Below are 283,061 nucleotides of genomic sequence, written 5' to 3'. Positions count from 1 at the left end.
TTATTTATTTTTATTTATTACTATTATTAGAATCAAACTCAGTAAAAAGAAAAAAATATATAATTAAAAAATTCAATTAAAAAATAGTATTCAAATAAAATAAAAAAAACATTGGAGGCAAAAATGTTATATTATTTATTATCATTAATTTATGTTATTACATTGAATCGATAAACAGGGAAAAACAACAAAACATATCATTAAATATGTTTAATAAAAAATTATAATAAAATAAAAATAAAAACATTTGAAGATAAAATATTACATATTATTTATTATCATTAATTTAATGTTATTTTATTCGAAAAAAACTCAACAACTAAACTAAAAAGATAACAACTAGGGAATAATGACTAGACAATATCATTAAATATAATTAATTAAAAAAATGGAAAAATAAAATAAAAAACTTTAATTTATTATAATAAAAATATAATGTCATCATTTCTTTCCATTTCTATACAAAAAGAAAAAAAATGGTAAAAAGAAATCCAAACAGAAAAAAAAAACCCCACGAAACTTTGAACTGTTCAGTCAAAAGGTCAACTCTTGCTTTCATACCTTCACACAGAGCTTCACTATTTCAGATGATGTGATTTGAAATGTAACTATGAACGGATTAATTATCATTGCTTCCTTTGTTTTGCTGCGCTCGCACTTGCTGAGTCACATCTCTCCTCCACTTGCCCTCTGATGGTTATCTGGCCCAGACACAGATGCCTGTGGGCTCTTCTCTTGAAACAAAGGCTACAAACTGTTTGCTTCTATTTCATTGAGACTCTCAATGGCTGTGTTTGTGGGAATATATGTGTCACTAGGGAGCTGTCCAGGGTGTCCTTGATTCAGGCCCCACCTCGCTGTTTGATCCAAATATTTTTAAAAAAAGGGGATGAAAACAGCCTTGTTTGGCTGCGTGGTCGAAGCATCCCGGCATCTTCCGCTCGTGTGTCGAAGTTGTGGAGCGCCCTGGCTTCAATTAGCCAAAATCCAGCCTCCTCAGCGTCTGCCACGGTTTCCCGACTCGTTTCAATTTGCCTCTGAGCCTGCGGGCCGCAGCCCAGTGCCTCCCACACCCCCGTCTTATTAGTGACCCGGGATAATTGGGGAAAGAATTTGGCATCGCAGAGCTGACTCTGGGTGTAGCTCAGAGCAACACGCACCAGACGAGAGGAAGTTTCTTTTAAATCATTTCAACCAATGTGCAGGGAAGAAATGATCATTTGTTGGTGGTGCCCTTGCGGTTCTGGCTGAGTGACGCCCCAGTTAATGTTCGACCGGTTCTGAGCGAAGCGGAAACGCTCATTCCCACAGTCCTCCCACTGTCTGACCTCCACAAAGCTCCCACTGTGAAGAGAAATGACCTCCTCAGCACTTCGGCGCATAAAACATGCAGAAGCCGTCAAGTGCGGTGTCATCTGAGGAGAGAGCCGCAGTTTAGGATTCCGAGGGCCGATCCTTCACTCTCATGACTCCGACCATCCAGCTGCATTTCCACATCGCAACGTGTCAGAAAGTTTTAGCACTTCATTGGGATCTGATCTACAGCGTCTGCAGCGGTGATATCACCGACCGTGCGTCAAACCGCTGTGAATGAGGAGGAAGCAACCCTCATACAGGAGGAATAACGGCCTCAGTGTTGGCTTTGTTTAGACTAGCTCTGGAAATTTGTTTTGCTTGAGTCACGGGCCTATTGTGTTGAGGTCTGGCCAGCTGCAGCAACAGCATGAGGGTCTGGGCTCGCTAGCAAGTCTTGTGCGTGAGGTCTCCTTCACTTCCGCTCAGTCTTTCTTTTCCCTTCATATTCATAGTGGAGGGGAAAAAAAGGGCATAAATGAAGTGGGATGTGGTGGATATGTGGTTAAGTACATGGGAGAACAGAAATCGTGATTTGGAATGAAAACCTGGTGGTAAATAAAAAGGTCCTGCAGGTAGTAACCGTCAGCCCAGACAGGAAGAGGAAATCACGGCTGCAGGAAGTGGCGTTTATTTGTGTTCCTCCTCCCCGTCTGGACGTTATTAAAAGTGTCCATCCCTTGACCCCCGTCTCCCCCTCCTCACCAATGATCTGCCTCTTTGCTCCGCTCTCCTCTCCTGTCTTCACGGCGAATGTGAGCAGTAGACGAGGCCTTTGAAGCCAGACCACAGTGGAGGGAGCCGTCATTGTGCAGACTCTTTGAATGTGCCGCGCCCCCTCCTCCCCCTCGCCACCCCCTCGGCCCAGACGGAGTTGTGCTGGGGCACGGGGCCAGACTTCAGCTGCCCGGGGGCCCCCAGCGATGCCGCCTCTGATGTGGGCGATGCCTCCCCCTTCCTCCTGCACCAACCTATACTCCCACTAGTCTCACCCACACATGCCTGAGCTTTAGGGTTTGGGCGACGTCCCCCCTTCTCTTGCTCCTTCTGACCACAGCCAGGCCCCACCCTTCCCTCCATGGTACACACACACAGAGCGGCTCTACCCAATTCATCCTCGCAGCTTGTTACGTATCTGTCCCTTGAACCAGATGTTGTCTTTGGAGGTCTGAAACTTTCTTTTTAAAGGGGGTTTGCTTTGATCTGAGAGGTGTGGAAAGTGCTGAGTGGGCAAAATATGAAGTTTGAAGCATGGCTGTCTCCTCCAGGTGCCTTTATTTTACGACCCCGCTCGCTTGGTTTCTCCTCACGTGCGGCGTCGCCTCGGCTTAACAGCCTGCTGGCCGCTCTGGAGGGGTGTCACAAACGCTCTGACCCTGACTACAACTGTTTTAGATTCCATCAGCGGAACAGTTGGTCAAATCAGATATCAATATTTCCATTTGTGTCCGATATACCGAGAGAAAGGCACCAGTTCAGTCTAAAAATAGATGGCATGCAGTGAGCTTAAACAAAACCTTGTACAGTTAATGGCTAAAAAGGTTCTTATGAAAAAGAATATGATGGAAAAATATTTGAAAGGTAAAAATTATATTTAAAAAATACAGCTATAAACTGAGAGCAAACATTTTAATCGTTAAATATGTATTATTACAATTTTTAAAAATATATTTGGTGAAGAAAATGCTGCTCTTTTAATATAGTTAACAATGAGAGTCAGATGAAGGTATGTGATAGCGCCATCTCTCTATCTGTAAAAGTATTGAACTATCTAAAGCACGTACAAAATATAGCCAAAACATGGATACAACAGAAATATGATTAAACATATCTATTTATTGCTATATTTATGGGTTAAAATATTATATATTTGTTGTAAAAATATGTTTAAACAGTCATGACTTACAGCTGCATGTGCTTGCTTGACACCGACCTGATGTATCATTTCCTCTTGACTGTTATGTATGGTCTCTTCAGACCGTCAGTAATATGGGAAGACGACGCCTGGTTGAGGACATTCATCCACGCTTGACCCTTTTTTTCAGCCCACGATGCTACACAACTCATCGTCATGGTCGCGATTATCAAATATACTGATGGGGAATAACCTGCAGGAGTCAGTCGACAAGTTTATTTTGAGAATGCGGGACCTTACTTTTTAATAAACGCAAGAGGTTTTGAGTGAACTCTGATGAGGTGAGCAGCAGATGCTGGACTTGGGTTGAACTATTGATCCAGTCCAGTTTATGATCCAATTTTTGGTTTTATTAGTTTCTCATAGTCTGAAGTTGGATGAACTTGACGGGAAATGATTCGATTTCAGTCAAAGTTGAAGTGTAGGAGTGGGACATGAGAACTGTGATGCATTTCCATGTGATGTTCTGTTTTGACACCTTTACTCGGCTTATTTAACCTGGAAAAGGTGGTTTGGTTTTCGGAGCTGTAACGGAAAAGCGTTGTTAGACTTTGATCAGTTTTGGCTGGGGTCCCCATCATCCCTCTCCTGCTGAACTCTTCACCTCCGCTTGGACTCTGACTTCTCCACTTGGCTCATTTTTTGCCTAATTTGTCAGCAGTGTTTTGCTTTTAAATGGCACTAAAAGGAGCCCGTCGGGAGGCAGGACAGGGTGGAGGCCGAGGAGGAGTGTGAGGAGGAGTGGGGGTGAGAGGTCAGGGGGTTGTGAAGAGGATGGACCCCAGCTGCGGCGTCTTTGATTCGGCCTTGGCGGTGAAAGCGGCGATTGAGACGTGAGGTTCTGCCAGTTATCTTAACCTCCCACACTTCAAACGCCGGGCGAGAGTTTGCCCGACCCCCTTTTCTCCTCCCTCCCCTCGTGTGCGGGGGGTGGGGGGGAGGCCAAACCTCCTCTAACCCCATTGAACAGAGGAGCGTTTCATTTCCTGCAACAAAAAAGTCCAGCCGGCATTCCTGAGCGTGAGGAGGAGGGAGGGGAGCGGGGGACGGGTCGCCGCTGAATCCCAGTGTTTGTGTCGGCCGGACCTTGTGAAGCGCTGGCCCGGTGCCCCCGATGACCAAGCGAACACCCCTGCTGCGACCACACTCAAGCGTCTTGCCAGCTGCGCCCCAGGCCTGTTCCCCCGGCAGGAAGGCCGCTGCTTTTCATGTCTGCCTCGGTGAAAGGAAAAATGTTCCCCAGGAAACGGGGGTGCAGCGGCGGCCGTGCAGGTCTGCTCTCAGATCCACGGATGAAAAGGAAGGTGGCGGAGGTAAATAAATAGAGCAGGTCGCTCTCTTTCTTTTTGCACCTGAGAAGCAGCTCTCAGTGGGAAAGTGCTCCTCTACTGCCTTTTGCAAGTGCTGCTGGCACAGACTCACCTGTGGGAACCTTTGGAGGGCGGAGTGCATTACTGACCTCAGTCAAAGATTGCCGCCACCTAGAGGACAGCGAGCTGTTTCGGAGGCGTAAAGCTGGGACCACAACACGACACAGTAGCAGGATTTATCTCAACAAAGGTAGCTTTGAAGGTGTTTCTACTGAAGACTGTTTTGGGCAGGAGCCTCGGCAAATCTCATACCACCACTATTGCAATATAGTTAGCTATACGAACGTGTAAAAACCCCTTCAGGAAAACCATTTAGCAACATTTGAGTTTGAGTTCAGGTGAACGTCAGTCGGGTGCATTTGTAAGGGTGATGGAGACCTAGTGTGAGACGTTGCCGGGATCTCAAGTAGTTTTGATGTCGACCTGTTCTTGGACCTGTTTAACTAAGATATAATAAATATATATAATGAATATATATACTATTATTTATAATTAACATTATTAGTTTTATTTATATCGTATATATTTCGATTTAAGCAGTTACTTTTTTTTATGTTAGCTCGACATGTAATGACCTCTTCATGTGTGTGCTGTTGATGCCATGTCCAAACTAGAGTTATAAATGAACTACATAATAACATTATTCAAGTGAATTCCTCACAATCCTAATTTCCAGATTTTTTATCACGATCAAATTACTTTAAACGCATCTGAAAATTTGGAGTAAAATCAGTTCTCTTAAAAGTTATTTGAATTAAAACTTTGAATGAAAGGAAAATAAACTGGATATCTCAAATTTTAAAAAATGTATTTATGAAAATATGTCAGAAAAAATTTACCAGAGCATCTCTGTAAAAATATGCATATTTTCTCAAGCAATATTAATTGAAAAAAAATGTTAAATTTAATTGAAGAGTTAAATAAATAAAAATTGTTAAATGGTTATTGTTATTCTTATATATATTCTTATATATCATATATATATATTGTAATGCATTGTTGAACGTATTGCAGGTAACACAAAAACGAAAGTGAAGGTGATGAAATAGTAATAAATATTCACACAAGTCATTTCCCAGTTGTGTCTGTGTGTGTCTCCCACTCAAACACTCACCTCAAGAGAGAAGCAAACTTGACTGTTTTTGTCTTCACAAAACATCCCTCTCCGTCAGTGGCAGGAGGCATCCATCCACCTCTGTCTCCTCACCTCCACTTTGATCACACATTCTATTTGAGGTCTAAAATAGCTCCGCTGCTTGTCAATAACCCACGCGAGCGCTGTTCTCTTGGCTTAAGCTTAGATCACAAGAGGAGAAAAAAAAGACAGAAACTCTTGCGGCAACACGCTTGATATCTTCATCTGAGAAGCTTCCAAATTTACACCTGAGGCCTGTGAAGTTGATGGAGCTGCATTCACCTGGAGGTCACGTCGCCCGTCAAACCGAAGTTAAAAATAGCCAGTGAGGAAGTCGCTGCTTGTTTTCATTTGTAGATCGGAAATAAGAGACACAACCAGCCAAGACGTTCCACAGTCAGAGTGGAGCTGTAATGAGGAAGGAGCCTCTGAAGTTGTGTTGAGGGCTGCAACAAGTCACCGACTGCCTTCACGATAAGTCGGCATGACCTGTGTTTGACGTAAAATAAATAGAAAATAGTCATTTAAAAACAAAGCGTCACTTGTGTAATGTTTAATGTTGTTTTGAAACTTTCTATTTGAATTTTAATTGCTCAAAATGTGGTGTGAAAGGTTGTGTCCTTTGATGTGTCCTTTGATGGTCTCACAGCCTCAGTCATTTCTTCTCTATCAGCGGGTCGTGCTAAGAGAGCGATGACATCACGATGAGTTGACTCGTGAACCTGACCTACCTAGTAGTCGATTATGGCTTTGTGAGGACCGTGAATTCGAAACAGCTTTAATCCGGTCCAAACACGGGACACTGTCTTTGGTACAAATGAAGGCAGGACCTTATCGTCGTCGCAGTGAGCGCCTCTGTCGATGACATCATCAGTAAACAAGTTATAAAAATCTGCCTCCCCGTCTGGTTTTCATCCTGGCGACTGACGTGTCGCCCAGCAGCTCCAGAGTCCGACCGCAGCGCCGCGTCAAGACGCCGGGTCACTGCAACCCTCCATCAAATCCCACATCCTGCCACCGACCTTTAACCCCACACTGCTTGTTTTTACCCGCCTTTAGGGAGCAAATGTTTCATTTCCCAGAAGCGTTGAGTCATCGCGGAGTCATCCTGAGTCAATCCAGCGCGGGTTCACTGTTGACGTAGTTTGCTCTGTCTCCCCCTGCAGGAGGGAAGCGCACCAGTTTCTCCACATGCAAAGCGAAGGCAGCAGCTACGGGGCCTCTGCTCGAGATGGAGGCTTGTTAGATTCCATAAACCTCCAAACCCGAAGCCTCCAGTTCTCCGCGGACCCTGCCCCTCCCCACCACTCCCCAACCCCCTTCACCACTCCCACACCGGTCACCACACATCACTGTCTCCTCCAGAAGGCGCCTGCTGTAGAGACACTGAACTGAACCAGACAATCACTCTCACCTGAAAGTCTCGTCGTCCGTGTTTCGTCCAGTCAGCTTCACCGCCGGCGAGCACACTGCACTGAGAACCAGCCGCCACCTGGATGTGCCCCCCTCCGCCCCCCCACCCCTGAAAAACACTCCCATTCCTAAGTTATTGTAAGTTATTCCTCTCCTCTGTTGCTTCGTGTACAGTACCAGACCGACATTCCCTCCAAACACCGCCCCGTCTCTCGCTCACTGGATTTCCGAGACCAATCGGGGGGCGTCGCCAAAACTGACCAAACACCTCTTTTTCGATTGCACTAAGGAAGACGGAGGGATCTCACAATGTCCAAAAAAAAAAAAAAAAAAAATCTTCAAGACGCCACACTTCTCATCTTCTTTTCCAGACTTTTTTTTTTATGTTGAACGGCTTTTTTTTTTTTCAATTTCGGTGTATATTTTACTGATTATTTTAATATGTATAAAAATAAGCTCTGGACACAGGAAAGCCATTCATCGCGGATTAAATCAAAAACATCTTTTGATAACTATTTGTAACAAATAGTGACCTCGAGTCTCGCGCAGATGTACATTCTCACTACGTGTACTTTTTCACAGCCGCCGTCAGTGGATTCTCTGGTATTTTTGCAGGCGACGTTGGAGCACCACGAGAGTGAGGCCTATATTTTATTGTTCGGCGACAAATGAAGCAGATATATATTTACCCAGCACTTGGCAGTCATTCTTTCGTTGCGATGGACCTTTTCGTCTTTTCTCCCTGGTAGCTACTAGTGTGCTCTTTAGCCATGTCGAGTTCATGCAAGCAAGTTTTCATTTGTTCTTTTTTTAGTATTACTTGATGAATTCCTTTTTTATGTTGTGTCATATTTTCAAGTCTCTTTTTTTTTTTGGCGTAGCTTCACCGAGTCGTCATATTTGAACTGTTTCTTTTTTTTTGTAAAGAAAAATAAAAAGCGGCGGCGGCGGCTCAGTGGGCGTGGCAGGAGAGGAGAGCCGGGGCGCGCCACCTGTAACAACCTGTCTGTCTGTCTGTCTGTCTGTGTTTGATCCCCTCATATTGGGACTGGCAACAGGTCACTGGAGGAGGAGACATAAGAACGGGATAGCTGTTCACCAGACCAGGCTCGTGTGAACTGTTATCCCGTTCTTCTTATATGGGCCGCTGATTAGTTTAAAGTCGATCTTGGAAAAAAAACACACAAAAAAAACTCCAGTAAATGCAGAGAAAACATCAAAGGATCTTCGCCTCATCAGACCTTTCACTGTCCCGCAGGGAAGAGAAACAGCGCCCCCGTGTGTTCACGGCTCCACTAATCTCTTCTTGGGTCTCTACTTGTCACGATGTTTTTAACGGTTTAAAAAACAAAAAATTACAGGCAAGTTTGTCGTGATAACAAGACTCTTTTCGTCGCCGTTCGCCTTTATGACCAACATAGATTAAGAGCACCTCGGCTGAAATATTCGAATTTACAGCACTCGATTCGAATCCGAACTTATTTATTTTTTAACGTTATTGCTTTCTCACACTGTGATTTAAAGGCATAAATGACTCCAGATTCTTTATTTTGGTCTGTAGTGTTGTGAGTGATTGACATCTTTTTATTTTTTTCAACAATTTAGTCATTTTCAAAATGCTGTTTAAACAATCTTTTATTATTATGATTATTTTACAAATAATTTACAGCTAATGATGCAGCATAAAACATTTTCTCCTCTTCATTTACAGATGTTACTTATCTTAAATCTTTGTGCAACTACCCCAAACCTCACACAACCCTGTTATTTTTAAGCACACGATTCACGTGGAAGCAAACACTCATACTTCAGGTCCGTGTAGCGTTCGCTGACCCTACATTGTTTTTAATCAACACTGAAGCAATATAACCTTCCTTAAACTGCCGTTGCACTTATATTATCGAGGAGCTCCTTAGATCCGACAGTAGGCTTATGGGATGTTCCCAAACCAGAGTGCGAATGCAATCACACCATTTTTATTCAGTGTAGCCAGGAAGAAATCAGCAACTCTGTGAGACACTTGAAGCGGCTCCACCGGGTGGAGGAGGAGGAGGAGTGGAGGCTCTACTCCAAGTCTCAGCCGGAGCTCCTCAACATGCGCACAGTTCAAAAACAGTCACACAGAGATCCTCGGTGAGATTTATTAGACGCTACTGGGAGAAGGCACTGGCGATGACCAACCCTCTCGCGCTCTACTTGTACTTGTAGAAGCCCTCGCCCGTCTTCTTGCCGTACTTCCCTTCCGCCACCAGTTTGTTCAGCAGCTCCGACTGGCTGAACAGCAGGTTGCCGGAGTCCATGACGCTCCAACCTGTGGCCATTTTGGGCAACAGATAACAAGCACGGTCCAGAACTGAAGCCCGATTCAAAAACACGTCCACTCACCGTCCATGATGAATTTGAGCGTGTCTAATCCCACATAGTCCGCGAGTTCGAAGGGACCCATGGGGTAACCAGCACCTAGCTTCATGGCGATGTCGATGTCCTCTTTGGATCCATGACCTGCAGGTAGGGGTGACGTACGTGAAGCAGGACTCACCAGACCAAAACAGTAAACTCACTATAGGAGTCAGATCTCAAGTGGGCTACACCCTCATGGATCTTCTGCGTCGCCCACCTCGCTCATGCAGGCGGATGGCCTCCATCATGTAGGGGACCAGCAGGCGGTTGACGATGAAGCCCGGCGTGTCCTGGCCAAGTGATGGATAACAAAAGGTTCAGACACAGACAGTTTCCTCTCTTCTCATGAACATTCCGCAGGCAGGGTCAAAGGTCGTCACCTTGCAGGACACGGGGGTTTTCCCGAGAGCTTTGCTGAAGTTGAGGAGAGAATCAAAGGTGTCTTGGCTGGTGGCTGAGGTTCCGATCACCTGTGGAATCAGCACACACCAGTCAGTCCAGAGTCCCCAGCTGCGAAGTCCCGAGTCGCCCACCTCCACCAGCTTCATCATGGGAACCGGGTTGAAGAAGTGGAGTCCGCCGAAGCGGTCCAGGCGGCCGGTGGCGGCGGCGATGTCGGCGATGGGCAGAGACGACGTGTTGCTGGCGAAGATGGTGTGTCTGCGGCGAGAGGAGCAGGAGACCTGAGGTCACCCGAGCCGTGACCTTCAACACCTGCGAACTCACGAGGGCGCCAGCTGGTCAAGGCTGCGGAAAACCTCCTGCTTGACCTTCAGGTTCTCCACGATGGCCTCCAGCACCAGATCAGCGCTCTGCACGGCTGATCCAGAGTCAGTGGAGGTGGACACGTTCTGAAGAACCTTCTGGATGAACTCCTCACCTGCCTGGGACCAAATGTTGTGTCTTCATCACCATCATCATCATCATCATCACAGATGTGAAAGGTGAACAAACCTCTGGTTTATCCGCAAACTTCTTCTTCACCACTCTTTTTAAGCTTCCTTCGATCCCTTTGACGGACTTCTTCAGTATGTCTGCAGAGGTGTCCACTAGCGTCACCGTGTGGCCAGTCGATGCAGCAACCTTCCAGACGAAATCAGGAAAGTTTAACGTTAAAAATCAGAATTAATTCTGAGTTAATGATATAGATAGTTATTGATAGGAACATTAGAGTTTCTGATATTTAAAATCCAACACTAAACGAGTGAATAAAGGTCAGAACTGCGGCTTTAAAAGACGATTAAACCATGGTAAACATGGCTTGAGTGAACGTGAAGAACGAGCAAGTGGTGACACCTTGTGGTCAGATAGCGCAAGTGTCAGAGGCAAAAAGACCAAGAGCGCAAGTTCAAATAATATTAAATAAATAATATTCAAACAAATTCTCAACCAAAAATGAACAAATTGTTTTAGGTGTGCACATAAGGATTAGTCGCGCTGACGACACTTAACTTTATACGTAATGACTTACGTTGCCAAAACACGCGACTCGTGCGTGCGGTTCAAACTCTAGCGCTTAACTTTATACGCAAGTTAAACGTATGTTTAAGTCGTTACTTCACAATAGTTCCAGTAAACAATAAACAAACCCAGCAGTGTTTGGAACGCCGACGAGCCGGTAGATAGTTAGCCGCATGCTAACAGTTTGTCGCTCACCTGTGCGAGGCCCGCTCCCATTTGTCCGCCTCCGATAATCATCAGGTTTTTAATGACAACATTCCTGACGGCGGACGAGCAGAAGCTCCGGCAGATTTGCCGAGAGAAGAAGGACATGGCGGTGCAAGGCTGCAGCGACTGACAGCTGAAGCGGCAGCGGACGGACGGGGCAAAGGACGCCGACTGATGACGTCACGCAACGTCACCGTTCAACCAATTGGAAAACGCTTCAAGGTTAGAAGCGATTATAAGTCAACAAGTCTGTAGTGGAGCCGTTTATTGTTTAAACATATTGACAGACCCCCTCACGGGGTTTATATCCGAGCTAGTCGGGTAGTTTGACACTTATCAAGTGTTTCACGTGTTAATAAGGCGGAACAAAAAATATAATCTGAAGTGAACAATCCGTTATTAAATGCATTAATACGAGTTTTAAAATGATATTTACATTACATCTTAACACTTCTTTTAAATTTAACAGTGAATAAATGTAATGTCAATTTCTGTCCACTGATCAATAGTTTGAAGTTGATTTAAAGCAGGAGAGAGCGATAAATCCCTTTAAATAAGCAGCATTAAAACCTGAACTTCCAGCTCCGCGTGAGAGACGTTTGTTTATCCTGAAGGTCCACGAGTGTTTAGCAGCGTGGGCGGACGCAGACGGCGAAGGGGCACGGCGCCAGCGTCAGCCCGAAGCGCCCGTGCAGAGGAGGCGGAATCGAACCGTCTGGGAGTCTGAGCCTGAAACTCTGCAGTAGGTTGGTGACCATCAAAAACAGCTCCATCTTGGCCAGCTGTTCGCCCATGCAAACCCTGCGTCCTGAAGAACAGAGGAGCCTCAGTGTCGCACCCCAAAACACCGCACTTGAATTCAGCGTTACCGATGCCAAACGGGATGAAAGACTCTTTCCTGATCAGCTTTCCCTCGGCGTCCAGGAAGCGTGTCGGGTTGAAGGAATCTGGCTCTTCCCACACGGTGGGGTCTCTGTGGACAGACCACAGGTTTGGCAGGACAACGGTCCCCTGAGGAATTACGTAGCCCCGCAACTCTGCACAGAAGAAGAACTCAAGTCAAGCATTTCCCCCGCTCAGATGAAAAGATGTTCATTTATTTTCTCAGACAGAACATTTTTAACATCAGATTTCACATTGATATATAAAATGACATTTAAAAAATCCACAGAGCAGCCGACCCCCCCCTCACCTGTCTTCTTGGAGGCCATGTGTGGGATGCCCAGGGGGACTGCGACAGCCAGTCTTTGGACCTCCATGATCGTCGCCTCCGTGTAGGGCAAACTCCCCCGATCTGTCAGCGACAGAGGGCGCTCCTTTCCCACCACTTTGTCAATTTCTGCCTGCACCTGGTCTGAGTCCAGGAAAAGAGAATCAGACAGGACGGTCAGATCAGAACATGCTCAAGCCACTTTAAAGTCCAGAGCTACCTTCTCTTTCCTGCCCATTCTAGTTCAGAAGGAGGCGACATACAACTTTATCAATTTAATTAATTCAAACATTTAGTCAGATGCTCAAATAATTCAACAGATGGTTCCTTTTTCAGCCACGAGGAGGCAGCAGAAACACATTTTAAGATGAAATGAATAGGAAACAGATTCTTATGGAGCCCTGAAAGTGACATACATGTGTTCATTTTTTTTGTGGATTTGACATGCATGACTTTAGTTTTTTTATCCCGAGATAGCAGTTACCTCAACATAATTTTTATCTCGTGGCAATTTGTATCTCGAGATAATTTTTATTTCGGGATGAAAAAAATAAAGTCATGCATGCCACTTCCAGGGACACGTAATACATATAGCTTAGCCACATATGGTATTATTTTGAGTAGAGGGCACTTGATCAGAGTGTTAAAAGGGCACAGACTTGCGGACAGTGACTGACAATCGATGAACAGTTACAAAGCCATGAGAGACACAGTGGTTACAGGACGATGTGTACAAAATGTTTTGCCAGAGAGGCAGTTACGCATGAGCTGACATTAGATAAGATGTGCGCTGAAGATAGATAAGTATCTCGAGATAAAAATTATCTCGAGACAACTGTTATCTCGGGATAAAAAAATAAATAAACTCATGCATGTCACAGCCAAAAAATGCTTCCAGGGCTGCGTAGATTCTTAAAACTGTTGCCAGACTTGGCGCCTCACCTTGGACATCAGGGTGCAGGACCATGTAAAGGAGGACCCACAGCACAGAGTTGGTCGTGGTATCTGTGCCGGCGATAATCAAGTCCCCAATAATGTAAAAGAGGTAGTCTTCAGTGAAGCTGTCGTCCTGTTCTCCTGCCGCTTTTTGTGACTGCATCTCCATGAGGTACATGTCCACCAGATCCCTGGGCTGCTGAGGATCTAACGTGTCACGGTGTGTGGCGATCATCTTTTTAAGAAACAGAGTAATGTCTCGCTCCACTTGTCTCAGCTCCTTGAAGACGCCGCAGGGGAGGTGGTAGAGCAGAGGGCAGATGTTGATGAGCACGGCGGGGCTGTTGACGCAGATCTCCAGTCCACGCACCATCAGGTCCAGCAGCGTGCGGAACTCGGAGTCGTCGTGATGGAACCGCTGGCCCAGGGTCAGCGAGCAGATCACGTTGGAGACAGCGTTGCCGATGAGCGCCGCCAAGTCAACGCCGGCGCCATCCGACTCCCGGTTCAAGCGCAGGAGCTCTTGCTTCACCGTGGTCACTCCTTGAAGGATGCAGGGCTCCAAGCTCAACTTGCCAAAGCCAAAGTTTCGCAGGGTGGCGTGACAGAACTTGCGATGTTTCCTCCACACAGGCCCATAAGGTGCAAAGACGATACCTGGAACAGAAAACAGTTATCCATTAACGACGAGAAGCAGAGCTACAAGCCCCTTATCACCATGAACTTGAAACAGAAAACCCTCCCTCAAGTCATTGTCTATAGCGCAGCCTCTGTATGCAGACGTGTCCTGTTAGCTACATTTACTGACTGTTTTTTCTTCATATTGAGGTGTAAAACCTTTCCTGTCTCCACACTGGACCGTGGTAGAGTGTCACAGGGGAGGTGCTGGAGCGCTCACTCCAGGGTTTGATGTCCTGTTGTGGGCTGGAGCTGGGACAGGGATGAGGCCAGTCTGGGACAGAGCGTGACTTGGTTTATGACTTTGTCACAGCCAAACTGCACAGAAGCGCACATTCAGAGCTGGACACGCACCGGGCACCTCTTCACTTCTGGAGAGACGTCACTCACTCAGCAACCCCTCCCACATGCAGCGGCCACACACATAGAGGAACAGCCACCTGCAGCAGACACTCTACATTCACTCCTACAAAAGACTATTTTAAGGCTTGGAACGCATTATTTCTTTTTCCATTCATTGTAATGGGAAAAATCCATTCAGATTTCAAACACATAGTAGTAGTCTGGAACGGATTGTGGTCCAGAACCGAGGTACCACTGTAATAATAATATTACATAAATAAACAAAAAAATGAATACAAAATAAACCATAAATACCCCACAAACAACAAGGACTGTTCTCAAATTCATCACTCTGACGAAATACTTCATATGCATTGGTTGCTTTTCTGTATACTACTTTAGTCGTGAAAGAAGTAACTCTAGATGAAATACATCTTTATTTCCTGCCAGTCTTCACAATAACTTTTTTAAGGTCAGCGCTTCCGTAGGATCCAAACATTGAGGTACCTTTGCGTTTGGTCATGATGGAGACGACTGGGATGTCCGGCCTGTCAGAAAACACGTCAGGCTGGTTTGAAAAAGCGTCTTTTATCACGTCGAAGCCGTTCAGCACCACCATCAGCTGACTCCCCACAAACAGGCTGAAGACGTCTCCGTAAAGGCGCGCCAGCTCCGCCAAGCCTTGGGTCGGTGTCGTGGCTCGGTCGGGGATTTTTCGGACCCTCCTGAGGATGAAGGACGGAACCAACAAGGCACCGAAGTTGCCCACGACGGGAAGCGGCTGCGGACCAGGCGGGATGTTGCTCAGCATCAGTCGTCTCTGGTAGTAAACCGCTGAGTGATAAACGAGGAGGAAGACGAGCAGAGCGACCATAAACACCTGCAAGCTGCTCGGGTTCCATGGCAGAAGCATGGTGGCTGAGCAGAAGTCAGGTGTCACGTCGACCCATGCTGTGACTTGCGGTGTCAACAAAACTCCACAGTCAACTTCCTCGAGTGCTCAGTCTCTCTCTCTTCCTATTGGTGGACTCAGCTGCGGACTGCTGTGATTGGTCCCTCGTGATTCTTTTATAGGTGACGCCCCTCTCTGTTAGTCATGCTGCTGTGCACCATGTGGAAGAGCGGTATTTCGCTTTCAAAATAAACTTTGACGTTTAAATATTATTTAAACTATTATTATTTGTTTTTGCACGCTTTATTTTTTTCACTGTCTCCAATGAGTTGAAGCACCAGGGCGTCTGAATTTGGATACGAAAATATAAACAGCAATATAATATATTAATTTCTATTCAAATGTGTTTCCACGTTTATGTTTTCTTATTTACTCCAACATTGTAGTGATATCACTACAAGAAGGTGTAGATGATGTCAATAAATGTGGCACTCCAACAGGAAAAAACAAATGTGGCATCACCTATCATGGTATCAAAAAGCATCATGGTGCTGAAGTAAGAGGATGCAGGCAGCAGCACACATGATTCTACCACATCACCGCTGACATGGATCTAAATTGAAACACCATAAAAGCGAGTGAACCGCCAACGAGTGAAAAATAATACACTTAACACTAAGGACCTTAACATACCGTACATTATAAAGATGAAATGCCATTTATATCCTGTTTAAAAACAAAGTCACACAAGTCAGTCAACTTTATTCCAATAGTTCAACGCTACAGCACGGACATAAAACAAAAACAGAATAAAAAAAAAAAAAAAAAAAGTGACAGCAACACTTATGAAGGCAGTTTCGGTTACACCCATCAACACTTAACACATTAAGGCACATCGTGAAAACATAGGACAACTGATCCAGAATCAGCTCTTGCATTTGGAAAAAAAACAGCTGCTTCCGATTGTTTTTGGTTCACAGTTCACTTGACATGGAGATGGCAACTAAACCGGTGATAAATATATAAATTACCAATGCACTTCCAAAGTAAGACACAGTTTGGATGGGAGGGCCCCCCCTCCCCCTACTCCTCCCGAGCACTCTGCACCATGGAGTACTTCTTACAGGAGTTCTTCAGGCAGGCTGGCGGCCAGGTGATGGGCCAACTGTAGGAGCACGGAACCGCCGTCTGCACGTTTCTCTCCAAAAAGTTGAAGAGCGGATTCCACCAGGTGTTGGTGAGATAGTTGTTAGGAGAACACTTCAGGGTCTGCTCAGGAAATGACAGATTGAACGACACAGTTTTACCAGTCACAGTATAACGGAATGAGATCGGATGGTCGTATCTGGCTCGCGGGCCTCGTGCGGTCAGTTCTTCCTGTGGTGGAGCAGGTTTACCTGTAGGTTGGCCATGGTGTGGTACCACCAGAAGAGGCGGGAGGTGACGAAATAGGCGACGACAACGTCCACGCTGTAGTGGTCGTGGGCCACCAGGATGCAGACCACTCCCACCGCACTCAGCAGCCAGCATATGAGGTGGTACCACCAGAAGGAGCGCGGTGAATCTGGAGGAAGCGATATCGTTGGCGTGTGTCATTTAAAGTGACTAAATCCGATAGATACTACGACCGAAGACTCACACTCCTTGATGAACAGGTAGGTGAGTGTGAGCATGACTGTGTGACCGCTGTACAGGAAGTCTCCGCACATGAGATGGGAGTTAGTGATGGAGAGGCCGGCGCCCGAAATCAACCTCAGGACACGCTGGATCTTGGCGTGCGAGTCTCCGTACAGCTGAGCGGACAGCGGAGAGTCAGACTGAGTCAGGTGAGGCAACGCGGCGGGAGGCGTACCTTGGGAGCGCAGGTCATGTGGGTGCCTGGGACGGGCAGGGTGGTGATGTACATGGTCACGCAGCGGTACAGATACAGCGTCCCGATGAGGAAGAAGAAACGCCGGCTGACGATGGACCTGCGGAGCAACGCCGTCACTTTTCCAGTTGACACAACAATGTTTGTCAATCCCACAGGCACGAGTCGCTCAGCAGGTGAGGCTGAAATAATATTTACAACTAGAGCAGGAAATGTGGACACCAGTCTTTGTCTTGGCATCAGGGAATAAACTGACTAGAATAGAAGTAAATATGAGTGATCAAATCCTGTCAGGAAAAAAGAAACGTGGATTGAAACAGCTGAATAAAACGTATCATAATGCCGTCTTGTTTCCTCCTACTGAACCTACACGCGCCTTACTTGTATCTGAAGAAGACCAGCTGGACGATGAGGATGGCCAGCAGAACCATGCCGTTGATCTCCGTCACCGTGAAGGCCCAGTTGACTCGGTCGATGTAGTCAAAGAACTTGTCTGGAAGAGGTGGGCTGCTCTCCTTGGGCGGGACTCGCTCGTGGACGATGGTGATGACCACCGACGTCAGAACCAGGTTGAAAGCCGCGTAGACGAAGGCGATGGCCGTCTTCCACCACTCCATGGGCAGGCGGTTGACTTTGGTCTCGGGCACTGAGATCTTCACATAGTCATTGTGTCTTCCCATGCCCTTCCGAAATCCTCGCTTGGTCTCATCCGCCGCTGAAGAGTGGACGGGGCAGGTTTTACCGTTGCTGGCCGCGTGTTCTCCCTCCATCTCTGGACTCAGTTGGTCAGAGGGATCCATGCTCTCCTGCGATGCCATGGACGTCTCCTGTGTCCATCCACACACACTGATCCGCTATAGAGGTTTTTGGCTGAGAAGATATGAGACACAAGTCATGGATTAGAACCTGCTTTTAGTCATGTGATTCTTCCTGCATTTGAATCCTTCAGAGGAACGAACAGAGCATAAAACATAAATGTATCATTTAAGATGAGGAGCACTGAAGGATGATGAAAAATATGAATGGTGGAGAATGGACAGAGAGGTTTCTGCACAAATCGAATCCATCCCAGCCCAACTGATGCTCCTCCAGCTTGACCACAGGAGGCCACGGCAGGATGGGGAAGTTCTTCCTGTCAGACCCACGACGACAACTGTCTGCATCAGAGCGCTAACAGCTAACGTGGCGTTTCATTTCAAACCTTTGTTTACACCTCTTCAGCTGCTTAACACGAAACTACAGCCGATTGGCTCCAAAATATAAACCCTGTTTTTGAGACAATGAATGTCTGAAAATGATGCAAAAGATGGTAAATGAAACCTAAATATTTTACTTATTTATAGCAGGGCATCAAAATATTTGAATTAAAATCTATTCAAAGAACATAATTTCTCCAAAACTTGCAAATTAGTGTCACAAAAAGAAGGTAAAAAATGAAAAATTGAATTGAAACTGGTTTATGATATTTTGCCATATTTCGCACTTCTTACAAGAGAATGTGATATTAGTGTGTATACTTTTGTAAGATACCTGACTGTTGCAAGATTCAGATTCTCCCTGCTTTGGATGTCAGGGTTTGGATGGTCGTTCACGTCTGTCGCTGAACATCCAGGTAAACTAGTAAACAGCCACTTAAACAATGAAGCTCCAACACTTTGATCTTTGTGCTTGACAATACCAACGATTACATCTGTCTAGCTTCAATTTTTAAGCTCTTGCAGGTCCCAAAAATGATCCAGCAGAAATTATAAAAAACATTCTTCAGTCTGCTTCTCTATAAGATGTGTGGCGAAATGATGCATACAGTACTGAACATACCTGTATAGAAGGGAAATTCCAACAGAAATTCAAGTCAACAGAGGAGTTGAGACGCTTCTCTACCTGTGATGCAGTTTAACTGATACTGTATCACCACCATATTCAAAACAGTACGATGTAGGGCTGTGTATTGCAGGTATGTTGCGATGCGTATCCTGATACAGGAGTGGTGATACGATACATCGCGATGTATTGCGATACTGTCAGTTCAGCACTATATTATAATAAGAACTGTCATTTTAAGGGGTACAACGTCAACTGTGGTACAATATACTGTGCATGATAATGAGTTTATTCTGTTAAATATCGCAGCCCAACAGAGGAATGGATTGCTTCCTTCGTCGACAAAATAACTGTAAGTGTGTACAAAAAGAAAATATATCACAAATGCAGCAGCATATCTAAATATCTGCAATAACTTGCAGAACATCAAGACTATAAAGCACAAGCAAGTATCGCAATATATGAGCAAAAAATATTGATACAATATCGTGATGCTAGAGTGTATCGATGTTTTGTTTCACCCTCGTATGATGTCATCTCCACCTCCAATGTGCGGTGCTCAGGTCGCACCACTCCGAGCAGAAAGACGCTTTTAAAGAGCGAAAATGAAAGCAATGTGAATGTTTACCAATGACGGCCAGAAGAGACAACATGGAGGAGATGGAACAATATTTGTTGTTGTTGAACTCTCTAATGTCCGGGGAGAGCAGTACACAATCATCCGCAGCATGATCGTTTTCATTCTTTCACGACTAAAAGGCTTCCATTTCCTTTAATGGCACCATTAATGGCTCTGAGAATAAGGCGCTGAAATGCACCACAAAATGAGCGGCGTTGTGGACTTCACCGCAGAGTCACATGCTCACGCGCGTGGATGCACGACAACAGGTTTGCTAGCAGGCTCCAGGACACTCAGACGAAAAGTGGCGAGCGTCGCAAGAATCGATGTTTGGGGAAAATGATATCGAGACACATTGGTTTCAGGAGTGACGGATGGCTGGCAGTGACGGAGAGAGGCCGACTTCAATGCTGCACAAAGTGTATTATTACTTGAGCAGGACAGCAAATGAGATCAAGAAGCAAAACAATCAGGGGTAATTACAATGGCAAGAGCTCCTTCAGCTCAGGAGATGACGTTACATCTGTGCTTCCAGCCAGACAACAGCATCTGGTATTGAAGGATCTGATCGACTCGCAGGGATCAGTAGGCCCTCAGCAGCCTGTCTGCACCCACAGTCCTGACTAGCTTTCCACACCAACATCTCCGACATATCTACTGTTAGCTTTGCTGCGGCTTTCAAATGCACCTGTGAACTTCTGCTTTGGTTAGTTCCCTTTTACATTATGATCCAGACTGAGCTTGGACCAGGAGGAAATTAGCCTGAAACACTTCCCATCAGGGTGAACAGCCACCAACTGCTCAACTGCAGCCACACACACCATCGGTAGGTCCCTCTATCACAGGAGGCCAAACACAATTACACAGGGGGCCACAAGTTTAAACACAGGTCAGGTCGCGCCCTGAGCAAAATGTCTTGCTTCAGCATGAGCAAACCAGACGAAACATGATACCCATGTCTTTTAATTGTCGCTGCCTCAATTTTCATACAAATCTGTGGCACTCCGACTCATAACGCTCGGATTGAAAGCTCTCACTTTCTGTAACTTTCCTTTTTGTATACATTTTACAAAGCTTGAATTTGGTGGGTCACAATAATGATAGGCTCTGGAGGTGCCTTGTTTTTTTGTCCTATTTAATTTAATATCTAATTGGATTTTATTTATACAGTGGCACCTCGGTTCTGGACCACAATCCGTTCCAGACTGCCGTTCGAGAAGCGATTTGTTCGAAATCTGAATCTATTTCCCATTACAATGAATGGAATGAATGTAGAGTGTCTGCTGCAGGTGGCTGTTCCTCTATGTGTGTGGCCGCTGCATGTGGGAGGGGTTGCCGAGTGAGTGACGTCTCTCCAGAAGGGAAGAGGTGCCCGGTGCGTGTCCAGCTCTGAATGTGCGCTTCTGTGCAGTTTGGCTGTGACAAAGTCATAAACCAAGTAACGCTTTGTCCCAGACTCGCCTCATCCCTGTCCCAGCTCCAGCCCACAACAGGACATCAAACCCTGGAGTGAGCGCTCCAGCACCTCCCCTGTGACACTCTACCACGGTCCAGTGTGGAGACAGGAAAGGTTTTACACCTCAATATGAAGAAAAAACAGTCAGTAAATGGAGCTAACGGGACACGTCTATACACAATAACAAAGCGCCTCGTGGGTCAGCTGATCGGTCCGCATTCGGGGACGAAATCCGAAGCAAAAAATCTCAAAATATTTGTTCGAAATCCTATTTGTTCGAATTCCGGGATGTTGGAAAACTGAGGTACCACTGTATATGAACCATCACATTTTTAGAAAACATTTCCTTGTTGCAAAGCAACTAGCAGTCGCTAAGTCGCTGTGGGTGTCGCTCTGCTAGCATCACAGTGGACAGGTGGACAGGGAAAGAGGCCGGTTTTACATTCATTGTTTTTCTCTTAATGTATTAGGATTTACTAGAATGAGATTGAAGTAGAAGGCATTAGCTAAACAGATGTGCCAGCAGTAACTGTGTTAGCATCTGTTCCACCCACGCCTGATGTAAACAAGTCTCATGACCGCAGCCTATTTGTTTGGCAATTACTTTCTGTAAATATTAAAGGACATGGATTAGGTTAAAGAGACCAGACCCCAAATGAAATAACAAAGACTTCATAGTAAACACTGACAATTATTAGCTGTCGACAACAAAGGTTGTACGACTGTGCTGAGTAGGTGGCGCTGCTACCACTTTACATGCTCTATTGCAACTTCTCAGCACAGATGACATCAGAATCCGACTGAATGGATACAGATGACATCTTGCTGTCCCTGAAAAATGACCTTGGAAAATGGAGAGACAGTATGCATTGTCAACGGCTAAATGAAGTTTTTCGCTCAGTATTCATTTCAAACTCGGCTCCTGAGCTTGCTATTTTTACTTCTATTTGGCTTAAGCCTGTCCAACTCTTCACTTTATTGCATTTACGGTGAAGTCGTCCTCCATCAGCAGAATTCTCCAGACACAATGTGGGTCTGGGCAGGACTCCCATATTTTCTGTTTGGTCCAGATGGCCACTCGTTTTGTTGACTTTTTTAAAATTGAAACTCTGAATGTATCTTGCCCACTGATTCCTTGTCACCGACTTGTATACCCTTTATTTCTACACTTCTGCACCTTATATTTCCAAATGAACATGTGTTAACTCCCATCAAAAGTGCTGCTTGTATTGAGGAAATCTATTAGCAGACGCATGGAGGAAGTGAGGTGAGCTGTGTGTTTGAGAGAAGTGCTGAGGATGGAGTACAAAACAGAGGAGGCATTAATGGGAGAGAGGTAGAATAATGGAGAGAAGCTGGGCGTCCTTACATCGAGATGAATACACTGTACATGGAGCCATCTTTTCACTGTCACATAAGGGACATGTGAGCAGTTGTCCAGCGTGAGAATCTACTGTACCACAGCCCATGTGAGGTCATCATCCATTAGGCTACTTTTCCATTGGTCGCCTCCTCCCTGGTGTACACTGTTTTCCCACCAGGCGGTTGGGTGGTGATGGAAAAACGGCATAAAAAATATTCCACATGGTCACAGAGTATAATGGATATCTTGGCTGCCTGCACTCACCCGAGCTATTTCAGGAGAGCGCAGTTCTGTGAAGGCTGTGTTTTACTCCTGGGGAACCACAACTTTGAATCCATTTTGGGGCCTCTGTAATAACACGCTGCCATAGCTGTCCACTCATTTTCTCCCTGGCACCACATGGATTGTCTTCATCAAAGGAAGTGATAAAAATAAAGCCCATTTGAGGCGACCCAGCCCCAGAGAGGAGGGTGCAGTAAGAGCTTTAAAGTTTCTAAAGTAAACAACGCAGCGAAAACGAAGGATTTTCCCGAAGTTACTGTAACAGATGTTAAGAATGTTACAGGCAGGGTTTTGAAACACGTCTCTGATCCTGTGATTTAAATAGTTTATGGTCATATTCATGACACATAAAGTAAATCTAAGGGGACTTAGCTCAAATGTTTGTGATCTTAAAGTAAGCACTTTGAATGGCTTCGAGTCAATCACTGCACTGAGCTTGGCTCACCATTAGATTGGTGTATTCATCTTTTTTTCTTTTTCTTTTTGCTATTTAATAAAAAAAAGGCATTGAACCGTTTTAATTTTACAACTTTTTTATAACTTTAACTGTTTTGATTTTATATTTTATGTTAAATAAAACTGCACCCATAAATGCATTGATATCAAATTTTGAAATATTACATAAATAAATAAAAGTTCAATGAGGAACATTTGAGTAATAATTTGATTTTATAGATATATTAGGAGAAAATTAACAATGAATTAAGACAATATAATTAAGATTAAGTATTAAAATAAAATTTCACCTGAAGAGGCAAGTATATGACAAATTATATATATATATATATATATATATATATATATATATATATATATATATATATATATATATATATATATATAGTTGCAACTAGTTGCAGGATTAAAAACGTATGTATTGTGACATGCCATATATGGGAGAAACTATATGTCAAATAAATACAATAAATTACTTTAGATCTCTCATAGTCATGAGAGGAGCAGCAAAACAAATAATTGTTGTAGACTGTGTGCTGAATCAAACCTGGCAGTCCACACAGTAACCTATGCTTCCTGTGTTTACACTCACAATCATGCAGCAAATATACCAGTTTGGTGAATCATCAGGAACATGGGGGTAGAATAAGAACATTGCTGCTCAATTTCACGAACACACGCTGAAAACTTGAAATCCGAAACTCCACAAATGAAACGGTGACCATCGTGGGTGTCTCAACCACATGTGGAGTGCATCCTGGTGGTTAATGTCAGGGAGGGCCGGGAGTCTCCTCATTATTACAGCAGGGTGGCTGTCTGTCAAATGTGATGTGTGCGGAGCAGCCGGTTTTGAAGTTTACTTTTGGGATGTAGTACGGTGGCCCCACACATGGCATTTAACTACATGTTCTATATGAAGAGGCCCCGGGGTGGGTCACTGCCTGGCCTGTAATTTACCCCCTTTTGATTTCAGCTGGAGATAAAGCAGGGGCTGGTCGTGGAGTGAAAATGCAAATGATAGGAGGGAAGCCAGAATAAAACTAGAAACAGTCTTTTGAGTATATCCCAGCACACCTTATTCAAATGTAACCAAACTACACGGACTTCTCCAAAACACAACTCTACGATCACTATACTAAATGACCATGGCAGGTTAAGGTTCAAGTCCCAGGTGAACAATGATTCAAAACAATTTTCCAGCAAAATCCACACAGCTGGAATAACAATATGCATCGATCCGTCTATCTATCTGTCTATCTACCTACCTATCTAACTGAAAATGATTCTTAAGATTAATTTGCATTAGCATACATAGCAAAGAATATGGGTTTAATGCAAATTATTTAATGACATTACAGCTTATAAATAGATTAAACACAAACTAAGATCAGCAGGAACTGCTCTCTTGAGTTTTATTACTGTTCAAGTATCGGAACTCTTCAACTGAAGAGCTCATAATAAACTCCAAAAAAATGCAATGTTCACTGGGTTGTGAAAAATAATACAAATAATTTGTTTGTGCTGACCTGCATTAACAATGTGTACAAAGTAAGAAAAAAAAAACAATCTTGGGTTCACCATCATGTCAAATAAATACAGGATAAAAGACTATGAATTTATTATAGGTATAAACAAATATATATTCATCTTATTCACTGGACTAATTCAACACTTTGACAGTTTCCTGTATATTTAAAGTCCACCACAAAATAACACCAGCTAGCAAAATACATAACAGTCGAGAGCATGGCTTTATCGTCTACTTTCAGTTAACGGGCTGAACTTAGTTCCTCTCCCAGGACGACTGTTTCAACCCAAACAGTCGGCGGTGTTGTGTGTTAGCGCGATCAAAGGGGTCAGCATCCTCACCCGAGTGCGCGGGCCTCTCCTGGTGCCCTCCTCCAGCGGCTGCAGGTACCTGATGCTGCCGCCTGCTCCTCCTCGGCTCGACTGCGACGTTAGTGGATCCAGTCTCCCGTCGTTCTGGGAGGCGGTCCTGCTCAAGGACGTTCACTTACCTCATCCAGCCTCCGCCTTCAGCATCGTCTCTCATCTTAACTATCCGTCATCTACTCATCGCAAATTCCGTTTTCATTTCCATTTCAAAGAAAAAAACAACAACACTGGGATCATTACATTCGGAAGGTAAAGTACAATTTTAAGCTTTTGTAAACAGCTTGCTATCCACGCTCGTGTCAGTGTAAATTAAGAGAACTAACCCGATCATAAATAAAGAGAACTAACCTCATCATTAATGTATCTGAAGAAGACGTGTGGAATATTTTAAAATAACTTTGAAACAGGGTTCTTCTTCGATTACCGTCTGCTCGTCACTTTAGAAACCACTGTTCTGGCGCCATCTGGTGGTGAGGGGTTCCCCTGAGCAAGAAACCGCTTCCAAAACATTGACATCCGATTTCAGAGAGGTGATATACTTTGACCCTGACAGCAGTTAATAAAGGTAGTGATATTTGCAGCACATTAATAAAGGAAATATTACAAACATTTATGGATCAGAATAACGTCGAAACGTTCCGTCAACAAACAGCTGTTTATCTCGTGACAGAGACAAACTGCCGTTGGAAAAAAGACCTCTTTAATAATAAATGGCCTTAATAGGGTTGACAAAAAAATGAAGATGAAACTCCATACAAATTATTACCAGTTCACCTATTCTTCACCAGGGACGCTCGCAAACTGACTGTCATGTCACGCAATGACATGTAATGTCGTGCTATCGAAAAAACAACAACAGCGAATTCCATTCCTCACGGATTTAAAGTTCATAAATACATTCCCTCTTCGATTCAGTTCACTCGCTTGACTTAAACGTACTGACTAGAAACCAGTCGAAAACAGGAAAACTGGTGTCAACAAAAATATATATTACAAATAAAATAAATATTAAAAACAATATGAATTTATTATTATTATTGCCCACAAGCACGTCAATAATAGAAGCCACGTAAAATTGAGATTTTTATTTACCTATTTATCTTTGTAACTCTAGTCACTTCCGGTCAGCTGGCATCTGAGGAAATACGTCACTCCGTTGTTGATGACGTGGACGTGCGAGAGGAAGCGATCCCCGTATCCTTCGTCGCTCCGCTCTCCGGTTTCCTTCCGCGCCTCACCTACAGCCGGTACCGAGAACGGGATCGGTTCGGTCTGCAACTGAACTCGTAAAGTAGCTCCTGGTCCAGGCAGCCATGGAGACGTGCTCCAACAAGAAGCAGAAGCTGAGCAACGCGGCGGAGAGCTGGGTGAGTTCTGCCGACATGTTAATCCCATTCATCACAGCCGAGCGCCGCTCCAGCAAACAACATGCACTGGGGAAAAAAAGGGCTGAGTTCGCTTTAGATTCATGCCAGTTTGCTTTAGCAGACACCGAGCGGCTCCCGTGCAGGGAGTCTGCTGACAAGTTTCAACTCATCCGGATGCATAAATGCCTGCAATATTATGCTTGCACCGAACAACTATTCAGTGGTTTGATGAAACGCTGCAGGTCTCCGTATATAGCTCACGATGAAGACGAGGGAGCTTAGTAACGGAACACACCCTCTTGCCTCCCTCGGACACCCAAGTTCTCCCCCGCGAATAAAGAACCACTGTACTGGGCTGCTGCGGTGAACACGTCCCCAAGAGATCTCATTAAATGAGTGCCAGCGACGTGGCTGTAGGAGAACACAAGCATTGGGAATGAATACTGGCGCTACCTGAACTGTACAGGTTGCAGCATGTAAAGGTAGCACTGCCACGTTAACATATGTTGAAATAACTTGTCCTTTCTGCGATACTCTTCTCTCAAAAGAACACTCACCGCCTGGGGGCAAAAGCCACTATATATGGCCCTCATGATCCAAAGCTAATTTAGCAACATTTTGCTCTTGTTTGCTGTAAAGATCAGACTTTTGAAGATAAGAAAGCAAACTTAGAGGTTGGTAACCATATGGAAACTTCCAAAAACTGATGGATTTGGCGAAAAGAGCAGGTAACTTCATGTGCCTCTGCCAAATTAAGTACTTTGACTCGAATCGCAGAGTTACTCATGCTAAATGAGACTTTCCTGAATTAATATGATGCACTGTACGTGCTCATATTTCATGTTAATGATTGCCAGTACATGTTTTTAGCCCTCAAAGTTAAGAATTTGGGCCCCCGTACTGTTGTTGGACACCCCTCTCTTATGTCCTTCAGATTATTGTTTGTGCAAATCCCGGTTAATTCTGAATTTTTCCAACAAGGATAGATCCTTACTAAGTTCAAATCAGATTTCTCTCCAGAGTTTAGTTCAGATACTTCTTTCTACAGAGACGGTATTGTGTTGTTTTATGTTGTGTACAACCTTTTAAAGTGTCTGACTCCCAGGGGCCAAATCCACTATATATGGCCCTCAAAGTGGATGGCTCATAATCCAAAGCAAATTTATCAACATATTGCTCTTGTCTGCCATCAAGATCAGACTTTTTAAGATAAGAACGCATACTCAGAGGTTGATGACCATATGGAAACTTCCAAAAACATGCTGTAGATGGATTTGGCTAAAATTGGAAAGCAGGTAAATTAATATGCCTCAGCTAAGTTAAGTACTTCGACTCAAATCGCAGAGTTACTCATGCTAAATGAGACTTTCCTCAATTAATATTCCTGAGGGAATATAGAGCACTGCACATGCTTATATATGTATATATATATATTTTTAATTGTTTTTAGCCCTCAAAGTTACGAATTTGGGGCCCGTACTATTGTTGGACATCCCTCTCTTATTTCCCAACTAGGATAGATCCTTCCAAAGTTTAAATCAGATTTCTCTGCGGAGCTTAGTTCAGACAGTTCTTTCTACAGTGACTGTTTTGTGTTGTTTTATGTTGTGTACTGCCTTTTAAAGTGTCTGACTCGTGTCATTCTTTGCATACCATTGGCTCACAAGTCAAATCCTTTCATGGGAATGTTGCTAATCTACTTAAACAATGTAATATCTGTCTCCCAGGGAATGCAGCGTGCCACCAACGTCACCTATCAGGCTCACCACGTCAGCAGGACCAAGCGAGGTCAGGTTGTGGGCACGAGAGGAGGCTTCAGAGGATGCACCGTCTGGCTCACTGGTACGTCTCTGAATGAGCTTTCGTCATCAGTAAAGACGTGGTCTGATCAATGCTTCCTGCATGAAGGCTTGTCTGGCGCCGGGAAGACTACCGTGAGCATGGCCCTGGAGGAATACCTGGTCTGTCACGGCATTCCCTGCTACACCCTGGATGGCGACAACATCCGTCAGGGTCTGAATAAGAACCTTGGCTTCAGCCCGGAGGATCGCGAGGAGAATATTCGGAGGATTGCTGAGGTGGCCCGCTTGTTCGCTGACGCCGGGCTGGTGTGCATCGCCAGCTTTATCTCTCCCTACAGCGGGGTGAGTAAGGGGAGGAAACGTTGTAATCCAGTATTTATTACGTGAGCGTCTAATCCATGGAATACAGTGAGATGGAGTCTGATTATTAAAATAGCATTTCAATTTTTGTGTTAGGATCGCCTGAACGCGAGGAAGATCCACGAGGCTGCAGGGCTGCCGTTTTTCGAGGTGTTTGTGGACGCGCCGCTGGACGTGTGTGAGCAGAGGGACGTGAAGGGGCTTTACAAGAAAGCCAGAGCTGGCGAAATCACAGGTTAGCTGAGCTATTCACCTGCAGTTACATTACATACAAGCAAGTCCAGCGTGACCTGAAGGTTTGTTTTGGACTCATCGGTCAGGTTTTACGGGGATTGACGCTGAATATGACAAACCTGAGTCGCCAGAGCTTGTTCTAAAGACTGACTCCAGCAGTGTGAACGAGTGTATACAGCTGCTTGTTGATCTGCTTCAGGAGCGGGTAAGTAGCTGTGTGGTGTACACCGTACTGTATGTCATGCATCAAAGGTCACTGACTGCGTCCTTGTATTAAAGGATATTGTGCCCGTGGATGCTTCTTATGAAGTGAAAGAGCTCTACGTTCATGAGAACAAACTGGATCTGGCAAAGGCTGATGCTGAGACTCTGCCTGCTGTTGAAATTGGGAAGGTTCGTCTGATGAACTTTCACCCCGTGCTAACGCTCAATAATGTTGGTGGAACTGCATTTGTTTTACAGGTGGACATGCAGTGGGTGCAGGTGCTGGCCGAAGGCTGGGCAACTCCGCTGAACGGGTTCATGAGGGAAAGAGAGTTCCTGCAGTGTCTCCACTTCGACTGTCTGTTAGATGGTAAGCTATTGATGCGGTGTACAATTCTGCCAATGGCCACTAGATGGAGATAATTGTTCGTTTAATTCCATCCGTCCTGCAAAAACTTTGTTTCTGGCAGTATGAGAGACACTTGTGGATGCTTGTCTAATGACAAAGTCAGTCATCTCGCAGTATTTTTATGTAACCCAGTGGAAGCAGCTGAGAAATGGGATTGGGTCATCGCATATTACTCTTGATTTAAAAAATTCCTGACAAGCTGCTGTGTTTTTAGATTCATAATAGTTGCCATTTCAACTCTGCTCCAGCAGACAGACGAGAGAAATGAAAACAACTATGTGGATCTGTTTATCTTTTCTCCCTGCAGGTGGTGTGATCAACCTCTCGGTGCCGATAGTGTTGCCCGTGTCCACCGCAGATAAGGAGCGTCTGGATGGAGTGACCGCCATGGCCTTGGTTTACGAAGGCCGACGAGTCGCCATTCTGCGGAATCCCGAGTTTTACGAGCATCGCAAAGAGGAGCGGTGTGCACGCCAGTGGGGCACCACTTGCAAGGATCATCCCTACATCAAGGTTGGTAGTACTGATAACAGCTTGTGCTTTCTTCCTTTTTAATTTTGCTTGTGGAAAGACGGGCTTCAACTGCCAAGCTTTTCTTAAACTTCAGCTTGCAGGTGTTGGATTTATGTTCGCACTCTTTCCCTTTCAGTTTTAACCAAACGTGTTTGCACTTCACAGTGGAACAGGCTCCATTTATACACACACACACACACAAATTGCTTCCATCTGTGTCCTATTAAGCGTTCTGGGAGTCAGGTAGACTCAGTGGTGAGATAAGGTTCAGACATGATCCTGGATAGCTTAATGGAATTAGCACTATTCACCTGTGGTTAATTTGAAGGGTTTTTTTCTTCTTGGATTTCATCCATTAGCAAAGCACATGCTCTTTAAGGGAAAACATCAGGTCTGATCTTCTGCAGCAAAAATGTTTAGACCATACGGAAATTCAACTTGTTTTTTTGGCAGCAGGTTTTTATCTGCACAAAATATATTGTTTCTGAAATTGACTTCTTCCTGGTGCCAACATGTGGGATGCTTTTTAGCCCCGCCCCGGCTGTCATTCTTCATTCATTGTGACCTGTCGCGGCGGAGTGTGTGTGCTCAGCTTGCTGTGATTATGGCGTCAAGTGTGTGTATACAAAAGTGTGTTCTTTAGCCCTATACCGGAGCCAGTCTTTCGACACACCTCCATGCTGGTAGCAATGACTTAAATGGCTCTTTGCAGTGTGCTCCACATGAGTTGTTTAAATCCACCGTTTCCTGTTTACCTGTCCATCAGTCTCGACGGAGCCCCTCGCCCGGAACTCATGGTGTGGAAACTGTTTATTTGGCCAGAGCTGGTTCCCATGTGCAGTAGTGGGCCATTGTAAATGGTCAAAGAGAGCACACGTGTGTGTGTGTGTGTGTTTGTGTGTGAGGCCAGGGAGTCAGACAAGCTCGACTACACTTGTTTGCCCATCAATCAAACACTCAATAATGGAGCAGTTGTTCCCTGATTTTTACAAGAAAAGCTATATATACATTTTGTAGCATTTAAAATGTAACTGACAAATATGAAAGTGGACAGCAGGTGGCAATAGTGTTCTGAAAGTTGCTAGAGCAAAAGCTAGCTAGTCTTATGCTACAGCTCAATTTTGTTGAAATGTGTTCATGTGTTTTTGAGTGATTTTTCTAACGGAGAGACAAACGCAGGTTTTACCTCTTTGGCTGAGGTCATTTTGCAATTGTTCCTGGGTTTCCCACAGTGCTTTGGCAGCTACCTCGACAGCAACTGCTCCCCATTTTGTCGAATATGCCCTGAAAAACAAACCAAAGTGAAATTCAATTGTATAGCAATAGTTCCTGGTGCCTTGATTCAGCCTCGTAGCTGCTCACATTGTTAGCACTTGCTGGTTATTTCACACTAACACAAAGCTACAAACATCTCATTCACCAAAGGTAAACACAAACATGCAGCAGAGTGGCAGCCATGTCATTGTCAAGTAGCATATATTATGGGCATCACTTGCTATTCCAAAAATTACAAGAACATCAAAGGGCTAAAAAGTTGCTTTGGAAATTCATTGATCCACACTTCAACACCAAATCAATTTCCCTATTCATTTGTGCTCTCTTAAATACCAACAACTGCTCTGAAAGAATAGAACCAACGACCTTTACAGCAAAGTCGGACGTCAGGGTGCGTGAAAAAAAACATCCGTCCAATAATTGAAGACAAGAGGATCAGGAGCGCCGACATTATAAATGATATCCAAAGGAAATGTAAATATTTTTTCTTTAATCAAAAGCTGAGGTGGAAGCATCAGTTTTAATTTGAGGCTTTCAGCCTGAGCTCCTTCAGTGGATGTTTTGTCTTGCTTTGGCTTTATTGCCTTGCGTGTTGACTTGTCGTTTTCGATTACATTACGATCGCACAGGCCCCAGCTCAAAGAAATTCTTGTTACAGTTCTGTTACAGCCACAAAAGGCTGTTGGACGATCGGTGCGTGAGGGAACATGCTCGAGTCATCTTCCTAGCATGAGCTTACTAGCAGTTTCATTGTTTATATTACGGATGGAAATATCATTTATTAAAGTCAATGATCACGCTGTTATCAAGTGGCTTCATTTACAAGCGCCAGTTTAGTTGATCACTGTTTTTATGGATGAAGATTGAGCTTGGGGTCTTTTCAGAAACTAAGTAGTGAGACGGGAGTTTTCTTTGTGCTCTTGTTGGCGGAGGTTCATCGCACTGAAGCTCGTACAGACCGCCGTCAAGTCTGGATCACATTTGAATCTTGTCCACTGTCAAAACGATTGCGGGTTCTCCTTTCAGATGGTGATGGAAAGCGGCGACTGGCTGGTCGGCGGAGACCTGCAAGTTCTGGATAGAATCTACTGGAAAGATGGACTCGACCAGTACAGGCTGACTCCGACTGAGCTCAAGCAGAAGTTTAAGCAGATGAATGCAGGTACGAAGCCAAGAGTTTAGGAGGGTTGTAATTCAAGCAGACCGGGTGAGAAACAAATTGTCTGGTTTCTTGCTTTAGTCTTCCTCGTCCTGTTTCTTTCACGTTGGATCCTCTGTGCAGGTTTTTTTTTTTTCCCTCTTAAAGAGGGCCACATATGACATGGTGAAAATGCACTGGACCAACTGTTGGCCATTTTTATGGCAGTAGAAAGGACATGTGAGTCATTTCATGTCGTTGCTTGTACAGCGCATGTCATTCCTGTTTCTTCACTGGAAAAAGGTTTTGTGTATTTAGTAGGGATGGCGTAAAGAGGCTTCATGAAACCTGTCCTCATTTTCAGAGGCCACTAGATAGCGCTCTTGGTTTAGAACGGACATGAGGTTTCAGTGAATTAGTGATTCAAGTGTTAATATTTTACAGCAGACAGTGCCATCTGGTGGTGGAAAATCAGGACACTGTTTCATGAAACCTCGTCAACGCTTCACTCATACTTTATTTAGCAATTAGCAACGCCATGTAGTAGCTCACTTTTGTGTCATGTACAATGGACTGAGAGGAGCTTGTCAAAAAGAACTAAGGTGATGTGTGACAGATACAAATAATGCATCCTATGACAGATTCTGGGGCCGTTTGAAGTCTGACCCAGGGCCACAAATGGGCCCCCGACCATATTTTGGCTCTGCCACTATTAAAGAAATTGATATACACAGTGAAAGTTTTCACAAGTATTTGGGGCAATTCAAGTGTTTGTAGTGCAACTGAATTTTGTATTTCCTCTTAAAATCATTTTCTTCTGGTGCATCTTCATTTATGAACCATTTGTAAATTAAAACATTTAGCAAGACGGAAAAGGAGTAAGAAAGATCAGGAGATTTTATCATTATTTCTCTAGCTGAGGTCGGATTTATGTCTTGCTGTAGTCATACAAAGAGAAGAAAAAAAGTTGGTCAGCATTATCGAAGTCAGCAGAAGTTTTCAAAACGTCACATAAACTTGACTGTGTTTAGTCCCTCACAGTTCTCTTTTATTGTTCCAGACGCCGTGTTTGCCTTCCAGCTGCGCAACCCAGTCCACAACGGTCACGCTCTTCTCATGCAAGACACCCACAAGCGACTGGTTGAACGAGGCTACCGCCGGCCGGTGCTACTGCTCCACCCACTGGGGGGTTGGACCAAAGACGACGACGTGCCGCTGCCCTGGCGGATGAAGCAGCACGCTGCAGTGCTGGAGGAGGGCGTCCTGGATCCTGACACCACCATTGTTGCCATATTCCCCTCACCGATGATGTATGCTGGCCCCACTGAGGTAACATGTTGCCGGCTGCTTTTAACTCTATGTAGAATATCACTTGTTTGTAGTATTTTGAGGACAGAATGTGAGAGGCGCAATAGAAATGACGCTGAGGTGCCATTTTTATTTTTAGTGTCATACTATTACTGTTTGAAAGCAAGAGGCCTTTAAACAGTGACTCACATTGTGTGAACACTGTCGTGATATTACGAGCAGATTGGATGAAAATGCCATGTCATCATAACTTATAGACGAAAGCCTTTAAAGTGAAAGTATGGTGAAAGTATGGTTTCGATTTCACAAAACCGTCTTTGAAATGGTGACGGATGTGACAAACGTCAAGAATTCAATGAGTTAAAGTTGTTTCTGTGTCAAAAAGATAAAAGAAACAAGGACTTCAAGACAAGATTTTATGATAGGGTGCAAGACAGGTTACCTGATGATGGCGCCACGATTACATCTAGAACAGATAGGGCCACATTATAAACTGTGACTGTTGTGAGGGGCCGCCGTGGCAAAAGACAGGTGGCGATGACTAAGAAACGTGACGAAAAAAAAACGTTAAAGGGACGAAAAAAAGGACAAAATGAACCATTAAAGGTTCAATGGAAGAAGTGCAAATATGACATGAAACCTATAAAAATATTCCATTTAATACGCGATTTAATTTGAATATAAATAATAAAACTATAACACAAATATCAATGAAATATTAAAAGGAAATTAATTTTTAAATATATTTTCTACTTTCTTTCAATGTATTTTGAGGAACAAAAAATGGCAGACGAAAAGAAATTTTAGTCCTGATCATGTTATAATTACCGTTGAAATAGTAATGCTAAGAAAGAAACACGACAAGAAAAGTGTCAGAAAAATGACTTCTTATTAGTTGTATAGTTTTAGTCTGACCTCATGAGGGCCGCAAAAACACAGACGGGGCCGCATATGGCCCCGAGGCCGCACTTTGCCCAGGTCTGATCCAGAATCTTTGTTGGTACAGATATTACATTATTATTATTATTATATGTTATATTAGATATCCTTCATTCGTCCCACAACAACAAAGACTTTTGACCTTTGCTAGTCAGGATCATCCCATACCATCTTATTTTGTGCCACTGCCTTCATTCTTCAATTTTAATAGTGACTATTTTATGAGTTTGGTTTTTTTTTTTGTATTTTTTTAAACATCACCTTGATCAAAAATCCTCAATACAACTGTCATCTCAAGCGTACAACACACAACATCTGTGCGGTGGAGACCTGCACAGTCTCATTCTTGTCCTGACAAGAGGGATTGAACAAGACGTACAGGCCGAGGTGAGGTCTGATCCGGACCATGAGCGTGACCAAAAGGTCCAGCGCTGAGGGGACTCGATGACAGCTAGAATTTCCTCTTACGCTGGAACTTTTCGACTGTATTAATCATCTGTCGGAATGTTCTAACCATCTCCCGATGTCACCCTGCAGGTCCAATGGCACTGCAGAGCTCGAATGGTTGCTGGTGCTAACTTCTATATTGTGGGTCGTGACCCTGCTGGTATGCCCCACCCTGCCACGGGGAAGGATCTGTACGAGCCGAGTCACGGGGCCAAGGTCCTCACCATGGCTCCAGGCCTCATCACCCTGGAGATTGTGCCTTTCAAGGTCGCTGCCTACAACAAGATGAAAAAGGCCATGGACTTCTATGACCCATCCAAGTGAGTACTTGTGATTCAATTCAATTTGACTCAGTATTCATACCCTGGTTGATACTTGATGCCATGTTTGATTTTACTAAAAAATGGCATCAAGTCATTTTACTAATCTCTTGAAATTGGTCATGACTGGAGTCTATGTGCTGCGCCCCCTGCTGATGAGTTACTGCAATATCAATAGTGCAGAGTCTGGTGTTTGACAACAAAGTATTGAATAACTTTTCCCATTTTGTGTTTCCTGAAAGTGTCATCCAAATCTGTCCACAACTATTTAAGCAGATTTGAACACAGAAAGACAAACCAGTGCCGTCAAAAGCATGACATCCTTGGTGGTAGTCAGAACATTTCCATAGACTGTTTTGAAGACTCATATCATATGGCTGTCGGCGTAGCAACAGGTGGAAAGCCAGACGTTTGTCTAACATTCCATGACGGACAGTTGTATTCACACAGCACACAAGTTGTGGCAACTATGTAAATATTATTGCAATGATGCTGCAGAAGTAGCTCATCCATTATGATGTCAGCTGATCGTGGGAGAGATGCAGTGACAAACAGTGACATGCTTTCCCACTCACACTGAGGACCTTAAGAATGTGGGATTAGATGAGCAAAGGACGCAGTGTCGATTTGTTCTGAAATGTGGATCAATATAATAAAACCTGCAATGTGACGCATCAGATGTAAAACTCTCTTGTGTTCAGTCATTCATTTTTTTCCAGCAGCTGTAGATGTGAGGGACACTTAAAAGCAAATTTCAGTATTTAGAATATGAATCAATTGAATATAATTCTTCAATTAAAATCATTCAATTGAGCCACTTTCTTTTCAGACTGATCGCTCTTGTACTGTTTGTCCTTAAGAGGCTTTCAGTAGAGAGAGCCTGCACACCAGGAAGGGCTTAGAATGCACACTAAATTAAGCTGCGTCTTCGAGCTACCAGATGTTTCTTGCAGTCGAAGTGAAAGTGTTCTGGGGAGGTAAACCAGATTCAAAGTTTGAGTGGCCATCCTGCGTGACGGGGCCCTCTGAACCTCAGGAGGCATCTGTTCACTGTGCCCTCACTCCAAAATCGAACGGTTCAGATGGTTCTAATTTGCCACTTTATAGACTTGTTCTCTGAAGAATTTCGCCTGCAGCTGCTCGACCTCATATATTTACAAATCCACTCTCTCTTCTCCTCTCGTCTCCGTTTATCAGATATGAACTCTGTCATGTCGGAGTTGTCAGGATTTTTACGCCACGGGCAGCTGGTCTGTTCTTTGCCCTCTGGTTGTTAGCTCAGCAGAGGCATGTGTAAAGCTCCTGCCAACACGTTGTCGAAAAGTTCCCAGAAATAATGCCTTTAATTTACAGGCGGTCGAGTGAAGACGCGATGAGCGCTCGCCAGAACAGTGGGAAGACGTCAGTCCCTTCAGACGGGCAAACGTTTGCCTGAGAAATGCCTCCGCCGATTCTATAAAAATATTTAGTAAAATGGAAATGGGATTATTGGAAAGAAGCTTTGTTATGTACTTAATTTTTTCCAATCCCTCATCCAGGACCAGTGGGTGGAATTTGCTGCAGGGTGACTCTATCCAGGCCCGACTTCCACAAATAGTTTCCAGAGATTGTTTGTACTTTGTCTTTGTCAAATCGATCTAACAGCGGTGCATGCTCTTAAATGAACTAAAAATATATATACGCTCATTAACAGGTGCTCTGATGAATCCAAGTTTTTCTAGACGTACTCTTGAAAATTCCAGTCACAGAATGTATCATACATAATCTGAGATTAGCTGGTGCCACACAGTGTAATCCATTCACAGTTCAAATTGGCAGCCTGATTTTATATTTGGTTCCAACGTCAAATTCAAAGAAACAAGCAGCAACAATAAGAGATAAGTGAATTCATTGTTTACTGTGGATGGTGTGAGGAGGCATGAGATTAATAAGCCCTGAGAGACAGGCGTGGTAATGAGATCTCTTCTCCACACTGGCGGAGCTCCGTGTTTCTCTCGATCAGTTTTCACTCACCTGAGGTCATGAGGTTTGGGACGTGACCAAAAGGACTGGGTACTGAAGGAATGAAAAGGTTCCCTCCGAAACACAGGTGCTAAAGTCAAGGCCTGCAAGAGCATTAAACGTGTAGTAGTTAGAAATAAAATGAAACTAAAAACAAGACCACCTCGAACCACCAACTTGAAAAGTGATTGCCAGTTATACACTTATAATTATTAGTGGTGGGACTTAAATGAGTTAATTACATTTAATTAATGATTAACATTATTAGGATTAATATAAGAGTTTCCTCTCCAGACAACAGGGAACCTTTGTCAGTGCAGGAGTTCCTGCTCCACTGATCCCACTGATGCACAAGACACGTGGCAGCTAGGATGAGAACAACAACAACAAACATGGAGGAATCATCCCTGAACAAAAGCAAACAAAAGCATCTGTTTGCTTTTGTTCAGGGAGGTTTTTCACTACACAATGGCCAGGGTTTCCACTACTCTGAATGGACTTTAAATTCTTATAACATTGAAATTCTTATACAGATATTTTCAAGACATTAAAAGAGCTTTAGTTTAAATAGGTTGATAAGGATGAAATAGAAGAGTCATTCTTTATTGTGTTCTTCTATCTTGCCCTTTCTTAGGCATCAAGACTATGACTTCATCTCGGGCACACGGATGCGCAAGATGGCCCGCGAGGGACAGAACCCTCCGGATGGCTTCATGGCTCCGAAGGCTTGGACCGTGCTGAAGGAGTACTACAAATCACTGGAGAAGGCCTGAAGGCCTCCCCACACCCGGGTGGGGTCGGGGGTGTCCATGAGAACGGTGTGTTCAGGTGAATGTTGGGACCATTCAGCTCATCAAACCTCATTGCTGTTACTCACCACTTATGTAACATTTTTACTGCAAGCGTCTTATTTGACAATAGATGAAACATTCGCTATTTAAACATTTTAACAAGCAAGTAAAGGAGATGGATTACTGTTTTAAATACATGAAGTGAGAGATTCACTGTTACCGTTAAACTAAATGCTGAAACTATGCTGAAATTGATGTGAACGTTGAGTGCCTTTGTCTCAAAAACCTCGGATGGTTTGCCGTCTTGTTTGAATTTCATGTCCAAATTGTACCACTGTTGTATCAACGGTCAACTGCTACACAAAAGAATTTACTTCACAATAGGCTAAAGTGGAAATGAGTGTCTTCATTATGGTAAAAAAAAACAGTTGGTTTTACCACCTTTTGTTTTGTATTTATTCTCTAACACCTTTTTAACCATTGTTGTGCTGTTCTTTTTATCCGTTTTTTGTTACACTGAACTAGTTTAATCTGAACCTTTTCCCTCAGTAGTTCCACACATATATCAAGTCATGATGGGAGAGTGGATTGTCGACATCCACTGAGCCGATTTGTATTCTTCCTTGTCCAATAAACCATTTTTACCTATCATTGTGTTCGCTTTATTTTTATTTTCAATTGAAGTTGCAGCTTGCAACATCTCATCGTCTGCTCACTTGCTCTCATTCCTCAGGTTCACTCAGTGACCAGTCCTTCAGATTTGCTTCAGAACAATCGCTCACCACTGACTTTTCATCAGATGGATGACTAGAATGTCTCTGACCTCTCCCCTTAACACTCAGTAAGATTTCAGTTCCCCTGCCGCAGCATGTGTGACCTCCCTGTTGGTCAATCAGCTGTATATTGAATGAGACCCTCTAGTGACCCCAATCAGTCGTGGACACACTCCCTTAGTGTAAAGAAGGATCCTGCGCTGCAGCTGGCTTCCAGATGCAGGAGACAGTTTAGGGTTAAAGCAAACTGTAATAATCGCCCCCAATACTTTTTTTTTGTCCCTCATAAGATCTAATGAAGAGACCTGCCAGCAGCCTTTGTTCTTCTACCTTTCAGCAGATTTTGTTCAACCTGAAATGGCAAGCACACTGGGAACTTGGTACAGCTTCAAACAGTTGTGCGTCCTTTTGTAGTTTGCAGCTTTGTCCACGAGACTGGAACTTCCCTCTAAGATGATGAGTGCAGATTGCAACAAGGTCTTCCATACTAATCTGATCCATGATGTCCCAATAAGATGAAGAATCAGATAAGAATAAGGTCTTCTACTTAGCCACGGAGCTTCTGTTCCGATATCTCCTGACAAATCTGGAGATGTTTCCAAACTTAATGTGAGATTCAATCCCGACCCCAAGCCTCCGCTAGGTAGACCACTCCTGGACTGAACAAGTCGCCCCAGTAACCTCGACTGGTGTCTTTCACAGCGGAGTGGTTCTACACTGAGGCTCTCCTACATGCTAAAGCTACCTTAGTGTGTCTCCTGCCTCTCACCCAATGTAGAGGTGGGAATCGGCACCAAGAAACCAGGACGTATGGATAGACTATTGACAAAAGATGATTCCATATCCGACTACATTGGACGCATTTAGTTACTTTACCTATTGTTCCACACTCAAACACAAGGCTTGCAGACCACATACATGACATGACACAAAGATTGGGGGTGTGACCCCCTAAGAAAAGTAGTTGCAAGGCCACAAAGACGCTCCAGGCTCTCACTAAAATAGTGTTGGGTAGAATGACTAGTACAGCAGAGAAAAGCAACAATGTCCTGCGACCAGCAGGGATGTGGTGATAAAATCACTAGATTTTTTTTTGACACATGTACGACATTCCCCAGTCTAACATGCTCGCCTCATACCAAGCCAGTGACTTGTCCAGCCACTAGACTGCAGCTGCATTCATCTCCAATTTCCTCCCACCTGGCTTGAATTAGATTAGATATGTCAGAGATATGAGTTGGTGTAAGAACCGGGCTTGTCAGCAGCGAGTTAGTTCTGCGCTGTGCCACTCAGGCTGGCCACTTCACATGAAAGTTTTAGCAACAATAATATGACAGGATTAATTTTAGTGTCACTATTACCTTCTTACTGACATTCATAGTTTTTCGTTCATCAAAAAAGCAACAGAAGATAAAACATTTAAGGCCAGAATATCCTTTTCTGTGGTGACTTATTTCTCACCCAGGCCCATGGAGCTGTCATGATGTGCTGATAATCCGTGTTAAACAAACAGCACAAATCCTTCTTCGCACATTGCCACATGCTGTCGATGCATCATTACAAGAGGATCACACTTTCCCTGTGATTTTCAAACACAAGACAGAGGATGCCAGAGGGACACCACCTCGGGCAGACAGAAGGATCCAGGATGGATTCTTTTTGGAGCAGATCAAAGCAGAGCATCTGTTTTATAACACGATAGAAGTCTGAGAAAATGAGGAATTCAAGGCTCTTCATCAGAAATGCTGTCAAGATGACTTGGAAGTGCGTCACATCCTTCACATAAAGACCCTCCGCAACGTGAGTTCTCCAAGTTCACGCCGGGGTTTACAGCTGTGGCGTGTATGGCCAAAAGAACAATGAAACACCTTATTATTTAGCTTGATCCTACAGTCAGGTGAGAGTGAATCCAGCGTGAGATTCACAGTGTACAGAGCAAATTAAAGATAAGGCGACCACAATCGTGAGACGACCTAGCCTCACTAAAACTGCAATGCTTGGCTTCAAAACAGCCAACACAAGGTAGGTTCTGCTGTGATTCCGACAGCTCCTCGACTGACCAGATCCCTTGTCACAAAGCAACACTCCAGAGTTTCAGTCAGAAAGTTCCTGGGCATCTTGGAAAACACCCGCTTCTCTAAACTAGACGCCCTATTTCTAGGCAGATAGCCCCAAAGAAGCCAGATTTCTTTACTCCTGTTTTCCACTGGAACGCCACTGAATGAGATCAAAACGTGCCGCTTCAACTCTGACTTCAAATTAAAGTGTCACCATGTAACACCAGACACAGCAGTGGAGCAGTCCGATCGTCAAACAGTGGCAACATTGCTTGGCAGTTGGTGGACAAAACTTTACCAATTTCCAAAAACAGAAAATGATGTTCCTCACACGCCAAGAGTACAAAACCTTCTTTCAGTCCATTTAATTCAGACTTGTTCCTCACTAGAGTGGTTTTTTTCTTCTTTGAATCCTTTTGAACATTTTAATATGGAACCAAAATATTAATGCGCATGATTTTCTTTGTGAAATTGCACTCTTGAAAAACATCTTAAAAGGATGACACGATTTAAAGGGTTGATTTTTAAATAAAGCTCAGTAAATTATTTCCCGGTGTTCTAGCGTCTAGTCAAAAACTGATTTGCCGTTCCGAAGTCTGTCAGGAACAAGACATTGTTCCCAAATAAATCTGCCAGAATGAGAGCCAGATGAAGAGACAGTTGGCTGAAATGGACTAATGGATAATACATGAGGTTTGACTTTGAGCAGCCACCAAAATAGTTGAAATGAAAATGGAAACAAAAGTAAAAAGGACATGACTTTTTTGAAAAATGATATTTCAAACGATAAAAACATAGAAGTTGTTTCAGGAAAACTGTGCATTCATGTGCCAGGCCTGTACGTGGCGATGCTGGCACACTGTCACCAAACCACAGGAAAATTGAAATTATATAAATATGCTGAGCCAAACTGAAACAGCAACCAAAGACTCCTTCCAATAACTTTAACAATAGAACAACAGCAGTGCTGTTGAGATGCGATGACTTTTGGGCTGATGCTGAGGTTAGACAGAAAGAGAGACGGGTAGGTTGTTTAGATCAGTGATTCTTAACCATAGGGCCGGGGCCCATGGTTGGGCCGCGAGTGCTTCCTTGAGGGTCGCAAAAAGTTTTTTTGGTTTTACACCTTTGGGCCGCTCAGTTTTAATACATTAGCCACATATGGTGGCAGTAGTGTGTCACTGTATTGACTTGACAGCTGCAAATCTGTGATAGTTACCAACTATGGAGGAGTTCTTGAAAAGAAAAAATGATAAAGAAAGTGATGGCGCCCCCAACAGTAAAAACTATTCATGAAAGCACCTGTTGAAGCAGTTTTGAAAATGATTTAGAACATTTTATGGTGATACTTTCATTCACACTTCACTTATATCTTCTTTGGTACCTGTTACAAAAAAAAGTTGTGGTCTAAGAATAAAACTACACCCACCTTTCTATCCCACCTCAAGCTTGGACAACCATCTAAAATGAGTCTCAGCTCCCAAGAGGAACTTCATGGTCAATCTGAAGCATGAAAGAGGGGATCTCCATTTAAGCTGTGTAACATCAGTGTGACAGTTGTTTTCAGATACACCGCATTAAGGCCATAAATTATTGTGTCTTCAGGGTTCATGCCAGGACTTCTCTCAGCATTGGGGCGCTGTTGCTCGCTCTCCCTATCACGGAACCCCGAAGAAGTGTGTCATGCTACATTAGCATAGGACGCCAATGATGTTGCACTGTCATTACAACTCATTCTTAAGGATAAATTCAACAAAAAATGCCCCATAAAGCAGGCTAGAGGATCAAGGTGGTGCTTCACCTTGGGCAGAGCTGCATTCAGAGACGCCTCACAGACACAGGACTATTCAGGCGAGCCAAGAGTAAAATGGGGAAAGAAAAATGACCTCTTTACTTGAAAACAATTTAGTGAAGACAATGGTCACACGATGTTGGTGAATTATTGGAAAGAACAAAACAAAAATAATGAATCATTTCTCATGGAGCGAAACCTACTGTGGAACAGATGAGTAGTAAAAGTTGTTCTATTGCTTGCACGCCTCTTTGACTAAATGAACGGCTTCATTACTTTCTGCCCACATTTGTCTCCGTTTTTGTCCTTTCATGTCAATCTGTTGGCCGAACGGTAAATATTTATCGGCTAAACTGATCAAATTGTATTATTTGTTTTCATTAGCCCTCAATGGTCTTTAGAATGTTGACATGTTTTTGTAATCGCTCAGGTTTTCCACTGCTTTTTCATCAGACACGTGCGCTCAATATGGCTCCGCTAGTTCAAGGACAGAGGGGCAGCTCTTCACTCAGAGGTCTTCAGGTCGAGAGCTATAATAGAAGTGCCACTTTTTATCACGGTTGTAGTCATCGCTTCACCTGCAGACAACTCACAATGGTGGGCCACCTAGGTTTTTAAAGTGTGTTACTAATGAATATAAAAAAAACCACATGAATATGAGGAATAAATTAAGGGACATTTATATCCAACCAGTTTTTCTCTCTTCATTTTGCTGGATTTTTTTTTCAGAAGCCTGTACACACGGCACAGTTAAAGGTTCTCTGGATAGATTTTCAGGCCAAAACTATATGCTTGCTTTGGTGTTGTGACATTGAAGCACTGTTAAGCTGCTTATTCAGTTCACGTCAGAATAATGGGTGCACATGGCATCCCGTGCAACTATTTTTGTGGTGCAGGCATTTTTTTTTAAGGCAAGGTGCATAATTCTTCATGCATCAAACTGTATTTAGCATCTTATTTTCACCCCCTACACTGAGATGTTACTCCAATGCTGAGATTTTCACGCAGTCATTGGAGTTTCCCCACTGTTTTTGTCAACATGTTGTGAAGCTTAACTCTCAGTCTACCTCACGGTCAGTTGAAGAAGACTCCGCCTTTTAAGGAAGACCCTTTAGGAGGACTGTTAAAGATGTACAATGTGCACAGCCATTCTGCTACTTCCCCCTTGAAACTCCAACACATCGCACATGCAGAGACACAGAAATAATGATGAGGAGGACCCTGCATGATGTGAAGAATCCACTGACAAACACTCATTCTCGATCAGAAAGTCCATTTCACTAGCCCAACTCGGCTAATAGACTGTCGTGTCGGTGAGATGCAGGTACTGCGGCGGAACGTTCTGATGAGACCGCCATCTACACACGACAGATGCCGCGACACCTTCAGCAACTGACAAGGACTACTGGACTATTATGTTTGTGGGTCTTGACCTTTTATTTTAGAGATAAACATCTCCTAAAACAACGCATGAATAGAAGTGTTAGCTGCAGCGATCTAGTTCAAACTACCGCAAACATGTTTCTACGTTCCATATGAACGAAAATACACATGATGTCTCATGATGTGAGATGCATGGAGCAGATTGAAATGTTTGTACGAGTATGATTAAATGAAACATGGGCTTCACACTGTTTGTGAAGAAAAGAGACGTACAAGTAACAACAATGCGAAATGGAAAATTGTGGTGAAGCAGAGTTGACAGACAAGCTTGTCCTTTGAGTGCAGGCTTATTAAAGCGTCATAAAATGCATTCCGGTTGGTCAAACCAGGCAGCTTATAACCACATTCTGTTTCTCATAAATAGATGATTTTAGTTGGTGTGGTTCCTTCATCCACAATATTCATTATGTCGACTGACAATAATCCAACTATATAATAAATATCTGAATATAGCAGTCATGTATCCTAAATAATGTAATCATAACTTTACAATAGATTTATGTTGTGCACCCAAAAAACAGTGGATCTATTTCAGCAGTTCCTTGACAAGACACGGTAACTCCAAATGTGAGTTGTGCTACTCGCATCTGAGTGACTTAAGTAACATCCCACTGCCTCTCAAAAAAAATAAAATAAAGCAGATGGGGGTACTTTAACTTTAATTTAGGTTTTTCAATGAAATATTGAACTGTGACATCACTATTTCAAAGGGCTCTAGCTTGAAAACTGTCAGAGATTAAGGTATACTGTAAAAGAGAAGTGTGAAGTTTGGACTGGAAGTAAATTCCTGTATGTAATTTATCACATACTGTAACTTCAACAGATGTTAGTCTGATCCACTGGGGACACTCTTCCTCATCTCTCAAGCAACAATGACGATGGCTGGGCATCATACTGCTACTGTCCAGTCATAATATACAAATGAGATGAGACCAATACAATCTGAATATATAGAAACCAATTTATTCCGAATATATTGAGACAAAATATATAATGGCTTATAACAGAAAATATTGAAACCTGTTTTATGGGAGTGCAGGAAGTAGTTAATAGAATTTTAAGAAGTATAAAAATAATAAATAAATGTGCAATTTATTTTTTGTTTAATGTTCATTCAATCAAAGAAAAACTCAAGTCTGTGGTGATATTTAGAAATCCCTCCCGAACATCAATACTTTGCCAAAATATCTTGACATATGAGTAAATGCCCATCAAACAGGTAAAAAACGTCTCCCATCATCATGTTATCGCTTATAACCAAACACCAGGCCTCTGACATGAAAGGAAGTGACGCTTTAAATCTTCGCCCTCAACCACTTCTCACTCTTGATACAAAATGTCAGGAAAACGTGAGATTGTCTCGCTTTCGTAGCCGTATGTTCTCGTGAAGCTTTGACGTGTGTTTGAGGTCGCTGACCTGCTGTAATATAAATCCCTCCACACCAAGATTCAAACCAGAAGGAGAAGCGCGAGTCTGAAGAATGAAGTGACGTTTCTCTTTGGTCCGGGTGATCGAGAGCGAAAGCCTTGTTGACAACCATCCTGCTCGGACTTGAACTCAACTGCGACTGGATTGATAGTACAGAACTTCAGATCCAAGGGAACAGCAAGACAAATATGATCCATGTCTCATAACAACTGTCTTCTCGCACCTGCTGAAATTATATAGCCAAGTTACCCAGGATTTTTCAGCTGCATCTTCATATATTTGTACGTGTATTTTGTAAATCAGTCCCACGTTTATCCATCAAATATCAGTCCGAGGAACCAAGTGGCTCTAAAACATAACTTGGCAGAGGAATAAAGACATGCAGAGCTTATGGATCTGCTCATATTTTCTGCGTTCATAGTCTATATGACATGCTCAAGACTGTATTCTGGTGACCCCTATCAAGTTCTGAGAGTGATAAATCATCTCTTGCAGTTCACTGTGAGTTCACGACTGCTGCTTGAAGATGAAGACGTAATTACGCCGTGATTGACTAGCAGCCCGCTCGCGAGCACAACGTTTGCTGATGAGGTTTCAACCCTCGCCTGGCACGGCGCACTCAAGCGATCTCAAGTTCCCCCGTATCATCCGAAGCCCTGCTATACGATGCCACACTTGTGTTTGGCTTGGACATCGTTCTCACTTTGATCATGAGTTGCGGTGATTACTGGAGGCCTTATCCTTCGCTCTGGAAAACAATGTGTGGAAGAAGAGAAGCTGCTGCAAACACAAACAGCAACAGAGTGTGCTGATGCACGGCTGCTATTGTAATGTCACTTCACTTCACTATGCCCAACATTGGGCACATTTGAACCACATGACTGCCAAGCCACTATACATTGAAGGAAATCACAGGAATATATTCAGATATTTACTGAACACTTGGGAAGAGGCTGCAACCAATGAATATATATTACAGCTTTAAAACAAATGAAAGCAACTATTCCAAACATGTCGGGGTAAAATAAGTGAATTCTTCAAACGCAACTCTCAGAATTAACTAGCTCTTTTCATTAACAGAGGCAATGAGGCATGTCTTGCGCAACACATGGCACCACAGATTCCTGTGAGGAAACCATCAGGAGCACCGAGAGGGAAAACCAACAGTATCGGATGAGCATCCTAAGGGGGGTCATTACTCTCTGATGTGGTGTGTCGGGATGCCAACATGTAACAAGATAGATACTTCACTGTCTTCTTCAAGTGAATGCTGCTGTGAAACTTAAATACTCTTGACATATCTACGTCCAGGAATTAGCAATGCCTGTGTCTTTATTTAAGCACGGCCTCAGTACAAGGAAGGACTTCAGTTTGAATTTGGGATCTGTATGGGAACTTTAAATTATGTTAGACTGGCTTGCGGGTTTTTGAAGAAAAACAGTTACAGAATGTTCGAGTAGTTCTCAGTCAAAACGTTCAGATGTTCTTCAAACTTTTTTATATAGTTAATTTTACAGTGTTCAGTTTTATTTTGAAGGCATAGTTCTAAAACTAAATAATGTTTTATTTCAATATATAATCTCACCATGCAACAGGAATTCACCTATAAAGCCTATAAACACTTTAAGTTAGAAAGGCACTCAGAGAGTGCAGCCCATTGCCACCCATACTGTGACTTTCACCCCAGATTTAAGTCTATATCTAATATAAATATATATCTAATCTATGTTGTCTATATACTTAGACTTACATCATTCATATTTAAAATTCATATGAGCTCCATCGGATGGCAAGAGGTTCACACAAGACAGTCTGTTGAGCTCACGGTGGAACCTCATTGGTGGAGGTAACAGATACACTTTTTTGTTTTGTACTCACTCTGGCCAGCAGGGGGCGGGATGAGCAGAACTGCTATTTGAGACCGACTAATTCTTCAGCAAAGAAGACACTTTCCCATTGGCGATCACGAACGCTGTAGATTAGATATATTAGATTAGATTAGATTAACACCCACCTGTAACAAGTGTCGCACAAATGCTCAATTCACTTTTCTGCACATCTCACTCTTCTTTTTTTTTTAACCCAAATCTGCATGGAAGCTCCCAAAATCAATCTGTGCCACGCTTGAGTCATCGTCCCATTAAATAGTGTCAAACACTTTTATGGGGGAACTAACTAATCCATGTCTTGGTCTAATCACAATCATGCACTTGCAATTCTTTCCAATTATCCTTGACTACCAAACTGAGTCGGGGAGCAGCTGTTTGGAAAAGGCTGTTCATTCCGCAGCACACGCCACGAGGAGACTAAGAAAAGGGCTGATGTTTCATGAACTCTTTAAGTTTCAGATATATCTACAATTACCGTATATCACTTGCAGTTTTTTCAAAGTGTCATTGGTACTGCGACTTATACTCAGTTGTGACTTCATGTATCAAAATATATCATACAAATATATATAATATATAATAATGTTTTTTTTTTTTTCAAACTGACCAAGGAATAAACATTACATTACTGTGATGTGCGCCAGTCCACCACTGAGGAAGAAAGTCTTTCTTCATGACACATACCTTGCCTATACACATGTGAAGTGTTGTGGTTTTGTTTTCTGGAAAATTCTGAGCGAAACATCATGACAAAAAGTTTGTGGAACTGCAGCTGAAATCAGAGGCTTTTTATTTGTCCTTAAAGCGCTCAAAATGCACTGTTTTCACCCGCGTGTCCAAAGCTCGGGTAACAGAGCCGACCTCCTGGAGGTCTGGAATCAAGAAGCAACTGTTGAGACCAGCTGTGGTGTCGGAACTTCAGGCGCGTGGGCGAAAACAGCGCATTTTGAGCACTGAATAAAAGATGTGAGGAGTTCATGATTCAAGTTCAGAACATTGCCGAGTTTATTCAGGAGTCTCGATGCTGAAGGCTGTTTTCAAAACTAGTTTTGAAAAGCGTTTTTAAACCGGGAGCACGGCTGATCTTTCTGTGGCACTGCATCCGCGGCACATAGACGGCAGCGGCTTCATCACTGCCATCACTGCGGTGGTAAGGGACTATATTTCCTGCGCATGGATACAGGGACTGAGGAGGCATGTGAACCGACACAACTCGCCTGTAGAGATGTTCAGATCTCATGCTACCGCCAATAATAGAATAAAGCCCCAAGACAGATTAAATACGCCGTCAGAACCTATAGTCATGGCACACATACTGTACGACACCAGTCAAATACTATGACCATCACCAGCCTGAACAGATGAAAATGAAGTGCAGACTCGACTCTCTCTCTGGTGTGAGGTGATGTTCCTGAGCTATTATCAATGCCTGCTGGGGCTTAAACACTGCAGATGGACGACGAATCAAAAAGATCACATTCATAAGCAATGGCAGAGGAGGAAAACTGACTTTGAAAAAGATGCATCATGACAGGCTTTTGAAGAGCTGTTGACCACCATGTATAGTGTCATGACCTCAAGAAAGACAGCAACACCTCAAAACAGCTACAGGATCTGCTCAGCACCAAAGAATGATAAACAACTTTACACACATTTACAGCTGTTGTCGCTTTAAAAAGATAGTTACCACGAAGAAAACAAACATTACACCTGCCAAAAAACGGATTTCTGGTGGTCGGCCTGTCTGTTGAGACACTGCCATCTGTTTACTGGAGTCACGGCATCCGCAGCAAAAAAATTCATTACGTTAGTAGTGAGCCAGTGTGGAAGAAATGTCCGGAAGACCGCAACTCAAAATAAAATGAATCGAATGAAGCCTTTTTGGTTCTTTCTGTGCATGAAAACATAATCCCTGCCTTCCTTTTTTTCATTTTTCTAATTCATTTAAATACGGATTTTAGTAGTAGTGAACTTTGACCTCCAATTGCTAAAAACTTTGTAAAGCTCTGTCAAAACCAAGATCATATCCTGACAGAAGAGGGTGGTGTTTATTACAAGACAGAGTTTGGAAACATTCTACTGCATATTTTTGGAGAAAACCTCTTTTCATTGTGTAATTCATCTAAACAGTATTGTGATCTTGTGACCTAAAAAGTTTGCAAACCTCTGTCAAAACTTCATATCCTGGTAGAAGAAGTGAAGTAGTGTCTCACATAACTGAGTTGAGACATTCTAGTGTATATTTTTGGAGAAAACCTCTTTTCATTGTGTAATTCGTGTAAATGCTGATTATAGTATTGCGAACTCTGACCTCCAGTTACTACAAACTTTGCAAAGCTCTGTCAAAGTCGCCTCTGTAGGGATGGTGGTCAGCCTCAGTTTGAGCTTCATGTTAATTCCACATTGACTTCACTGCCCCTGTGAAACAGTGTAACACAAATACTTCACTGTTTTGTAGCACAGAGCGCATGAAAGGTTTATTAAAGCTAGCTAGCTAACAACAATTAGCGAGTGAAACGGCTTCACAAATACCAACTTTGGAACGGAACACATCACAAAAGAAACTGATACAAACACATATGCATTTGACTTGTTCAGAAACGCTAAAGTAGAACCAAAACAAAGAGAGACATTTTCCAAACTCACCTGTTGCCGCCGAAGATTGACAGGACGAGTGGGAAGCGGTGTTGCGTTCAGGTGTCAAAAAATAATACGACGATATTAACGTACAACATAAAGCTGACAAATGCCGTAAAATAAAGCTAATAAATGACAAAATTAGTCAAAGAAATCAGGATAGGTGCAACAAAAACATCATGTGCAGGTTTATTTTGACTTGTGGAATATCCTATTTAGCAATGCCAGCTCCACTATTGCAGAATTTTTTTTAATAACTATTAATTTTGGGTAGCGCATTTTATAACCTGAATCACCCTTCACCTTCACCTTCACCTTCTTCTGCCGCTTATCCGGGGTCGGGTCACGGAGGCAGCATTCGGAGCAAGGAAGCCCAAACTTCCCGATCCGCACAAACCTCCTCCAGCTCTTCCCGGGGGATCCCAAGGCATTCCCAGGCCAGACCGGAGACAATCTCTCCAGCGAGTCAAGCTCCCCTTTTCCCTCACTCGAGAACAAGACCCCGAGATACTTAAACTGCACCACTTGGGGCAAGAACTCTCCACCGACCAGGAGAGAGCAAACTACCTTATTCCGGTCAAGAACCATGGCCTCAGACTTGTAGGTGCTGATCCTCATCCCGGCCGCTTCACACTCGGCTACAAACCGCCCCAGTGCATGCTGAAGGTCCCGGTCCGATGACGCCAGCAGAACAACATCGTCCGCAAATAGCAGAGATGAAATTCTGTGGTCCCCGAACCGGATGCCCTCCGTTCCCTGGCTGCGCCTAGAAATTCTGTCCATAAAAGTAATGAACAGAACCGGTGACAAAGGGCAGCCCTCAATCACCCAATGGATTCAAATTACACAAAAGAAGTGAATGACATCAGAGTCCGCGTGCAACAATTGCAAATCAAAGACAAAACTGCATTGTACAAACAACTCTAGCATTTTCCCCACCAGCTCTGCGGTATCTGAGAATCAAACAAACGCAGTTCTAACAAACTCTTCAAACTAATTTCTGACATCAAGGTGAACCATGTGCCTAAAAACGTAATTGTGTTTACAGTTCTTCTTTAAAGGCAGGCATTTTTCCAGCCCTGTGCGGTCGGAATACGGCACCCGCGGCTTAGTTTGTTCTTCAGTTTTGCAACAGCCAGAACATTAACATAATAATACCGTTGGTCTCGAGCTGGAGGATAAGACCTCCAGTAGTCAAGCACTTAATGTCGAACATTTAACGTAAATACAAACTGTCACATTATACGGCGTGTAAACACTCTTTTGTGGATCTATGCGAACCAGAGTTCTTTCAAGTTGTTTACTGCAGTAAAGAGAGCACATTTACATTTGATTGTGAAGCTCGGCTTCAAGGAGTAATTCTAATGTATTATATTGCTGTTAGATATATACAATGTGACATGTAAGGAAATTCAGATTTCTAGCTTGTTATGAGAAATGTAAATAATCCTGCCCTCCCCAGAAATGTAATGTTGTTACCCCTGCCAAGGATGTCCCACTCATTGTTGTTGCTTTTCCAGGAACATCACTCACAAGTCAATAAAAAACGTAGAATAGCAACAAAATGAAATAAAGACAACGCTTAAAGGGAAAATAAAAATGCACTTGAGAGCCGGACAATGAAAAGAAACTGTGAAATTATTATTATATTATCACTTGTTTGCAGAATATCCAGCTGCCTTTTTCATATTTTAGTTTTTTTAAAGACTGTTTTCTCCTCAAATGTCCACAACAAAACTTTCATTCAAGTCCATTTAGCTTTTTCTGCCCAAAATAAATATATTAATGAATCAATATGAACGGGACTATTGTCCAATTTTTATTTGAACTGAAGTAAAAATGAGCCTTGTCAGGATCCTCTTGCTTTATTTTGTGTGTATACTGCCTGTTGGCCTGCAGGCTTTCTCTAGTGACGGAGGTTGGGTGTTCACATGGAGCGACTTGTCCACTAGTGACACTAGTTTCTTCGTGTGAATTTACTATTTTATCACATTATATTTTTTCTTGACTTCTTCTGTCTTATTTTTATTCAGACATTTTGTGCTTCAGTTTTCATTTTGGCCTTCTTTTTAGATTTAGTTTGACCTGACCCTCACAAACCTAACGTGGTTCCTGTTTATCTCTAATTCGTCGAGCAGGTTGTCTAGTCCTCCCCAGTATGAGGATGAGACACGTGGCAGTTATTAGCTCCAACAATGGCTTCAACAAACTCGAGCAGATGCAGACGAGCATGTTGAAGTTTGTGTATTCAAAGTTGTCACAGCTCCTCCGCCATGCACGAATGACGGACCTTTTCATCTTCGTCCGAGGTTTAATCCATTCATTAGACCGTCGTTCTGTGGACAGATTGTTTGAAACCGGTGGCGTCGCCGGGAGCCATGACTGTTTTGGCGCCAACACAGACAGTCAAGTAAAAACAGGAGACGCAGTACACATGATTAACACATGGAGATCCTGAAACCATTTGTCGTTTCGACCGCCGTCCAAATCTTTATTCTGCAGCGTTGTCTTTATTCAAATAATCTTGCAGCGTCACTGTCATTAGACAGATTGAAAACGTCTGGGAAAAAAAAAAATGACGCAGAGGTTTTGCGTCTTGGTTGCTGTTTCAATTAACTGGTATTGCAACACTGCCAGATTGGCCTGGCGGATGTCGACCATTCTTTTTATTTTCTGACCACAATGTGCCTGCCAATGTCCCAATAGTCTTCCAGAGAAATAATAAAAAAGGATTTCTTTCATGCGTCTTGTTTGCATCCGCGAACACTTGAGTTCAGTTCCTGAACAGCAAAGTCCATTGAAGAGAGTGTTTATGAGTCTAAATTCTCTCACGGGACCAAAGTGTGGGACTTTTCCAACAAACTGAGATCAAACGGTGACGCATCTAGAATATTTTGATGTTTTATCTTCAAAAGAAATCATGATGGTGATTAAAAAAAAAAGAAAAAGAAATGTTTTTTTTCAGTAGACGAACTGACACATTTCCACTAAATGTGAAAGGAGGACAAAAACAATCGAGTGTTTTATTGTCTTGTGTTTATATAATGCAGGTTGTAAGGGATGGGAAATAAGAGAAACAATAGTACCATAGTGTCACCATGGAACCAAATTTCCAATGCATCAAACAGGAGTCAAGTTCAGGATAAATAGAGTCAAACTACACCATTTATAGAGAAGTAAACTGACCGGAATTGTTGACACTCTAAACCTGACCAAACTTGATAGCAGAATTACAAAAGGCCTTTCATTCCATGATGCACTGCAACAGTAGTTAGAGCCATAAAGCACCAATAAAAAAATCAATAAAGGATATGTTTCTGTTGAAGCAAGTTCTGTGTGAGAGGTTTGGTCAACTGATGTTTAAGTTGAGTGACATGTTTACAATGCTAAATGAACCCTGACATACACAGAGTCCAACCCAGTTGATATCCACTCTGCAGCTTTAAAATGAAAACAAGGTGGTTCAGGTATGGTTTACTCAAATTGGAGACGTAATGAAAAACTGAAACTATAAGCTCATTAAACAAGTCATTTGTGATCTCCTTATTTCACACCCAATGTTGACTCCAATATCCTCACCTTGGCTGCTCCAAGTGTGTCCAATTTGCCATCTTGACTATCACCTGTTAACACGTAAAAATCACTTGTAAGTAGAAATAGAAATTGAAAACACATGACAGCAAAAGGGATTCATCCTTTTTTATGGAGGATTTTGTGGGAGACAGAGACAAAACAAGCTTCACTTGATCAAAGTTAACACCTTGAAACATGTGGCTCAACACATCCAACTCATAAAACCATCATGGAGCGGCACATGCAGCTGTAATGTACGATACCTTGATATTCTTTACTGGCTTCTCTGCGATGAGTGTCGTAGACCAAGGGTCCACTGCTCTCAACTGGATTATTAAACTGAGGAAGATGGCTGTCAGTCGTGATACATTTCCTCAAAGGGACATAACTCGCAGCTAGGGTCATGGACAAAATGCCCAAAAGGGCAACGTTTCTCAAGCTGCGCTCTGATGTGATTCAGTGGGCAAATTTTTATTAGGGGTCACATCACACTTTGATGTCATCAATGATAGTTCAACACTATGATTTGTATAAAGGAAATCCAAATCATGGAGAAAGCACAACGTCCAATAAGACACAAATAAGCATCAATAAATAATGGTAATATCAGAGTAAATATGAGAGTAAATTTTTCGCTGTTGTAATTTTCATAAAAGGCAGACACTGCCAAAGTGGGATGTTGAGATAAATTCCTCAGCATTGACGTATATAATGATGGATTTATTGAAATATATTACATTTAAAAGCGGTACACCTTCAGAGCTTTTCTTGGAGCAGCCTTCCAGGTTTTGGAACAATGAAGCATTGTGTGGCAGTCATTCAATCTACTACGAGGCGGTGACACTGATAGCTGGTGATCACAAGAAAAATGATGTCATCACATCTGCTCGTATGAACAACAAAGAAGCTCCGTTTTAGATGAGGAGATCAAGAGATTCAAGCCATGATCAAAAGTTCTGCAGAATTACTGAGAACTTTGGTAAGTCAAGATAAAAGATAATAACAATAACAATAATAATAATTATTATTGTTAAATATTTTGTATTGTGCATTGGATCCGAGTTTATTTTTCAATCATAAATGTATTATTATGTGATATATTTTTTTGTAAATGGCCCAATTTTATTGTTCGGCAAAATAGATCTCATGATTTCAGATTTTCTTCTCTTTTATTTTATTTTATAGAGCAAAAAAAAAAAAAAAAAAAAAAATCCACTCTGAATGAAAACAATGAAAATAAAATCATACTATTAATAATTATCATAAGAATCATTACTAAAAACCTAGCATAGCTGCCTTATAACAAAAGCAACAACATTTAAAAAGAAAAATAGTATCAGAATAAAAAAGTATTTTTTATAGATAGTGGTAGCCATATTATTTAAAAATATATATATATATTTTATGACATGTTACCAGTGAAGGTGCCCCTCAATGTCAAAGTAATTGTACACATTCAACTCATCTGAAGCTAAATAGCTTTCATGAATAGCGTCTTTTTAACCAATGTGTAAACAGCTGAAGGTCACAGTGAAGCGCACAAACCAAACAAAGCACACCTCTTTCCACCTATTGCAGACATTTTTGACGCAGCACTGCAACACGGAGAGCTAAATATAAGTCTGAATTATCCAGCAAACGGAGCTTGTGTATATGCGGCCGGTGCTGGCTTCAATTAAAACACTATTAGTGTCAGAACCCATCGACACTGCTCGCTGTGATGCAACGGCAATAATAAAGCTTACATTTATCCGCACCCTCTGTGGAGCACTGGGCATTAAATGTGCCACTAAAATCCCAAAGAGGGTATTATCTAATTTTCTGGTGAGCCATACTGAACCGAGAGTCTATTTGAAAAGTCACGAGAACATGGCATTTATGGTGCCGATGGTTAGACACACCATTAATCTGATTTGGAGACTCGACCACAGAATCGTTCCCCGTCCAAGTGCACCCACTCCTGGCTCACCATGTGTCAGGCCGCAAGTTAAAATAGACTATTAAAGTGAGTAAACCTCAGTGTGTGCGATTGACAACTCTTATACCAAGAGGTTCTGAAAATTGAAATTCTGGCAATTTGACTTGTGTTTTGGTGGCATCCCAACAAGGTCAGGGTCAAGGTCAGTTTTATTTATAGAGCACATTTCCACTGCAAGTGCTGACCAAAGTGCTTCACATACAGCAATAAAAAAAGGAATATAAAACTACAGATACAGGACTAAAATAAACATTTCCATAAACCTTAGATAAAAGAACACAAAATAATGTAAAAGCGATACAATAAAAACAGTAAAGAAAGAAGGCTCAGGTTGTATTAAAAGCCAGTGCAAAGAGATGTGACATCAGCTTGGATTTAAAGTGCTCATGTGATTGTGCAGCTCTGACATCTGGAAGGAGTTTGTTCCACAGTTGGGGACCAGATACAGAGAAAGCTCTGTCCCCAAATTAGTTGTCTTCAGCAACAGGCCGCATTCATAGACAAGTGACTGTACTGAAAACTGTTAAAAATATTGACAAAATAAAAGGTATTTTCAACAGTTTTGACAAAGCACAATGATGCTTGGGCCAAGGTCTCACAAGGGTGGTGTGGAGAGGCTTTGAAAAAGGCTGTGAAACGTTGACCTCGATGCACAACAAGAAGGGGGATCTGTCACCCTGCATTGGGAAGTTGCTTGCCACTGTTGCAGGATGAAGTGAAACTGCTCATTCAAGATGCTTCTCCTGCACCTCGTCCACTCAAAAGCCAAAAGAGATGCCACAAAGAAACCCTTGTCACAAGTAACCTCTGCAGCAGAGGCAAACACTCATATGAGAGTTTTTTTTTTTTTTTTTAAACAAGAATCAGTGGGTCACATACCAGAGAGCAGAATCGGTCACAACAGTTCCAACTAAAGAGGGCAATGCCCAAGCGATTCCAGACAGTAACAATGCAAGAAATTGTCCTGCAAGGCATGAAGTTCATCAATCCCACGGTCCCTGAACCAGATGAAAAATACACGTGGTGCTGAGTAACATGCCCAGGAACTAAGAAGGCACAAGGCGAATCAGAGCCCAAACGGTTGACCCAACGCCTTTGGGAATGATGGGTGAAGGTTCTGGGTGGCGGTGAGGACACTTTTCAAAGGACAGTGAATGAAACACAAGCAAAAACAGGAATATAGAGAAGAAAAAAAGCCTTCAGAAAGTGGCATCGCCGGTAAGTTTGTCCAGCTTCCTGTGCGCATCACTGTGTTCCCTACCTGTTCCAATACAGCATCAAATACACTGCACATGTGCACAATCCTACTACATTTCTGAGTTCAAATTGTACTGCTACACATCTTGAAGAGTAGCTAAAGAAATGTATCAGCCCGTGCATTGCTTATACAGGTGTCAAACCTGAGGCCCGGGGGCTAAACCCAGCCTTCCAAGTCAAAACCTATGGTCTATTCAAGCTTGAAGTGAGATAGAAAAAAACTCTAAACAGTGAGAAAATGCTACTGTTTGAGCCATGAGGATAAATTGTGCGGGAAATGAGTCTGTTGTTCTGTTGTGTTGTTGACACAGCCGCACTTCAGACTCCTTCCCTCGTCATCGTGTTTGCTCTCAGCCAGACCGACATGCAAATGATTTCACAGTGATAGCTGCGTTCAATTACAGCAGAAGATTAAGGACTTGTCACATCTGTAGACTCTCGCTGTCTTTCAGTTGCAGCAGTGACAGGACATCTCTATGTTGTTGTCACTTCCCCAAGGCTCCAGGCAGCGTTTGAGTCTGAAGTCCTTGATGAGCAAAACCACGAAGGCCTTCATGCCTTTGATCTCCTGCCAGAGGAAGCTCATTGTTATCGATTAAATAATCAAACTCAGCTAACGGCCATAACAGGGCGCATGCTTGTTCCCAGAAGAAGGACAGGCGCTCTGTGAAACGGCCCAATCCATCTTCCTGATGAAATGAAAGAATGGTGGCGCAGCAACATGTCCTCTTAATGAGAGCCTCCGGTTCATCCTCCCGGAATGCGCAGTTGAAAAGTGGTGCTGGACGTATGATTAAAGTGATGTAGCTGCAGATTCTGATCAGGAGTTCGTGACCCCGCCGTCAATGGGATCATGTGAACAATGGCTCTCTTCATTCCACCAACGTCTGCCCTTTGTCTCAGCTGGAAAGCGTCTCCAGTGTAAACTTTGAGTCACTGGAAACGTCTGCATATTAATGCCTTATAGAATGGACTCAATTGAAAACAATGTTGAATAGTAACTGTTGCTCCACGGTATCGGTTGCCACGCCGACCGAAATAAATATGACTGAATAGAATTTGAAGCTGTCAAGAGATGATCAAAGTGCAAGTAATATTCCACAAAGCTACGTGAAATCTGCTGGATCTGCGTGTCTAACTTTGTCATCGCTAATACTCTCTGGCCCATTGGAAGAGCAATGAAGAACAGAACAAGAACAGCAATGCCTGAGGTGGAAAAAAATAAAGGACAGATATTGCAAAGATGTGAGACAGATATTGTGTTCAGCAAAGGCGTGAAATATTTGTTTTATTATCCTCTTTCCGTTGACATGTATATTGTTACCATTAGTCATACATACATTTTCCTCTTGGTTTGTTTGAAGTGTGAAATAAAAATCAGACGTCACTGAAGTTGTCTTTTCAGGCTTAGACTGGTGCTGTGAAGACATTTGTGCCTCATAACCATCGTGAAAACCCGTGATATGTACTGAGAGAGAAGGTAGCAAATCATACCTTATGATCGCTTCAGTGTCTGATGCTTTGTCGATGCTAAACTTTGGCAGTTTTTATGTGTCGATATGAAATTCATTAAACTATCTATCTGGCATGTGACCGGGCATTTTCGGGGGCAGGTGCTCACACAAGTACAAAGGTTACCTATACAAAAAAATATTCATAAGAATCTTCTTCTCATACAAACATCTGGTCGAAGGACAGAGAAGAAAGAGCAACCATTTTCCAAGTGTTTTTTTTTTTGAAGCAATAAAAAAGTGCTACAGCAAAAAAAAGGCTTTTTCTCATTCCGATAGTCTACAGCACTCGATTCATATGGTAAATAATAAGCAAGTTGTCTTTGACTACCATCTGGGATTAGGGATATTTTGAAGGATTTGATAGAGTGGTAGAGTCGTGCTACATTCAGGACAATTTGCACCCTGAAAGTAGCAGTTTTCTGGCGCAAGTAATGATCTCATTGGAGACCAAGAGTCCAAAACCAGCATATATATATACATATATATATATATATATATATGGCGATATGCTTGGAGAAAGTGAGCTGCTTGGCAGAGATCTGGATTTACACTGTGTACTTAAAGGTGGTTATTGTCTGAAACATTTTATATGTATTAAAAATGCATATTATTAGCTTTCTGGGTTTTGTATAGTCAAGTTGAAGTGAATGTTATTGTTTCTTATAAAACGCTGTGTCATAATTGTTAGCATATGCAGGGCCTGCCTGTCATCCACTTCATCTTGATAGGAATATTGACAGGAAAATCCCCACGTTTCTCCACATGATGGTTCTTCTCCATGACTTCAGTCAAGATTCAGATGAATTATTCAAAACAAAACCTCCCAGGAAACAGCTCTTAATGTGAACAAATCATCGACGGCGCCCTGTTTTGTTCTTTCCAGATCACGAGAGATGATTTCTTTCCGTAGCTTTCTTCAACCACCTGCTGCATGTGCCGTGTCGGCGTGCAGATGTGCGCGCGGCGACGCGGCTAATGCCTCCCGATCTGCCAAGAGTGAATATACAGTCTCTTGGATCATTTGTTTATCATCCCGTCTGAGTCGTGGCCATGTGCATGTTTGGTGTGACTCACAAGAACGATGGCAACTTGCCTTGAGTGGGCTGCGCCATGATAACAACACGACTTCCCGACGTGTTGCTCGCTATCGTTTTCAAGGGAACTGAGTTATTCACAGTGTAAAGAAGAAGCTGGTGATCTGACTCAAACGCACACTTGGTTTTTGCGGGTGGTCAAGACGACTCCTGGGCTGTGTAATGCAGTAATTGAAAGCAGTTGCCGTCTGCAACAGGGGAAGTTTTGACACTATCTTCACCCACAAGGAATTTTTTCCTTTGAACAAACGGAAACTTTGACGGTCAATACATCTGCTGTTGACTTTTTATTAAACAACATTTTGCCAGAGTCGACTCCATATGTCGCACACTTTACACCTGGCATACAAATAACTTACTTTATTCCTGTGTTTTTCATCGGCTTTGTTTGAACTACATGTCACATTAAGATCCAATCACAGTAGGATTGCGCACCGTCTCGCACAACATCATATCAAATTCTCCATCCAAGCCTTTGTTTTGCTGCATTTTTCCAACACTGTGAAATCTATACAACATTTGGAGTATTTACTAGGAAAAACATTGACTCAGAGAACACGCACACCCGGGTGCATCGTCTTTGCTGAACCTTGTGCAGGCTTTCAAAACAATGTTTGGGCCAGGACTTTACCTTCATCTAGTCATGTCTAACTGACGGATGACTAAATAAGTCCAAAACTAGATTTCAGCTATGTTTTCAGTAACTGTTGATTATGAGATGGTGAAATTTTGGTGGTGTCCCAAGTCAGTTTTGGAATCATTTGAGGTGCTGTTGATACTGAATCTGAATGAACTTACTCTGTTAATAATAACACTAACACTAACACTAACACTAACACTAACACTAACACTAACACTAACAATAACAATAACAATAACAATAACAATAACAATAACAATGTTGTAATAGTACAATAATATAGGTGTTATTTATAGATTTTATATTGTTCAATATAATTCAGAAATCTCTTAAAATCAATGCTACATTTTCACCTATTCAAATCTGGTCGCGGTCTAGAGTTGTGTTTCCTCAAATAAAGTTACTCTGAGAATCCTACTGTGTGAGCTATCTAACTAACTGTTGTGTAGCAAAGCATCTCAACTGTTGATGGATTCGTGTAAAACTGTGTAGATAACTCTTTCACTGAAGATGGTGACAAGTAAACGAATATGACTGTGTATTTCGGTGTACGAATCATTTGTTTTTGGGGTGAAAGTCTTGACTAGAGTACATTTACGTAACAGCTTAGTCTGCATACTGGAGAGAAATTGTTGTATTAATAGCTGGATTAAGCTAGCATGTAGCTGAGTAGCTGGACTACGACCAGACTGGGGGATGTGTGACTTCAGCTACGCAGCGGAAGTATAGAAAACTCACTCATCACGGTCTAACAAACCTGATACCAGCTGGGTTTTGAAACTCGTGTTAACGATTTGTCTTCAACTTCCTTCACACTGGACATTATGAAAAGAGAAGATTTGTCAGTTTAAGGAGACGACATTATCGCTATGTTAGCAACTGTTAGCATTGTGGCTAAGCTAGCCTGGGCTCACACTGGTGGTCAAAGTCACGGCTCTTCACTTTCTCCACATCTATCATTCATGTGATACAAAGAAAACACAATCTCATGAATACTTAATTTTATTCAAAAACTTAGCTTATTCGAAAACCTGCCGAAGGAAGCGTGTTGACTATGATGACAGCTCCGTGGTGGTGATGCCGTTGAACCATCACACGATGAAAATTCTGGCTTAATTTTACACTGAGAAGAATCAATTTAAGTTGATCAAAAGAATCCAAATAATTGAACGACACAACAGTATTAACATACTTAATTATAGAGACCAATAGAACAACAGTAGCGGTGAAAAATATGGGCGCCCAAACATGACTCTTTAGCATCACGCTGACCTAAAAACCTTTATTTGGCTAATTTTGACTGGTTCAAGTCACTCACACAACAGAAGCTTTGCCGCACAAAACGTGACTCATTTTTCTGAATGTCTGTTTTGTTCAAAACTAGCTCGCAGCAACCCTCCTAACTTGCTGGAAAAGTCAACATTTTTCATGTTTTAGATATTTGACCAACACTTAACTAAACCAAAAAACGTTTTTCCTCCAATTCTTTTACTCCGCTGCTCTTCAAACGGACATCAAATTAGCCCCGACTCAATTTCGTACATAGCTCGCTCCCTGAGGGGGGGGACAAAACTTCCGCTTCTCCGGCAACAAAGAATGGTTTAAAAATGTCATTGTCTGTCTGATGAGAGGCTTTCAAGGTAAAACTGGCTGACAAAGGTGGTGGCTAAAACAGTATCACCTCCAAGCATCTACTGTTACATCAAACAAGTCCAATACTTCCTCCCACTCCCCACTTCAGTTGGTCGTCCATTGTCGCTGACAAAGGAAGTTGACAATTTGAATCGAGCCTTTGATGGATCACGTTTGAGGTCAGAAGCCTTTACAGGTATAGTGGTTTCATCCCAGCCCAGCCGAGAGTCTGGCCCTGAATAGACACGTCTGCCATGTGTGTCAAGGACTTTTGACAAGGACTCTCAGAGGGTTTTAATCTTCAGTTGCACAAGCTGCAAAGAAACAGTTGCATAAATACTACTACCAATACATTACAGCAGCAGAACATAATAATGATGTCATTACATGTAACTACTACTCTATTAGCAATGAAAGCTGCAGTATCATTTAGTTTTTATGAAAATGGATGGAACTGTTTCCAATGGAACACATACATACACTTTTATTGTATTGCGCTGAACCAGCAAATCTTGAATCCCTTCATGAGAAAAACTCAGATTATCATCATCGCAAGAGGCGTCAGCCGCATTATGTATTTCAGCGCCGTGTTGCTGTCTCGCTGTTTCAGGACAAACAGTTGAAGTTTTTCATTTTGAAATGATTTGAATGTTGACCTTTAATTTTGGCACCTGATTAGAAGGGAAGATTTACCATGTGTTCCAGCCAACGACTAGTTCGATTCCCACCCTGGACCCACCTCGGACCTTTGATGGGCTGGTTTGTTTCCGCCTTCGCGTCCCGCGGCTTTACCTCACACAGTCCAGGAGCAAACACTCCGGTTAATTAAAGAGGCAGAAGCGTCCTCGGAAGACAACGTGAGACGGAGCCTTGTGCCTTCACTGTCCCTCTGCTCGAAGTGCGTAGTTATTCAATTTAAAGTTTATACGCCCCAGTTTCCACATGAGCTTCTGAAAAGTCCTAAAAACATAAGCATCTCAAATTGTTGTCAAACTTCTGTCCCAGTTCCACATGAAGGAAGGCTTCCATTATGTGCCACAGACTTTGGAAAATTGAGTCGCACTGAAAGTAAAGACAATTTCTTTTCAAAATTGTGTTGCACTTGAGCTATTAATCTGTTCTCAGTTTCACGCACAGCTTCCTAACAGCGTGATATAATGTGCAGGGTTCGAACTTGAGTTCTGACTTGGTGCTATAACCAAATCACATGACTCTGACGCCATTAAACAGGGACCAAAACGCAAGTTGTTTCCACATTATTTTGCAATGACAGCACAGAACCAACTGAACTACTGGGAAACAAGGTCTTGGGTTAAATAACTTGCAAGTCATACTACTTTGAAAGTGTGAATGGCTCTTCTTCAGAAGCTGAAGTGCTCAGATCTTTTCCCTGGCAACTTTTACTTTATAATTCTAATCACACTGTATTTTATTTTATCAAAATGAAGGCCAAAAACGACACATAAAATAAACATTAAATACATGCATCTGTAGCAAATATCGCCACCTATCTTGCTGGCTACTTAAACCCCTTTGGCAGGCCACATTTGGCCCCAGGGCCTCGAGTTTGACATGTCATTCAGAGCATCACAGATGTCCTATATAGCATTACATATTAGTTAAAAACAACTGCTAAAAACCCAGGCAACTTTTATTGAACACTTCACTTCGCACCAGAACAGCAAATGTAGACACGTCGTAAAGCAGCAGTCTGAGTGTAAAGCTGCTTTACTTTTATGATCTATTTGATGGCTCGGGTGTGAGGACAGGTAATCCATTCGTCACGTTGGGAAAAAAAAACACAGTTCCACCTCTCTCAGAAGCTCCCTGAGTTATTTTCCATTTTCCCTGGCTCGCCATTAAACGGGTCAAAAAGCCCAGTTAAAGCACAGAGTGAATAATTTTATAGGCTTTTCCCGACGGGGCTCCTGGTGCCGGTGTCCAGACGACAATGCGCGCAGATCAGTTTCATGCTTTGTCAGTCGTGAATGGGGGCGGAGGAAGCAAACTCATTAGTATCCTATAAAAAGAAAGTATCCGAGATCATAAAGTCCCCTGCAACACAACTCACAGCCCAGTTTAAGAGGAAACCTGTCCAGACCCAGACAGAACCATCAACCTTTTTTTTTCTTCCATTTAACACGTTTTTACGGCTTTCACTTCTCACCATTGATTCATTTTACGCATGGACTCAGCCAGGACGCAAACTGAATTTCCTCACCGCGTCTGAATTCTGCCCGTTTTCTCCGACTTGTTTGCTTGAATTCAAGGATGCTCCGCTCTTGGAATAGATGCTGGCTTGCGGTGTTTCTGCTCACCACGCTGCGGACTGTGACGCCTCAAGCGCCGGAGACGCGACCCAAAGCGAACTCCATCAAGACGGTTCTGACGGAGAGGACGCCGACACCGGCCACGAACCGCTCCGCCACCCTCCACAGTGGGATCCCAAAGAAATTCAACATCCTCGCACAGGTACTTCCATCGGTTGCTTTCACTTTATATTTCATTTGAAATGGCAAAAGGTAATGCCAGAACTGTTGCGTTGTGTTTCTTTATTTCATTTTAGCACGACGTAGAACGTTATAACGTGTAACGTGTGTGTGTGTGTGTATGTATATATATATATATATATATATATATATATATATATATATATATATATATATATATATATATATATATATATATATGAAAAAACATCAGATCGACAACAAATATTTAGTTAAGATTCATGCGTAATAACACACTCTACACCCATATTTACAACATAGTAAACTGTATTTGAACTGTATTTGAAGTTCAGAATTCAAAAATAATAAACACAAGAGAAACCCGTCGAGGTGAGAATATTACCCAGGACAGCACCCCCTTCATATGAAACTGGTTATTGGGGATTGGACCCCTCATAAACTCCAATTACCTTTCAGACCTGACGCCACTGTCGACCACCGCACACTTCCACAGTAAATCATTAGGGGCAACAGAAACGTGAGGGGGAAAAAAAATCAACACTGGGGGTGACTGAATCTCCGCGTTATTAAAGTGGTCCAGACGCTTGCTGGGCTTACGAGCTTCTGGCTGTGTGGCCTCACGGAGATACTTTTACCGACCACTTAAGAGCCACTCAAACACTTATTAATCCCTGCTGCCCGTAAACATGGAAAGTGTCTCTAGAAAAGTCCAGGTTTATCAGAGCAAATTGTGTATTGACGAGTAGTTATGAGGTAAAAAATGAAATTTAAAAGATTCACCGGCAGAAAACACCGCATTTTTGTAAAATTTAAATTTCTGTAGACTTGGATCCACATGGGAATAACAAATATACACCCAGAAAATATTTGTAATCCATTGAACCACACTTGTTTTCTACTTTTTATCCTTCCTTTTATGTACTTTTACCATCAACTAATCCACCAATTATTTCTAAAGCGTCAACTGTGACAACTGTGCATCTTTCCTCATGCAAATAGCAAAAGGTGTGTCCTTGAAACAAATCAAATTAATAGGTTTGACACTCAGAAATGAAACTCAGACGGATGAATTCTGGGTGATTCAATGTATCAATGTGAGATTTAAAGGAAAATTCAAATGAGATTCAACTTTTGACGTGTAATAAAGCCTTTATGACACGTGGTTGCTTGCGTTACGCTTTGGAGCAGTAGAGGGCGCTGCCACACTTGACCTCCGCCTTCTAGCTTTTCTGGAAAATATTCCCAAGTCATGTCTTACGTGCACTTGAAGCCTGTAGCGGTGTAGCTCCCGCCATCAATCCTTCCTAAGTCACTACATATATCTGACCATTTCGAGTTGAAAAATAGGAAGAATATGGTCTCAAAATCTTGGGTTTCTCTCTACAAAATGATCAGAAAATAACTGATGGCGAAGGTGTAGTGTCTTGAACACGTGTAAATTAACCTTCACCGCACCACAATTCACTGAATTACACACGTTTCCTATCTAACTGACAACAGCTGCGAAAAACTGCATTATCGACATCATTATTATTATTATTCCTACAAGTAATAGCACTGAACGGATCCCAAATTTTCTCGCTCAAGGCGAGGATTTGGCTTCCCACTTAGACCTGGGATTTGATCATTATTTCCTGAGTCATCATTTTCATTCAGAGAGTTGAAGCAGAGAGAGACTTAAGGGCTCAGGCTCATAACACTCTTATATGACTTCAAACAATTGCTTGGATTTCAACCAACTACCATTTGGTCCAATACCCTGGGGTTAGGGTTAGCTTACCGCCGATATTTGAAACCTGAAGAACCTTCACTTTCCCCGTACCCATTAAACACAAGAGACAGCATGATATTAACCGTCAGCTGGCCAGAAAAGTGTCATAAAAGGTTACTAAATTGTGATAGTTAGGCAATTTTATACCACAAATTGACCTTGAAATATGATCAGATGAGTCTTTTGGGCTTAGTGGGATGTTATGTTACACAACCTGCACAGAATCGTCATGTTGTGGAACGCTGTTTCCATCTTTCATATGTGATGTATTATATCCCCCCATACTGGTAAATACAATATAGAAAAGACTAAAAACTTGTCACCAAAAAAGTACAACAGTCATTAAACTGCCCCCCAGTTAAAGATTACTGTGTGCTGCTGTCAAGTCACAATGCAGACAAAATGGAAAAAGGAGCTTTAAAATGATGGAAAAAAAAAAAACGAATTTACATCAGGAAGTCTAAGAAAAAAAACCCATAAAAACAAAACAAAAACAAACCTTTCTTTTAAAGATAAACAAAGGTTGTTTAAGGCTGTGTGGGGAAAAAGCACTAACTTTTCTTTAATACTTACATAAATGGCATTGAAATTCTTATTATTATGTTTTTTATTGTTGTTTTTCTGGCCACATTCATCTGGCCACATGTGGCCCCCGTGCCACACTTTCCCCAGCTCTGTTTTAGGTCGATCAGTATACTGGACACACTGATTCACTGCAGAAGCAGATGTCGAGCCGAAGGTAGTGTCCCGCGTCCAGAATGGAGCAACCATTCAGAGTTTCCCCTTATAGATCTCCTGCAGGCTGAACAGCTCTGCTGCACACACATGCACTTGTTGTATGGTATTTCATTTAAATACGTGCCTCAGAAGAGCTTAAGTGTGTTTCCCCTCGAAAATATTTTCATCATTTTCTGCATTTGCAATAAGCTCTGCTGATTAAGGTTTGGCAGAACATTTGGAAAATTGGCTGCGCTGGACTCAACTTTCTCCTCTGGCATGTGCTTGTTAGACAATATGCAAATAGAGTCATGGTCAAGATGCTGGTAGGAAGGTTGAGCTGGCACGGTACCACACCTCAGAAAAGCCTGGACTCTGCCCGCGATGTGAACCAAATTCGCAGTAATTGTTGTGAAAAACAGTCATTTCTGTCGGGGGGTGGGGGGTAACTCTATTCCAGGGCTTGACAATGTCAGTGAAGAATGTAGAAAATGACTACACGTTAAATAGTCCGTGTTGGCTGAGGCTCAAATCGAGCAAACTGTTGAGTAAGAGCGCAGCCGCCCCGACCAGACAAGCTGATGCAGCAGGCTGTAATTTGCTGCTTCAGCCGTCAAATTCAAACACTGCGCTTGTTTAAAGCATCTGACAGCCTAATGGACGTGTACGCGCTGCGCTTGGCGATAAGGGTTAAATGAATTACACGCAAACCGGGGTCGGGTTTTGACAATCTTTTTCTGCTCAGCTTCATGCTCTTCACATCAGTTCCAACTGCAGTAAAAACCCCAGAAGCAGACCTCTGATACCTTGACAGCCAGAGCTCGTGGGTGGCACCGCTGGCTCCCTCTGGATGGGAGGACAGGCGCTGCTCACCACGTTAACCTCTGAACCCACAGGGGGCACCGACAGCGTGGCGGCACTCGCGCCTCTGTAAAACCTCGGCCAGCCTTAACTGCTTGCTTTATTTAATTCACCGCAGAGATTACTTTAACAAGCCATCTCTCAGAGCTTTGCCCGTAAAAGCCACGTTCTCACTCCGTCTGTCCCGAGGCCCCACCTCCACCGCCCCCCCTCTAACCTAAAATGGCTGTTAAGTGACCCTAATGAGCTGAGAAAGAGAGAGGAAAGCGTCGGGGAGGTGTGACTGCTTGTTAGCGCGCTGGTTCAGTCTCCTGTCTCGTGGCCTCTGCAGTCTGCCGCTCCCTTGGGTGCTGTGAGGACCCTGAAGTGGAGACATGAGGGGCCTCATGTGGCGACCTCCTGTACTGTAATTGGACCTGTTAATGAGAGAGAAGAGACCCGCGCACCTCTCATTCTTACGTACTAAAATCTGTGGAAGCAACGCACACATTCTAGATTACAATCCGCTCCCCTCGTCCCTCTCATTCCCTTTGAAGACTCCCTCGGTGCTTTCTATGCATTGGATCAACTTATACTTAACTTAGAGTCGGTCTACTTTTTGGGAGACTCCGGGGTCTAAAGCTCAAAGAGGCCTGCCCATAAACACATGTGTTTTGAGTAATGAAAGACGCCAGACTGCGTTTGAAGGCGCGCTCGGCCCAAGCCACTCCTGAACATCCCAGCGTTATTGGATATCTGTACTTTCAGGGCGTATGAAGTTGGTGTGTTTGTATATTTGTCTTGACCCGTGCCACTGAGCAACACCTTATAGCAGTCGAGGTTAATAAGGGATCTTTGAGGGGTCAACGTGCTGACACGAGCACAGATGGACATACAGTTTTGATTTGAAGATATACAGGACGTTGGCCTGTGAAACAGGTTTACTTCCAAAGGCACATTCAGACATCTATCTGTCTGATGTAACACATCTTCTTCTTCTTTCGGCTTCTCCCTGCGCACACAGCGGATCATCTTCCTCCATCTCACTCTGTCCTCTGCTTCCTCTTCTCTCATACCTGAAGTATATTATTAGTATATGTATTTTCAAACACATGATGTATTTAAAAGCCTCACATACCCTTAATGGTCCGTTTCATCCTGACATTTCAGCTTCCTCCGCCACCTTTACCCATCTTACCCTCGCCACTCCGTTCATCTGGTGCCTCAATTCCTTACATTCTTTGCCAACATGCCCACTGTCTCTCCTGCCCTGTGTCCACATGGGTTCAACAGGGTTCAGCCTTAGCAGATGTCAGAAGCTTAAAGTTATTTATTTACCATTCACCTTTCAAAATTGAAAAAGATCACAGAATTCACAAGAGTTATTCTTCTCTCTGCTCCTTGTTGATATTGAAATGGGAGGGTTGTTTATATATTTGGCTTAAACAAACTCTTCTTTAGTCTCTTTTATGGCACAGTTAAGGCCCCCGACATTTACGTTTGTTCGCTACATTCCATTGACACTGTATTAAAGAGACGCTCCCGCTATAATCCTGGACCGTCATGGGCCCAGCGTCCTCAGTTGTCAATGAGAAGCGTCATCTTTGGCCATCGTGTTCTTGTTCTATAGGCAACCATGTTACCTTCACTGATCATATACTTCCTGCGTTGTTTAAGTTGGTATTGCTGTACACAAATATACAAACAACGACAAACTCCAAAACAAACATGGCGACTGTGAAGGAAGTATTGATCATGTACCTCTTACACAAAAGATGAATAGGAGGCAGCGTTGAAGGAGACGGAGAATTACTACCGTTGTTATGTCTTATTAGAGTTACGTATCGGACAGCAACACTGCCCCCCTTGGTTCCCAGTGGCATTACTCTGTTTGGTCCGTAAGCCTTTTGGAAACATGCAGAAATAGGGAGGAAATTGACGCAGAGCATGGACTGAAGGCTTCGTCTGTGTCCATTAAGCATAAATGGGTCTTTACATGTGGACTTTTTCGTCATAGTGTGATGCACAAGTCAGACTTCTGCATTGCATGTTGAGACATCGACGCATTGTCCCTTCTAAGGCGTAGCATTCACGATCATCACCTGCACTTTTGCGTCCAATGTTGATGAAGAAGGCAGAAGGCACCCTGACACATGATGCTTTCAAATGAATCAAAATTTGATTCTATTGAAAGTCACGTCTCATGTAGATGCATCTGTATCCGTGTAAAATGGTCCCTTGCACTCATGAGAGATTCGATTTACAGAGTGTGAAAGTGTGAAGAAACAACACTCCACTCCATGAAAAGTTTGGATTCGCTCTGTCATGTTTTTTACACCATAGTATTACACCATCGACAAGTCTCCTTTATTCCGTCCACAGTCTTATGTACATGAAAACGTCACTAAACTCCCTTCAGACCGACAGAGTCATAACTCTGGAATGAGTCAGCGCTGATAAATAAGGGATCCGAGTTCAAAGCTGTGTGTATCCAGCAACAAATCCCTTCTAGATTGTTGCTCCCGCACATTAAGAGTTTCCTCTTCAAAGCCACGACCAGCACGAGACACGCACGAGACAGGACGAGGGCCTTCCCTCATGTCTGTCTCTATCTTCACCGACACCAGCATTCCATGCAGATACACAGTTTTCCAGCCACTTCCTGCGCGCAATCTGAGCTGAGGCTTTTATGTGCGACGGCTTATCTGAGGAAAAATAAGGGACTAACACTCACAGTATGTGATACACATCCGAGTCCTCAGACGTTGCGAATGAGGTGTTTTAAAATATGACGAGATAAGCCCCAGATTATCAGACACAAGTCGGGGGCCGTCGCTAAATCACCGGGTTTCAAAGGCCTGTCGAGTGGAGGTGATGGAAGAGGTGAGCCCCATTTTTCTTCACCCCCAAATTCTCTCCCGGGTAATTGAACCAATCCCGTTGGCCGAGAAGAAAGATGGAAGTCAGAGCAGGTAGAGTCGCGGCACGTACCGCGGCCATTTGTCTGAATAGCCAGATAAAAGCACATTTTTACGTCAAAGAAAGTCTTCGTCTGTTGGGAGCAGATCTCTGCTTCTCACCTGTCGTCAAGCTCAACCTCAGCTCAACCATTCCGACCGATACCGTGCACAGCTTCCTGGTTCTAAATCTAAAGGAAAGGATATGAATTTTGTCGCAAATATTGGTATATGAACAAGGTTTTTGGAAAATGGCTAGCCATGTGCAGACCTTTATTTGGTTCCAGGTTCTGCTAGCAAAACAAATTGAGCTCACATTTATGCCCCAAAAGAAGTAAAACAATTACCAAACAAATGGACAGTAGGAGGGTGGGAGGAAAGAAGGCAACTTTAAAGCAACAAAAACAACAACCTAACTCTTCTCTTCACTCTTCAACTGATCTAGTAGCTACAGCATTCGTGTGAAGAGCTACTGACGTAAACATATAAAATCACATTGCACAAATGTGATTTGTTGAGTTACCTGTGGGCACTCTGGTTTCCTCCCACCCTGTCCAGGGTGTTCCCAGTCTGTGAATTTTGGGAATCCTAGGATGGCAGGGGAAGGTAGTTCTTTCCTGACCTTCTGGTTAGTTGGAGTAGCTCTCCTCTGATTGGGTATTGGTCCTGAAAACATCATCTCACATTCGGAACAGGTGAAACAACTGAGGTAAATAGCTGAGCAGAGGTCAGTATTTTTAAATTCTTCAGCAAAATAACTCTAAAAATTTGAAATGGGGTTAGGGGCAGAGAAGCATTCGAGCCAATCAGAAGCAAGGAAGGTGGTACCTTCCCCTGCCATCCTGGAATTCGCAAACGCGCTTCCTGGCCCCTCGCCCCGTGTAGCTGAGACAGGCGCCTTCATTTCTTGGCCCAAATGTGATCCGTTCTGTTTAGTGTTTACAAGTACTCTTGAGGAAATGACCTGATTACACAACGTATTTGATGTGGACTAGAGGAATGACTGTTTCCTCTTCAACTGGGATCAAGTGAACACAGTTTTTAATTTCATGCCTCGCGTCCTTTCTTGAAATTGAAACTTCAATTATTATAAGCATAAGGTTTTGGTTATCTCCATTAATATTTTAAACATTTGCATGTTGGGAACTTGTCATAATGATGGATTAACCTTCGGCTCAATACCTCTCCTAATATCTCAACAGCTGTTTCATTGACTCCATGTGTTTCCCTGAGAAAGTCAAAATGGCCAATTTCCAAGTCGCATAACCAAGCTCGCTCTCTCAGTCACAATCGTGCGGCGCTGCGAGTCAGGACGTGCTGAAATCCGGACACATCATAGAGATTTGATTCCAACTGTACGGTACTGGACAACATCTGGAACGACGCCTGCTGTCCTCTAGATGTGGGTTCAATCTGATCTTACCTTTCTCCCGCCGCAGCTTTTGATTGCGCCTGTAACGATTTTCTCTCTGCTTTTAAGTCGCTTCTGATGTTTATTGTTCCGTGTAAGTCGGCGGTTAGCCGCACTAAATCAGATCTGTCAGTACAGCGCCGGCTAAATATGGTTGCGGTGCTGGTGGTGATGTGCCAGCCAAACATGCGGCTCTGATGTGTCGTTGCTGGACCTTATTTACTCAGTCGTGTTTCATTTCCAGCTCACTTCATCGATCAGCGTGATGGAGTGGGTGATGCTGTGCTAATGTTTTCGAGCTTAGTGAGACTGATAAAACAAAAATAACCCTGGAAGATGAGGTTTATTTCACACCCGCTGGTGTCTGCTGTGTCCACATCGCTGGATCTTGTTTCAATGCACAGAACTCTTCGTCGAAGTTTTGACCAAATAAACAACGTACACCCCCTTTTACAAACAATATTTCAAGCCATATATTTGGGGACTCTCCGATCCAGCACTGGCCAAAATGACTTCTGTCTCTTTGTAAAGATTAGTTTATGATATTGTTGCTTCTGAATCCAAAATTCCAAACACTGGCTGCTCGACTGTTTTCGCACAACACAGACCATCCTTGTTTTTTTTGCACATTTCTGCCCATGTTTCTCCTCATCTCTACATTCTCTAAGTTTTCTGAAAAGTTCCCAGTGGTATCACTTTCTTCAGACACTGCTATGTACAATGAAAGGGGGAGCGAAGGATTGAAAATCTGGGTCCTATACAGCAGTGTTTTTCAACCTTTTTTAAGCCACAGCACACGTCGATCATTACGGGGCACAGCACTAATAGAACGTCAGCCAAAGCACAATTGTGCTTAGCAGAAAGTCCCATGGAAAACCCCTTTTAAATTGTGAAAGATTGTAGCTACTGTTTACGCATGCTACTGTATCTGAAGAAACAAAATTCTGAAAATGTATTTATTTACAGCAAAAATATATCATGTCTCTGTTTTGATGTTTCTCAATCTTTTTTGCATGATGTTATTCTTGTGTGGGGAATTTCCAGACAAATCTTTATAATTCCTTGCCTCAGCTTCACGAGTGTCGAGTGTCAATAAAGCCTAACTGTTAGCCGCTTTCTTAGCTGCTCTGTTAGTGGTGCAGTGTTTGGCGCCGCGGGACTGACAAGGAACACTCCATTATTCTGTTGTGAAGGTGTGTGGTCAAGATAAAGTCACATCAGATTCATAAACAAGTCGACGTTGCACAATTGACCGGCTTCTTCACTCTGAGTGTTTGTGGGAAGAGGAGCATTGCGCGCGATGTGCAGCTGAACAAGTCAATGCATCAGCATAGATCTATAGTGTATAGAAAGAATGGGACCAAATCCATGTCATCTCCTCCTTGGCAGATTGTCAACACGTTCCAATTGTTCATCATTTAATGCCATCATATCTCCCACCTCTGTTTCAGGAAAATGAAGTGAAACCGGATCATTTCATGCCAGTTGAAAATCAATGCTATAAAGGAGAGTTCAGCTGAGTGGTTTCTCCAGTTGTTTCATGACAATGAATTCTTGTTTCTTGTTTTCAAGTGCACAGCCAAAATAGCCACCTGAATTAGTCAATCCAGATCAATATATCTATGAACAAGATGTCTTCTGGATGTGTTCTGAGCCAATGGCTGGAGGCCACACTGAAGAGACTCGCAGATGCCTCCTTGAACACTTTGTTTACCAGATTTTCAATGTAAGGATGGTGCAAGCCCATATTTTGGGACGCAGTTACTGCCTCACTCCACTATCTTGTCTGCGGTGAACCTCACTGTGAGATGGAGGATAAATAAAAGTTGGATTCTCTGTACTTTCTTGGAAGAAGAGCGTCAATGTTTGCAGAGAAAAAAGCAATGAAGGAGAGGTAGCAAGAGATGTAAATACATATCTGAATAGAGGAAATTCACATTTCCAAACAGTTTTAATTGAAAGTATGAAAAGACAAGAATGCCGTGTGTTTACCTCTGTGCCTCCTAAGTCCAGCGTCCACATGTGCAAGTGATTATATCAGCAGTTCCAGTAAAGCTGCTTATTGGTGAGCACACACTTGTTATGGAAAAGTGAACTTGGCCGTAATTGCAGCTGCCGTGGACAGTGGATGTTTGCGAGGTGGTGGTTTCTCGGTCATTTCGGTCCACTTAGTGAAAAAAAGAATGTCAATTTTATTATTATTTTTTTTTACGTGTCTCGAACTTTCAGTACGAAAACAAGACATGCTAAAACAAACCGGGCTAAATTGACTCTCGAGGAGTATGATTTGCTGCTGTAATTACCCTTCAATTATGTCTGGAGGCGCATTAGATCCCCGACACAAACTTAGGTGGCTGTTCCCGAAGCATTCCTTTACTCCCTCGACAAAAGCGAAAGTGCTGTAACCGGTCACGTTGATGCAGTTCACCAAGAGGCAGTGATGGGAATTGTTTTCCCGCTGAGATCTCAGTTTGATGTTGTTGTTGTTGTTGAGCGCCGAAATTGCAATAAACGTAAATGGCGTGTGGGTTTGGTTTATCCCGACTTAACTTTATTATTATTATTTTAACTGATTGTAGTTCGCAGATTGTAAAAGTAAATGCTGGGAAACCAACGCTATGATTAAGTCAAATTGACTCACTGTTTTTGCTTACTTTTTCAGACAAATATTGGATTTGTTTTTCTAAATATCGAAGGACAACATGACAAAGACTGAAAGAGATAAAGACATTTGCGACACTACAGGGCATTATCTTCAGTAGCACTGTCATTTCGGGGCGGTAGTCCACTTGTTTTTTCTTGCTGCCTGAACCCTGCTTACACTACGATGCGGCTAATATATGGATTTTTACAGACTTAAGAGTGTCATGCTGTCAAAATATTGAGCCTCACCACATCAAACCGGCGTTTTATTGACCTTAAAGTGCTCAAAATGCGCTGTTTTCGCCCGTATGTCCAGTGCCACCCACCGAGACAATCTCCTGGAGCAGCAGCTGAAACTGTGGTGTCGGAATTTCTGACATTTTGAGGGCTTTAATGTCAATAACAGATGTGAGGAGTTGGTGAGTCAAGTTCAGAACATTGCCCAGTTTGCTTCATGAGTCAGTCTTCATGCTGGAGCCCATTTCAAAACTAGTTTAGAAGCGATCCTCACGCATTTTTAAGCACCACTGACCTTTCTACGGTGTATACAGCACCACTGCACCTGTGGTTTATAGACTGGTACAGCTTATGTTTGAACAAGATCTGTTTTCCTTCTTATATTTAGTCTGTGTTTTGTGATTGTATTTACTACAACACTCTTCTTTTGTTCTCAAGCTCAGCTTAAACAGGGTGCGACACAGATTCAAGAGTACAATCCCCCTTTATTAAACATGGACTGGGAGATCAGTAAAATTTGAAAAAACATGATTTCTTGCTCTAAGAAATACAGTGGACATCAACAAAAATGGTGTCAATAACTAGGAAAGCGCTTGGAGAGCATGACCTTGTCCTGGCCGCCAAAGTGTGTTCTTTTGTTCCTTGGCTCTACCAGTGTGCTGAGGTGAACCCGTCCGACCCATACGTGACGCACCACCCGATCACTCCTGAGTTACGACGTTTACGTTGCTCTTCAAATGCCAGTCTGCACGGTGCACTCTGATGAAAGATTTCCAGATCCGTGATGCCTTTCTCTTCACTGATTTCCTGTCTGAACGATCCCCTATACTCCATCTTGAAGCGGTACCGCTGCGGAGAGCGTGAAAAATACAACAGCTGCGTAGTTTAAGTGGAATGCGACGAGAGGAAATTGACTGATTGACTCCTTTTGATTCTAATTTAAAAAACCCTCAACACTTGGAAATTCGCCGTAAAGAGGTGAAGGAGGCCTGACTTTCTCCACCAGCACAGAAGTGGTCCCTGGCTAAAGGTGTCCTGCGTCTCCTCCTGGATCTCATATCCTCACCATCTCTGAGTCCTAAAACATTTCAGCTGCTTCTTTTACAGACTCAAGCAGCCTGGGGGCCACACGTGGCCCTTTGCCTGTATTTGCTTGGCCCTCAAGAGGGCAGCGGGAAACTCTAAAATTGATATCTGACAGATTAAAGTTCACTTGTTTATTCACCCCAGCTGTTAATGCAGTTTTTATCGAGATGAACTCTTGCTTTTCCCCAAAAAATCTGTATCTATCTATATTTTGAGAATCCTTAAGTTATATATTTATTACGGGTGGAATCTGATAAAAAAAAAATCTAGTTAATTAGAGAATTTGTGAGTAATTAATCTGAATTAATCGCAGTTTAATGGAATATTTGCCACAAAAAGCCACATTCAATTTTAAATGAATTTGGTATATTACTGAGTCAAATGATGGAGCCATACATACATTTAAACAACAAAATATTGTTTATTTTGCATCAGTTTGACAGTAGCACAATAAATCAGGATGATGGCTATATTCAAGATTTTATATCACCTTATTTAAACTAAAGCTCTTTTATTGTCTTGGAAATATTTGTATAAGAATTTCAATGTTATAAGAATTTCAAGTCCATTCAGAGTAGTGGAAACCCTGGTCATTGTGTAGTGAAAAACCTCCCTGAACAAAAGCAAACAGATGCTTTTGTTTGCTTTTGTTCAGGGATTCCTCCATGTTTGTTGTTGTTGTTCTCATCCTAGCTGCCACGTGTCTTGTGCATCAGTGTGATCAGTGGAGCTGGAACTCCTGCACTGACAAAGGTTCCCTGTTGTCTGGAGAGCAAACTCTTACATTAAATTTTTATTTTTGTTGTAATTGATTAATCGTAATTAACTTGTTAAAGTCCCACCACTAGTATTTATATTTATTTATATATTTCTCAAGTTTTACCATCAAATAAAGTCTCCTGTTTCCTGTCCGTCTGTAATTTTGCTCAACTGTCCCTCCGGACAGTCACAGAAACAACACCTCCACACACTAGTGGCGTCATATAAAGTGGACTTTTGCATCCTTTACTGATGAAAGAGGCAGCCGTCCGCGTGGAACGTTACACATTGGTGTTTCATTTAACTAAAAGAACGTATTTCTCCCCCAAAACACACTTTACTTCCATGTAGCTCCAGGCACAGATCGTGCGTTGTGGAGTAGCGACACCACACGTGGGGGTGCGGGAATGCGCGAGGCAGGTCATGGCAAGCATTGTGGGGATTGCTATTTATAACCCCTTACGTGAACCTCATCCGAACTGACTAAAACGCACGGCCGTTTGACAGGCTTTAAATAGCTATTCCACACTGGAGGAAAGGTAGCATGAATGGAGCGCCATCCCATGGCTTATCCTAACCCCAGTCTAGGTCTTTTTTTCACATTTCGTGCTGCCAATGCGTCCACATGCAACACTGAAGGCTGCCTTTTTCGTCATTATATGACGCAAAAGGCAACTTTCCCAACGTCACTATATGACGCCATGGGAGTGAGGATGGGTTTCACAGAACAAGAAGTGGTGACATGTAGCAAGGAGGTAAATTTAACTGCACACCCTGAATCTATACTCCATCATGTCTTGCGATGGAGTTAAGTTAAGGACAACCGACATTGTCACCGCTTGGGAATGTCTCAACCCTCTACATCTGCCCGACTGTCAGACACAGATGGCGACATCAGGATCACAAATTCGATTACCCTCTTTATGGAACGCGAAAACACTTGGACAATTTGAATGCAAAATCAACAACACACATCCGTTGCGCTTGAATCAGCCACAGACACAGCGATGAAGACGTTCAGCAGAAGGACCCAGAGGCCTTGTCAGTCTGAGTCGCCGGCTTATAATAGCTTGCATTTACACAGCAGTAAAATGGAAAATAAAATCATATCTCTTTGAGGCAGCCTCCTGCTGCGCGAGCTTTATAGCGCACAGCAACACGGCACCAATCTGGAGTTAAGCGGCGCGCGCATGTGTTTCCATTGTTGCGTCCCCCCAGGCTCACTGATCAAACGATGGCTCATGGTGAACGAAACCCGACAAACAAATGGCAGCTGAAACAATCCCTCTATGTGTCTTTGATGGGACGAATAAGGCTGCCGTTGCCACTTCCACATGGCAGAATGTTCAAATTTGTTTTTGGTTAACAAACTTGTGTTTTGTGTTTTCATGCCTGCATCATGTTGTTTTTCAAGGGTAATTCAATTTTGGTGTGCCACATTAAGTTGTGAGTGAATTTTCATCGCTTGCCTTTTGAGCAAGGATTTGCAGAGTTTGAAAGTATTCCTGAGGGCTGAGATGTTTGCTCTCTACAGCAGGTCTACCCCTGCAGCAGTGACAAGGAGTGCAGCGTGGGAAGTTACTGCCACAGCCCCCAGCAGGCGCCGTCCCGCTGCCTCACCTGCCGCCGGAGGAAGAGACGCTGCCACAGAGATGCCATGTGCTGCCCTGGAAACCGATGCAGCAACTGTACGTTCTAAACCCTTCATTCATATCAGTAATGTGTCGACTCAACAGATGCCAGACACGAGGTGGGGGCGCCGATCCATTGAAATAATATCAAACACGTGTATCCGACTTATAAATTGAGTCCCTGGAGTTTCACCCTGGATGCTAAAATTGAGACTTGTCGTGTTCGTAATGAAGTGACACCCTGTGGCTGCGGCTCGCTCATTTGATATTGTCAAGCAGATGCAAAGTGACGGGAGGTTTCCTGACTGTCAGCCCTCATAAAAAAAGTGAAGAAAATTGAAGGGAATGCATGTCAACGCCCAGGGCTGCAAGCAAGCAAGTGGCCATGTTGAAAAATCTGCTGAGCATCACGTAGGAGAGAGGTGTATAAACACGGAGGGAGTGTTTAGACTTCCCAGTGAAAAACACTCTGCTTTGTGCCAGTGATGCCGTTTAGAATCAAAAGTTTTTGACGTTTGCAGTGCAGCGGTTTACATTCTAGCCAGTGAGTGATCTTCTCTTGGTAACTAACCCTCTTCACTCAGATCAAGGCTTATAATGTTGGTCATCAATAATCACTACATTCGCAGTGCTCTCTTTTACATATCTTCAACAGTACATAGATTAAACCAAGGCTCAGAGGTAGAAAATAAGTTCCAAACCATTCCAAACCAAACTATTGTTATTATTATTATTATTATTATTATTATTATTATTATTATCCTAGTGGAGCAGAAGTAACCAAAGATACATTATAAGTCTACGAAAGAAAGCAAGACTTTGTGGCGTCCAGATGTCGGGAGCTCATTTGTAGTCCAACATTGCGAACGTCAGGAGCAAAATGAAACGCACAGAGCGGGAACCGCGACTACAAGATGAACAATTGGAGTGTGACTCAACTGATGTCACCAATGTAAAAAAAAAAATACTAACTGGCCTCTGTTAAAAAACAATAACGGTAATGTTGGTGACGTGTTCGTGAGGTCCAACAGGGTCTAGATGGAGCTGGTGGCTCCCAAAAATCTGTAATGGCATCAAACAAGGACATAAACTTTTTTTTCCTTCTTTAAAACTCATCTTTAACGGACTCCATAGTTGAAAGTAGTTTAAAAGGCTTATCATGAGTCGCCCTAGTGTGTTTAAACTCTCTCAAAACAGATGTTAATGGAGTCAGAAGGTGTTTATCTCCACGTTTTGTTTCACATTGTTATCAGCTCACTAAACACAAACATTTCTTCCTTAAAAATACTGGAATCTGGATGAAAAACATGTTGACATGATGCAGCTTGTCTTCTTCTGAAGGTTTTATGCAAGGACCTTTGGTTGACAGACCCTTCCAGCTGTCAGTATTTGAGCAGAGTGTGGATGGCTTTTCGTCTTTTCTAAATGTGTTCTATTGTGGTGTCTCTGCAGACATTTGCGTGGCTGTCTCCGAGAGCGTGCTGTCACCTCACCTCTCGGCGCTGGACGAACACAACAAACTCTCCAACAAGGATCACAACTGGAAGAAAAGCGGCAAGTCGCAGGCCAAACACTCTCTCAAAGGTGCGATCTAACTTTCGAGCACTGTGTTTTTCGATCGGTGAAAACAACCTCTTTTGTTTTATTTGCTGAGAACGGTCTGGATGGCTGAATTGCTCTTTTGTTTACTGTCTGCGTCCTGGCAAGTTCACGAGCGACGCCAGTCCACAAGCCATTCCCATAATGACTGCTCTGCTCGTATGTCAGTGTCTGTGAGCCCGCAGTCGCGCACCAGGAGCCTGCGAGAAACCACAGGCCCCCTCCGATTCTGCATCGACATAAAAGCACGCAACACTTTCATTGACTTCACACATTCGGTGATACACAAGTGGAGACCGCAGAATGCAAGTTTGGCGCAATTACAGCTAATAGCCGGTGCCTTTAGTCAATGTGAGGCCTCGTCTATAAAGCAGCGGCTTTAATGAAGCACTTAAATTGCTAAGTGCCCCCCGACGACTCTGTGAAAATAGCACCCAGTCACAGTAACTACAGCTATTCACGTCTCCACTGAAGCTAAACTCAGAGTGCTGTGGTGCTTAATTAAAATTCGGGGTGAACAAAGAGTCACCGACCAACACAGCTCCTGTCAACACATGCTCACTCCTAAGGCGCCGAGTATCGACTATACTATTGCTTCCAAGCTGTCAGATTCTCTGGAATCGTAAAGAAATAAAATCTGTTGTTGTTTTGTTGATTTTAATCATATCACACACGGGATGAGGGTCAGCACCTCCAAGTCTGAGGCTATGGTTCTCGACCGGAATAAGGTGGTTTGCTCTCTCCAGGTCGGTGGAGAGTTCTTGCCCCAAGTGGTGGAGTTTAAGTATCTCGGGGTCTTGTTCTCGAGTGAGGGAAAAGGGGAGCGTGAGATTGATAGACAGGTTGGTGCAGCGGCAGCAGTGATGCGGTTGCTCTATCGGACCGTCGTGGTGAAGAGGGAGCTGAGTCACAAGACGAAGCTCTCGATTTACCGATCGATCTACCTTCCCACTCTCACCTATGGTCCCGAGCTTTGGACGCCTCCCTGGGGAGGTGTTCTGGGCATGTCCTACCGGGAGGAGACCTCGGGGAAGACCCAGGACTCGCTGGAGAGATTATGTCTCCGGTCTGGCCTGGGAACGCCTCGGGATCCCCCGGAAGAGCTGGAGTACAGGTTTGTGCAGATCGGGAAGTTTGGGCTTCCTTGCTCTGAATGCTGCCTCCGCGACCCGACCCCGAAAAAGCGGCAGAAGAAGGAAGGAAGGAATATCACACACCTCAGATTTGCGCTGATACAAAGCTTGTTTTTACAGTGATGTAGCGAAGTCGGTCTCCTCGAGAAGCATCGATGAGTATAACCAGAAACAAACTCAGGAGCTGCACTGAACGCATCATTTTAGATGCCATGTTTATATTGTTTAACAGAACTGGAGCTCTCTGTCAACTGAGTTCATGGTTCAGGTGTCACAGGGTTCATGACTGTTCCAGAGCAGGCAGCATGACGCATTCCTGTTTCTCTGATGCTAAATCCACAGAGCTTTTTGAACTTCTGAAAATGACAGTTCCTCAAGTTCCCTTGTCATTTGTGCTGCACAGTAAACTGATCAAGATCCTGGTTTGACTCTTTAAAACCCAAACTGGTTTCAGTGAGTAGTAAATGGAATTGCTCTAAAAACAATAGCCAAATCTATTGATTCCAAACCCTTATTTTTCCCAATGAGAATCGATAACAGAATTGGAATTGTTCAAATCTTGTCAAATCCCATCCCTATACTCAAGTGAACTTCCGCGTCCCAGCTGTGCATGGTGCACAAGTCTGGTGGTCGGGAAGCAAATGTAACTCTAAAAACACTGGATCATGATGAGGAGTGAGAATCTTTTGACTGACTCAAGTGTATCGATTCCCTCCAGGTCACGAGGGCGACCCCTGCTTACGCTCATCCGACTGCTCGGACGGCTACTGCTGCGCTCGCCACTTCTGGACCAAAATCTGCAAGCCGGTGCTGCGGCAGGGAGAAGTGTGCACCAAACAAAGGAAGAAAGGCTCTCACGGCCTGGAGATCTTCCAGCGCTGCGACTGTGCCAAAGGTCTCTCCTGCAAGGTGTGGAAAGATGCCACCTCCTCGTCCAAGTCCAGGCTCCACATGTGCCAGAAGATCTGAGGGCGGCTTGATGTCGGCGTCATGGCCACCCTCTCTTTCTCTCGCTCTTCCATTCGCTTTCTCTCTCTCGCCATATGCGAGGGAACTTTTTTCGAAAGTCGTGGCTGTATTTGAAAGAACAAGAAATCAGAGACAGAGCAGACTATTTAGGAGAGTAAATGGGAATGTGTTTGCTGGGAATGGTCCACCCATGTCCAACACAAGTAACACGTCGATGAGCACTTGTGAGTCAGTTGACCTTTTTTTTTTTTTTTTTTAAACACATGCTGTGATGCAGTCCGTTTTGTGGGAGAAATAATGTATTTTTGCTACGTTCAAAAGACAAACAAATAGTGTGTTTACATTAGTGTAAATCCATGTTGGGTCAAGAGTGATGAAAGTACGAGCTCTGTTATTGTGTGATATGAGTGACACAGGAAGTTACGGTACTCGGTGCGTTGGGAATTGGGATATGAGCAGTAGATCATTTCAACCCATGGTCAGGCTGAGAAGAAGTGAAAGCAATGCAAGCGCACAGTAGCTTCAGCTGGTTTTCTGCCTCATTTTTGTACTAGCCAAATTAATATTCAGACAGTTAGAATTCGTGAGAACAGCCAGATATCTTCAAGTGGCAGAATCTTCATGAAAACACTCCTCTCCAGCGATGGTCTGGAATACACGCTATGATGATGATTTTCACATGTGGCTTCTCAGTCAACAACCTGAGAACAGAGATCAACGCTTGGCTCCATTTTTAAAACCGATCTGTCGGACACACCCTCAGCCTAATGTTCCATGGCAGGGTGAAGTTAACACTCACTGGTTCTGATACTAGAAAAAACATTTCCAATCATAAGGTCCTAGTTTTCCCATCTACATCGCCAGCCGGAACACAAACCAGAGAGAAGTGATTTCAGTTACGGGAAAACTCTGTAAACCTGGCCGACATCGGTGAAGGTGCTTCTACTTTACCAATTATGCCCTGGTACTTTACAGCTCATGAAATATTGTGCGAAGAGTGAGCGAAAAAAAAAAAAAAAGCCATAGCTGCCAGTACCTTTATTCTGTACTCTTTCTAAATAAATAAAAAGAATCTATATATATCAATAAGCTCTTGTTTTGTAAATAGATTGGAAAATGTATTTAAGAATCAATGTATATCATGTACATAAAATAAAAACTATGAGTTCTATACAACCAAATCAACTGATAGAGGACAGAAATGTAAGGATAGAAGCTCATTTGGATATTTGCATTATATTTTAGTGTCGTGAGAGGAGATATAGAACTTAGGGTGAAGCATCATAAACTGTTAATTATTTTGTGTGTCTCGAGGAAGGACAAGCACAGTGATCTCAAGAGCAGTGAATGGTGAATATATATATATATATATATATATATATATATATATATATATATATATATATATATATATATTCTTCTCACTGATTTATTATGTGTATTTACACTGATGGATGAATAAAAGAATGTATTTTGTACAGGTGTTTTTGTTTCCTTTTTTTATGTTATATTCCGTTATATTCTTCATTTTCCGTCCTTCTACCACTGCATAAGGTCAGGCAGCAGCCATGTTTGGTGACCTGCCGCACTCACCAGGGAGGAGTCGAGGAAGCAACCTTTAAATGCCGCCTCAACTGTTGAGGTGGAGGAGCAGCTGTGCTTTGAGTCTGTTACCCAGTCAGTCTCAAGCTTTTCCATTTGGCTCTGCTCTTTCTTCTCAAGCTGCTAGAAGTTCCTCCACATGAGGAAGTCCTACCTGGACAGGATATTCCACCTTTACCAGCTAAGAACCATAGTCTTGGATTTAAGCTAATGTAGTTAAATATCTTGTGTGAAAAAAAATGAAATCAATAAAACATATAATGATGTCCAGCCAGGGTGTGGCGCTCAGGCCTTGAGCTTCTGTGGATGAAAGTCTGGCAACTTCAGTCGAGCCTGTGACTGGAGGCCATCAGCAGTTTCTCCTCCTCATTCAAGAAACAGAGATCCAGTTACGGTTTCATTAAATCTGTCGGTGCCATCGGAATGATGGCCGTGAGGTTCAGAACTGACATGGAAGGCTTTGAGGAGATCAGGCAAGCAACTGACTGGGCGTCGTATGTTGCTGTGACCGTGACGGCCCCCCAACTCTGGATGGGTCACCCTCAGCAGCAGCTGCAATCAAGCATTAGGAGTCAGGTCAGGACTTTGACTAGGCCTCCCGAGTCCAGCCATTCAGACGTGGACTTGCTGGTGCGTTTTAAACATCCCCCTTTCTGCCACCACCATGTTTTACTGCTGCTGCGATGGTCTTTTTCAGTTATTTTTACACCACACCTTCTAAAAACTTCTGTGAAAGATCTCAGGGATCATCAAGATGTTTTCAGGCAAACTTGATCTTTCATCTCAGCAGTGCTTTGAGATGGTTGCTTCCTTACACTGCTGCCAAGATCACTGATCTGAAGTGAGGAAAGTGAGGATTGCAGGATCTTTGGATGCTGAATGTGTCTCACTGGAGAACCAAAACTTCAGAAATAGCTTTGTAACTTTTCCCAGACTGATAGATTTAATTCCTTTCGTCTTCATTCGTTCGGCAATTTCTTCAGATCTCAGAATGATGTCCATCTTTTGGAATCCTTTTGTCTACTTTCCTCGGTCAGGCAGCTCCTATTGAAGTGATTGAGATCAGACCTGGGTGGGGCTGCAGAATCTGGTGGGATAGGCAGTTCTCCACAGATGGCTGCGCAGGTTTGGAGGGACAAGCCTGTGAAAAAAGGACTGGGGCCAACACTTTCTTTCACCAACGTGGCTCCCAAATTGACCATAAGGTTCCTCATGAGAATAGACCTTCTCGCATAAACCAATCTGCCTTTACTAAGTCAATGCAGGTTTACTGAGTCCTCAATCTCAGGATCAGAAAATGTACTTTGAAGGACATCAATATTTTGTTGGATTCTTCACATCCAGTGTGACCACATGACCTTCATGATGGAATGAGCGTCTTTCTTACCGAGACAGTTGCCCTCCAGACCTGGTGTGGCTGAACCCATAACAGTGAAACAGTGTCATAATTTTACCAGCTCTAGCTTCAGTACACTCCTTCAGAGTACATGTGATTTACTAAACTGCATTCAAAGTTTGGGCTCCAAACCCAACAAGTGTCACTCCTTCCTCTTCCATGTGCTTTTGATTGAAGGTAATGGCTCTGCCCTACCTTAGTTTGGACTCGGATTCTCTTTAACCCAACGACTGAGCGCTGTTTCATCTGCACCGCCTCTGGAAACGGTGCGTTGAGAGCGACTTGAGACTTCAGGTCTCCATGGAAATGAAGATACAGAATCAAAGCAGGGCCACCCACAGGCGCTCTGGACTCTGGACCCAAAGAACCTGCTAATGAGACAAACTGTCACTGGTTCTGCTCTTTCCAGCGTGTGTCAGCAGAAAACACAAATGGAGAAACGTCTGACTGCTCATAACCAGCTAAACAAATAAACGTAATGATTCAAGTGGAAGGCCTTGAATTCATGCCGACATTGGCACCATGTAAATCATGAATGCAATTTGGATTTTGCACGGCTCGTATCATTCACGACGGCGGGGCAGGCGAGGTCTCGCAAGGGTGGATGACATCATCTCCAACTGTGCTGCAGCTCTGACAAGTGAACTTCTGCTTGAAGGGGACTGGACCGGCTCTCCAAAAAAGAGCTTGTGCTCCAGATGCTAGAGCAGTTTACAGGACTGAGTAGCTGACCTCTCGACCTCTGGGGCAAACATCGGCGCTTTCACACCTGAGCATTTGGCTCCACTGATTCCCCGACCTCCTCAGAACTCAGAACCTCTACCAAGCCACAACATGATAAAAGGTCTCCCATCTTAAATCACTGTCAATATTCATCATTCCCTTTGGTTGTTTTGAACTCCAACTGGTTAAAGAGGCTGTGGTCAGTGCTAAAGTACACAGTTTGAGCTCAAAGTCATCTTGATCACAAAGTCCCACATTCTGTTTGAGTCCCAAAATAAGTCTTGCCACAAATGAAGTTTGAATATCTTAGTTGTGTTAGGTAGAAACGTTCCATTTTCACCTCCTTGGTCAGTTGACAATTACATTAAGGGCAATATTGTATCCTGGGGGTGGAACATTGAAGCAAAAGACAGAAGGGAAAAAAGCCATAGTATGTATAAACACACGATTCTTTTCAATCCAGGTCATAATGGTTTATTCCCCCAGAGCTGAGCAGTACTCAGCCTTTTCGCAATAATGTACCCCCACGACATAAGTTCTTTAAGTCTTTAAAATGTCATTATTTGGAAATAAAAGTGAAAAAAAAACAATGAAAAATAAAGAGAAAACAAATTCAACTACTATATCTTTATTTCCATTTAAATGTATTTCCATTTATTTCCCCACATTTATTTCCGTATTTTGGCACTCCATGATATTCCATAAAATGCAAGGCATTTTTTGGAGTTGGGAAACAAACAAACAAAAAACACAATATTTTTTTTGTTTAAGAAACATTTGTCATCTTTGAAAAACCTCATAGATAATACTCCTATCAAATATTATTTGTCAAACAAAATCTAGAATTTGAGGACCTCAGCATCGGACTGCAGAGTTCTGTTGGGTTGCCAGCAGATTTCCTGTAAAAGTGTCAGAAATAGGCTTTTACAGAGTGCATGAGGCTGCACTTGTCATAAAAATGCTGTTAAAAATCCATGCTTCAGAGGAAAAATATTATTCTGTGTTGGTGGTCCTGCTCCCCGCAGTGCCAAATGTAAGTGGCAATTAATTCACAAGGTCTTTACTGGAATTGGTTTTATAATAATACTATTAAAATGCAAGTAGCAGGTCGTCAAAATGAGACATGAACGTTGGCTGCTCCGTCTATTCTGCTCTACTTAGAGGTTCATTCACCAATTATACCTAAAAGTCAGCTGATATCCATTGAGGTACAAGCTTCTGGACTCTGTTGAAATATGGCAGTTTATACATCCTTGGTGTTTATTCTAAAGCTCAGCCATGTACAGACGGTGCAGGCCCATCAATCCTGCCGTCAGCAGAATATAAATGTGCAGTCACAGTGAAAGTGATAGTGTACGCAACATGCCGCCCATAGATTTGAGAAATCACCACCTTTGTCAGCGATTAAAGATCACATTAGAGCAGTGTTTTTACTTTCCATTACCTTTGCTAACAGTCGATCCAGCCCAGGCGGGGAAAACTGCAAGTACAAAAGTCTTTCGCCAAGTTTTATTCCCTTGAACCAAGTGGTCAACCGCTGCTTTTCATCAGCTCCTAGTATTGTGTTCCACGGTTGCAATAATCCGCACAGACCACAGCGTGTCACATCGGCCCAATAAATCACCCTAGATCCAAAATGTGTCACGTCAACAATTTTGAACAGATCATGACAGATGAATTATGATTGTTAGGAAAGTCAGCGCTTTACTACGGCTTAACTTGCAGACAATCCATTTAGGAATTGAATGTGGAGATCTTTTAGCCAATAACTGATGACCCCTCAACACCTCCGCCATGATGGTGCATCTATTTTTGGGGGTCCCCCATTGGGATTGAGGTCTGTGGCTCCAGAACACAAAGGCAAAATAGGCTACAGACACATGAGACATGAATGCGGTTGGTCTATAGCTCGGCAAAAGCAAAAGTGAGTCGGAATATTGTGGATAAATCTTGATTTATAAAGGTGTTTTTTTTTTTAGTTTTGTTTCAGTCTCCTAGAGAAGGTTGTTCCTGATGGAGGAGGCTTTGTCGGCTAAGCAAGGACCAACCCAAAGAGGGTCCTTGCTGCCTTTTTTGGGGGTTAATATGCTTCAGTCAGGGGCCTGTCCATGATGGGGAAATCACAAGGTTGATTCTAAAGTGGGAAGAGAGCCAGAGCAGACACTGGGGTGAAGTGATGTGTTGTTAGTTGGAGGCTTTGCTGCTCAGAGAGTCAGAGAGGTTTCTTGTTGATGCCAGTGAAGACACAGTTGGAGCAGTTGAGGCCGGAGAATACAGTATGAACGCATGATGAGTCTTCATGTGACAGCGTGTGGCTTTTTTTTTGGAAATGTATTTAGTTGAATGAGATACAGGGTCAAATCTAGTGTCAGGGATGATAGGAGAGAATGGTGACGTGAAGACAAGTATTTGTGATTTTGGCTGGTTCGGCTGAAGGACATTTTGTGACGTCCGTCATTATGACCACGGTGAGAATCTTTTATCGGTAGGCAAATCAGAGTGTCATTCCTCTTAAACATCAGGAAAAACGGTGGGAATATTTGACTAAACAGAAACAACACTGGATGCCACACTGAAGGCTGAACACCTGATGCTAAAGTCCACTTGACGGTATGTTGAAAATGTATTGCAGATGATTTGCTCAGTGGCAACATGTAAGAGGGTAATAAAACGGGACCCAAAATAGAACCCTGTGGAACGCCCCAAGTCAGTTTTGCTGTTGTTAAAGAGACCCTACAATGGTGAGTGAAAACTCCATGATCAGTGGCACTGAGGAGCTGAAACAAGACTGGAATCTCTGAGCTTCTACACCAAAATAACAAATCTGAAGCGGAGCCTTCTGTGTTCAGCAGCAGAAGGGAATGTACCTTCACTCAGTGAGAAGTGATTGATAAAGTCTCACTTGGGTGACTCAGAGTCAAAAGCAGATTTGAGTGTTTTGATTTCCATCTGTGCATTTTCCAACTCCACCCTGCAGCCGATTGATTCCAAAGCCTCCTTTCCTTCAGCTAGCAAGAGCCGGTCCAGTTGTTTGGTACCAGTTCTGCTTGAACGCTGAGGCAACTGGAACAAGTGAGTAGTTATTTGGGGTGGGCCACACAGGACGGAGCAGGAGGGTCATGACATTCAGGGAGAGAATTGCTAGAAAGAACACCGGTCCTGTTGGTCTCATTGTGGTGTGGGGAGTTTGTGTTTGTTTGCTTAGCTGTGTTGCCAGACACATGCTTTTGTTGGAGAGTTCAGGTTAGTGAAGAAATGAAGGGGAACCAGAAGTCCTGTTCGTGCTGGGCGACCGAGTCAAGTCACAGCAAGAGCTTTCCTTCTCTCGGGAGGAAAACATGATAAGAAACACAATAAGAAAGGTGAAGAGAGAAACTGGTGAAATAGTTTTTCATCTTTGTCGTATATTAACCGTTCCTTACCGATGCGACTGAAACCATATTTTCATTGGGATGGGTCATCACCAATGGGACAGCACCGAGTCACAACTGTGTTCAAAAATTTCATGCAGCTGTAAACTTCATTGCGTCTGAGTCCTTGGATTTGATTTTCAAGGTCATAGAAAATGCATCTAGTTCAGAGTGGTTCCTTGGTGGTCGTCCTTCAAACAATCACGGCAAGTTTGTCAAGCTCTGGGATCCAGTTTTGAAAATTATCCAGAGGGACAATGACGGATTATTCAGTTGTGTATTCCTAGTCTCCCAAGAGAAGTGGTATGAACTCTCTCACATACCGTATATAATGTGTAAACTGGGCCATGTTTACAAGATCTACTTGTATGCTGCCATTTTATCTGAATTGAATTTATTATTATTTACTATTTTTATTTGCTTTTTGTCTGGTGATTTATTAATAAAAAGAATATATATATATATATATATATATATATATATATATATATATATATATATATATATATATATACAGTCAAACACAATCCATTACATGTCAGGAAGCATCAGATCTCCAGTTCCTGCACACTGAGATGAGCGTTTTTACTTCTAGGTTCTCACCAAAGACAAACAGTGGCAGCCTGAAGGCCAGAACAAGTTGACTTCTCAAACTTCCCAAACCATTTTAAGATGCGCGCAGACGGATCGACCTCACGAAAAGTTCTTCATAGCTGCGACGTGAGGGAAGTCAGCCCTTTCCTCTTTCATTTGGACATTTAGAAGGGCGCATTAATACAGCGCAGATGTCAACCCATCAGCGACAGTGGAGAAAATAGGATTCCAATGGAGCGAAGTTCACCATCTGCCTCAAGTGTCGGGGCTGACAGAGGAGAAGAATGTGATGAGGGAAGAGAGCGCTAATAATAATGAGATCCAAATGAGAATCGAAGTGGCTTGTAAACGAAGTGCACACCATGAGCCCATGATCAAACAGCCGCCTCTTTACGAGTCAAGCTGGCGGGACGAACCAAATCTACTTCAGTGTTCAGAGAATTTTATTCCTGTCGTATAAAATGAGAACACTTGGACTGATTTATTTTCTGCTCCTTGTTGCAGTCGGACTTCGGTAATTGAAGTTTAATGTTTCATACGCGACGAGAGATGAGAAATAGTAAGGCATACCCAAAAACCCTCCTCCTCGGGGGACGATAACCAGATGGCACACGCTGAAAAGTAAACCGGCCATCGCTGGAAAAACGTCAAGTCACCATTTTGTGCTGTGAAAAAACTGCACTAGTCAATGGAACGATGACAAATGTGAACAGGAAATTCAAGTTTCATCCACACAATTCGCAGCTCTTCATCTACTTTTATCACAGCTGAGTTCGGTTTCTGCTGCTGCCGGAACACTATTTCTCCTACAGGAGAGAAGTCAGTATAGCTGAATGTCTTCTCGCAATCTGTTAGCTCAATGTTCTGATGAGTTAGGTAACAGCGCCACCCATTGTCTTGGAGGCCACATCACCCTATAATTTGCTTGGGTTTCAGCTGCAGGTAAATGACGTACTGTAAATGTATATATTCAACCGTCATTCTAGTCCGACTAAAGCTCTTTTGTCGCATGGAAATGTGGTCAATGTTGCTGTTAGACTAAGGCCACACAGAAGTTCTATGCACTGAAGGCAAGTTTGACAGTTATATACATAGAAACGTATTTTCCAACTTATTTTCTGGGGTTTTCAGCTTTAGAGTTTTGTATTGTATTGTAATTGTATTCAGTGAAATGCCCTTTTAGCTTTTTCGGGAAAAAATGCCCTCTGTATGTATTAGTTTATATCAGAAATTCCTTTTCAGTTATTTTATATTTTCGCACATTAATAATAATTAATATATTTATTCTTATTTTCTTTTTTCTCCTTTTGTTGTGTGTATTCTCTTTCAAAAAGATCTTCATGGCACTTAGAAGTGGAGGTTTTGGTACCTGAACTCTGCTTCATCTTGAACGTAAGGGAGAGCTGAGCCAGAAGGCTCTCGATTTATCGGTCAGTCTACGCTCCAACCTTCACCTATGCTCGCAAGCTAAGGGGAAATGATGGAAAGACAAGACTGGCTTTCTCTGCAGGGTGTCTGAGCTCAGCCACAGGAGCACCGTCTTCCAGGAGCGGCTCAAAGTAGAGCCTCTGCTCGACTGCATAAAGAGGAGGCAGAAGATACCAGAGAGTTTCTGGTACGGATGATTCCCGAACATCTTGTTTTGGGCATGTCTGTCAGGGAGGAGGCCACGGGGCAGACCCAGGACATGTTGGAGAGATTACGTTTCCCTTGGAATCCCACCTGAGGAAGTGCCATGTTGAGGCTATTGCCCCCGCGATACCTGGATAAGCAGCAGAAAATGGATGGAGGGAAAATTGTGTAGGAGCCAATGAAAGAGCAGCTTCAAGTCACATTCTTGCCTGCACCTCCATTGACCTTCACCAAACATCTCCTAGTATCAGTGTGTGAAGGAAATGACCTTATCAGCAGAGACAACTGGATAAACCAGCTGTAATGGGAGCGGCTTGAAGGTGGAACAGGACGCTTGGACCCGCGACAGTTCGAATGAATGGCTGAATTAAAGCAGCTTTTGTTTCTAATTTGCATAAAACAAATGATTCAATGTAAATGTAGTAAATGTTGCAAAAGTAATTCCCAAGTGAATGATTTAACAGATGGGAGGTGTTTGTGAAACACAGCAACGCTTGCAAAACATCACATAAAAGCCCACTTGGAAGGGCTCTGGATGAAGGGTCGACAAACAAGTGCTCTTCTGAGCTCAGCATATGAATGTGTTTAGCGTGGAATGTAGGATATGCCATGTAAGACTCAAGAGTTCCGCTTTGATCAACACTGGCCCTGATTTACCGAGCAGGGATGGAAGATTTGTGCGCAGCTTTATTGGAAAGAACAAGTGCAGGGTGAAATCTCGACACTTCAAAGGCCGTTTTTCAGATGTAGGTGAGAGCCGTATTGACTTTTCTGCCAGCTGTGTCACAACAGATTAGCTCTCCGTTTAAAACGTGGATCCGCGTGTGGCTGATGCTGTGCTGACTTGACCCTCGCAGGATGCGCCTGTTTTTGACATGGCTCAGACAAGCTTCAGCTAACAGATGCTTCATAGCACAACTGTAAAACTGGAGATGCAAGTTGACATCCAGGCAGATGCGCTGGCTTCACCTCCAACCTCTCTGCTTCCAAAAGGTCGGCGGCTCCTGCACTCGCCGCGGCGGGAGATCCATTTGTCAGACAGGCAAACCCGATATCCGCCGCCATTGTTCTCCTTTCAACGTTTCCGAACGGCGACCCTCCCACTCCCAGCGGAGCGAGCCGCCACTCCCACCCCATCCCCACCTCGCTGTCATCCCTCATCTCTAAAAAGAGTCTTTGTCATGATGTCTCTGGCTTTGGCAGTTTCACTTGAGAGTTACCTTTGAGTGCTTGTGGGTGGCACGGGCTACAATATCCGTCGACTAGATAATAAACAGCATCATTAAGGGGAAGGTTCCCATGGTGGACCAGGATCCTTTGGCCTTCCATCCCTCTTTTTATCAAGCAAAAACCTGCTAATCCCAACCATTTAAAGCAAGCGAGCCCAAAACTATTGTGATTCAGTCAGCTGAAATATGATATTTTGTAAGTTCTTGCCAAAACAAAGTAAGGCTCGGGGCCACACTTGGCCCGCTGCCTGCATTTTTGAGGTCCTCATGAGGTTGGTAAGAGAATCTTACAGTTGTTACATCGAAATAATATGTTTTCTGTTCCAACAATTTAGGTTTGTTTGTTGTTTTTAAAGATTTGTTATGGTTCAATGACCTTTCAGAGGATATAATGACATTTGAACGGATTTTCCAACTCATTTTCTGGGGTTTTCAGCTTTATTCATTGTATTGTATTCAATCCCCTTTTACCCTTTTAAGAGAAAAAAATGGCTTCTGTATAAACACACACACACACACACACACACACACACACATATATATATATATATATATATATATATATATATATATATATATATCCTTTTATCTCATTTTTTGTCGTGTGTATTCTCTCTCAAAAACATCTCCATGACACTTATGCTTTTTGTTACAAGGAGAGGTTTTTGGTACCTGAACTCAAGAAACCCTCCTCACCTAACACAACCCAACTGCGTGCATCACATGAAAAAACACACCCTTATGTAAGAAGCTAAATAATAGCCTTCTATCTCTCATAGCTTAGAATGATGGATAGTTGAGTTTATCCCCTCCAGGTTTTGTTTTATGGTCAAAATTAAGGGAAGATTTTTGAGCGAGGATAAAGGTGCCTCCTTAAAGAGCCTGGAAACCTTCTGGCGTAAAGAAACCATCAAATCCACCCTTGACTGATTTCTCCTTCAGAATTCTTGATATTTGTGTATTTCACTGGAATCGCTTCATCGTTCATAAGTGGTTCCCACAGAAATCAAACGCGCCAAAAAAAAAAAGGTTGGTTGAGTTGGAAGAGCCGTCAAGATTTTGGAAGAGAACTCAAAGAAATCTGCCACTCGTATCTCAACTGGACGATGATGAACAGCTGTACACTTTACTCGCGATCGCAATTTCATGTTACAAAAAAAAAAGGGTCAGATGTGTTGAATTGTTTGTCCCCAACTCTGATTAAAGAATGGATGTGATCCTGAACTAGTACAATAACTGAAGGGCAGTAGAACAGACGACGCAAATTCATGGCTTTGAGCACAACAGCTGTCAAGTCCCTGACACCAAGCAGATGTTCAGAACTCTGATTTCATAACCTAAAATATTTCACACAAAATGGGGGTGAAATTAATTTCAGGATAATTAAATGATGATGAAGATCATTATTTTTTTATTATTATCATTATTATAATTGTTGTTGTTATCAATATTATTTATTATCAACAACAATTATAATTTATCATTTTCAGTTAGTTTTATACAATAATTTGTTCCTGATTTTCATGTGTTAAAATGTGTTTTTTTTTCAGGTTTAAAATATTTACTTTATTTTTAATAAACTAAATATTTTTATTATTTTTATTATTGACTTACTTTATTTTGAACATTTCTTTGTCTCATATTTATTTATTTATTTTCATCATAATACAGTTTGATAGTCGTTTACCCCATAAAATGTGCTGTATATATATATATATATATATATATATATATATATATATATATATATATATATATATATATATATATATATATATATATATATATATATATAAGTATATATAGTAGCTGAGCTGTTACTGACAGAACCTCTCATACTAAAGTGTAAATGGCAGTATTCCCAAATAAATACTGCTCTGTATGTCTCAACCCTCCACTGGTGATCATCCCACCACATTGCCAATACACTGAGACACACATCCGAAAAGGCACACACTCCCTCTCTCACACACACACGCTCTCCCCCGAGGGCGATCCTTTACCAGGCGTCCCTCACTCTCTCTCAGCAGGGACCGTGGTATGAATGAACGACCTGGAAATCTCACTGTTTCAAATGTCGGATGTGGGGAAGTGCAGCTGTGAGCCACGGCCATTATGTTCCCCAAAGTTCTTTCAGGAAAACAGAAGGTGGACACGGCGGAGAGTCGGGACGCGGGCCCGCCTGGTCCCACCCATGCGGCCGACCGTCCCACCCTCACATCAGTGACTCCACTAACGTGACATAATGTCTCTGTCATGGGGCAGACGGCTTTGTTTTCAGAGACTGGCTTTATCATTTTTTTTCTCTGTCACCCCCTCCCTTCCCTCCCTCTCCCGCTCTCTCATGCACACACCCCAAACCCCCTCCTTCTTTTTTTTTGTTTTGTTTTCAAGGACAACAAAGGGGCGCCTGAGTCAAGGCTGGAGACATCCGTCCTCTCTGTGGTCTTTACAAAGATAGCTCCATTACGACTGCTTCAATGCCACCTTGTCCATTCAGCGACACAAAAAATAAAACCACAAAGTTGACCTGAGCAACACGTCATTATTGTGGTTAAAACAGTCTCTACAGGAAGCAGCAGTGGAGCTATGGCCTCGGCTTATGTCACAAAATGTGAAATAGATCCAACATTTCCTTTAGATCATGACACTACTAAACTGGGAACACTGCCTTTTAACTCCTCCCACTTCACAATAGACCGACAACAGATGAGACTCACCTCCTATTGACTCACTCCATCCTTCCCTCACTCATGAACCAAACTCCAACATACTGGAATTCCACCAGAGGGGCTTCCTGCTATGCATTTCTAGACGCTGTACACATAGATTCCACCTGAACAGCTTGACAGCTGCAAATGTGTGACAGTTAACAACTATGGAGAAGTTCTTGAAAAGAAAAAAAAATGATGAAGAAAGTGATGGCGCCCCAACAGTAAAAACTGTTCATGAAAGCACCTGTTGAAGCAGTTTTGAAAATGAATTAGAACATTTTATGACAATACTTTTATTTACACTTCATTTTTTTGGAGTTTAAATAAAATATGCTATTTTTTATTTTATGATATTTAGACATGGTTTTATCATATTTATTTTCTTCAGGTTTTGCTGCTGGTTGGACTTTTCAATGACAAATAAATATAATATTTGCGATGATCACATGGTTTCATGTCACTTCACAAGGTTTTGGTTTGTTTACATGTGCAGTAAGTATATTAAATATATATAGAAAGGTGGGCCCAGGGGTCAAAAAGGTTAAGAACCCCTGGTCTACACCACAGAGGTGTTTTGGTTCACGGATGATCACATAGCTTTATTAGAGGAATAAAGTGGGAGTAAACAATTGCAAACCCAGATGAAAGCAGCCAAACAGGCCAATACTAGAGGAGCACGAGTTGCAGGAGTCCCAGCTTCTCGGGGCGAGACGCTGGGGGCAGGCCGTCCGTCAACATTCTGTCCTCATTTCATAAACTGAAAAATGCCACTTCAGTTATGCTGCTGGTTTGCTACACGACTAGATGGAAATGAGTGGCCGTCCAAGGTTGTTAAAAAGAGTTCTGATGTGAAATGGTGCTGAGCCGACAGATTCCACCGGTGACACTATAATCAGTCAGGACGTCTCACCGCACTCTCGGGCCTCGGGTGAAATGTGCTACGCGGTGTTGACAGTCATTGTAAGCGAGCCCTCGCTCCTCAGGGTTGCTTTTTCAAGTCACGACCCCATTGACCATTAAATGAAGCAACTGGCCCCAAGGCAAAAGGCCCCTCTCGTCCGTCTCCTCGGGCCACGACTCCCAGGACAGCCAGTAATATCACATCTCCAGGCTTTTGTTTTGAGGCTTTGAGGGACGTTGTTTTGTGTTTGTTTGGGAAATCATCGATGTCCGGTCTGCAAAGAGGGAAAAGAATTACCTGGAAAAGAAAAATGGAGCGATCACAATGCGTTTATCTCCTCCTTTCTCTCACGGTGCCTCATGTTGCAACCTGACTCCCGCCCATTTTTAGCTGTATGTTTAGCTAAGCGTCACCAAGGGACCGACTGCTGTGGTTCTTCGGGGGACATCCTTTCAGTGTTCCACCATGAGAAAAAGACAACAGGATTCCCATGAAATCCATTCTTTTCCCACAACGATCCGAGGACTTCAACCGGCACGGACGCACTTGACAACCCATTCAATCGTAATCCTGTGGAGTCCATCGGATAACAGCAACTGAACCCAGCTGGCTGCTGGCTACAATGCAACGCTGCTTTAAAACACAAGGGCCAGATAGAAAATGTACATAGTGGAGCATGTGATCATCTCTGGGGATTCAGTACTTTGGACAGCTCTGCCTAAAAGCAATTGACTCGCCTGTTCGTACGTGCAAAAATAGATGACGAAAACTATCTTCTAGATTTCTGAGAGCCAATAGAAAGAGGAAGCAGATGTTTGTAGCCAGGGAGAAGCCATTCTACTAAGTTCCTCGAGGGGGCTTGAGGGTTATGTAAACCCAGCTTCACATTTTAAAAAAGTCTGTGCTGTTTTATTTTGAAAATTGAGATTGACTTCCTTCCTGAACCATCTGCTCAACTCTCCACAGACAGCAGAATAGGAATGGCCAAGTGTAAAAAAAAACAAAAAAACAAAACAAAACCAAAACATCCTAAAGCTAAAGGGAATTCTCTGGGAAACATCAGAGAAAAAATATAGCTTCTTTTTCAGTTCACATAGCACGACTTGCAACGCCTCAGCACAATAAGAGCTGCTCTTGCCGCCATATTTATCTCCATGTGCTGCTCCCCCTTCTTTCACTCTATACTGTATTTTACCGGTAGCTTAAGAACAGACATGATCCTTCCATCATGCACTGCGGAAGATTTCGTTGGGGCTGAGGGATGAGAGCGGAGCTATGCTCCAAATTCACTGGTTGATATACAGTACATTCATTCTCTTTTCACAGATAAAGGGGGACCAAAGGAAGCTAAGGAAGATTTCAGGTTTTGTTTGAGAAACTAAGAAGTGTGAAAATATAATATTATATTTCAAAAAAAAAGCCCTGTGTGGAGCTGTGTAAGAATTTTAGAGAGACTGAACATTATTTTTGTGCAAAGTTTGAAACTAGACATAATTCAGTGGCAGAGATTTCACTTGTTAAACTGAAGATTATACGGCTGCAGTGTTGACGGCCAGCTCGAGCATTTCAGCAGTCAGCTTGCGGCCTTCACTGCAGGAGAAGAAGACCGGCCGCCTGGAATTGGCTGATGGAGGTTATCAAAAAAAATTCTCTCAAGGTCAGGTTTGCTTTACCGTTTTTTCATCTGACCTTTTCCAGAGAAAATAAAGAATAAACATACCATAGCATGGTTTAGAACAGACGCCTAAGGCGAGTCAGAGTCGCATAATAAATTGACTTTTTACTATCTATAGATATCTCAAATCGATTCTGTAAATTATTCGTAAATTAAATCTGTTTTAATATGCTGTTTCTGATAACGTCTTTGCATCATTTTGCTCTTCTCTATGACTGTACATTTCCTGTGAATAGTTTTGTCTTTATCCAACATCTTATCTAATAAAGCATTTTTTTTCTAATGGCATTATGTAATTTTCTCCATAAACTTTAATTCTAAACGTGTGCCTGATATAAATCATGTGAATCGTGTGCACAGGAAACCTTGACAGAGTCATTACCATATGCGATTTCAGAGCAACAGTCAGAGCTTACACAGTTTTTCCACCCAGAGGCGTCATGGAGACCACCGTGCGCCGAACACACACACACACCACATGAATCAGAGGCCTGCTTCAGGTGTACGCTGAGGCTGGGTGATGAGTGCAGGTCTGGTTATTAGGAAACACTGGCTTCGGTGTGGAGACTCGTAGATGTTTCCATTGTGTAATGTTCTTTTATTAGAGTGACACAGAGTGTGAAGAATCCCCCTGATCTTTTCTGAGTTAGTCACAACTGCATGGTCAATTTAACATGTGAATCACCAGCAACAGGTTCAGGATCATGCTGCATGTCTTCCAGAGTTCCAAAGGAGTGAGTTGGACCACAGGGATCGGGTCGGGCCTGAATAAATAAACAATTTCAGGAACCAAATTTTACAGCTTCAAGCTGTCAAGAAGTCACTGAAATCTCTGCTGTGAGCGAGAATTTGATGGATTCTATTCTTGTAAATCTCAAGTCTGGACTCGAGTGGAAGAGGAGTCTGAAAATATAGAAAAAAAATTAATTTTCTTCAAGTGTATCAGTCAGAGAGTGCTTCCTTGGAATCCATGCAGATGCAGTCGACGCGTCTTTCAGTGTTCTTGTCAGTTGCTAGCTGTAATATTTTTACTCGCAAATTCTCAAGTCGGCTATCAGGTTAGCCACCGAGTGCTGATTCAACTTCTGCATGTCAAAATTCACCGTCAGCACAACTCCTCGTGTACATAAACAAAGGGTTTTCCCCCGAATCAACAGGCATTAAAAGGGCAACATTATACGCAGCGAGGACGGAGGGCACCGCTAATGCCAGTGTTTGTTGTTCATATGTCAAGCAGCTGCTCTGAAGAGCATGTCATCTGTTACTGGAGACAATGCTGGATTATTCTGAGGGTAATTGACCGCATGTATACACCGCGGCCTCAACTGAAATAATCCCTGGTAGAGCTCAGAAATGTAAACTGATCTGATCCCTGAAATAACGCCTCATTATACCCAGAGAACCGCACTGAAACAAAAGATTCTTGTGCCTGTGGAATTATGCTAATCACGCAGTTCACTGAGGATTGAGTTACTCCTGGATTATTAGTTGCAAACCTGTTGGAGCATCCAGTATTTTAAGTGATAATGAGGAAGATTCTGGCTGGTTTCATTTACATCTCCTGTGGCAGTGGCTTCATTACGATTCAATATTGCTCCTTTGTTCTCCTCAAAACAAGTCGCCCCTTTTGCGTTGGAACCTTTCCTCGGATAACCTTTCGTCTGCAGCAGATGAACTCAATCTTGAGCCCTAAATCTCTTCCCTTTGCAAGCGCGGTTGAAAATGCAGTCTGGGAGCTGCAAAGTTTTGAAGTGAGCTCTCATTTAAAACTCCATCCAAGGTAGCAAGAGCTAAACATTCCAGGTTACACTGGCTCTCCCTTTTAGGTGAGCTCAAGTAGCTGTTTGCCTTTGATCTCACCTTCTAGTTCTTCTTTTTGCACCGAATAAGAAGAAAATCCGGGCTTGCTACAGCAAGTCAGCCTCCCCACCTGTTCATATTTAGAGCGCCCTCCCTAGTTTAGCTGCTGACCTGCAGCTAATCCTTCGATTAACAAGTACATGACCACATTCATGCATGAAGGCATCTTCAAAGGAAATTCCACAGCGCTAACAAGCAACACATTCTCCGTTTGTTGTAAAGGATGAAGACGCATGTTTTTGTCTTGAGAGTGGATCTTTAAAATTTAAGGCGACATCAAAGCCTGAGAAAACAACCGCATCTTCTCCCAGGCGAAACATGGTTTTGTAGTTTGTTTAAAGGCAACGTTGAGAGTTGAGTCCAGGGACCAAGTTAATGAGGTTTCATTTCCCCATGTCTTTCTGCTGATGATGAGCGGACAAGGTGTCCTTGTTTGGTTTTTATGACGGCCCCTACCTCAAAAAGTTCCCCCTGGGAACTTCCCCAGCCCCCTGTCCCACTCCAGCTCCTTACACATTCTGACTCACTGAGCTTCAAGGAAAACCAAGTGGGAAGCTGAGGCTCCTCCGGAGTCACACTCGAGACTCGCTTTGTCAATTGTCCTTCGCCCGCATCTGTTGCGGTGATGACTGGTGAAGACGGATGAGCTCATCCCGGAGCCCAGCGAGGCCCGAGGCCACTTCAGTCTGGGGTCAAATTTGTTTACTCTTCTTCACTTCCCGCCCTAAATAAATGCTAATAAATGAAATCCTTACAGGATCCCATGTCATCTTGCAGGACAAATGAGCTTACAAGAGTGAGGGGTGCAACCCAAAACACATGTTCCCACAGCCTTTTCTTCTCACTGGCAACAAGTCGAGTAATTAGGGAGGAAAACCACATCCTACTATTGAACTCTGAGACAGTTTTTAACTCGATTTCTGTTTTCAATATAGGCTTTCATCGCCTGGCACAATAAGGAAAGGATGGATATGTGTACCGGCCCAATGCACTGCAGTATCTCAAAATGCATCAGATAAGCACAAACAAAGCAGTTCGCTTTGAAGAGTAATTATACAGTCATACAATACTTCCTTCTCCTGCGTGGCCTTTCACACATCGCTGCTGCCATGAATGATTCTGCCTGAGCTGGGGTTTCCTCCCTGCTCTTCAGAGCGGCTTAGGTATCAAAACAGGAAAAAGAAAGGCGATTCTCCACACTAAAGGTCGGCGCGATAACGCACGATTGACTCCTCGACCAAATGCACCGCGTGTTTTGCGTTATGGGGGTCAGCGGTGATGGAAGCTGCGCAGTCCTGCGCTCAGCTTGGGTCTCTTAAAGCACATGCTGGGTGTCAAACGCAAGGCCCGCCGATCAAATCCAGTCCAGTGATTCATTTTATGCCGCCCAAAAACTGGATCAAGATTTACAGATCAATATTGTAACAACAATTTAATCTGTGAACTTGAATTAAAGCACTAGATGAGGTGACAATGTGTTTGTAATGTGTTTATATTTTATATATATATATATATATATATATATATATATATATATATATATATATATATATATATATAAAGGCTCAGACCGAAATTTGTTGCCATAATACAGTGATATGTTTTTGTGCAATGACAATAAAGAAAGTCTAAGTCAGAGGGGTGTTACCTGAACGTAACTCTAGTTCTATGAGTATATCTTTCTAACAGACTTTGCCCTTTCGAGGCATTGCCTCTGCCCTGAAAGATCCCTCATATACTCTCCGCCCAACTGGCAGGGCAGGACTGGCCCCCTATATAAGCCCTCTGCTACTGCGAACCCACCCTTTTTGAAGCTCAGCCATGGAGAGAAGGCCCAGCTGGGCAGGCCAACATTTAGGGCAGGGGTCACCAACATGGATAGTCAGGTAGTCCACAGAGACCAAGGGAGTATCCCACAGTGTAGCAGTAATAACTACTAAATAGTAATAACTGAAATTTTCATGTAATAACCGCCTTATTACGTTTGATTTTGTGATTCCTTTTTTGTTACACCATTGGTAATTATTGTGAAAACTCAGCAACAAGACCAGTATTTGAGAGGAATACCATTTATCATCCACTGTTTATCAAGATTTCAGAAGTGTGTACTGAACTGATGGCAGCCCTCGGGTCACACAGTGGCCTTGGAGTAGCTCACAGTTGCTCAAAGGTTGGTGGCCCCCTGATTTACATGCACTCATTGATTTGGGGTTACATCCACGTAACTTCAGAGGCCTCAAAAAAAAAAAAAAAAAAAAAAAAAGAAAAATATACTTTTTTTTAAAGGACTTGTCTATAGTTCTATTCCCTTGCGCGACATCCTTGATCTAAACTTTCAAAAATTGGTTATTCAAAGAGAGTCGACTGATTTCTTTACACAAAACAAGACTTGCTGCACTTGGAACTGAACCTTTCATGCATCCCAGAAAAGCACTGAGTAACTAAGCACAAATGTGCGAGGTCTTGGATCCCCTTCTGACCAATCCATCGCTGGGGCACTTTTTCCATTTAAAACATCTTGAACCATCAGATGCCAGGGGGGCGGGGCTTTGTCAAGTCACGTGAAGCTGCTGGTGGTTCAGCGAAGGGTCAGTTTTTGGCGGTAACAAGGAGGCCAATGCAAAGATTGTCAAATCTCAGAAAACTCCTCTTCCATGATGATGCTCAAGAACTGGAGCAAAAAATAAAGAGAATTATTGCACAATCTAGTGAAAGAAGAAATCCCAGTGGGATTAGTACAAGCTGCTGTGTCCGCCGCAGCCAAAGCTCGGACCAGAGGCTTTATCCGCCTGCATCACTCCGAGGCCGCACTTTTCCCCCCAGCCGGTGCTTTTAATTATCGCAATCCTGTTATTACCTATAATAGCCTTCTGTCCAAATGTGATTTCCAGGATGCAATAAACACTGGTGGGCTCAGGTTAGGGAACTTTTCGCTCAAATCTCCAACATTTTAAAAAGGTTTTCTGGACGTCTGAGTCACTGATTTATCAACTCCTGTCTTGGAAACTCCAACTCCCAGCGGCAGATCGATGTGCTCATACAGGGACGTTGCAACAGGAACATTTTACAAGCAAACAAACTGAGATGATGGTGATTCCTCCTATGGATATCACATGTCTCACCACTGAACTTAGTTTCAAACTGTAAACGTCGCCTCTCGCACCTTTCAAAGCTCCTAAATTCCAGTTCCTGTCGAGGGATTATCACAGCGCAGCACGTCGTATCATCGGCTAATATGTCAACCATATTTTAAAATCTCGGCGTAGAAAGCAAAACAACGACATATTAATCAAAACCGTCCACAGATCCACAGGGGCTTGAATTAATCAACATTTCGATTCTTTCTAAATCAGAGTTTGTACTTTGGAGAAAGTCTCGTATGAATTATGAGCTATGCCTTTTTCCACAAAGACCTGTCATAAAAGTCACGCTCTACCACAAATAGCACTCTTGGCCTTGGAAAAATGGAAATTCAAAGATATGTGAGTGTTGCTTTATTCGCACAGGGGTTGGAAGGGAATCTAACTCCTGCATATGACGGAGGCTCTGTCATAGCAGCTAGGGTTGGATCATGGGGTTGCATAGGTCCAGTTGCACCCTGGGGCTTGTTGTTCCCAAAGTTTCTAGTACTTTTGGAACAACAGTAAACCCCTCGTATTCCCCCCAAAAGTGGTTGAGGAAACCCTTGGCCTCTCTTGTCGATTCAGAAGTGACTTGGCGACACTAGTTGGCGCTGTTTTTACCCAAATAGTCGACAAAAACAACATCCTGCTGCCTCTTATGAAGGTCAATCTGCTGGGGGCGGGTCTAGTGAAATGTCCGGCTCCTGGCTCCGTAAGTCAGTGAACAGCAGCAACCGTGTCTGCTAGCTTCTCTGTCAGTGGTCAAAAATGCTTTCTTAGTGTTTCTTACTGCTAAATTCACTTGCAATGTGTTGCCCAAACCGTACTGAAACGCCGCTCCATTGACCTGATACCTGACTGTGGACACGTGGAAGAAAGTGGAAACTAGTGTAGTAGTCGAGAACACCTAACCTGAGACAAGGGACCAGAGCAAACAGAGACCGAGACTAAGACTTGGAGCGGGTTAAGATCAAGACCAAACTGAATACACAAGTCAGTCTTGTCCCTTTGTTGGTCTTGGCCATGATTCTCTTCACCGGTTGGTCTCTACTATAACACTACTAAACGCCCGTGTCTCCGTGGATCACATTAGGTGGACCAGGTGAACTGGTTTTTCACACCACAAGGACCACCCACTAACACTCAAAAACACACACTCTGATACACTTAACTCGACTGCTCTCTTCTCATGAAGGTTGACACACTGCCACTCATGAGCCTCACTTCCCTGCTGTCTTCACTGGAGATGGGGATCAGATCTCACCCTTAGGTGTTGGTTATGACAGGAATTAAGCAAACGGCACTCCCTTGTGGAGACGAGGATGAATATGTTCACAGCTCAAATAGACCCACTATGAACCACGTGAAAAAAGAAAATACAGGAAGTTTTATTTTTAAAGCTCCCTCTTATTGTTTTTTTTATCAACAGTTGAGACGTCAATTCATAGTTCAAATTAATCTTCCATAAAAACTGATAAGACTGAAAATTATACAGCATCAAAATAATGCTGCTTACACAATTTAGATATATTGGATCCCAGCGTCTCATTTCTCATCGGATTCGTTCCTTGTTTCCGCAGCAGGTGAGCGGAATTCTGAAGCCAAACACTCGGCGGTAGCGTCAGAAAGCCAAGGTTGATATGACACAGAGACGTGAGATTGGATCTCTGGACTCGAGCACCGTCTGAATCATTTGCGCAAACAGCCCCGGAACCTGATACGGACTTTGTAGTCCCACATCCCCTTTTTCATTAAAATGCCTGAGATGAGATGGAATGGAAAACAACGATGAACACTTAAGTTAAGTGCAGCATGTTTTTGTTTTTTGACTCTGAAATTGAAGCATGATCAAGCGGGGAATTAAAATGAGACCATGATTTGTACGACAAATGTTCCCAGGACCAACAAAAGATCATTTTCAAGTCTTTATTAAACATCTTTAAAGCATTTGCTTCCTTCCGCCGTCATGTTTTTCAGTCTGTCATCAAAGAGGATGATTGTGGCTGAGAGCGAAGGCTGCGCAGCTTTAAGGCAGAAGGCTGTTCTTTTATTTGATTCCACTGTTGCTCATAGTTTGGGCTTTGCACACTCCCTTGCCGGCGACTTCAAAAGCAGAGCCCTTGTAGGTTGCGACACACTGGTCGTCGGTGCGCAGGTCTGGCTGAATTTGCTCCCACACTTTCTTTTTGGGGTTCAGCTCTTTGTCAGGTTCACCTGCGGGAAACAAATTCATCAGCCTCCTTTTCTTGTTGAAACTTTTTTTTTTTTATCTTGAGTTAGTAGCTTTTTTCCATTTTATTTTTAATCTACAAACTGCGTTGGTTAATCCTTTGCACAATTCCCAAAATATTTTTACACTTACTTAACAGACTTTCAATTCCCCATACAAGTTCACCACTTGCACATTTGATGTTTGGCACATTTCATCGCACATGTAAATGACATATAGCAACAAGTAGTGTGAAAAATAGTTGTAAACAAACAGCAGCCCGACACTTAATGGGCCGTCTCTTTCATCTGTTGCAGAATCTATTGAGCGAGACTCAATGTTCAGTCCGTAAAATGTCAAAGAGCTTTACGAGAGTCTCAAACATGTTGGCGCTCAACGTCCCAGCTGTCAAAGCTGCGAACACATCCACCACCATGCTTCTCCTGAGGGCACAACAATTCGCTGCAGCCTGTTAAACTGGAATTCACATTTGAAGTGTGTTTTTGATCACGCAAAAGACGGGCAGGCTACTGAAGGCCACATGTCAGAGTGAGCTTCAACTGTTGCAGAGCACTTCGGGGACATCTGACCTGGAAATCCCTGGAACGTCACCCTGTCTCCAGGCACTGCTCCGCTGGGAGGATCCAGGATCTCCACTTTGTCCGGGGAGCTGGCGCACATCACCATAGCTTGGGACACGACTCCTCTCATTTTGGCTGGTTTCAGGTTACACATCAGGACGGCCATGCGGTTCTGCATCTACATGATTGACAGGACATATGAGCGAATAGAACGCTTCATATATGTAACTTAAAGAGCAATGTTGAGCTCAATATTTGTTCCAAAACAAACATTTGTTTGCTAGTGATGGTGAGGCTTCGGGAAACAGTGTCCCAACTTTCAGAGGCCACTAGATGGCGCTGTTTGCTTAGAGGTTTCATTGTCAAGTTCAAGTCCAGACAGTGTCATCTAGTAGCCTCTAAAAATCAGGGCACTGTTTCATGAAACCTCATCGACACATCACTATCGATAACCTTTGAGGCTCAAGGTCATTGTGAAAGACCTCAGAGAGGCTTTCTCTCACAAAACTCCAGATGATCTACACATGACAAACCACAAGAAAAACTTGCACAAACCTTTAAAAGCTGCCTCTGGTTCAAGACTTTGTGCCTTCAGCGTTGTTTTGATTTAAAGCTCGGCCAAATCATTCTTATAAAAGCAAACATTTGGTGCTTTGACTCACTTGTCAAACTGGATTTCTCAGTTTTATTCATTAGTTCACAGAAGAGATTCCATCCATCTGCATGAACCCCAGACAAGAAAAGTGAACCCACCTTCACTTATTTTCTCATCAATGCTTTTTAATAACGCCTCGCTCTTAAGTCAACAAGATTTAGAGCCGCACAGGAAGGTTAGTTACATTGTGGTTCACTGCAGCTCTCCAGAGAAAAATGCTCCGCATAAAACAAGTCGCTGAATCATTCATGGTTTAGTACAGACCGTGACTGGCCGATGCTAATAAATCCAGATTATGGGATTGGGGAGAAGAGAATGCACAGCCACACGCACACAGCAGCACCACGCTGCGAGCCACTCTCAGAAACACACACACTACCTTTCTATCACCAAAAATAGAAACTAACAAAGACGCTTTTTCAGTTTGAGTCGTCATAAAACTGGGTGAGATAAGCTTATCGCTGAGTAATTCATAAACCAGAATCACTTTCAAAATGACACAAAAAAATGAATAATAAATGCTATTTTAATACCTGAACCTCATTGTATGTATTCCGTGCAACTTCAAGATAAACATCAACACAAAATTGAGGAGTGAATCATATTGCTTTCACTGCAACGGGCTGAGACACACACAATATAGAGTTATAGAGTTCTTGACAGTGCAGTTGACTGTTGGCACAGACGGCCCGATTTCCAAGGTTAAAAGTTTTGGAGTCCTGTTGTTTTTATTCATTTATCGTCAAGAGTGGCTCAAAACAACAGGTCAAACTTGTCATTGCGCCACATTAACGAGTCTTGTTTCCATGTTATGGTTGTAACGCTAATGTATCTTACTCCACCTTTGTTTGTTGCTGGAACATAACGCCACCCATAGGCCGGACATGTGTACTACACCGTCTCACATAACGCACTGCCACTGTGGAAGCGCCACAGTTAATGGTATAAAAGGCTGAAGATTTGACTAAATATTGATCCCAAAAAATCAAAGAATTCTGGTTGGACATTTAGATTTTAAGACGCCTCTGACTTAATAATGGATTCTGGGTTTCCACCAGGATTTTATTGAAATGGGATATGGGATTTTTCTGTGAAAAACATGTCAAAAACCGCTTTGCCATGTGGTATCCGTTTTGTTTGAATACGTTTCAGCATGTGAGATTTCGTCTTTAATAGGAGATCATTTTTCTGATGCCGTGGCGGCTGTTATTTAAACGTGGTGGTGCGCCACCATCGCTTACATGTAGAGGAAACCCTGGAGTTGCTTGCAAGTGAAGCACCAACTGACCTGATGTCATACTTGGTCCTTTAAAAGGCCAGTGACTTGAATGTTGGCAAGGCCTACCTGCTCTACTGGTATGTGCTTGACCAGCCCGCTGACAACGGTTCTCGGGGCGGCCTCGCCCACGTCCACCTGCTCAACGTAGAGGCTGTCGGCGTCCGGGTGCTTCTCGGCGGTGATGATGCGTCCGACGCGCAGGTCCAGGCGAGACACGTCCACCTTCGCCTCTTCCTGACTTGGAGCAGCCGTCTTCTTCTCTCCTTTTTCTGCATGAATTCAAATGTATATTCATTACTCTGAGGTTTGTGGTGCTGAAACACAGCAGCTATTCAATGTTTGCCTCCTCACTGGTATCTGTCTGCATTTTTCTCTGTAGTTAAGCAAATGTGCCTGATATTAAGGGAAATGTTTGTCTAAAGGGGCCAGGAATATTTCATCTCACAAAGAGGAAATTACAGAAAACAAATCATGCTAGAAATACAACAAATACAGACTGTTCTCTAAAAACAAAATCTAATTTCCGCCGGTTAAATAAACCCTGGCAAGTTGATAAACCACATGCTTGAGGGCAGCCCCTGGTGGGCGAACTACACTACATTAAACAGGCAAGTGCTGCCCAAGGCCCTCCACTCAATATCACACTAGAAATAATAGGATTCCCAATTGTGACTTCAATCAAAATGCTTACAGGTTTTTAGGTCACTTTTCACTAGAACATTTTATTTAGAAACAACACCACATTTTCCCATTTTTTTAATTACGCTCTTTTTGTCCTTAATAACAACAACAATAATAATAATAATAAAAAATAATAATAATATTTTAATAAAACCACAACAATACTTTATAGCTTAAGTTGTTTTGTCAGCCATTTTATTATTGCTGTAGGGTGGTGTATGGCATGGGGAGGTCGCATATCAGAAATGCATTTTTAAAAATGACATTCCAGACTGTGTATCAGACATGAGTTGCTCTTCGTTCAAACACAGTACCGCGCTGCCTGAATCCCCCCCACAAGCATCTCAAATATAACTAAGGTTAGATTAAAGTCTGAGGTGGATTACATCAGCAGTTTATGAATTTATATCAAATTTTATCAATGCATTGCTGAATTCATGCTTCAATTTTTACATACATATTTTTTTAATTGGAACAGGAGATACATCTTCACTTTACATTGAGAAAATCTAGGGTTGTGACTTTAAAGAAATGTATTTCAATGATTTAATTAAAGACAAAAGCAATTCATTGATATACACAACATATTCGTCACGTTTCTTACATTTTTCTGTCACTATTTCAGATGTGACGTCCAAAGTAAAGCATCCACAGTGACAGAGGGAAATGAACTGAAGTATGTTACCTTTCTTCTCTGGCTTCTTCTTCTTGCTGTCATCTTTGAGTGAAGGGCTCTGGACCTCAGGTGCGCTGCAGGCAGCCGGTGTGGCAGCGGCAGGTTTGGGAGCCGCCGGCTTTGAAGTGCACTCAGCATTTACCTCCGGTACCGGCATCGCAACATCTAGCACTGTGGTGTCATGAAAGAAGAATCACAAGTTTGATCAGTGGCTCTTTTTAAACTCAGATTAAAAGCATATATACAAAGATGCAGTCGAACTTTAGGCAGTCAGAACTCTGTCTCCTGGTTTTAAGGACAAATACCCACTCAGTTTTATTTACTACTTGCATTGGAGCAAACAGTTTGGATAGCAAAATGACACACGAGCCGGGGAGAGGGCGACATCAAACATGGCCCATGAATTAGGAAACAAAGGCCAACTCTAGCCGAGAGAAAAATAACCCACCATTTACGGCGCCTGTCAAGAGCACTCCGTCTGCTCGCAGGGTCACCATAATGCGTTTAATTGCTTTAATTCTATGTTGGGACAGAAGATTGTTCCGGTTTACCTAGGAATTACAGACAATAGCTGCCTTTTGGTTCTATGTGCGCCCTTGATGATGCCAGAGCAGAGACGCCTGCTGGTTCCAGTGTCATCGTTACATCATGACAGGTTTGAAGTCCACCTCTGCCTGACACGGTCTGTGATGCACTGAACTCCCAGTCAGTCTTCACACGTGCGCGATGAGACAAAGTCAATCCTCAAACACTTTACTAGCCCACATCATGATTCACGCGAAACAAAACAACATGCACTTGATGCCCTACAGAGTTTTCTATGACTCCTTCATCCAGTTCTTGCTGATGGAAAACATTAAACGTGTAAGGTATTTGGGCACCACCGGAGAAAAGCTGGTGGAATGTGTTGCATCCACCACCCAGAGGATTCATTAGGTGCCAAACCCACCAGAGATCTGGTAATAATTGACTCAGGCAACGGATGTAATTCACGACAGAAGGAACAAAGACCAACTTGACACATATTACCATAAAAAGATGGGGACAACAAGTCTCGTTGCTCATTTACCTCCTCTGCTTTTCTCTTTGTCCAGGAGCTGTTTTTTCAGCTCTTCGATGTCACTCTTCAGTTTGGCATTTTCCACCATCAGTTTCTTTTCTTCTCTCACACTGGCCTGGACAACTGTCACAGAAAGGTTGAGAGAGTCATAAGCAAAAAACACTCTTCACTACACTTTAACTTCACAAAGGGTGAAGAACCCTCTGAAATCAAGAGTATTATTTCATCTCCAAGCACGGTGAGACTCTAGAGAACTGAAGTGAAACAATCAAAATACAGAGTCTGTATAAGAAGAAGACTAACAGGCGTTAAAAAAGAAAACGTACTTGCTTTCTCCTTGAGCAGTTGGACTTGCTGCTTGAGGTATTCAATGATCTGGTCAGCTTCTGCTGCTCGCTGCTCCAGCCTCAACAATGGATTGTGGCCCGACATCTTGATCAGGGAGCGGACAGCGAACCTGATGAATATAATAAAACAGAAAACAAAAAAGATTTGAAGTTGAGGGAAAACAGACTCCATTCAATGAAAGCAGAAATCGCTTTTATTTAGATGTTTAATTTGATTCTACTGGAGCAGGAATGTCCAGCAGGCATATTTCAGGAAACAACAATTTTAAAAAAGTGCCAAATGTGAATCAGAAACTTCAGTGCAAATAACAAATGGCAGCTTCAACAGAAAAACTGAATCAGCCATGCAAAGATAACATAGTGAAATTTGTAATGGGAATAAAAGCGATTTTTAATGAGGCTCATTCAAGAAGAAGACAAGGTCGCACACATTTTAAAGGGAGGTGCAAGAAAAACAACAGCTGGACCAAGATGACACTGTTGAGATGACCAAGTCATGAACATAACAAATCTGGAGTTGATAAAATGAAGGATCAAAGGTTTTGTCTCAGAGATATTTCACTTGTATAAGTGAGAAATAAAAAATAATCCAGGAAAATAAAATTCTACCTAGGAATGTACCAAAACAAATGGACTCAATTAAACGAGGACGTTGTGACTTTATTTGGTGGCCAAAATTTAAACTTCAGAACGCAAGACAGAGCTGTACCCCTCAATTCAGTTGTATGCCAGGAATGTGTTGACTGCTACGCCATCCTTAAAAAGTCTCCTAAAAATAGACATGACTGTGTCGCTTATAGGACAACTCTCAGCCAAGTCACTCATTTGCTGATGATCAGACTACTTGAAAGGATTGGTTGTCTGTCTCAAGTTTACGATCTGATTCCACATGTTCCAGTCATAAAAAACAAAAAACAAAAAAAACATTTGGTCCAACAGGTAAAACACAGGCATTTACTGTATTCCAGCACCATCTCAAGGTTTTGTGAGGACACACAAATCTGCTTGGAGGCCAGAGTGAAAATACAAGAGTGGAGTTGAAATGTAGACATTGGTTAACTGACATGTTATAATATAATATAGTATATATAGTATATAATATATATATGGATAGTAGTAGTAGTAGTAGTAGTAGTAGTAACAACAGCAGCAGCAGCAACAACACCACCACCACCACAAACAACAACAACAACAATAATCATAGTCATGTTAAGACTTGGAAATCACTCATTAATTCAAAAGTTATTTGTGTGTCCACAATAACTCTGGAAGTGAATACGTGCATTCAACATTAATTCCAGATTAATTTATCACTGGTAAAAACAATACTCTTGAAATGATCAGCGAAACCTCATAAAGACATCAAAACGCAACGACCGAGTGAAAATGAAAAGCCAGTCAGAAAAAGGCATTGAACTTAAAATTAAGTTTCAGTCGACGTATGCCATCATTTCATTATTTAAAACTGCCTGAAAGGATTGCGTTAATGGCTAGGTAATTGTAAATTCTGGCATTATTAGGAATGCATCGAAGTAGTTTTCGTTTCAAACTGACCAAATGTTGCGTCAGTTGGAAGCAACAGCGAGGGCAGAATTGTAACTCTAACTTCTTAAATTCACTTGTAACCAAACCAACCGGTCGAAATTCGAGGGCTAACTTTCTGTTTTGATTCAGAATGTAAAAGGAACCTTTTCAATACTCACATAGACACTGCAGACCCACCACGCTTCACCCTGACGCCGGGAACGGTCTCAGCCTAGCCTAGCGTAATTCAGGATACCGCAGGACCCAGAAAACAAACTACTAGAGCATAAGGATTACCCCTCTTCTCATTAGGTTCTCATTGGGTTCACCCGGCATATGATTTATAGATCAGTTCCAAGCGGGAATTTTAGGCGTCCATGAATATTGCCTGTATACAATAAACACATGACAGTACACTCGTAACTTAAACAAAATTGTCAATACCAAAATTGATAATATAAACAAATAAACATCATGCACATAAGTTGCACTAAAATAAAAAATATAGCTTTTCTGTGTTTTATAAATGGTAAGGTTTAATGACGTCACGAGTCATGTGACTTCCCTGTTTTCTCAACACAGCGAAGACTGACATAAAGCAAGTTTTACCCACCGTTTTCAGCCCAGAGCTCCATCCATGACGGTAAATCGTGCATAGTTTTAATATGTCACGCGCTTTTTATGTGATGTGACCCATAATTTATTATGTACGTTGTGTTGCGTTCGAGCATCATTTTGGATTCATTCATTTTTTGCTGCTGCTGCGATCATTTATTTTCGTATAACACTGGTAGTGTTTGCTGCTTTGGCGCGATGGGATTATAAAAAGATGTTGTAGGAAATAGTAATGCATGAGCTATAAGTACCTTTCTCCTGTCTGATGGTTCGTATAAGGTTTATATAGAAATTCACTAGCTATATGTTCGTTTCAAACTGCCCTTGCTCTGTGAGTTCCTTATATGAAGGACAATAAGAAAGATGGGTAGATGGATAAGACACATAATATTGAAGTTTAACAGCCCTCTTTGCTTCCAGTCTAAGACAAGATGAGGCCCCTGAGAGATGCACAGCTGGGAGCCTTCACTTTCTTCGCCTCAGCTCTTCCGCATGACGTCTGCGGGAGCAACGGGCTTCCTCTTACACCAAACTCTATCAAAATACTGGGCCGTTTCCAAATTCTTCAGACCATTACCCACCCCAGACTGTGTCAATATGTGGACATCAACAGAGGAAAACATGGTAAATAAATAGTGACTGAACAGCTCCTTCTAGTCCGCACTAACTGTGCAAACTCTTGTTCAACAGAGCGACTCATTGTTGTGGCGGAACACTATGAAAGAAGCTTAAATGACTGCATCAAGCAAGGAGAAAAAGTCCGGTAAGATTTTAACTCGATGGATTATTTTACTCTGAGTCAAAGCTGAAGTTCTCTGTGTTTTAGCCCAGAAAGGTTGCTGCAGATTGCGTATGAAGTCCTTGAAGGTTTGGACTTCATGAACAAGCATGGTATGGTCCACAGAGCCTTGAATTCACACAACATTCTAATGGACTGCAAGGTAGGTCGTTTTATTTTCAACTCATGAATGTTTTTCCGGGAAATGTGTTGGTTAAAAAAATGTTTTTTTTTTCTTTGTAGGATAATATCAAGTTGGCCAAGTTTGGCCTCTATCACATGACTGACCATGGCGCTGATGTAGACTTCCCCATTGGGTACGCTGCATTAACACTTTGTTATTAATTACAGTGGTACCTCGGTTTTGGAACGTCTCGGACTTCAAACAAATCAGAGTTTGAACAAAAATTTAGAGATTTTTTTGCTTTGGATTTTGAATGAAAATCCAGAACTTGAACGCCCCCGAAAAAAGCCGGAAAAAACATAACGTGCGCGGACCGATCAGCTGACCCACGAGGCGCTTTGTTATTGTGTATAACGCAGCCTCTGTATGCAGACGTGTCCCGTTAGCTACATTTACTGACTGCTTTTTCTTCATATTGAGGTGTAAAACCTTTCCTGTCTCCACACTGGACCGTGGTAGAGTGTCACAGGGGAGGTGCTGGAGCGCTCACTCCAGGGTTTGATGTCCTGTTGTGGGCTGGAGCTGGGACAGGGATGAGGCGAGTCTGGGACAGAGCGTGACTTGGTTTATGACTTTGTCACAGCCAAACTGCACAGAAGCGCACATTCAGAGCTGGACACGCACCGGGCACCTCTTCCCTTCTGGAGAGACGTCACTCACTCGGCAACCCCTCCCACATGCAGCGGCCACACACATAGAGGAACAGCCACCTGCAGCAGACACTCTACATTCACTCCTACAAAAGACTATTTTAAGGCTTGGAACACATTATTTCTTTTTCCATTCATTGTAATAGGAAAAATCCATTCAGATTTCGGACAAATCGCTTCTCGAACAGCCGTCTGGAACGGATTGTGGTCGAGAACCGAGGTACCACTGTATTGCCTTTTTATCTGAGGCAAAAAGTCACTCCTTGATAAAGACATGTTTCAAAATTGTATTAAAAAAATGTCTTCAGTCAGTTTTTCTTCAAAGCAGCTAACACATGTTCCTCTGCTCTACCACACACACTCAGTTACCCATCATACCTTGCACCGGAGGTGATTGCCCAGGGCTCCTTCCACCCCAGTGACAGCTCCCACAGTGAAGCTCCGCTGCCATCGGGACCGAAAGCAGATGTCTGGTCTCTTGGAATCTTGCTTTTGGAGTTGTGCGCAGTAGGGACACCTCTGCAGTCTATTAAATAAATTCAACTTTTTACTCCTTATATTCATGATTCTTGTATGAATGTCTTTCAGGGTCGTTTGCTGCTCCATAACATTGATATCAGTGAGAGGCTGAAATTCATTCTGACACTGGGTGTGTAAAAACATAAGTTAGAATTTGATGGCTTTTATTGACTAATACATTTTCTTTCTCAGGTTGCATTGATGACATTGTGACTGTCCTTGCGGAGGAACACGGCTGCCTGGACTCCATTAAGGTGCGTTTCCCCATTTTAATTGTCCACCTCACCGTGCTTTTTCTGTTTGTTATTGTCACAGTCTGATGAACTACGAAGATGAAGAATTGTTCTGACAGATTTATTAGACAAGTCTATGGAAAATGATCAGTTTGTGCTGGTTCAGCATCACTTAAGAAATAAACAAGCTGAACAACAAGAATGCCTCATTGTTTCCAGTGTAATGAATACGTTCTTTGTTTCCAGGCACTTCCTGCAAATGTTCTTGAGTTATTAAGAAAATGTCTGACGTTTCTTCCATTTAAGCGGTAAATATAAACCACATCTGCTTCTTGCTATGTTATTTAAAAGATCTCAAATTATGCTGGTTATACTTGTCATCTTTCTTGTAATTGGCTGGTGCTTTTTTACTGAAAGTAATTTTCGATTTGACGGCAATATTTTTCTTTTAGTCCGACTCCAGGAGAGCTGCTGAGGGACCCTCTGTTTGAGGGGGTCTCGTGCATCTACCCACCGTTTGAGAAGCCTGTCAGCCTCTTCTCCTCCTCGCTGCGCTGTGCACATCTGGAGCTCCCGGAGGACATCAGTGACCTTTTCAAAGGTCAGACTCACAGAAAATACTAAAACAAAAGCCTCGCTGGGTTACTGTAAAGTGATGTCAGAGAGACATAAGAACTTTTTTTGATTCCAGATGATGATGGCGACTACTTGTCGGAGCGAACCATCGACGAGATTTACTATCTCTGGTGTCTGGCGGGTGGTGATCTGGAGAAGGAGCTGACAAATAAAGAAATCATACAGTCCAAGCCACCGATCTGCACGCTGTCCAAGTACCCCACACACGTCAGTTAGCTGGCCACAAAGGATCATTTGAGCGTGTCCCCTTTTTGTTTGGCAGTTTTGTCCTGGAGGACGGGGAGTCCTTCGGTCAAGGGAGGGATCGCAGCTTCCTGCTCGACGACACGACGGTTCCACTGTCCTTGTGCCAACTTAAAAACGTAAGTCAAAGTGTGAGTTTCATTATTTCCTGAGCGTAGTAGTCAAATCTGTTCTTTTTCAGAGACTAAAAGATGTGGCTGGAGAAGCATATTACCCTCTGCTGGAGGACGAGTGAGTGCGGAATCTTGCCCAGTTTTTCCTCACATCAGAGGTTGTTTTGAGTGTCTGCATGCTTCTCTCAGACAGTCAACCCTGCCTCATTCAAACAGCAGCCATGAGCTGTCGTCCACAGTCAAGCTGCCGCTCATCATTCGGGAGAGGGACACGGAATACCAACTGAACCGCATTGTTCTTTTTGATCGGCTGCTCAAGGTCCGGAATATGTTACTCTCTCTTTTTTTATGACTTGAATTAGTCAGTAAAGCCTCTGTCGCCCCTCTCATCCTACAGGCCTATCCCTATAAGAAGAACCTGATGTGGAAAGAAGCCAGAGTGGACGTCCCTCCTCTTGTCCGAGGTCTTGTTTGGGCAGGATTACTCGGAATCGAGGTAACAGGGTTGCGTCGTTCAGCATGACCCCCGAGCCAATATTGATCGTAGGCCGTCACCCTGTTTCTCCATGCAGCAGGGATTCGTCAATGCAGCACTCTAACCACCAGAGGTCACTGTCTAACTGTAGTTTCAAAAGTTTTCTGCATAGACGCTTAAAATCTTTTAACTAGTGGTGGGACTTTGACGAGTTAATCGCGATTAATTAATTAATGAGTTAAAATATTTTTCAAATTTTAAATTTTTTTAATATTTAATTGTTTTAATTTAATGGAACAGTTTGCTCTCCAGACAACAGGGAACCTTTGTCAGTGCGGGACTTCCTGCTCCACTGATCCCACTGTTGCATGAGACATGTGGCAGCTAGGATGAGAACAACAACAACAAACATGGAGGAATCCCTGAACCAAAGCAAACAAAAGCTTCTGTTTGCTTTGGTTCAGGGAGGTTTTTCACTACACAATGGCCAGGGTTTCCACTACTCTGAATGGACTTGAAATTCTTATCACATTGAAATTCTTATACAAATATTTTCAAGACATTAAAAGAGCTTTAGCTTAAATAAGGTGATCGTGATTTATTGTGCTATTATCAAACTGATGCAAAATAAACAATATTTTGTTGTTTAAATGTATGTGTGGCTCCATCATTTGACTCAGTAATATACCAAATTCATTCAAATTGAAATATGTGGCTTCTTGTGGCAAATATTTGTGTACAATTAAACTGCGATTAATTGAGATTAATTAATCATAAATTCTCTAATTAATTATATTATTTTTTTAATCTAATCCCACCCCTACTTGTAACAGTAATACTGTTATACAGTCGTGAAAATCAAAGTAAACCCTCTATTGAAGTGTAGTACTAAAAGTGATGCAAGCGCTTTTAAGAGCAGGTTTTCTTTCGCAGGGTGACATCCAGGCGAAATACGACAGCATCGACAAGGATACACCGATACCAACTGACCGGCAGGTGATTCCTCATGAAAAACCTTGCTTGTTTTGTTGGTCTCAGCTTAAGAAGGTTGTTTTCAGATTGAAGTGGACATCCCCCGCTGCCACCAGTACGACGAGCTGCTGTCTTCCCCTCAAGGACACATCAAGTTCAGGCGTGTGTTGAAAGCCTGGGTGGTCTCCCACCCGGAACTAGTCTACTGGCAGGGTGAGTGAACCCCACCCTCTTTCTTCTACGGTTCAATATTAGCTGCATGTTGGGTGTGTCGCGCTTCTGTTGTATCGCCAGCCGAGGGCAGGTTTGTCACATGTTTCTATCTGATTTTTCCTTAGGTTTGGATTCACTTTGTGCACCGTTTCTTTACTTAAATTTCAACAATGAAGGTAAGAAAGTCAGGTAAAATAGTGAATTGTCGAGTGACTTTTTGGTTAAAAATAAAGCTCTCACCCCTCACAGCTCTGGCGTATTCATGCATGTCCGCCTTCATCCCCAAATATCTCTACAATTTTTTCCTGAAGGACAACTCTCATGTCATTCAAGGTAACCGCCACACAACAAGAACAATGCAAATTATGTTAATTATGTTGTAGTTAGTTACTGTAACGTATTTCCCTCTCGAATATGAAACTAAATTTCCCTTCAGACTGAATATCAGCTCAGTACATAACCTTAAAAATAAACAACCTGAGTGTCATTGTTTTATTGAAGATATTTTTGCTATCTATTTCAGTATTTAGTAGAATCTACTGCTTACATGTGGATCCTGAACAACACATTAAAGATTGCACACTATCTCATAACATAGTGTAAAAATGTCATTACTCTTCTATGCAGTCAGCCACAATTCATCTTTTTTAGTGGGGGAAATTATTTCTCACCATCATGAGAGGAGGTTCATAGTTGGCTTCATCGACGGATCCATTCTCCCCATCATGTGTGTAGCTATTACGAGGCATTTAGGTCATGAATTACAACAAACAAAACCAGCTTTTTGGCTTTATACATGGATTCTTTTCCCACCCATCCTGACATGTAAGTGCAATGATGTCCTTCCTCCTTTGTTTGTTCCCGTGTTTCAGAATACCTGACCGTCTTCTCCCAGATGATCGCCTTCCATGACCCCGAGCTCAGCAATCACCTCAATGAGATCGGGTTTATTCCAGACGTAAGTGGCTGCTTTGGCTGATCAAATTCGAGTAGTATCTGTGGAGAATATACAGCGACTACACCTTTTAAACACACTGGATTTATGCAACTGAACTGTTGTTGTGTCTGACGTATTACGGTTTGATAATTTGTACAAGTTGAAAAATGCTGGTGTCATGATATGTGTCTTACTGGCTCCACAGCTTTATGCCATTCCGTGGTTCCTGACCATGTTTACACGTAAGTTCATATACATACTGTACGTTCAGTAGAGTCCCGCCTCCTATCAAAAAGTTGTATGTGTATTGAAAGTATGAATCAAAATAATTATTTTGCACTGGGATGTGGAATTTAAATTTCCGTAATTTTTCGGACAATAAGCCGCTACTTTTTTCTTGCAGTCTGAATGCTGAGGCTTATATAGTGACGCAGTTAATATATGGATTTTTACAGGCTACAGAGCGTTGTGCTGCCAAAATATTGAGCCTTGTCACATCAAACCGATGAAGTCACAGGCGTTTTATTAACCTTAAAGCGCTCAAAATGTGCTGTGTCCACCCACGTGTCCACAGCGCTGCTCACAGAGCCGATCTCCTCGAGGACCAAAGACGAGAAACAGCAGCTGAGATCGGCTGTGGTGTTGGACCTTCGGACGCATTTTGAGCGCTTTAATGTCAATAAAAGATGTGAGGAGTTGAGATTCAAGTTCAGAACATTGCCCAGTTTGTTTCATGAGTCAGTCTCGATTTCAATTCGAATTTGATTCTTGGATTTTTTCCATTTTTAAAACTAGTTTAGAAGTGATCCTCTTTCATTTTTAAGCCTTTTTACAGCGCAGACAGCACCACTGCACCCGCGGCGTATAGATCGCTGCGGCTTATGTTTGAACAAGATCTGTTTTCCTTCTTAAATTAAGAGGTTGTGGCTAATATTCTGGTGCACTCTATAGTCCAGAATTGATGGTAATTAAAGTAGGTTACTGTGTACATGATAAATTAATAATAAATGATAAATAAATGTTATAAAATAGTATTTACAACTAGTAAATAAGTGGTTATCAAACAAATTTCATTTTTACACCCTGTATCTTGTGTTATATAGCAAAGTACATTCTACTTCAGACTTGTTTCATATATTGATATCACGAACCATCACCATATTTTCTGAACAAATGGAGTCCGACACCTTCCACACATGCTCCACTCACACACACACATTCACCAACGTTTCCTCCTGGGGTTGCAAGTGTGGGGTGACCTTTCTTATTAGACTTCACTCTTCCACTAAGCAGGTTCAGCATGTGTGTGCACCTTTGACTGCTAATGTCCTCAGTCTGATATGGGCATCTTCGGCAGGCAGACACACACACACACACACACACACACACACACACACACACACACACACACACACACACACACACAGCTTTGTTGCTGCCTCCTCCTCTCCTCTGCTGTTTGCTAATGTGGCGCAGCTCCTCTGGGGCACTTCTCTCACACGGTGTCAGCCTTCACATCCACAACTTCCCACACACATCCACAGCTCGACACAACAAACCCACAGAAACAAGCAGATGCAGCCTCCTAATTGTGGTCCATAAATAAATCTCAGCATGTTTGCTGGGTGACAGTGGTGCGGGATCCTACCTGAATACTGCCACCTTCATATAAAAATATGAAAAAGTCATATGTGTCCCTTTATTTTACACATATAACTCACCCCTGTCGAATGGAATTGTTGATGGTCATCGACACACTTTGAACACTGAAAGCTGATAGTGTTGCTTTTGCGTCGGCATTTGCAGATGTGTTTCCGCTTCACAAGATTTTCCACCTGTGGGACACCCTGCTGCTGGGAAACTCCTCCTTCCCCTTCTGTATCGGCGTGGCCATTTTGCAGCAGCTCCGGGATCGTCTCCTGGCCAACGGCTTCAACGAGTGCATCCTTCTGTTCTCTGACCTGCCAGGTAAGAGAGAACCGACGCACACACCTGTCCAGAGGATGAACTCTATACAGACTGAGAATATTGGAGCAGTGACCGGTGGCATCTATCTTCTCTTGGAAAGTGTTGTGTAGTAGGGATGTAGTAACTTATCGTACACGATATATAGGTGTGGTGGACTTTGGTTCATGATCGCATGATGGTTTTAAACTTGTTTTTAGTACAGGGAACCTTTGACAATGACACTGGTCGACTCTGAGTCTCTGGATCAGTGTTGGTTTTGTCACATGGAGTGGTCCTCATAGGTTCTCTGATGCGGTCAACTGCCTTGGTTAACATCAACACATGCAGGTCTCCTGCTGCGCTGGCGCCTCGGGGAAACACCGTGGTGAAAATAGTTGGATATAGGACGGAGTTCCCCTCTGGTTTTGGCGGCGGCGTCCTCTTCTGCTCTTCTCCGACAAACTTACTCGGGCAGCACTAGTGCTACAACCCAGCATCAGTTAGGGACCATCAACTAATTCTGATTCGTGTTAGTGGACTCTTCAAACATGCCAATGAAAAACAACCATTTTAGGAGAGAGAGAGAGAGAGAGAGAGAGAATCGTGAAAAGAATTTTCAGTCACACAAGTTTGTATAATGATTTTGAGAGAAGAATATGACTAAATGATCATTTATTCACAAGAGTTTTAATATTTGACAGATGGGTCCATAGTTAAAGTCAACTGTTAAGAGTCGTGAGATACATTGGGGACAGCAGACTCGGCAGGCTCAATTTAACCCCTAAATAAAGCTGTCAGACACCAGCAGCTTCTACCAGAAATGTGAAACATTGAGATTCTCCTCTCGACACTATTATATTTAAACATAAACAAATAATGATGTCGGAGATAAACTCCTCGAATAAGTTTGATCATGAAACTGTTTCGAGACTGTAGTGCGTCCAACACATGGAAAAGGATGAAAATGTATGTATCGTAATAATTATCGCCAAAATCACAAAATGTATCAAGATATTTTTTTGTCAATATCGCCATCCCTGGTTGTCAGTTCTAGTCTTGCTTCCACAGTAGCTTGTGCAGTCGAAGGTTTGGATGAGCAAATGGGTTGGAGCTGGGAACGCGTGTTGTCACCAGGAACCGCTGCTCCTAATAGCTCAGCTGTAATTTGGTCCGAGCCAGATGAAAGTCGGCTGGAACGGAACGGCCAGCTGAGCCCAGAGCTTTCCAACGCCACCATCAATCTCACACCCATTATTCCTGCGTCTCTTGCTAGGATGAGTGATGGCTGCTGTAGCAGCAGGCGTCGCCATTGAGACAGGACATGTGTTGGCCCTCGCTCTCTGAAAAAAGAAAAGAAAAAGGTATTTCTAAAGCACAGTGGAGCGAAAAGTATTTCCTCTCTGTTGAAGACTGCGGTGTGTCAGTGACCTTGAAATGAAGGGGCCGGAAATGGTATGAACTGGTACTGGAACTTGTATGTCTTGCACAGGAAACAAGTGGTCTATCTTGTATTAGCCTCCCTTTTTAATAACATAATGTCCCTATGATTCACAACCAACTGGGACTCTACGCAAGAGGCTTGAAGGTGACCTGCTTTTTGTGTGCTTTATATTTTTAAATTGAATTTTATTATGAATGAAATGGGTAGGTCAACTGCTTATGGGCCACGAAATATGAATTGGTGAGCGATATTTGGCCCCCAGACCGTGACTTTGACACATAACGTGAATATAAAGATTCCTGTTGATGGCTTCCTGTTGTAACTTAGAATCATTATGGCAATTGTGGCGTACATTTGTACGATTATGGGTGACACTTTCGAAATAGATTTTCTATTTAATCCTATGTAAAGATCTTTACATTCAAGACCAGAATTTTATTTGCCCAAGGGTCATATGGCAGCGTCACTGGGGTTTATTTCGCCAGATTGCGATCCACTTCTCTTCTTTAAAGTAAAACCCCAGCAGTTCAGTGTGAGCAACGATGCCACACCTCTTACCTTTTTTATGACTGACATTTTCTACAGAAATTGACATCGAACGCTGCGTCCGTGAATCCATCAACCTCTTCTGCTGGACCCCAAAAAGTGCGACCTATCGGCAACACGCTCAGCCTCTGAAGGTCACCGGCGACAATGGTTTTGGAAAAACATACCACATGTCCGACTACCAAGACATGTCCAAAACAGACCTGGTAGGTTTCCGATCCTTGCCAAAACATCAGTGAGCATGCAGTTAGATGACACCAGAATTCTGCATTCACAAACCGAACCAGCTGATGATATGTAGAAGTGATGAAAGCTTTCTGCCTGTAACCCTTTGCAACTTCCTGCCTTGCAGTCTCGAGAGCCTCTGGCGCTGTGCGACCTGAAGGCAGAAGCGTCACCCAGAATATCTGCAGAGGATCTCATCGACCTCTGTGAGTTGTCACTAGCCGGGCCTGCCAAAAGGGCAAAGGCTGGTAAACCCAAAATAGTGGCCGTAGACATCCGCAACACAGAGGAGTATCCTTTCTGTCTGCTGCCAGCTGGCAAGCTCCATGTGATGGTGTGAGCTGCTGGTGGGTTTTCTGGTCCTGTAATCCGGGGGTGTCACCCTAAATCATTCCTGAGGTTCGCACCGACCCTGACTCATGGCACTTCCTCCCTTCTCCGTCGCCCGCTTATTGGACCCTTTCACCTGGATAACTTCAAACCATCTGAGGAACCTCCTTAACCTGGTGCCCTTCAGCTTCAGCAGGGGTCATATTTCTGGCAGCATCAACGTTCCCTTCAGCAGCGCCTTCAGCAGCGACGGCGAGCTGCTGCAGTGTCCAGCGTCAGGAACCCTCCAGACCTTCAGAGGACGTGTGGTTATCGTCATCAGCCACGCTGTGAAGAGTGCAACGTTGGTACGACCACACGTTGCTTGTGTTTTTATCCTGCAGTAAAGTGCTTATGTACATACAGTATAACAAGGTTCCTGCTGATCCTTAAGTCGTCTTAAATCATAATTTCAAATGTCTTAAAAATGTGAAATGTGTGAAGTCAGTTTTTATCTAAAGATTTCACAATCTTTAGTAACATTTATTTAAGTATTAAAAATAATTTACAGATGAACCCTTGTGGCAACATGATCAGGATAGAGGAACAAACAAAATGAGTGAGGTGGTTGCTGCCGGGACTCGGCATCTTGCAACTTCTGAAGTATTTGCTTTGGGCCACCATGGGGAAGTGAAAGTTCAATGAGAGTTGACTCACCATCCAGCCTGATCCTGTGTAATTTATGTGGCTTGTTTTATCGAGTTGGTCTTGAATTCAACTTCAAATGGCACTAAAAAGTCTTGACTTTAACTGGCCTTATGATGCAGGAGCCTCATGTTTTAAGTGCTAGGTGAATGACCACAGTCCAAGGATCGAGCCCTGGGGAGTTTTGATGATTTCTCGCACTTTAAGCGATCCAACGAGATGCTCCAGTACCTTCTAACAAGCTGATGTTTCTGTGATTTTCCTCACAGTTTGCTGCTCACCTTGTCAAAGTCAATTTCCCACGAGTTTGTATCCTGGATGGAGGGATCAACAAGCTGAAGCCCACCGGACTACTGACGGTCCCGTCGCCTCAGATTTGATCCGCCTTCACTTGAATTTTATTTTTTGTTGTTGTTTTGTTTTGTTTTTACCTCAAAATACAACAAGCAGACAAAATAAATGTCACATTAAATTTAAGTACCTCTTGTGTTATGGACTGATTGTTGTTGTTTCATCCATTTCAAACATTGTTTACTGGAAAATAGCTGTTTATTTGCTTTTATTAACGTCCTTAAACAGAGTGTTTTTGTTGCGTAGTTCATGTCGAAACACTGTGTTAACTCGCTGATCACAACGACCAAACTCATTTCACCACTTCCTTCAAATTCTGTGACTTGGTACGACCACACGTTGCTTGTGTTTTTATCCTGCAGTAAAGTGCTTATGTACATACAGTATAACAAGGTTCCTGCTGATCCTTAAGTCGTCTTAAATCATAATTTCAAAAGTCTTAAAAATGTGAAATGTGTGAAGTCAGTTTTTATCTAAAGATTTCACAATCTTTAGTAACATTTATTTAAGTATTAAAAATAATTTACAGATGAACCCTTGTGGCAACATGATCAGGATAGAGGAACAAACAAAATGAGTGAGGTGGTTGCTGCCGGGACTCGGCATGCTGCAACTTCTGAAGTATTTGCTTTGGGCCACCATGGGGAAGTGAAAGTTCACTGAGAGTTGACTCACCATCCAGCCTGAGCCTATGTAATTTATGTGGCTTGTTTTATCGAGTTGGTCTTGAATTCAACTTCAAATGGCACTAAAAAGTCTTGACTTTAACTGGCCTTATGATGCAGGAGCCACATGTTTTAAGTGCTAGGTGAATGACCACAGTCCAAGGATCGAGCCCTGGGGAGCCCCAAGTTTTGATGATTTCTCGCACTTTAAGCGATCCAACGAGATGCTCCAGTACCTTCTAACAAGCTGATGTTTCTGTGATTTTCCTCACAGTTTGCTGCTCACCTTGTCAAAGTCAATTTCCCACGAGTTTGTATCCTGGATGGAGGCATCAACAAGCTGAAGCCCACCGGACTACTGACGGTCCCGTCGCCTCAGATTTGATCCGCCTTCACTTGAATTTTATTTTTTGTTGTTGTTTTGTTTTGTTTTTACCTCAAAATACAACAAGCAGACAAAATAAATGTCACATTAAATTTAAGTACCTCTTGTGTTATGGACTGATTGTTGTTGTTTCATGCATTTCAAACATTGTTCACTGGAAAATAGCTGTTTATTTGCTTTTATTAACGTCCTTAAACAGAGTGTTTTTATTGCGTAGTTCATGTCGAAACACTGTGTTAACTGGCTGATCACAACGACCAAACTCATTTCACCACTTCCTTCAAATTCTGTGACTTGAAATACTTCATAACCCTGTGAGAACCAAGCAAAACACGGTCATATGACAACCAGACTGGAAGAATTAACTGCCATCTGCATTGCATCAGGACAAGCCAAAGCTGCCCGAACACGCCCACAAACCTTGATGAATAAAAAGAGAAGCAGCAGTGAACTTTTTCATTGCGCTCCAGATTCTTTCAATCCAGTTGCACGACATCCACACAACTACGATGGTGAACTACAAAGTGAAGGTCCACACTGCCTGTCTGCACCAAGCTGCAACCTTAAACAACGTCTACATTCAGCTGGTGGGCACAAACGGAGAGAGTAAGTTCCAGCTGATAAACGCCATTAAAGTCGCCACGTTCAGCGGCGCCGTGAGTATCACCGTCGGATCTATTTGGGGCTGTTGATTCTCAGTGCTGAAACCTTCCTCCCTCTTCTGTAGCATTCTAAAGTGTGGATTTCCAGCAAAGCGTCCCTCGGCGAGCTGGTGCTGATTAAACTCCAGAAGTATCATCTTGTGGTGAATGACAGCTGGTACGCTTCTCACGCGGAGGTGACCTCCCCAGAAGGTCGCGCCTACTGCTTCCCCATCTACAGCTGGATCTCTGACGCAGACATTCATTCCTTCAGAGCAGGAGAAGGTAAGCGGCCACACTGACCATTTCTCAATTTTGAAAACTGCACAGTGGTGCAGCGGTGGGGATGAATGCAGGGGAAGCCAGGAAAGGTCAGAGGTAACCCAGGGACACACTGCTTCAACCTTTTTTTTGAAATCATTATTTTTAAAACATGATCCTGTTTGTTCAGCCATTCGACCTCCTTCTGCTGAAGGTTGAAAACCTTGTTTTTCTTGATGCTAGAGATTATTTTCTGGGCATGTCCAGACCGAGCTGGGCTGCAGCGAGCACAGAGGACACGTTTGGGATATTTCCTTGGAGACTAGTAAACACCTGCTGAGCTTTACTCGCACTCCATTTTCACATTTGAACCCTTGTTTAAGGAGCTCTGCACACGCTGAATGTCTCAGGTCAGCAATACTCCTGCAGCTCATTGCGACATGTTTGTGCACATCCTGCTTTCATTGTCAGTGATGTGTGCTGCAGTATGAGGGTGGAAGTTCACATTCGCATTCCTGAGAGAAAAGCACAACATGCACAACCCACTGAAGATATGGTGAAGGTATTTTATTTACCTTTCTTCAACTTGTCCTCTGCTTGTGTTAGCTGGTTCTCTTGCTTTAACCATCAACCATAAACATTAAACCGTCCCATTTGCTGTGTAAATGAAACGTCCCTTTATGAACCAATGCGGGACACGTTTTTTTCCGGCATCTGGTGGTGTCCTGAATGCACCACAGTGCAACAAGCTCTCCCTCCTACTGAGCAAAGAGCCATCATCTATGTCTGGACCTGTCTGATTTAATTGTCAGGCAGAACTAGAACCGGTGACAACAGACGGAGGACGGCACCAGTGTCATGTCCATAGCAAAACCACCGCTGTTAAAGTCAAAATGTATTGTCTTTGTTTTTAAGTTGTGCTCTGTTTATTCAGTTTATTTCATCTACTGTATATCTCGCATCTAAAATGACATCCGCTATAACAGACACAAAGTTCAACTATTTTATGTGAGTGTATTTGTGTCAATAAACTGATGATGAAGGACGGTTTGTGCGGAATAATTCCTCCCTGGGACAGAAGTGTATTCATGGCCCGTAGCCCAATCCAAACACAGTCAGCACTAGAGAGGAAAATGGATGAAAGCCTCCAATTTTGTGGCCCAAATTCTGCCAGAAAACAGATTGGAAAACTGTTGATACATACCTTATCTGTCTCGTAATGGGTCGAACCGAGGGCGTTGAAAGGACGCGTAAATTGTTTACAACTACGGGGCTGAGAGATTTGGATTTAAAAAAACACGATCCTCACGGAAGATCTGGCCACAGCGTGGCCCGGGGGCCAAAAGCAGCCCTTTGACTGTATTTATGTGGCCCTCCTGCAGTCAGAGAAAAACTATAAAACTGACATTGTTGTTGTTGCTGACATTTTTGTCTTGTGCTTCTAACTTTCTCGTTTCTTTATTTTTTCTTTTTCGTTGGCTATTTTAAGAGTATTTATTGTCCCTTAAAATACACCAGAATATAAAGTAGATTTTGAAATGTATGAGACACATCAAGAATCTTTAGATGGAATGTGGATTAAATCAAATGAAACACAACAAACCAACATTTTCTGTGCATTTTTAAAGTTTATTTTCATAGTCACACATGTCATCACCTGATCTTTATTTTCAATTTTCTCTTACCCTCCTTTCTTTGGGTTTGACGGCCCCTCTCAGCGGTCACAATATATAACATGGACCCAAAATTGAATTGCCCTCCTCTGATATAGAGAGACGTGAGAAAGACACAAGGCTTCTGAAGAGGAACCGAGGTGCAATAGGGCGACCTCAAACAGCGCCTTTCAACATTGCAGAGAGCAGAACCGGCCAGGATAGACTTGATCAGGCCAAACCAAAATCGAAGGCAAATGCCACCCATCATCCCAAAGGACACGCCACCAATCCATCCACCTACACCAAATCTGTCAAGATCAAGATAGAGGTGACCCCAGCACAACAACTTCCCTACTGCAGTAATAGAAGAGCTTTACCACCTACCATCACCTGGAACAAGTTGTAGAGCCAACTTTCGCAGCTGACTGGGACAGGATCCTTTCTGTCGCCCAGCAACCCTAAAACACATTGCGGTGAGTTGTAAGACCAGCTTTACCCAAGGCAGATACACTTGGCAAGTGTTGAGATGCTGGCAGGAGAAGAACAACATGGCTAGAAGCCAAGACAACTGGTAGCCAACCAACAGCCATCATCTGTAGGGGCGAGATACAGGCAGGCAAAACAGCACCTCCAGATTCATGCCCACTAAACACAACACAGGCCAGGATCAGGAAATGCAAGAGTCCCACCTGAAGTTGCAGCCACTAGCCTGCGCCCAGACCTGGTCCTAAGGTCTTAAGCTATGATCTGATCAGCCTGCACTAGGGTTAGGGTTAGGGATAACTCGAGTGAGGCAACCCTTATTCTCTTCTTAAAAGGAGTCTTTAAAGACCTGCATAAACTTTGGGCCCACAATGTTTTGTTTGTCTACACAACACCCCACCGACAGCCTCTTTCTTCACAGCTCTGAGGATCTCTGATGACGTTCCGCTTGGGCTCCACAATCGGCAGCAGGAAATTAAAGAGCGAAATGAGGAGTTTCGGTAATCTGTCCTCTGAAGATTGTTACATGAGCCACAGTGCAAGACCTGTGGTGGTTATCCCACGTGTAATATTTGCTCTCTTCAGATGGAAGGTGTATTTGAAAGGAATTCCTCACTGCTTGGAGGCCGACAAACCTCAAGATATTCCTGATCGGTTCCAATTCAACGCCACCAAAAGCACTGAGTTTCTGTTGACAGCAGCCAGTGGGTGAGGTCACAGCCTGTTCAAGTCAATGCTGGTGATGTTGACAATACTTGACTGATCTTTCCTCCTCAGCTTAGTAGAGATTAATCTGAAGGGCTACGCCAACTGCACCGACAACTGGGCAAACCTTGAAGCCATCAGCAAAGTGTTTCACAATAAAACCACTCCCATTTCAGGTAGCTGAATGACATCATAAAACAATGCACTTTGAAAGCTGTTGTTCACTCATGTCTGCAGAATACGTCTCCAAGAACTGGAAGGACGACGGCTTCTTTGGCCAACAGTATCTGAATGGCATCAACCCAATCTTGATTCGACAATGCAAATCCCTGCCGGACAATTTCCCCGTCACTGATGCCATGGTTGGTTCTATTCTCCAGGGAAGCTTGTGTCAGGAAATGAAGGTGACTTGAGTTTCAACACACTGGCACTAACTTTCAAAACTGAAGAAACCTAAATGATTTTCCTGAACAATCAAACAGAAAGGCAACATTTTCCTGTGTGACTACAAGCGTCTGGATGGCATCGAAACAAACACCATCAACAAGGTGAAGCAGTTCTTGATGGCTCCTCTGGTCCTGCTGCACAAAACCTCCGATGATGAGCTGAAGCCCATCGCGATTCAGGTAGAATTCCCTGATAAATAGGGGGGAAATGTGTTTCGTTTTTATGGTCAAACTTTTCACTCAATTTTCTATTTTGTGACACTGACCTTCACCATCATTCATGATGTGCAGCACAGCTCATTATAATGAGCACAACAGCCTCCTAACAAGAGGGTCGTAGCTCAAATCCCAGTCTGAAGCAACTCTTGGAGCAAACTTGGTTACAGTCTGTGCCTCCTCTTGACTCTGTGGTGAACTCCAGGGGCTTCATTAGTGATTCTCAAATGTCCCTAGGTGTGAGTGTCTCCCTGAGTGATGTCTGTCTAGTTATCCTCCTTCAAAGTCGGTTGAACACTCAGACGTATCTAGCACACCTTCTTTTCACTGGACATGCCAAGAAGATCGCCAGGATGGCGACACCCTGGCTACTTGCCCTACTCACAGACTGAGGACCAAACTTCCCGATCTGATCCTCAAGATCTCACCACTACCGTTGGCTTGGACCATACTTCGTGCTCCATCCTTCTCTCACTCATAAGCAAGATACCATGATAATAAACACCTCCACTCTATAGACCCTTCACATCTGTACAGGACACTGAAAGCTTTTGGATTCAGGGTTGAGATTTGATGATATAATAATAATGAATAAATCTTCACACTAGTTTTTTGTTTTCTCCAGCTGAAGCAGGTTCCTGCAGAGGACAATCCCATCTTCCTGCCCACTGACTCGGAGTATGACTGGTTGCTGGCCAAGATATTTGTGAGAGGCGCCGACTTCAACGAGCACCAACTCAACGTCCACCTTCTGCGCAGTCACCTGCTGGCTGAGGTGTTTGCAGTGTCGCTGCTTCTCCATTTCCCGATGGTGCATCCTCTGTACAAGGTGATGGAACTGTCAATCTCAGAATATAGTGGGGCAAACCATTCAGATCTAAAGGGCAACATTATATTTTGGGGCCTTCATGCGGGGCTGATTCCAGTTATACAAAAACAAGTGTTAAACAACTGACACATAGTCGGGAGGCTTATAGCTGACTTTATGGTCAAGCTGGATGTGGATGGACCATCCGCTCCCACTTGTGGGGTTCTCTGATGCTTTTAAAGGGGATGTTTTGCCTTCACTTTTGAGGCACACAGTGGTTTGTCTGCAACCATTCCCAGGTCAGCTTTTGTCCTGGTACTGTAGAGCCGCCACTCATCTGTTAAAGAGGCTGTTCTGTTCTGCTGTTCAAGAGACCAGGATTGTGATAAGCTCTCAGAGACTATGGACCGTTGGCTTACCCAGAGATGAATGTTGGCTGCCGTGCACGAGGGAGATCTGATAGACAAGCCACTATCACTCTGCGAGTTCAGACATGCGCTCGTCTGAAAGTTCACCCAGTGAAAAGCCACACCTACGGACTTGGAAGGATCAGTGTGAATATTAGGAGAAGAAAACGCTGTGGTGATCATTGATATTGAAACTGGTAGGAAGGAGAGTACAGTGGTACCATCCGTTCCAGACGGCCGTTCGAGAAGCGATGTGTTCGAACTCTGACTCGATTTTTCCCATTACAATGAATGGAAAAAGAAATGATGCGTTCCAAGCCTTAAAATAGTCTTTTGTAGGAGTGAATGTAGAGTGTCTGCTGCAGGTGCGCTGTTCCTCTATGTGTGTGGCCGCTGCATGTGGGAGGGGTTACCGAGTGAGTGAGGTCTCTCCAGAAGGGAGGAGGTGCCCGGTGCGTGTCCAGCTCTGAATGTGCGCTTCTGTGCAGTTTGGTTGTGACAAAGTCATAAACCAAGTCACACTCTGTCCCAGACTGGCCTCATCCCTGTCCCAGCTCCAGCCCACAACAGGACATCAAACCCTGGAGTGAGCACTCCAGCACCTCCCCTGTGACACTCTACCACGGTCCAGTGTGGAGACAGGAAAGGTTTTACACCTCAATATGAAGAAAAAACAGTCAAACAAAAAAATCTCAAAATTCGATTTGACTCCGATTTGTTCGAAGTCCAAGACGTTCGAAAACCGAGGTACCACTGTATAAGGTCTGAGACATTAGCCTCTGGTGGGGCCTCCATCCCAGTCTTCCCTGTGTTGCAAACAGGAGGAGGAAGGTCTGTGCTTTGGTGCCTCTCTGCCGTTCGCCCACAGAAGTTTCCTCTGCTCCCTGCATCACTGGTCTGTGGATCCGGTCACTCTTGTTAGCCAGGTCTGGGTCCTCATCAAAGAAGGTCTTAAGGTCCTTCAACCACCTGTCCTCCTTGTCATAGAGTGCCGAGAACATTGAGGAGAAGGTGTAGTTCTTAGCCTTTGTAGGCGACGCCGACCCAGCTGAACTGGCTCAGGTTGGAAGGTCAGACATGAGGATTGCTCTTTTATTGGAAGAGCTTCGAATCGTGAGCCAAGAGCAAGAGTTCATGCTCAGCTGATGCTTCAGACAGGTGAGTCAGGAGTTGTGGTTGAGCGAGGTCTTGCAGATGTGATATATTGGAAAAGCAGCCGAGCGGATTGGAGTCGACCCGGGCCGAGAGCCATTCCAAACAATTCTCAGGAGCCAGTGGGTGAACCAGTTACATAGCCTGCTCGACGGTGGAGGCTGTAGGACATAGAACCAATGCCAAAACAACTGATGTGACTATGAAGAATAGACTTCATTTTAAGATCTTTTAAGATCATCAACATGAATCAATAAATAAGTTGGCAAAGAAAAATGTGCAATGGCGCAGCTCGGCTTTGAGCAGGTGAAAGATGACAGGTGTCCTCTCATTCTCAGCTCCTCATCCCGCACACAAGATACACAATGCAGATCAATGTCCTGGCTCGGAAGCTTCTTATTTCAAAAGATGGATTTTTCCCTCAGGTGAGAATCATTTGTAAGTATAATAAGTCAAAATTATCACTGCTATTCTCATCTCCAACACATCCTTGACACGCTTCGTGCTCCCCAGTTTGTAGCCTCAGGTGGAGAAGGCATGCTCGAAATCCTGAGGAGGTCAGCGGCCTCCATCACCTACAGCTCCCTCTGTTTACCTGACGACATCTGTCAGCGCGGCATGGAGACGCTGCCAAACTACTTCTACAGAGATGATGGGCTCAAGCTTTGGGGAATCATCAACAGGTGCCTCATTCTTTAACTTTAAAAACTAGCTCACCATCGCCGATGGTTTTCTCTGTCTAATAGGTTTGTTGAGCAAATTCTGAAGTACTACTACAAGAATGACACAGAGGTGGAACAAGATACGGAGCTGCAGGCCTGGATCACTGACATTTATGAACATGGATTCCTGTCCCGCGAAAGCTCAGGTTGGATTGTGGACTAGTTAGTTTGATTATACACAGTTGGACAAAGTGTTAAACATCTGTCTTTACTTACCACAAACATGGAGCTTTTGGTGGTTGGGGAGTTGATAATAAAATCCACATGTGAGCAGATGATGATGATGATGATAATACAGTGGCTCAAATGTGTCTACAGTCAGCTCATACTTCCATTTCTCCTCCCCAGGAATCCCCCAAAGATTCAGCAGGGTGGATGAAGTGATCAAGTTTGTCACCATGGTGATCTTCACCTGCTCAGGACAACATGCAGCTGTCAACAGTGGACAGGTGAGTCACCTAGTTTATATTGTTAAAATGATGATACTGAACCACAGTGCCAGACGCTTAGATGACTATTTGTCTTGTCCAACACCTGTGGCAGTACGACTACGATGCCTGGCTCCCCAACGCCCCCATGAGCCTTCAACGTCCTCCACCAACCAAGAAGGGCACGTCATCAGAAAAACAGATGCTCGAGACGCTTCCCAATATCGGCAGCACAGTGAATGGGATGGCAGTGGTGTGGCTACTCAGCAAGCAGTCGTCTGACTTTGTAAGTGATTAGTTTGTTGTTGTTGTTATCATCCTAGCTGGGACGTGTCTTGTGCAATGACTGTAAGTGTGTCCCTCATTCCAACTGACTTGCAAGGCTTCGTATTTGACCTCCACTTCCTCCTCAACAGCTCGCCCTCGGCAGCTACCCAGAGAAGCACTTCACTCAGGAGACTCCCGGCATTCTGATCAGAGAGTTTCAAGCCGAGCTGGCGAAGCTGAGCGAGTCCATCCAGAAGAGAAACAGATGTCTGCACCTTCCGTACCCCTACATGGATCCTGCGGTGGTGGAAAACAGCGTGGCTATTTAAATGCTGGCCACTCTGGTGCTCTCAATAATGTGCTTGTAGTTGCATGCTTTGATGTACAGGTATTTTACATGTCATCTGAAGAATCTTCTGCTTATGATGGTCATACACAGCTATGCTGTTGAGTTCAGTGGCTTATTGTTTTAGTTTTAGAAAGCTCTGCGATGCTAAGGATCCATTGAAATTCAGCAGTCTAATACTCATTTCCTAACTGAGTAACCTTTGAATTGAATAACAGTCGTGCTGCTTATCTTCCATCCATCATAACCAGCTTTATTTTTGTCATTCATACAAACATTGGCATTCTGCCCTTGTTGAGAGTCACCTGTGAGTTCTATGGCGCACACTTTGGTGCCTTCATAGGCCTCTTCAGTTGAGTTCTCCCATGGGACTGTGAGCTCTGTGACTTCACTTCAGTGAGGGGGACTAGACTAACATGTCTGGTCCACATGTCGAGGTACCTGGGCCAAGGCTTGTTGCTGGGGCTCTTCCTGTCCCTTTTTGATGTCGCGATGGAATTTGTGCCTCCATGTGAAGCAGCCTTGTGTGGTGTTGGTCTTATGGTCAAGATGCAGTTTCTTGGACCTGATAGAGACCAATGTTAGTCAGACGTATAATACAGAGGCTTACCTAAATTTCTCTCATAATAAAGTATTTATTATCAAAAACATCTTGTACATCACAGTGGCTGCTTCCTGGATGTAGCTCACCCTCAGCAAGTCAGAATTCTTTATACTTTATACTACTGTTTTTGAATGAATGCGTGAAAATAAATGACTCACCCTGGCTACACAGAGCTGGTTCTTTTGTGCAATGACTGCATATGTAAATATGAAACGGGATTATTGTGAGGGTTCCACTTCATGTTTCTGTGTATAGTCATTTGTGACTTCATCCCTGGTCGTCTCGAGAGCCTCTGGTGCCGTGCGATCTCAACTCAGTGTCCACGGATTGACTCCTGGAAGCAGCAAAATCTGTTCAAAAACAGCTCGATTATTGTTATGGCCCCCTTAACTGGCAGTTCCTGACCTGCTAGAACACCACAGTGGTTCCCAAATAAAAAGAAACCAGAGGTCACTTTCAAATTTCCAGTTTTCAAGTAGCTTATATTTTTGAAGAAACACTGGCCTGTCATCAGCCTCTGTAGTTGTTGGGAGGATGTAAATACATGTAGATACTGGACTGAAGATACTGGATCGCCAGCTGTTGGTCCGAGATGACTGCCCACTTCATGCTGTATTTGAGATTATTCTCATAAAAGCCTAACTGTCCTCAGCATGCAAATTCATTTTTTCCCAGATAACCACCAGGACCAGAGTCAGTTAGTGATGAGGCAGTTTTTTCTAAGGAAATACACATTTACTGCAGCCGATAGCAAATGCTATCAAGTGTTAGTTGGTGTTTCCTGGGAGTCAATCACCCCGGGAGTATTTATGTCTAAATACAGTTCAATACAGTGTTGAAATCGCATCATTTGAAGACTTGACTGGGTCAGTTATCAACCTTCTGCATCATGATGAGTGAATGCTGAGAGAACACACCCACAAACCATCATAAATAAAAAGTGAACCAGGGATGAATTTTGTCATTATGGTCAGGATTCTCCTCGACACACTTCAGACGACCATGGTGACCTACCAAGTGAAAGTCCAAACTGTCTGCCTGCTCGAAGCAGACACCTTGAACAAGGTCTACATTCAGCTGGTGGGTGCAGATGGGCAGAGTGAGTTCCAGCTGCTGGAGGCCACTAAAGTATCCATTTTAGGAGGCACTGTGAGTATGATGGAGTTTCTCCTTGGCTCTCATTGGAACTGTTGCTTCTTACTGCTCAAACTCTGGTGCAGGTTTCTAAAGTCTCGGTTTCCTGCGGGGCGTCCCTCGGCAAGCTGCTGCTGGTCAACGTCAAGAAGGAGCGTAACATAGTTAATGACAGCTGGTTCCCTGCTCATGCGGAGGTGACCTCCCCTGAAGGTCTCAGCGTCTGCTTCCCCATCTACTGCTGGATCTCTGACGGAGCCATCCATTCCTTCAGAGCAGGAGAAGGTAGGTGTGCACATGAACTGCTGCGTCAGCACATTTTCTCAACGGTCGATGGTTCAACAGCAGGTAGGTTTTCTTAATCACATCCCTCACTAATCTAGGAGCTTCACATCAAAGTAAAACTTCCAAAATTCATCCAATGAAAGTTCATAATGGCCGCCTTGCTGGAAACACTGAGCATTGGCGGAGGACTACAAACATGGAGGATGTGCCATGTGGCTTCAAATGATCATCAAGATCAATCTGAAGCATTGTAACCTGCTGAATAACTGACCTGTTTGTTGCTGCTTCTCAACACGTGGACCATCACAAGTGAGGCTGGTGAGGTGGAGAAGTAGATGGAGTCAAGTATCAGACGTCCCAGCTTCAGTCAGTTCTTCTTCAGTTCTAGGCTTTTTGAACTAGAGTCTGCTGCAGGTATTGAAACCTCTGCAGCAGAGGAGTGAGGATGGTCCCGGGGCCTGTCAGGTGTGAGCCGACGTGATGTCTGCTCTCTGTCTACATGTGATAACAGACTCTTTCTTCTTCACAGCTCTGAGGATCTTTGAAGACCATGCACTTGGCCTCCAGAATCGGCAGCAGGAAGTTAACATCAGAAAGGAGCAGTTTCGGTGACTTGTTTATCATAAGATTTTTAGATGGTTAAATATTACATTTGCTAACCAGCCGATGCACAGCCTGTGGTGATGATCTGACGTGTCGAATGTGCTCCAACTCTCTTCAGCTGGAAGGTTTATTTGGAAGGAATTCCTCACTGCATGGAGGCCGACACACCTGCAGAGATCCCAGATAACTTCCAATTCAGTCCTGTCAAAAAGACGGAGTTTGCTCTGACTGCAGCCAGTGGGTGAGTTCACAGCTTTAACCTTCAACCCAACCTTGGTTATGTTGTTTCTGAATGGACTAAAGGATGTAAATGAGGCATGTTTTGACTGAGCTTTCGTCCTCAGGTTAGTAGAGATTAATCTCAAGGGCTACGCCAGCTCTACTGAGAACTGGGGAGACCTTGAGGACATCAGAAATGTGTTCCGCAATAAAACCACTCCCATGGCAGGTGATGGAATGGGATGAACATTATGTTTGGATGAAAAGGGAGGCTTGATATTGAGAAGAAAATGTTTCTGCAGAATACGTTTCCCACAACTGGAAGGACGACGGCTTCTTTGGCTACCAGTATCTGAATGGAATCAACCCAATCTTGATTCGACAATGCAAATCCCTGCCGGACAATTTCCCCGTCACTGATGCCATGGTGGCTTCTATTCTCCAGGGAAGCCTGCGAGAGGAAATGGAGGTGACTTGATTTCAACACAGAGGAAAAAGGTGCATAGCTTGAGAAATTCTTTTCTGATCCACAGAAAGGCAACATTTTCCTGTGTGACTACAAGCGTCTAGATGGAGTCAAAGCAAACACCATCAACGGGGTGCAGCAGTTCTTGATGGCTCCTCTCGTCCTGTTCCACAAAACCAGTGGCGATAAGATGAAGCCCGTCGCTATTCAGGTAGTTTCCCTGTGCTGATGACTCAGTAGCCACGATGGTCTCATGCACTTCATATCACTGCTCTGGATGAACAGTTGTGATTGGATCTCTCCACAGCTGAAGCAGGTTCCTGCAGAGGACAATCCCATCTTCCTGCCCACTGACTCGGAGTATGACTGGCTGCTGGCCAAGATATTTGTGAGAGGCGCCGACTTCAACGAGCATCAACTCAACGTCCACCTGCTGCGCACTCACCTGCTGGCTGAGGTGTTTGCCATGGCGCTGATGCGCAACATCCCCATGGTGCATCCTCTCTACAAGGTGAGGGAGGACTCTCTGACTGCAGTGGTGTGGGGTGGCCAACATATTACAGGACAGTCATGCAGGGCTGACCAATGTTATGCCAGATACATGACCAAGGTTCATCTTGACATCTTCAAAATGAATTGGCTGGGGATGTGATGGATTGTTCTGTTTCAGCTCCTCATCCTGCACACGCGGTACACGATGCAGATCAATGTCATGGCTCGGCAGCTGCTCATCTCAGAAGATGGAGCTTTCCCTCAGGTGAGAAGGTGTAGCAGTAAAGGACAGCCAGCAGCACCATTCACATCCCTGACTCTGCCTCCAGTTTGTAGCCTCAGGTGGAGAAGGCATGGTTGAAATCCTGAGGAGGTCAATGGCCTCCATCACCTACAGCTCCCTCTGTTTGCCTGAAGAAATCTCTCAGCGCGGCATGGAGACGGTGCCAAACTACTTCTACAGAGATGATGGGCTCAGGCTTTGGGGAATCATCAACAGGTGCCTCACATTCAGCAGGAAACCTTTGTCCAGTTCATATAGAAACACTGATCATTGACCTTCTCACAGGTTTGTTGAGAAAGTTCTCAAGTTCTACTACAAGAATGACACAGAGGTGGAACAAGATACGGAGCTGCAGGCCTGGATCGCTGACATTTACCAACATGGATTCCTTTCCCGGGAAAGCTCAGGTTGGATTGTGGACTGGCTTGACAACTAGATGCCTTTGAAGGGAACCAGGAGACTAGTTTGAGATTCTACATGTTCATTGCCAGTGTTTGGAAATATCTGTTTCAGATGGTCAAATGTGTTTCTCCTCCCCAGGAATCCCCCAAAGATTCAGCAGGGTGGATGAAGTGATCAAGTTTGTCACCATGGTGATCTTCACCGGCTCAGGACAACATGCAGCTGTCAACAGTGGACAGGTGAGTCAGTCAAGACAATGGTGAGTTCAGAACACAGCTGGATCACCACTTGTCTTCACCACCTGTGGCAGTACGACTACGATGCCTGGCTCCCCAACTCCCCCACCACTCTTCAACGTCCTCCACCAACCAAGAAGGGCACGTCATCCCAAGAGGTGATGTTGGCGACGCTTCCCACTGTTGGCATCACAGTGAATGGGATGGCAGTGGAGTGGCTGCTCAGCAAGCAGTCGTCTGACTTCGTAAGTGACGCCCTCCTCTTTCTCACGGCTGCAACTCCCTTTATTAAGAAAGTAAAGATACATTTATGACTAATCTTCTCTTCTTGTTTCTCAAACAACGACATCCCTTTCTGAACAAGCACTTATTTTTCTGACTAATAAAAGTTAAATATACATCGATTGGTTGACTTGACTGGGTGGTTGTCACTCCAGACTCTCAAAATGTATGACTTGGTCGTCCACCAAGTGCACCTCCCATTTCACGATCCTATGATATCTCAAATCCTATCAAGATGTTTGGAGGAGGTCTGTGCTCTCTGTGTTTTAATAGTTTGATACTCTCTGTCATTGTCTTATGCTCATTCCCAGCTTTGCTTGCATTACAATCGTCTGGCAAAGCTTCACATTAGACCTACTATCTCCTCAGATCGCCCTCGGCTGTTACCCACAGAAGCACTTCACTGAAGAGACTCCCCGCAGTCTGATCAAAGAATTTCAGGAGGAGCTGAAGAAGTTGAGTGAGAGCATCCAGGAGAGAAACCAAAGCCTGGATCTCCAGTACTCCTACATGGATCCTGCGTTGGTGGAAAACAGCGTGACCATTTAAACTGCGTCAAGTGACGCTCCCAAAAGTCTATTTTTGCTTTCATCTGTTTGCTATGATGCAGTTATGAGGGACTGAGCGCCCCCTACTGACTAGCCACTAATGTTCTTGGTTAGGAAAATAAAAAGACGAGTGAAAATATATTGTGTATGCTTTTTTAATCTTGATTCCTTCGCCTTCTTCTGCCACTTATCTCTCTCTCCAGCGAGTCCTGGGTCTTCCCCAGGGTCTCCTCCCGGTAGGACATGCCCAGAACACCTCCCCAGCCATGGAGAAAAAAAATCTTGCTTGGGGACAAAATGTTGGTGCTGGACAAATCGCAAATCACAGTTGGGTGTGGTCACCTTCAGGGGGCCACAGACATCACGATCAACAGGTTGTTTTTGTCTCGGTTTCAGTCCTGAACAGATATGCTAAACCCAGAGTATCTTTCTTGCTGAATTGATGGCAAAACTTGCTTGTGAACATATGTAAATCTCCCTCCAAAACCCAGCCGTCCTCACCTGTCAGTGAGGTTTCTTCCAGCAGCACACTTTCATGTACTGACTTCACTTTCCACCTGGTTGAGATTTCTGTTTACATGATTCTCTATCAGCAGTGAGGCAGAATGTGTGTGTGTGGTGTTCAGTAACGGGATGATCAGTCCACACCACTGATGAAAAAAAAGGTCTTGAAAACGCTCATGCCCCCCACCCCTCCCTTCACACTCATGACTCTTTGCCAGGGTAGTGTACTGATGTTCTAGTTGCCCACCTAAGTCCATCTCAGTTAAAGAACTTCTCCACATCGGAACTGTTTAACAAGCCACTGAATTCATTTACTTCTTCAGGTGAAGAGCTGTTAAACTGTTCAAAAGGTAAGAAAAGGAGGCAAACATCTGGAAGAATTGCTTGTTTCTTCATTTGTTTTTATTGGCTGCATTCATTCAAATGGCTACACTGTTCTCCACCAACGCAGGGTCCAAGTAAGTGTAGGGTAGATCCAGACACTTGTTTCTCTTCTGGATGGTCTCACTCAACTTCTTCAGCTCCTCCTGAAACTCTCCGATCAGTTTGCAGGGAGTCTCCTCAGTGAAGTGCTTCTGTGGGTAAATGCCGAGGGCGTTCTGAGGAGAAAGGTCAAATATGAAGCCTTGCACTTGGAATTCAAGGAAACTTGGGGTGTTGGGAAGAAGACCGAGGAAATAAAGCCATGAAAAGCGTGTTGAAAATCCAGCAGCCGCTAGAAATAGGAGGGCGTCACTTACGAAGTCAGACGACTGCTTGCTGAGCAGCCACTCCACTGCCATCCCATTCACTGTGATGCCAACAGTGGGAAGCGTCGCCAACATCACCTCTTGGGATGACGTGCCCTTCTTGGTTGGTGGAGGACGTTGAAGAGTGGTGGGGGAGTTGGGGAGCCAGGCATCGTAGTCGTACTGCCACAGGTGGTGAAGACAAATGGTGATCCAGCTGTGTTCTGAACTCACCATTGTCTTGACTGACTCACCTGTCCACTGTTGACAGCTGCATGTTGTCCTGAGCCGGTGAAGATCACCATGGTGACAAACTTGATCACTTCATCCACCCTGCTGAATCTTTGGGGGATTCCTGGAGAGGAGAAACACATTTGACCATCTGAAACACTGATATTTCCATCAGCCAAGCATTTGCAATGAACATGGAGAATCTCAAACTAGTCTCCTGGTTCCCTTCAAAAGGCTTCTAGTTGTCAAGCCAGTCCACAATCCAACCTGAGCTTTCCCGGGAAAGGAATCCATGTTGGTAAACGTCTGCGATCCAGGCCTGCAGCTCCGTATCTTGTTCCACCTCTGTGTCATTCTTGTAGTAGAACTTGAGAACTTTCTCAACAAACCTGTGCGAAGGTCAATGATCAGTGTTTCTATATGAACTGGAGAAAGGTTTCCTGCTGAATGTGAGGCACCTGTTGATGATTCCCCAAAGCCTGAGCCCATCATCTCTGTAGAAGTAAAACGGCACCGTCTCCATGCCGCGCTGAGAGATTTCTTCAGGCAAACAGAGGGAGCTGTAGGTGATGGAGGCCATTGACCTCCTCAGGATTTCAACCATGCCTTCTCCACCTGAGGCTACAAACTGGAGACAGAGTGAGGGATGTGTCAGAGATGAGAATAGTGTTGCTGGCTGTCCTTTACTGCTACACCTTCTCACCTGAGGGAAAGCTCCATCTTCTGAGATGAGCAGCTGCCGAGCCATGACATTGATCTGCATCGTGTACCGCGTGTGCAGGATGAGGAGCTGAAACAGAACAATCCATCACATCCCCAGCCAATTCATTTTGAAGATGTCAAGATGAACCTCTGTTGGTCATGTATCTGGCATAACATTGGTCAGCTCTGCATGACTGTCAGAGAATATGATGTTGCCCTTAGAAAACAGTGCAGCACCCCACACCATTGCAGTCAGAGACTCCTCGCTCACCTTGTAGAGAGGATGCACCATGGGGATGTTGCGCATCAGCGCCATGGCAAACACCTCAGCCAGCAGGTGAGTGCGCAGCAGGTGGACGTTGAGTTGATGCTCGTTGAAGTCGGCGCCTCTCACAAATATCTTGGCCAGCAGCCAGTCATACTCCGAGTCAGTGGGCAGGAAGATGGGATTGTCCTCTGCAGGAACCTGCTTCAGCTGTGGAGAGATCCAATCACAACTGTTCATCCAGAGCAGTGATATGAAGTGCATGAGACCATCGTGGCTACTGAGTCATCAGCACAGGGAAACTACCTGAATAGCGACGGGCTTCATCTTATCGCCACTGGTTTTGTGGAACAGGACGAGAGGAGCCATCAAGAACTGCTGCACCCCGTTGATGGTGTTTGCTTTGACCCCATCCAGACGCTTGTAGTCGCACAGGAAAATGTTGCCTTTCTGTGGATCAGAAAATTTCTCAAGCTATGCACCTTTTTCCTCAGTGTTGAAACTCAAGTCACCTCCATTTCCTCTCGCAGGCTTCCCTGGAGAATAGAAGCCACCATGGCATCAGTGACGGGGAAATTGTCCGGCAGGGATTTGCACTGTCGAATCAAGATTGGGTTGATGCCATTCAGATACTGGTAGCCAAAGAAGCCGTCGTCCTTCCAGTTGTGGGAAACGTATTCTGCAGAAACACTTTCTTCTCAATATCAAGCCTCCCTTTTCATCCAAACATAATGTTCATCCCATTCCATCACCTGCCATGGGAGTGGTTTTATTGCGGAACACATTTCTGATGTCCTCAAGGTCTCCCCAGTTCTCAGTAGAGCTGGCGTAGCCCTTCATGTTAATCTCTGCTAACCTGAGGAGGAAAGCTCAGTCAAAACATGCCTCATTTACATCCTTTAGTCCATTCAGAAACAACATAACCAAGGTTGGGTTGAAGGTTAAAGCTGTGAACTCACCCACTGGCTGCAGTCAGAGCAAACTCCGTCTTTTTGACAGGACTGAATTGGAAGTTATCTGGGATCTCTGCAGGTGTGTCGGCCTCCATGCAGTGAGGAATTCCTTCCAAATAAACCTTCCAGCTGAAGAGAGTTGGAGCACATTCGACACGTCAGATCATCACCACAGGCTGTGCATCGGCTGGTTAGCAAATGTAATATTTAATCATCTAAAAATCTTATGATAAACAAGTCACCGAAACTGCTCCTTTCTGATGTTAACTTCCTGCTGCCGATTCTGGAGGCCAAGTGGATGGTCTTCAAAGATCCTCAGAGCTGTGAAGAAGAAAGAGTCTGTGGTGCAGAGTCATCGCATGTAGACAGAGAGCAGACATCACGTCGGCTCACACCAGACAGGCCCCGGGACCATCCTCACTCCTCTGCTGCAGAGGTTTCAATACCTGCAGCAGAATCTAGTTCAAAAAGCCTAGAACTGAAGAAGAACTGACTGAAGCTGGGACGTCTGATACTTGACTCCATCTACTTCTCCACCTCACCATCCTCACTTGTGATGGTCCACGTGTTGAGAAGCAGCAACAAACAGGTCAGTTATTCAGCAGGTTACAATGCTTCAGATTGATCTTGATGATCATTTGAAGCCACATGGCACATCCTCCATGTTTGTAGTCCTCCGCCAATGCTCAGTGTTTCCAGCAAGGCGGCCATTATGAACTTTCATTGGATGAATTTTGGAAGTTTTACTTTGATGTGAAGCTCCTAGATTAGTGAGGGATGTGATTAAGAAAACCTACCTGCTGTTGAACCATCGACCGTTGAGAAAATGTGCTGACGCAGCAGTTCATGTGCACACCTACCTTCTCCTGCTCTGAAGGAATGGATGGCTCCGTCAGAGATCCAGCAGTAGATGGGGAAGCAGACGCTGAGACCTTCAGGGGAGGTCACCTCCGCATGAGCAGGGAACCAGCTGTCATTAACTATGTTACGCTCCTTCTTGACGTTGACCAGCAGCAGCTTGCCGAGGGACGCCCCACAGGAAACCGAGACTTTAGAAACCTGCACCAGAGTTTGAGCAGTAAGAAGCAGCAGTTCCAATGAGAGCCAAAGAAAGACTCCATGATACTCACAGTGCCTCCTAAAATGGATACTTTAGTGGCCTCCAGCAGCTGGAACTCACTCTGCCCATCTGTGCCCACCAGCTGAATGTAGACGTTGTTCAAGGTGTCTGCTTGGAGCAGACAGACAGTTTGGACTTTCACTTGGTAGGTCACCATGGTCGTCTGAAGAGTCTCCAGGAGAGGCGAAGGGCTGCAGGCTGGATTGAAGGAATCTGGACCACAATGACAGGGTGAGTCACAGGTGCACCTTTATACCTGAAGATGAGTGGGCGTGTCCTCACAGCATTCTACGGTGGCCCTGAAGATCAGAAGACAAGCCCAACGGTAAGCATGACCACAAAACCAGAAACATATTCACATGAATGAAATGAATGAAGAATGAAAGGAATGGGGCTTCCCTACATTATAAAGGGGCGCATTTGTCATTGACCCCTGGGGAAAGCTTTTATTCTGTCCAGCAACTTCCTCTTCCTGTTTGTTCTTTTGTCAGGTGCGGATGAGATCGGCAGCTGCACCTCGTCTGGCCTGAGGACTCCACCACGCAACGAGAATGAAAACCTTTTATTTAAAATATTACACTTTATGTAAGAGTGAATTAGTGGCTCACTTTACTAATGCTTGAATTTGAGTTTTCCTTTTCCACACTGACTGAATACTTATTTCTGGAAAAAAAAATAAAAATTGATGTTTACTCTAATATTTGAAAAAAAGTTTGAAAAGACACACTGCAGTCGAATTATCTGGAGTGATGTTGCATTGAACATTTTTTCCTCCGCTGTCCTACACAAAGTAGATTGTTCAGTAAATAAATAAAAATCATCTGTCCAACATGAAAATTGAAAGACATTAAGTACAGACCAAACACTTTGCGCTGGCTCTGATGTGTGGACAATAGAATTAATCATGAGCATTAGTTAAGTCTCAGTAACTGATGTAATCATTAACGTTTACTCAATAATTAGACATGAACTTAAAACAACACGCATAAACCAAAAACCCATCGGATCAGCCGAACAGTCTTGTCGGAATAAAGGTGGATTACTCCAGGTTCAGTCTACTCACAAAGGGTTGCATTTGTTCATAGACATGATTCCAGAAATCAAATAAACTTTTGTGAATGTCTGTCAACATTCTAAACTTAAAAGATAATGTCGTGACTCCCTCAAGAGTTGTATATTTTCAATTTGCTCCACATTTTGCAGCACACTTGATTCAAGTTTAACAAATCAGGTGTCAGCTGGACCAAGCGACAGCAGACTGAAGATACACTGATGACAGTCTTCTGACCTTCAGGGCCACCGTAGAATGTTGTGAAGACACGCCCACTCATCTTCAGGTATAAAGGTGCACCTGTGACTCACCCTGTCATTGTCGTCTGGATTCCTTCAATCCAGCCTGCAGCCCTTCGCCTCTGCTGGAGACTCTTCAGACGACCATGGTGACCTACCAAGTGAAAGTCCAAACTGTCTGTCTGCTCCAAGCAGACACCTTGAACAACGTCTACATTCAGCTGGTGGGCACAGATGGGCAGAGTGAGTTCCAGCTGCTGGAGGCCACTAAAGTATCCATTTTAGGAGGCACTGTGAGTATGATGGAGTTTCTCCTTGGCTCTCATTGGAACTGTTGCTTCTTACTGCTCAAACTCTGGTGCAGGTTTCTAAAGTCTCGGTTTCCTGTGGGGCGTCCCTCGGCAAGCTGCTGCTGGTCAACGTCAAGAAGGAGCGTAACATAGTTAATGACAGCTGGTTCCCTGCTCATGCGGAGGTGACCTCCCCTGAAGGTCTCAGCGTCTGCTTCCCCATCTACTGCTGGATCTCTGACGGAGCCATCCATTCCTTCAGAGCAGGAGAAGGTAGGTGTGCACATGAACTGCTGCGTCAGCACATTTTCTCAACGGTCGATGGTTCAACAGCAGGTAGGTTTTCTTAATCACATCCCTCACTAATCTAGGAGCTTCACATCAAAGTAAAACTTCCAAAATTCATCCAATGAAAGTTCATAATGGCCGCCTTGCTGGAAACACTGAGCATTGGCGGAGGACTACAAACATGGAGGATGTGCCATGTGGCTTCAAATGATCATCAAGATCAATCTGAAGCATTGTAACCTGCTGAATAACTGACCTGTTTGTTGCTGCTTCTCAACACCTGGACCATCACAAGTGAGGCTGGTGAGGTGGAGAAGTAGATGGAGTCAAGTAGCAGACGTCCCAGCTTCAGTCAGTTCTTCTTCAGTTCTAGGCTTTTTGAACTAGATTCTGCTGCAGGTATTGAAACCTCTGCAGCAGAGGAGTGAGGATGGTCCCGGGGCCTGTCTGGTGTGAGCCGACGTGATGTCTGCTCTCTGTCTACATGCGATGACTCTGCACCACAGACTCTTTCTTCTTCACAGCTCTGAGGATCTTTGAAGACCATCCACTTGGCCTCCAGAATCGGCAGCAGGAAGTTAACATCAGAAAGGAGCAGTTTCGGTGACTTGTTTATCATAAGATTTTTAGATGGTTAAATATTACATTTGCTAACCAGCCGATGCACAGCCTGTGGTGATGATCTGACGTGTAGAATGTGCTCCAACTCTCTTCAGCTGGAAGGTTTATTTGGAAGGAATTCCTCACTGCATGGAGGCCGACACACCTGCAGAGATCCCAGATAACTTCCAATTCAGTCCTGTCAAAAAGACGGAGTTTGCTCTGACTGCAGCCAGTGGGTGAGTTCACAGCTTTAACCTTCAACCCAACCTTGGTTATGTTGTTTCTGAATGGACTAAAAGATGTAAATGAGGCATGTTTTGACTGAGCTTTCCTCCTCAGGTTAGCAGAGATTAACATGAAGGGCTACGCCAGCTCTACTGAGAACTGGGGAGACCTTGAGGACATCAGAAATGTGTTCCGCAATAAAACCACTCCCATGGCAGGTGATGGAATGGGATGAACATTATGTTTGGATGAAAAGGGAGGCTTGATATTGAGAAGAAAGTGTTTCTGCAGAATACGTTTCCCACAACTGGAAGGACGACGGCTTCTTTGGCTACCAGTATCTGAATGGAATCAACCCAATCTTGATTCGACAATGCAAATCCCTGCCGGACAATTTCCCCGTCACTGATGCCATGGTGGCTTCTATTCTCCAGGGAAGCCTGCGAGAGGAAATGGAGGTGACTTGAGTTTCAACACTGAGGAAAAAGGTGCATAGCTTGAGAAATTCTTTTCTGATCCACAGAAAGGCAACATTTTCCTGTGCGACTACAAGCGTCTGGATGGAGTCAAAACAAACACCATCAACGGGGTGCAGCAGTTCTTGATGGCTCCTCTTGTCCTGTTCCACAAAACCAGTGGTTACAAGATGAAGCCCATCGCTATTCAGGTAGTTTCCCTGTGCTGATGACTCAGTAGCCACGATGGTCTCATGCACTTCATATCACTGCTCTGGATGAACAGTTGTGATTGGATCTGTCCACAGCTGAAGCAGGTTCCTGCAGAGGACAATCCCATCTTCCTGCCCACTGACTCGGAGTATGACTGGCTGCTGGCCAAGATATTTGTGAGAGGCGCCGACTTCAACGAGCATCAACTCAACGTCCACCTGCTGCGCAGTCACCTGCTGGCTGAGGTGTTTGCCATGGCGCTGATGCGCAACATCCCCATGGTGCATCCTCTCTACAAGGTGAGGGAGGAGTCTCTGACTGCAGTGGTGTGGGGTGGATTACATATTAGGGGACAGTCATGCAGGGCTGACCAATGTTATGCCAGATACATGACCAAGGTTCATCTTGACATCTTCAAAATGAATTGGCTGGGGATGTGATTGTCCTGTTTCAGCTCCTCATCCTGCACACGCGGTACACGATGCAGATCAATGTCATGGCTCGGCAGCTGCTCATCTCAGAAGATGGAGCTTTCCCTCAGGTGAGAAGGTGTAGCAGTAAAGGACAGCCAGCAACACTATTCTCATCTCTGACACATCCCTCACTCTGTCTCCAGTTTGTAGCCTCAGGTGGAGAAGGCATGGTTGAAATCCTGAGGAGGTCAATGGCCTCCATCACCTACAGCTCCCTCTGTTTGCCTGAAGAAATCTCTCAGCGCGGCATGGAGACGGTGCCAAACTACTTCTACAGAGATGATGGGCTCAGGCTTTGGGGAATCATCAACAGGTGCCTCACATTCAGCAGGAAACCTTTCTCCAGTTCATATAGAAACACTGATCATTGACCTTCTCACAGGTTTGTTGAGAAAGTTCTCAAGTTCTACTACAAGAATGACACAGAGGTGGAACAAGATACGGAGCTGCAGGCCTGGATCGCAGACATCTACCAACATGGATTCCTTTCCCGGGAAAGCTCAGGTTGGATTGTGGACTGGCTTGACAACTAGAAACCTTTTGAAGGGAACCAGGAGACTAGTTTGAGATTCTCCATGTTCATTGCCAGTGTTTGGAAATATCTGTTTCAGATGGTCAAATGTGTTTCTCCTCCCAGGAACCCCCCAAAGATTCAGCAGGGTGGATGAAGTGATCAAGTTTGTCACCATGGTGATCTTCACCGGCTCAGGACAACATGCAGCTGTCAACAGTGGACAGGTGAGTCAGTCAAGACAATGGTGAGTTCAGAACACAGCTGGATCACCATTTGTCTTCACCACCTGTGGCAGTACGACTACGATGCCTGGCTCCCCAACTCCCCCACCACTCTTCAACGTCCTCCACCAACCAAGAAGGGCTCGTCATCCCAAGAGGTGATGTTGGCGACGCTTCCCACTGTTGGCATCACAGTGAATGGTATGGCAGTGGAGTGGCTGCTCAGCAAGCAGTCGTCTGACTTCGTAAGTGACACCCTCCTCTTTCTAGCGGCTGCTGGACTTTCAACACGCTTTTCATGGCTTTATTTCCTCGGTCTTCTTCCCAACACCCCAAGTTTCCTTGAATTCCAAGTGCAAGGCTTCATATTTGACCTTTCTCCTCAGAACGCCCTCGGCATTTACCCACAGAAGCACTTCACTGAGGAGACTCCCTGCAAACTGGTCGGAGAGTTTCAGGAGGAGCTGAAGAAGTTGAGTGAGACCATCCAGAAGAGAAACAAGTGTCTGGATCTTCCCTACACCTACTTGGACCCTGCGTTGGTGGAGAACAGTGTGGCCATTTGAATAAACATAACTGAAGCAACAAGTGTTTCTCAGCCTCCTATTTCCCCTGCATGCTTTGTCATGGCTGTGGCCATGATCGAAGAATCTGGTGCTATGACCACCATACACAGCCACGTCGTGGAACCCGATGTTCCCATGCACTGGCCAGAAGGGGTTGAGGCTCCCGACTGATCCAAGTGTAGTGAATTTCTAGTGATTCAATTGTTTTTTCGATTAATAGTCACATTGTTTTCCTAGTATTTTCACGCTTGCTCATATTGTTCCCCTCATTCCAGGAGGATTCTTTTAGCTTTCACCCTCGTTCTCTGCTCATGATTGGCTAATATTCTTCAAAGTGACCTGAATCTGAGAGCGATGAGGAAACACTTTTCATCCCACAGGATCCAACCTTGTAGAAAGACTGAAACCGGCGGAGTCGAGACTCATTTTGATTTTAGGAAAGGTGTTTCAGGAGCCGTGAGGGCAAACGCGATTTCCCTCTCTGAGGTAAGCCATCACTCATTCCGCCAAGAGACGCAGGAATAAGGAGCCGGAGATTGATGCTGGTGTTGGAGGTCCCGGGGCTCAGCTGGGCAGTCCATTCCAGCCCATATACAAAGGAAGCAATCTTTCATCGGAGTCGGCCAAATTACATTTGATCAATTATGTGGGTTCAGAGTGGAGCAGCAGGATCGGAGGCTGGACGTCGGTGGCCCCCGGCAAGAGATAAAAAAAAAAAATCTGAGACCATTATTAACAGACAGGATTTACTGAGTATAAAACTAGAAAATGTAAATTTGTTTATAAGGTCATCGACCGGGTCAGAGGTCGCAGGTCAACTCATCATCTGACGTATTCAGAGAAATCGGAAAAGTAAATTCGTCTTTTAAATTGATGTTAAATTAGGCAAATTCCTTCTGTTTGATGTCACACAATAGTCCAGACATCATTCTGACAAAGGGATGAACAGAAAAAAACAAATGAAGCAGCAGCAATGATGAGTTTGGCAAACACGTCCCTCCCCTCACCTAAAAATAGGGTCGATTTTCTACACAACCCAAACCCTCCTATGTGTCACCGTCACATTTATAAGTTGGGCATTTGAGTTGTGTGTTGTATTGTCGGCAGCTTCCCATGTCAGGTGACTCTCTTTGGGGGCATACTGACACCTGCTGGTCATTTGATGCACAGCAGTCCCGTTACTGTATCTACTGTTGCTCTAACTGAAGTGACATACAGTATGATCAAGAGCAACGCAGTATGTTGGGAGAAAAACAAATGACCAAAAACAAAAATAGAAAACAAAAATGGAAAAATATGGGAATTGAGGAGAATAAAAAGTACATTTTGAAAAAAGAAAATAGGACAGAAAAATACAGTTTGTGTCTGACTTCCTGTATGTAGGATACAGAAAACGTCACCAACACAGATCAGTCAAATGTTTTTATTGACATCTTGCCCTGGTTCGTCTGAACAGATGCTTGGGTTTCAGCCGTCATTATTACAAAATACCACTCGAATCTCCGCGCCCGTGTTCATATCAAAAGACACACACACAAAACACACTATACAGAAGCCTTATTTTATCCACTTGCAGGATTTCAATCCGTTCATCGGGATTGAAAGGTAAATACTTAGAAAAGAAAATCTGTAAATGATTTAACACACAGAAACACGCAACAAAAGATATTTAAATTGTTTTTGGAATATGTACAGACAACCACATTTACAACAATACAATTAGCAAAAAGCTTTAAAAAAGTGTTTGTACTTCCAACAGCACTAAATATTACGTAGCACATCATGTGAGGATGATGGAAAAAAAAAAAAAACAAGTGTGTAACAGTCGGTATATTTTTGTTGTGACACTACAACACTAAAATGTGCCTTTAAACAGGACAAAATAGACTTGACTGGAGGGAGGTGCTGAGATGTGGGCTTCCTGATCCAACTATGTGCTCAGCTCCTAGTCGTCCCTGCTGGCACCGCCAACCTGCAACTACTAACCTGCTCTAGTGTCTCTCTGTTGCGCTGGTCTGGCATGCGCCCACTCACCGTGCACATTTGCTCTCTGATATGATGAATATGCTGAGCGGGACTGTAAATCAAACTCCTTCACCAGAGCCTTTTGGCTATTTTTGGAGAGATGAAGTCTTCGTCTTATAACTTTGGTTAGTGCCCAGACGTCTCAAGGAGAGACGCTTGAAAATGTTCAGTTCTGAGGGCTTTAACTATATGATGATATAAGTGTAGGTTGAGAGAATTTCACATGGATAAATCTGTTGTCAGAAGCTGCACGCTACACTTACTGACACCCAACAAACATGGAATATATTCGAGCGTTGTTTCCAGTGGTGTGTCCAGACTGTTTACATTATTATTTTTTTTTAATGTGGATGGATGTTCGTGTGATGAGCAAAATAGGCGAGGCAAAAAGAGTCACAACTGAGTGTCTTTGAGATGCTGTTTGCTTCCTTCTCAGCAGTCAGAGTCAGAGTTTTCTCAGACTGTGCTCGTCTGTACAGGAGCCCTTCCTCAGGGTCAGGTCGTCCACCGCCATCTCGCCGCTTCTGCCTCGCCCACGCTCACCCTTTAGTATGACCTGGAGTTAAAAAAAAAAAAAAACAAATAAAAAGATCACAACTTTCTCCAGACGAAAGACATTCGGCAACAAAGAATGTTCTTTCATTTTGTTCGAAAGACTTTTACTTGGTTTGCTTCTGTTACTGTCTACAACATAGAAAAACTGTTCCTTCTTGCTGGAATAAATAAGGACTCAAGGACTGGGGGCCAAATCCGCTCATTTTACGCGGGCCCCAAGATGTCTCCCTCAAAATTTAATTTCATTTAATGTGTCTGTTATATTCGATTGGCTACTTCAACGTTTACTCGACCAGTCAGCTGATGATGTTTATGGGTTGTCCAACACGCCAAATGTCTCATTGAAATGTTGTAAATAGTAATTTATAAATAAAATGTCGTAAATGCTTTTATAGTGTACAATGTTGTTTTGAAAACCTATATTTCAATTTTAATTGTTCAAATTGTGCTCTGAAGGGTATGTGTCCTTTGATGTTTCCTGAGTGAAATGGCCCTTTACTTTCAACATTATGGGTCACGATGGTCCTGATCCTGAGCCATTTTTTGCCGTGGATTGTGCTGAGAGAGCAGTGACGTCACGATTGGTCGACTCTTGAATCCATCGGCAACTTTAATAGTCCACTATAATCTTATTTGTCGTCCACAAAACAGAAAAAGGGATGCGCTGGTGAGGCTTCCTGAGCCAGTTTTCAGAGCCCACTAGGAGGCACTGTCTGCTCTAATACCATGTTTCATGAAGCATCCTCACACCATTACTAGCATATCCGCATACTGATACTATCACGGTCAAGGTCCCTTCTTTATATTGACCGCTATATTTTAGTGATTTATTCACATATCAACATAAAGATACTGCCACATTCTCCGCCTAGTGGATTAAATAGTGAGGTCACTGATTCCAAAACTCGCACAAATGTCTTTGATGCAAAACCGCTTGTCACGTTTGACGCGCCCCCAGACTTCAACACGACATTAAAAAGATGTGTCAGCCGTGAGAGTCGCTCAACACCCAGAGCCTTCAGTACGTCGGAATAGATCATGTCAATCTCTTGGCGGCGGCGGAGCGGCCACAAACAAACGTCACGGTAATTCATCCTGACAGCCGTCGGTAGCGTTCAGGAAGTGCCGGTCAGATTTAGATGTTCTTCACGGTTATCAATGCATTCTCTCAATGTCGTCTTCACTGAAACAGCTCAAAGTTGTCAGAGTCGAGGATCTGAGCTTAAAGGTGCTGGTCTGACATTGGTTTGCTTGGTGATGCTGGTTTATCCTCATATGTGGGGACCAAGTCCTGACCACACACCTCCTTGAGGCCTTACGACCTTTTTAGGGACCATTAGTTTTAGTTTTCAGTTTGAGCTTAGCCATTAACTTTAGGCTGAGAGGCTGGGGAAAGGGTTATGCCGTGCATGTGTACATGCTTGTAGGTGTGTACATGTATCTTGTGTGGACCGATCTTTGACCAGACGCTGATCTTATGAGGGTATTTTGCTTTGTTCTTTTGACATTTTGGCCGGTCCACACAGAGAGTTTGAGGGTGAAAACGTCAAAATAACAGTCATTATAATTGGGTTTAAGTTTGGTTCAGATTCCTGGTTAAGGCGAGCCGTTTGTTTTGGATGGCTAAGTCAAGGGTGAGAGGCTGGGGAAAGGGTTATATCCTCATAAAGATAGAGACATGTTTCTGTGTCTGTGTGAGTGAATGTGTGTGTTGGTGCCTCTCATGAACTTCAAGTCACAATGAGGTGGTTAACTCCGTGAGGACAGGCTCTTCAGTGCAGTAGAAAAGGATGTCAATGGTTCAAGGTTACGTCTTGAAGTTCACTCAGAGCTCACCTGCTCGATGTTGCACTTGTTATTTTATGAAATTATATTCTCCCTCAGAAAGAAGCATGGGAGTACCGGAGACTCACCCTGACCTCTTTCTGGCCCTCTGTTTACGCGGCGTTCTCTAGTCAGGTAGGACATGAACACTGTTCCCCTGGAGCCTCAATATTCTAAGGTCAATCTTAAGAAACTCTCCAGACTCTCACTCTTTACAAACCATTGAGGAAATCTGGAGTCTGAAGATGAATTACTGAGGCCAAAAGAATGAGGTGGAAAAACCCACAGAAGAATATTGGAGTACATTTCGTTCCTGAAGCACTCACACTTTCTAGGTCTTTGCCCCATAACGTTATCTGGGTGTGTCTCCAGCCGCTGCCCCCCGTTCTTCCCCAGACGGCAGGACTGAACTGCTTCCCCTTGTTCACAAACACCTGCAGCATTCCGACATGGTGGCCGTCCAAATTGTGTCGGAACGACAGGCACAGATTCCCATCGTTCCAGGGAGCCGACAGCGGAAGGACCAGTCTAGCCCCGCGACCCGTCCGCTTCTTTTTGTCCACTTCGGGGATCGTGAGGTAGCGACCACCTGGGGGCAAAGTCAGACACATTTTGGCGTTAGAAGAGGAAGGGTCCAGTCAAGACAACTGAAAAATAAAATCGAGTTAGGTCCTGATAACTGAGATAAAAGGTGACTTGAAAGTGATTTTGATAAGCGACAGGATTTTAAGGTGTTGTGTTAGGGGACTTCACAGTGATGGTGGGAAGCAAGGTGATGGCAGGCTGGGAAGGTGAGCAGCACTGTTTTGAAAAGAATCTGATGACTGACAGGGAGCTCTGGAAACTGTTGAAGGACAGGAGTGACGTGTTGTCTGGAAGATATTCTGATAGTTTTGATCTACAACACAGCATCACGGTGCAATGTTAGGGGTGAGTAATGGTCAGCGTGGCTGTTTGATATTGCCGACGTGGGCTGTAGGGAGCTGGTCATGAATGACGACCCGACTCTGCTCCTGAGGGGATGGACTGTGGAGATGGAAGGGGAAAACAGATTTGGAGATTCAGAGCCAGCAAGGGGTTTCATTTCCGAGGAGGAAGTTGTGAGATCGTCATCGAGGAGAAGGTTGGGCTGGGTCATTTCTGCATGGTAGTGCGGTAGTTTTTTCTTCAAAAATACTATTTAAATGTAAAATCTTTTCATATAACCAACAATAAAAACATTCATATTGTTGCTCCAACCAATCCAAAAATATTTCCTCTGAAATGTTTACTAAACAACAATTTTTCGTTTGTTTTTCCGTCTCACTTTTTATTCATTTTTTTTGCATTGACTTTATATGCTATAACGCAATATTTAAATGCAAACATTTTCATCCATTTCTTTGTCTTTACTAAATGAATTCAAAGCACTAATCTTAAGAGGTTAACAAGTGAAAAAGTGCTCTCACCTTACATGATTCATGCAAATGTATTTTGCTTATCTTGCAGATTAGCTGAAACGCGTGGTATAAATCCACCACTGGAGGCGTGTTGCATAAGTTAGGAGCTGCTTTAAATCCGCACCCCTGACCCCTCCCTTCACATCAACGGCCGTTTGCTCTAAGTGGTCAATTAATTAGCAGCAAATGTTGCCACCCTTGAAAACAGACTGGCGATTTTGCAGAGGCCATTGACAAGAATCCTCTCGAAGGTTAAACAACATTTAAATTCTAGTCTTGTTCCAGATTCTCGCGTCAGGCGCTTTACATCAGGCCTCACCTCGAAAGAGAGCAAGTGGAAGGAAACTTGTTTGGGTCTTTTAGAAACCGATTTCTCGATTTTAATGGTCACCACTCGCAGCGTGAGGCTGCAGTTCATGGTATCGACTGGAAAAGAGAGACCCTGCTTTTCAACACAGCTTCCTCTCTTATCATCAGAGGTGATTTTTGGTGTCACACCTGCTCTTTGCAGCTTGATCTTGAATGCTCACTTTGGAGGGTCCAGGTCTGCACTGTCTGAGAGAAATTTTAAAAACACTGGATGGTCATGTGTTGGTGAAGGGTGGGACAGAAACCACCGACTAAAAAGAATGAAAAGCCGTCTATCCTCATCTGCTTATCCGTTGCCGGGTCGCGGGGGCAGCAGCTTCTTCCTTCTCCCGGGCAACGTCATCTCAAGCTCCAACTGGAGCATCCAGAGACGCTCCCAGGCCAGTGAAGAGATCTCATCCCTCCACCCGGTTCTGGTTCAACCCCTCCAAGCAGGCCGTGCCTAAAAAACCTCCAAAAGGAGGCCTCCAGGGGGCGCCCTCATGAGATGCCCGAACCACCTCAACTGAGCAGCTCCAGTTCAAGTCTCTCCTGAGTCACCTTATCTCTAAGAGACACCCACCACCCATCATTTCAGCCACTTGTATCGTCAGACACTTCCTCTAAAGCAGGGGTTCTTCACCTTTTTGATCTCGGCCCCCACCTTTCCCAGAACAAATGGACCCGGGGCCCATTCAAGTAACAGATTTATTACTCTTGATTTTGATTTTCTAACTTCACTTACACGTAAACAAGCCAAAACCTTGTGAAATGTCATGAAACCATTTGACCATCGCAAAGATATTTGCCATGGAAAAGTCTGACCGGCAGCAGAACCAACATTCATCAAATTTACGAAGAAAAAAGAAAAAAAAAAATACACTTGATGCAAACTGTAGAGAAAATTGGAAAAAACAGAATAAAATTCTGAATAAAATAAATATAATTAAACCATGTCTAAATGTCATAAAATAAAAATAATATATTTTATATAAACTCCAAAGAATATATAAATGAATCGCAAATAAAAGTATTGCCATAAAATGTTCTAATACATTTTAAAAACTGCTTCAACAAGTGCTTTTAAGAGCAGTTCTTGGACTCCTCCATAGTTAGTAACTATCACAGATTTGCAGCTGTGAAGTCCATTCATTGACTCACTACTGCCACCATATGTGGCTAATGTATTAAAACTGAGCGTCTCGCAACCCTTGCAACACAGCTCCAGCCATTTCTATGATTGTCCTTCAATTACCTGAGGGATCTGGTGTTGTCTCCCAGTGAAGGTCGCCATCTTTGTCCCTGATCCAACCACAAAGGCCGTTATCAAAGGAGCAGCTCAGAAAGCCGCCGTCTGCGGAGAACAAGGCAAGATGAAAATGGAGCGTGGAAAACGAAATATACACAGGAAATTCAGGTTCTGATAGAGGAGACTCAGGTTATGACTGAGTGTGGAGAGGACAACAACACTGGACTGTGATTCACCGGATTGTTATTGATGCATATATCTGAAATCATGTGCCCACTCATCGAAAAATGTATTGTGGCCCACGCAGGTGTATTATGGGTTGAGTGGAAATTGGGCCTAATACAGATTTATTTCAGTTCTAAAAATTGAAAAAATAAAATAAAATAAAAAAATAAAAAATGGACACAAATAATTATGCATACACTTTCTTGAGAGATCATTGTCAACGAGAACAATCTTTTCATATAAGCAACAATAAAAACACGTTGGAGTTAAAGATGAGTCCATTAATATTTTTGCGTCAAACAATCAATAATTATTTGCTCAGAAATATTCACCAAGCAACATAAAGATTTTTTTCAAGGCGAGATTTTTTCATAATTTTTTTTCGTTATTACAGGGAAGATTTTTTAGACCACCACATCATACAATGATGTCATAACCAAATTATCCATGAAGAAGGAGACTAAATGGCCAGAAAAAAATATAAATAAATAAAATAGAAATGTTATAAATCTCTGAATAATTCTTATCCCCCAACCCTACTTTAAATATAATCGTATTGAAATTCAAAACACAGGTTGCATTTTGTGACTTCCTCGCCATTTTCTATTCAAAAGGAGCCTCCATTGTAGCCATTTCATCCATACAACATATGGCCAGTTAAACACTCGCTAGCAACTTAAGGTTGAAGAAGAAGAAAAAATGCCCCTGTATATCCCCCGATAACAAGGCAGATGTTGAAACCTTTCAGCGGCTGCTCTGAAGGGTGCAGGTTTGGTTATTCCTGAGTGGACACAGATGGCCCTTCACTGACTTTGTCCTCATTAGCAGTGCTCTTTATCGCATGAAACTTTTTAGTCACGTGAGTGGCTCCAAATTAAAGGACTTATTCTGGCAAGTACAAAAAAAGAAGATACTTGGGACGGTAATAATGGCAATAATGGAGTGGACAGACATTAAATTGATTTCAGTTCAAGTTTACCTGGATCATCTTTGGCTTCATCCGCTGTGTTCCCGAGCTCGATGTCAAAATCGAAGCCAAACACCGTGTTCTGGTCATTATTCCGAGGAACTGTTGAGACGAGAACGTTTAAAGATTGAAAAAATGACATTTGAAATGTCCACAAGTTTCACTCAACACCTCTATCTTAACCCTGGCGTTGTAAACAGATCAGCTGAATCGAGCGAAATGTAATCCATCTATCAAACTATCAATAAAACTTGCATCAGCGCGGAAGGCTCCGGCTCGTATGCCACTTATGCGCTTTAACCCCAACTTGACCCGTCGGCCCCACACAAGTGTCGCCGCGGCCCTTCTGGGAATGGAGAGGGCACGTCGGCACGTTGCCTCTGAGAGGTCGCACGCCCACCCGGCGCTCCAGTAATCCCTGGCATCCAGGGCTCTGGGTGCGTGTTACTTGCAGCTGTGATCTGAAGTGGAAATGTTTGGTGCTTGGTAAATGACCCTCCTGGAAATGAGGGCCACCAGAGGAGGTTTTAATTGGACAGTGAGGGACTCACTTCGCCCACTGGGAGAGTTTCACTTCATGGTGGGTTTTGTTCCGCCATCGACAGAGCTTTACATTCAGAAGCGCCAGTGCTGTGTCTCGAAATTCATGATGAAATTGGTTTCAAAAGAAGAGAAGGGACCAAATACAGCGACAAGCTACTGCGGGTTCCTTCTTCCATTTACGTCCCCACAACTTGTGAAGTGCTTTGAGACGGGGACCATTTCAGAGTCTGACATTTTTGTCACCGTGGTATTTTCAGATTGTAATTGCTCGACTGAGGGGCCATTCTTTCTGCCGACACGCAGCCCTCTGATTTGTGCCTTGCAAATAGCAGACACCAGGCCTTGATATCACACGTCTGACTCAAGTCAAAGCCTGTCAGCTGACCCTCCTGTATTTCTGAGGGCAAATCATTTTCCGACAGCTTCTGTAGGGGTTCGGTGGCTGAGCTGGATTACATGGTTTCGGCGGGCGCTCGGTGGACTCGCCTTTTATACATCAATCACCAGAAGGGAGCAGAAAAGAATCTGACAACCCAGGATGAGCGGACGGTCGTGGCTCAGGTGAGAGGGGTCAGTAGGGATGTTGTTGATGGTGCCGTCTTTTTTGGGGGTCCATTTCATAACCTGGCATATGAGGTTTCATGAAACAGTGTCCTGATTCCATTGTGTCAGGACATTTGGACTTTACCAAAACATCAAAAGGGAACACGAAGGACAAAGAACACAACGCCCTACGTGGCCATGGTCTCTGAGAAACACCGAAGAATCTTTGAACATGAAGTCTGGGTTCAGTTCAAACCATGTAACACCTTCAGACAGAAACTTGTCCATTCCAAGGACAAAATGCCTCACCACAAAAGGAGTGATGTGGTTTATGCAGTGCAGCCAAGAGTGTCCAGACCTTTACATTGGCGAAACTAAACAACCTCTCCACAAACAAATGGCCCAACACAGGAGAGCCAACTCCTCTGGACATGACTCAGCAGTCCATTTACATCTAGAGGTCAAGAAACACAAGACAGTGACATCCGCATTTTGGCAAAGGAAGACCGATGGTTTGAAAGAGGAGTAAAAGAGGCCATTTTTGTGGTGGAGGACTGAGACAGCATCTTTCATTATCATACAAAGGAGGCAAAACGTCTTCTTTGACGATCACTAGTGCAGTCGACCTGACTCAAACCATTGCTTCGCGATGATCCGGATAACCGAGCACTCTCACAAACACTGTTTCATGAAGCCTCATCAGAGTATCACCAGATATACCTGTGGTCAGGGAGAAGTTGGATAAATAGAATAAAGAGAGCATTTCCACTTTCTCAGCGAAGAAGTGTGTCACCCGGTTCTTTGGCAGGTGGCCGGGACATCGATGGAGGGCCATGTGGTATCCTGAGCATCTGGGTGAAAGATTATCTCCCCACACTGACTGGTATTGTCCCGGAATACACTTGCTGTCAACCTACACAATACTCTACACGATTGGCAACATAAACCATGCATTGATGTCAGGTTTGCTAAACTCGTTGGGCATTAAATTATTTGGCAACCAGCATCGAGCCTGCAGTAATAAACTTGGCTGCCAGGTTCACACTCAAGTTTTATTTTTGTCATTGTCTCAAAACTCGGTTAAAGCACAAAACTTTTGAACACAACCATTTTCACAATATTGTGTCTTGACTTGACTTTATACTTTTTGGACTATTGTGTCTATTTTCCCCTTTTGTCCAGTGAAAACAGTGAAAAAGAAGAAAAGAAAAAAAGCTCAAATCCTATCCACATCTTTTTTATGTTCATATACTTACTAACACATTCACAATTTTAATTTTTTAGAATGACTTGCTTCACTCCCTATTATTTTCTTATCATTAAAATGCGGCTGTAATATTGTTTTCCTTATTTTTAAGTGTATGGATACTTGTCATCTTCATTTGAGATCGATTTATTGATGTATTTTCAGGTGTCTTCATATTCATAGCCATTTAAATAGTAAGCCAGGTTGTTCCTGTTTGGTGCCCCTCATATCCAGCCACTTTGAGTAACAGGAAGAGACACCCCAAGGAGTCCATCTCAAAGACTCACAGAGGACAACTTCACTCAACCAATGAATCTAACATTATGCAGGAAAAGAAGGGCCAAGAAAAACCTGATGAAATTTGACTTGTCCATGTGTCTGTTTAGGGCAGCCACACGTCTAATAGTTTATCTGCCATTTTCTCTGCCAACTCTGACTCAACCTCCCTGATATTGATAATAAAGATGGTGTGATGAAAACAGTGGTTTCACAGAGCCAGCTCTGCTCTGACACAGTCCTCTGTCATCTGTTTTAGACTGTTTATGCTGCGCACCGCATTCATCTTCTGTCTCCCAACTCTGACTCATTTATGGATTAAACAGCTCCATCAATCACCTCCTTGACAGTAAGAGGACAAGACGTATTTCCAAACAGCATAATAATCTCTGATCCAATGTGAACAAAGTCACTCCAGACAACTGAGTCTTCAGTGATTCAGATTTCTTCATAATTGTTTGATAAATGGGCTCAGTCCTTCCACTCTCACTCTCAGTCTTTGGAAGGCTCTGCGCTTCTCTGCGTCGATGGGAACTATTAGATTGATGCCTCCCTCAAGTGGCACAGACAGGTGTTAATATAATCTCCTCTCCTCCTTCCTCTTTCTAATTATGTGATGCCATCTGCTTAGGTGAGCAGCAGCAGCGCGAGCTCAGCCCCTCGCCCACTGTCTTCTCGCATCTCAGCAGGAAAATCTCAGCTTGATGGGGTCACTGCTGCATCACCAGAGGACAACCTGGGAACCAACTCACCGTCCAGGACGGGACCTTGTCTCTGCTTCCTATTGTACACTGTAACGCCTCTCTGAATATTTGAAGTTAACATGCTGTCACCGCTCAAACAGCAGTTTCTTGCTCAGACCTCGGCATTGTCTCGTTCAGAGGCCAACAATTTTTTGTTTTGTACTGGGGTGCAACCGTATTTTTTTTCTTTATCATCTTTATTTTTGATGCACATCAGAATGAGTCTCAATTTGAGTGTTAAATCGATTACTGTGTTTAGCAAGCCTGATCATTGTGCCGTGTTTCACTCCAGGCTTTAGAGGCTTGAAGGGAAATGTGTGAAACATTATTTTGCTATGTTACGACATGTATCGACTTGAGGTTTGGGCCTTTTTGAAAGGCAATTGTGACTGTTCCTGGTTTGTCATATTCATCAATTAAACTGACACATAAAACTTCCTCCCCCTCTCCAAAAATATATGTGAATCCATAAACACAAATCTTTATTACCTTACATGTATAAGTTGTTTTGTTTTTGTTCACTTTTTCAAATTCATGCTCACTTTACGTACAAAATTGTACCCTTCTGCTTCATACGATGTTACCGTCTCCGAACACATGCTTTCATGTATTCTTTACTTTGGTATTGCTCTCCACTAGTACATCCACCAGGGGGAGCAGCCCACAGTCAAAACTTCATGACAAACTCCAAAACAAACAAGGCGACTGTGTATTGATAATGTAGCTCTTACACAAGAGGGAAACAGAGGCAGCATTGTAGGTGGTGGCGATTGGTGAGGTCACTAAATATATTGCAACTGGTGGATGAAGAATCTCTGCCAAGCTTTGTGGAAATGCGCAGAAATACAGAGGAAATCAAGGCAGAAGGCTCAGTTCGTAGCAGGATCTGTACGTAGTGTTGAGCATAAACGGGACTTAAATCTGTTCCCCCATTATTTACATGTTTTTGTTAGTTAGTTGTGTGACTCCCCGTCTTCTCACCAGTCATTTGTCACTTCTGGGATTATAAAACGGATTCCAAAAGTACTCACTGTGCACGTCCCCTCTTTGTTTGGTGACCTCTCTCTGGATGACATTGTCCACCGACGTGACAGGCGGAGGTGTCTGCGCTCGCCAGGTCGGCGTCACTAGTCTCGGAGGGACGTAGGGTTTGCGTGTGGGCAACTGTGGCTTCCTGGTTGGGACTTGCGGCTTCAGTTTGGGTGCTGGCGTCCTCCTGTTTGGAGGCGAAGGTGCTTTCGTGGTTGTTGGTTTAGTAACAATGGGGAAGATTCTCCTCTGAGTCACCGGCGGCCGAACGGTGGCGGGGCTTCTGGTCTGCTCCGTGCCGGGGATGTGATTGTGATGATTTGCAGGCAGCTGGCCCGGTCTCGGAGGATCGATAACCACCTTCGGAATGGCTGTAACAATAAGAGAATGCAGATGGAGCATAGACATATCAGCACTTGCCAGTTAATGAGCCATAGAACTGGCGAAAAAAAACTGCAATGATGAGTTTTGCAGTGCCGCAGATGGATATCTCCAGGTATCTATTAAGTAAATGTTTGAATCTTCACACCAACAAACGACACTCTCACATAAAAAAAAACAGTCAGGAGCCAATTAAACTCTTATAGTCTCATGATCACTTCGCATAGAGTTTGGAATATTCCCACAATGCCAGTTAGTTATACTTGCTGTGCATTAAGGGACAGCTCTCAGGAGGGTGGACTACTCCAGACACTCCAATATCGGGTTACAACATACACCTAATTGGTGAGTTTACATTTTCCTTTGATCTGCTAGAGCACTGAAGTACAAGTGAGATTTGTTAACTCTGTCTTCCTCTCGCAAAAGCTGCATCCGTTTAATCGTCAACGTCCATATGTTCCAGCCCCGTGAGCTGCTGTGCTGAGAACTCCAAGATCATCAACGCTCAGCTGTGAGTACACAACCAAGCTAACAAGTCTTCTGTTAGCCTCTTGCTCTCCTTAGACATTAAGCTGGGAAGATTCCAAACTTCTGTTGAGTAAAACTCATATCTTCAGAGTAAGCCTCACAAGCTTGACCTGAATCCAGTCCATCCATCCATCTTCTACCATCTATCTGGTACAGCAGCATAAGCTAAGAGACTTTTCCAGTCCCTAGAAACCTCCTCCAGCTCTTCTCGGGAGGATACAGAGGTGCTCCAAGGCCAACCAAGAGCTATATTTTCCCACATGTCTCCCGTCTGCCCGCGGGCCTCCACCCAGTTGGGCTAACCCGGTCCAAGAGCATCCTAAAAAGATGCTCTAACCACCACTGTACTCCCAGTTATCCAGCAGCTCAAGCACCCCCTTACTCAGAATTAGACTTGTAGACTTGAGACTAGTTTTGAAGTTGGTCTCCTTCTTGTCACCAGGGCCGGTATTAGCTATGGGCAATGTGGGCGACCGCTCACCGCAGGGCGATCGTGGCTTCAGTGAGAGCCGTCACGCCTTCAGATGAAATTTCACATGATCAAACCTATTAAAATGAAATGGAAACATCAAAATATGTGGAAGATAAACAACACATCATTCGGGTGGATACGATCATGGTAGTTTTCGGCGTGTTCTTAACGGAAAACCCAGTAAAGAAACATCATAACAACTGAAGTCTTGCCAAGACCACCTCTGCTTGCCCTTGTCCCAAGTCTGTCCGGTATCAATCTTGTCTTGGTCTCGACTGAGGTCGTCTTGACTACTTGTCCACGGAGGACCGCGACTGTCTTTCAAACGTCAACATGTGAAGCAAAGCGGACATTGACATTTGTTTTCTTTCCAGCTCCCAGGAACAGTCCGGCACAGCATCCTCATGCAGTCTGTCGACCTCCGACTGAGTCCTCTAAAAAATTCCCATGTACTGACACATCAGTCTGCCTTTAACACTTCTCTATTCTCCCCCTCTGAACACTGTTGAATTCCACCACCAGTCTCTCACTGGCCCATCAGTGACCCATCTTTGCACTGGTTGTGCCAGAGTCACAAAGCAATGGCTCCTCTCCCATACATGCAGCAACTGCTGGCCACATATGACTTATCGTGTGGGTGGAGTGCTTTTTTCATCGAGCTAACATGTGTGAGGAATGAACCCTGACAACGCCGAGTTGTTTGAACTTGGTCATTGCCTTCTCGGGTTGCAGACGACTTTGACACCTGATACACATACTGTATTGGATATTGCCATTGGACTCCCTGGCCGACGGGTCGTACCCTTCAGGGCTTGGCTGGAGGCTGAATAATTTCTGGAGCGATCCCAGCCAGAGTGCATCCAGCTGCCTCTCACACCCGTCGTGTCCGCTAAATTAAATAGTGCTGTCGACCAAGATGATGATGCTTGAACTGCACACTCTCAGCAGAGAGCTCATCTGAGAAACAGTGTCTAGCTACCGTCATAACAGTGTCCACATGTGGCGCTAAAATACACAGATGAGGACCTCCAAGTCTCAGAGGTCATGGTTCTCACGACTGAATGAGTTAGAAGCAGCAGAGCTGAAGATGCTCAGCCACTCTTTGGGCTTGAAGAGGAAGGACAACATTAGAAAGTATATCAAAGGGACAGATCATGTAGAAAGATTTGGAGACAAAGTTAGACTTGGGGACAGGAGAAACTGGGAACATGCTGGACGAAGGATGTTAGAAGTGAAGTGCCAGGCAAAAGAAGGAGCGGAGGAGAACCAGTGAGGTGGATGGATGTGACAAAGGAGGAGAGGTGTGACTACAGAGGACGCACAAGACAACAATCCAACTCCAGATGAAGAAGAGACAACCACATCTTTGAACCCCAGACTCCTTCGTCTTCAGGGAGGCAGCAAAACAAGAAATTATTTTGACACAAACCAAATAAATGATTCCAGAAACTGCCTGCTTTAATTATTTTCCTCTTGGTTTTGTGGTTTAGAGGGTAATGATGTGATTAAATCACGACTCCGAAGTGAGGTTTGTTACGTATATAATTCCAATGTTGTATGTTTGAAAGAAGGCTATGTAAACACTCCACATTAGAATTTAATGGGAAGCCCATCCTTCTACACTTGCTGAACTTGGACACGTTCACTTCTCTAAAATGATTAACAGCTGCCTGGATCATGAGGAATATGGCCGGAGACTCAGAAACATCTGTGTGACTTCAACACCTTCCAGACACAAACTGAGTTGGACAGGAGGCCAAACTACATCACCTTCTATCTATCCATCTATCTATCTATCTATCCATCTATCCATCTATCCATCTATCTATCTATCTATCTATCTATCTATCTATCTATCTATCTATCTATCTATCTATCCATCTATCCATCTATCTATCTATCTATCTATCTATCTATCTATCTATCTATCTATCTATCTATCTATCTGTCTGCCTGTCTGTCTGTCTGTCTGTCTGTCTATTTCAATTCAATATCGAGGCAGAATTCACTCACATGCACTTTGCACATAAATATTTTTCTTGGCTCAATAATTTCCTCAAAGCTTTGCTTTATTTTCATGAGTTAAAATCACAGGCTGTCAAACATATAATGTGCAGCTCTGTTAATGTGCGGCGTTTAATTAAACTCAAGTTTCGGCTTGTCTCTGCTGCTTTTTCCGCCAATATGAATGTGACGCTCGGTTCTTTGTAGGAAAGCGAAGCCTGGCGATGGAGGTTTGTGTCTTGAGCTCACCTTTGCACTCGTGGCCCGTCCCCCGGTATCCCTCCCTGCATTTGCACTTGAATGAGCCCGGCGTGTTGTAGCAGGAGGCGAACTTGCTGCACCGACTCTGATCTAAAGCACACTCATCCACGTCTGAAAGAGAGTGGAAACATTCAGCTGCTGGGAGAAGTTTGAAGCAGCAGCAGATAACAGATGAATAGATACAGGTAATTGCTCACACTCTGTCACTCGAGCGCAGATAAAGGATGTTGATTTGGTGATCTGATGTGTTTTTGCTTTGAGTTTAGCAGAGTGGTGACCTGAATAAACCTGTCACAACTTTATGACCGGAATAAAATGAAAATAATGGCTCATTATGTTAAAGAAAAAAACAAATATAGAAAAAAAAAAGACGTTAAAAATAGAGGCAAATTTTGAGTTGTTTTTGGAGAGGAGGAGTTACATGGGGTCACATTTTCTGTATCACAAAGATTTAATGAGGTTTAAAATAAATGTAACATGAATTACAACATATCTGGAATATTTATAAAAAATATAAAATATATCATAAAAATGTAAGGAGAAAATAAAAACTAAATATGAAATATCATTGAAACAGGCAAAAAATATTACAAAAAAACATAAACCAACTAAGCGACAAATGTGCTTGTAATGCTTAAAATCAGATCAAACTCATCCTATTTCTTAAGGCCAATGTCTTCTTTGTGTCTCAATAGAGCCACGTTTCGGATAGTAACACTGCCCCGCCCCCCACAGTTTCCGATTCCGAACTTTGTGAAAACTGTTGTGTATTCCGAATGAATAAATCATTACGGATCGCCCCTCTGGCCCGTGTGTGGGCTGGGCTTGACCTCACCTGAGCACTGGTACTTCCCGTTGATGTACTGCAGGTCGAAGCCTTCGTGACACTTGCAGATGTAGCTTCCAAAAGTATTGATGCATTTCCTGAACCTGGGACACACAGCGATTCCCGTCGCACACTCATCCACATCTACAGGCGGAAGAGCGGTCGGTTATTGCGGCGACAATATATTCATGACATTAAAGTTTGATCTCAGTTGGAAATACATTCAACAATAAAAAGTTAAATACAAAACTAGGCATATTTTATTCACACTCGACTCCTTCACCTTGTTATTATGAATTTATCAGTGTTATACATAATGCATTCCACGCCGTGAGCAGAAAACAATGGAGCTTGGCTTGTTTTATTATTTAAAAGTGGCCTGGCTGGTCACCTCTGCAAGACGCGCTGCGTTTAATATTCAGTCACGGCGGGTGAAAATTATTTATTACTTGCCCTGTAAAGAGCCCTGAAGTCACATATGTTTCAGAAGAGTATAGAGGGAGACGTGAACCCGCTCTAGCGTGAATACAAAACAGTTTATGCTGAGTTGAACAGGCTATTGACTGGAAAAAATCTATTGCATTTTGACATGGTAAATACAGTAAGCTGTATTTTATTTAAAACGGTATTATTTCATGTGTATTAAATCAACAAAAACTGCAAAATGATGAATCACAATTTGTGCTTGCATGCTATTAATTAAAAGGCATTGCTTGTATATGTATGCAGACATTTAACAAGACAAGTGAGATGAAAGGATGTTCGGACCAGTGGGAGGGAAACGTAGCTTCCTCTCTGTCATCATTTTTTGACTGATGCCCGTCCCTTCTTTTAAAAATTCCACCCCGCATTAGTCAGTCACTTAAGTGGCACAACAGATGCACACGAGTGCGGAGCAGCCTGTGATTAAAACTGACAGAAGAACCGACTCGTGAAAAACGCAATTTGAACAAAGCAGAAAACACCAATAAAGAAGATGGATCCTCTGTTCACGTTTGAAGCCAAGGGAAGTGCTATGTGATTTATAAGAACTGAAGTGAACCGCTTGTCTCTCGCAACAGGAAATTCTTTCTGGTTCTGAATAACGCGATTTCTCCTGAATCTGGATAAATGCTTACACTTGTGTCTATGCTTCTCAATAGGGCTTCGCCTAGACCAAACCTAACCTGACCCTAGAGATTGGTAGGTGAGGTTTCATGATGTCATGTGTCATTTCTCTTGTGCTTTTGTTTTGTTTTATTTTTTTCTTGTGTGTCGTTTCCTCTTCCCTCTCTTCCTTGAGCTTCACAGCAGCGCAGCTGGATTCCATTTCACTGATCAGACTCCACTCATTTCTACACCTGGTTTCCAGTCTGCGCTGCCAGATGGTTCCTTCGCATCCTCATGGTAAACTCTCTCTCGACCCTCTGTTTACTCGTGCTCCTGTTGTATATTTCTAAATTCCGGGTGTGCTTGATCTTCCATCTGCCTCCTCCTTAGTTTGTTGTCCTCGCACAGTTTTCTTTTTCTCGCTTCTCACTGTTTGATTGTCTGTGAGTTCTGTATAGCTCACCTTTTGCTTTCCTCTCGTCATGGTTATTTCCTTGTGTGTGTGTGAGTGAGTGAGTGAGTGAGTGTGTGTGTGTGTTTGTGTACGTGTAGAACCACCGCTGAGCGCTTTCTGTTATTTGCACCTCGTGAGTTAATATCCGAGTGCGTTTGCGTTGTCCCCGTTAGTTCGCCTCTTTTCTGTTTCAAGTTTTTCCCCTCCCTTCGTACCCGTTCCGTGTTCTGGTGTCGGAGCCCTTGGTTCAGCGTTCCTGTACGTCCTTTGTGTTCTCGCGTAATTGTGAAAAAACCTTGCTAAATCTACCCTTGAAATGAGGACACTGTTTCATCAACCCTGCAGTACTGTTTCATGATACCTACCCATCACAATCTGACAGTAACCTACTAGCCCTCACCAATCACAGATGCCAGACGCAAGGTGCCAAAGATGTGGCAGAAGTAGAAGAAGTATTTTTGCAGTTACAATTCATAGGATTTTTATTATTTTATTTTCCACTGATTGAAAAAAAGGCTTGGCTGAACCGGACCCGAGTGCAAATGTTACAGGACTATAACATTCCATTTCCAGTTGCTTGTGCAACAGAGTGGCAACACGCAGCTCTGAGTTTCCCAGCCTGTGGAGATAAATAAAGACCGTGACATACCCACACAGGTTCTTCCATCAGGGGCCAGCTGTAGTCCTGGCGACGGACATTGACATCGGACCTCTCCTTTCAGCACCTCGCAGCCGTACTGGCAGTTGGCCATGCCACAAGTGCGGGCGTCTGATGGTCACAGAGGAAGCAGCACACACATTAACACATGCTGGAGCCACCAGGGAGGTGAGTGTTGGGAGAGTTGCTCACTCCCCAACACATAAACGTTCCCGCTTCATGCTGAGCCCCTGCAACTGGACCTCTGTTGTTAGAGCCACGATAACAAAAGTGTCGTTTTTAAATTCCTGCTGTGCACTTGCTCGGCTCCTATAATCCGCTCTCACTTTCTTATTACCTTCCTCAACCATAACACGCTTAATCCAGCTGAAATATTTCAGTGATACTTGGTGATACTTCCCTCACAAAATAGTTTATGCACACACATTTGTGTTTTTCATTTATGTTCTGTCAATAATTAACATACAGATAATTAATTTCATTTTTTAGCCTTGCTTTCTGTCTTTATTAACTAAATGTATTTTATTTATTTTTTTATTTATCAGTATTATTTTATTTGTATTTTTTTTTCCTCATGTTTTTTTTCTTTTTTCACCCTCAGGCTCCACACAAACATATTTTTTGGATCTTTCAGTTTCATAGTGAGATTTATTTTTTAATTTCCTTTACCCGAACGGAGCTGCATTAGTATGTTCTTATAACTAGAAATATTACATGAACATTGGAGTCAGCGTTAATACATGATGAATTAAGCTAGTAGGCATTAGCAATTAGCATTAGCATTTGTATGATGTATTGTTGCAACTCAAAAACAAATGGAGACTAATATTTTAAAGAATTTCTTGCTAAGCTTGCTGTATAATTGAAAACAAAACAAAACAAAACAATTGACTTTTGAAATAAATTAAACTTGGGGGAGAGATTTTGTGTCTTTTTCACCAAAGGAAATGTAGCTTTTTACAGCGATGACTTGAGCCGTCTTGTTCTTCAGTTCAACTGTTTTCAAATGATTTTTTTTTTTTTATAGTGGGGTCGAACTTCATTAAAAAAATTTTTTTAAATTAAATAGAGGTTCAAAATCAGTTTAAATATTACACATCTGAATGATCAACTGTTGAATCAGTACACATAAGCTTGCAGTAAACGTCAAGGATTGAAAAACCCTCAGTGATGACTGAGTTATTTTGCTCTATTAATCATAGTTGTGCGTAATAAATGAGTCGAAATGTATTAAACTTAAAGTCCCAGCCTTGTTGATGCAGTAGATGTTCTGACTGGCTCGACATAACATTAACATCACTGCGTTGTTATCATTGTGATTCTACATAAGCTGACAGAAAACTCATGGTCATTCCACAGCTACAACACACTGATCCTCTCCAGCTGCCTTTGCAACCTTGCAGCCAACAACAGCGTCGGCCGCCAGAACCAAGACAAACACATTCTAACGCCGTAACTTCAGAGCCTAAAGAGGAAATTAAAAGTCAAACGTGGCTCCTTGAGACGCCGGCGGCACGGCGAGGTGGAGTCTGCTGACAAAGGCAGGCTAAGTTTGATTAAATGCAACGGCGCTCTATTGATCAAAGCTGCAGCAGCGGAGAAAAAGCAAATCAGCAAAGGTGCTTAACGCTCGGGCAGCACACACGTCAACAGCAGGAGAGTCGGCGAGTCGCAGCTGCAGAGTGCAAATTAGACATTAAGAGAGAGGGGAAATGGTTTTCTCCTGATAAAGGGAGGAGTAAGTGATATGTGGGGAAGTGGAGACAGTCATGGGGAGAGGTGCGGGAGCAAGGGGGAGATTTTACAAGGAGACATGCACAGACACCCACTTCCATTCTGAGAAACCCCTCAGGCCAAGGCTTTTAAGACCTGCACCAGCGCAGGGTGATATTTGCTTGGAAAAAGTAACAGATATTGCGAAAGGTGCGGCCCGGGGGCCATATGTGGCCCGATGCCTTTATTTTCCTGGCCCTTTTTTAGGTCAGACTAAAACTATATGAAAGCAGAACTGAAAAAACTATGATATGTTGTCAAGTGTGATGTCAGACTAAAACTATAAGTGAACTACAAGTTGTTTTTTTTTTCTCTTTTAGTCACTATCACCACTTCAGCAGTAAATACAGCATGTTCTTGTTTGAAGACTATAATTTTCTTCTATTCATTGGTCATTTTTGTCTGTTTTTCTTGTTCCTCAAAATACATTGAAGGACTACTGAAAATATATTTTGAAATAAATTGCCTTTTTATCTGGAAAGTCTGGTCCATAGTTATGTTGATTTATATTCAAATTAAATGCATATAAAAGTAAATATTTCTATAGGTTTCATGGCATATTTACACTTCTTAATATCCTTACTCACATAAATCATTTTAGGTTCATTTTGTCTTTATTGTTATTTAAGAATATATTTTGGATATTTTTTGTAGTCACTCTTTAGATGATGGCCGCTCACAAGAGTTACAGTTTCTAATGTGGCCCTTCAGGAAGTTTAATTGCCCACCTCTGCTCTTATTGATGGTAGAAGCATGAAATAAAAGATAAACAAAATATTTCAGCTGAATGTAGATGACTTCTGACGTCATTTTCTGGAGGCAGGTCTGCTCTGACCCTCGTAAAAGAGAGCAGATGGTTTTATGTGTGCGTGTCTGTGTGTGAGAAACTCACTTCCACACGTCCCATCAGGCAGCTGCATGTAGCCGTTGAGGCAGTAGCACTTGTAGCTGCCGTAGGTGTTCATGCACCTGTGTTTACAGGGCCGCGGCTTCAGCCCGCACTCATTCAAGTCTGCGGACACAAGAAGAAGACGTAAGTGGACCGGATGACAGAAGCGGGGGCCCAGAGGTGAGCAGGCCAGAGGTCCAAGGTGGAGAGGTCAGTCATGTCCGACCCCGCCTTTCCATTGAAGAGCGGCTTTGTGGTGGAGTGGCTGGCGGAGGGAGGGCCGCCTTTAAAGCCGGGAAATGTCCCGGCAAGCCTGCAATTCATGCCCCTCCGACGGTTTAACAGGAAGCCTGTGTCAACTGTCAACTCACCCATTACCTGCATGTGAGGAAAGGTACTATTATCCTCTGACTCACAGCGGTGTCAGGAGACACTTGCAGCAGATTCACTTCAAGAGTTAGACAAGGTGAAGGAATGACTGCCCCGGTGTGTGTAAAATTAGGAAGTCAGCCTCTGACTCCAGACGGACAGGATCTCGTGAGAGTTTGCACACAGAGTTTAATTTCACAATTCTGACTTGCAAAAGAGGGACCATTTCAAGCTGCATGTCTTTATCTGGCTGCTACTTGTGAGGTGGGGCAGCATATTTAACAACAAATCTCATCGTAACACAACATGGGATGCAAGGTTGGGAATGCAGCTATTTGGGGAGACAGCTTCATGAAAGAGTTCTATCCATCGAAATGCTTCTGATCAGGGTTTAGTGGAAGATATTCACCACCAAGAGTGACATCTGCAGGACTGAGACACAATAACCAAATCTATCTGCTGGACCTTGAGTTGTTCCAAGATATTCAGAGAGCTGAGTCAGCATTCGGACCATCCATTGAGTCTAAACACCTGTTTGGAGAATTCCAGGTTGCAGCTTTGCAAACTGAGAACACATAGGAATCAGTTGGAATCAGACTGTTTTGAGTTTAAAAGTCCCAACATGAGAGTGAAAGCGTTTTTGGGCAGTCAGGAGCCGGGTTTCTTTCACCAAACCTTCTGGGTGATGCTGCTCCCTATAGCGTTGACAAGGCTCTCCATCACTCAGCTACTTCTCTATTGTATTTTTTGCCCATTTTATTTCTTTATTTCTTTCATCTCTGATGAGTTAAATCCCGAACAAATTGGGTCTTTTGTCTCTGCAAAACCACCATGTGCATGCAACCCTGGTGCTCCTTAATGAACTGTATTGCACCGATGGGAATAACCAGAACCAAACTCAGGAGCAAAATAAGAGTGTGAAAACACAGTGAGCAGATACAATACATGAGATGCAAACATGTACATTGATGTTTTAAACTGCTCTCACGGACCAGTACAGACCTCAGTTTAACAGAACTGGAGCTCTCTGTCAACTGGTTCATGGTTCAGGTGTCACAGGGTTCATGACTGTTCCAGAGCAGGCAGCACGACTCATTCCTGTTTCTCTGATGCTACATCACAGAGCTGAACTCTAAATGACAGTTACTCAAGTTCCCTTGTCATTTGTGCAACACAGTAAACTGATGAAGATGTTTAAAAACATCCTCTTTGATCCTGGTTTGACTCTTTAAAAACCAACAATTGTTACCAAACTGTTTCAATGAGTCATATCATGAACGCAATTGCTATAATCCAAAAATCTATTGATACGAATTGACCAGTTTCTCTTCTTATTTTCCCCACTCAGTATCGATACGGAACCGAATCATTGAGCAGCAGTATCCCTCCATTTTCAGCCCTAACCCAGACAAACATATTTCAATAAAACCTCTTGTGGGGACTCGGCTTTAACTCCGTCTCTAGTCTCGACTCCAACACTTCACACAAGATGCAGCTTTAGCATGATAATGTTGCGAGTCCCGTCTCAACAATAAGAAACGCTGCAGCGTTAACAAGAAAGACGAACCCCCCCGACGGCACTCCTCGACATTTTTACCCGTCAACAAGACGCCTCTAGACAACCTGCCTCATTGTTAATGAATGTTATGTTTACCATCAAGCTGCCTCAAACATTCACCTTCCTCGCGCTGACGCTTTGTTTACTGCAGCTCTGTGTTGACGCGGATCAATTAGCAGAAATGCCAGTCTCCTCCCGGGGACTGTGGGTGGACGGTCACCGAAGGGCACATTCAAATAGATTCTCTATTTTGCTGACAAAAATTGTGTCTCCTTACACGCTCGCTGTGATGGTGACTGACGTCCACTTTATCATCCTCGACCTTGCTGTGATAGTGAAGAATTTGGACTCCCTTTTATGTGGAAATAAAATACCTCCTCCGTGTATACAAATACCGTAGATAGCCAAATGATCTTCATATAAACGGAAATCCATCACTGAAATGCTGTCTGTAACCAGGAGTCATGGACGTCTCTACATATGCTCCGAAGCTTAGAAGCCGACTCGTAGCTAAGCTCCATGATAATCCACTGCCATTAGCATGAGCTATAAAACGCCGCCTTGTTCCTGGGTTACAACACTGTCATCATAAACATGAACCATCTCACTGTATGAATTCAAAGGGCCTTTTTGGGAGAAGGATGCTTCACTCCTGCATTTAGCAGATAGCAGGGATTACTTCAGAAGAATGAGGGCCTGAATATTCACCACCTCAACAGTGAACTGCTGGATGCACTGGCATGATGGTTTGAGGTATTGGTAAGTGATATGTTGGGCTCAAAAAGCATTTTTATTGTGCTTAAACAACCTGTACTCTGTTCATTTCTTGTGAGCTGTTTAATCTGACTTTTATAAATGACTGCAGTGTACGACCTCCAACCTCATTGAATTGGAGATGCCTTTTTCCACTGTATTTAAAGGCGGTGCACTATATGGGCCATGTTGGCTTTTTAAGTAAGCTTAGCATTTCGATCACAGTCTTTGACCACTAACAATGAGAGTGTCTAAAAGCCCATTTCTGCTCATTGTCGCGAATGTATCTGGATACGGACGGAGCCTTCTGTACGTGCTCTGCGTTCATTTTCGTCCGTATTTATGAATGTTTCCACAAAGCTTACGGATACTGCCAAATGGAGCAGTACCACTGGGAACTTTAGGGGGCAGTGTTGCTGTTGGTACCCAACACGTAGCTCAATGACACACAAAGAAGACATAACAATCGCAGAAATTCATCCTCACCAACCACCACCTCCTACAGTGCTGCCTCCATTTCCACTTTTGTGCAACAGGTACGTGATCAATACGCAGTCACCATGTCTGTTTTGGAGTTTGTTTTGACTCTGGGCTGCTCCCCATGGTGGATATAACGGTGAACAGCAAGACCAAAGTAAAGAACGCAGGAAGTCATCGGTGACGGTAACATGAAACGGACGGGTATAATTTCTTATGTAAAATGAACACAAATGGTAGTTTAGAGAAGCCATGTCCTTCCATCTGCCCCCATATTTAAATGTGCTGTGCAGTGAAAGCATTCCATTAACGTTGGATGGAAGAACCACATCTTGAATGCTTCTGTCAAACCTGGGAGTCAGGACTCTCCCTTCCAGACAGGGTGAGAAGCTCATCTGGGTGGTAGAATCTTGTCCAGCAGGGAGGAATCCCGTGGTCTGGCCTGTGACACATTAGAAGCTAAATATTTACATCTTGTCCCAAAGCGCTGCTGCAGGTTTCTGGGGCTTCATTGGAGCTCCTGCACCTTCTCACCCCAAGGGAAACCAATCTAATGAATTCAGAGGAAGTGCATCAACTAGGAAACTGAGAACCCCATTGCAATTCTCCGTGTCTGCAGTGACTTGAGATCCTGTCTCTGAAAAAGCCCCAGACAGGATGTGTGACATGGTTCATTAAAGACGGCCGTGGCCACCTCAAACACTGGTTTGATTTCATTAGAGTGCAAAACTAGGAAGCCGAGCAGCTCATTATTCCTGGGTTCCCACCCATAATCTCCTCCATCCTCGCCACTCACAATGAGCTTGATGTTATTCCCATGGTTCCCTGGCATGCATTCATTACACTTCCCTCATTACCACCCGTAGCAACACTGGTCACTGTCGCTGGAACAGTGTCTGCTGCACCGATAAAAAAGAAACATGCAAATTTGAATGAGAGCAGCTGACATTCAATAATAGGCAACAACAGCGGCACATGCCAGACAAGCCTCGATCAGCTTCTTTTGGGAAACAGAGAAAAAGCAATGAAAGAAATACGAGCAGGAACTCCACATGACTTGGCCCCAGGACGACAGCGTTGGGCGCAGAGCTAAAAAGTCCCGCTGGGCTGCTAGCTGTGCGCTAAAAGCACTGCTGAAGTGATGCAAAGTCAAGTAATTTATTGGGCCAGATCCACTGAGGTATGTTATGCTGCGGTCCTTACACACCCCACTGACAGAGAGATCTTTTGACGAACTTTGGGCCGACTCAGGGGTGGGATGAGCAAGTCAAGAACGATCATTGGAGGAAGGAAGGAGGACCGTTTCATCAGAAAGTGGAAGCGCTCGAGACAGACGAGGCAGCCTGCGCTGTGGAACTGCAGCGTGAGAAAAAAAGGATAATTCAACTGTTGCATGCTCAGCATTCACGTTGGTATCTCTTAGAGTCCCATTTCTCACCCTAGCACTAAACACTAGCACTTGGTTTTGAGTGCCCTCCACTATGAAGAGCCCTCGAAGTGATTGACACACACTTCATAACGTCACGCGAAAAGACCTGCCGTGCTCCTGCATATCGAGTGTTGGAGACGTTTTGGAAATGCCAGCTCCAATGTTTTTGTCACCTCTTGCATCGGCGCTGATAATCTCACTTGGTTTGGTGAACCGATGGAGAAGGAATGGGCCGCTATGTTGCGGTGATAGATCTGTTAGCGTTATGACGATGTTAACGTTAGCCTGGATGCTAGCTAACTGTTGTTTGTTAAGAAGAAATAAAAACATACTGTTGTACATACATGTTGTATTGTTTATGTTGTTGGACACGGTCGACCATTTGGGCGATACGAGAGAAAGTAAAGAAACAGAAGAGTAGTCCTTGTTACTAAAACTACCACTTGGTTTCAAGTCAGCTCCAGAGCCCCCTTGGTTTGAAGGGATCATTTCAAGTGGTGAACGGCGAGTGCCCTCGGTCTTAGGAGTATTGGGAGACACTACACTTAAAGGTGAACGCGCAAAATCCAGTGTTAGGCTCAAAAACCAATGTTAGGATGAGAAATGGTACACAACCTTAATAAAAAAAAAGTAGTCCCTTGGCAGGAGTCAGCCGGAGCAAAAGCCACGGCGAGGAAGAGCTGCTTTTGCTCCTCCGCACGGCCATGCAGCGCCATGCTCGAACCAGAGAAGTGAATCTGGAAGATGGTCTCTCTCACCCTCAGTCACTCCACCCGTCGGTCGGAGGTCCACCGGACGAAATAGGGGGAAGCGAGTGACCCACAGTGGTGGGATCAAACGGTCCAGAGCTGCTTGGTTGGAAATCATTAAGGTGGGTTTTCGGAAAGGGGGTAAAGGGTTTGATTCGGAGAGTAGGAAAATAGTAGTGGAGTAAGGGGGGAGAGAGAGAGAGTACAAAAACACCACCGATGGATTAGAACACATCTGATCACACCACATTCCTGAAAAGAGGAACATTACGCACTAAAGAGGATTATCCTTGAGAGGGTTCAACATGAGCCGATAATAAGCTTCAAGATCGAGGGCCACTTCACGTTCAGTCGCTTCCCCTTGTAAGGAAATTTAAGGTCAATTCATTCAACAAACTGTTGTGGTATTTCAACCTTTTTTATTTTAACTAAAATGTGACCGGCCACCTTCCGACCTCAAGGCTTTGCCTCCCACCTGCCTGCGACCTCCTACAGAGAGAGTCCATCAGGCCCGAATCAAACATCATCATCGTGGAGCAGAGCTAAACATCTCCCCTGCTGCTCTGACCCGTCTCACACGAGACACAAGGAGACGCTCAAAAACACTAACCTGCATTTTTTACGCATTAGCCGTGGTAATCACTGCTTCACAGGCTGGAAATGAAAACCGGAGCAAGAGTTCGAGAAAATCTACCGACATAAAACGAGAACAAAAGCGTTTCTATTTGAACTACTTGTTTAACCAGATTTGATTGAAAACCGTGGTTCTTTGAACATTCATATTCAACAGAATATTGTGATCCACTTCCTGCCCAGGCACCTTGGCACACTACCAGAACCATCCCTGGCTACCGCTCATTTGCATTCATGGATATGTCATTGTTGACTTCACCTGCGACTGGCAACAGAAAACCGAGGTCCAGGATACAGGGACGTACTTCAATCTTTACTTCTGATACAGAATTATGTACGATGTAGTTACAAAGACGAGGACGCCTCTGAATGCCACATATTTATATTGAATCAATATACTGTGGTTTCTCCTGATATTTTGTTGAATAGCCGAGGTCCAATCACGCGGCATTGTCACCCAGTCCAAGAATTGACCCGCATTGTAAAAGCATATTGCCATGTTTAACTAAGGCAGACAGGACAAATAGCTCACTCCGTAGCCTGAAAGGGAGGTTATGAACAACACGGTCTCACACTCGGGTGCTGCATAGTGATGATCATCAAGTGGATTACCAGGGGGACACAGAGGTCAGCAGCGTTCTGCGTTGCTGCATTAGTTCAATCAAACGTTTCCTGATCCGCCAAGCAGCGGTCCGTGCTCCTTCAGGCTCTTGGGATCATGACCTTCATTCATGTTGTCGTGGTGAGAGACAAACTCATGGTCACATACCTGAAGGCTCTATACCGAACACATAGCAGGCAACATCACCAGGAACATGCAAGACAGAAGGCTGTCTTCTCAGCATTGGATGCAAAAGGCCACTTGATGATTGTGAATATGTTTCGCCTTTTTGGATGAGGAACGTCCAACTCCACATCCAAAGAACCCAAACAACCATGTGCCCCATTCAGTGAGGACCAAGAGTCAATGCCCAAATGGAGACAAAATGTTCAACCAAACGTTTTTTAAATGAAAGAACTCACTATAATATCTGCCAAAATATCTAAAATATCTGCCAAAACTCAAAAGATGTTGGCAAAAGCCAACATCTTTTGAGTTTGTTCCACGGACAGGCACAACCTGTGTCGCGAACTGTCTCCTTTCAGCTGAGTCGTCGGAACGTCACATCTCATTTACCCGCCCCCCAAGTTCTATATTCAGCCTCCACGTGTTCTCCTCCCTGCTGTGCAGGGCGTCTTGAGGTTTCCACCATTTATCTCAGTTTTTGTGCCCGTGTCCAGCATCTTCAGTTCTTGGATTTTGGCATATCGAACTTCTGTTGTTTATCAAAAACTGCTGGTATTGATCCAAACTCTGCTCTTCCCGGTTTTACCTTGTGGAATACTCTAGTCTTAAGATCAATACCATTGAGCGACTCACTGGATCTAGTTTTGTTGGATTAAATTTGTAAATCAAATTGTAGTTCCTCAGCCCTACAGGGTCCAGGACCCTTGAAAACTTATCTATATTTGTAACATTTTTTTTTAATGTTCCTTGTCTACTCTAAAGTAAGTGCTCACCTGTGTGCCCTGGGCCCATTCAAGTCATACAGCTGACTCACTACTCTAGATTTTGTTTGTGTTCAATAAGCACATTTTATCTACTTTCACGTGAACAAACCAAAACCTTGTGAAATGACATGAAGCCATGTGATCAGCGGAAATATATTTATTTGTCATCAAAATGTAGATGCAAGTCATAATCATCAAATGTACTAAAAAAAAAGCACACTTGACGAAAACTGTTGGAAAATTGAAAAAAAAAACTGTATGTCATAAATAAAATTCTGAATAAAACAAATATAACATAACAAAGACTAAATATCATAAAATTTAAATCATATATTTTGTCAATGAAAGTATGACCATAGAATAAAAAAAAAAAATAAAAATTGCTCCTGAATTGGTTCTTTAATGAACAGTTTTTACAGTTGGGGTGACGCCATCACTTTCTTTATCTTTATTCTGTATTTTTTTCTTTTCAAGAACTTCTTCATAGTTGGTAACTATCGCCAATTTGCAGCTGTCAAGTCAATTCAACCAAGGGCCTCGGCCCCATGGCGAGGAATCACTGCTCTAAAGTAAGGCCCTTCATTATTACTAGTTATTATTATTACCCTAACATGAAGGAAAACACTTCACATCCACATATGAGGTAATGTTGGAGAGGATGGAAGCACAATCTTCAAAATCACACCCAGACTTTCACTGTCAGCATCATGGTTTCTCAGACAATAAACAAAAGGAGTGGAAGAAAATAAACCCGGCGGTGTGATCTCTGGGATCCTCTGAGCCGGATTCCTTTCATGCTGTTCCAACAGCAGGTTCATTCCAGCTGATTTAATTTGCTGCACATTAATCATTTTCCTGAAATGCTTGGCTCAGCAGAGGGAGCGTGACTCAAAACCGTGCCACAGATTATCACTGGAATGAGTTCATTTGTGCTCCAGGAGAATATTGACCAGGCAGAGACCCTTCATGTGCTGCAACACCGGGTTCTTGGAGAGCCCGCCACTCATCTGCCGGGGAAAGTGATGACAGTAAACTCACTGGAGGTCGGGTTACATGACTTGATATTAAAATGAAGATGAGCAACGACAGTCAATTTTATTTTATTTTATTGTTCATGATAGCACTGACCTTGGCAATAAAGTAGATTCTGATTCTCATAGTTTTCACAGCCCAGTTATTCATATTTTATTTACTGGGTTCGCGATTCAAAATGACTTGCGTTTTCTTCCTTCTCAGCTAAACAGGTGCTAATCGGATTATAGGTGTGAACACGGTTTTGTTTTGGCTCCACAGCAGATGTTAAAGTCGACCCCTGCAGCGCACACATCTGTCTCCACCTCCCACTCACAGACAGGAATGTGTCTGAGTGCTGTTGTTGAGCCGTGTCAGATTTATTTTCATTAAATATGTTGCTATATAGCAGCAAACTCTGTGTTCCCTGAACACCCAATTACAAATGAGATCCTCCATCTGTTATGTTGACAGCTTGGCCTTTAGCACCAGCAGGGTCAGACCCACCTGCAGGGCAACACCAGATAAAAGCTGCACTGGCGACGCGCCGGGAGGCTTCGCAGCACGAAGGAAGAACAATGCTGATCCGTATAATGACAGTTTTAAAAGATGGTGGAATAACATTGCTCATATTTTCATACATGAACCTCGGCCTCTTCAAAGATATTCAACTGTTGCACTGAGTTATGGCTCTACGTCATCTGTTTTTCTCACCCCATTGCATTTAATATTATGCTGTACTGTTAGATTAAATAACATTTTCACAGTCCCTGCAAATATCTTTTTTGCTGATACTGACGTTTTTGTGTATCTTTAATGTCAGTGTCTTTGTTGTCATTGGCTGCTGTGACATGTTGAATTTCTCCACTTATCTTATCTTATCTTATCTTATCTTATCTTATCTTATCTTATCTTATCTAAACTAAACTATTCTATTCTATTCTAAACTAAACTAAACTAAACTAAACTATTCTATTCTATTTTAAACTAAACTAAACTAAACTATTCTATTCTATTCTATTCTATTCTATTCTAAACTAAACTAAGATAAACTATTCTATTCTATTTTAAATTAAACTATCCTGTTCTATTCTATTCTATTCAAAACTAAACTATTATAGTCTAAACTAAACTAAACTAAACTAAACTAAACTAAACTAAACTATTCTATTCTATTCTAATCTAAACTAAAGTAAACTAAACTAAACTAATTTTATTGGTTTTTCATGTCAAGCATCAACCCAAAAAGTTGTTTGTGTCTGCAAAATGTAGCTATGCCTTTTGATGATTGATTTTTCATGATAATATTTGAGATTATGTCAAATTATACAGGTATCCGAGATTTTTTTTTTTCCAACCAACAAAGTATAATTTAATCAAATAACATCTTTAAGCACAGAATGACATGGAATATATGATTTCCCCCCTGTTTTTCCCCTTGTTTATGTCATTTTAGTCTCTTAATTTAAGTTAAACTTGGCCCTTCACAACAGTCACAGTATAAAATGTGGCTGATAGAAAATGCAATTGCCCACTGGAACCATCAGCACATTCGGTGTAGTCAACCAATGAGGGGTTTGCTGACTGTAACCAGTCAGGTGCTGCTTGTTTCAGCTGGTTCTGACCAAACACCTGCAGGACCGGTTTGAAGACCCCCGCACAAATGTGTCCCACAGGCTGACAAGGCTCTTCATGATGCATCAGTCTAAAGTCAGAGCAGCAAACATTTAAGGTCATCTCCCGAGGAGCTCTGTCTGGACAAACCGCAGCCTGTCGCTCTGCAGTTCAACATCGTCCTGCCAGGATTTTGATGCGCGGCGTCGACGACGTGGCCAGAAGATTGTTTCTGTCTTCCTTCCTGGCAAATGAAGACGAAACGCTGCCGCCAGGTCAGATGGAGCGGAGCCAGCCTTCTCGCCCAGGACGCAAAATGAATCATTCGTAACATTCCAGGAAGGATTTCAACACCCCACCCCCCCACCCCCCAAACCCTCCGCCCCACCCTTCACCCTCTCTTCTTTTTAATTACACACTATCCTATTCCTGTCTTAAGGTGCGAATTCCACAGCCTTCAGCTCACATCAGCTTTTGGCTGAAGAGGAAGCGACAACACTTTTCAGCACGTCGTATCCTCCGCTGAATGAAAATGTTTCAGAAGACAAAGACACCTACACCAGACGGGGGTTATCTCAGGTCAGCGATGTAGATGCTATCACCTCTGGGGAGGAGGAGGGGAACAACAGGGATCGCTCAACAGGCCTGAATCAGCTCTATCGACCTCCTGAGTGACTAAACGGTCGAGCGACTACCAGTGAAGAAACGCACAGCTTATTACATGACGCACTTTCCACTGATATTCAGAAGAAAGATCAGTCATGCGAATAGTTCCAGATTATTGGGACGTGTGAAAATGATCTGAAGCTCCACCCCCCCCAAAAAAAGTTAGAATGTTAAACTAAAGAACCTGGGCTTGGACCATTTTTTCTCTCGCGGAAAAAAACTTTTTGAAACAGATTTATCTCTCTATTGTGAAACAGTGCTTTGGCCAACACGATTCCCAGTCGACACTCACTAATGTCCCAGTCAGGCGTGACCAGTATTAACAGCTGGACCTCGTCTCTGGTCCACACCAAAGTCTCCCATGAAGTTTTCACATGGCAATGTTCGCCTTGCTGTTGCTCTTCTTGCCTTGGTCGTAATCCTGACTTCTCAGCAGCATAAAATGTGACAATATTTACTTGAAAAAATATCACATCCACCTTGCTTCTCATCGACTGACTTCACGGATGAATGATCCACTCGACTCCAGATCGACAAGGTCTTCAAGTGGTCCATGGAAAACGTGACACATTGAACGATAAAGAGCTTATAGTATATATACAATATCAGCATTTCACATGCAGTATGTCCGCCACTTCTCTTGCTGAGTGAAGAAAAACAAGGGAAAGTGGCTTCACATATTACGCATATTTTAACACCAAGTATAGCAACCTGAGCTGCAATATTTTAGGAAAAAAAAAAAACAAGAAAATATTTTTCAAAACTACCTGAAATTGGGAAAAATGAAGCAAACAAACACATCTTCTTAAAAAAAGAATAAAAAGCAACATGGTGATGTTGTGGAGATTTGTTTGCAAACTTTACCTAACAATCAACTATTGACAGACTATTGTTCGCCCTGTCTCCACCAGCTCTGACTCAACAAACCCAACTATATCAGATGTCATCCTGTGCTCCTGTGTGTTAATGTTACAGCCAGTGCTTTGGCAAACACTTGAGTCGTGATGGCAATGTGGTTAGCGAAGAGTTTGTAGCGCCCAATTACTGTCATGTTCAATGTCAGAAAGGCTTTTTAATAAGAGTCAAGATCATGTAGTCCGGCCGTGATCTCTCCAAACCTCTGGGTTACACATGGATTCTCCACCTTCCGAACTCAAAAGTGCCACTCTGATAAGGTATCGCTGCTGGCAAAGTGGCGGCAGTCGCCTTATAAAAAGCATTTTCAAAGCTCATCTCCAGCGTCTGTGTGATGGCTCCAGGTGGCGTGCGAGCACTCACCTTGATTGCAGGTCTTCCCGGTGAATCCGGCGTGACACTTGCATTTATTGGGTCCCACACAATCTCCGTGTTTACATCCCGGCTGGCACACAGCTGTTCAGGAAGAGATGGATCAGCGCGGAGAACCGGATCAAAACGACAAAGCATTTAATCCCCCAGCTTCTTGACTTCCTCAACCCTTCGGCTGTAAATCTGTCCGCTTCACATTTTCTCATCCCGACACAGAGTGAGAATAATTCACCGGGGAAATGATGTTATCTGTGGCTATGAAAGTCACTGACACTGACTGGAGATCGGAGAGAAGTTTCAACTGCTTTCCTGAAGGTTCTACAGGGTTCTGATTTACTCAGATGAGCAAAGCTTTGAGTTGGGTTTGACTCGCACACGTGCGCTAATATACGATGGCAGAGAAACTTTCATTCAGGTGTGGATTATTGATATCTGTCGGATGCAGGGTGGTTTGAAAACTAACCAAAGTTAGCTGAACAGACAGCAGCGTGCTGAGTTTGGCTGAGTTCCGGAGCGAGCTGGAGGTCTGCCTGTTTATCTGCCTTCACTCGCCCCCGGCGTCGGCTGCACCTCAGCCGAGTGTAACTTCATTTCATTAAAAGCCTCATTAATTCTGTCATGACGCGGTGTGCAACGCGCGAGTGTGAGCTCTCTGCCGGAACTTTTTAGGTGGAATTTTTCATTTGTTTGATTGAAGATTTAAAACGTATATAGTTTGAGAAGACTGTTATTGTCATCTGCTAAAAAAAAAAAGTGGGATTAGTGCCGCGACAAAATGAGGGTGGCACCTCTGTTCCATCCGTCAAATGCTTGCGGTTCTACTTCATATTGCTACATCAGTGTAGCAGAGTTCAGCCGTATTGACTTGTCTGCTTTGCCATCCCGCCAAGATATCTGTTATGCTGAAGTTTGTAAAATGCAAATATTAACTTGAACATGAGCATGAACAGGCTGAACTGTAGTGCGTGTGATGTTAGCAACGTTAGCATTTTCAGGCAAGAATCGACTCTTTTCCCCTACAGTGCGACTCATGAGGTCCTCATATGTTTCAAGTTTCTCACATGTTTAGTTCAATGTCAATTCCCAACAATGAATTACTAAATCTTTGCATTGCTAACTAAAATGGATACAAAAATGTGACGAGTCACATGTGTAACTTTGAGTCCAAACCAGCTGCAGCAATGCGCCGATTTGTTTTCTTCTTTCAGGTCAACAGTGTGGGAGTATTTGGGCTTCCAGATTTGGTTAAGAAAACATGCGTGTGCAACAGCTTGTAAAACGGCAGAGGCTGTTTTATAATTTCAACTTAATGTGGACAAATTAAATTAGTTAAACTTCACAGTCAAATTCAAATACAGTGGTACCTGGGTTCTCCACCACAATCTGTTCCAGACGGCCGTTCGAGAAGCGATTTGATCGAAATCTGAATCGATTTTTCCCATTACAATGAATGGAAAAAGAAATAATGCGTTCCAAGCCTTAAACTAGGCTTTTGTAGGAGTGAATGTAGAGTGTCTGCTGCAGGTGGCTGTTCCTCTATGTGTGTGGCCGCTGCATGTGGGAGGGGTTGGCGAGTGAGTGAGGTCTCTCCAGAAGTGAAGAGGTGCCCGGTGCGTGTCCAGCTCTGAATGTGCGCTTCTGTGCAGTTTGGCTGTGACAAAGTCATAAACCAAGTCACGCTCTGTCCCAGACTCGCCTCATCCCTGTCCCAGCTCCAGCCCACAACAGGACATCAAACCCTGGAGTGTGGCTCCAGCACCTCCCCTGTGACACTCTACCACGGTCCAGTGTGGAGACAGGAAAGGTTTTACACCTCAATATGAAGAAAAAACAGTCAGTAAATGGAGCTAACGGAACACGTCTGCATACAGAGGCTGCGCTATACACAATAACAAAGCGCCTCGTGGCTCAGCTGATCGGTCCGCGCACGTTATGTTTTTTCCAGCTTTTTTCGGGGCGTTTGAGTTCTGGATTTTCGTTCGAAATCCGAAACAAAAAAAAATTAAAATTTTTGTTCGAACTCTGATTTGTTCGAAGTCCGGGACGTTCGAAAACCGAGGTACCACTGTATGTTTGGAAAAATAAATCAGCATTGATCAACTGTTCACTTAAAGGTCTCGAGCGTCAAGAACAATATACTGTGTTGATATTTGCTCAAGACTCTCTAATGGGGAAAAAAAGAGTAGAGAGCAGAATGTTCCCGTTTTCATTACTTCAGGCTCATTTCAGTAAAATGCCTCTGTGTTTAGTGTCAAAATCGTACTCTTTCCCCACCCACTGCGGCTCATAACACACTGTTTTGTCTGCAAATCTGCATTTTCAAGATTACCTGTTGACATTCATAATCTCTGCTGTCTGAAAAACAGCCTGCAGCAGAACACGGATCATGATATCAACATGCATTTTAGGTGACCTCGTTCCAGGTGGGTTTGAAAATTGTTATAGATTTAATCTGAGGCCACTTCAAATGTATGGGCAGGCTGAAACCTTTGACTGTGACCTATGTGCAGTGGACACGGTCGACTGTACCACTTACTCTACCAGTCTGACGTTTGGACTCACCTTCTCAATTTTTTCATGATTTTAATGACTATTGTTATTACAGATTCATAGAACACATATGTAATTATTTGGTAAACAAAAAACTGAAATTACTAAAAAAAAATGTATGTTTTAAATTCTTCATAATAGAGCATCATGAGGTCACCTGAAGTGGCTACCAACAGGTGACCACACCAACCTCACCCATCAGTACAGGGGAATGTTTTGACGTTTACTCAGATGGTGACGTAAAGAAGTAAATCTCTCCAATCTGCAGCCGTCCTCACCTGGTCCGTCTCTTCATATGTCCAGCCGCAATGCGCGACTTGAGTTCCGCGGGCAACGAACTCAGTCATCAGGATCACTGTTACTCATCGCTCCGCAACTCCTATACCGCCCTCCCTCGAGCTGCACTGGGACTCTCTGACCACTTGATGGTTCATCTTGTTCCTACATACAAGCAGAAGCTGAAGCTGGCAAAGCCTGTTGTGAGGAGCATGAAGATCTGGACAAGTGAAGCTAAAGAGGAGCTGCAGTCTTGCATGGAGACCACAGACTGGGAGGTGTTCAGGGCTGCCACCAATAATCTGGATGAATATACAGACACTGTGACTTCATGGATCAGCTACTGTGAAGAGTGCATAGTTCCAACGCGCACCAAGGTCAGTTATGCAAATGACAAACCTTGGTTCACAACTAAACTCAACCAGATCAGACGGGAGAAGGAGGCTGCTCGCAAGAGTGGGGACAGGAACTGCTACAAAGAGCTGAAGTATGGGTTTCAGAGGGAGCTGAAGAAAGCTAAAGCCGCATACTCTGACAAACTCACGCAGCAGTTCTCAGCCAATGACTCGGCTGCGGTGTGGAGAGGGCTCAAGGTGGTCACTAACTACAAGCCACGTGCCCCCCACAGTCTGAACAACCTCACTCTTGCACAGGACCTGAACAACTTCTATTGTCGCTTTGAGCAGCCATTTTGCACCAGCACCTCTGTGGTCTCTCCAGCCCCATGTTCCACTTTAAAACAAAGGACTGTGCTGTCTCTTAGTGACACAACTAAGACCAATGATGTCACTGGGACAGCAAAGATCACAGTCACTTTTGATGAGCCACCCCCTCACCTCCCCCCTCTTCCTCTTGACATCATGGAGCAAGACGTGCGCACTCAGTTCAGGAGGCTGAACCTTCGGAAGGCGGCAGGTCCGGACAGAGTTTCCCCTGCCATCCTGAATCATTGTGCTGCTGAGCTGGCTCCAGTGTTCACGGACATCTTCAATGCTTCCTTGGTGTCCTGTCATGTTCCTGCCTGCTTTAAGTCCTCCACTATCATCCCTGTTCCCAAGAAGGCCAGGATCACAGGACTGAATGACTACAGACCGGTGGCACTGACGTCTGTGGTCATGAAGTCCTTTGAGCGCCTGGTTCTATCTCACCTGAAGTCCATCACTGCTTCTCACCTGGACTCATTGCAGTTTGCCTACAGAGCCAACAGATCTGTGGACGATGCAGTGAACCAGGCCCTTCATTTCGTTCTGGAGCATCTGGACTCCCCAGGAACCTATGCCAGGATCCTGTTTGTGGACTTCAGCTCTGCCTTTAATACAATTCTTCCAACTCTGCTTGAAGACAAGCTTCGCCAGCTGGACGTGCCTGACTCCCTCTGCAGATGGATTACAGACTTCCTGACCAGCCGAAGTCAGCGTGTGCGGCTGGGGACGACTGTCTCTGACACTCGGACCCTCAACATTGGGTCTCCTCAGGGCTGTGTTCTCTCTCCATGGCTCTTCTCCCTGTACACTAACTGCTGCACCTCCAGTCACGAGTCCGTGAAGCTGATCAAGTTTGCGGACGACACCACCATCATCGGGCTCATCTCAGATGGAGATGAGTCGGCTTACAGGAGGGAGGTGGAGCGGCTGGTGTCCTGGTGCAGCAACAACAACCTGGAGCTCAACGCTCAGAAGACAGTGGAGATGATCATGGACTTCAGGAGAGTAACAGCTCCTCTGTCCCCTCTCATGTTGGCTGGTTTATCCATTCCTATTGTGGACTCCTTCTGCTTCCTGGGAACCACCATCACTGAGGACCTCAAATGGGAGTCAACCATCAGGTCCCTCATCAGGAAGGCCCAGCAGAGAATGTTCTTTCTGAGGCAGCTACGAAAACTACGACTGCCGACGAAGTTGCTGGTGGAGTTCTACACAGCCATCATCCAGTCCATCCTCACCTCCTCTATCACTGTCTGGTACAACAGCGCCACCTCCAGGGACAAGAGCAGACTGCAGCGCATCGTACGTTCTGCTGAGAAGGTGATCGGTTGCAGCCTGCCACCTCTTCAGGACCTGTATGCCTCTAGGACCCAGAGACGTGCAGGTCGGATCAGAGCCGACCCTTCTCACCCTGGACATAGACTGTTTGTTCCTCTTCCCTCTGGCAGGAGGCTACGGTCCATCCAGACCAGAACCTCCCGTCACAGGAACAGCTTCTTTCCCTCGGCCGTCAGACTGTTAAATTCGTGAACAGCCTTGTTGTAATGCTATTCTATTTATTTTATTTTATTTGTTTTTTGATGCACTTTATTCCAAGGCACTTTCCTAGTCAGTGGGCTCCCCACTGACCATGGCAATAAATCTGATTCTGATTCTGATTCTGATTCTGATTCTGATTATGATGTTTCTTTCCAAAATTTTCAATGAAAAACACACTAAAACTCACCATGTTCACGTCCACATCCATGATTTGTTATGCGTTAATCTTTTTTTTATATGTTCCCACCTTGTTTAAATACAAAGGTGCAGTGCGCCAGTGTCAACGAAGCATATTTAGATGAACTTTCCTTTTTTCTTTGCTACATAATCCCATACATCCTGCCCCGTGCAATTGATGTCTAATGTGTGTATCTACAATGTGGAAAGAACTAAACACTGAATAAGAGTGAGTCTAAATTATGACTAGTACCGAACATGAAGTACTACATCATTGAAATGTCAATCAAATGAATGATTTTATACATTTATCTGCACTTTAATATTCATCTAAACAACATATCTACATCAGCCACAGGGGGTGTGACATGCTGCTCCAAAAAAAAAAAATTAAAGCATATTTTTGAGTTGTTGATTGACAGCTGCCACAGTTAAACGTTACCATCAACACCTAAAAAAACAGATGGAGGATGAGGGCACAGCTGTGGTGGTTCACATGATGATCAACGATGTTTTGGGGTCAGTGATGCGGAAAAACACTCCAAGGCAGTTTGTAGCTGACGCGACCATTGGGGATCATTGTAGAAGAATTGAACATTTCTCTCTGTAATTTTAACAGAGCTCACACCGAGAGCTGCACTTCAACACAGAACCAGATATGAGAATGAGTTCATAAGGCTTCACACTGATCCCAATCCATACTAAATAACACGGGGCTCACTGACTAATAGACACCTGCTGCGTCTGTGGAATGAATGTCAGCCGGCTATGAGTCTAAGCTTTCGGCTCACATCTGAAAGCAGAGAAGTGACGGTGTTAGCGGTTGCTGGCGAGGGGGACAAGGGGCCCGGCGCTATAAATAAGTGAGTGATCTCTGGATTGAGAGGATGTGGCCCCCAGCAAGACATGTCCAGCAAGATTATATCAAGAAACATGAGGCGCTAACCTTGAGGCTGGCACTTTATCCCGGCTAGTCTGTGAGTTAAGGCGAAGAGAGCTGCAAAACAAATAGCCAAACAAAGGTAGCAGGCAACGTTTAGTCTGTCAGTGTTCAGACACACATGCCTGGACAATGTGACCGGCAACACAGCGCTAGAAACGGTGGAGTGGAGTCGCACATGTTCCCTGATCAAAATGCACATAAATTTGACGGCGCACGCTGTGGGGTTTTAATAATTAAAATGTTGCTGCGGGGAGGTTCTTTTATGTCTGGGAATAGTATCACAATTAGACTGAACAGCGCAGCAAATGTTTCTTCAAATTAAGAGTTGAATTTAGTGAAGTCAGCGTTTTTGTAATGCTAAAATGGCCCTCTTTGCTGCTTGGATTTAAGTTGAAATGATGTATATTGAGGTGAGGAGGGGAGGTGTCTTGTATCATCCATCCGGGTCGCGGGTGCACCAGCCTTAAAACTCCCTTCTCCCGGGCAACATCCATTAGTTCCGACTGGAGGAGACGCTGCCATGCCAGTGAACAGATATAAGCCCTCCACCTGGTCCTGGGTCGACCCTTCGGTCTCCTCCCAGCAGGGAGGCCTCCAGGGGGCATCCTCACAAGATGCCACCTCAACTGACTCCTCTCAACGCGGAGAAGCAGCGGCACTACTCCGAGTATCTCTCGAGTGACGCCAGTCACCCATCGGAGAAAACTAATTTCAGCCGCTTGTATCTGTGTTTTGTATCAGCATGAGATTAATACACATGTGGTGAGGAGAAAAAGTATTCTTGCCAGTTGGTTAATCTGGAAGCACCAGGCATTAGAGTCAATGTAAAGATCTTCTCTCAGAAGATGTTCAGTTCAGAGCCTCTCGTGAATGAGCCGTGTCTTTACCGTGAGGTTAGCAACATGGATCTGAAGCAGCCCTTCGCAGGATGCTCTTTCTCATTTCTTGTCAAAAATCTTTCCTGCGCATGTTTAATCTCACCGGGGGGATTAGGACGACACATCCCCGCAACGCTGTGATCGCGCCAAACAAAGCAGAAAAGACCATAAACCCAGCAGATAATCGGGATAAAGCGAGCTACTTAAGCTGAGGTTCCACTTTTCTGTCTTCACCCCTCACTTGTTGGCTTCAATTACCAGTTCTAAACTTCCATCCTTATCCCGATTCAAGTGTTTGTCGAAACAAAGACGGCACTCAACTGATCTTAATCCGGGTCTCAGTGGATTTGGCAAGTCCGACAAAGAGCCATGAATCATGTGTGGTCTTTTTGTGATGGGAGGAAATTCAACCTGGCCGTCTTTAGCAAAGCAAACAAGGGCAATTTAAGAAACGTCATGGCGGTATTCTGGGAATATCGGATGTCCCTGCGCAGACACTGGGACGGGGCAGGAGTGAGTTCACCTATTTAAGAATGCAACTGAAAAAACCTGTTCGGCTGGGACACTTCCTGGATCCGGGTTTTCCGCAAATGCTACCTAACGTTTCATGGTAAAACAGAAATAATAATAAACATAAATTTCAACATCCAACTACCTCGACTCAAATCCAAAACATCTGACCGAACTTGGTATCCAAACAAGGGGTGTCCTTCTGCGTCACTCCCAGTAAAGGCCCATTTATGCTCAACGTTCCGTACGGATACGGACGGATCCTTCCGTCCTACTGCGTTCATTTCCACCGTATATCTGCACGTTTCCACAAAGTTTACGGATACAAGATAACAAACAGAAAACAGAGCAGTACGAGCAGAAACCGTAGGGGGCAGTGTTGCTTTTACTACCCGATATGAACCTCTATTGAGACACGAAGAAGACATAACAACGGCAGCAATTCTCTGACGTCCACAGTAGTGATATATTTAATCCGTTTCCTCTTTTGTACAAGAGGCACTGTACATTATCAATACACAGTCGCCGTGTTGGTTTAGGAGTTTGTCATTGTCATTAACATTTGGCTCTGAGCTGCTCCCCCTGGTGGATATATGGGTGAACAGCAATTCTAACGCAAAGAATGTGATCAGTCACAGAAACAACTTGGTACGTAAAGTGAGCATGAAGTATTTTTTCAGTATTTTTCTCAAGTGATGCCGTGATCGGCTGAAACAAGTTTCAATGAATGAAAAGTTCAGTTATATCAGATTATTTTCCTGTGACTCTTAAATAAGAAATCCATCTGTCTCTTGTTAAAAAGCTGCTGCTAATGTAACACAGAGCAAACGCTGGTGCAGGCGGGAGAACGTCGAAGGCAGGTGGTTAAAATCCGTCAAGTTAAACGCCGACTCTTTCCGCTGGATGTTCTGAGAGAACATCACCGCCACCATAAATCTCAACGCGTCCTCCATCTGCTCTCACGTTCTTTTTCACTTCCACTCCGACAGAATCATGTCATTCGCTGCCACTTATTTCCACACCACACACTTTCAGATTGATTGATGTTTTCATCCTTTCATTTAAGCAGATGGGGAGGGGAAATGATGGAGCGCTCGAGATTCAAGGTACATTTTCACTAAAGCACGGACATGTCTTAGAGAAAAAAACTTACAGGGAACATGTAGGACTCCACAGGGACAAGGGAAGGTTCACACACTGCTGTTTGGAGGATCTGTGATGGATCTGTGAAAGTGTCGAATTGTTTCTCATAAGAATTTAAATGAATCAAGTGAGTCATTTCTAAATTATCGTAAACACATTATTGGAGAATGGTTTTTAATATGTTCTATTCGAGCTTAAATTCTGTGTTTGGAGCATAAAATATATGTGATATATTTTGTTCAGAATTTATTTTTCATACAATTTCCCAAACTCATCCTTAAAACTTTGCCACAAAAGCAAATGAGCTCATGATGAAGATGTACTCTTGTGATAATGAGAGTGAGCCCTATTTATATTATTTATGTAGTTACGTTTTCGTCAGTTTTTTTATCTCTTTATTTTCTACATTACGTACATGTGATAAGTCTGCTCTGCTCATCCCAAGTTGGGCCAGTGGGGCTGCGTCTTCTGGAGGAAGATCAAGGCGCACCCACGTCAACTGAGACACACAATCTCTCCAGACGGTCTCGGGTCTGTCCCCGGGCCTCTGCCCAGTCAGACATCACCAGGAAGGCATCCTGACAAGATGCCCAACCGACTTCCTCAGGCTGTACTTTGAGTTTCTCATTTCAAAGTCCAGATACCCAGTGAAGTGAGCTACTGTAATGTTGGCAGCTTGAATCCTTGTTCCTCTTTCAGTCAAAGCTCGAGACCGAAGGAACGTAGGAACGTAGACGGGCATGAATCGAGAGCGTCTCTCCCTCTCCACTACGAGAGAGAGCAGTACACTCCTCTCATTAACAGAAAAAGTCAACGTTCAGCTCCATACTTGCATCAACACTAAATAAGAGCCACAGTTACTCATGAATTCTGGACCGCTCAGATTAGCCCTAATGCATGACTCAGCAAATGTTATTTTACAAAATATGAATGTTTTACCACCAGACAAATTTGTCTGGACCTGGGACAACTTGCAGACACTAATCCTCACAGTCATCTGAGACCCTCTGTTTTGGTCTCGTCTCAGATGTGTGCATTAGCATTTCATGAGTTCGGGCTGGGAGCCCGTGACTGACACACTGGGAGCCGAGTGGAGCGCAACGCCAGCCAGGAAAACAGCAGGTCGGCGATAGTTTGCCTTCATCCGTCCTGTAAAGGTCACTTGGTTCGCTCTGGGTTATTTAGAAAACCGAGGGAGAAACCAAGATCATTAGCTTTGCTCACAGTACTTAAGAATACAATGAACATGCTGGGATGAGTCATGAATATTGTTTTGCCAAAGCCGTTTCTTGTTATTCGATTTGGGGTCTAAACAGCAACTTGGTCAGAGAAGGTTCCAAACAAGCAGTGTGTGATCTGCTTCCCACAACAAAATCACATCTGACGGTAAAACTGTGCAGGTAAAGACACAAAAGACAGATACTGAATGATCACAAATGAAGAAAATGGTCGTTTCATTAATGGGAAAAACAAAGAAATGAGTGAATGTAGATGAACAAACATGCACAACACAGACTTTTTTAGGCCTTTTCCACTCGAGGGAGTATTTTCTATGAAATATTCATCAGCTAAATTGCTTATTTACTTCTCCTCTGGACTCCACTGCTGTGACAGGGTGCTGGATTTATGCCACATGAAGTAACACAAGACAAAGGAGCAAATGAGCTCATGATGAAGATGTACTCTTTGAATCTGGGATTAAAGATGAGAAGGTTTTAAAGACGGTCAGTAACGGAGAAGGGAAACAACTTTTTTATTTTCTTTTATTCTTTTTAAGTACGATCTTTTACTAAATCGGGGTTTTGAGTTTTGGTTTTGGTTCAGCACATAGTAATAATGTAATTCATTACAAAACAGAAACAGATTTCAATGAAATATTCAGGATTGAATTAAAGTTTTGATAGATTTTGGAGGAAAAAAATCCATTTGGAACATTGCTCTTCTATGTTGAGGGAACGTCCAGAGGTTTCAAACACATTTTGTTCATTTCAATTTGAAATTTATGGCTCTGAATCGATGAGGGAGAAGAAACACCAATGTAATACAAGATGACAAAATACTCTGCAGTGGAAAAGGCATAAAATGAAGAATGAATATGTTTACAGATCCCAAAAGCAGCTCCTTCACCAGCCAAAACGCAGCGCTGAGCCAGAGAAGATGTTTGCCTGTTTAGAGTTGTATTAGATGCTTAAAATGTAACACATTTCAATGCATCATCCAATTGTCATTTATTATATATATCAACGTGATACAAGTAGTAAGAATTTCATCGTACATTTGCCATATAAATTAATAAATCACTTCATGCGACTGACTGTTTTATGAGATGCCCTTTTTAAGCCTTGTACTAGGGCTTCTAAGACCATCATCCTCATGAATAAAAACCACCATCATGTGATTTTCGCAGCGTGTGCTTCCACACAGCGTCTCCTCTACTGACTTACAAAGCACCTTTGACCCCGGCTTCAAGCCCGGCAGCAGAGTCCGCCCTCACCAGAAGCAGGGTGTTGGATGCTACTCACGTTGGCAGTGACCCCACGATCGGCGAGTCCACCCCCAGCAGCAGTCCACCCTGGCGCCGTAGCGACACAGCCCATTGGATGAGGCCATCTGCCGCGGCCACCTGTACCAGGACGACAGAGATAGTCTGATGAAAAATGAATGAATGAGAGAGCAGCCTTCAAAGTCTTCGATTTTCCCCGTCCAGCTGTTGACTCCATCCGTCTGAGAGAGAACCGTCATTCAAACTTTTTGTTTCCGCAGAAGAATCTCATTTCCACAGGTGTTTTCTTTCATATCCGCGGCGACAGTGTACCGCTCAAGGCTACCGTTGCCTGTCAGAAGATGACAATCCCACTCAGTTCCATCTGAGCCACACAACTTATTCAAATCTTCCTGTCAGCAAACTTTGTCTGGCACAGTCTTTCACATCTCACTTCTCTTTCCCATAATCTCAGGTCCAACCCCTCCATGGACCAGCTACCCGAGGTCCAGTCGTGTGGGGCTGCAGCTTCAGGACAGAAGACCTCCTGCTCCCCAGAATCCATCTCCTCAGAGGAGAAACCAGCAGTGTCTCCTTGGTCAGTTGTAAAACCATATAGTCGCAAGAAGAATCTTGACTGGAGCCACCTGAACTAATTTGTTTTTCTCAGAGCGAAGCAGTTCCACACTGAAGCCGCTGTCAGCGTCTTTCATCATGTTTCCTCTCCCATTATCCTGACGGTGCAAGCAGCAAAGGAAAAAATGCAAAAATAACTAATCTAATCTAAAGGGTTAAACCATCGAGCGAGGCTCCTGAAGGTACTTCCATGTCACTTGGTATCTCTTAGTACCTCTAATGACCATGAGCTTCACGCACGGTATGCACTTGTGAGTGAAGCGTGTGCTCACTTATGATAAGATAAGGAACTGTAAGTATCAAAAGTGAAGTAGCAACCAGAGCTTTTGATCCGACCCAGAGGCATCCTAACCCCGAACACTGTTAGAACGTCACGCAGTGCATTCGGAGGGAAAATTCCATTGACACACCTATGTGTTATCATGCAATGTTGAAGGCTAACTTCTGAGTCCACTTGACAATGGTCGATATGCAATGCCTCACGAGTCAGAACGTACTGAGAGTAGGAACACAGATCAACCGTGAATCTAGAGTTCTGAATTTAGGACCGATTCCCTTTGAATGAAGGCGCTATCGTCCATCTCACCTTCCTCAAATAGTCTGAAACAAGAACCAGAACTTCCTTAAAGGGGACGAGTGGCTTCTCCCCAGACCTCAGTGCTACGATTTTCCCAGACACTTGGGGAGTTCTCCACGGCTTCTATCTGTATCCAGCAAAGCAACATCAGCGCTCCTTCCCCATCAGTCGAGGGGGGCTCCGCCATTCAAGGGAGACCATTAAGGCTGTACAGTTCACCCTGCCGTAATCCTGGGGGGGGTCCCATGGATCCACACCATGTCAGAGCAGTGAAAGTCACATAAACCAAAAGCTGTGCACAATTGCCGAGTCTCTGTCTCTTGACAACGGGCAGCTGTGCCCAACTATCACTGGAAATGGGTCGGTCCTATTGATAGAAATGAGGACCAGGCCCTGACACTTTTTGCACATGGAACAAATGGCCCGGTTTTAAGGGTTCAGGGCTCCCACAGAATACCAAGATCAGAAAAGTCAGTCCCTGATACCGTCAACTGACACCAATGGAAAATACACTTTGGTCCATGAAACGATTTTACAGGCAACTTGGCATTAAACAGACATTTTATCGTACTTTCCCCAAAATAATCTGGTTTCTATTAATCGACGACAGATAAAATAGCATTCGATCATCTGACTGCATGGAGAGTTTTATCTACTTGACAGCCATCGGCATCATAAAACCAACACACATCAGATAGTCGAGGTGCATGTGATGTCGAGCTGGAGAAAAGGTAGCTGCACTTTGCTTCAAAAAGTTTCTCATCTACAAAGGTGATGCTAAAGCTTCATGCCGGGATTTAAACATGAATCATCTTTCAAGACATGCTTGAACAAATAAATGAATGTTTTGAACATGAATCTACTGCAATATACTTTGTCTTTGTCATGTTCTGACAGAATTATTTTGGGGTGAAATTGTGCAGGTGCAGAGCAGTCGCCTGAGAATCAGCATCTGACGGATGGATGGATGTTTTGACCTGCTTCTGCGCCACATGAGGAGTACCCGGTCACACTATCAGACCTGTCGCGTCCTCTGGGCCTGTGTCATATATTTGTGTACACACAATTGCTTCATGACAGTGGAAAATATTTGAGATGTGCTACAGTATTAAGGCTGACTACAAGTTTTTCGCCTCATCATCTCCTCTGATCCCCTGCAACCGACCTTGTCTTCTGCCAGAAACACTCCATCCTTTTGAGTCTCTACATTCTTCAACATGAAGAGCCTCATCCCTCCACCTGTATTGTACCCCTGGAGAGTCTTCCGCGACTAGAACCTTGAACCCATGAGAGGCCAGGATGTCAAACTCAGTCACACAGGGGGCCAAAAATTCACGGACAGATGAATTTGCTGGACAAGCAAATGTAATATTCAACCAACAGCTTACAAAGGGAGAAAAGTACTTTCAACAGAACTGTATTTCACTGTTCTCTCGTGATAACTGAAGGTTAATGTTCCCACTTCAACACCAACTCACAATCAAGAAGGCAGTCTCGCGTCTTTTTTGAAGCATAGTCACCTGCCTTCTTTTATTGAAGAACCTTGTGCCTCCATTCGCAGTAATGTTTTAGATACAATATTGATACACTTTGTTGTTGATTTGATGGACCTCTTGGCTCATAAAGATTTTTTTCTTTTTTTAAAGAAATAAATCTTTTTTAACTAGGCCTAAATTCATGGGTCAAAACGTTTGTTTTTTTTTAATATCTTGATATAAATAGCAATATCTTAATATAAATAAACCATTTGAATTTTTTAAATGGTTTATTTATATTAAGATATTGAAAAAAGAAAGAAAGAAAGAAGAATAATCTGTCCTGAAGGGGAGCACCAGCCTGTTTCTGTCATCAAAACTCGTATTCACAGAAGCATATTTAAATTCAGTACAGATATGACTGGAGTGAATACATCTGTTTCACCAACACAACCAGGTTTTCGCTTCCCAATACAACATCCTCTCCTGTTCGCTGCCAGAAGAAGGCTCTCGCCAGTTCCTGTGGATTACCTTTTTCATATCAGTGGAAATACTCGCCACGTGTTTGCGCGGAGGGAGCGGCAACGAGTCCTTTTAAGGAGACGGATGAAAATTCTGAGCTGCATTCTTTGTGAGCTTTGTGAGAAAAGAGCCGAGTTAAAACCACTGCGCCTCCATCCAATGGTTTTGTTTGCCAGGTTGCATGCGCCTATGGATGATGCAATGAGTCCAGGAGTAATGAACCCTGATCAAAACGGAATGAAAAGGGAGCTGAGACTGTCGAGAACTGTTTGCCGAATAACTCGAGAGAGAGAGAGAGAGAGAGAGAGGCTTGAGTATTCATGGCGCAACCTTTGCCAGGATGCGAACTGCTAGTGTCTCAGCGCCAAGTCGAGAAAATGCAAATGCAGGGCACCGCTGTCAATCAAGCCCCTGTAAAGAAACCAAAAAAAAAAAGCTAGATGCTAAGTCAGAGTGACATATCCTGCAAAATATGTGTTGGAGACAGTGGAGGAGAGGAGGGACAGTAATAGACAGGGTTCAGCTGTTGCTAAAGGCCACGCTATCAAACACTGTTGGAATCTCAGATTAAACAGGTGAGACTCTCCCAGCCGTTTGAGGAAGCGAAGATGCCGCTGTTTGACTTCTGAATCATTTACGAGCTCGGTGAAGAACGGAGGAGGAGTGGTGACCAGTGTTGACAGGGACAGCTGGCCATTTCGCTTTACTCTTCCTATCAATTTTCTTCTCATAAGCGTCCACATAAAAATGTGGGCCCCGGGTCCCACGCCGCTCCTGCTGTTGCAGTGATGGCTCACATCTGCAGCGCCGTGCTGGGGAAACCCTGGAGAAACTGTTGCAGGACTCCAGGCCATTCGCTGGCTCTGCCTTTCAAGGTCTGGACTCGGAATCGGCTGCATTTGTACACAGCCACAGCTCCTATTTTTTGTCAATATTCAGTGTAATTTCTGAGTAAATACGCAAATTATTTGTCGTGGAAAATTTCCCACCTGATGGCCACATTATTTTTCAAAACAAGAAATAGACTGATGTTGGTTTTTGGACTCAGTTTTGGTTTCCATCAACAACAACATAGAAAAAGGCGGGTAGTAGGGTCAGAGCAAGGCAGCTCTGTTGCTACTGAAATGGTAGCAGACTAACAAGGCACCGAGCCCGGATCAAGAATGAAGGAATCCAGGTGCACTGAAGAGCAAACGCTGCTCCTCTTGAGTCACAACTGAGAAACACCACCAGCACAAAAGAGATTCTCTGATGACTAGTGTCAACGCATGATAATTTACAGGACACGCTCGAACAGCACGGACGTTTTGGGTCAGAGATCAGATGATATTTCTCCATGTGACGTCCGCAAATGTCGGCACTGGCCTTTAAGAAATGATCTTCGAAAGGTCATCCTGGCAGTTAATGAGGGATCTTTCACTGAAGATCATTTGAATGAGCTCCAGTGTCCCAATATCAACACCATGACATTTGCCACGGTGGTTGCAGCCGTCATTGTTGGTGCTTTCTTTGATGTCACTGCTGTCGGATGTTGAGAAACATCAGCACAATGTTTTTCATCACCTTGCTGCCTAGTTTTTAATTTAAAATCAATATTGAATAGTATATTACTCTTAGTACTACACTGGGGTCCAGTCAATCCTACTGGAATGTATTGTATTTCAAACTATGCGTACGACGATGTCATCAGCAGGTGACAGCCCAGACATATTTTTCAGACCGGATCCATTCAGAAGGTTCATCTCTTTCTGCGTACAGTCATTTCACATGTAATATAAAAGTTAAGTCCAGTGAAAATACCAAATATTCCCAGGATACCGACTGCTAGCCGAGCTTAGCTCTGCCCATTGGGTTGCGCATACTTTCTGTATACGTACACAGCTCAGTTTATACGCGACTCTATGCTGCACATTGTTTAAAAGCTGCACACAAACAGCTTTATAAAACAATTGAAGAATGAAGTCGACATGGCAGCGACACAAAGTACACAAGCAAGACAGTACCAACTGATACTGACGGGCAAGGTCAAAGGTCATCTCTACACCTTCCATATAAACCCTTCACAACAATTGTCAAGCCCCCAAATACTCCCACCTACCGACTGTTTACAGTGAGCTGTACTAGTACACAATAATGAGTAATAATAAAGTAATAACACGATAACGATAAAGTCTTTCATATTCTTTTTTTTTTTCATTACAGCAAGATGCTTACAGGAATATTAAAATCTATTATTATTCTGAAGTCTATAAGGGAAAAGAGTGTCTTTTTTGCTGAGAGTTTCTTTGATACAGTACAAGTGTTTCGCTAACCAAGTACAGAGAGTGTGTGAGCACTGAGAAGTCGGCTCACAGTTCAGATTGTGAATTCAATTCCTTTGTTATCAGCACTATGATTCTGAGTCGCGGTGAAGACGGTGCATGAAACCTGATCATGGGACCCGGGTCGGACTTCAGACATGGACCTTACAAACCTCTCATCACAAAATGCTTCTCGTGAGGCGTTCCATTACAAAAATATGTAGCAATAAAAGGTCACAGAGTTCCACAGAGAATAAGTGAGTGAATAAATAAAGCGCATTTATTTGCTTATTTTCACCTCCAAAATCATTTTTCAGATGGAAAGATTGCGAAGCAAAGGCGTGGAGCGTGAACCCTCCCAGACTCCCTGAGGATTATGGGTGAAAACTGAGAAGTGTCTGGGAGGTCTGCTGTCTGGTGCCAGTCGTGGAGGCAAACAAACAGCACTCTCATGAGACGCCGCAGCTCCGGGATTAGTGAATCGGATAGTTTGCTTAGATTCATTTCAATTTGCACTTGAATCTCGACGCACGCACACACATGTGGAATCACGCCGCTGGCTTTCTTATGGAGTTGAGCCTCCAGCTATTCTGCCAAGTGCTGTGAATACAGATGAAGTTAATACGATCAATCAAGATCGGGGATTTGAATCTGTTTTCGGAATATAAGAGGCTTCGACGATTGGGAATGCGAGGAGAGGATGTTTTTTACTCGCTGAAAAACAACTGAAGGGTCACAGAAACTCAGATAACATATGAACTAGAGAGTAAAAATATCCTGTAAGTAAAGTTATTGTACAAAAATGTTTCTTACAAAAAAAATAAGAATATCATCACTATTTCTGCTGGTGTTGTTCAAAGACATAGATACCATATATATATATATATAAATATATATATATAATATTACCCCAAAAACGGAGCAGACTTATAGATAAGAGAAATTGAAAACATAAGAATATTTTTTAAAAATAACATTGACAGTTTATTGTATATTTATCATTATATGCAAGTTTTTTGCTTTTTTTTTTTTTTGCTAGTAGCAAAAAATATACCGTGAACATAACAGGGTTTTTTTTTCGGCATCTCTAATAACAATATATTCCTGCATCTTTTGATCAAGTAAAATGTTATTTCTACCATTCAATAGTCATAGTAAATTCTTATGAGCTCCACTGGACAGCAGGTGGCAGTCGCTGCCCGGAACGCTCGCACATCACACACAGTAGCTAGCAGGAGCGAGCGAGGATGTTGTAGCGCCCTCTGTTGGCAAAATAATCCTTCAAAAGACACGTGCGTCCTGATGGTATTTCAGAACACGAGCAGGTGTAAATCATCTGCTGTTCCATTATCAACAGAAAATTTCAATGAAATCCACTTGGAAAAAAAGGAAAACGCACTGTGAGAGTGAAATAAAAACACCACATCTCAACATTTAAATCAGTCAGGAGCTGCCGCGGTGGAAGCGCTGCACCTGGAGCGGAGCAGCAGTCGTGACCTCAGGGTACAAAATAATGATGCTGTTAAAACAGTGTTCGGAATGCTCTGGTTACACCAGCGCGGTCTTCAGCTGAGCAGACCCTCAGCCAAAGCTTGCACCAGAAGAAAGGCCATTTTATTTGCTGACAAACACTGGTCTCTCTTGGCGATAAGGTCCACTGCTCTGAGATGAACAGCCTGATGAACCATGAAGCTGCAAGCTCTCTCAGCCTCTGCCACGTGACAGCGCCGCGGCATGACAAGGGCCCTGTCTGCAGGTAAGAAGACCTGCTGGAACCTGCAAATCTGCAGCGCGTGGAGTCATCGGGTGCCTAGTAATGAGGCGCCTCGCCCCCACGTGCAGCTCCACAGGCTGCCACCACCATCACATTACTGCACAGCACCATACTGAAGAATCAGCCAGGGACTGACTGTCTATTAAAAACCCAAATCTTTTGTTCATTGTTCTTCCTCGCGGGATCTTTTGATGTTCTCGCCATCTCAGCGTGGCGCCCCTCCAGGCGCTCCAGTTTCCTCCCACAAACACACAGAGGTTAATGGATGAGTGTAAATTGTCAGCTGGTTTTTGTGGGTGTCTGGCTGTGTGCACCCAGCAATAGTCTCCTCCCTCCCTGTGTAACTGGCTCAGCCCCCAGTCTACTGCATTATTGAACCTCATTCATTCAGCCCATTTCCCCAAACATCTCACTTCTCTTATTCGCATCGCCTGCTGGACCCTCCCTGAACAAACAACAAGAAAGTGGGAAGAGCATAGCCGCCGCTTTATGATGAGGGCAACAAAAATATTGATAAAACATCTTCAACATTCCCACTTTGTCGCATGGCAACACAACAAAATGCACTTGTCATTCAAACTAGCTCAAATAAATGAATAATAAATACAATAATTAATTTATATATATATATATATATATATATATATATATATATATACTATTTTCAGTATGAAGCAAATGGGGCTGCACAAAATAGCAAAATAAATCACATTAATTTGGAAAATTCAATGGTTGTCTTCAAAATGCCACTTTTTTAAGCATCTATCAGGAAAACTATGAACATTACAATTATTCAAACAGTGTGATATTAAACAAACTACAAAGAAAATGCAATACAAAAGAAATAGAAACAATATACAACAAAGAATGCAAGAATAACTTCCAGAAATACAACAGTCTTATGCTAAATACTAGAAAAGCACTCAGTGAGCACAAACCTCCACCAGGACTAACTGACTGGGAATCGAACCCGGGCCACCGTGGTGAGAGTGCTGAAGCATGGAGACCTTGAAAGTGTGTATATGTCCTGCGCTGCCTCAATTGATGGCTAAAAAAAATGACACAAAATTGAACCACTTGTCCTATTTCATACATTTCCTTAAAAATTTCATCCAAATTTGTCCCCCACATTTCAAGTCATTTTGAAAAAAAGACAAGCCAACGCCATCAAAATTATTATGTACAACATTAAATACACAGTCAGAGTCCTACACAACCTAAATAATCCAACTATTCTAGTGTAAACAGCTGTTTTAAAATGTTAAGTCTTTTCGTTTTGGAAATGATGCAGATGGTTTTAAATGAAGCAGAGTGAGATTCTAAAATCCAGCCTGCCTCCCGTCGCTCGACTGGATCAGGAGAGTCCAAATCGCAGCTACCCCCAGAGAAGAGGAGATAAGGCAGCAACAGGAGATATCAGTGGAGGGGGAAAGGTCTACGAGAGAGGACTGGCTTTTAGACAGAAACGCGCTGAAGCTGCAGAGCTGGTAAAAGAAGGCAGAATGAAGAAGGGACAAAAACAATGACACTGCGAGACTGAAAACCTTGAACTATCAAGGCGCCAACCAACTGATAACCCAGGAATGAAAGACAAAATGTCAGTTCTAATTAGTCACACAATGGAATTCCTGAAAGCCTCACTTGCTATTTCCATTTCAATGATCAAACTCTCAGCTGCCTTTATGAAACCTTGAAAAGCAATTGAGGAGGAGATTATGCATCGAAAAATGACAGAAGCAGGAAGAGTTACATTTCCACCGGCCCATTACGGCGGAACAGCATTCAGACCGCAGTAATGTTGCGTCTGAGGAGTTACTTTCTCCCGACAAACAAAGGAGGAAGTTAAACTCCGGGGTTCTTTCATTTCATGGTCAGGAACACGCCGTCCTGACACGACCACAAGTGTGGCTGTTCCAGCCAGATGTCTGACTTCAGATCTCACTGGTGACACAAGGGGACCGTCACCACACATCACTGAGGTACAACACATCATGACTCATCTTCCCCTCTGAATTTGTAAATGTATTCATATATTGTTTTATTTTTTTGGCGTTCATAATAACATGATACATCGTATGATACATATCTGATACAGCCACGGTGATACGATACATTGTGATACATTATGCACTGCAAGTTCAGCAATATATTGTCATAAGAGTCAGTATCTTCAGGGGGATATCAGATAATGCAGTACAATGCTATATGTGCATGAAATCGAGTTTACTATTATGACGTCACTCCAGTTAGATTCCTCCACTCCGATCAACAACATAACTATACAGAAAGAAAACATTAGCATTAAACACGTGACAAATGCAGCAGCATGTACTAGAATCTATATATTGAATATTGATATAGAAAATAAAATATAGAGACAATGTCACACAATGATGTTTCGCGCCAAACTATCGATCCAATATCGTGCAATGAAGAATTGCGGTGTTTGAGCATATTGATATTTTCACACACCCCTGACAACATTAATAATATTTCACTATATCTTGTATATATATCTCGTGTTCTTTAGTTCCTAAAATCAGCAGAAAAAACAATAGAGGATGTAAAAGCAAGAAATGGAAGAGGAAGAATTTGCTGTTACTGGAAGTAGAGTCATTTGCAGTTTGGCTGTTCCAGTCTTGTATGGTGAAACAGTTGTGGGAAGCATATGCTAATGTCGGGATCAGCCAGCAAGACACCACCTTATTTTCCCAAACCCCGCCATTGTTTGCCTCAGAGAGAGGCAAAGAGAGGATCCCTTTTTAATGTTTGCTAAAAACACTGGGATACGACTGAAACTTGTTTTACAAACATAGTTGTTTGACATCAGGGATACACTGATTTTTTTTTTTAACCAGGCATTTACAAACCTCAAAATATTGTATTGTTTGTGACTAAAAGATATTTTAAAGGATGGAATAAAGGTCCTTGATAAACCAAGAGTGAGGTATAATTTAAAGATATTATGAATGAAGCAAATGATTATTATTAACATTGATTATTATTATTATTTACTTTCACCCAAAAGTAACAAACTAAATACGTATACTGTATTTTTTTAAATAGATTATTAATTTTGGGGGCAAGACGGGAAAATATAGCCAGACAGGAGGATGGACAGATGGACGGATGGACGGATGGATGGATGGATGGATGATAGACAGATGTACACACCTACACACACACTCAGTGTAGTAGCACGACATGCGACCATCAATGAATTCCGACCCACGTTTGTCTTCACCTGTTTCCTCCTGTCGTTCTCGGACTAGATACCAGCTCCAACTTGTAATCCCCTCCACAGATCCACTAAAGGAAGGATAAGGGGACACAAAGAGATATTTTTGGCACGGCAAGCTCGGATGTGGGTCTGATGTTACAACGCTAACAGAACCTGGCACCGGCCCGTTGTGTGGGATTATTACTCAGGAGGTCTGGTATGCGCTCTTGGCTGCACCGGACTTATTCTGTGACATCATTTAGGAAGAATATCCTCTGGAAGCTGCCTTTTTTTGTGCCTGGCAGAGTCTATTGTGCTCCCCAAAAAAAGTACACGAGGACTACGCTCCCAGAAAGCAGCAGCTGGGGTCACGCTGAAGAGCAGGGATGTCAGGACGCCGTGATCACATCAGTAATGGCCATGCAGGACTCGCTGACAGATAAGCTGGTTAGAGGAGCTTCTTTAAAGGTCATGAGAGAAGGAGACTGCAACATTTTTGGTCTCCTGTGCGAGCACTGGAAGTTAAAATCAAATCTCAGGAAAACATTGTTGCGAACGTCACTGTGTCACACACAGAGCTAACAGTGGAGAAGCCAGTCAGCTAATGTTTGAATGAAAGTTCATGCAAATCCTCCTGTGCTGCCGGCGACGGCTCACAAAGCTCTGAAGACACGTCTTCTATGTTCGGTGCAAAAGCATTGCGACGCCACATACAGGCCAGCCATGTGTACTGCAGTGTTTTCAGTCATCACGCCTGAGGTGGCTCCATTTTTGTAGCAGATTTTTGAAAACAGCAAGAGATTGGTAAGACAAGGTGCATTTTCATGTGGGCAAGGGTTTTGTCCCATGGTGACGATCTGGGTGGACATGAGGAGGAGGTCATCTGAAGTTGCCTGGACTCCACCTTGGAGAGAGAGGGTGAGTTTGGTCATCAGGGGAAGGCTCAGAGAAAGAGAAACCAGTTGGTTGCTCAAACAGGTACAGTATGGGGCTGCAATGTCTCTTCATAGATCTAGAGAAAGCTTGAGCAGAGTTCCGGGAGAGGCGAGGTGTATTGTGGGAGTGATGGAGGGATTCAAGGTGAGAGGAGGATTACATCAGGGACAGACTCTCTGCTTGCAGTTAGCATACTGACAGTTAAGGTTAGGGAGGAGTCTCCATGGACCAAGATGTTTGTTGATGATGTAGTGATCCGTATTGAAAGTGAAGATGGGTTGTAGGAGCAGCTGGAGGGAAGAGTTGAAGAGAGATAGAATGCATGAGTGTAAAAGAGAGGGGGGTGAGGGGCAGAGAAGATGAGGGAGTGAGGTGAGCATCATAGATCTTTGAGAGAGGTGAAGAGAAGAGTGGAACAGGTGTGATCTGTGACAAGGCAGAAGGGACAAGGGAAGCTGTACAGGACAGTAGTGGCTTGGAGGGTCAACGAGAAGAAGCAGACTCAGAAGTGTTGGAGTGGAAGATACTCGCAGACTGACTAGCAAGGACAAGGTTGGAAATGTGCATATCTGAAGGCAGCACATGCAGAATGCAGACCCTGCACAAGTCAGCAGGGGCCCACAGATCTAAGGTTCAAGAGTCATCGTCTAGTGCTGACAGAGGCCCTCAACTCTGGAAGAGTCGGTCAGAGGAGATCAGAAACAACAACGTGTACCTTCAGATCAGAAACACTTTCTTAGTAACTTACATTGAGAAGACATCCAACCACGATATGTGTAAAGCCCTTTGCCAACAGCGTCTGAAAGGCGCTCTATAAATACATTTATCATTATTATGACTGTCAGTTTCATAAGAGAGCAGCCCTTTAGACCCAGCCTCAGATAAATGGAGTAACAGGATGGATGGATGAGGAACAGAACTGATCTCTACTCAGTTCAATGGAGTTGATGAAAGGAGCCACCAGACAGGGTTCATGCGAACACTGATACATTTAAACCAATAGACATATGAGCAGTGATGGAGAAATATAAGGGATCAGGGATCAGCAGTGTTGACCACTGTGACTCCCGTCTGCCAGTGAATCGCAAGATAAGTGTGAAAGCCACATGTTACGAACCAAGTAAACCTGATCCTACAGAAAAAGACAACCCGGCGTATCCGAAGTAGATCAGAAAGACTGCGCATTTAAAACTCTTATATCATTTTATATCATGGGACTCGAGGATGAGCAGGTCAAACCAAGGTCTCAAGTTTTATAGAATGAACTAAAATAATCACACTGTATTTTATATGAATCTCTGAGAAGAAATGAAAGAAGTTCACCATCTATTGAGACAAAAATAAAATACTCCGTCAAACCAGAAAACCGTAACAACAACACAGAACCGACAGGCCAAAAACTGGATTTTTTGGAACAAATTAAACAATGAAATACATTTTTACCCAAACAAAATGGATTACATTACAAATGCATAATACATTTGCCATTGTGAGAGATGATTCCTCGCAGGAAAGCTTGGTTTTCAGTTCTTCAGTTCACGGTGGCTTGAAAAATAAAAGCGACACATCAATTGTTGGGAAATTTGGCAGACGGAGAGTGTTTGTCTAACTCGCTCACGGTTTGGATGCACTTCAGTCGCAACTGAGCTCTGGAAATCCCGTCCAAAAGCAAATGTTATTTACGGTGTTAAGGTGGCTTCATGCACCTGAGGATTCAGACCACAGGTGCATCAAGAGAACAATGGTTAACCACAACTAACATCACTATTCCTGGATGATCTTCAGACGGCATTTTCTGCTCTGTAGTTGGAATAATACGGAGTCAGCACGTGTGAAGGAACGACTGCCATCATCCATAGCAAGGTACAGTCACAAGCTTCACACCGACTCAGTATGAAGTACTTGATGAATCCACCGCCACATGATAAGAAAAAAAAATCTCTACTTCCATTCACAGCTTGGCGCTTAAGCTCCATAGAGTCAGAAGGAAATGAACTTGCTGCTCAAATGTCCTCTTTTCTTTTGGTCACTGCGGAATTGATTTCAGCTCAATAAAGGCAGCAGCATAGGAGTCTAAGATTAGAATTAGATGTGATCCCACTGTGAAAATCAAGAACTTCTCACTGAAACTTAAAAAGGCTCAGTGAGTGTGTCGGCCTGTTTGCGGGTGATGCACTGTGCACACGTTCTTCTACTTGTGTTTTCTGAGGATGAAAAAACAAAAGAAGATCAAGACCAAAAAGGAAGCAGGATTTGGGGAAATGGTTCATGTTATGTGGAGTTTTTTTCTTGAGCCCGAGTCCTGACCAAAGCCGGAGCATAAGGAGACCAAGACCCTGAGGGCCAAGGCCAATGAGGTCAAGACTGAGACCAAACGAATGTTCCAATGAAAGCCTTTATGGTCTTGACTGTATTCAGAAATCTGTCTTGACGTTGTCTCTTATTTTTTCCAGGCCTGTCGAACGAAAATCCAGAGGTTGAACACCCCCGAAAAAAGCCGGTCCGACCGATCAGCTGACCCACAACACTCTTTGTTATTGTGTATAACGCAGCCTCTGTATGCAGACGTGTCCCGTTAGCTCCATTTACTGACTGTTTTTTCTTCATATTGAGGTGTAAAACCTTTCCTGTCTCCACACTGGACCGTGGTAGAGTGTCACAGGGGAGGTGCTGGAGCGCTCACTCCAGGGTTTGATGTCCTGTTGTGGGCTGGAGCTGGGACAGGGATGAGGCCAGTCTGGGACAGAGCGTGACTTGCTTTATGACTTTGTCACAGCCAAACTGCACAGAAGTGCACATTCAGAGCTGGACACGCACCGGGCACCTCTTCACTTCTGGAGAGACCTCACTCACTCGGCAACCCCTCCCACATGCAGCGGCCACACACATAGAGGAACAGCCACCTGCAGCAGACACTCTACATTCACTCCTACAAAAGACTATTTTAAGCCTTGGAACGCATTATTTCTTTCTCCATTCATTGAACGGATTGTGGTCGAAAACCGAGGTACCACTGTGTGTGTGTATATATATATATATACATGACAGCAGTTTCACACTTTCTATTGTCTTAAATAAACAGTAAACAATACGCACTGCAACCCATGTTGGTTTCAGGCAAGGCACATATTCTAATGTTTCATTATAAGAACTGTCAGTGTTTCCTTCAGTGGAATTCACTTCATCACTGTCTAGTTGTTTCCTGCTGCAGTTCAGCTTGAGGTTGTCATGATTTGATTCCTGCGCAGACGGAGACCTAATGATGCCAGCTGCGCATAATGAGTTGTCACAGATCATTTAAAAAAAAAAGCCTCATCTTCAATGGTTGGAAACAGAAGCGAATCATGCACCTAGAACCTGTTCACGCCAGAACCCGCCCTGCTAAAAGGCTTTATGGGCCACTGTGGAAGCCACTTATACAGCCTCTGTTAAACTGGTGCATCAGTGGTGGGGCCCAGAAGTGAGTCTGTCAGCCTTTAAAACAAGACTGCAGTGGAACACGTCCAGTTCGGGAGCGATCCGGAGCTCAGTCTCCACAGTGAATGTTAACACATCCATTATAACCAGTGTTGGCATGCGCCACAGCCGGCAGTCGGCCATGTTGTACATCCAAGCTATCAGCGATCGATTCATTGTCTCGGCCTCAAATTATTTTCTCACCAGAAGCACCTTCCAGCACCTGCCGGACCTGGTCCTCATCACCAGTTGCACCCCCAAGTCATGCTGCAAAGACCACCCACACCAACACATTCATGTCCCTTCTGTCCTTGACCTCATCTGCTCTTCTGGTCCCTGGAAACCGACCTCGTCTGCTGCCCCCAACTGTCAGTTGGGTGCATGTGCATCAGCAGATTCCACCACAGGTACAAGTTCTGAGTCTTATCAGCAACCTCAAGCTCCAGAACAAGACGTTGAACATCACAAAGAAGTAAAAATATATCAAATGGAAGTACTACCTCCCAGAATTGATTGTTATGGGTGTGCTGAAACGTAACAGCACAGACCAATCACACCTGTGATCCTGGCAACCGACCTTGTCTACTGCCTCAGACAGTCAGTTGGCCTCCACCACAGGTACATGTTCTGCGTCTTATAAGGGTTCTGCCATGGAACCTCAGCTCCAGAAGAAGACGTTGACCATCACAAAGAAGTAAAAATATATAAAATGAATGTACTTGTTCTGAATCTTTTACGGCTTCTTCCACAGGACCTCAGCTTCAGAGGAAGAAGTCGACCAACATAGAGAGAAGTAAAAACATATCCCAAGGGAAATAGAGGATAAAAAACCTGAAATTGGGCAGCTGAATGTTTTTAAAACCACATGATATCAATGAAGCATGTCTGTGGTCAGCTGACAAAACGACAGGAACTGGACAAGCCAGACGGAAAGACTCTCCATACTGACATTTTCAGCATGCTTTTAAAGAATTATATTTTTCTTTGTTTCCCTTTAATAACGCAAAGAATTTAACCAAAATTCAGCATAAAAACAGCCGTAAGAATGCGTGATTTGTCTGTCAAAACAAGCTGATATTTGCTGAAGAAGTTGTGGCAGTAGACATTCTTCGGGGTCCCTCGCTCTTCTCCACACCTCTCTGGTTCACGATGGATTCGTGTTTGGACATGAAGGACCGGGCAACGTGCAGTCACACACCGCCTCACAATGATCCCAACAATTTCAGCGCTGGATGTTGAGATGAGCCAAACAAGAGGAGCGAGTCGTGAATCCCGTGAAGTTCAAAAGGACGAGCGGAGGCATTTCAATGACCGCATTTACGCGCGTCAATTCAAAGGCGCAACATGTTTCCAGACGGATGGAACTCCGCGCGCCGCAAAGACGCCGGCGATGTGAACTGCTTTTAAAATCATGCGGAATTACCTTCCGTCGTGATCCGCACTGGCTCCGAGGCAGCAGCAGCACAAGAACGCCAACTTTATCCACAATTCCATCTCGTATCCCCGCGGAGAATCAGGTGCAGAGATGGGAAGGTTGTGCGCGATCGCGTCCTCCTGAACCAGTGGAAGTGGAGGAGTCGCCCCCAGTGAGTGGGACGCGCTCTGCCGGGAGAAGAGCGCACGGCTCCCCCCCACTCTCTCCCGATTTGTCTCCCTCCCTCCCACCTCAGCCACTCGCTCCTCTCGCTCGCCACTAAACCGAGCTCCTGTTTACAACCTGCAGCAGCCGTGAGACTTTCCGCGTGACGTCAGAACCCACAGCAACGAAGTGCGTGGAGTCCGCAAATGCCGGAATTGTGTGTGTATCCCGTCTTGACACGCAGATGTTCGGCCCACCCGCACAGAGCACTGCCACTGAAGTTTGATGAGAAATGTGGAGGTAAAAAAATAAATAAATGCGACTGCGAGTTAAATAATAATAATAAGAAGAATTATTTAACTTATTATAATTAATAATAATAATGTAATTACAGTTAATTACTTCAGGCCCACAATTATTTTACCTATTATTTTACGTTCACCTTTTGTTATCATTATTATTTAATTTTCTTTTGTCAGAATTATCAATTTGAAAGTTCTTTCTTGGTTTCTTGTTATTGCAAATGAATAAAAATGGTGACAAAAATGAGGACAGTGGAGATAAAACACTCCCATCTTCAATGGTAATCTTTACACTGTGTACCGTATTCCACTATAAGCATTTTTCTCATAGCTGTAGTGTACATTTTTAAAACTATTATCAGTTGTCCCCTCACAATTGCTGGGCAACACGACAGTGGGGTAGTGTTGCCATGGTGATCTTTGAACGTAACAAAGAGTCAAGTAAACAACATGTTTGAGGAAATAAATGGGGACTCAAACAGAAACTGAATGTCAGTATTCGCCGTTCTTTCAACCATCAATCTAAATGACGTCAACATCGTCGACACCGCCGGATACGAATGAGTCCAGAAACGCTGTTTCAGTATAATTGCGCTATTACTCATGTGGTTGTATTTAATTATTTTGATTTATGGTCATATTAGTTGCAGTGAGAACAGGATCATGACCATGTTGCGACTCTGTGGCGCGTTTCTTCCTCAGGTGACATTTAATTTACTGTGGATTGAAAAATGTGCGAATGCTGAGTGCTCCATGTTGAGCGCCGTCTCACAAACGTCGCTGAGATTCAGCGGGAGTTGTCTAAAAATAAATTATTTATTTTATCTTGTTATCTTGCAATTTGCCTTGTTAAACGCAAGCGTCTTTTGGGGGCCTCGTGGATCTTTGATATAAACATCCAGCCCTTGTCACAGCCCTTGAAAATATATATTTGTAGTGATGGGTCGATGAGGTTTCATGAAACAGTGTCCTGATGTTCAGAGGCCACCAGACTTGAACAATTAGTTCAATGAAACCTCACATCATTTCGCAACCCTTAGCGCCATCTAGGGGCCTCTGAAAATTAGGACACTGTTTCATGAAGCCTCATCAGGCCTAGGTTTGGGCTTGAAACCTAGTCTCTGACTAGGTTTCAAGCCCAAACATTTTACTGCAGATAGTGCTGTAATATACTCATTGATGTTGTATTGTTGTCGGACAAGGGCTACCATTTAACGTGTGACACGAGGAAAAAGTTTAAGTAGTTCAGTACCTGATTCATTTTTACTCCAAACTTTCTTTTGGAGAAATAAATAAATGTATGTCTCCGCATAAGTAACTGACCCACACTTTTATATTCTCTAGTCAGTTGGGTCTTGGGCTCTTTATGCTCAACACTTGTCAATGTGCTGCTTCACCTGCTAGATCTGGGAATCACAATGGATTTCCGACATGAAATTCTGACCTTCTCTGACACAGAAGGACAGATCCTCACCTTGGTCACGTCCCATCCAACCAAGAACCGTTCATGTGACACGTGGCGTCTGATAGAGCCTGCCAAGCAAAGATGACACCTTGAGGTCACCGAGCCCCAAAAAAGAGATTCAGAAGCTATTGTGCGTTTTGTCAAACAAATGAAAAGCCTGGAACAGACCAACATAACGTCCCCTTACGCATCGTCTAAGTGTGGAAAATCACTCAACAATGACAAAACCGATTTAAACGCTAAAAACAGTCTAAACATGGCTCTTCATTTACATCTGAAACACTCGACAGCCATCGTTGACCCAGTTGAGTCAGGATTTCAGATTTATGAGGTGTTCCAGTTATTTCAGCAACACAAAGACAAACAACAGGGAAAATGATCACAAGTGGAACGCGGGAGATCAATTGACAATGCAACGCCAAAACTAACAGCTACTGCCCTGTAAATATCCGAAGAAGTGACCCCAGTAAAAATAGCCGGCTTGAAACTCACTTTTAAATACAGATGTATCCAGATGATTATTCTTCTCACGTTCTAAATATAAAGCTGGATATTTGATCTGGTCTGTTTATACATTCTTGTCAAGTCACCCCAGCTGGGTCGACCCAGTTCCCAACTTAATCATCTCGCCACCAGCAGTGAGACTCCGTGGTCCTGACTCCATCCTTCTTTGTTCACATCCACCGTCCTGTAATGTGCGATACTTGCGCGACGCAACACGCGTGCGGCAGTCACACAATTCCCTTTGAAATATTCCCCCCGTCTTTCAAATGAGCCGTCACTGTGGCCGCTCACCTTAGGAGGAATCGACTCTGTGGGCAGAATTCAAATGAGCCAGACGCAGGAAATGGCCTCTCGTATCTCCTCCAGATCTTCCCATGGATTTGGAAAACTACTAAAGAAGCTGCGAGACATTGACAAAAGGGAGCAGCCATAATGATTCAGAGGAACAGATTAGCGGAGACGGAGGCCTTGAGGAGTTCGGGAACGTCGGCTGCAGCGAGTGCGCGGTGAGAAGTCAGTGACAGCCGCTACACGTTCAATCAAACCGCACACTGACCTTTTTTTGCCTCCATCATCAAATATTCATTTATGCTGAAAGTATTCCTGGATGTGTACTGTAGTCACATCCATTCTTTATGAAAAGTAATCCACTTGCCTGTAGAATGACAAATGAGGTATTTTACCCAACAACCTGCATGTTTAATACAAATACCATTCATTTTTCCCGTCCAACCAAAACTACTCCGCAATATTAGGCGCAGTAGCTTTGCTCATGACAAATACTCTCGAGCTCAAGCCTGTACAAATATTCAAACGTTCATCAAACGTACAAAACTCAAGTCGCCATTCTGTTATTCATGAATAAACTGTGAAGAAAACAAAAAAATGAAAACGTAATTTCAGCACATTTCAGTACTGTGGGGCCCGGGGCTGATGTTGGGTACCTTACTTAAAGAAAACAGGTGTCAAAATATTCCCTAACCCACCATAGAATTCAGCTTAACTTCACCTCAGCACCAGAGTTCAAGCAGGTCACTGACAGCCTTTGTGAATCAAGAGACGGCAGTGGTTCTGATGTCACACACAGTAGCAAACATCACTGCTTGGATTCAGAACATTTTAAGGAAAAATCCTTTACATCACATGCCCTTTGATACCGCAACAGTTCCTCCTGGGTTCCCTCCGTCTCCTGCTCAATGAAGCTGAGACAGGAGCTGGAGAAACTTGATGTTCCAGCCCCAGACATCAGACACTGTGATGCTCCTATCAGGACTCACTTTCACAGGCAATTGAGTCCCCCACAGGGGCCCACTTTCACTCCCCATGTGAACCACTGCCGCCCACAGGGTTCAGTCCCAACAGAATTTACCATTAGTTTGGAATCATCTTTATATAACTGTGTCAAGTTCCACTATCACCTCTTTAAATCAGAAGTCATTCACACTTTTTTAGACATCATCAAACATGGCTGGTGTTTTTTATTTTATCAGCATTTTACTTTTTTATTTTTTACCTCTTTGTACCTGAATTCTGACTGACTCAACCTTCCTTATTTTATATTATTATTATTATTATTTTTTTTTTATGTGCCCAGGCTGGTGAGACCAGCGGCCCGTCCCTCAAAAATGAGCAGCAGTTTTTCATTTCCTCTTCATAAGGAATTTTCATAAGTTTATTGAAAAAAGTCATTTTCGTAATTATTAAAAACAAATAAAAATCACAACTTAAAATGAGAATTAAAATTCATGTCTTCAGTAGGTCCTCAGTTTAACTGAGTGGGCCGACCAATCAGCATGTTGTTCTTAGGCGAGCAGCTCTCGGGCTCCATAGTCAGAACCTTCACCGAGTACCCATGTGTCTCAGCGGCCCAGGAGCGGTCCAAGTCCACCAGGCCCATGCACTGTTTACCTGGAGGGAGACACATTAGGGAGTGGAAGTCACCTTTGTTTGGGTGGATTATGAGTTGGTGGTGTAACATGAGTATGGGACTGAAAGGGGGAAAGTAGTCAAGGATGCAATAAGAGTCTGAGTCTTTAGCTGCTTTCAGTCCAAATAGTCTCTCAACTTCACAGAGTGGTGCATATCTTTATAAAAATGTTACAACTTCATAAATACCAGGGAACACTGAAAACAAAAAACCCTCAAACGCTTTCATGCCTACTAAAGTTGAATTTCCCCACTGTGGGACAAATAAAGAACATCTAGCTAATAACAATGATATATCTATATTTGAAATTAAAATTGACAGTGTCCAACTATGACGAAATATTTCCTTCTTCCTCCAAAATAATAATAATAATAATAATAAAGTATAATAAAATATACAACAACAACAATAATAATAATAATAACAACAATAATAAACAAATATAATAATAATACACAATTCTAATAAAGTATATAATAATAATAATAATGGCAGGATCAAACCATTATGTCAAAACTAATAACCATCATTATTAAATTTTATTAAAATTTCAAAATTTTTTAAAAAATGTTTTTCTCAGTAATCGTAGCAGTGTACAGAGTTCTGTCATTCATGTAAACCGCCAAAGCAGGGATTAATATAGATGCATTATATGTATACACATTAAAAAAGGTTCATGTTTCAAGGTATAACTAGTGAAATATTGAATTTTAAGGACGAAGAAGTCACCTCCCTCACTGCAGAGAAAGCCTGGACTCTCATTGTGAAATCACAAAATGGGCTGGACTTGTCCGCCTCAGGACATAGTGGCGTGGCAGTACCTATGAGTCGCCGCTCAGGAGGAAGCTGTGGAGCTGTCTGGTCTGCGAAGCGGCACAGAATCATATGTTCCTAGGAGGGAAAAAAACAAATATTCATTTCTAAACTTATATACAGTTGAGGGGAGTATTTGGTGCTCATGCTGAACTGGAATCATCTTTACATCAGTGCTGAGGAATTTCCTGCCTTAAACACTCCTTGCCTTCAGGGACCTTCGATGGGCCAGTCAGACCATCTTCGATAGTCCATGTGGTAATACACACTGACATATTTCTCCAGCCAGATCTCCATCAGAGTTTTTCTTCTCTTAAGAGAATTAACAGTCCAACGTTGAGACATGCGTAATTGCCTAAACGCAGCCTGCAGCGCAGCAGATTCTTCCCTCGCGGCCTCGACATGTCCCATACATCACGGCAGAATGAGGTACGTCCAAAAGTACACTGGTGAGTCTGTGCAGAGCGATAAAGGGTTGACAGACTGTCGGCGCTGAGCCTCCCACTTGTAACTGCCTCCCACACCGCTGCTTTTAAAGACGCTGACGAAAGGTGACGGAAAGCAAAATCATAAAAACACAAAGGAAAACAGCACTAATGCCAAGCAAAATAAAGCACCGTCAGGGATGAGGAGACCCGTGTAGGTGGCAGCAGACACGGAACAGGGATTTTCATTCTGAACGCCTTTTCAGTCCATGACATTTGAGAACTTTAATCAGGAAATATGAATTGTTTTCACATTTTTTCATAGATTAAAAGACAAACTTGGATCACAGTGGTTGCGTGTGGTCAAATATTAGTTTTTATGACTCTGAAGATGTTTCAATGTTTCATATGTCCATCTTACAACAATAATAACCACACTATCTATATATAATCCATATAATTCAACGCAATAAAACCTGAATCTATAACGACTTAGGGAGATTCATTTTTTTCAATCAATTACAGACAAAAATAGTGAATAGATCCAGATAATCATAACTATTAAATAAGTAATCTTTCATGGCACCAGGAGCAACACGTTACACAATAAGAAGTTGTGAGCAAAACATTCACTTAAAGGAGACCAATCCGGTGTCAAGTATTAAAAAGTGATTAATAATTTATAAACTGTATACCCAAATGAATTAGACTAATTTTTTCGAAATCGATTCCCACCGCTCGTGTAAACACATTTCAAAACATTACTAAACTGCAAGCCATTCCTGAAGCAATGAATTGAGCAGTTTCTCTTACAACGACACAGCATTTTATTTTGTTTGGCCAATTTATTCATAATCTTACCTTATACATCAGAGTCTCCTGGAACCTTTTGCTGCAAAAAACAAAGAAAAAATAATGTATCTAAATAATTCATCCCTTCAAGACATTAAAATATCAGTGATACTCTGTACTCAAACTGTGACAAAGAAAACTATATTAAACAAACGTGGGCAAATGAAATAAAAACAGAAACAGGTTTATGCCTGTGGGAAGGATTAAAACGCTCAGGCTGCCATCATGATGTCATGGCTATCAGGTGATGTCACAAACAAAACAAAGAGTATGTATTTTCGTGTGTGTGTGTGTGTACATACAAGTCTTTAAAATAAAATGCAGTACTGGAAAGTGTAAGGGAGCGTGTGAATGAATATGCATAACGTGGGCGTGTATTTGGATGGTTGTATATTCATTTTGTGTATTCATATACAGTCCTGTGTGGGTGTGTTTCAACATGAGTTTTAATACTTTATATATAGTGTAATACAAACTAGCTTGATGCAGTATAATTTAGCATAAAATAGTTCAAGCACACAGCTCCATTTTGAGGTTTGATTTTCATAGAAAACAAAACCAAACAAAAAACATTGTTGTGAAGGGTGTCAGAGGCCGAGCAGGGTCAGAGGGAGAAAACTCTTAAAATTAACCAAAGCTGTTAGAGCTGTCGTGAAAGAGGCAGTTTAGTTTCACGGCTCGTAAAATGCTGGGAAGCGTCTGGAATGTCTGCACCTGCAGAATATCTGCACAAGTATCTCCAACCCGACCTGAGGGGAACAACTAAAAGTAGCAGGAGGGAGATTGACATGGTCAGGTGTGAGAGCGCCGCGCACACCGGCGGCACGCGCACAGACACACATGCAAGGGAATTCTGTCGTAACATAACTAGCAAAGCACTGCAGACAAGCTGCTCATTTCCAGCCCAATGCAAAGTGTATTTCATCAAAACTGGCGAAATCCCGAGCACCACCAAGATTTAACCACCCATTCTTGACCCATCACCAACATTTCAAGTCTTGTACATCAGCTCATCTAGAGAATATCCTCGGAGTCAGATATATTGCCACAAAATTTAGCTAGTTGTGACACAAATGGCGAAAAATCCTAGAATTCAGTCTTGACACAAACCATTTTAAAGGGCCCATACCACGCAAAACTGACTTATATTGGTATTTAAGGGACCAACTGTCAACTTAGATTTGTCTGCAGCGTACAACGCTGCACGCACCTCCTCCCAGAACTTTAAGCCTTGAGGTCCTTGCACATTAGACGCACATTTTCCACATTTATCCATACATTTTTTTCCCCTTAAACCTGGTATTTTTCAATGCAAGCTTGCACATCAGCAACATTATTTTTACTGAGCAAAATTGCGACGTTTATTTTTTCGTATCGAGTTCGATTTTCCCAAAATTTTCACTTGTGACTCGAGCAGATCAGACCAATTGAATCGCTCGTTGTTGACACATCACATACCAAAACATTCAAAATGTTGAGCATTTGATTGTGTTCTATACAACAATACTCACACATTTAAATATATTAAATGAAGCTCATGTAAATTGCCAGCATTCTGTACAGAGGACCGAGTTATTGAAAGGTGGATAAATGCAATGCGTCCACCCACTGCATCTAAACAAAGGCAGCAGCCCTCTCACTGACAGAACCTTGAAGAGTCGCTTCCCTCCTCACCCTCTCCCACACAAAACATTTTATCAGTCTCATTCATTTCAGCCAATTCCTAGATTCCCTGTTATTCGCTGTGACTTGGTGCCGCCAATGTTATGTATTTAATAGCGTCACCCCCTTTGTGCGAAGACAGGCGTGTCAATATTCGCCTCCAAATTTTCCGAAATGTGGTCACCGTTGGTGAAGGGGTCGTGGTCACAGTGCAGCAAGTGCGTTGGTCCCCAGCGATTTGCTTCAGCTACCCTCCCAAACACACAAGACACCGATGTAAATGGGGATATATGGAAAGCAAAAGTTGCATAATAAAGAGAGGGAGAAAGAGAAACACTCGACTAGATTAGAGTGAAGGTCATGAAGCCGTTATGTTGATGGTGAAGTGAGAGATACAAGCTCAAAAAAAGCCTTGCTTTTTGTTGACGTCAATTTGATGCAATGGCAAAATGCAAACATATATATTCTCAAGCCGCCTCTGTATTTTCTGCAGCAAACAAGCGGGGAAAAAGAAATATTTAGCTTTTTAATAATGTAAGAAATCTGACAAAATATTTTTGTGCTCACTTAAATGGTTTTACAGTGATAGATTCATCATATTTAGTTTTCCACCCCTAGTTTTAAGTTTAAATGACGAACCATTTAAAAAAAGAAGTCTGTGACTCAAACTATCAGGCAGAATTCTAGCCTTCATGTTTTCATATCGGGCCCTGTCTGATGTGAACTGCGGTGAGGCCTCAGTGCAGGAAGACAGGGGATGCGTTTCTTATCTCGGTCTCTTACAGAAAACCTCTTACAGACCTCCAACACTGGAATGATGTGCAACATGAAGGAACAAACCTCCTGGGGAAAGAGAACTTGATCGCATTTTGGATGAAGCCGTAGCAGCACGGGCTGATCACAAAAGCCGCTCCCACTTGGACGCAGTGTTCCATCACCATGTCTGTAGCTACGCCGCATGCATGCAGGGCCACCTGAGGAGCAGGTGGAGAGGAGGGTCACTGAACGCCACTGAAAGTCTCACATCTGTGTTTGCATGCTAATGACTACAAAAATCTAATACTGCGCCCTGTTCCTCAGCAAAATACCTCTTTTTTTCATATTGATGAATACAACAACAAACAAAAAACATTAGCAAATACAAAAACAATCAACAGGATATTGTTTAAAAAAACGAGTGGCACATTAACACATCTAACTGAGGTGCAAGTGATCGCAGCAGCACAGATCAGAGCGAAGAGGAAGAGAGTGGGAAACCTCTCACTAATTAAGACTAAAATATGAACAGCTACATTTAGAACATGCATAATTCATGGTGGACGGGAAGCGAGTGAATTGTCTGCCTCATCCAAAATAAAAGTTGGACTCATACAACGGCGGAGGCGGTAAAATCGAAAGCAGGTGTGGCAAACACACAAACTCATAACAGTCCAGTGAAAAGAATATATTTATATTCTCTCTGTATTTGCCTTGAAGGTGCTTTTATTCCTGAAGTTCTGTCGCATAATGCAGCTCTCTGTGTATCACTGAAAACTACTTTGTCTATTGAACTGTCCAACTCACCCCAATTTCAAATTGTCCAGAGAAGTAATCCAAATTTGCCTGGATGAAGCCAATATTCTTCAGTCCGAGCTCAACACTGCGTTTCTGAGCTCGGACCAACGACTCTTCTTTGTTTTCTATGAGAATGACCTGCAGCAAAAACACCTAAATCAGGTTTCCTCCTACACTGTGTCTTGTTTTTTGGACACACATTACCTGGCAGTCTGGTAGCGAGTGAGCAAGAACAATCCCCACGTGACCCTACAATGACCAAAGAACAAAATGAGCGATGAAACATATAAATCATAAAATCTATAAGAATTTGAAAGCCACTGATGGCGACATGTTTATTTCCTAGAATGAAGTGTGGCTCGACAAGTGATCTGAAAGTTAAAAATGGGTAAAATAAATCATTTTTACAAACAATAGTCCAAAAAAAAATGTTATTCCACACTAAAACACACCGTTCCGCTGCAGAAATCCACCACTGTGTTTCCAGGCTTGGCCATCTCCTTCACCATGGCAACCAAGTTATTCAACTGTTGTCTCTTCCTGACTGCGCGGATATCTGACATTTTCCCTGCAAAGAAACAGATGCTGTAATAATTGGAAAATGCACGTCTCTTTTCCAGCCAGTTGGCATCTTGACAGACAATCTTTCGAGCGCCCCAAAGTTGGAATCTGTGCCAAAACTGAAGTTAATTTGAGTCGTTCTCATCCCCGAATATGGGAGGCGCTTGTCCGTCATGCTGCCATATGTTCCAGCAACATTTTTGAGTTATCTTTTGTTCACACTCAAGTCCCAATGGACAAAGTTTGACTTCTCGGAGATGTGTTTGCAGGACTTCCGGCAGACGGAAAACTCTTTCATCAAGATAAGCTAACCAAGAGTCTGCTCTGGTGTCGGTTCAGGTTTTCGGGACTCAACTTGTCCTCACCTTAGTCACACGACACCAGGAATGTTAAGCTCATTTGCATGAAGGAAACTCATTACAGATTAAACACCATTGCTGTTGTTTAAATTATAGTTTACAGCAACCATTTTAGTAAAGTGAGTGAGTCGGCACCAGCTAAAAAGGTCCAGAAGAGCCTTCGATGACGGATTAGTTTGGAGGGACTGGGATGCAAATGTGCAGTCCTACTCACATTATCAAGGCTATTTCACATCATGCAATAAACAAGTGAGTCATTTGTTTGTTTGTAATTGTTAAGGGATCTATAATATTCTTATCCATCAGCTTGAAAATTTTTTTTTCTTCTGTCAATCTTGTGGGAAGCAGATAAGAGTCAAATACACAAACTCAAATAGGAAGTTTAGACTCCAGGATTAATGTCTATTTCCTCCATCCGGTGAAAATATTAAATAAAAACTACATTGTGTACATGAATTCAGAAAAGCCTATTGTTCACAGCCGCTTTTTTGAGTCTCAACCTTGATGTCCTCCTATTCATATAATAGGCACTAAAATCTTGTGAGGTCCGTCTTCAGTCCCTCTCTTCACCTGAAGCTGCAGCAGACTTTATCAGGCTGCTCTATCACACAGACCAGAATGTAAACGTGCTGCAGCTTCGAGGCGGCTTCTGTTTGTTCTCAGACAGATGCCATATCTCTCAGTTTTAAGAGCAGCCACACTAGCTGCATGGCCGATTTAGAAGTCATCTAGAACTTAAACAGAGAAATATATATTTTATAAAGCTATAATTCTTTTTAATGTGGAACATTTCTGTATTAAAATGATGCATAACTGCAATAACCATAAATAAAAGTCGTGTGTCACTGTTCATAAATGCTCTTGTCACAGTCTTACTATTATAGTAAAGTACAGCAGAGACCGAGTCTGAAAAAATGTTGTGGGTGAAGCAGAACTTTAGCTGATTTTGCTTTGAAATGTGCAGTGTAAATCAGAATAAGCTTTATTGCCAATATCAGTGACTAGGAAAGTGCTTTGGTACATTGTGGGATAATGAGCAAAATAAATAAAATAAAATAAAACATGCGTGTGCGAGGTCATGTAAAATTGAGTGCGGCACTTATCAGGCAGCTATCAAGCCTGCGTGGTCTGTTGAGGACTAATGTGAGAGCAAAACCCCACCATGAACCGATAACACATCTGACAAATGGGAAATAAGTAAGAGCATTACAACAAACTTCATATGTATAAAATACTAACCTAAAGATACATAGTGATCAGCCTGAAATGGTTCTACGTCCCGTGGAGCAGCCAAATGAAGCAGAGAAGATTCTGTCAGTGTGATGTGTGTCACAGCATCTCACGCCGACAACACAAGCACAGAGCAGATGGATATATTGACAGGTCTGTAAACTGAGTGTCGAATGCAAGACTTGCTGTGTTATACATGTATGTGTTCGTTATAAGCGCTATTGTGGCTGGACACCCAAGTACATCTCAGACCGGACGAGAGAAAGAATCTTCAAGACCAAGACTGCCAAGACGGACAGCACTTAAAAGTGTTGTGATGTTTTGTCAAAGGAATCGCTTTGTCTGTGGCTTTCATACTGTGAGTGTAACTGAAAAATATAACCTCGCTCCACCAAAAATAATTGACATTAGAATACATACATACATCATTTATTTCATGTCCACTCATGAGACCTTTTTTCACAAGATAATATTTTACTTTTTTTTTTCTTTTAATAATGCCAAATAATGTGTTGTCTATTCAGTTTGGTCTTGACTCGGGTTAGCAGGTCCTGGCTACAACGGTGATAATGGCTTATGTAACTAGAACATAAACTGTATTATTGTGAAGCATAATGAAGCAGCTTATTTCCACCCACATGAGTTCTCATCCATTATTACTGTCCTATGTCTACCTAAACTCACAGACCTCACAGATACATTTAAGCATTTGTAAAATCATTGACGTCACTAATATTCAAATTCAAATCGGCTCAATGGGACGTGGGTTGACAGCAGCGTTGGAAACTGCACCCACAACCTGGGCGAAACAGAGCAAAACAGGCATGCAAAGGTTCACCAAAACGTAAATATACGATTATAACATTCCTTAAAAAACATGAATTGAATTTTGCCTTTGAAGATTTTTACAAAGGGACAGAAATATGATGAAAAAATGTAAAAGGCTTAACAGCAGTATGAGCTTCACCTCATAGTGTGTCTTCTTTATTATACCGCAGGTAGTGCAGTCACCTAATACTTTTTTTTCTCAAAAAGCAGACATCATAATGTAAGAAAAAAAACATGTCCAAAGAGGAAATTCTAATGAATAACAGACTGAATACAGAAAGATTCAATTTGATTTAAATGAACTGGACTGCAAATAGTTCAGTAGGCCAACTGCCTCCTACCAGGGTTGCTGGCTCATGTTTTCCTTTTTGCTGCCACAGAGGAAAACAAATCCTGACAAGTCACACAGCAGACCTCCTGAAGTGCCAGGAAGCGTCTTCAGTCTCTGACCTGGAAATACTGTATGATGTCACAGAGAGTCATGCTAGAAGGCAGCAAGCCTTTACAGGCACGTCGGAAAATACTTACCACTCTTACACTGTACGATGACTCCAACATGTCTCCTACCAATAACTTGAGGGGTACTTTTAAACATGACTTGGTTCCAGCAGAATGTTGAACAAATCTCAAAATTGTCCCCAAACTGTCGCAACCGTTTTGATAAAACCTTTACCAGCAAGGGGTTTATAACTTACCCTCATATTAAAAAGACTCCAAGCATCTTTGTGGGGATGGATTCCCGGGACAGGTAAAATGAGGCCCAGAAGGGAAGCACAACCCTGGAGCACTTAAAGAGACGTTTTTATGAGCAAAAGAGGGAAATGGCTGGGGTGATGGTGGTGCTTCAGGTAATCTTACTTTTGGATCTTTCTTTGACAATTTAATAGCTGATACTGTGCGGTCCTTCATTTTTGTTTTGTCCTTCATGCGCTTCAGTCGTGACCGTTACATACCTGCAAGGTCAGTCTGCAGCAGGGTTGCTGAGGAAACGGTTTCATCAGGTTTCAATAAACATTATAGAGTGCTGTCATTCCTTTCTATCCTATTCATATTCTGCTGTAAAAAAAAGGAACACTCATGGAAGTCTGTGAGCCTGAATAAAGGTCCTATTATGACTCTCATGTTTTCAGAAGTATCTCTAGTGTTACCATGATGCAATGTCACCTTAACGTATAGTGAAGCGTGAAACAATAAAGCTCATCCATTTAGCTATTTACATTGATGTTACAGTTCTGACGCCAGTACAGCTCATTCATGTAACGCATCGCCCATTTTTGTAGTTCTTGACTCTCGCTCACTTTTAAACTGCATCTCGAGTGAAGCCACCGTTTCAGCTATAATCATTAAAGCAGAAAAACAATGGTAGAAAAGGAGCCCTTTACACTTCAAATCCATACTGATGACTGTATAAGTGACAGTGATGTGATAGATGGTGGAAAATTCACCTTATATTTGGGTTGCTTTCCTTCCTAAAAATAGCTAGAACTCTGCCATACTTGACTCTTTCAGGAAGGCGAGTCTAAAGACCTTGGGTCCAGATGTTGTCCATGACGTAGCTGTATATGAACTTCATTATTTCTACAACCATAAAAAGGCGAGCCAAAACAAAGAGTGTTGAGAGTTAAACCAACAAGGTAGACGCTTCCTTTTACCAGCATATATATATATATATATATATATATATATATATATATATATATATATATATATATATAATATTATTATTATTTATTTATTTTTGTCGCTTTGCCAGTCTCTGAGAGACTTTACATCTGTAGATACATCTTTGTTTTACATTTTCAAAACTCCACATTATTGATGTCAAAGTCTGAACAGATCACTCACAAGTATTTGCTGAGCAGAAAAAAAAGCTTCCACAGCAACAGTTATTAAAACATTTTTAGGTATGTGCAATGAAAAGAAAAGGGGGGTGGGTGGTTGGAGGGGGAGATAAAGACAAACACACTGGAGGAAAGTGTCTCATTGGAAATCTTTCAGCAGCTTGGAATGTCTGTCAAAACATGAACAGAAGTCGCTGAAGGCAAGAGGTCTGCTTAATTTAAAGACTGACATGGTTGCATCTTGAGGTAATAGAGAGGAGCTTATCTCCACTTATTCAGAATGATTTTACAGACTTTAAAGAAATGCGTATGACCTAAATGATTCAACTTAAAAAGAGTTGTAATGCGCCTATGATGTCATAAATCAATTCACCATGATGAACTCTGAATCCTGTCAGCACATTATTAGGAGTTAAATAGAAGGAAGCAGAGCTCCTGGAGGACTGAAGCTTTAATGTCAATAAAAGATGTGAGGAGTTGATGATTCAAGTTCAGAAGATTGGCCAGTTTGCTTCATGAACCAGTCTCCATGCTGGAGCCCGTTTTCAAAACTTGTTTTGAAGTGATCCTCATGCATTTTTAAGAACCACTGACCTTTCTACAGTGCAGACAGCACCACTGCACCCACGGCTTATAGACCGCTACGGCTCATGAATGAACAAGATCTAGTTTCCTTCTTAAATTTAGTGGGTGTGCAGCTTGTGCACTCTACAGTCCAGACATTACGGTAATTATCATCATAAAATATCAAACGCCATTTCCTGCTCACTGCTTATTTGTGTCTCCTTCTTTGGCAGCTTACACTTCATATGATGCTGGGAGCCTTTGTTCCAGCCACGATCCAAAAACATCCATTGTTGCCAATGTGTGTGTCAGTGGGAGAGGTTGTTTATTGGAAAGTGTCCTTTGATAGACCAACAGCCTCTCCAGGGTACGACCACCTCACCCAAGATGTTGCTGGGATTGGGTCCAACCACTACCTCCCTGGAGAGCCTGGACTAACAGGAAAATAAGGCCATTTAATAGAATAATGAAAACTGCTTGGTAATCTAACTGTAATATGCTGACTTGTTAAAAATGCTTTTGGATATTTTGATAAAATAAAGTTGGAATCCAAACCAGACTTGGAGTGTGTTCACAGTGACACCTCTTTGGCCTCAATATGTAACAGCTAATGAGCTCCTTTTCCGCCGAAATTCACTTATTTTGTCCTCAAATGGCATCTTATGCCATGTTGTTGAAATGCATTTGTAGCAATACATTTTTAAAAATCTTCATTTTCTCTGACTCAGTGTCATTTCATACACCGCACCTGTTGAATTTCCCCACTGTGGGACTAATAAAGGGATAATCGAATCTAATCTTAATGTAAAGGACATGCAGTCATACATGGGAAACAGAACCTTAACGCTGAAATGTAGAGAAAACATGTCACCTTTCAGTGGCACCCACAATTTTGATTTTCAGAGGGGTTTTTTTTTCGTAATACAGCAGCCTGCTGTCACAGAATCCAGACGAGCCATTTAAACCCAAACAGTAAAGACTGCTGGTGGTCAGACAGCCGAACAATGAGACCCAGCAGGGCAGCAAAGTGTGTGACTGATTCGATTTAAACGTTTCCAAGCCACCATCTGCTTTTTGTCTCATTGGATTTAATTACAATTAATGAGTCTAGGAAAAAAAAAAGAACAGGCTAAAGCTTATTATAATTGGACACAATCGCTGGATGATCATGAAAGGGGGAAAATATATTTGATATTCCCGACAGACAGCAAGAGCAATCTTTGTACTCAGCCAGCACAGAAACAGTCAACGGGTAAAAGGCTTAAGTGCTGGCAACGTTTTTGAGACAAACTATATTGAAGCTTCATGACAGTGTGACTTTTATCTCAAACTTCCCTGTGAAGGTTGAATAATGTCTGCTGGACTCCAGCCAGGTGGTGTCCAATCTCCTACTGGTTTCTCTTGCAGGATCGTTCATGCTTGGCTAGTCAAAGCGAGACTCCTTCGATTGAGAGATATAAAAAGGGATTCCTTGGCATCACAGTGCATTAAGATTTCGATCGTGGTAAAAACACGATGTGCTGCAAGTCTTTCCTGGACATAGCTTATCTCTGACTCAAAACTGAAGATGTCTGTAGCAAACTGTCCAGCAGGACCTCATCGCAGTTGAACACAAACTCACATAAGGTACCTTGCGATATGAGTCTCAGATGAATTCCACTGGTCAAGGTCAACTTAGGCACCAAGGTCCCACAGTAGACCGGGGTACAAGGCTATATCTGGACAATTGAGCCAATGGTGAGGAAAGGTGATAAACAAAGAGTGTGAGAAACACACTTGTCTGACTCTCCTCATAAAAAATCCCCACATTATCACACGATGTAGCTACAGAAAGTCAACTTCCTCTACCTTATCCTGTACATCTGCCTGACTCAGACCTCTCTCCCACCCAAGTCCGACCTCCCTCCCTGTCTCTCCAAACATTTCTGCATGAGCTATTTCTCCAATAAACCTGTTGCTAATGGTCTCTTTTCTCACCACTCACAATGTAAACTCGTGGTGTAAGAAAACATTGATATGCTCAAATACCGCAATGCTTGATTCTACAATATTACAGTATTGATGTTTTTGACGAAATGTTGCAATTATTCATTGTGTGATATTGTCTTGATATTTTTATTCAGTTATATTGATATTTAATAAATCAATACTTGTATATGTTTCTGCATTTGTGACATGCAATCCATGCTAATGATGTTTTCTTTCTGTACACTGGAGTTATTTTGTTGACTTGTTGGAAGCTGTTCATTCTACTGTCGGATAGCGAAATTTTACCTGAAATCTAACTGGACTGACTTCCAACTAACTAACTGGTGCATCACAACTCTTTAATAAACTTGTCTTTATGCACATAATATTTAACAGCTCCCCCAAAAATTGACGGCGCTTATTAACGAATATAACAATATATTACAGAACCTATAGTATCGCAAATACCTCCTATGCACAGCCCTACTGCAAACCTGAGCATCTTCGACTCTGCTACTTCTATCGGTCTCCAAAAATAATCCGTGGAAAACAATGTAAGAACGACAAACCAGTTCCTGAGTTGGTGTCAAAGTACAAAGCTTTTCCATGAAAACACAGATGAAGCGACTATTTTACTCTTCTTTACCGACGATGGTTTGTGGAATTCCACCGAGGATACGAGTTAAAAGAAATGTGTGGGAGATGAAAAAAGGATTTCAAGTCACTTAGAGTAGTATTATCAATGTCTTTTAAGTCCATGAAAAACGATTTCCACCAGTCGAAATGTGATAATGAGCACCTTGAAACTGCAAACATGCAACATTAGATCCTCAAAATAAAATACCATCTCTACCTGCTGCTGCACAGGAATGCAAAAGTAGGAGAAACTTGAGAGTGTTGTTTGTTGTGAAATGCTCTGCACATGCAGAAACAGACATAACATGTGCTCCTTCACACACAAATGACAAGTCACCCCCAGCAGTGGGAGACAAGACCATGGGGGCTCAATAAACAAGGAGGTAATATGTAAATATGTGGCCTCTTCTTGGGCTCCTTTCTGGAGTAATACTATTCAACAAATAGAGGCTACACTAAATAATGTAGCACTTCTTTGGTCTACTTCATTGGGCTTCAAGATTTAACAATCTTGTGCTGATCAAAAATATCAGGCATATAGGGATTACCACACCTTTTTTCAACCGTCTCGAAGGCAGACGTTTTTGTCAGTACAGGACGCAAAAGTCAACCTTCTCAAGACATAAGAGTTGCATTGGCGACATTGGATGCATTTCAGTTTGACATTCCCATTCTAGCTATTAAAAGGAAGTACAAATAAAACAAAATCACTCAACGTACATTTTCAGGTTTATTTTCATTTATCAATGAACTCTCCAAAAACTACATCAAATTTGGAAAAAAAAAAGTTTTAGTATGAAGACGGTGAACTGAAAACAACGCTGCCATGTTAACTCAGTGACCTGGAAAGCCTTTCTCAAAGAGATTATTCACCCTTGCTAAAAATCGCAGTGCAAACTTCTGCGTACACAGATATTGTTGAATGTAATCCAACTAGCTCCCGTTAATTGTGTCCCGCTTCAGCAGCACAAAGCAGCATCACGGCAAGTATTAATGAACTCTCAAAACAAGACATCAAATGAATATTCATGGCAAGTGAGTCATTGTGGACGTAGCCACAGGCTCTGCAAATGCACGATAACTGTCCAGGGAGTTGGTGCTTGAACTTGTATTGCAAAAATAAACTGCCAATTATTTCTGTAATTGGGAGTGAACAAAGCCGGTTGCACAAGGCCCACATGTTTGCTTTTCGGTTCCAAATCTCCAATCTACACCCTCTAACCAGTCAATTAATAAAGAGTGGGAGCAATGACGGCAACATCACAGTCGGCCCGCAGAGATTTACAACTAAAGCATCAATGTCAAGACGCAAACTCGACGTCCTCTGCAACTCCACGGGATGCACATTTACTTTTTCATTTTTAGGTAGATGACTCAGCGGATGTTTGCACTCCGGACAAATGATAAGGTTCATGCTCACACTGAACGTAGGAAAGGGAGCGCATTTAGATGCATTAAACAGCTTTGCTTTCAAGACATATAATAACATTCATTACTAACCAAGGCCTCGGAAGATGAAATGAAGTCCACTGCATATATTTGAAGCTTGTTGTATTGACACGCAAACAGTTCTCTCGGCTGGGTAAACATAAAAAGACTTATTGCCGACACAATATGTCAGATGCTCAAGTACTCACTAGGTGTGCTAATGCTTTAGGGGAAAAAATGGGAGCAAAGTGTCTAAAATGTGTGGGCCACATATTTTGCTTGCATTTTTAAAGAGCATACTGAGATGTTAAAAGAGGGAGTGAGAGGAGGAAGAAAACCAGCATGTGTATTTGGCGAGGCAAAGTCAAAAACTACAACTTGCCTGTCAACAGAAAAAAGTGTGAGGCTCATCACAGCAGTACCACTTATCGCAGATTTAAGAGGTAATCCTTTTACACTGAGTCAGAATTATTGGGAAACTGGCATTGGAAGTTAGACTTTGATGCCTGATGCCAGTAATGTGTAATTTGGTGAAGCGTGCATCAAGTCATGCTCCAGTGACATAGCTATTGACATATAAAACGTCTCAGCCGGCTGTATCAAGTGACTGTTTTAGGAACAGGATTTGTGCAGTTCATTTCCAGATTTGAGTAACGCAACACGTTTTTAGGCAGTTAAAAACCATCCTCTCACACGGGCAGAAGAGTGACATCACCGTCACATAATAGGAACACTGAGACACATATAACAGTGAGCGGGGAGGCAGCACTGGTGGTGTTCTCTGCACTACTGGATTCTGTCGCAGAATTAACAAGGAATCATATTGTGTTCCAATGTTAATGTTTTTTAAGTTTGCAGCATCATTATGTACAGTATTTGATGTACAAAGTACGCACTGAACCAAATCTTAAAAACTAGGAACCGTGCCAAACTGATGTTTTTGTGTATCACTACACCCAGAGTTGACAGGGAGATTCAAAACTTTTTGCAAGACAGTGGTTTCCAACTGATTTACTTCCAAGAAACCAACATCTACATATTTGTTTGTTATTCTACAGGCTGTAAATTACCATATTTATGTTTTCGCACATCGACTTGAGCATTTAAGTCTCAGAGGCATGGTCTCCTCAAAACAATAACTCACTGGTAAGACTGAAAATAGTAAAGGGAAACTTGAAGTCAAACACCTGGGGCTTGATGGTTGCCCTCTGAAGCCATCAGCAGATAAAATATGATTTTTTTCTGAGATAAATTCCTGATGATGACACATCACAGCGAGTCTTTGTCTTCTCTTTGTCACGGTTAAGTGCCAAATTAGGTATGCTGGTAACAATTATCAGAAAGGTACCGTCACATCCCTCCACCTGAGGCCGGCAGACGTCTCAACCTCTGTCAAGTCCTGTAACCAAAGACAAAGACATGTGGACGCCTCTAATCTTCTTGTACCAAAACAACCCTGAAGGAGCTAATAGCAGCATGTCTCAACTATGCCAGCTATGCGGTTTTGTCATGTGCACTCCCGTTTTCATCCTGGTTGTCTTGTTCACCCCTATTCGTTTGTCTGTTTTTTCCCAGATAACCATTGTCTCTCAGCCTTATCCTTATCTCCCTCTGTCACACACTCCATCATCTGAGCCTGCTGCGTTCGCCACGGGCCCGTCTCACTTCATTAAGTCTTCGGAGACAAGACATCGCTTTCTTTCATTACGGACGTCACTTACATATCTGCAGACACCTCAAACTGTGTTTAGCAAAACAGCTCAGACACACAGTGGACCCTTTGTTCTCCTAACTGCATACCTGAGGGAGCTCCGTCTGCAAACAAGTGGTCCGTCGACCAAGACCCTGTGGTTTAGATCAGGTAATCCATTATGACAGCAACATGTCGCCTCATCCTCCATCATTGCTTGACTTAAGGAGCCCAAGACAAAAAAAAGAACCTTCTAGATTGTGACCGTCACAACACTGACACTACATTGGGAGCAAGTCTTGACTCGTGTCAGATACGTACTTCAATTTGGAGACCACCTAAGCCGAGACCAGAGCATATACAGACCAAGACTTTGAGGGCACGAGACCGAGTGAAGACCTAAACCAATGAAAGGGGCGAGACCGTGACAGAACTGAATACAGCTTGTCTTTTTTTTCTCCAAAACAAAAAGTATAGAAACACATTCATTGGAATCATTATTCCGATTATTATGGATCAGTTTGGTCCTTGTCTTGCTACTGGTCCTGCCCACTCATTGGTCTTGTTCTCAACACCAGTCTCTTGCCCTAAAAGTTTTGGTCTTGGTTTCTGCGTGGTCTGGTCTCAGCTTCAGTTAAATGGTGTTGACTGCAACAAGCAGGCCAACTCTGTGGTGCATAGTATTATAATTCTAACGTTCTTGCCAAGTCTTACCAAACAACCTCAGCAATGTCAAATGAAAACCTATTGTCACCACATTTTTTTGTTTGTTTTTAGCACAGTCCAAGCGTATGGTGGACAGCTTCCCAAATCCCCATTGAACTACGCATCACCCCATCCTTGTAGAAAGAAATAATGAAAATAATGGGAGCATCTTTTTCAGACAACAGTCCTTAAGTGCATTTCTCCCTTGAACACACTATTGTGAAGTAGAAAGTAATAAAAAACAGGAACAAAAAGGCTTCAGTTCAACAGGGTACTCAAACTCAGGGACACAGCATCAAAGTTTGAAACATTCTTTTCATTCTGGGCAACAAAAATGAATCTTAATCAGGAAGTATGAGTCTAAATACATTTACCATACTCTTAAAATAAATGTAAAATATGATCAATCAATCAGAGAGCAGCTGATTCTAACATCACATTGGACATTCTGGTAAACGACAATGGAACAGAAAAAAGTTAATGTGACTGCCAAAACACATTTTTTGAAAAATCAATCCATCCATAATGAATGTTTTTCTTATCTTCCTTTTCTCCAATACTATGCCAGAAATAATCAAACTCATAATCTGATTAGACATGCTGAAAAATAATCTGATTTAGAAAATCTAAAGGTTGGTGATACAAACACGGTACTCTTAAGAAAGATAAGATTCCAATTCCTGCTGCCATTTCATGTCATTTAATCTTTTCTCAGGGAGAAAATACTGTGCATTTGGCAAGAGCTACAGTTTCCACTGGAGCCCGGTGCATGTGCAGCCATTTCTTCCAAGGGTGGAAAAGTTACCGCTCTGGGGACTAGGAACAAATTGACTGCATCTTGTTTACGCTCCTGTTTAATTAACACAACGGTAATGTATACGGTGTGCAGCGAGGTATCAGCAAAGCTATTTATCATGCTGAGCAATAAAGATTTCCAGCTAGTTGTGGAGGTAGAGGGTCTCTAAGGGCACAGTCTACAGCGGCTTCTAATATCACACTGAAAGAGGAAAATCAAATCAAAGCAAGCATGAGTCCCGATAGTATTGTGCAGTAAACAGTAAAAGTGTCTGCAGGTGACTTAATAGGTTAAAGCAGAACAGATGAGTAAACTTCAAGCAACAACCTTTAGAGTTTTAAAGAAACAAAGTGTGTATTTATTGTGTGTTAAGTGGCTGAACAAAATCTAAATAACAACTGAGTTAAACCTTCATTTATATAAGGGATGTTGCACAGACTTGTTTCTGCTGCAGAAATTACATTTTTATTTTGAGTTCTGCACTTATTTGTCAAATTGCTGCATTTCATCTTCGTAAAACAGTGACAAAAACATGTGCTGCATTGAGTTTCATTACAAACGAAACAGCAGAGGTAAACAGAGATCCAGAAGTTGGATAAATTCGAACGGATTACCTACCTAAGGGCCACCTGGGCCACACTCAACAAGCCTTATTCGGCTTATTAGACATTACTCACACTGCAATCCATACCCACTGAGGCATAACGTCATGCACAGTCTGTTACTTGAATGCATATGTGTGTGTGTGTGTGTGTGTTTCCTTCAGTCTAGATGCTCAACTGAAATGTCGCAGAAAGAACATCAACTGCAGAAGAATATCACTAATAGCTCTGCAGGAACGCTTGGTTTATTTTCTTTGGTGCAGTTTGTGAGCTTTAGTTAAGCAAGGATTTATGTGCCGTCCTCACTCCTGGTCAATACTAACACAATCGGCTTTGACTTTGAAAAAGAAATTCACAAGGAGACAGCAGACGCAATATTGCACACCCGTGACGGTGAGATGATTGGAAAAGAAATAAATGGCAAAGCGAGAGGGCAAAGACAGAGGTCAGACTCTACCTTCAGTGGGGTTCATCGCCTCCGGCAGACTGTCCCATGGAAGGGTCCAGGAAGGGCAAGGATGAGGGGCAAACTCCGCCTCGATGCCATTTTCCTGGAAAAGAGATGTTGGCCTTTTAGTCTCCAATGAGATTGGTATTTGCCAAATGCTGGGAACACTGTTGCATTCAAACAGTTTCAGAACATCATAGTTCCCGAGTCGGCACACAGTTTTATTTAGCGACCCCAAAAGCACTCAGACAGCGCATACCTCCGTCAACTAAAACATAGTTCCCTGATCAAACTTGGGCCACAGTGGTGAGAGCGCTGAATCCTAACCTCCTAACCATGAGGGAGTATGGAGACCTTGAAAGTGTGTATCTTGTGTACTGAAAGCCTGAATTGCTTGCTAAAATCACTCCCATTCGCAGGATCATTTGTCAACTGTCTTGTGCGTATACTGAATTATTAATTTATCTTCTCATAATTAACAAGGCTGATAGTGAGGTTTGGCACCCGGTGAGCAACACCATTAAATGCCAATATCTCTGCCTTATCTTGGGGACACGCAGGCAGCTCTACGAGAAAAATCCATGCCGTCCACGTGTCATACATATTTTATAGACACACTAACACGCTGGCCGGGACATGAGAACAACTGCACAACAAACATGAACGCGGAGTCAATCTTGTAATCCACCACGGAAAAAGAACAAATGGTGGCAACTGTGTGTGTGCGTGTGTGTTTGTGTGTGTGTGCCCACATATGTGCATTCCTTTCCATGTTGATGTCTGATTACAACCGCCCACAAAAACTGTCATTAGAGCACGTTCGTACACCATTTCATCCACCAAAACAGTGAAATGAGAAGCGTACCATATTGACCACCCACTGTTGGAGCTCTCCTCTTTCTGCGTTTCCCATCACTTAATCTGTTGTTACAGATATAAGTCCAAAAGGAAGTGAGCAGGCACATCTTTAACCAAAGTTCAGTCGGAAGTGAAGGGACGTCTGTTATTCAAACGTAGTGTCATCCATAGCATTCTCAGCTGGAAACATTTAAAAGCAGAAAAGCTTTAAGAGACTAGTGTTTATAAATGTTTCGTTTTGCTGTTGTGGTGTTAAAAGTTGTTTTTCAGTCTTCCTATGTTCACCTGTGTGGCATTCCCCCACACACTCTGGTTTCCTCCCACGGTCCAAAAACATACAGAGTTAAATATGGTGATGACTCATGCAAGTCGGATATTCAACACAATCCAAGAAGGCTGGTCCAAGTGTAAACAGTCAGCAGCAGCTAGTGTAAAATGTGTTTTCCCATAACATTATAGCAACGTGCTGGAGCCTTGGTACTTGGTGCATCAGTCCAGTGTAGGGCTCAATCGCTCACTTAGCCATGACCCTGTGTGTACGACAGTTACCGGCGTATATGTTATCCGTTTTATTTTCAAACTGCCTTTTTACTTTGTGATTGACGAGAGCAGGACGGAAAGAAACTTTTAAAGATAAACCATTTTGCTGCAGAGACAAGATAAAGGCAGATTAAGGAGAAGGGGGTGAAAAATCGATGGATTGATGATTGAAGTCTTTAGAACAGCTAACTTTTGAGGGACTGACAGCATGCTAATAACAAAGAGAGTGACAGACCCAACGAAAAGCTGCCTGCAGCCAAAACAATAACTAAGAGCCGCATTCTTGAAGGTGCAACAAGCAGGAAATTGAAGCGTGAAATTGCAGGGATAATAGTTAACAAGGGGTTGAGACATCAAATCAACTCAACCTGGGCTGAGATCGGTCGCGGCCGCTTCAGTTTGCACACACAAACAAATCAATATTTTTAATGAAACGCGTCAGGTCAGAGTCTGTAATTGCACAGGCGAGGCTTCGAAGAAAAGAAAGAAAAATCCAAGCAAGTCATTGTTTACGCTTCTCACATAACACAGCACAGCTTGGGTTAGAAGGATGGGGACAACACTTGCCAGTGATGAGGATTGCTCAAAGAAGGAATGATTCAAATCAGAAAAAGAAATGAAGATGCTTACCATTTCAATGAGAACAAGCAACATTTGTAAATAATTCCAACTGGAACACTAGCTTCATGTAACAGTCTGCTGCCTAGACGTCATGCATACTTCTATAGTTGCTACTGAAATTACACCCACAAAACAAAATATATAAAATTACAAATATTAAATGTAAAAACGATACAATGTGAAGCCAAAATGATTGGAGTAGCAGCGCTTTTATGATCAGAAGATCAGATGTCTTTCTAATGTCAGAAGATCCTGACATTAGAAAGCTTCCAACAACAATCACCAAACATCATTGGCTGTTTAGACAGAGACTTACTTTCAGTTTCCCCATGGTGGGTCTGGGACCTCCAACAAAGGGCGGCTCTTTAGTCGTCTCCTGTTCTTCTTGCTCCTGCATGCATGACGAAACATCCCTTGTTGGTGGGTCTGCTTGGGCCTGTGAGGGAACCACGGGGCTGGAAAGAACAATCCCACACTCTTTGGCTGCCCGCAGAACTCCAGGAACCTCCTGAACACGTCGGTACCAACGCTGCAGGTACGGGAGCCGGTGTAGAGCTGTCACTGCCTGGCCTCGCAGGGAAGCCTGAGTAACAATCAACAAGTTACGTTAAAAGCATCAAACTGTCAACAGAAAATTTGCTACATGGTAACAAATAAGTTATTGTTTTTGGCCACACTTTCCTCTTTTAAATAAATCAATGAGAGAGCTGCAATAAATCAGGGGTGGGCAATTGAATTTCTTAGGGAGCCACACAATATACTCAGTTGTGATTGTTGGGGACCGTCGAGATATAAGAACGGCTAAAAAAGTCTGAAATTCATCTTCAGTTTTGCGGCTACAGCATTAAAAAACAAGGAGGGAATAGGGAGCGTTACGTCATGATGCTTTATGCTTAAAATATATTTTATTTCATTTTTTTAAAGCACTTTTTTTTACCATTTTTTATCACTTTATTTTGCTTATTTTGAGGGACAAGAAATATTATTAGATCTTTTAGGGTGTAATGATGTACATATTTTGATGTAACCTTTACAAGCAAGGGGTAAGGGAAAAGAACAGAACCTTTTTTTAACTGAAAAAGTACATTCACACAAGTGGGCCACATGACTACCGCACTTTGCCCACGTTTGTGCTAAGTACTCACCAGCAGAGGCATATTTGTAGATATTACCTAAGCCGTTTTACTGTTCAAAATAACTTTTTTTATTCGATGAATATTCAACAATTAAAAGTTTTACATGAAAAAGTTCTCAGATCAAGTCATCTTTAAACTGTTTTTATTATGACAGGCACAATCCGTCCGTCATGGCCATGTACTGTATCCCAGCTTTAACATCAGTTATTCTTAGAATCTGCACAGTTGAAGACAGGCTGATAGCAAACCCCCATCACAACAGTGTTGGTAGGCAGGGAGGAGGAAGCCAAACAGACACAAACAAAGACAAGGTAGGAGAAAAGCTGTCAGTGTGTGTGAATGACAGGAAGAGACCAAGGACCCAGACACAAAGAGATAAAAGGCATTCTGCCGTGTAACAAGTGAGTGGAATGGAAAGAATCAGTTGTGACTGCATGTGTCGTGGACATTCATGGACAGTGATGGCTGTTAATAGGAGACACGCTAGGCTGAGTGTGAAACTGGAAACCACTGGAGCACAGATGAGTACTAAGAGCCCCATTGTGGGAACTACAGTTTATTTTCAGTGTCAATGAATGGTGGTGGACGAGTGAAGGGTGAAATGGAGGTCGAGACCCTCTTCTTGGTTGTACAGTGTAGACCTGTTAATTACTAACACTTTAAATAAACGTTGATGGCGACCCTTGAGAAAACAGACTCAAATACCTGACATAGAATGTGGTGCAGAACTATTGTGACTCAAAACCTTAATAAAAATGATATAAGGCATTTTGGAACAAAGGTTAAACAGTCCAGTTACAGTCATTCATTTGACCCACCATATTTTAAAGATAAGGAAACTTTGCAGCAGCAAACAGAACAGACATATAAGGTTAATTTAATATAATTGTATCGCTCCATAACTGGCAGCCTCATTACCAAAGGAAAAATGCAAAAGGGAGAGAATGCAATTAGCAGAATTCACTGTGAATAAAAGAAACTGGAGCGTTCATAATCTGGTATTTAGAAAAGAGTCGGTAGACTCTGGGAAATTGGAGCTTGCAGTGAAGCTGTTATCTCCCCGTGCCAGGTGCCCCTTACCACCTGTGAGAGCAAAACCTGCGCCAACTTCAATATAGTGAGTCTTTTCAATTTCAGGGGCGATGAAACTGGATTGAGCGCCACATGTGCTTCATTCTCCCACAGCAGACTTACAATGGGTATTATGAAGTTGTTGAGGTTAAATGAAAAGGGCCACTTTTCAATTTAGTGGGGGGGACTAGGAAGAATGCCATCGCGAAGGCCAGGCCCAGTAGATTTAAAAGTATGGCAGGTAGAGTCGGGGAATATGTTGGGCAAAGAACGTTGGCGATGGAGATACAAGGAAAAAGGAGGACAGGAAGGCAACCAATGAGATTGGACGTGTTAGAGAAAGAGGAGAGGTGTGAGGAGAGGTATCATAACCTCTAATCTGCTAAACATAAGACATCACAAATAAGGCTGATGGATCTTACCAGGTATAGGTTGATGCAGGGAAGTAGAACCACATCAGTCAGAGTGAAGAAGAGCCCCTCAGCAAACACATGCTCCAGAGGCGGCAGATCCTTCGTCATGACTTTTCTAATCTCAGAGTTCTCCCTGGTGGTCAAAGTAGGAACTGCATCCACAGACAGTTTAGCCAGAGCTGTCCTGAGCTCCAGTCCATCAGAGACTGGGTGAGAAAGTGCAGGTGGTGAATCAGATTCTGTATTGGACTTGTTATTTTCCACCCGTCTCTGTTCCTTCAGTTTCTGTCTCCGTATTTTGTCATCATTGTGGACCTTGACAGGCTCAGCAAGCCGCTGCTCGAGGGTGAGGATGGAGGGGGGAAGCTGCAGATCCAGACTGGAAGGATTGTGACGGAGTTCCTCCACAGCAGAGGGGATGTCCAGTTCACAGAGTCTGGTCCACTTGCTAACCTGGGGTGGGAAGGCACTATGAATAATTACAACACATTAAAGTTGATTCATTTTTTAAGGGAGGAGCTGCTTCTGTTTGTTACTATTTAGCCCATTTTATTCGTTATTAAGACAAGAAAGCTGAGAACATCAAATACATCAAATGCCAAAAATGGATTCTACTTTTTCCAATTTGTTTTTACTCCAAACAACACATCACAATTTATCATCACCACATAGGCTGGAGTGATAGTGGTCTGGAATTAAAGCAGATCCTTTTTCCTGAAATTTGAAGCCCACATTCCCTTGCTTTGAAAAAAAAAAAGTAACTTTCTCTTGTTAGTTATTATTATGTTATTACGGACACATGTGGCAATAGAGTATAATTCAGGTTGGTCGTGTTTTATGATTGGTGCCTTTTATTTCCACCGCCTTACCTCAGCACAGGCCTTGAGACATGTCTTCTTAAAGCCCAGCAAAGACAAAACATCATTCCTGGATGGGTCTGCCACAACCGTAGTGTTGACAATGTGCCTCAGTACCACAGCGAGTCCTGCCCGGCAGAGATTCCCGGATTCATCCAGACAAGCAGGAAGACGGCAGCCTTTCACCAGAGGGTGCAGCTCCTCATACTGGATGTCACAAACTTCCAAATAGTCTGGTAGCTGCTTCTTAAGAGACTCAGAGTTGACGGTTTTGGTGAAGACCAGAAACACTTTGAAAGATTTGCACTCACAGTACGACAAAAGAAACAAAACGATGGATGTGTGCAGACAGGGCTGATCATCTTGGGAGGAAACTTGCAGGTAAAGAGAGGGACGATGCTGCTGAGTGCAAGCTTCCTTCATTGTAGAGACCTGCGGGTAAAACAGATGAGACATCGTCAGGAATGCAAGTCATTTGTTCGTTATCTTCCATCACCTTGCGGGGACACCCAACGCGTTGACGTGTACCTAAATACTTACAGTTAAAACCGGCGGAAATTACAAATTACACAGCAATAAAAAAAAACTATACAAATGGCAATGAAGTAGCAACTGCTCAGTTGTTGAATCTTAAATGTTAAGTCTTAAAACAACACGTATCTTTAATCGTCTGGATGCTTGCAAGTCGTTTAAGTAAATGAGACAAACGACCACTGTGCAAAAACAAAGCAGTACTCACTTTTTTACAACGGTAAGTCAAAACGACAGAAACCACGTTGACCTGGCATAACAAATGCTTCTTCTCCTTTGCAAATGAGGAAACTAAAATCAGCACCACAGCGCCATCGTGTGTCTGTCCTAAAATACATGGACACGTGTCAACACGTGTTTTGTACGTGTTTTGTTTATTTATTTCAAACGTGTAAATATTACAATTATAATTGTATCTTTACGTGGTCATTACTTAATGTTGTGGGCTGAGTTAACACTTTATTGTAAACATAGAACACGCTTCTCTAAAACAAGGTTCCTAGTGTCCACTGGCGGACATATTTTAAAGTTGCACCGAAGTGGGAACTCCGACCCGCTCTTCCGAGGAGACGTTTCGGATATTATCTCGTTAAAATCACTGTTCCAGAGGTACGTGTTAGCCAGAAAACGCTTTGCTAGTCATCAGGTCTCAAGCCTGTTCGAAACTGTTTAGAAATATATGGCAGTGAGCGAAAGTCCGTAGACGCTCTACAACAGTGCTTTATATCGGAAGTGCATAAGTGGCTGGGTAGCATAGCTGCTCTGTTTATACCTCTCTTGTACTGCTAGGTAATAATTAAATATGTAATAAAAACACATTTCAATAGTTATAGGCAGAAAGCACGATCTGTGTTTAATTAATTGTTTAAATTATTCGTATTGTCTTGATACTGTACATTTGTTTTGGACCTTTGCTGTTGGAGCCGCAGCTTTTGAACAGCATCCACACTCCAAATTGTATTTCCCCACATTTGAATTTCTGCCATATCTTTGTGTTTCCTGTTCCAGTTTGCACCATGGCTGGGCCAGTCAGTTTGGAATTGGATCCCATTTTCCTGAAAGGGCTCAGCTACCTGCACTCAAAGAATAAAGACTCAGCAGAGAAACTCAAAGCGCTCCTCGATGAGTCAATGTCAAGAGGAAGTGACTCAACTTATCGCTCATTACAGAAAGTAAGAGGAGTCCAGAACCTGATGCTGTTATTACTGTGGTCAATATTCCTTTAATATTTATTTTTTACTTGCAGGATATTGATCTGCCCAAAAGTTCTGTGTCAAAACTCAGTCTGAGTAAACAGGAGCCTAAGACCTACCCTGGCCCTGCAACCAGCAGCGGCACTGCCAACAAATCCAGCTCTGAGAAGGTCAAGAAAGAAGCAGAAAAGAGATCATCTGAGAAAGTAGGTGTTTCCTTTGCTGTTAATCGTAATTTAAAACAGTGGGTTTTTTTTTTTTACTTCATCATAAGTCCATAATAGTCATCCTTTTCCTCTGTCCAGGTCAGAGTTGATGTGGGAGATGTGGACCCTCCGAAAAAACCCCGTTTGGAGAAGCAGGAAAATCGATCATCTCCAATCACTGTGCAAACAAGCAAAGATTTAATGGCACATATCAACGACTACGATGAGACGAATGCTGATGACTTTGCCATGGAGATGGGACTGGCTTGTGTCGTGTGCAGGTACATCCCAAATCATAATGCAACCATAACCAGCCTGATTATGAAATAGTCTTGTTCATCAAGTTACTGTGGTACGGTGCAACACAAGGGAGAATTTCAAAACATACACGCATTCTCACAACTCACCAAGGTGCAAGACACTCTTCTCCCAAACATCACCTGATAGATGTTGCATCAAGTACATGCATTTAATATTTATTAAAAAAAAAGATCAAATAATTGCGGAAACCATTCCTAACGGATGAAGATTTGAGAGTTAGAAAAATAAGTAAATAGAGAGAGAATGAACGTGATTTTAACTAGAATGATATGAAAGTGTGACGTGATGAGGTTTCATGAAACAGTGTACTGATTTTCAGAGGCCACCAGATGGTGCTGTAAAATGTTTCAACGAGTACAACCAGTTCAATGAAACTTCACATGTCTGAACCTAGAGCGCCATCTGGTGGCCTCTGAAAATGAGGACACTGTTCCATCAACCCTGTGATACTGTTATACTGTGATACGTCATCACAATGAGGATGCGCCCGTTAATTAAATGCATTTTCTAGAAATCATAGAAAAAAAATGATAATAAACCACTTGATATTCATTTGTGTGACAACATCTGACCCCACTTGCCTTTGACTTCCTTCAAGACAAATGACGGTGACCATGGGGAACCAGCTGGTGGAGTGCCAGGAGTGCCACAACTTGTACCACCAGGACTGTCACAAGCCCCAAGTAACCGACAAAGAAGTGAATGACCCGAGACTCGTGTGGTATTGTGCTCGATGTACCCGCCAGATGAAGCGAATGGTGAGCCGTGCCAGATGTTGGTGCTTCAAGATATCTGTTATTTTAAAACCTGGTGCTCTCTCTTCGCTCCCACAAGGCTCAGAAACCCCCTCAGAAACCGTCCCCTGTCTCTGCATCGTCAGCACCAGTCGTCAAAGACACACTGGTAAAGAAGACGGAGCTAAAAGCCAAACCTGACACAGCCAGCACTTTCCAGGCTTTTAAAAGAACGGAAGTAAAGGTTCGTAATGCTGCTTTTAACTTTAAATGCGTTCATCAATATTTGTGTGAACGTTGAATTTGCTTTGCCACCACAAAATCTCCATTAATATTTTTAATAGTTCACACTGTTTTACATTGATTCCACATGTTTATCTTTCAGACTTCAACAACATCCTCCAATCCCACCAGTGGTAACTCCTCATCATCAGGGAGTGGTCTGACTGGCTGGGCTGCGTTCGGTGCAAAGACAAATTCAGCTCTGCCTGCAACTTCCAAGCTTGGCTCCTCTGGCCCCAGTGGAGGAGGCAAACCAATGGCAGCATCCTCAGGACAGAAACCTGTAGGTCTGTCGGGTCTAGCAGGGTCAAAATCTGGACTTGGTGCCGCCAAGGTACCAGGTAACGGCAATGGAAGCGGTACGAGTCAGGTGACTCTAAAACCGCCTCCACCGCTGACACTGGGGAAGCAGCAGCTGAGTCGCTCATCCAGCAGTGAAACTCAAGGGAAGGTGTCGACATCATCGGGTGGAGGGTCTCCTGGCAGTTCCCACTCCAGCGGAGGAGGGAACGGAGGGAACGGCAACGGGGGAGGCAACGGAAACAATGGAAACGGGTCAAAAGGTCAACAGGGAGAAAAGGCTCATGAGTCCCAGCTCAACGCCATGAAGCGGTTACACATGGTCAAGAAGAAAGCTGCTCAGAAGAAGCTGAAGAAATGAGTCGATCGGTTTGAAGAACATGAAGAAGAGTGTGCGATCGGTGCCACAGCCAGTCTGTATGTCTCACAAAACACATTTCAACTACTTGAATTACACTTGTGTCTATGCTGCTGTGCCTCATTTTGTCCTCAATCCTACATAAGAAGTGGAAATAATCACTTTTTATAACATTAAAATCCACTTATTTTACTGAGCGTGTGAATGGTCTGTCTGCAGCGTGTCACCCTAAAACACGATTGACCACATTCCTATCAAATATCAGTCCTATGTGTACAAATACTGTGTTGCCAGTGGGGTGTGGAGTCCTGTGTCATCTGGCACACTCAGCTAATGTATAACAGTGAGCAAGGATGGAGCAGGGTTTGTGTTCTCATCCTCGCTGGAATCTGTGATGAATGATTTTGTGTTTGATACTGGCTACCATTCCCAGACCGGGCCCTCTCAGCCCAAAACCTATGTAGGTCAAATCATTCACTAACATAGAAATGAACGTAATATGTGTGGCATTATTTATAAACATTATTTTTATAAAAAAATCTCTCTCCAAATAAAGCAATGTCAACGTTGCATGTGAGAGGGTTTTGCTAGCATTGTGAAATTCTCCCCACGGGGCAGTAATGAGCCCGAAACATGCATAATTAATAGATTCTTTTATTTATGATGAACAATTAATATAAACATCTGACGTTAAATAGTTAATAAATTAGCAGTCTGGTCAAAAAATAACTTCATTTTTAGTGACTTCATTCTTAAACTTCAAACACTGTCATCTTAAAAAAGTGCTGCACGAAGTTGCCAGTGCCACACAACAATCCTGCAAGTTACATATGAGCCCTTCTGGTTCGACAGCAACACCGTTGTTAACTGTTATTGTCACTGAAACCAAAGGTGTTTGTGGAAACGCCGCAGCTTGTCCGTTGAGTGCTATGCGTAGGACATTCTCCCGAGGTAGTTGGCAGGAACGTAACCCTTCTGTCCGTTGGCCTCAGCTAACCACCACTCCTTGTTGCCTCCCAGGTCACAGAACTGGAGGATGCGCACGTGCTGGGACTCCTCAAGGGTCAACTCTTGGTCACAGCGTGCTTGGAAAGCATAAACAGCGTAGAACTGTAGAAAGAGAAACAGAGCTTTTCAGTTCTTTCTATATTCATTTGACTTGTTGGGGTCTTGTCAGACGTTTTTTTTTTCAAAGGCTGAATTCAAACCTTGAGGTCCATTGAGGTGAGGCTGCAGCACTAACCACTGCACTACTGTGCAGCCACTATTCACAATTCAAATGGGAAGTCCCCCCCCAAAATCCTCTTTTAACCACGTATGCGGGACTGGAGTAGCCAGTCTTAATGTTGACTGATCTTGTGATAGACAGAGCTGGAAATAAGTTGTTTAAAAACACACCTGCTCAATCTCTCCATCCACACTCTGCTCCCCTTCCTCGAGGCCCTCTGGCTCCCCATGCAGGCCGGAGATGATGGAGCTGCTGTCTGTGGTGTTGAGGCTGAAGCTTCGCAAGCTGCTGCTGCCGCTGCCCGACACGAACAGGCTGATGTCGTCGAAGTCCTCATCCACCATCGAGGGAGGCCGCTGCTTCTGGTGGTCTTTGTTCATCTGCCCTCCTCGCTGCGAGTCTCGCAACGGGTTGTACTGTTTCAGGAAGGTAGAGTAGACGTAGCCTTGCTCACCTGGAGGTGACACGCAGAGGTTGACAGTAGTAGGGTTGGGGAGGGCTTTACCAGCTGGTGTTCATTTGATAGTCGGGTAATGTTTGCTTTGTTTGTTAGGGTCAAAATTCATAACTAATTCTGAGGGCACCTCAGACCTTTTCATTGCATCCAGTCTGTGAGCTACATGTTGAATAGGAGGTATTTATTGACCTTACAGCTTCTGTTACCACGGCGACGGACAAAGGTTGAACCCTTCAGCTATGGTGAATAAAATCAAATCCTGGCTACTGAGCCATCTACTTCTGAACAAAGCGCCCGCTGACCTGAGGCCAACTCACCTCCACTATGAACCAGCCAGCGACTACTGCTTCCCACTGGATCTGTGTCCTCCAGCAAGGCCACCAGCTCGCCCTCCAGCAGACTCAGATCCTGCTCCTGGCAGCCGTTACACTTCCTCTTCAGCAGGTATAAACGGTTTGGAGGGTATTCCGCCAGCAGCCACGCTCGCTGCTCCTCGGTTTGATGCTGCACCTCCGGCATCTGGAGGAGAGAGTTGCGAATAGTGGTCTTGATTTTTGTTTTATTTTGACGTTATTACATTTAAATTTCTTTACGTTCAATTTTTAGTTAACTGTGTAGACTGAGGCAGTTATTCACAACATTGCGATATTGAGATACATCGTATCGTGACACCAGTATCGCGATGCGCATTGCATCGTGAGGTTATTGCCAATACTATAAATATTCTCATCGCTCCACAAAGCACTCTTCACTTACTGTTAATTTCTTGTCTTTCTGTCTCTCAAAGCTGACCTTCCGCTCCATCAGCTTCTGGGCGTTATCTTTCACAAATGCCAAGTTGTTCAGCTCATCCATGATGCTGTTCTGCACCTCAGCGATGTTGGACAACGGCGCCTGGAAAGAAGGAGTCGCAGATGAACATTTTGACTCTGTGAAGAGTGAAGTGTGCCGGGATCTCCGCTCACCGGGAGCTGGTGGATCGACGGTGAGCGGAGCAGGATTTTGTCCATCAGTCTCCTCAGCAGGGCGACTAAATACAACACACAGTTGGTGAGGATAGTGTAGGCTGCCGTGTTGAACCTCTGCAGCTCCTCCACCAGCAAGGCATTAATGGCTTCATAGTCCCTGCGAGCGGGACCGGCCGGCTCTTCTGACACCAGTGAAGGAGTGGAGGTAGATGCCACCGATGGCGAGGAGAAAGACGAGGAGCGCTCAAGGCGGCTGCAGTAATCCAGAAGTTTATCGTAACGTTTCTGGATGAGCTTTTGAGGAGCGGTGAACATTCCCTGCAGAGAGGAGAGCGGAGCCAGGACCAGGCGCTCCATGGAGTCCTTCTGAAGGAGTCATCAGAGCAGAGGCTGTTAGCTTATAACAACAACAATACATTCACAAGTACTTCGTACTGACAAAGTGTTTGTAAGGGTCGTTCCCATTCACGTGAGGAGATCCATTCGTGCTTATCTCATTAATGATGCTTTCCAAGTCCTCCACGTTCTGAACTGCGATGGACACCATCTCCTGTAAACAGAAGATAAAGAAGCTCTGATGTTTGCGTTTTGGAGTTTGTTTGCGAGGACATGTGTGGTCATTGGACTCGCCTGAATGTGCAGAAGGTAACACTGGACATTTTTGACCAACACCCTCACGGCCTTCTCCAGACTCCTGAACAATTTCTCCTCTCGATCAAAATTTTCATCTCTGACCTTCAGGAGACAAAGGTGTTCAGATTCAATCATGTTTCAGCTGTCTGAGAATGAAACAATCGAAAAAGGTCAAACAAACAATGCCTCTGTCTCTGTGTGTGTGGGTGGGTGGGTGCGTGTGTGTGTGTGTGTCCTTGTACTTCTTCTATCTTTGTGAGAACCTGTCTGTGTTTTTAATCCACAGAGTGAGGAACATTTTTGCAAAGTGAGGACATTTTGGCTGGTCCTCAATTTGTCAAGTCTTATTCTGAGGGTCTAAACTACAAAATACCGAGGTTATTATAATTGGGTTTTAGTTTAGCTAAGAGTAAAGGTTAAGTTTATCCATTTCTATTAGGTGGTAGGGTTTAGGGGGAGAGGCTGGGGAAAGCATTTTATCAATGTATGTCAATGACTCATAGACAGAAAGACATATGTGTATGTATGACTTCAAAATAACTAGGTCAATATAACTGAAGTTTGGCTTAGGTCCTAGTTAAGTTGTTTGGGATGGTTAGGTTTAGGGTGAGAGGCTGGGGAAAGGGTTATGTCAATGTGTGGTGGTCACCACAAAGACGGTATAACAAACCCATGTGTGTGTGTGTCTACCTGGTTTAGCTTTACTTGCGGAGACCAATTCTTGGAACCACTTGTGCTTCTTAGGACATTTTGCTTTGTGGAGATTTTTTGCCGGTTCCCACAAGGTTAAGCCTCAATTTGTTCTCCCTGTGCTTCCATGGGTTTAGAGACTTAGTGCAGACACTCTGATTTCCTCCCAAGGTTCCAAAACTTACATAGGTCGATTGAGTACTCCTAAACATTACTAAAGTACTACAAAATTTCCTGTAAGTGTGAGTGAGTGTGTGAATGGTAGCTAGGCTAGTGACCTGTTTAGGGTGTCCCCCGCCTCTCGCCTAAGGTAGCTGGGATATGCTCCCTCAAAAGGGAATAAATGGTGAGCATGAATGAATCTATGACAGCAATCATTCTTACATAACACTCACACAAATGTAAATCTAATATCGATACTGCATGTCAGCATTCGCAACTACAATGCACAAGTGCACAACAAGCCAGAATAATGCTTGCGACACTGTGGTAAATATTAGCAGACGGCATGTTTGTGTTCTACCTGCGGTTCAACTCCGGTCAGGATCTTGAGATACCCAGCAAACCGATCTCCTTTTTTCCGGATGGAGTGAATGTTGAACTTGTGAAGTTTCCGCAGTGTTCCTTCATCTTCCAAATTTTTGTACTTCATGACTAAAATGATTCGAGGAAAGACTTCAGAACCAACATTGAAAGAGGCACTTCCAGCACTGCGGTTCGTACCGATATCTTTCCGTCTTTTGAACTCGTTGATGTTGATGTTGATGATCTTGGCGGCGGTGAAGGCCTCTTGCAGCGGCTGGTTGTCTGGGTGGTTCTCGGGCGTCGCCTGCCAAAGCTCCCCCAGTAACAGGGGGTACTTCATGATCCTCTGGACTGGTTTGATGAGAAGTGACCCCATGTCCAACAAGTTGGGTTTTCCTCTGCAAGAATTCACACTGTAATTTAAAACAGCTCAACAAATCTGCGTGTGATGACTGTGTCACGAAAAGAACTCACTGTTGGTCGTAGATTTTCCTGCAACAGAATAAATATGTTGGTCAGTGGACAGAAATGACGTCACGAGAATAAAAGTGTCGCCACTTACTTCAGTGCGAGCACACAGGCGGTGAAATGTTGCTTTATCTCTTCCTCTTTTTCATAGCTTTTCAGGGACATGTTTGCGTCGTCATGGTGATAACAGTAAATCTTGTACACATCTTCTAAAGCTGCCTTGGCCTGGATGAAAACATCCCCTTCACAAAACAGAGGCAGGTTATTGTTTCAGTTCGGGGTTGCCCACACATTAGCTCTCACCTAAAACCACAGCCTCCGGATCAGGTTCAGTCATGGCCTCCTGGAGCCTCTGCAGAAGTGCAGCGGAGACCTCGCACACGGTCTCCATGTTGGTGAAGAGACGATCCACGTCCACCACCTGAGAGAAAGTGGTGACAGAAATCACACACAAACCTTGAAGAAAAAAGCAAACAAGAAGGAATTGCATCTCTTGGGGGCGACTTAACCAGCGTTGACGTTAGACCTTCTCTGGAGGCAGAGCAGACAATCCCTTGAACATCAACTGGTTCCTGTATTCTGTGTCTTAATAGATTAATCATTTGAAGTGTGAATTTAGGTGGTGTCAAATTGCTTGTTGTGCCTTTTGGCAATGCTGGTTTTGTCACAAATAGGCGTGAAGTCAATCCCAAACCACGTCCTTTACTATGACTAATGTCATATCCCATTGTCCACTTGCTGAGAAAACTGGAAGATGGTTGGACCCCACCCCCAGATGGTCCAAGGTCCAATATAAGCTTGCGCTTATGTTGAAAAAAAATAACACCAAAAAAAAATACATAAATACATCAAAGAAAAATTGAGATATTAACACTTTTTTAAAGCAGAAAATGACATATATCAATGACTGACTGATGTTCTGGCCATGATCAATTTACTTGACAAGGTATCTGGAAATAAGCAACATACATGAGCTGCGTAGATAAAAGTATTTGAAATCTGACTCTGAGTATGGCTGAGATTAAACTGGATGCTCAGTATTGATACTATTCACTTTTATACCTTGTTCCTGTAGTAAATTCTCCAAATACAGGATCCCCCACTGTGGGACACATCGTATCTATCTGGCTACTTTCCTTTTTGAGGCATGGAAGACATTCATTATCCAATCGACTCTGGCATGAATCTTCACACAAGACGAATAATCTGATTTCATATTTTAAACCTGGTAACCATGAGGGAAAATTGCACTTAAAATTTCCATAATGTGTGAAAAAATATATTAAAAAGAAGAAATTATAATTGAAGTTTCATTGCAATTTAAATTTCAGAATAAATTCTCATTGCAAATGCCTGTATTTGTGATTCATCTTTTATAAGTCTCCTCAGTGACACTAACAATGTCGCATTTTAAATGTAAAATTGAAATTTAAAGATTTCACTTCAATGCCAGAAAACTGACTGATAAATATGTTGTATTTTAATGCAGATAAACAGCACAAAATTGATCTCCATAGCTATACAAAACTTTGTTCCACTTTGGTCTGTGCTAATAGGTTGAGTCTTTTTAAATTGCTGCGTTCGAATGGCAAGCTAGAAAACTTTTCAGGCTTGTGTTTGGTGTAGCAACAATCCCTGACCTGCATGGTTCTGAGCGGCTGCACCACCTCCCTGATGCACAAGTCCAGGTCGGTGAAATAGTCTTTTTCAGTCTGAATCAGCTCCTGAATGATCTTTGCTCTGCGATTCATCTTCCTGGAGCGGATCTCCTCCGGGTCCAGAGCAGGAGAGGCAGGAGTGGAGGAATCGTGCAGGGTCATCTTTTCTGATGGAAAAAAAAATGTGATGAAAAGAATGGATTATGATTTTTCTTTTAAAGAAAGCAAAACAAATTTGCAAAGTGCAAAACCAAATTGTCTCATGTGCGGCTCATGGGCGTCCTTTAGATCTGATACCAGTCTGACTATTTGAGAATGTTTGTGGGAAATCGTAACTTAAACTGGCAAAACAATGAAGGAATACAACAGAATATGAAGGCTCCTTTTGAATATATTTATTGTTCGTGCTCTTGCATTGTGTGCGAGGTACATCATGCATGAGAGGAAAGTGTGAACGTGTGACAGCGTTTGTTTCAGAAGAGGAATGGTTTGACAGCGCTTCCTGTTCTTGGGAAACAGGTAACGGAGAGTGAAAGGAGAGAAAGAGAACGCTGCAGGGTCCGTGTCAGGTTACAGAACTGATGATGTAATGTTCTTGTGTGCGCAGGCATTCCATCTGCTCAGGCTTGGAGCCTCCGTGTGTGTGTGTGTGTGAGAGTGAGGCAGGGGCACGTATTCATAGGTCACGCTTTCAGGTGAGAATCTTCATTGTTGACACACAAACAGCAAGTTTATGATGAGTCAAACTCTCTAGTTGTGATTACAAATGTCATGGGAGGAGAGGTCGAGGTGAAGATGCTCAGCTCCAGACCAAGATTAGATTTAGTTTATCAGAGCTCAGATATAAAAGTTTGGTGGGATAGTTAAAGGAGGCCAGACTCAGATGGCTTGGATAAGAGGCGCAGCCAAATACTGTAAGCTGAAGTGTAGCCCCAGGTTTGTCTCAGGAATCCAGTTCTAAACTTGCGGAGTAGCAGGTGTTGACACTTCTCGTCTGCAGGGAACAATGCACTGACTGTTCACATCAAGATCACGGCTCTCCGCATCATTGTATTTCCCGAAAAACCTGAGAAACTAGGTTCATGAAAACTTAATAGACTCTGCTGTTCTCTTTTCCAATGCCTGCTGTGAGGCAGCCTTTCCATAAGCTCATATAGAATGTTCAGTAGGTCCATCAATAATCAATACAGTTGTCTGTGAATGACCTCATTGATTTGCAGGTTACATTCTGTGTGCGGATAGTTATTTTTGAGAGAATGAATTCCAATATCAGATTCTTTGTCAATATTTAAAATAGGAACAATTTAGCTGAACTCTGAGTAAAGTTCATGCAGTTTTACAACAACAACAACAACAACAACAACAACAACAACAATAATAATAATAATAATAATAATAATGTAAAATATTGATGAAGCAAGTAAGTCAGTAAGTACTAATATACCATAATTATGATGATGATAATTCTTATTCTTATTCTTATTCTTATTCTTATTCTTATTCTTATTCTTATTCTTATTCTTATTCTTATTCTTATTCTTATTCTTATTCTTATTCTTATTCTTATTCTTATTCTTATTCTTATTCTTATTCTTATTCTTATTCTTATTCTTCCATTCTTCTCTGTTCTTCTCATTCTTTTTATTATTTCTATTGCAGAAACAAATAAATAGTAGAAAAGTACTAGAGGTGCTGCAGAATAAAAAACTGTTCTTTCTCAGCTTAACTATAAATACTATAATATATAATACTGTAATAACACAGTGGTACAGGCAAACATTTCATATGTGAAACTATAAGGGGGAAAGAGTAAGTTTCCACTCAGTAGGTCAAACACAGGTGTGACAAAAGCTGAGGGCACGTTTTATTTCCTTAAGTGATTAATAGCTAACCATTGTGATATGAAATACATCTGTGCAGTCGTTCTCTCTACCTGGTAATCATTATTCATTTTGGCAAACAAGATGGCCGTCACGTGTCTCTCACTAGTGCTGATAACAGCAGAGCACATACTCGCAAGAAAGAGATCATTTTCTTTAATCATTCACTCATAAAACTGAAACAAGATGAACTCCTGCAGCCTTTATGACCGGGGAAGAATGTGAAGAGGCTGAAGTTCCCATGAAAGTGGATACAACTCTTTTCAGTCCCTTGAAAGAGACCTGACTCAGAACTGACTGTCTGGTGTATCGTGTTCTCTGGGGGGGAAAAAAAAGGAGCGACCGCACAATGTGTCTTTTCTTGAAGAAATAAAGTATTAGCAACAGAATAAACGGAATATTCTCAGACCTGATTTCAAAAAGACAATTATTAGAAGACTTAATGCAATGGGCGGAGCCAGACAGGAGCTTTGTAAACTGATGGTACAAAGGGATTTTGACTTATAGTAAACAGAATAGACGAACAAAAATAAATAAAGCATGCATCATAATGAACAGAACACAACAGAAACATTCCGAGGTGATCAGTTTTATAGCTTTGCTCTGACTCCAGGAGGGCCACATAAATACAGTCAAAGGGCTGCATTTGGCCCCCAGGCCACACTTTGCCCAGGTCTGTTCTGAAGGTTCATGGATTCAGATGGCTGACCTCTAGAACACTGCTGAAAGTTATATTGAAATGAGTGCTTTATTTTGCAGTCACTCTGTCTGTAGACAGACCGATAAAGCCTTTGAGGATGTGGTAAAAATAAATCAAATGAATGAAAGAATTAATTATTCCTTAATATATTTTACATGCCTCATACACACACATACACACACACACACACACACACACACACACACACACACACACACACACACACACACACACACACATATATATATATATGTGTGTGTGTGTGTGTGTGTGTGTGTGTGTATATATATATATATATATATATATATATATATATATATATATATATATATATATATATGCACACATACTACATAAAATAAAGTATTATAAACATGATAAAAAATAAAATTATTGAAGTCTGAGTCAGTGGTTTGCTGGAGTGTAATTGGATGAGCTGGTCTGCCGGGCCTCAGTAAAACCTGTCTGGCAGGCATATGAGAACTTACGCTCGAGCCACAGCTCACATGTTTCCTCTTTCTGTGTGAAGTCATGGCTCAGTCAATATTGACAGTGGTAATACCGCAGTCAATATGTCACTCTGCTCGTCATGTGTGGCTGGAAGGTTGGAGAGGGAGTTTACTGAAAACACCCCGCCGTTCTCGATGCAGGTGAGGGGAGAACACAAAGTGCTGGGCAGTGTGCTTCCTCTATTTCGGGTTAAGCAAATCAAGTGCTGAATGTGTGTTTGTGTGTGTTCCATAGCTGAGCATGTGACCGCAATTATTCGCAGAATGAGGAAACAAGTGGTACCGGCTTGGCAGCATCATTGCCGTAGTTGTTAATAGGACGTAATCCCCACTGACACAGTGATGCAAGTCAATTTGCCTGAAGTGCAACATTCCCCATCTCTGACTCCGTCACCCGGTGAATCCAGTTCAAGTGTACATGTGTACTTGTGATGCCCGATAAGCTCCTCAGCCTTCACCCATCCCCAGCGGTGAATACGGTTGTGGATTTGAGAATTCCTCGCTGAGATGGGAGTTTTGTTTACCAGCTGGTGTGAAGCACTTCTGAAGCCACTCCTCTGTTCCTGAGCTGCTGCTCAGTTTGCATATGTGGCTTCATCCCTCTGGGACTATCTACGCGTAGTAACACAACAGGTGCTGGACAGACAGAGATAACACCAAAATGTGTGTGTGTCATTCTTTCATGTCCCTGCACTTGTGTTTTCACAACTCTTGACTACTTCAGTGTGGTCAGATGGGCTCCTGGCTAATGGCAAAACTTCTTTTGGCCTCTACACATGTTGCCATAGCTTTGGCCTCGTGGGACCCCATTAACCTATGTACCTTTAAGTTTGGCGCTGTACTCCGTCTTGTCAGACTGACTCCTCCTCACCAGCGTCCCCAGGTTGATGTCACCTTTGTCCATGTCATCAGCGACAATAGTGTCAGTCTTCCTCCTCTCCAGGTACCGCAGAAAAACAGGCCTGTTCCTCCTCTTGATGGTCTTGTCCTTCTCTTTTTCCTTCTCCTTCTCAGCACCGACGGCCTCCTTGGTATCCATGCTGAGCGCTCGTATGTTCCACAGGGAAAGGAGGAAAGACGAGGACGGAGGGAGGTAGAGAGGCAGGTAGAGAGCCTGGGAGGTGGAACAGGTGCACAGTTCCTGCACTGCCTGGACGACACAGGTGAACTGACTCCTCCTACTGTCAACCTACAGCCCTGCCTCAGCTGCTGAGCAATGCTTCTTCCCTCCACGCGGTTCCCTTTTTGTCCATTTACAAAGCACATTCACAGCAAAGCTCACACAAACTACTACTCACTTTAAGACTAGAGCAACAACAATGATACATAAAACTCATTTTGTTACTTCCTGCTATCTCAGCCGCTTGTTTTAATAAGAATGACAATAATAATAATAATAATAATAATAAAAAGACAGTACATTAATGTGTTCTTTTAAATAGTATTTTTCAATATATATTATTCAAATTCCTTTGTACTATTTTATATTATGAGAGCGACAAATATAAACATCAAATGAGAGGTCAATATTATTTGTTTTTTATTGTTTTTTTTAAGAAAATAATAATTTAAATAGAATTATTTATTTATACATTTATACTCTAGTATTACAAGCACAATCTACCTAACATAATGAATGTTTTAACACAATGAATGTTGTATCTTATGTGAAGCACAGAACGATTAACGTTGATTTAAGTCGTATTTTTGACACGTCAACCTGACGCGGCGTGCGTCACAGCCACTAGGGGCAGCATTTTCTACCCGTTCGCCGATCGCCCCCACCGCCACCCGGACCCCACAAGACTCGCACAATTAATCACAACATAATAATAGGTATTAAGCACATTATTAAACACTCCTGCGTTAGCCGTGCGCACCGTTACATAACCAAGCAGTGTAGTTGCCAAACCTGAGCAAATATATTCCCAATACAAACAAAGGCAGTCAACATTGTTATCTAATCCAATCCCCCAAATTTTCTTGGCCCTCGGGGTCCTTCATGTGGTGTCAGTCAGTGAGAGGTTTCACATTTGGGTGGTCAGCAGAGGATTATCATGACTTTCATTTGCGCGTCCAATTTAATTGGTTTATTAAAATCCTGAATACATAAAAAGGCGGCGAAGCAGGTTGATCTCAGAAAGTCATTATTGACACTGTCAATATGGGTCGACAAAATGTGTGTACACGTTTTTATAATAATAACATCTAACAAACTATAATTGAAATGTTTATCAGTGGCTGGACACCAATTTTGAACAAATATATTCAGATTTATTTATGCGCTTTTATTTACGCACTGAATCTGCGAATGACTGTCCAGTTTTTGTGAACAAAACAGGGGATCGTGTTTGGTACTACACATCTCATTCATATGTTAAGATGATTTCACTAGTATTATTATTTTTATCTGCGTCAGGATGAGCTCCCTTAATAGTGAAATCACAGCCCTTTCAACTATCGGTCAGAGACTTGCCACCTTCAGAGGTTCTCTGATGACTCTGCCATAGTTGGACATATCAGCAAGGGTGAGGAGTCTGAGGTGGAGGACTTTGTTTCTTGGTGTGAGCTGAACCATCTGCAGCTCAATGTGGCCAAGTCCAAAGAACTGGTGGTGGACCAAGTCTTCTGTGACCCCTGTTTTCATCTGGGGGGGTCATTGTGGATATGGTCCAGGACCATAAATATCTTGGGGTCACATCATGAGCTCCTGGTCCTATACATCAGCACATGGACCAATAGACTGAGACTACCCAACTCAAAGACCAAGCACCACAGGAGGTCCTTTCTTCCTGTGGCAACAAAAACATGCAATTCGTCCCTGAAAAAAAAATACAATGAAGGGTTTTTTGGCACATTTTCTGTTCTTGAACTGCATTTGTTGCACATTGTTTGACTTTTTTTTTTCACCTTATAATATTATTTCTTTTTAATTTATTGTGATATGTTGTGTACAGAGCATGTTACAAACACAATTTCACTTGGGATTAATAAAGTTTTCTGATTCTGATTCTGATTCTTTACGGACGCACGCGGGGATAAACAATGGTTTTATGGCCGATGATATCATCGTTTGTTTGAGCATGGCCTGAATACTGGAGGGACGGGTGTTTGTTCAGGGAACAATGAAAACAAATGGACTTTGATCACATGATGGTAAATGACGAGTAAATAAGCCGTGTAATGACGTCACCTCGATTCTGGGTAAAGTGTTTTCGTGTCAGTTTGGTGCACATTCAAACTATGATCTGACTTTTGGATTGTGTTCATGCGTTACTTTTATAATAATATAAGTGCAATATTAAAGGAGTGCAGAATGTGCGTGAAATGACGCTAGATGGCGCTGATACACTGCCTAATGCATCTGCATTAAATTACATTAGATTAGATTTTGCTGTCTATTATGCACTTTAAGGAAACGTAACGACCAAACCTCTGGTTTTGTCCACTGGTAGCTTGTCACACCTATTTCGAGAAACAATAATATGATGCTTTATTAGTGATTACAATGTAACATACATTATTATTATTGGTCTTATTTCTATTATTTGCGATATGACAGTACACGTTTTCCTGTCCACTCATCACATAATTGTCCGAGCAGGCTTCTTATGTCTCTATAATTTGCACCGCATTGCTCATGCATCACATTTTTGTTTCCGCTTCATACTTTATTTTTTAATAACCGGAAGTAATACCTCGTGTTTCGCCACCGCGACTTTGCAACCAGGAAGTTTTGGAGTGACGCGCGGGGGAGACGGTGAAGATGAGTCCGCTGCTGCGCTTGGCTACTGGCGCTCTGCCCACGTTGCTCGGCACATTTTCTGCGTGTGGAAACAGACTAGCCCGTCAGTCTGCTGCCGTTCCCCACTTGTTAAACTGTAGAAAAACGATGCATTATCAGACAGAAGAGAGAGGAAGCCCCAACTCTCCTGACTACCGGATATATTTTAGTAAGTTAAAGACGTTCAATAGAACGCCGTGTCTGTGTGTGTCTGTGAGCGGCTACAATAATTTAGCATTTTAGCGTGGAATACGAGAATCCTGTTTGACCTTTGACTCTTGTTCCTCGAGTTTCCTTCACTTGCCCTACAGGCTAAAAGCATAACTGCAAACCGTTTTTGATAATTATGACTTGCCGTTTGAGTTCGGTGATGTGTTGCATCGATATTGTTGATGTAACCTCTGTATGTGTGCGTTAGCAGCGAATAAATTGACGTTTCCAGCTATGTTCATGTCTCGCTTTTAACCTTAAGAATTGATTTGTTTTTATAACATTACCTTAAGTTATGTTTTTCAGAGCCATTGAATTTGTACTGCCGTATTTGATGCCAAGTATTTGCTACAATCTGTTCTTGTTTAAGCATAAGTGAGCTGAAGTGTAGCTTTTTATTTTGATGTGTGAGACAAACCTTTCCATTCTAAAATGTGTGGCAATGATAATACAGTCTTATTCTTATAATACAGTCAATGTCAATGTTTACTGTTTGCCTCAGACGCATACAAATACATACTTGTTCACAGTAATGTGTGTTGTTGTGCAGAGACCTCTGAAGGAAAGTACATCTCTCCCTTTCATGACATCCCACTTCTAGCTGAGGCAGAGAAGGTAAGTCTCCTCTATTAAAAGCCACCTTATTCCCATAATATATGTCCTGTAAATGATTTTATTTCGTCGTCAGGATGGACATATGTCGGCCAAAAGAGCAAAGAAAAATGAAAGTGAGGTAAGTTCCTAATAATTAACGATAATCGCTGTCTTACAATATTTTTCCGAGTCATAAAAAACGTGGTCGTAAACACTGAAACTAAGGGGATTTTTTAATGGTTCTGTTGTTATCACTGTAAACCACCTCAGCTGTCAGAGGTCACACTGTGGCCCGTCCTCTTCTTGAGGCGCTGTTATAGATTTCTGTTTCATGCTCAGGTGCTTTTCAACATGGTGGTGGAGGTGCCACGATGGTCGAACGCTAAAATGGAGGTAAGTTGGCCTGAGATATTTAGCAGCAATGACAGATTCATTTGTCCATTTCATTTCATTTGAGGCAAATGCAATGATTTGATATATAGCCCATGTGACATACAAAAAATAAAATATTATCAAAATCTCTGCGTCCGTTTTTTTTTTGGGGTATGTTGCAGAAGTAAAATATTTTTGTTTGTTTGGTTTGTTGCATGCCTCATCATCAGTGTGATTTTAGCTGGTCTGCTGTAAATCCTATTCAAACGGGTTGTTCACGCAATGACCCATGACGCAAAGCACTTTGATCATGTGACCAATTCCAGATAGCGACTAAGGAGCGCCTGAATCCAATCAAACAGGATGTAAAGAAGGGAAAGCTCCGCTATGTTGCCAACATATTTCCTCATAAAGGTTATATTTGGAACTATGGCGCCATCCCACAGGTAAGGACACAACTTTTCTGTTTACGTATTTCTCCAATCTTTGTATATTAGCTTTTGGGCGACACGGAACCTTTGGTTCTCCGACACCCGCTCTGGTTAAGAGTTCAATTTAAAACAATTTAACTTCCATATTTGTTCCTGAGATCATGTTTCTTTTTGAAGACATGGGAGGATCCAAACCACAAGGACAAAGACACCGATTGCTGTGGCGACAATGATCCCATTGACGTCTGTGACCTGGGCTCACAGGTACGTGCTCCCCCGAAGAACTCGTGGAGAATGTTGTGAATTCATGAAGTGTTTGCCTATTTGTCAGGTCTGCTCACCTGGTCAAGTGATTCGAGTGAAAGTACTGGGCATCCTCGCGATGATTGATGAAGGGGAGATGGACTGGAAAGTGATCGGTATCAATGCTGAAGACCCTGATGCCCAAAAGCTGAATTGTAAGTGGCACAGACATGAATCTGCTTTTGTTTAAGTTCCTCCACATTGGATTTTAAATGGTGCTCCTAAGAAAACCCTCAGTGATGGCTCCAATGTCAGGAGCCTCACTAGCTTTACACACTGTGCATGTTTTTTTGAGTTAATTTGAAGTGAAGGCATCTCCCATGCCTCTGTCTGTCAGGTCCACTTGACCAGCTCCTTCCAGTCGGTACCACCAGCCAGTGTGTAACTAGAAATCGGTCAGCCTGTGTTAAAAAAAATCCCTGGTCAATGTGCTTTGTAGTGTTTAAAAGGAGCCTTGATATTAATGCTGAAAGATTAAATGTATTTTAGGTAATTCTATATTATATTACTGACCCTAATGTATGTCATGAACATCTATATGTCTGTATTGAGTCTCTCTCTTCAGAGAATCCCAACATCATTTCAATTTCTATGTGTTTTTGTAGGCATTGATGATGTCCGCAAGAGTCGGCCGGGTCACTTGGAGGCAACTGTTGAGTGGTTTAAGAAATATAAAGTGCCCGATGGAAAACCTGAGAACCAGTTTGGGTTCAACTCAGAGTTCAAAGACAAGGTACTGGAACTCACTTTACCATCATGATGGTTGGACCCAACTGTGTGTGGTGATGTTACTTCATTGCATGTTCTCGACAGGACTTTGCGGTTGAGATTATAAAGTCAACACATGAGCACTGGAGGGCGCTAATGCAGAAGAAATCAAACAGTGAGGGGATCGAGTGGTAAGACGTTAGTAGTTGTCATGCAGTTGAACCGGATTTTCAGGAAACTTCGCAGTAACCGGAGGAATTTCTTTTTCTCATCAGCAAAAATGTCTCATGTTGTGAAAGTCCTCTCCAGTGCAGCAGCGACGAAGCCAGAGACGTGGTCGACTCGGTGAGAACAGCCGAGTAGTACTGGGATTTTAATTCCCGGAGAGGTTGTTGAGGATTTGTTTGAAAACTTCACTAGTTTCCATTGTGATCCTTCTGTTTGTTGAAGGTGTAGGTAATGTTCAAAGTCAGCAAGAGCCAGTTCTCAACAAAATTGGTCCCAGACATGTGATTTATCTGCACCAGGAAGGACTGAAGAATGGTCTACTTGTAGTTTCAATTTGTCCCCTCATATATGAGTGTTTTGGTTTCCAAGTATTGATTTTGGATTACAATCTATGGCATGGAATTTTAAGCTACTGTGACAAGTCCTTTGCTTTACTTGTTCAGGCAACGTTATTTGTGTTGTAATATGTTTGATAGCTATCATAAAAGAGTGTGGGAGGGATGTTTGTGCCACCTTTTCAGGTGACCATTACACTCATGGTCCTGGTCCGACCTCCGTAGTTGTACAATCTCTTCCTGCTCCTGGCGACTGAAGTGTTTCTTCGGTGTGGTTTACACAGAGACACAAGAACTAGGTCCCACCACTGGGTATAGTTGGATTAAGAGATTGTTTATAAAGCAATGGTCTCATTGATGCACAAACCCAACACCGCTTGAGAACCGGGTTTGACGCATTGACGCTCTGTAATGGTACGTCTACGCCACCTGCTGAATACTGCCACTCAATGACCAGGCATTGTTACGAAAATGATCGTCGTGTTGGCGGCGTGTCACTAGGCATGAATTTCCTCGCATCCAGTCATATTCACCGGCACCAGTCCCGCAGGTAGTGTTGGTCTCTCTCTCTCTCTCTCTCTCTCTCCATTATCCTTTTTCGGAGGTTCTGGAAATGATCCAATATTTTTAGGACTGAAGTGGTTTAGGTGATGTTTCCTGTAGTAAGAATTTCTTTGTGTTATGAGCATTTTACCTTCTGAGTGATCCAAACTATGATGCACAAAACTTGAGCTGACAACCAGAGACAAGGCATGTCCAACGGAAGCTGCCATTTTACTAACAATTTTATGATACTTCTTTGGCTGGTCATCATACTGTAATGGTTGATCCACGTGCACTGTATGTATTTTCTTGAGTTACTTTAAATTCTCCTCCCTTCTTCAGGCTCCTCCTAAAGGTCAAGCACTCCCGGTGTCCTCTCAAGGTAACAACTTACTTGCAAATATTTTTTGTCTTTCTAACGCTGTCACTTTGATATTTTATTTCCTACAGTGGACAAGTGGCACTTTGTGTGACATGTTGAGAACCACATCAATGACAGATGAGCCTTCAACTATGTCATAAGTCTCCTCATCATTTTCGCCCCAAGATGTCTGCCACATTTGTTTTTAAATACTTGTATGAATAAACACATCCATTGCGGTACACAAAATGCGTTGACCTTGTGTTTAATAGTCAAGTGAATTAAAAAAAAAAAAACTCATTAAGACACATTCAGGTGATTCAAATAAATATAAATTTTATTAAAAAAAACACCCACATTTCAGCAATATCAGGAATGATAATAGACAGCTTTCAAATAAACTGCATTCAGTACATTACAATACTTACAGTATTGGATATATTCATCCATATTTTATTTGTTTAATTATACCAAACTTTATGAGAGTAATGGAAGCATAAAGAAAATAAAAACAATGGCGGGGAAACTGTTTTTCTCATACCTTTTTTTACTTTCTATTTTTTTATTTTAGTGTCAAACTGCGTAGATTAAGTGGAGCAAATCTGTCACTCAGAGGACCGAAATCTTTCAAGTAACATTGACTCAGAAAAAAAAAGCATTTTCGAGTATGGCTATGCTTTTTTCTTTTTCTCTTTTTTCACTGCGTCTTAATTTAAACCACAACATGCTACTTAAGCTGGGTCCTGTACATTGAAGTAAACTGTGTTTGCCTGTATTAAAAAAATGAAAAATTTTCTGGAGAAACTTGACTGTAAACCTAGTGACAGTGAACACATCGTATTTACACAAATTTGCTAATAATTTGGGGGAAAGCCTAGACGACGGTTTAATAAACAGTAATTGCTAAGAGAACAACCTAGATGAACACTAAATAATGATTTGAATTCTTTGTTACATTTTTTTGTATGTACAATATGACATAATTTATTTCAACACATTTACATTCTATATAAAACGTTCTTGAATTACTTTTGTACATTTTTTTCTCTGAAAAGAAATGAAGTGCTTTCAGAAATATGCTGTTGTGGGTCGGAGGGGGTTTCCAACAAATTGTTCCAATATATATGACATTAATCGAAAACAAACAGAACAGAGGGGACTCGTTTTACAATTTCTTAGTGGTTATAAATAAACTGAACTATACACAGGCAATGAAGACGCTCGCTGCCAAGTATTTATCTCTTTTAAAATCTGCCTTTTATTTCATTAACAATACGTTTTCCCTTTAGGCAACTGAGTGCATATTCTTTAAATCCAAAATGAGGCTGTTCACTAAAACCACAAAAACGGTGAATTTCTCGCAAAATAGCTTTTGTCTATAAATACTTTTTTCATGGCCATTTTGGGATAAAAAGGACGAAAAAAGATGTCGGATGAGGATTACACATGATTTGTTGAAAAATGTCCCTGAATTTACAGTAACCAAAACTGAAAGTTCAAGTAAATTCCTTCTATTGAGAACGTAATGAAAGGTCTCTCTGCCTTCTGTCCGGCTTGCAGATTAGAAAGTAATACGTAGAGGAAGAGAAAAACACATGAATATCCTATTGCCAAACTGGGTTTGAGGTATATGACATGTTTGTACTGTACATCATTTAAAAGTGTTCTCACTGTCCAAATGAGTCTCACATTGTATATTTCCAGAATAGCACCTTAATGAGAAAAAAAACAAGCTGATACCCAGAGAAATACCACACAAACTTCTAAAACAATAATAAAAAAATTAATTTACTGTACAAATCTGACTTGTTTTTCTTAATATAAAAATTAAAGAACCCACAGCAATCCAGCTGCCTTCAGAAATTGACACTGAGCTTACCCTGTTTCATGTGTCTCAGTGTATAAAAACAAATCAACTAAGCACCAGACATTTCACGACATGTAATATTCACAACCAACGTTTCGCCTTGTAACATAAACGTTAACAGTCGGCAACAATTCAAATCAAACAAGCATTTTTTTTTTTTACGCTGTTATGTTAAAAATTGCACCATTGGATTGGCTCAACAGTATAAATATCAGGAATGCGGATAAAAGCACCAGTATATTGCAGCTAAAAAAGGTCTGGGTGTCTACAGACAGTATCATTGGTTGCTCTCATAACAAATCATTCAAAATTCTGGAATTTTACTTCGGAAGAAGACTTAAATCAATGTCCTTTGCGTTTCAATGGTCAAGTCGTGCAATTTAGGCCTTATATATATTTAACCCTCTTGTCATTAGAAGTGCTTAACAATTGCTAACTTTTTGAACGTCATTCTTGAGTCTTGTTCAATAAAAATGTATTTTTGTGAGGTGACATTAGATATTTTAGACAAACGTGCCTTGCCAAATTTAAAACAAACATTCTGTAAAGCTTGCTCTTTGTTTTTAAGAGTTACAGTAGAGATGTTTTAGACATCAGAAATGAAGCACCTGCAGTTTGCCTTTGTGTTAGAACTTCAGGCAAACTTACTGTAAGGCCCTGTGACCTTGGTGAAGGCGTATGGAGATGAACTTACATATGAGTTTGTTGTGCATGACAATGATCCTTCCATGAGTGCTTGGATGAAACGTTTGTAAGGAGGTTCCCCAATATTCACTGACGTCTCTTGATGCTCACGCTTGGCTCCTTTTTTGCTGCTTTTGCTTGGTGTGGCTTCACCCCCGTTTCGTTCTAAATCTTCCTCCTTTTCTCTGGCCTTCTCTGCCATTTTTGCTTCCCACAGTGCGAGACCGTGTTTGGCTTCATTCAGATTTTTGTGCTGGTAGAAAACTAAGGAAATACGAGTCGGGTGGTTGCGGTCTGGATTTTTTAGCGGTGTTGTTGCATGCAGCTCCTTTTTGGCACACTCGATGAGAACCGATCCGTGGCTGGGCGCCACCGCCACACCACCAATGTCAGGGTCCAAGAAGTTGTGCTCATTGTCTGACCACATCTCAGGTTTTTGTGGTGTTGTAGGTGTCTGCGGCGTCCCAGGCTCCTGTTTAATACAAGTCCCCATGAGAGTCCCATTGGACTGAGCTAATCCTTTGTGTGGCTCAAGGTGTAATGGCCCACCACTCATCTGAGGACCCGACATGCCCATTTCTGTCTTGATTTGCTTTTGAAAAGGATCTTGACCCGGTGGTAGTGTTTGGGAATTCTGGGAGAGATAGGCATTTGGATATCCTCCAAGTTGATTGTTGTTTGCAGCAATGTAGTCAAGACCTTCATGAGTTGGTGGTCCCCTTGCAAGAGGGCCCATAAATCTTGGATCGGGACTTCCATTGGGACCGTACTGGCTAAACGGTCTCATTGGATGAACAGGCCTCATGTTGCATGCGTTGTATCCATTGACCTGCATACCAAGCTCACCATACCTCGGTGGGTAGTTGCCATCATAACGCTGATTCACACCAAACTGCTGCTCGGCATAAAGGGCTGGTTGCTGTTGTTGATACATATCAATAGGCTTTGAGTTTGCACCATAATATGGATGAAATTTATCAACAGGCATTCCTCCATTATACTGATAACCTGGATAAGAATTGTTGGATCCATTAAGGTAGGCGTTTGGTGCATGGAGTGGTGAAGGGTAAGCGCTTGCTGGTGCTGATGTTGGATGGGAATAAATAGCCCCTGGTTTGGAAGTGCTTGGAAAAGGCCCCTGTTGGTTAAGAAACCGAGGGTAGTTAGCTGCATTCGGTGCACCGGTATAAGACGGGAGAACGCCCCCATGTTGTTGCTGGAGATGCTGAGGATGGGCCCCAATGGGACGTGTTGGTTGACCTGGTTGAAGTGTTGCTCCCACAGCCCCTGGGATATGTCCTGAGAAGCACAATACATTAATGACAACTTATTTAACAGACTGTACGTTTTGCAAACATTTTGCAAACAACTCACCAGCAACAGGAACAGTTGTAGCAGGGTTCTCGTGAGGGGCAACTTTTGACTTGGCCTTCTCTGCCTTATCAATAGCGCTTTCCAAGGCGGCATTCTTATTGGCAGCTGCTTTCTTGGACTCCAACTTCTTTTGACGGCAAGACTTTGCAGGCTCTGCAAGCATACGCACCTGGCGGCGAAAGGCACTGAGAACTTGAATGGCGCCTGACTTGACTTTCTCTAGCTGACCCTCCTCACTGCCAAATTCATCAGTGTTTGAAGCCTTGTAAAGAGGTAGGACATGGAGCTGCTCGTCGTCTGGGATCTTTCCTATCTCTCGGTTATCCTGGCTTGTTAATGTGCAGACCTAGAAACATGCACAAAGGTTTATTACTAAGTTGTATGATATTTATTCTGCCAAATGTATAAACCCCATCAGGATATAGCTTACCACAGTGCTGCCCCCTTGCATATTATGAAGATCTCTATGAGCATGGGCGCAAAAATCCATACAAGCTGTGACTCCAGAAAATGGACGGCCTTCCTTAAGGCCTAAGCGGCAATCCGGTGCCCTGTGTTCATGCTCCACCTTTGTGCAAGAAAAGGTGGTATATGTTATATGCTCAGGGTCACCGCATGTATACCGCTAGTTAAGTGAGTAGTACACATTAAAATTGGGGTAAATGGGTTAAGAGATCACTTGATTGACAAACAGAAACAGTGACCCTAAAATACCAAAACTCTTACCTGGTTTCCGTAAGCCTCAGGTGCCATAGTTTTATACAAAGGACCCAACAAGGTTGCCAGATTTTGAAAATTGTGTTCCAGTCTCTCTTCCTAAAAACATATTTGACGCAATATTAAATAACTGAATATGAATCAAAAGTATGTAAAAGTAAGTAAAGTATGTGTATCAAAGTATTTACCTCTCTCATGTCATCTCCCAGTAGCTTGAATTTTCTCGGTATCTTGCTACGAGCAAATTTGCAACCATTGTAGTACATGCTCCAGGAACAACCAAAAGAGAAAGATGCTCCACTGGCCTCTGGGTTTAACCCCTGGCATGCACATGTCCTCCTGTCGGAAGAGAAATAGGTTTAGGTCCTTGGACACGTTAGACTAACTTTGTCAGGGAAATGCAATCTCAGTCGAAGTTCAATTCAGAGACTCCAACTTGTGATATTATTAGTGAGTACCAGTTGAAAAAAAGAAATCCTTATTTAATTCCAGCGCCACCTATTTAAAAAATGGTGTCTTTTGCATTATGACTTACTCTTCATTGTGGGCACATCTTCTCTGTGTGTGGGCTCCATGCTTTGTTAGGGTGTCACTGAGTTCAAGGTAGAGACGATCAGCCAGGCTTGGTTGGATGCCTTCCCAAACCAGGATTACCACTATGATGCAAGCTGTGTCACATGTGTGGCCATTGCGTTCGCGCACTAAAACCAGTAGTTTCTCCTCGACGCTTGATCGCCTTATGACCTGCATTGAGAAATATCAAGATTTAGATGTTTTTGAACACATGGTAGTGGAAACTGCAGTAAGTTCATACCCATTTTGCTATGGGGCATCCCTGCGTACTTTTGCCCTCCTTGCCAGTATACACTACTTTCTCGATTCGGATGGAGCGCCCACTTAGTCCAGACCTTCAAAGTATTTGATAAATCAATGAATTCTACTGCACATTACAATAACATGTTGCTTCATCAATATTAACAATAACACATTTATTTTACCTGTTTTCCATCAACTTCCTGATGTCGGCAACACTTGGTGCTGATCCCAGGTGGGTGTAGTATGGACCTTCATCCTTTTCACTGAGTTGCTCTGAAGACATAACGATGGTTCGATGAATACTTGAACATAGAGCAATACAGCTACTAGCGATGAGAAACTCACCAACACAGTGACAGGAAGCAATCTCATATTGGGTTTTCAATGGTGTGTCGAGGAGGTTCTTTATCGGTGTGTCTAACAGCTTCATAGGAGAATCTATGAAACTTTGTAATAGGGCATCCTTCTTGGGTGTAGAATTAGGTGGTTTTCGCTGAGCTACAGGGGCGGGTGCGGATGGCAAGGGTTCCGTTTTGCACAGGTCTGTGTTCGTGGAAATTATTGTTACGGGTCCAGAGGATTCTACCTTGACCTTATTTGATGAATTAATGACGATTGACTTTTTCTCAAACATTGGAGATAGTTGGTACTGCCTCAGGCTTTGTTCCATTGAGGCCAAGATGCTGTTTGGTTTACTTTGTTGACACATGGATTGTTGACTTTCCTGCTTGACTTGAATTCCACTCGCTTGCATTCTCATTTGCTTTTCATGCAGTTCTGATGACGGTGAATCAAATCTGGGTCCATTTTCTGTTTTTATGGCCTTGAGGCCATATCTAGGGTCAACGACGCTTTGACTTTGCTGGGAAAGGATGTGCCTTTCTTGTTTTTGTAACAGGTGCATACGTAGAGCTGCATGCCTTTGTAAGTCTCCATGGGGACCTGCAGTTCCCAGAGGTAGTCGAGGTCCCATTTGGAACTGACTGCATGATGATTCTAACTGCTGCTCGGCTTTTGGGTATCTCTGAATTGGTAACTGTTGATTTATAGAAAGCTGTGATGAGTGTGTACCTGAAGAAGACTCTGGGGCGTCTGTGTGGCTCAGTGGGTGGTAGTGGTTAGGCCTCTGTGGTTGGACTTGCTGAAGGTTATTGATGCCTGAGTTGGAAGAAAACTGCCCTTGGTGAAGTTGTACCTTTGTCTCATTGTAAGTATTTGTGTTAAAATCGATGCGAGGGACGTGCTGGTTATTGTCTTGGGCAGGGTTCTTTCTGAGTGGCTGGTTTTGTTGAGGTTGTGGATGACCTGGCTGAGGCTGACTATGAGGTCTGTAGTTTGGAGACTTAATTTGCTGCTCTTTAAAATGTGGTGGGTTGGACAGTGGGCGCTGAGGTTGACAGTGTTGTTGCTGATTGTTGGCTAAAAACTCGGATGTCAATAGATCTTGCAAGTCAGGATCAGACAAGTGTTGTGGCGGGGTGTGGTTGTGGTACTTGGCATTGACTTGCTGGTTTGGTGGAATTGCACACTGCTCTGATAGACTCTGATGATTTGTTTGTGGTGTTTTGGAGTTTGTTCGCTGCCAATCTGGAATACTATTATTTCGGCTAGCAAAGTGTGATTGCCCCGGGAAACTTTCCTCCTGTTGCTGCTTGTGGCTGTTAGACCCTTGGTTGTTGGTCAAAAAGCTTCCATCAGATGTGTAACTTTTTGGTAGGTTCTCTGTTAACTTCTGACCTTGAGTATGCGGATTAGGACTTTGCTGCTTTGACTCAGGATTTGCGTGGTAGTTCCTCCATGTGTTCTGTCCTTGTGTTTGGTTTGAAAAACCAACGTCTGTGCGCTGTTTGTATTGGAAAGGGCCTGGTTCCTTCCACTCTGCTTGTTCTGAATTTGAATACATTGCATTGACTCTCTGAGATGTGGTGGCCGTTCCGGTATCTAACCCCACATATTGTTGCTTTTGAAAACTTGGTAAGTCCACACCAGCAGTTAAATGTGGGTTCCCGGGGTTTTGTTGCATCTGATATTGGAGACCAATGCTGTTTCCTTGATGTGGAAGGGAGCCGAGTTCATCACTGTGCACCTTATTTATACTCTGTGGAAAGGGACCACGTCCACCAGCTGCAGATTGTTGAGGCACACTGAGGTCAGGAAATGGATGCTCAAAGCCCCGGCTTGCGCCATCGCAAATACCGAGAACATTGATATCCCCTGAAAAGAACTGTGGGCCATTTCCATTTTGGTGCGAGTCCTTGGATATATTTTGAGATTGTGGCGTTGGGTCTTGACTGGGATAGGAAGGGGGAGGCTGGTGCCGTTGTTGCTGGTGGTTGGTTGCTCCATAATTGTCAGAGTATCCATTTACAACACAGTTATCGGAATTGTAATGAATTCCTTTGTCGTCCTTTACAGATACACCAGACTGCTTCTGTTGCGAATTTGGTATCGTAGCTGAACTGTGTGGTCCTGAGGTCAGAGAATGGGGCTGAGCACCTTCATTGGGCAGCCTGTTTATCACAGAGCCATTGACTGCATCTATTTGTGACCCAGACGTTTGTGGTGCAATTGACACCTGCTCAGGATAATACTGAGACAAAGTTTTTTCTAACAGGTCACCAGGAGTGCTTTCTATTGTTGAGGTTGCTGGCACGGCCCTGTTGGGAGCTGGAATTGTTTTATTCCTTGACGAATGGTAGATGTCTCCGTTTGGGAAAATATAGTTAGGCTTGTCTAACAAAATATCTGCATGTTCCGCATTTTCGCGAAATGCTGTTTCTTTTGTCATCTCAGGGCAGTTGTCCAACTCAGACATGCCATTTTCATCCCTTCCTGGTAGTAGCGGATCTGCTCTTAATTTTTTGGGGTGATTGGTCAAGAAGGACTCATCGGTGAATGCATTCTTTAATTCACCGTTTACCAATTCCCCGTTCATTGTAAAGGAATGTAGCCCTTGTCCGGAAGCAGGGCTGCTGCAATTCTCCCTGTTCCGTTTTATGGAGTTGATGGATGTGCTGGTCTTGTAAGAGCTCCAGTTTGTATCCGCAGTTAGGTGGAATGAATTTTCCTTTGAGGATGGGTGTCCATTTTGGAGTTTCCCAGAGATACTGTGAGATTTTTCAAATTGTGCCAATATCAGATTTTCTTCCGTCTCATGTCGGGGCTGTTCTGTTTCCATCTGGTCTGCTCAGAGTCCATTCAAAGGGCTGCCCTCTGTGCGTCCTGCAAGACCAAGAATAAAGTGGCAATTAGCAATAGCAAGAAGTGTTATCTGGCGGCACGGTGCCGGTGTTTTGGGGAAATACTTTTCAATTTTGGTTGTTCTTCTGCAACCACTAAATAACCAGAATGAAGAGGATTCATAGAGAACCCTTTTCAATTGTCCTTTTTATACAAATTTTAGTGATACATTTCGGAAAATAAAGTAATCACAAATATGATATTCCAAGTGGTTTTTGGTCCTTCATTCCTAAAACTACTAAACCAGTCCCCGACTAGTTTAACTATAGCTGTTGCATGTGGGGTTAGCCCTCCAGATGGTCACCAGGCAAATGGGTAGACTGCTTGTGGAGATGTGTACACCACAACCATTTAAGATAAACTAGCCTACATTAACAGCTCCTCCGTGTACCATTAATGCCACATATAGACTACATAAAACCCAAATCATTTGCTGAGGCTTAATGATTTTTTCAAAGTCAGTCTATACCTGAATTTATCACCTATGAATTGATATTTTTATTTGTACTGTTGTCACCTTTGTTGTGATGGGTTGAAGTTGGCTATGTTCAAGGACATCGAATCGATTTAATTCCCATGACACTTAGTGGCACACAACTGTGCTTGAATATTTCTTATGTCTACTTTAAATATCTTTCTTAGATTCAATAATGTGAGCCATTTGAAAAGTTTTTTTTTTTTTTTAATTCCCACTGGTTTTACCAGATTAAGTGAACACATTATGAATGGCATTCTTTTCAGCTATTTTATTGTTTCTATTTATTTCTTTATTTATTTTTGACAACCATTTTATGGCTGAATGTCACGCCTCATAGTCACAATTGTCTTTGAGCACTGCTTCATTAGAGATGTTGCTTACAGTATTGAATCCCTTTGAACCAGATCTTTTCCCAAATAAGTTGGACATAATGATCTTTTCACTGAGCGGTTAAAGTGCTGAAGCTTTGCGAGCCAGGCTTTTCAAGCATCTAGGCGCTTGCCCTGACAACACAACAGCCAGCTGCTTGACAGCAGGTGGGCAAAGAAAGCTGAAAACAAAGCCAAGACGTAGGCAACTAATAGTGAGTGACGATAGTGATGACTGATTTTACATTTTTGCAGTATGTTTTATTGTGTGTAGTTTTAAAACTTACAGAAACCTGATAGTGGGTGGTATTTTCAAAGTACAAACAGTCTCCAGTTGCTGAAACATACAAATCATGTTGGTCTCACATGCATGTAAGCATTTGTTTGTCTTTCAATTCTTAAGTGGAAGATGCATCTAATGGTGGAAATAATTCAGTGTGAAGTGTTGCTTGGTTTACAGACTGCTTTTTGCTTTCTCAATTCATTAATCCAATGGATCCAATTAATGGTTGATTTTTTTTTTTTATTAGTTATAATAGTTATAAATGTATAATATCACACTGTGGTAGTATGTTCTCTGCAGATAATTAGTTCTGCTTGCTTTTTTTTTGGTCCAGAAATTGTATCTAAAAATGCTTCACCGTCAGCCAGACAGGTGATTAAAACTTCCCTTCCCCACACATAGTCTGGTTCATTGTAATTCAGTAACCTAAGTCAAAAGGGGGACAGTGGAGCGCACTAGATTTAGAGCGCAGCTCCAGTCCTGAGGGACACTCCAGAGTTTACCAAGAACCCGAGCAGTGCAAAGCAGCTTGTCACAGTTGGATACACCCACACTGACAAAAAAAATCTTTGCGAACACCGAACAAAGCCTGGGATCCCAGCTGAGAGTATATGTACACACACAAACATTTAACACAATAACTTCTCCTGTCATTAATGTTTCAAAACTCTTTTCTGGCCATTGTCTTTTACTCTTCAGATTCACCAAGGAAGTTTCATTTCAATATATAACCACTGTTTCACGGCTGAAATTTAAAGCCGAGGCTCTCCCGTTGTACTAAAGTCACCGTGTGTTTTTGTACGCTGTTTGCATTCCCTCCCACTCCTGCAGCCCTTCTTCCAGTCCTCCACACCCTCTAATTACAAATCAGGTTACTCTGTACTTCAGTCAGTCGTTCATCCACTTCCCCTCTGTTCACTCTATAATCCAACCACAACAGTCATGCACATTCATATTAACTGCTGTTCTAGATGCCTCACGTCTGCTCTTACAAGCATTTGTTCTTGGTCAGTTGCTCCAACAAGCCTGAGGGCAAGGCTGCACCGGGACACAGGAAGAGTGTTGTCCAACAATGGACACAGTTTGCACTGGCTGACACATGACTGCAGAACTTTCTTAACAGGCTTTGTTCCATACATTTAACATCATTAGATCCTCTCCCAAACTCGGTGGAGGCTATAGTCATGCAGTCCCTTTAAACTGCATTTAAATGTTGTTTTGGTCTGAAGCGAGCAGAGTGTTACGTCACTGACATTTTTGAGTGTCGGACATTGTCACAATTACCTTTGTGGTATTGGTCTCATCACTCATCGCCTTGTCTCATCAATTTGTTATGCGTCTCCGGTGCTTCAGATGATCTAAAACACAGTGGGAGCTCGCTCTGCTCAACACGTCCATAACTGCTTTCAATGCTACCATTCATAAAACTGTTACAATTATGACTACTACTACTGCCACTTCTATAACTGCACCTTCTGATGCTCATGTTAAATAGTTCTACTACTATGTTAATGTGATAAATGACCTTTTTTAAACTAGCACTACCATTGCTACAGCTGCTGCAGCTTGGAGTGCTATTATTGATATTGCTACTTTTCCACTGTGTATATTGTCACAGTGCAACAACTGCTACTATTCTTCCTACTTCTGCTTGTGAAATGAGTTCTACTACCAAGCCTGATACAGATATTGCTTCCCTCCCTTCTGCTGCTATTACTTTCTTCACCACTACCTCTACTACTACTCATATTCCTATGAGCCTTTGACTCATTGTTTTTCCAGCAGCCTGATGACTGTATTTTAAAACAGCAGAATGTCATTTGGCCGACACAGTTTTTTGATCCTCAAGAGGGCTGGTGAAATATGAGAGCGGGCATAGTGAATGTGGTCTATTTGGCATGACTAGGCTGCCATATATAACATTCACTCCTAACAGCTGCTGGGAGAGACTGCACTTTCTAGGTTAAAGGCACAGACAGCCTGTCTGACATTTCCTGCTGTTTAAAGAAAAAAAAAAGATGCTCTTTGTGTGAGAAACGTGACAAGCCATGCATTGTATTTACTACCGAGTCCAAGCTACTCTGGCTTGCATGTGTGATTTTTCCCTCAGCTACAAGCCTTGTGTAAATGGGTCAGGCTGCTTGCATTCTAAGGTATTTGAAATCCCTCCCCTAAATATAGAGCTGGGACTGCCCCTCGACAAACCTCATGACCTCTGATAACATTTGAACAACATAGCATTCCACTTCATGATGTCAATACTGAAGTGTTTACTACAGTCTTCAATGATCATTTCATTGTTTTACAGAAGTGTTATGAATATTATAATCTCTATGTGTCTTAATATAACATCTTTCAATATTATTCCAGTTTTATTTTTCACTCCTGTGTCATTGGTCAAACCAAGTGAACAAACAATGAAGCATATATTCGGCGTGTGTTGTGTCTAATGGTCACAGTTTGCTCCTCCACAGTTTGGACAGATGTTCCCTCATGCTCATGAGGCTTAGTCCGGCACTGCACACTTGTGATTTATGTCACATGGCGCACTCCTGCTGCACTTACAATGCAACACACGCAGCCGCTTATGCCCCTGTCCATCTTTCATTCTGTTAGTATGAACAAACGACAGTGTTTCACAAAAGGCACAAGTGTCTACAGCCATTCATCCATTTTACCTCTTCCTGTCGCCCCTTAAACACCAGTGCTTTAAAATGCAGTGCAAAGAGTTTGAAGGTAGATGTGGGGGATGGAGTAACTCATTGCATTGTTGATTTAAGGTTGCAGCCCTCACAACACGGGCTGTTCTTTTAGCGACCTAGATTTTCTGATCTACGTTGATCATTTACTCCAATGTGTTGCTGCTTTTTGGATCTGGAATATGCATTGTCTCTAATGGTGGTTTAGAAATATGTGGGAAAAGTGTATTATTATTATGTAATTACATTTTCACGGTTTTTACAGTTCTCTTGCAGCGCTATATTTGTGTAGTTAGGAACAATTCTGTAGCTAGTATATGAATTTTTACTGGCAAACGTGCCTCTTGCTATCAACATATTAGGTCTTGTGTTAGGCACAGCAATTCAGTTGCATGCATTTTGTTTGCATTCAGTGTTTATTTCTGGAGCTCTGCTTCCACAGGCAGTCTCAGCTGCTGCACAGAGCTCTGAGAAGACTGGAGGAAAGTGCTGGGAATCATTGATCTGATGCAACGACTCTAATTATATTGGCAGCATAATGCACGGTGACGTCATCACAGAGTTTGTTTTTATCATCGGTTTCAATGCTGGACCCTATTTTCAAAACTTGTGAAGTGATGTGACATACCCTTGCGCATCTTTAGGACAGTACATGGAAATCAATTACGTTTCTACAGTGCGGACTGCACCGCTGTACCCGCGTGGTATACTTCAGTGCGGCGTACGCATGTACATAATCCGCTTTCTTCTTAAATGTTGTGGGTAAAATTGTATTTGGGTGAACTCTCTAGTCCGGAAACTATGGTAGTTTAAATCTACAGCAAGATTTTAGGCAAACTTCCTGAGGCAGATACTCGTTCTTATAGTATTGTTGATCACCAAGGAGCCAAGAAGCCACATGTAAACGCTCAACTCTCTGGCTTGTTTTACTATAATATAAACCCAAACTGATTGGATACACAAATGAAGATAACTTGTTAGAATGTTCTAAGCAAAACTGCATGATTTAATGTGAAGCTGTAAAGAGAAATGAGATGGACAGCAAAAGGGGAAAATCCAAATTGGTATTTGTCATGGCGATCAGTGGACCTGCCAGTGACATTCAAACAATGACCATCAACAGTCAGGATCAGATAATAGTCTTGTCAGCGCGAACAATGTTGGGTTTACTGACCTTATATGTGTGAAACGTTATTATATCAGCTACTTCTCAGTGCTATCGTGTGTTGGTCACGTGAGAGTGATGGACACTGATCTTTCACCATCTCACAGTCACAACTTTGGCGTGCATTTTTTTTTTTTATTGAAAAAAAGTTTGCTTAAATTCTTTAAACCTTCTCTCTTTTTTAAAAAATAAATTTGTTTTTAATTATTTTAATTTAACGGAATTGTACAAGGTTCACGTAATGCTCAAGTGATGGATATGTAAGTGATAACGGCTGGTTAATTCACTACATAGCGACAATGACTATCAAGTATAAAGCAGCGGTCACCGATGTGGGCAGGATCCTCGACCCTACATGCTGGACCATTGCACGTCGCTTTGGATAAAAGTGGATTGTAAAAGGCATTTCACCAATCTTTTTTAACCACTTACACATCTTTGTGAGTCTCAGTTTAATTAGTCTGATACTATATTTTTGCCTGATCAGTGGACACCTGTAGATACTTGAATGAAGCAGTATTGCCAGATCTTTAACAGAAAATAAGTCTCTCTCTTTTGCACCCAGTGGTAAAGAATATTGGTGCTGACACTGGCCTCTTATCTCCACATCCTCAGGCGATGATAGCTGAGTCACATGACTGCCTAGAGCAATAGTTTTCTTGTCTCTGATGTCTGGTAACCACCAGCTCTGGCCGTTTGTGTCCATTAGGAACTTCAAAATGTCACATGTTTAAGGTTTAGCTAGTGAATCATGAACCTTCACTAAGTCATCTAAGATGCCTATTTGACATTCTGGCTATTTCCTGGAATTTCTCCTTCACCACAAATTACCCCCGAATGACAGATGGAATATTACACTTCTGTTTGATGATGAAACAGAACTTCCATTCTAATAGTGTGTATTGAACCCCTTAAAATGGGGTCTGTAGGTTTACATTTTCTTAAATCTGTAATACGAAACAGATGTTGCCAACATTCCTTTTGCTGTCTTTGTGTTCCCAAAGCTTTTCCCCTTTATTCTTGTTTCCTGCCTTGAAAGACTCCGCAGACGTTGAAGCTGGGGTTTGCTTAATGTTTATAGTTGGTCATAAACTGTCTTTTAATAAAAAGAAAGAGGTAAATGTTTGGGGGAAAATGCTCTGTATCAATGGCTGCTCACTTGAGAAGATGAAGATCGGATTTATCTATGGAGCTATAAAGAACCATGCCAAAATACATGTCCTCAGTCATGTAAAAGTAGTGTAACAACATGCATCTCTGAGTCATATCTGATAACCATCAAATGTGAGCATATTGAAAGAAGTCAGAAAACAATGGCAGCGCATGCAGATCTTATCTGGTGTTGTGTCTTTGGCCTTCCAACTGGTGTTGGAGACGAAGACAACACTTGACTACACAGTTCTCAAATTTGTTTTTGTCTGTTAGCGTTCTGCCTTCAGTGCACCTGAGGACGTGATGAGTCAGAACATTTTAAGGGCGAGGTTAAACAGGCTGAACTTGATAAGCAGCTTTTTCTTGAACGTTGTCGTCCACAGCCAAATAGTTAACTTGAGACACCGAGTAGATTTTGCGTTAGACATTCGTCTCTCATTGTTCAGGCTTGGATTTGCTAGTTGCGTCTGAGAGGTCAGTGGAGCAGAGCGTTCACCGAGTCTAACCCTAAACTCTGCTTCACACCGAGGCTCAAATTAGCAGACCGTGTCTTGCGCACACAACTACACTCATCCACCAATCAAATCCTCTTCTTCTTTCTAAATTTCCGTCTCCCCCCTCCGACCTTCTGCCCATGCAAAGGTCAGTATAGATTAACTGTGCACAGAGCAAAGTTAATATATCTCCGAGTACACTGTAACCATGGCAACCATCTTCTGAGCTCACCATATGGTTTAAACATTTTCCCCTGCAGACAATGCTGCGCTGCTGTGCTCTGCACATGTGATTCAAATATTGATCCAGCCAGTGAATCAATCATCGTAGAAATCCCAATACTGACATCCAGTCGCTGAAACCTTCAGATATGCATCCTGTGCCTCCAAAAACACAATAATTATCAGTGCCATATTTCTAAAGGTGCGAAAACTTTTCCACCAAAGGGCCCCCGTCGTAATTGCATGTCTTCTTTCTTGCAGGGTTGTAAATGAGAAGTTGTAAGACTCGCAAAGCTGATCATTAAATATGAACCGGAGAGAGCACTGTGAGGGAGCGGTAGTTGGCTGCCTTTCTTCGCTTCAGTCAGTGACTGGATACTCATGAGCTTTCTGTCCCATTTCCATTCTAGTGGCTTGTATTGGTTAACAACAAATAGGCGAACACTAACTCGGTCTGAGTGAGATTACACGTATATTCTGTGACTTCGATTTAGTTTTCTTGAGATGAGATTTCATTCGCACAGTAGCAAACAGTAAGAACAAAACTTACTGTCCCACTGTATGTGGAGCAGATTCAGAACCTGTCAGTGATGTCACTGAGGGCTCTGGTGGGGCTACGCTTTTAAATGTCTTTCAGGAGCAGCTGTCCTTCTTTGTGCTCCTGGAGCAGACGACGGGGACTGTGAGGCCACGGCTTTTCAATGACAGCTTTTAGCATCCTCCTTATCTAACTGCCATCTTTGAGGACAGCAAGAGGCCGTCAGGAGTTCAGTTGGACCACTCACTGCAAGATTGCGTGATTGTGACTGGGTTTAGTACTATCTCGTTTTGAGGTTATTTTAATAAGCACAACCCCTTGGAATGTACCGTCTGGTTTTCAAGTGGGTCAGACAGCCATATGAAACCTAAATACATTGAGACAGTGACTTCACTCCAGCACCAGAAACGTGAAACAGGAGACAAAGTCGCAGTTGATGATGGATCTAGTCATTCACTGGTTTACATTGAGACAACGCTTTTCAAGTACAATACAGAACAATAAAAGATTTGCATTGTTTCTCAATCTTCAGTGTTGCAGGCAAACACTAGTTGACATCTCTGTGCCAAGACCTATTTGTTTGCAGTAGCTGACATCCTGGAACAGTGAAGGGAGTTGTGTTTTTTTATTTATCAAGTTGCACCACAAAAGGGTTCACTTATTTAGACCAGTCAAAGAAGGCCAAATTTGGCTTCTCAAACCACCAATCTTTTTCCTGAAAACTAATATCCATTGATTTCTCCTGTGTAACAGAAATTAGTCTGGAGAATACCAACCATACCATAAAACAGCTGCGAGTGGGAGAACAGCAAGTGATTTAAGCAGAGTTATAATCTTCTAAATTGTACTCCTCATTTCATGTCTCTCAGCGTTGTGTCACATGCACCGACTGTCGAAAGGTGGTGGAAAGAATCTCATCTAGCATTCATTGAGACTATTGCCGCACATGGTGTTGTAAGCTGGGAATTAAAGAAGAATCATTGTCACTGAGGTTTCTTGTTTTCTTTGCTCATTTTGATGTAACTCTACAGTGGGGAATTGAAAACAATAGTAAGTCTGCTATTGTACTAGTAAGTCTCAGCGCCTCTTTTTGTGTTGCAATAAGGTTCTCTAGTGTCTGCGTGTAGTTTCACAGCCTGTCAGCTCGCCTTGTATTTGCAGTTGTATCGTTGTCACGCAGTGGTCAGGAGGTGCATCTAAATCTGGAACTCTGTTCGACTTCCTATCGAAGTCGGCATGTACCAAGAGTTTTTATGTCGACGTGTATGTGTGTAGAACTAATGACAAATATTCATCCTGTCAGTAAATCAGCGAACCCGTAAATGTGCCGAATCGTCCGAGCTGACCTCACGAGAAGCGCTCGCTTTGGGGTTCTTACGTAACACCCTACTCGCCGGGACAGTGTTTGTAAACAGAGCGGCCATGTGTGCGCTCACGTGCAGGAAGATTTGAGTCGCTGCCCTCGCTGTCTCAGCCCCAAGGTAAAGCTTGACATCGATACGCGCTCAAGGGACTTGAAACACTCCCAATGTCACTCGAGCTCAGCTTCAGAACCTTTTCTCCAAAGTCACACTTCCACCCGCGATGTGGACCGAGCCGGCAGGTGGGCCTCATGTCGTGTCAGGGTTCCGTCGATCGGTACTATTTCTGGCTGTTTCGTTTGAGAAGTAGTCGCTAACTGTTAAGTCCTCATGACAGTGAGGCTTTATTTATTACTGTAACATTATGTATTGTCTCGCATTTTTCTGTCATCTCAGCAGTGCAAGACCTAATAGCTCGGGAAGAAAGACTATTTTAATTTACACTTTTCAAGACTGTAATTCTGAAAATTGCCATTATCTTTTTCCTCCAATTGGTCTCCATCAAATACTTTATTCATTTGAACCGTGCATTATAAATGAACCCACCTACTTTCTTCACCTCCAGTATTCTTGCTCAGCCTCACCAGATTTTCCATTATGTTTACTGATGCAGCCCCTCCACATGTTTCATGCAGTACCGTGCTGCGCCTTTCTTTTATGATTTAAACATGACTGCAGATTGAATTACCATGTCATGTTTTCAGACTATGATTTGAATGGGCCCCTGTTGTGCCTTTCATTTTGCAGATAAACTGGTGCTAGTATGGGTTTCAGGGGCTGGTGCTTTGTTTGAAATGATTAAATATGGGTTGGACAAAACATCTCTTGCATAAATTATTGCCTGCATCAATTTTGCCTGCATTAATTATCTTATATGGTTGATATTCTCAATAGTGCTAAAGGACTGCAGTGCCTTTTAAATAGCATGTTTGATGCTTGAGGTGGGGTCAATAGAGTGGCAATATTTCCATTGCATTTTGTAATAGTTTCTTGGTAACTGTGATACTACGGCGATTCTGTGAAAGAATATTTAAAAAAGCTTGTGCGAAAAGTCCAGTTTAGGCTAAAGGTTTGTTCTTCTCTGTCTGTGTAGCAAACCATCCCCCATAAGGGAAATCAATATCAGAGAAATCAATATAACACTCAGCGCATCGCCATTTTGTCTTCAGAAAGCAGTTGAGCGTCCACTTCTTCCAAGCAGGTATTTCTCTGTAAACTGCCAAAGCGTCTCCAGACCCTCCTCTCCTGAGTCATATGGGTTGAAATATGATGTGTGGGCAGGGCAGAGTAGGGTCAGAGGCCGGGGCTTAGGTTAGGAGCTTGCCCTTTGTAATCTGACAGCATTGTTGTTTAGCGCTATGGCAACTGGACCTTCTCCCTAAAGGTGATATTGTCTTTGCTCTCACGGTGACATAAAGAGGGCTCCCAGCGGTGGAAAGGAGCTGTCCAACCGCATGGCTCAGTCTGTGGGTGTGGATAGATGAGAGCAGCAATGTGCATGTGATTGATCTACTTGTCCCTTCCCCCACTCAGTCCCCTGTAGGCCTACTAAAGCTCAGCTGCTGATGTAACAGCAGCCATGCAGAGACTCAGGAAAGCACTTAAGCACAACCATTGACAGTCCAACAATGGTGTCCTAGATAGTCCGCATGCTTACTACTTACTATTTTCAATGATTCATGTGTCGTCCAGCCGCCTTCACCTTTCCTGTTTATTTACTTTGTTCAACAGCTGTACATTTGAAGACATCTCTCTACACTCCCAACTTTGACAAATATTTGCAGACAGTACTTTGTCAATATTTGTTGTGTTTGTTGCACTAGCCTATTGTAGTGTTGGGAAGAAGCCTTAAAATACTGCCAGAAAGGCATCTGCAGACATGAGAGAGATGTATTCTTGGAATTTTTGAACGACCTCAGATGCTGCTGACTCGACTCTTGTTGCGCTTTTCAGTGTCCTTTTTGATTTGTCAAACCCTACCGTCGTACCATGGAGGCCACAAGGCACAACTTCTGGCTGATCCTTCTGTTGTTGGTAGCTAATATCTTCACATTGTTGACATACATAACATTGCATATTCTGCATTTGTAGCCACAATACCACTTGCAGAACATGTGAGTGAGATTTCAAAAACAACAACTGCCTACCAGGGAATATATGATGTTAGTTTTAACTCACTCCTGTCATCTTATTGCTCCAGTAACCGCCGTCATATAGTAACAGTATTCTGAATATAAAACATATTTCTATTCAACATGCCGAATGGTCATTTTTTAATATGCTACGAAAATGTAATGTTTTGTGACTTAACAAAATAGTTGGTTGTTATGTGCTGCCTAAGAGCGTTATATTGTAATACCATTGTGTCTGTTTCAGTACATGTTTCATTACATGTTTATTATACTTTTTACTGCCTCTTATAAGATTGATTTGTATGTTATGTTTCCTGTTGTTGCTGTTTTTTTTGGGGGGGAGGTTAGTTTTTAAACCTGCAGGAGCCATGAACGGGGTGAAACAATGGATTGCTTTTAATGATAATTATCATAATTATTTTGCATAGAAAATCATTTTAGTTGGTGATCAAAGCTATATGTATTTCCACACAAATATTTTACACACTTTTCTACCAAGTGTTTCCTTTCAATGGCTGAGATTATTAAGACACCACTTCTCTCATTCATATCTCTTCACTTTTTGCGATTCACACTTTCATCCGCTCGTGTTTTGATCTCTTCCCAAAATCATCATTGTCCAAAAATAAAACCTAAGTCAGTGGTTGCTGCAGTTAGCAGTTAGTCCTTATTCTGCACCTTGCAGGGATTAATTGTGTTCCTTTCTTACCTGAGGCCAAACTGTGATCAGGAGAATACACAAAGCCCAATACACAAATTAGAGGCAGTGCTTTTATATTGAAAGAGGCCATTCAGATGCTAATCTTTCAGTTGTCAAGGAAAAGCTAACATCCCATTAGTCGTTTGCTCCGCGGTAGTGCTAATGGCCCCTGGAGTATTTCAGTATTAGTTCTTTAAAAAAATACTTGTGTTACTCACCAAGCATGATACTTCTAACATGGTTGTTATTACTCTTAGCCAGCTCCCTTTAAAGCCCTTTATTTACAGAGAGAAAAACACTCCCATTCTTACGGCAGTTAATGGTGAGCTAGGATTGAATTTCATTTGCTTTGGAGCTTTCTGACCTTGTCCGTCTTCTTCTTGCCTCTGCCAAACCTGTTCCCTCCTAAATTTAACCTTTACACTCAGTTCTTACTCATCTGTATGTAAAGGAGCGCTATTTCCGAGTTATTCTCGGCAAAGCAGTGACGCGGTGCCGGCTCCGCTGCCGTGCCGAGCTAAAACTGTTTGGCAGATATAGATTGGACTTTTACTCCCTCACTCTGCAGCACAAAGAAAGACATTCACACACGCAAGAAATGGCCACAGTAACTGCATCTTTGACATCAAGGAAATGTCCCACCTTCCCTCATAACGTAGCGCAAAACTGGAGACTGAAACGTGAAGTAAAACCCAGAAAATTATCCAGCCCAGTCACTACTTTCTGGAATCTTTAGGCGTCTACAATGTTGAGTAAACACATTCCTGTTGCTGCCTCTTAGTTTCAGACGGCAGGAATGTGGAAGAATATGGTCAGCCATGTTGGAGTAGCTTTATCTAATATCCCCTCCTTATTATGTTGGCTTCTGCCTCTACGATGGGGCATATTTACAGCAACAGCACCGGTGGGTAAAAAGAGCATAAACATGGACACAGTTGATAGTAAATAACATGAGACTGAAGACCCCTGTCCTCTAAGCAAATTCTCACCTCTGTTTACGTCCCTCCACTTTGTAGAAATTCCCATAAACCGTCTGGATCTCCTCTTTAACAAATCCTAAAGGGCAGCCATCTTGCCTCCTTCTGTTCTTCTATGAAATAGACTATCCTCCACATCAATATTCATGGCAAGCCGCCTGACGTAGACTCTCATCATCAGCAGAAGCCGGGCTCTGGTCGTCGGTCGGCCTGAGAAGAAGCCTCCACCGGTCGTGCAGTAGAGGCTCGCCGGCCGGACAAAATGTGCATGCAGGTCCAGGGAATGATCCCTGCTTCCCTGGCAAACTGGAGTAATAACAAAATCACTTTCCTGCTGAGTCTTTCCCGCACAAAGGGACAGGTTTTCACCCCCCCTCCTCTTTGCTCCCTCCTCTCTTTTTCTTCTTCCCTCAGCCGTACACAATAGTGAACACTATGATGGCTGCCCTAAAGCACCGGAGTGGATTCAGGATAGAACTCCACCCCCAGTGCACTTTTTGTTGAATATTGCACTGGTCTGACTGAGTGCAAGAGACCTCCTCCCCCTTTCTTTCTGAAACAGGAAGCCAGATGACTTGGGGGTTTCCCTCCCTTTTTTCACTATATCTCCACTTCCTTCTTTCATTTTCTATCTTTCGCGATCGGCGG

The 283,061-nt window shown here is 43.0% G+C and overlaps 18 protein-coding genes across 39 annotated transcripts in view; 9 read left to right on the top strand and 9 right to left on the bottom strand.

Annotated features, from left to right (window-relative positions):
* lef1 (lymphoid enhancer-binding factor 1) overlaps positions 1-9,590 on the top strand; it is a 40,345-nt gene extending 30,755 nt beyond the window's left edge. For 4 of the 6 annotated variants that reach the window (XM_053855512.1, XM_053855515.1, XM_053855514.1 and 1 more), the window contains one exon: positions 6,940-9,590. In XM_053855512.1, the coding sequence (XP_053711487.1) occupies positions 6,940-7,019 (80 nt within the window). In that variant the 3' untranslated portion in view covers positions 7,020-9,590. The remainder of the gene's footprint in view (positions 1-6,939) is intronic. The other 2 variants (XM_053855511.1, XM_053855510.1) reach the window with 1 other exon arrangement.
* Positions 8,791-11,487, bottom strand: hadh (hydroxyacyl-CoA dehydrogenase). The gene is made up of 8 exons (XM_053855516.1): positions 11,243-11,487; positions 10,541-10,669; positions 10,313-10,470; positions 10,120-10,246; positions 9,967-10,056; positions 9,804-9,876; positions 9,572-9,688; positions 8,791-9,497 (listed from the first exon to the last, which is right to left on the bottom strand). The coding sequence occupies exons 1-8, from the start codon at positions 11,357-11,359 to the stop codon at positions 9,379-9,381; spliced, it is 930 nt and encodes a 309-aa protein (XP_053711491.1). The 5' UTR covers positions 11,360-11,487; the 3' UTR covers positions 8,791-9,378.
* Positions 11,488-11,490: 3 nt separating this feature from the next.
* Positions 11,491-15,402, bottom strand: LOC128753637 (cytochrome P450 2U1). Of its 2 annotated transcripts, XM_053855509.1 has the most exons (5): positions 14,928-15,402; positions 13,407-14,057; positions 12,447-12,608; positions 12,124-12,291; positions 11,491-12,062 (listed from the first exon to the last, which is right to left on the bottom strand). In XM_053855509.1, exons 1-5 carry the CDS (start codon positions 15,331-15,333, stop codon positions 11,881-11,883), a joined length of 1,569 nt encoding a protein of 522 aa, XP_053711484.1. In that variant the 5' UTR covers positions 15,334-15,402; the 3' UTR covers positions 11,491-11,880. The 2 variants fall into 2 exon arrangements, with proteins under 2 accessions (XP_053711484.1, XP_053711483.1); XM_053855508.1 differs by having other exon boundaries at positions 11,858-12,291.
* Positions 15,403-16,067: 665 nt separating this feature from the next.
* sgms2a (sphingomyelin synthase 2a) lies at positions 16,068-50,233 on the bottom strand. 10 transcript variants are annotated; one of them, XM_053856595.1, is made up of 10 exons: positions 49,878-49,984; positions 47,556-47,649; positions 37,405-37,496; positions 31,151-31,248; positions 25,049-26,508; positions 17,564-18,052; positions 17,165-17,282; positions 16,952-17,105; positions 16,710-16,876; positions 16,068-16,581 (listed from the first exon to the last, which is right to left on the bottom strand). In XM_053856595.1, the coding sequence occupies exons 6-10, from the start codon at positions 17,998-18,000 to the stop codon at positions 16,396-16,398; spliced, it is 1,062 nt and encodes a 353-aa protein (XP_053712570.1). In that variant the 5' UTR covers positions 18,001-18,052; positions 25,049-26,508; positions 31,151-31,248; positions 37,405-37,496; positions 47,556-47,649; positions 49,878-49,984; the 3' UTR covers positions 16,068-16,395. The 10 variants fall into 10 exon arrangements, with proteins under 10 accessions (XP_053712570.1, XP_053712579.1, XP_053712574.1 ...); XM_053856604.1 differs by lacking the exon at positions 37,405-37,496 and having other exon boundaries at positions 17,564-17,828; positions 17,925-18,052; XM_053856599.1 differs by lacking the exon at positions 37,405-37,496 and having other exon boundaries at positions 25,049-25,248; positions 25,424-26,508.
* Positions 26,232-38,832, top strand: papss1 (3'-phosphoadenosine 5'-phosphosulfate synthase 1). Its single transcript, XM_053856594.1, has 12 exons — positions 26,232-26,442; positions 28,170-28,284; positions 28,351-28,586; positions 28,701-28,839; positions 28,925-29,043; positions 29,118-29,231; positions 29,301-29,412; positions 29,759-29,964; positions 32,266-32,401; positions 33,438-33,706; positions 35,162-35,391; positions 38,027-38,832. Exons 1-12 carry the CDS (start codon positions 26,389-26,391, stop codon positions 38,163-38,165), a joined length of 1,869 nt encoding a protein of 622 aa, XP_053712569.1. The 5' UTR covers positions 26,232-26,388; the 3' UTR covers positions 38,166-38,832.
* A 13,641-nt stretch (positions 50,234-63,874) lies between the features above and the next one.
* Positions 63,875-83,462, top strand: dkk2 (dickkopf WNT signaling pathway inhibitor 2). 2 transcript variants are annotated; one of them, XM_053856872.1, is made up of 4 exons: positions 63,875-64,363; positions 78,321-78,471; positions 79,867-79,998; positions 81,865-83,462. In XM_053856872.1, the coding sequence occupies exons 1-4, from the start codon at positions 64,163-64,165 to the stop codon at positions 82,113-82,115; spliced, it is 735 nt and encodes a 244-aa protein (XP_053712847.1). In that variant the 5' UTR covers positions 63,875-64,162; the 3' UTR covers positions 82,116-83,462. The 2 variants fall into 2 exon arrangements, with proteins under 2 accessions (XP_053712847.1, XP_053712846.1); XM_053856871.1 differs by having other exon boundaries at positions 63,876-64,363; positions 78,318-78,471.
* A 21,423-nt stretch (positions 83,463-104,885) lies between these two features.
* On the bottom strand, positions 104,886-112,307 carry aimp1a (aminoacyl tRNA synthetase complex interacting multifunctional protein 1a). Its single transcript, XM_053856611.1, has 7 exons — positions 112,165-112,307; positions 110,441-110,571; positions 110,124-110,237; positions 109,064-109,225; positions 107,764-107,966; positions 105,773-105,941; positions 104,886-105,187 (listed from the first exon to the last, which is right to left on the bottom strand). Coding segments are annotated over exons 1-7 (948 nt in total). The 5' UTR covers positions 112,167-112,307; the 3' UTR covers positions 104,886-105,020.
* Positions 112,308-112,504: 197 nt separating this feature from the next.
* tbck (TBC1 domain containing kinase) lies at positions 112,505-125,207 on the top strand. Its single transcript, XM_053857914.1, has 26 exons — positions 112,505-112,628; positions 113,021-113,224; positions 113,291-113,363; positions 113,427-113,541; positions 113,622-113,695; positions 114,578-114,719; positions 114,801-114,861; positions 114,924-114,985; positions 115,211-115,272; positions 115,417-115,565; positions 115,656-115,794; positions 115,863-115,962; positions 116,025-116,074; positions 116,146-116,275; positions 116,354-116,452; positions 117,365-117,427; positions 117,490-117,616; positions 117,742-117,792; positions 117,866-117,949; positions 118,489-118,574; positions 118,759-118,795; positions 120,360-120,521; positions 122,527-122,693; positions 122,840-123,003; positions 123,230-123,389; positions 123,996-125,207. Exons 2-26 carry the CDS (start codon positions 113,032-113,034, stop codon positions 124,104-124,106), a joined length of 2,661 nt encoding a protein of 886 aa, XP_053713889.1. The 5' UTR covers positions 112,505-112,628; positions 113,021-113,031; the 3' UTR covers positions 124,107-125,207.
* Positions 125,208-125,599: 392 nt separating this feature from the next.
* On the top strand, positions 125,600-134,426 carry LOC128754885 (polyunsaturated fatty acid lipoxygenase ALOX15B-like). Its single transcript, XM_053857843.1, has 14 exons — positions 125,600-125,783; positions 125,855-126,053; positions 128,589-128,667; positions 128,753-128,875; positions 128,945-129,048; positions 129,110-129,276; positions 129,355-129,498; positions 130,160-130,363; positions 132,240-132,326; positions 132,415-132,584; positions 132,648-132,769; positions 132,972-133,072; positions 133,167-133,337; positions 133,468-134,426. The coding sequence occupies exons 1-14, from the start codon at positions 125,637-125,639 to the stop codon at positions 133,645-133,647; spliced, it is 1,998 nt and encodes a 665-aa protein (XP_053713818.1). The 5' UTR covers positions 125,600-125,636; the 3' UTR covers positions 133,648-134,426.
* Positions 134,427-135,114: 688 nt separating this feature from the next.
* LOC128754070 (polyunsaturated fatty acid lipoxygenase ALOX15B-like) lies at positions 135,115-139,343 on the top strand. Its single transcript, XM_053856396.1, has 14 exons — positions 135,115-135,417; positions 135,489-135,687; positions 136,217-136,295; positions 136,409-136,531; positions 136,635-136,738; positions 136,812-136,978; positions 137,043-137,186; positions 137,283-137,486; positions 137,646-137,732; positions 137,797-137,966; positions 138,036-138,157; positions 138,291-138,391; positions 138,463-138,633; positions 139,040-139,343. Exons 1-14 carry the CDS (start codon positions 135,220-135,222, stop codon positions 139,217-139,219), a joined length of 2,049 nt encoding a protein of 682 aa, XP_053712371.1. The 5' UTR covers positions 135,115-135,219; the 3' UTR covers positions 139,220-139,343.
* Positions 139,344-140,141: 798 nt separating this feature from the next.
* LOC128754128 (polyunsaturated fatty acid lipoxygenase ALOX15B-like) lies at positions 140,142-143,878 on the bottom strand. Its single transcript, XM_053856516.1, has 14 exons — positions 143,732-143,878; positions 143,462-143,660; positions 142,844-142,922; positions 142,608-142,730; positions 142,401-142,504; positions 142,161-142,327; positions 141,955-142,098; positions 141,655-141,858; positions 141,385-141,471; positions 141,140-141,309; positions 140,949-141,070; positions 140,705-140,805; positions 140,463-140,633; positions 140,142-140,321 (listed from the first exon to the last, which is right to left on the bottom strand). Exons 1-14 carry the CDS (start codon positions 143,876-143,878, stop codon positions 140,142-140,144), a joined length of 1,998 nt encoding a protein of 665 aa, XP_053712491.1.
* A 1,275-nt stretch (positions 143,879-145,153) lies between these two features.
* On the top strand, positions 145,154-148,859 carry LOC128754256 (polyunsaturated fatty acid lipoxygenase ALOX15B-like). Its single transcript, XM_053856749.1, has 14 exons — positions 145,154-145,304; positions 145,376-145,574; positions 146,114-146,192; positions 146,306-146,428; positions 146,532-146,635; positions 146,709-146,875; positions 146,941-147,084; positions 147,181-147,384; positions 147,540-147,626; positions 147,702-147,871; positions 147,941-148,062; positions 148,196-148,296; positions 148,368-148,538; positions 148,680-148,859. The coding sequence occupies exons 1-14, from the start codon at positions 145,158-145,160 to the stop codon at positions 148,857-148,859; spliced, it is 1,998 nt and encodes a 665-aa protein (XP_053712724.1). The 5' UTR covers positions 145,154-145,157.
* Positions 148,860-150,275: 1,416 nt separating this feature from the next.
* Positions 150,276-210,998, bottom strand: npnta (nephronectin a). 5 transcript variants are annotated; one of them, XM_053855609.1, is made up of 14 exons: positions 210,825-210,998; positions 194,546-194,646; positions 189,496-189,546; positions 183,295-183,387; positions 176,551-176,640; positions 171,210-171,329; positions 168,536-168,655; positions 166,353-166,487; positions 165,506-165,628; positions 161,874-162,242; positions 157,504-157,593; positions 156,306-156,404; positions 153,590-153,852; positions 150,276-151,440 (listed from the first exon to the last, which is right to left on the bottom strand). In XM_053855609.1, the coding sequence occupies exons 1-14, from the start codon at positions 210,893-210,895 to the stop codon at positions 151,330-151,332; spliced, it is 1,836 nt and encodes a 611-aa protein (XP_053711584.1). In that variant the 5' UTR covers positions 210,896-210,998; the 3' UTR covers positions 150,276-151,329. The 5 variants fall into 5 exon arrangements, with proteins under 5 accessions (XP_053711584.1, XP_053711586.1, XP_053711585.1 ...); XM_053855611.1 differs by lacking the exon at positions 176,551-176,640; XM_053855610.1 differs by lacking the exon at positions 189,496-189,546.
* A 3,927-nt stretch (positions 210,999-214,925) lies between these two features.
* On the bottom strand, positions 214,926-240,459 carry gstcd (glutathione S-transferase, C-terminal domain containing). The gene is made up of 12 exons (XM_053856901.1): positions 240,376-240,459; positions 239,649-240,068; positions 238,789-239,232; positions 236,476-236,742; positions 234,150-234,243; positions 220,937-221,052; positions 220,689-220,733; positions 220,494-220,622; positions 219,771-219,904; positions 217,278-217,308; positions 216,000-216,069; positions 214,926-215,159 (listed from the first exon to the last, which is right to left on the bottom strand). The coding sequence occupies exons 2-12, from the start codon at positions 240,057-240,059 to the stop codon at positions 215,014-215,016; spliced, it is 1,887 nt and encodes a 628-aa protein (XP_053712876.1). The 5' UTR covers positions 240,060-240,068; positions 240,376-240,459; the 3' UTR covers positions 214,926-215,013.
* Positions 237,698-243,739, top strand: ints12 (integrator complex subunit 12). 2 transcript variants are annotated; one of them, XM_053856904.1, is made up of 7 exons: positions 237,698-240,776; positions 241,176-241,339; positions 241,414-241,566; positions 241,666-241,847; positions 242,486-242,645; positions 242,722-242,865; positions 243,007-243,739. In XM_053856904.1, the coding sequence occupies exons 2-7, from the start codon at positions 241,184-241,186 to the stop codon at positions 243,562-243,564; spliced, it is 1,353 nt and encodes a 450-aa protein (XP_053712879.1). In that variant the 5' UTR covers positions 237,698-240,776; positions 241,176-241,183; the 3' UTR covers positions 243,565-243,739. The 2 variants fall into 2 exon arrangements, with proteins under 2 accessions (XP_053712879.1, XP_053712878.1); XM_053856903.1 differs by having other exon boundaries at positions 241,645-241,847.
* Positions 243,740-244,249: 510 nt separating this feature from the next.
* Positions 244,250-254,390, bottom strand: arhgef38 (Rho guanine nucleotide exchange factor (GEF) 38). Its single transcript, XM_053856771.1, has 14 exons — positions 254,100-254,390; positions 250,171-250,355; positions 248,834-248,951; positions 248,625-248,772; positions 248,537-248,554; positions 248,261-248,460; positions 248,061-248,191; positions 246,845-246,949; positions 246,654-246,764; positions 246,212-246,580; positions 246,003-246,140; positions 245,564-245,765; positions 244,960-245,243; positions 244,250-244,671 (listed from the first exon to the last, which is right to left on the bottom strand). The coding sequence occupies exons 1-14, from the start codon at positions 254,314-254,316 to the stop codon at positions 244,489-244,491; spliced, it is 2,409 nt and encodes an 802-aa protein (XP_053712746.1). The 5' UTR covers positions 254,317-254,390; the 3' UTR covers positions 244,250-244,488.
* A 2,627-nt stretch (positions 254,391-257,017) lies between these two features.
* ppa2 (inorganic pyrophosphatase 2) lies at positions 257,018-261,406 on the top strand. The gene is made up of 12 exons (XM_053855050.1): positions 257,018-257,230; positions 257,822-257,886; positions 257,960-258,004; positions 258,205-258,258; positions 258,564-258,683; positions 258,846-258,932; positions 259,000-259,126; positions 259,577-259,704; positions 259,785-259,870; positions 259,955-260,024; positions 261,128-261,167; positions 261,236-261,406. Exons 1-12 carry the CDS (start codon positions 257,044-257,046, stop codon positions 261,256-261,258), a joined length of 1,032 nt encoding a protein of 343 aa, XP_053711025.1. The 5' UTR covers positions 257,018-257,043; the 3' UTR covers positions 261,259-261,406.
* Positions 261,407-261,456: 50 nt separating this feature from the next.
* Positions 261,457-282,848, bottom strand: tet2 (tet methylcytosine dioxygenase 2). Its single transcript, XM_053855049.1, has 10 exons — positions 282,426-282,848; positions 266,950-269,826; positions 266,787-266,877; positions 266,603-266,696; positions 266,324-266,532; positions 265,977-266,127; positions 265,798-265,887; positions 265,502-265,639; positions 265,072-265,417; positions 261,457-264,996 (listed from the first exon to the last, which is right to left on the bottom strand). Exons 2-10 carry the CDS (start codon positions 269,780-269,782, stop codon positions 263,648-263,650), a joined length of 5,301 nt encoding a protein of 1,766 aa, XP_053711024.1. The 5' UTR covers positions 269,783-269,826; positions 282,426-282,848; the 3' UTR covers positions 261,457-263,647.
* Between the last annotated feature and the right edge of the window lie 213 nt (positions 282,849-283,061).

This window comes from Synchiropus splendidus, chromosome 2 (genome assembly GCF_027744825.2).
Source record: "Synchiropus splendidus isolate RoL2022-P1 chromosome 2, RoL_Sspl_1.0, whole genome shotgun sequence".
Taxonomy (NCBI): domain Eukaryota; kingdom Metazoa; phylum Chordata; class Actinopteri; order Syngnathiformes; family Callionymidae; genus Synchiropus; species Synchiropus splendidus.
The sequence above is the reverse complement of the archived record's forward strand: the minus strand, read 5'-3'. Positions and strand labels throughout refer to the sequence as shown.

What these genes read in the sequence shown, in the direction of transcription:
- hadh (XM_053855516.1), bottom strand. Translation starts at nt 11,359, where the DNA reads ATGTCCTTCTTCTCTCGGCAAATCTGCCGGAGCTTCTGCTCGTCCGCC. An exon ending in CCATGATGAAGCTGGTGGAG is followed by an intron (nt 10,057 to 10,119) that starts GTGGGCGACTCG and finishes CTGATTCCACAG; the next exon opens with GTGATCGGAACCTCAGCCAC. An exon ending in GCTCAAATTCATCATGGACG is followed by an intron (nt 9,498 to 9,571) that starts GTGAGTGGACGT and finishes AAATGGCCACAG; the next exon opens with GTTGGAGCGTCATGGACTCC.
- LOC128753637 (XM_053855508.1), bottom strand. Translation starts at nt 15,333, where the DNA reads ATGCTTCTGCCATGGAACCCGAGCAGCTTGCAGGTGTTTATGGTCGCT. An exon ending in CATCATGACCAAACGCAAAG is followed by an intron (nt 14,058 to 14,927) that starts GTACCTCAATGT and finishes TTTCTGTTCCAG; the next exon opens with GTATCGTCTTTGCACCTTAT. An exon ending in CATGGCCTCCAAGAAGACAG is followed by an intron (nt 12,292 to 12,446) that starts GTGAGGGGGGGG and finishes TCTTCTGTGCAG; the next exon opens with AGTTGCGGGGCTACGTAATT.
- sgms2a (XM_053856596.1), bottom strand. Translation starts at nt 18,000, where the DNA reads ATGGCATCGCAGGAGAGCATGGATCCCTCTGACCAACTGAGTCCAGAG. An exon ending in CTGGTCTTCTTCAGATACAA is followed by an intron (nt 17,283 to 17,563) that starts GTAAGGCGCGTG and finishes GTTGCTCCGCAG; the next exon opens with GTCCATCGTCAGCCGGCGTT. An exon ending in ACACCATGGCCAACCTACAG is followed by an intron (nt 16,582 to 16,709) that starts GTAAACCTGCTC and finishes TTTCCTGAGCAG; the next exon opens with ACCCTGAAGTGTTCTCCTAA.
- papss1 (XM_053856594.1), top strand. Translation starts at nt 26,389, where the DNA reads ATGGAGACGTGCTCCAACAAGAAGCAGAAGCTGAGCAACGCGGCGGAG. An exon ending in TTATCTCTCCCTACAGCGGG is followed by an intron (nt 28,587 to 28,700) that starts GTGAGTAAGGGG and finishes TTTTTGTGTTAG; the next exon opens with GATCGCCTGAACGCGAGGAA. An exon ending in TTGATCTGCTTCAGGAGCGG is followed by an intron (nt 29,044 to 29,117) that starts GTAAGTAGCTGT and finishes CTTGTATTAAAG; the next exon opens with GATATTGTGCCCGTGGATGC.
- dkk2 (XM_053856871.1), top strand. Translation starts at nt 64,163, where the DNA reads ATGCTCCGCTCTTGGAATAGATGCTGGCTTGCGGTGTTTCTGCTCACC. An exon ending in TGGAAACCGATGCAGCAACT is followed by an intron (nt 78,472 to 79,866) that starts GTACGTTCTAAA and finishes GTGTCTCTGCAG; the next exon opens with ACATTTGCGTGGCTGTCTCC. An exon ending in GGCCAAACACTCTCTCAAAG is followed by an intron (nt 79,999 to 81,864) that starts GTGCGATCTAAC and finishes GATTCCCTCCAG; the next exon opens with GTCACGAGGGCGACCCCTGC.
- aimp1a (XM_053856611.1), bottom strand. An exon ending in ACTGCTCAAGGAGAAAGCAA is followed by an intron (nt 110,238 to 110,440) that starts GTACGTTTTCTT and finishes TTTCTGTGACAG; the next exon opens with TTGTCCAGGCCAGTGTGAGA. An exon ending in GACGTTCCAGGGATTTCCAG is followed by an intron (nt 105,188 to 105,772) that starts GTCAGATGTCCC and finishes TGTTTCCCGCAG; the next exon opens with GTGAACCTGACAAAGAGCTG.
- tbck (XM_053857914.1), top strand. Translation starts at nt 113,032, where the DNA reads ATGAGGCCCCTGAGAGATGCACAGCTGGGAGCCTTCACTTTCTTCGCC. An exon ending in CATCAACAGAGGAAAACATG is followed by an intron (nt 113,225 to 113,290) that starts GTAAATAAATAG and finishes CTTGTTCAACAG; the next exon opens with AGCGACTCATTGTTGTGGCG. An exon ending in ACATGTCCAAAACAGACCTG is followed by an intron (nt 122,694 to 122,839) that starts GTAGGTTTCCGA and finishes CCTGCCTTGCAG; the next exon opens with TCTCGAGAGCCTCTGGCGCT.
- LOC128754885 (XM_053857843.1), top strand. Translation starts at nt 125,637, where the DNA reads ATGGTGAACTACAAAGTGAAGGTCCACACTGCCTGTCTGCACCAAGCT. An exon ending in TAAAACCACTCCCATTTCAG is followed by an intron (nt 129,049 to 129,109) that starts GTAGCTGAATGA and finishes TCATGTCTGCAG; the next exon opens with AATACGTCTCCAAGAACTGG. An exon ending in TGAAGCCCATCGCGATTCAG is followed by an intron (nt 129,499 to 130,159) that starts GTAGAATTCCCT and finishes TGTTTTCTCCAG; the next exon opens with CTGAAGCAGGTTCCTGCAGA.
- LOC128754070 (XM_053856396.1), top strand. Translation starts at nt 135,220, where the DNA reads ATGAATTTTGTCATTATGGTCAGGATTCTCCTCGACACACTTCAGACG. An exon ending in CTTTGGGGAATCATCAACAG is followed by an intron (nt 137,967 to 138,035) that starts GTGCCTCACATT and finishes ACCTTCTCACAG; the next exon opens with GTTTGTTGAGAAAGTTCTCA. An exon ending in CCTTTCCCGGGAAAGCTCAG is followed by an intron (nt 138,158 to 138,290) that starts GTTGGATTGTGG and finishes TCTCCTCCCCAG; the next exon opens with GAATCCCCCAAAGATTCAGC.
- LOC128754128 (XM_053856516.1), bottom strand. Translation starts at nt 143,878, where the DNA reads ATGGTGACCTACCAAGTGAAAGTCCAAACTGTCTGTCTGCTCCAAGCA. An exon ending in TGAAGCCCGTCGCTATTCAG is followed by an intron (nt 141,859 to 141,954) that starts GTAGTTTCCCTG and finishes ATCTCTCCACAG; the next exon opens with CTGAAGCAGGTTCCTGCAGA. An exon ending in CAGCTGTCAACAGTGGACAG is followed by an intron (nt 140,634 to 140,704) that starts GTGAGTCAGTCA and finishes CACCTGTGGCAG; the next exon opens with TACGACTACGATGCCTGGCT.
- LOC128754256 (XM_053856749.1), top strand. Translation starts at nt 145,158, where the DNA reads ATGGTGACCTACCAAGTGAAAGTCCAAACTGTCTGTCTGCTCCAAGCA. An exon ending in TTCCTTCAGAGCAGGAGAAG is followed by an intron (nt 145,575 to 146,113) that starts GTAGGTGTGCAC and finishes TCTTCTTCACAG; the next exon opens with CTCTGAGGATCTTTGAAGAC. An exon ending in TGAAGCCCATCGCTATTCAG is followed by an intron (nt 147,085 to 147,180) that starts GTAGTTTCCCTG and finishes ATCTGTCCACAG; the next exon opens with CTGAAGCAGGTTCCTGCAGA.
- npnta (XM_053855609.1), bottom strand. Translation starts at nt 210,895, where the DNA reads ATGGAATTGTGGATAAAGTTGGCGTTCTTGTGCTGCTGCTGCCTCGGA. An exon ending in GCCTGATGGGACGTGTGGAA is followed by an intron (nt 168,656 to 171,209) that starts GTGAGTTTCTCA and finishes TGTGACCATCAG; the next exon opens with ACGCCCGCACTTGTGGCATG. An exon ending in ACAAAGAGGGGACGTGCACA is followed by an intron (nt 157,594 to 161,873) that starts GTGAGTACTTTT and finishes TCGTCTCAACAG; the next exon opens with TTCCTCGGAATAATGACCAG.
- gstcd (XM_053856901.1), bottom strand. Translation starts at nt 240,059, where the DNA reads ATGAAGGAAGCTTGCACTCAGCAGCATCGTCCCTCTCTTTACCTGCAA. An exon ending in CTGGACAATTTGAAATTGGG is followed by an intron (nt 219,905 to 220,493) that starts GTGAGTTGGACA and finishes CCTGCTCCTCAG; the next exon opens with GTGGCCCTGCATGCATGCGG. An exon ending in TCCTGAGCGGCGACTCATAG is followed by an intron (nt 215,160 to 215,999) that starts GTACTGCCACGC and finishes GTCTCCCTCCAG; the next exon opens with GTAAACAGTGCATGGGCCTG.
- ints12 (XM_053856903.1), top strand. Translation starts at nt 241,184, where the DNA reads ATGGCTGGGCCAGTCAGTTTGGAATTGGATCCCATTTTCCTGAAAGGG. An exon ending in CCCGCCAGATGAAGCGAATG is followed by an intron (nt 242,646 to 242,721) that starts GTGAGCCGTGCC and finishes CGCTCCCACAAG; the next exon opens with GCTCAGAAACCCCCTCAGAA. An exon ending in TTAAAAGAACGGAAGTAAAG is followed by an intron (nt 242,866 to 243,006) that starts GTTCGTAATGCT and finishes TTTATCTTTCAG; the next exon opens with ACTTCAACAACATCCTCCAA.
- arhgef38 (XM_053856771.1), bottom strand. Translation starts at nt 254,316, where the DNA reads ATGGATACCAAGGAGGCCGTCGGTGCTGAGAAGGAGAAGGAAAAAGAG. An exon ending in ACGACCCTTACAAACACTTT is followed by an intron (nt 246,581 to 246,653) that starts GTCAGTACGAAG and finishes TGACTCCTTCAG; the next exon opens with AAGGACTCCATGGAGCGCCT. An exon ending in TGGATGGAGAGATTGAGCAG is followed by an intron (nt 244,672 to 244,959) that starts GTGTGTTTTTAA and finishes CTCTTTCTACAG; the next exon opens with TTCTACGCTGTTTATGCTTT.
- ppa2 (XM_053855050.1), top strand. Translation starts at nt 257,044, where the DNA reads ATGAGTCCGCTGCTGCGCTTGGCTACTGGCGCTCTGCCCACGTTGCTC. An exon ending in TGACTACCGGATATATTTTA is followed by an intron (nt 257,231 to 257,821) that starts GTAAGTTAAAGA and finishes GTTGTTGTGCAG; the next exon opens with AGACCTCTGAAGGAAAGTAC. An exon ending in ACTCAGAGTTCAAAGACAAG is followed by an intron (nt 259,705 to 259,784) that starts GTACTGGAACTC and finishes TGTTCTCGACAG; the next exon opens with GACTTTGCGGTTGAGATTAT.
- tet2 (XM_053855049.1), bottom strand. Translation starts at nt 269,782, where the DNA reads ATGGAAACAGAACAGCCCCGACATGAGACGGAAGAAAATCTGATATTG. An exon ending in TGGGAGATGACATGAGAGAG is followed by an intron (nt 265,888 to 265,976) that starts GTAAATACTTTG and finishes ATATGTTTTTAG; the next exon opens with GAAGAGAGACTGGAACACAA. An exon ending in TACAACTGTTCCTGTTGCTG is followed by an intron (nt 264,997 to 265,071) that starts GTGAGTTGTTTG and finishes TGTGCTTCTCAG; the next exon opens with GACATATCCCAGGGGCTGTG.